General features: G+C 41.6%; 5 protein-coding genes, 1 long non-coding RNA gene and 1 pseudogene across 22 annotated transcripts; 3 read left to right on the top strand and 4 right to left on the bottom strand.

Moving 5' to 3' along the window:
- The first annotated feature begins 11,967 nt into the window (after positions 1-11,967).
- Positions 11,968-18,068, top strand: LOC138920696 (uncharacterized). The gene is made up of 3 exons (XR_011432349.1): positions 11,968-12,865; positions 13,860-13,891; positions 17,892-18,068. It is a non-coding gene; the product is annotated as an uncharacterized lncRNA (long non-coding RNA).
- A 46,405-nt stretch (positions 18,069-64,473) lies between these two features.
- Positions 64,474-196,475, top strand: ABCA1 (ATP binding cassette subfamily A member 1). 6 transcript variants are annotated; one of them, XM_023629810.2, is made up of 50 exons: positions 64,474-64,798; positions 84,982-85,146; positions 96,214-96,307; positions 100,104-100,245; positions 101,573-101,691; positions 119,099-119,220; positions 121,284-121,460; positions 134,841-134,933; positions 139,975-140,215; positions 142,273-142,412; positions 142,755-142,871; positions 146,898-147,095; positions 147,851-148,056; positions 148,852-149,028; positions 150,554-150,776; positions 152,340-152,561; positions 153,638-153,842; positions 155,085-155,198; positions 157,016-157,187; positions 158,660-158,791; positions 159,733-159,875; positions 160,069-160,206; positions 161,042-161,262; positions 162,811-162,889; positions 163,710-163,912; positions 165,027-165,075; positions 165,272-165,385; positions 166,449-166,597; positions 168,279-168,403; positions 170,081-170,179; positions 173,219-173,408; positions 174,461-174,555; positions 175,547-175,579; positions 176,650-176,755; positions 177,616-177,690; positions 178,205-178,374; positions 179,671-179,848; positions 181,777-181,892; positions 181,991-182,135; positions 183,532-183,655; positions 184,739-184,868; positions 185,133-185,253; positions 186,054-186,116; positions 186,751-186,857; positions 188,905-189,046; positions 189,433-189,567; positions 190,522-190,625; positions 191,202-191,294; positions 191,949-192,192; positions 192,812-196,475. In XM_023629810.2, exons 2-50 carry the CDS (start codon positions 85,081-85,083, stop codon positions 192,950-192,952), a joined length of 6,792 nt encoding a protein of 2,263 aa, XP_023485578.1. In that variant the 5' UTR covers positions 64,474-64,798; positions 84,982-85,080; the 3' UTR covers positions 192,953-196,475. The 6 variants fall into 6 exon arrangements, with proteins under 6 accessions (XP_023485578.1, XP_001493840.1, XP_070107007.1 ...); XM_001493790.7 differs by lacking the exon at positions 162,811-162,889 and adding an exon at positions 162,711-162,783; XM_070250906.1 differs by having other exon boundaries at positions 64,550-64,657.
- A 4,033-nt stretch (positions 196,476-200,508) lies between these two features.
- LOC100060997 (protein NipSnap homolog 3A) lies at positions 200,509-210,033 on the bottom strand. The gene is made up of 6 exons (XM_023629808.2): positions 209,763-210,033; positions 208,564-208,774; positions 206,597-206,755; positions 204,825-204,974; positions 201,457-201,543; positions 200,509-201,365 (listed from the first exon to the last, which is right to left on the bottom strand). Exons 1-6 carry the CDS (start codon positions 209,820-209,822, stop codon positions 201,289-201,291), a joined length of 744 nt encoding a protein of 247 aa, XP_023485576.1. The 5' UTR covers positions 209,823-210,033; the 3' UTR covers positions 200,509-201,288.
- A 67-nt stretch (positions 210,034-210,100) lies between these two features.
- On the top strand, positions 210,101-284,466 carry LOC138920740 (phospholipid-transporting ATPase ABCA1-like). 12 transcript variants are annotated; one of them, XM_070250912.1, is made up of 13 exons: positions 210,101-210,237; positions 220,019-220,142; positions 222,103-222,165; positions 222,743-222,891; positions 224,577-224,701; positions 230,931-231,017; positions 237,467-237,582; positions 247,574-247,655; positions 247,897-247,991; positions 249,874-249,957; positions 260,237-260,391; positions 265,003-265,132; positions 265,952-267,167. In XM_070250912.1, the coding sequence occupies exons 4-6, from the start codon at positions 222,772-222,774 to the stop codon at positions 230,947-230,949; spliced, it is 264 nt and encodes an 87-aa protein (XP_070107013.1). In that variant the 5' UTR covers positions 210,101-210,237; positions 220,019-220,142; positions 222,103-222,165; positions 222,743-222,771; the 3' UTR covers positions 230,950-231,017; positions 237,467-237,582; positions 247,574-247,655; positions 247,897-247,991; positions 249,874-249,957; positions 260,237-260,391; positions 265,003-265,132; positions 265,952-267,167. The 12 variants fall into 12 exon arrangements, 10 of the variants coding, with proteins under 10 accessions (XP_070107013.1, XP_070107015.1, XP_070107016.1 ...); XM_070250914.1 differs by lacking the exon at positions 260,237-260,391 and having other exon boundaries at positions 265,952-267,035; XM_070250918.1 differs by lacking the exons at positions 210,101-210,237; positions 224,577-224,701; positions 260,237-260,391; positions 265,952-267,167 and adding an exon at positions 283,724-284,466 and having other exon boundaries at positions 218,315-220,142.
- Positions 231,805-242,485, bottom strand: LOC100061065 (protein NipSnap homolog 3A). Its single transcript, XM_023629809.2, has 6 exons — positions 242,163-242,485; positions 240,417-240,627; positions 238,527-238,685; positions 236,849-236,998; positions 232,745-232,831; positions 231,805-232,653 (listed from the first exon to the last, which is right to left on the bottom strand). The coding sequence occupies exons 1-6, from the start codon at positions 242,220-242,222 to the stop codon at positions 232,577-232,579; spliced, it is 744 nt and encodes a 247-aa protein (XP_023485577.2). The 5' UTR covers positions 242,223-242,485; the 3' UTR covers positions 231,805-232,576.
- OR13D1 (olfactory receptor family 13 subfamily D member 1) lies at positions 259,989-263,617 on the bottom strand. The gene is made up of 2 exons (XM_070252017.1): positions 263,551-263,617; positions 259,989-260,920 (listed from the first exon to the last, which is right to left on the bottom strand). The coding sequence occupies exons 1-2, from the start codon at positions 263,615-263,617 to the stop codon at positions 259,989-259,991; spliced, it is 999 nt and encodes a 332-aa protein (XP_070108118.1).
- OR13D34P (olfactory receptor family 13 subfamily D member 34, pseudogene) lies at positions 284,219-285,173 on the bottom strand (annotated as a pseudogene).

Raw genomic sequence — 288,358 nt, 5'->3', positions numbered from 1 at the left:
CAGAACTTGCTTTCTAAATACTATTTTCCAATAAAAGAAACTAAGACTTCTTGAAGAAACAGCAGATTCTAGAATTGGGTCAGGGAAGCACAAGATAAATCTGGATCATCTTGTACCCAGAAAGTAAATTTCCTAAAGAACAGCAGGAACATAACAGGACGCAGAAGCCAACATGAAGAGCTCCCACTGGCCAAATATGGGAGAGTTTGTGTGTCACAATAAATAATGACAGTAATGGACTTTAACCCAATAAATAAAATTAAAGTGTATGAGCCCATACTTATATCAACAAATGAATAAATGAGTAAATAAATAAAAAAATCAGAAAAGACGAGAGTTCTTCTTTTAGTAGAATGCCAATTAACAAATATAGAAGGAATGATTCAGATAGAAAATCATTAATGGATGCTAAAACTAGTGGGTGAAGGTTTAATGAAGAATGGAATATTTACATAGTCTCAAAGGATTTCCTCATAAATCACTTATTAATTTTAAAGGGAAAAATAGTGATGTTAGAGTGGAGAAAACTGGCAGCCTCCACTTTAACAAAGTGGTCAAAGTTAACAAAGCAATGTTATTGGTCTCCTAGTGAGATGCACTGAGAAGGATACAGCATGATTTGGGTGGTATTCCTGCCAAAAAAGACAAAACCGGAATCTGATCACACAAATTCAAATCAAAGGACACTGTGCAAAATAACTCGCTTGTATTCTTCAAAAATGTCAAGGTCAAGAAACACACACACACAAAAGTGAAGACCTATTCCAAATTAAAGGAGAGTAAAAATTGTGAGAATTAAATGTACCTAAAATTTGATCTTAGACCAAGAAAAGACCATCTATAAAGGACATTTATGGGACAACTGATGAAATTTGAATATAGATTGTGACTGTGAATTGCATCAATATTACATTTCCCGATTTTGATAGTTGCACTGTGGTTATATAAGAGAATCAATATCCTTATTCTTAGGAAATACATACTGATGTCTCCTACTTCCTCTCAAATGGTTCCTACCCAATAACATGCATAAATATAAACACATGCATAGATAGAATGATAAAACAGATGGGGTGAAGTGTATTGGTGAATCTGAGTAAAAGGTGTATGAGAGTTCTGTGTACTATTCTTGCAACTTTTCTGTAGAAAACATTTGAAATTATGTTAAAATACAAAGTTATAGAAATAGGATACAAACACCTGTATAGTATGATCATAAGTTCAAAAGAGTAAAACATTAAAAATATATTTATTTACCTTATTTGTATACATAGAAAAAGACTGAAAGGAAATATAACAAAATATTATCAATGGTTATGCCTCCATTTAAATGTTAGAAGTTATTATAAAATTTCTTATTTATATTTTCAAAATAGTCTGGCTTCCTCCCACACTTGGAATAAAGCCCGATGACTTTAAATGTCCATCCACCTCTTCAGAGGGACGTCTTGTTTATCACTCCATCTAAACAGCCACGTTGCTCTTCTCCATCATTTCTGATCCCCCTTTTCTGTGTTAGTGGTGTTAGCTCCTTTTAATGGAAAACTTTGGAAACAATCGAACATCCAATCTCAAGGAAGGATTATATATGTTATGATACAGCCATGTTCTGAACTGTTAGGCAGCCTACATTCTGGAAAATCTCTCCGGTGTGTTATCTCCCAAAAAGAGCTTGGCTGTCCTGCTTCCCGGCTTGTGATCAAGCTATTAGAACAAACTCCTCTCTTCTTCTAGCTTTCTTCCCTTTCATTTTGGGCAACTGGAGATAGCCAACAGAACCCACAGGTGAATTCCCATTGCTTCTTTGCGCTGTATGACTTGAGGCAACTTTCAAGTTATTGAAACTGGAAGCTAGAGTTTTTCCATTTGTATAGTGGGGAGAATAGTAAAAGCCTTCGAAGGGTTTTTTTGAGAGAATCAAGGAGATGGATGCACGTAAGGTCTCAGGCAAAGTACCCACTTCACTGGGGATGGTCAAATGTCAGTTCTCTTACAAACTAATTACCCCCTTTTTTGTGACGTCTGCACACGGTCCCCAGGCAGAACTAGCTGCTTACTCCTCTGTGCTCCCGTGGCTTTTTCTTATTTTTCCTAAAAGAGCATTTTCCATGGGGGGGATGGGGAGGTGTTAAGATTTTTCTAAGTTTCTCTTCCCTGGCTAGGCTGAGAGCTTTTCCGTGAGCACAAATTTGCCGTTTTTTATCTCTGAATCCCCAGTGCTTGGCACAGAGTCTGGAGAACAGCAGAGCTCAGTAAATGCTTATAGAAAGTGGGAAATTCCAGTTTTAACGACATTTCCCTCATGAAATCTTTTGATCCTCTGACTAGAAATAATTTCTCCCTCTGGTGGGAACTGAGTGCTCTGATCACATTTGGCCTTGAATCAGAGTTATTTGTGAGTGATTTTTCTTCTTTTTAATTTACCCTCCCACCCCCTCCTGCTACGCCTCAGTCATATGATTGCCAGAACTGCATCTTATTCATCTCTGAACCCCCAGCAGTGTCTGGCCCATGCATTCCATCATTTGTTTAAGATACAATTCTTCTTGAGCAAGGAGCAAGGGATATGACTCACACATTTAATGTACAATACAGTTTTGGCCTCTTTTGTGTAGGCCTGCTCAGCAAACCACTTCCCCATTGCGCAATGAATTGGAAGGTGGGGCTGATCCCAATGTTAAGATCAGTCAGGGTTACCAGAAGTCATTCACCTACCTCTGAATAAAAAGCCTTAATTCACAACTTGACTTCAAATCCTGGCGTCTCTATTTTACCAAGAATGTCTGGGTAAGAATCTGAATCATTATATACGTAAAAAATAGAATGCAAACTCTGGGCAGGACAAGGATTATTAGAACTGATGAGAGGATAAAGTAAAATTGGAATGCAATCATAGCATTATAGTTCCTACCATCGCTGAGTTTTAGTCGTTCACGTTAGCAGCAATTACAATGCACTATTACATATGGCTATTTAAGATGAATTGCATTGGTTGCCATTACATTATATTAAATTTACATTATGGATAGAGGACAGCTGAAGAGAGATTCTGCCGGGGTCCAGTAACACCTTGGTGAATTTTTCATCCACTGAACAAATGTTTACTGAGCTTTTATCATGCCCCAGCTCTACGCTAGAAATGGCTGATAGTGAGGTAAATAAGACAGACCCTGCCCTTGCTCTCATTTTTTCTTTCTTGCTATTAAAAAGAATCCAAGTTGACTGTATTTATCCTGGTCACCAAACTTGCAGAATTGCTACGGAGAATGAAGAGAATGTTTATAAAGCAGTTCCCATGTTTTGATAGGCACTCTGTAAGAACTCCATGTGATTATTCCCCAGCACAATATTAGTGCGTTAAAAATCAACCATGAAATTTCATTTCCAAGCCCCTTTTGCTTTTGACTTTAAGATTTTTCAATAGTGAAGCCTATTGACTCTCCTTTGCTTATCTGTTTTTAAAATTAAACTTGTTTGCACCATTTAACAAAGAAATAGTGTTTTGATTCCTTTTGGAATATACATGCTCCACTCGGATGTTTCATGCAGTTGTTTTCCTTTAATATCCATATTTCCTCATCAATCTCACAGAACACTGGAACTGGAAGGGAACGTGGGTATCATCTAACCCAATGCTGGTCAAACATTTCCATTCTTTTCATAACATTTGAAAGTGCTTCTTTTTTAAAGACCTGAGGTTCTGGAACAATTCTGCATACCAAACAAACTGTACTTAATTATTAACTACTAATATTTCATTTTCTCATTTTCCTTAAAGACATATTACAGCCAATCAGAGCTTCCAATTAGTATGAGGTAATTAGAATTAGCAGTAGGCAGTGTGGCTATTAATTCTGGATTCAAATTACCTGGGTTTGAATCTTCCCTCCATCACTAACTAGCTGTGCAACCTTGCGCAAATTCCTTAAGTCTCTGTGCCTCAGTTTCCTCATCTGTAAATTAATGACAACAATAGTACATACCTCATAGAGTTGTGAAGATTCCTGCATTATCACAGGCCCAACAAAGAAAAGGGCCCCCTTTGTTATTCTGTCAAACCTAATGGGTTTCCTTATAACATTAGGTTACTGATAAAATATTAGAAATACTTTAACTTGTGAAAATTTATTACTACCTTTCAAGACTCCAATGAGGTTCTAGGATCTCAGGTTGGGAACTATTTGAGAATAAACTCTTTTAAAGATGAGGAACTTGACACCCAGAGAAGTGAGTTGCCTGAGGACTCCCAGCTAGTCAGGGCCAGACCCCGCGCTAGAACTTGGAACTCCCAGACTGTGGTATTGTGCATTCATCAGGCTAATTAGAAGCCTGTTCATAAAGGTCGCAGACGCACCCAGATTATGGAGTGTGACACAGACATAGGATGGGGACATTAGAAGCACTTATTGTTTTGGGTTCCGGGCACACAGAAAGCAATTAAGTATTGAAATTCCATTTCATTTGGGATAACAGAAGCCCCTTGACATCTGTAAGGAATATCTTCAGAATCTGGAAATTGCAAATTGTCAAATATCACTGTAGCATATAACTTCCTCCAGAACATGCATTGAAGAATAACTGAGAAATTCAAATAACCCACTAAGACCCTCAATATAGTCTATAAATATTAGACTAAAGTAACTGGTAAGTCTTTTAAAATACATTCTGCCACAGACATAAACTTGACACTATATTATGACATCATTACTGAAAACAAACCATGAGCTTACCTGAAGATGCAAAAATTCAGGGATGACAATGGGTGCCAAGGACCACTGCTGTCCAGTAACACGCTGACAGATGGAGCAGTGATGGGAAGTGCATGGTGCAGGATGAAGTCAGCAGGATGAAGCTGCCGAGCTCCTACACTCACTGCAGACTCTGGACCCTCAGCTAGGCTTACTGAGTGCTAAGTGACGGTCTCAGCAGTCCTGACAGTTTTCCAGTCCTGTCTCAACCAATTGCCAGTTACTACCTGTCATGAACCTTCTGAGAAGATCCTGAGGAGTGGAAATTTGAGAATGATAAACCCAAGAATTCCAAGGGCCTACTGTACTCAGTGCTCGTGAGGGCTGATTAATACTCATATATCCTGCTGGGGGGACTGTAAATGGATACAAAATTTGGGGAGAACAATTTAATATTTAATTATCGTAAGTTTTAAAAATAGGGGGCTGGCCCCATGGCCGAGTGGTTGGGTTCGCGCGCTCCGCTGCAGGCGGTCCAGTGTTTCATTGGTTTGAATCCTGGGCGCGGACGTGGCGCTGCTCATCAGGCCACGCTGAGGTGGTATCCCACATGCCACAACTAGAAGGACCTACAACGAAGAATATACATCTATGTACCGGGGAGCTTTGGGGAGAAAAAGGAAAAAAATAAAATCTTTAAAAATATCCATTTCCTTTGACCAGTATATCCACATCTAGAAATCTAGTTTTGGGGAACAATTAGAGACACATGGACAAAGAGATATTCACAGTTGTCTAGCAGCATTATACAATAGCAAAATACAGAAAACAATCTCAATGGCCATTAATAGGAAACTGATTAAAAAATTATTGCATGTTTATACAGCAGAAAACTAAGCCGCCATTACAAATGATATTTTAGAATAAAATTTATTGATGTGGGAAAATACTTAGGATATATACTGAGCCAAAAAAGTCAGAATACAAATCAATATACGCACATTATAAGAAAAACTTCATGTCTTCAAATAGAAGGAAGACCAAAAGAAAATACACCAAAATATAAACAATGGCATAGTTTAGACTAAGGTGGGATTATAAGTGATTTTTATTTTTCTGTGTATTAAATGGTTTCTACACTGAGTATGTAGTACTTTTTAAATCAACTGGTTTTCATTAAATAATATGTGCACATAATTAAACATGAAAGGAAAAGAAATACAGACACCTAGTTCCTCTTCACAGAAACAACGCTATTAACAGTTTCTGTGTATGCTTCCAGAGATTCTATGGTGGAGGAATTGTGTGTGTGTACATGCACGTGTGTGCGTGTTCACATTCATTCCTTCACAAATGGAAGAATACTACAAATATTGTTTTATACTTCAGTTTTTCCACTTAGCAATACATCTTGGAGATCATTTCACATTAGTAAATATACAGCTACCACATACGTTTTAATGGCTGCATAGTATTCCCTAGTATGGATGGAACATAATTGGTTAATACTGATAATTCAGTAAATATTGATGGGATAAATGAATGAATGAAGACAATTCAAACGGAGTTTTCATTACTGGCCACTCCTAATTGCACACATTCTTATCCTAAGTCAGGCATCCTAGAAGCAGAGCCTGAGACAGGGATTCTGGTATGAGTGATTGAGAGAATGCTCACCAAAGAAACCTGTAAGGAAGCAGGATGGGAAGGTCAAGCAGTCAGGTAAAGATGTGACTCCAGTGAAAGGCTAGCCTTGGCCTGACTCAAGGCGAGCTCTGGAGCATAAATCACACTGCAGAGGTGGTCCCATCCTGAGACGAGGTACCAGCTATTTTAACCCTTTATCCAGAAGTTTTCAGCCACAGGCTGAGGGTGAAGGGGACACATCCTCCTGGGATAGTCAGCTCTCATTACGCGGAGGGCAATTTCTGTGAGCTATGAGCAGTCAACGCTCACAGCAGCGGGGGCACAGACAGATGCCAACAGCGCACCAACACTGTCCACTACACCAACTCAACCATTTTTATTCGTGTAAAAAAAGCTAATTCATAAATATACTCATTCTTCTTCCTAGCTATTAACTCTAAAAGTCCTCGTTCCTTACATATACATGCAGAAAGGTAAGCAAACAAATGTATTGTTTCCCCTAACTAATAAGATTTGGCACAGTATTATCTTTAAATAAAATGTGCTTGCTTCCTTTAAAAAATATACTCAACACACAGCAAAATAAACAAAATAAATTTAGCAAAAAAAAAAAAAGCTAAATTTAGTTTAACTTTTGGCAAAGAACTAAGTAGTGCTTTCATTGTTCTCAAATACATATTTTCCTGAATTGAACTGTTTGTGCTTGGTGTTCGTACTTGAATTTCAACAAATATCAGTATTTGACAGGTCTTTTTTCTGAGGTTTTTTTGAAATATTGGCTTCTAGTTTCAAAACTCTCACTGCTTTGGGGGCAGGTAGCGTAACTCCAAATACACACAGAGGTGAGTGATAATCAGAAAGGAGCCTAAGGACCAACTAACCCAAACCTCTAAGTTTACAGGTGCAGAAACTGAGGCTCAGGGAAGGGAAGCGACTTCGCTAAGGCAGCAGGTCACGGTAGGGGTGGAAACAGCGGCAGGACCCCAGTCCGCTGGCTCTGCTTCTAAGCTCTCCAAATGACTGACTGCTGCTTCCCCCAAAGGACATTCAACCACTGAGATGGGTTTAGCTTGAATTCAAACTTCTTGTTTCTTTTTTATAGCCTTGACAGTTTTTGCCAGTGACAACTAACTCTGGAAAAAAAGACAAAAAATAAAGAAAACTTGAGGAATTATAATTTTCCTGTGTACCCACTACAGCGTATTCAAGCGTGAAGTGGGACAAAAAGCAGAATGGGTTAGACCTGGATGCTGTGTGGGGAAATTCCTTGACATCTGAGCATTTTGGACTATTCAGGAAATGCCTTGAGACTTGGCTTCCTTCTGTCTTGCTGTCTCTGGAATCGCCACGAGGGCTAGGGAAAGAAGCGGGCTCACACTAATTATTAACAACAGCTTTCCAGGGGGGCCAGAGTTTGTCCTCTGCGGACGGATTTTAAGATGCCAGCCCTTCTACACCTTTACCCTAAGGAGGCTGTGCTCTGACAGGTTACCCCTGGGAGCAGGGGAAGTCTCAAGGCAAGACATCTACACGAAGGGTAATTAGTCTTCAGACAGAATAGAGTTTTGCTTAATTACCAGTTGCTTTTTTCCCAAGAGGTCGACACTTGCACAAGTTTTTCTATAGATAAGAAGGAAGAAAGCAGAAGTTTCTGAGTCTAGGAGGATATTCTGCAGTGTTTCTTGGGCCTGTAATTTTAAAAGAGGCTGTGTGGCTAAATGCAAATGAATGAGCCCAGCCCTGTTGAGCTCTGACCTTCCATCTGGTGGGGAAGGAGAAAGAGGCTGCTGTTTCTCCACGGTTTATCCTGTCCCTGGGATCGTGATGGATTCTTTAGTTTCATCGCCTCTTCCGATCCCCACAACAATGCTGTGAGCTAGGTAGGAGAGTCCTTATTCTATAGACAAGGAAACAGGCATAGAGGGAAGGTGACCAGCCAAGACCACAGAGCTGGTCAACAAGTCAAACCTGGGCTGTGAAGCCTTAGCTGCTCACTTGCCTTTCAGGATGACCAAGATGTATTTCCTAGTGTTTTCTTTCTTTCCAGCCCTCTAAAATCTCTGGGTAAATCAGAGAAAGCATTTGGTATGGCCAAAGTGGGATCCTACTGGGTTTTTTTTTTAACAAAAGGTGTAAACCCATTGGGTTTTTTCCTATCCCAGACAAAACAGGCTCTGTCCTTCACATCTCAGCCAAAGGCCACCTCCTTGGGAACCTCTCACTCGCCAGGGTGCTAGGTTTCTCCCCTCTTAGACCTTCAGATCATTCTCTGTTTCCAAAATCTGTATTTTCATCAGGGCTGCTCTGGATTTTTAGGGTCTGGCATCCAGCAAAGCCTCAATAAATGGTGGCTGCCATGAATTCAGGCTGACCTGTGCAGAGCAGGGGCCCAGTGAGCAGAAACAGCGGAGTTCTCACGGGATCCAGCTGCTCTGGGACGCGCCTTCCTCCTGCAGCCACTGGATTCAAGTGACGTCCCTCTATCTCGGTAGGGAAGAGGCAGCCTGGCCCCAGGCTCAGGCACCAAGCCCAAGAGGCCCTTGCACAGCTCCTACCCTATTCCTGGGCAGTAAAATTCTGCTCCTCCATACTCTGCGCTGCCTGGAAACCCTCCAGCCTGTGATCCTTCTGAGGTCTCAAGTGTGCGGCTCTCAGTTGCCCCTCCCTGGAGAGGGCTAGGCTTGGTGCCTGGGACAATGCTCCTCATATTCTCTCTGAATAAAATTAAATTAATAGCATTTGCCACTTAATCTCTCCATTTTTAATAGATTATATATTAACTTTTTGTTTGCTATCTTTAAAATTACCCTGTGAGGTAATTTTGTACCCATTTTACATATGGGAAAGCCGAGGATTGCTGAGGTTAAATAAAGGCTAAAGTGCACACCATAGCACGAGCAGGAGCTCAAACCTGGGAGGCTTAAACCCAAATCTCACGTTTTCCCCACTTGGGAGCAAGGACAGTATCTTATGCATTTTGTAACCTATGTAGTGCTTCCTAAAGAATATTCTCTCCTGCTGAATGGAATGAAAGGCCTTTCCTATGGATAGAAGCCAGCAGCACAAATCACACCCAAGAAGCACCAGGAGAGGCAATCCAGCAGGAAGGGGACTCTGGACCAGGGCTTGACTGCATCTACTTTCTATATATCTACTGATAACCTCCTGGGGCCAGTCAACCTTTCACTGAGAATTCAAAAGAAGGATTTTGAATTCCAACAGGATCGTAAACTTTATCGGTGAGCTTAAGGCTGGGAAATTGTTTGCCTAAAATCTTTGCACCTCACATTGAAATTCTTCCATTCCTTATTCTTTGATTTCTTCTTCCTGCTTTATTAATTCATTTGGGAAATATTTATGGAGTGTCTACTATGTGCCAGGCACAATTCTAGGCACTTCGTCCCATCTCATTCTGCACCTTCATTCATCCGTTCATTCATTCCTTTTTAAGTCACTTATTATTTACCTGTGTGTAAGGCAGGAAATTTCACTTGTTTTACACTTTTACTGAAATACCTCTGGGATAATTAGGGAAGAAAGTGAGAAACCTAGGGACAGTTTTGCCAACCAGCTGCAAGTACCCGCCCCATTGGGGTTTTAGGTCCAAATGCCCAGAGCAGTGAAAGGAGTTAAGTTTCAGCTGTGCCTTATACTGCTCGTGTGATGCGGGGAAATCACTGAACCCCTCTAAGGCCTGGGTTTTATTCTCTGCAAAATGGGGATCACCCCCCCCCTCCAACCCCACTCACCACAGGGCTGTGGAGGATCATGTGGGAATTCAAGAAAAATGTCTAGCAAAGGGCCCAGTGTGGCCCAAGTTCTCAGCACATGAACCTCTCAAAAGGATGATGATGTACGTCCCCAAGCAGCTTTCTCCCTGCCAACACCAGCAGGCAGGCGGCACACAGCGGCATCTGGACAGCACTGGGCAGCACGTGATCTCCCCTAGTCACCTCGGGGAGGCTGCAAGGCAGGGTTACGTTAGGGCAAAAGACAGTCCAATTGCAGCCTTTGTCTTTATCAGCCTGAGCAGCCGCACAGTCCTTCAGCACAAGGCAGTGACATTCCAATTCCCTGACTGGACACTCAAGGGAGGGGATTCTTGGAAAGAGATGAGGGTGGGAGGGGGCTGACGGCTGCTCTGCAGCTCTTTCTGCTTCCCTTGCATTTCGCTTTTGGTAGTCCCTTGCTTGCAAGGCCTCCTCCGGCGAGGAGAGGTGCTTTGTTTTTGTGATCTCGAGGAACAGCTGAGGCCCCGAGGGGCAGGGAGGGGTGGGAGGGGTGTGCTTTGGTCCTGTGCCCCTGCTTGGGTGAGGCACTTCTTGCCTCACAGGAAACGCTATGGCTTCCATGTGCACGAAGGTGAGCAGACTCCCATAGGTCTAGGACTCAGAATGGAATTTTCAAGAGGAGCAAGGCCTTCCGGCCCTTTGAAGCTCTCATCCTGTTCTCCGGCTGTGTGCACAGCAGAGTGGATGTTAAGTATGTTTGCTGAATGAATGCAAGAGCCCTCATGCAGGAAAGGTCACATTGCCACACACAGTTGCAGCTTTCCTCTAGGGTAGTCTAGGGTGGAAACGTGTTCACTCCGTTATAAGCTCACCCAGCAAAACACCAAGTTCAACGAACGGTGAGCAGCGCACTCTGTCCCTGCTCTCAGTGAGCTAATGACCCAGCTGTCTCCTAGAAGGGCTGGTCACTTTATAATTCCGTAATGGAAACCTGCAATCAAAGGAAACCTCAATGATGAGAACTTCTTTGTTCTCCTCACGGCCTGGGCCACTCATACTACAGAGCTCGAGGCTCTCATATTCTCCACAGGTCTGCAGGTTAGAGGGTGGGGCAATCTGAACTTGAGCTTTGAGCTTTTTCTCTCTCCAAAATGAAGCACAAAATACCAACCCTGCTAATTTCTATCTGATCCCAGGACAACTTTTTGAGTCCCAGTTTCCTCATCTGCAAAAGAGAAATAGTAATAATACCTACCTCACAGGTTTCAGGTTGGGATGGAGGGAGTAATGACTATGAGGGTGCCTTGTAAAATGTGCTACACGTCAGTTAGCACTAGGCGGTGAAAATCACCAAAAAAAAAAAAAAACCCCACCCTGAAATCAGAGACCATTTGTGGAAACTGTCCCTTATTGATTGGACGACCTTGGCCACGTTACATGAACTCGCTGTGCCTCAGTTTCCTCTTTCCCAAATGGAGGGCATACTGCCTTGTTCAAAGGGTTGTGAGAACTAAAATAAGGCAGTACTGTGTCGGGCACACAAATGGCACTCAATAAGTGGTTCTCTCCCCAGCACCTTTCCTGGATTTCATTTCCCCATGGAGGAGTGAGCGACAAGAATTTTCCCAGTCAGCTCGATGTCCGCACCGCATCGCCTCCTGCACTGCCCCTTGTCACGTCCGCAGCTCGACTAACTGCAGACGTGGAGAAACTCGTAACGGAAGCGGCCGCCTAGTCCGCGCCGCCGGGCCGCGCACGCGCGCCTGGGCCGGCGCCGGGAGCACTGCCTGCTAGTTACCTTTCACCCAGTTCGCCGGCTCGCGGCGCCGGGTTACTCCAGGGCAGACGTGGGGCCCCGCGCAGGCGCGCAGCGCGCTCCCCCCGAGGCTGGGCGTCACAGCATTAGCTGTCGGTGGTTTCCGTTCTCCTCTGAAATAAACGGTGTGGGCTTTCCGAATGCGCCCCAAGTCCTGGGTCTGGTCACGTTCTCAGGCGTGGCGGGGTGACCGAGGCCCCCCCCGAGCCATCACCCTCGCGCGTCCCCTGCCCCGGACACCCCATTCCTTCTCATTCCCCTTTCTCCCGGCTGCTGTCCTCCCACTGCCCCTCCCCCACAGCTGGGCGCTCCTCAGCTCTGCCATCTCCCCACCTCTCCTCCTCCCCCAAAGGCCCTTCAGAAAGGAGCCCACGCCCGCGGAAAAGCCACGTGGGCACAGCCTTGATGTTCCCACTGCTGGCCGGGAGGGGCCCGGACCTAACGACCATCTTTGACGTGAAAAGAAGCACATTCTCTTTTTTTTCTCTTTCCCAGCGGCTCCGCGGCAGCCGGCCGAGGCCGCCGCGCGCCCCGGGGTTACTGCCGGGCGGGGCGGGGCGGGGGGCCTCCTCGCCTCCCCGAAACCACAGGCGCAGAGACGCCTGCAGTCGGCTGGCTGGCGGGGTTGTGAGTTCCCACTGCACCACCCTTTCTGGGGTTCTTGTCATCTCTTCTGTTCCAGGGGTCCTCCCTCTCCTGACATCCCACGCTTTAGGGGCAGGGAACACGGTCTGGGATGAGGAATGAGAGCCAGATGTGTGCGAAGTATACCTCTCCTTCCTATGGCCTGTCCCCTGTCTTCCTGCCTTTGGTTCCTGCAGCTCAATAACAACCCCAAAAGAATGGAGGCCGGCTTGGCTTCCTCCAGGCTCTGCGACCGACTGGCATGATTTGGGATAAGTCCTTTTCCCTCTCCAGGATCAGTCTTCACTTGTAAGATGTAGGGGTCCGTCTGGATGACCCCCAGGCCTTTCAGCATTAAAGTTAGGTGATGAATCCTAAGATTTTAAATTTGGTAATGTCATGTCTCTTGCATTTCAAACAGGGCCAGCAAGGAATGCTGTTAAAGAGAATTGCCATTGAAGTTACATGTTTGTTCCATGATTGGACATTTTGAGGTTTTCTAGGTTTCTTTGAAATGTGTAGCTGTCTCAAGACATTAACATTTAAGGTTAAATATGTAGGTTATTTCCCCAATGTACTAATAGGCATGAGGGCACCTACCCCAAATTATACTTCTCTGACTCTGCCTTTGCCCCCAGCACGTATATAATGCAGCCAACTGGTGCAGATTCATTGTTAATTAATAAAAGCTAATTCATGAATAGTGGGTGTAGGGTTCCTATGCTTTCATTTTAATATGAATAGATTTTTAAAACTCATAAGCAGATAAATGTATCATCACATGAGAAAAAAATATGAAGGCTGAACATAGACTATTTAGACCAACTTGAATATGATAAATCCTAAATGAGTCTATATGTTTGAACAGAAATTAGTATAAAGACCTGAACTTTGTTAAAAAACACCTAACGTACTTTATGAGAGGAAAGAAAATAAGGAACCAATAAATCTGCAGTTTCTTTCCATTTCTGCCTTGTATAATTCTCATGATAATGCTGTGAGTTAAGTGAGTAAAAATTATGGTTTGCATTTTGCAGAGGAAGAAACTGAGGCTAAAAGAGGTTGAACATCTGGCCCAAGGTCACACAGCTAGCGCGTGATAAAACTGAAGGCAGGGTTTCTCAGGCCAGGCCTTCTCCTGTAGGAGAGTGCCTTCCAATAATGGCTTTGTGTGTGTACTCATGGAGGTGGGGAGGATGGACAAGTGGAGAGATCAGATTTGTCTATTATTACAGCTAATATTTATTGAACTTTATAATGTTGCAGGGTCTGGGTTAGCACTTTGCATGCATTATTCCATTTAACTCTTCTAACAGCCTTATAAGGAAAATAATAATATTGTCTCTTTTACAGCAGCCAAAGAAACTGGGGCCTGAAAAAGAGAGGTGAGTTGTTCAAGTTCTTAGAGAAAGTGGTGAAACAAGGATTTACCTTGGGACCACCTCCAAAGATCAAGGAGGACCTTTGTTTTAGGTGTTTCTGTTGGCTGAAAACTCAGGCTGAATCATCAATGAAATGTGAGTTCAGGGAGCAAAAGGGACCTCAGGTTGCATGACTAGAAATCCAAGGTAAAGAATGGAGAGGAGAGTCTTGCTCTCCTGTGTGCTAGTCAGATCTCACCTGGAAGGCTGGCTCAGGTCTGGGCACCATATATGAAGATCCGGACACTTACCGTAAGGTGGCAGCCAGGAACACAGCTAGGGGTTGTCCAAGATAAAGGGCCAGGGAGGAGCTGCATTGGGCTCCTCTAATCTCTGCCACCACCGTGGGACATTTGAGATTCTCAAGGGCAAAAACAACATATGAGGCAGTGTGGTATAGTGAAAATAGTGAGGGATTTTCAGCCAGACTGACATGGTCTTGACTCTGTCATCCCTTCCTAGCTAGATGACCTTGAGTATATTCCTTAACTTCTCTGTGCCTCAGTTTTCCCAGTTATAAAATGGGGAGAATCAGACCTACCTTGCAGCATTGCTGTGAGAACTAATTGAGATAACATATGTTTACTAGCCATCCTCTCCCTGTTTGCCACCCCCATATAAACACAGAGGAAGGATGAATTTAGTCTTTGGCCAATAATTTAATGAGGTCCTTAAAAAGGGTAATTTCAAATCTTCAGCAAGGTTTGTGTGGCTGAAGTGGTGGCCTTTAAGGGTTTAACCAGGTTTTTAGAAAAAGGAGCCAGGGGTCAGGGGTGGGGTGGCCTGATGGTGTAGTGGTTGAGTTTGTGTGCTCCGCTTTGGTGGCCCAGGGTTTGCATGTTCAGATCCTGGGAGCTGACCCACACACCACTCATCAAGCCATGCTTTGGCAGCGTCCCACGTACAGAGTAGAGGAAGATTGGCATAGATCTTAGCTCAGTGACAATCTTCTTCAAGTAAAAAGAGGAATATTGGCAACATACGTTGGCTCAGGGCCAATCTTCCTCACCACCCCCCCCCCAAAAAAAAGAAAGAAAAGAAAAAAGGAATGGGTTGGAGAGAGCTTAATGGATTTGTCTACATAACAGAACAACAAGAATTTGGAGTCTCAGGCAATCTGGGAGTGAAGATTTGAGGAGGAGAGATAGAAGAGAAAAGGAAGAGAGAGGAGGATTAAGGGATTTGGCAGGAGGCCGGATTTGAAAATGTGGACATGGTCAGAGGCTTTATAAAGAATAGGAATGACGGATACTAAATTTAACATTGATTGCATTGTTGTAACATAAACCCTCCCTTTCCCCAAAGGCTCAGTACAGATTGTGCAGGTATTAATTTGAGTTAAACATTTGTGGGACACAAGTGCAGAACAACAAAACAATCCCCAAACAGAGTAATTCTGACGAAGCTGGTGATTAGGGCCTGCGCTAATCAAGAAGTGTAAGGTACACTTGGGAGTTCAAAGAACTCTTGGGGAGATTTTTAGGTTTTTCCATAATCCATGGAAAGGGAGATCTAAACCGCTTACTGTCTGCATCTGAAGGGTCAGGATAACTCCAGCTGACACCTGGATTTCTGATGGAAAGAATCCAGTGTAGGGGCCGGCCTGGTGGCGTAGCAGTTAAGTGCACACGTTCCACTTCTCGGCGGCCCGGGGTTCACCGGTTCGGATCCCGGGTGTGGACATGGCACCGCTTGGCAAGCCATGCTGTGGTAGGCATCCCACATAGAAAGTAGAAGAAGATGGGCACGGATGTTAGCTCAGGGCCAGTCTTCCTCAGCAGAAAGACGATAATTGGTGGCAGATGTTAGCTCAGAGCTAATCTTCCTCAAAAAAAAAAAAAAAAAAAGAATCTAGTGTAGAGCAAATACTTTTCTTTTTAAAGATTGGCCCTGAGCTAACATCTGTTGCCAATCTTTTTATTTTCTTCTTCTTCTCCCCAAAGCCCCTCGGTACATAGTGGTATATTCTAGTTGTAGGTCCTTCCAGTTCTGCTTTGTGGGACGCTGCCTCAGCATGGCCTGATGAGCTGTGCCACATCTGCCCCCAGGATCCAAACCTGCGAAACCCTGGGCCACCGAAGCGGAGCATGCAGACTTAACCACTTGGCCATGGTGCCAGATGTGAGCAGATACTTTTTTTTTTTGAGGAAGATCAGCCCTAAACTAACATCTGCTGCCAATCCTCCTCTTTTTGCTGAGGAAGACTGGCCTTGAGCTAACATCCATGCCCATCTTCCTCTACTTTATATGTGGGATGCCTGCCACAGCATGGCTTGCCAAGCAGTGCCATGTCCGCACCCGGGATCCGAACCTGCGAACCCTGGGCAGTCGAAGCGGAACGTGTGTGCACTTAACCGCTGAGCCACCAGGCCGGCCCCCCGAGCAGATAGTTTTAAAAGTAGGTAATTTAAAAAATTCAGTTTATCTCATCCTTATATAGCTTTTCTGTGCTCTAGGAACTGCTCTAGACACTTTACATATATAGCACTTTTAATCCTCATTACCACTCTGCATGTGTTATTACCCTATTTAAAGATGCATTCTCTAAGGCACAGAGAAGGTAAATAATTTGCCCAAGGTACCACAGCTAGCAAGTGGCACTGCCTGGGTTCAAATACAGGCAAATCTTTTGAGGGATGGGATACTTAGGATGGCTGGAGGGCAGTCCGGGAGCTCTAAGGGGACACGTGAGAGGGCGCTGCAGGAGGTGTGAGCTGCAGAGGAACAGTGAGGCCGCATGGACACAGGGTCCCCCAAAGCCCAGGGAGGCTGTAGCTTAGTTGCTGGTAGGACTGCACTGCTCTGTCCCACTCGTAGCACCCGCCCTCCTTCCAGGTTCCCCAAGCGACCTCAAGTGGGCTGTTGAGAACTTTGAGAGATGTCAAGGGCCGTGGAATTGGCCTGGAGGGAAAACATTATTGAAACCTGGGGCATACTTGACAGAGGTGGGCCCCCAAAAAAGCCCTCTGTGGGAACCATAGCTATAGATTGACGTTGACTAGAAGAGCCAAAGAAAAGTAGTATGGTAAGTCAGACCTGGGGCGGGGAGGGGGGCGGGGGGGTGACTGCTCTTAATCACCTTCTCGAAACCTCAGTTTCCTCAAGTATAAAATGAGGATAATGGCACTTACCTCACAGGGCTATTTATAAGATAAAAAGAGATGATGCAGGTGAGCATGCTCTGAAACTATGAATACACCACAGAAATGCTATTTGTATTGCAGGAAAAGTGGTGTTTGGGACATTGTTCATAATCAGTCAACTCAATTTCCAGTTGTATTTGGGAGTGAAGATCCAAGCCCACCCCAAGGGGAAATCAGGGACCCTCCATCAAAACAAAAAAGAAGAACATTTCAGTTTGTTATGGGTTTGCGTCAGCTGGCTCACTAGCATATATTCCGTAATTTGTTATACTGAATCTTTCTGCTGTGCTGTAAGCCAAAGAGAGGTGAGGTGAGCCAGCTGGCCCCTGGGGAAAGTGCTTTCTCATCTATTGAAGCACCTTCCTCCTGTCAAAGGGCTCACCTGTCATTGGATGCTTTGTTCCTGTGCTGCCCCTGTCTTCCCTCTGGCAAGTCTCTCTGCCCTTCAGTCAAATTGTCAGCAATTTCCCAGATACCGACCACCTTCTCTCGAGCCCTTCTCCACTCATCCTACCGACTCTCCTTTAGGTACTGATGCATTTTCCCTCTCATATTCGGGCACCCACCAGCTCCCAAATAAAGATATTTAGCAGCCATTCCTGCTCTGTAACAAGAAATCAATACACTAAAGGAAAATATAGATTTTCCGGGTGGAACAAAAAGGTTCCAGGAAGAGACCATCTGTCACCTTCACAAGCTGTGCCAAAGCTTCTCATAAATGAGACAATAAGAGTTCATTGGCATTTTTCCCTTGACTTCTTTCACTTCGTGACCATTTAAGGTAAAGAGCTATGACTGTTTGTTTTGTGTTCATTCGCTAGATTCAGAGTTACCACGTACAGCTGTGAGAAACACACGAATTTAAAAATACACAACTTGGAAGCAGCAGTCATGAATACAGCATCATCAGAAGGCAAATTAATTGTAATCAGTGGGTGAAGTCTGCGGGCCTGAGGAAGAGGGAGTGTCTTTTTTCAAATTTAAAGTTGATATAAATAAAGTGTGAACTGATGAACACTCAAAGCTATTCATGTAGGTTATTTTATTCTTCACTTTAGCGACCACGTGAACCTACTACTGCCTTCATTTCCACCTCACTCCACTCTCCAGATTTAAGAATAGGTTAAAATAGATTTAATGATAATTTAATAATTATTGAACACTTGTTTTCTTCTGAGTATTGGGCTTATCATCTTATATACTTTATCTCATTTAATTCTCATAACATTACCCAATAAAGTACTATTTATCTCAACCTTGAAAATGAGGAAGTGGAAGCAAGTGGTGTTCAGTAATTTGCCTAACATCGCCACTTTAAGAGGCAGCAGGGCTGCAAGTGGCTTCAGCTTTTCTGGCTCCAAAGTCTGTGCTCCACAGCATTATTCAGAATTCCTTCCCTTGTTGCTGACACAACATCTTCAATTTTCCCCTCCATACCTGGCTTCTGTACTCCTCACTCCGGTAAGCTACTTTTGTAATATTACTTTCCTCTCGAACAATACCAATCGCTGTAATTATAACAACTACAACATCAGTTACATTATAGGGTCTCCTGTCTGCCTGTCACAGGGCTAGACTCTCACACAGTGAAATGCAGGTCCCCTGAACTCCACACTCCCCCATCCCTTCATTATCGTCATGTGCCAGGAAAACAGGAAAGAAAAATGGAAAAAAAAATTGGACTGAGAATCAAAAGTCCTGGAACTCCTCAGTTGAAAAATAACAGCCACTTTCTATTCGCTTTGCAGAGTAATCGAGAGAATTAAATTAGATAATGCATATAACAGTGCTTCGGAAACTGGCCAGATCTCCACAAAGTATTCTTGTAAGCTATGTTCATATCCAGCTGTGTGACCTTGGCAAGTCAACATCTCTTTCATCACCTCCAGTGGGAATCATAATTCCTCCTACTCGGGGGTGTTTGAGGATTAAGTGCTGCCTAGTCCACCATGCAGGGCACTTGAATCTATTTGACTGACACTCTTTTTAAAGTGTGTTTACAAGGCCATGTTCTTTCGAAGTTTCTCTCCAGTCTCTCTTCCCCCACCTCCTTGTTCCCCTTTGCTGGCCGCCTCTTCCACTCACATCCCTGAGTCAAGTCTGAACTCTGAGCTCTCTGGCCTGCCTCTGCGTTTGCTTCCATACGGGGCTCACTGACTCACAGGAGCCCAACCACCACTACCCAGAACGCTCGCCCCTCTGGCCCCTGTCCTGTGCTACAAGCTTCCCCAGTTTCTAACCTTTCTCTTCTCTGAGATCGTCCGGCCTGGTGCTGGGGATCAGGTTAAAATGAAGATTCTGATCCAGTAGGGCTGGGTGGGGCCTGAGTTTACATTTCTAACAAGCTCCCAGGTGATGTAGATGCTGCTTGCCCTAGGACCACACCTTGAAAAGCGAGAATCTGGCCTCCATGTTACATCAGAAATCACCTGACCAGCATTGCTCTGATCCTGGAGTCTTCGTAGCGGCTGCCTGGGTCTTTGCAGCTGAGCTTTTATACGCTATTAACCTGCGGCCCTTTATGACAGAGGCTCCTACGTCCATTCTACCCCTTTCTCCATGGTGATAGAGCCTCCCCTCTCCATTTCTAGCTGGGTACCTGGCCACCTGGAACAAAGACAACATGTCCTAGTCTCCCTTCTGGCTATGTCTGGCCATGTGACTACATTCTGCCTGTGAGCGGAAGTGGGTTGTGCTACTTTCAGGAAGTATCCTTAAAGGGAGGGGATATGCCCTTTTTCTTCTTTCTCCTTCCTGATGGTTGCAATGTAGTCACGGTGGCCGCAGCTAATAGCCATCTTAGGTTATGAGGCGGGTATGGCGTGCCAAGCATGGCAGAGCAACGGTGTAGAGCAAACCTGAGTCCTGACATTGTGGAGAGCCACACCCACTCCGCCCTGACTACCTCCAGCCTTCTTCCACAGCAGCAGGAAATGCAAGGCTTGCTTGTTTAAGCCACTGATGTTTGGGTTCTCCATTTCTCACGGTTGAAGCCAAACTGTTAGAGCCTGCTCACCACTGAACTCCCCTCCCCGCGTGTGTTGAGCAGTGGCAGCTCTGTGCTCCACTCCAGCCTCTGACGTGTTCGCGTTTCAGCCCTCCTCCAGCCCAAAGGTCTGCTCAATTTCCATTCTCCACGAAACCCTTCTCCCCTCCCAAACCCGGTGTCAGTCAGCCTCTAGGAATCACCTGGTGGCTTGTTTGAAGTGCAGACTGCTGGGCCCAGGCCTGGTGTCTCTGGGACTAGGCCCAGGAATCTGCATTTTAACATATACCTTCAGTGATTTTGATGCAGGTGGTTTGTGGACCAAATATTGAGAAACACTGTCTGAGTTTTGTTTCATTTTATTTTGCTAATTTATAAAATGATGAAATATTTCAATCATACAGAAAAACAAAATGAATATAAGAAATACCTTAGTACCTACGACGTAGCTTTGTCCAATGTTACTTATTTTAACTGTTGTGAAGTATTCCACACCATACCAATAAACCAAAATTTATTCTTCTCTTGATGGACATTTTGGCTTTTACCAAATTTTGACTGTTACAAATAATTTGGGAATGAACATCCTTGAATACAGCTCCTTCTGTACACTTGGGGGAATTTAAAACACACTCTACACCAAGTTTACCACCTTCATCACAATTATACAGGACACTCTACATACATGGTTGCAACCCCGAGAAGCTGCACAAAGGGGTGGTGACCTCCACAGAACCTTCCTTGCACCAGCTCGTCTTCCTCCAATTGTTCTCATCACCACTTGGCATGCTCTTTCTCTGCACCACACACTCACGTGTCTCTGTAATTCACATTGAAAATAACTGGTATGCTGGATCCTGCTAGTACCTACCTATCCATTTGTCCTTTTTTCATTATTACCAGAATGTCAGTTTTATTTGGGATGGCAGCATGCCCAGTTCTGAAAAAACAAACACAACACTCTATCTCCCATGCAGCTGGGTGGGGGACCCCGGCCAGTGAGGCTCCGTGGAAGTCTGCTGGGCAGTTATTGAAAAGTCTTGTTTTCTTACTACCTATACTCTCCCCTACTTCCTCCTCCTCTTCCTTCTTCTTTTTGTCTGAAACAGGGTGAGAAGCTGGAGGTAGAGCCCCATTCTTGAACCGTGTGACTAAGGCCACATGTGGAGTCTCATGAAGCAAAAAGACAGGGGGAACCAGAGTGCTTGATGGCATGTGGAGCCTTCATACAACCAAGTACCCACCTTTAAGGCTGCCAGTTACACAAGGGAAAGAAGCCTGCATCTCCTTAAGCCGTTGTAGTTAGGTTTCTGTCCCGTGCAGCCAAACACGATCCCTAATGGATACTAAGAATGTCACTTCTTCGGGTTTGCTCTTTCTTTCAGTCCTTTATGGACTGGCGCTCTCTCTTCTGTTAGAACTGGTTCTTGGAGTGTGCTGGTCTGAATATAGGTGATGATAGGTGAATGGTTTTGGCTAATTAACTAAAATGTGATCTTTAAGCTAGTAAATTCCAGGCAATTTAAGGCCACCCATTTAAATCCATTTAATTGAATAATTCAAATTCTCTGCCCCAAGAAAATCTAATGTTTACCCTAATCTGACTGTTAGAAAATAGCTCTGAATGCAAACGTTATCACATGTGAAATAGTGATTTAAATATTGCCTTCATAAACTTAGACTTCGGTGTGCTTGAGTTGTAAACAGTAACATAAACCCTAACATTTAAAGTAAGATCTAAAATAATAATCACTTATTTCCTTCAAAATTAGGGTTCATTTTTAGTGTTGGACACTCAAGTGGTATGGAAAGAGGTTTTGATAGTTTTACTGAAATGTATCTAGAGAAACTGTACCATTGTGAACACTGTGCATTAGCGTTCATTGACATTTCATTTGGATCCTATCAGCGTCTTCCTGATAAGTGCACACTTGCTTTGATGATTGGCTTCAGTAATGCTGAGCTATCTCACAGGAGGGCTTTGCAGAAACACTAATGAATATGCTTGTCATGCACTTTGCTAACATAAAGGGCTACCAAAATGCACAAAACAATAATATGGCACCATCCAGGCTGAGACATGCCATTCGATGCAACTCTAGAAGCAGCATTGAGGTATTACAAAATAGTCATCTAGCTGTGTTCAGTGGACACCCAAAGCTACAAATATCTGGACCTGTGTTTTGGAGGCACCATGAGATAATAGATAATTTTAATTTTTCATTTTTTATTGTTACTTTTTAGTGGTGTTTTGGTATAATTTTACCTATGATTTAAACAATAATTCACTTGAGAGTATCAGGTTCATACCTATAGTATAGTCATTCACATAGAATGAACTATACTATTATAAATTAAGTTTAAAATTAGCAATAGGTTATAGATGAGCTGTTATTTATGAAAATTTAAAAAACATTGAAATTCAAATTAAAAAATAGAAATTAGGGCCTGATCTCCCTCCAAATAAGGCATTCTTTGCTTTCCCAGCGACACAGATCATTCATTAATTCAACAAATATTTAGATGACTACTATAGGCCAGGCATGGGGAAAGGAACTAGGGAGAGGTGGTGTGGGCATTAAATGGCACGACACGTATGAAAACATCCTGTACACTCCCGGTTGCTATTAAAGAGAACCAAAGACAGAAGGGCCTCAAAGAAAAGAGGAAGCAGTCTAGATGAAGGAGAAGATGGAAATAATGCCATGGTCTGTTCTGATCAGGACTTTGAAATGAAAGATGAGAATTTGGGGGTTGTTTCCTATGGCAGTGGGCAAATCACTGCAGTGCCTTAGGAAGGAAGTGAGGCCAGGGAGGAATTGATGCTCAATGCAATGGAGGATTCGCGATAATGGACCAAAGAAGATGAACTTCCACCATGTGCATTTTCAAAACATGTTTGCTCAGTGACCACCTGCCCTGATCAAGAGGACTTTAAACTAACCATGGAGAGAGAGGGGAAAGATGCCTAGATAAACCTGTTAAACAGGTTACCATGGGGCAAAGATAGTATTGAGAGAAGAAAAAAGGTGTGGGACTTGCCCAATGAGTCACATGAGAATGTAATTGGTAAGGGAGTTGGAAACAATACTTAGAGCTTCAGATATCCACATGCTGGTGGGCTGTGCATAGGTAAGAAATAACATGCACTTGAAATGATAACAGAGGACAGTAAATCCAGTCTCTTAAGGTTCATTGAGCTGTGGAAGTATGAGAGTCAACCCACTGCCAGTCACTATTGCATCAGATGAAAGGACTTTTATGCTACTGAATGTGAATCACCTAGCACGGTGCCTAGCACAGGGCAGTTATTATTTGGATTAGAAAAAATAGCTATAAAGCCCTTGTAAATTCCTGATCTCTTCATCCCTACTCCCACCTCAGTAAATGCACCATAATCTATCCAGTTTTGCAAGCTTAGAAACCCAGCACTCTCCTACCTTTTCAAAGCAAACCACATCTTGTTGATTCCAACTCATAAATATTCATGGCACTCCTCCATTTCGTTTCTCTGTCTCTCCACTTTACACTACCATCATCTCTGGGGCTGTTCCAATAGTTCCCTAACGAGTCTCTCTAATTACACTTTCACTCCACTCTTACCCATCTCTCACCATGCAGTCAGGGCCTTCGCTGTAAAACAAAAATCCATTCATGCCACCTCCTATGTAAAACCTATTCACTGTTTCCCATCACTGAGGGTGAAGACAAAGATAACGCTTTAATATGGCCGACAGTGCCCACGTGTTCTGGCCTCCACCGGAGTTTCCAGGCTCACCTCTCTGTCCTTGTTTGGCGACTTTCAGCTCCTAAAATATGCCAGGCTCCTTCTTGCCATAAGATCTTTGCAGGCGTTACTTTGTTTGCCTGAAACAGTTTCCTCTGTCATCTTTGCCTGGTTAATTCCTATTTATCCCTCGGATCTCAGTTTGCCTGCTGATTTTCTCTGGGAGAGCCTTCCCTGACCGCCCATAGTAAGGGAGTTCTCCTAGTACACATTCTTACAGCATCCTCTGCTTTTCCTCATCACAGGTTGTAACTAGTTTTTTTGTAAAATTATTTCGTTAATGGCTCTCTCTCCCACTTGACTATAAACAACTAAGGGCAGGGACTATGTCTATTTTGCTCACTGTTATAGCTCTAAGACCTAGCCAAATGCCAATCAAATAGTGAAATACTCACTATACATTTCATAAATAACGCATCTATAATCTATACCTGATTTCAAGATTAGATTAAGAAAAAACCCATTATGGTGCAGGATGATGATAGTAGGAGAGGCTGTGGGGGGGGGTGGTGGGCAGGGAGTGTAAGAGAACTCTGTACTTCCAACTCAATTTTGCTATGAACCTAAAACTGCTCTAAAAAATAAAGTCTACTAAAAATTTTTTTAAAACTATTATGGAAAATTTTAAACAAAATTATACAAAATTAAAAGAACAGTATAATGGATCCCCATGGACCCACCACCTGAGATCATTTGAGTCTTCGGGGTGACTAGCGAACTAATTCCTTTTTAAATTGACTTCAGATTTCATGACTGACATAAGAGTAAAATGACTTACATTTATATATCCTGTGGAAATGATAAATGATAATTCCCTTTTTAAAAAGCATAACATGAGCCTTCACATTTTGGACTTTCCAGTCCCTGAAGGATCCTTGTGCACTTTCACAGCTCTCCGATTTCACCGGACAGCAGGGCGCATGCGTTGACCACTGCACTGTGTTACTTGGACATCAGAATGCCCTGGTCCCCTCAAGAGCATTTGAAATCATCATGAAAACCCTAATTCATTTCAATGACCACTCACCCTTACACTTCAGCACTTTTAGACAAAAGCAAAGACAATTAGCCACTGTGAGCCATACAAAAAAAACCTTTGAAAACAGAATGACTAAGATGTTTACCCAAAGAAATCCTTACAGTTCCTTGACTGTGTTGGGCTGCTTTGCACCCCCAAGGCCTTTGCACTTGCTGTACCTCTGTCCAGATGATGTCCTGGCTTGATCTAGTGAACTCCCACCTATCCTTCAGATCTCAATTCAAGTGCCCCCTCCCCTGAGAAGCCATTACTGATCCTCTACCCCGCCCCCCATATAGATGGCCTTCTCTGTGTTCCAGGCTAACCTCTGACCCTGTACTTGATTAACTTTTACTGTCTGTCTTTCCAATTGTCTGTAAGTTATGTGAGAGCAGAACCACTGAACTGTAGAGAGAGGCATTATAATGTAGAAATTAAGCAACAGCATATAAGCTTCAGTTTATGAGACCTGGGTTCAAATGAGAAGCCCAGCACTTACTGGCTGTGAGGCCTTAGGTAACTTCTTGAATCTGAGCCCCAGTTTTGTCACATATTAAATGGAGATACTAATACCTACATCATAGAGTTGTCACGAGGGTTATGAGAAATTATGAGTATAAAGCACTTAGAAGAATGAGTACTTAGCACATAGTTAATACTCAATAAAGACACGTTGAAAGAAACAAGAAAAAGAAGGAAAGAAAGGACAGAAGAGGAGTGGAGGCCTGCACAAAAAATGAACAGATGGAAAACCCCACAACTGTGAACAGATTCTGATCTTGAGGAGTGCTCCCCTCTATTTAGCCATGGGCGAATTAGAGAGACTTTAACATTTCGAAGTTGAAATGCATACATTGTTCTCTGTCTTTTATGGAGAAAAACATGCATTCCACTTTTCATAGTTACCCTGAGGGGGAGCGCACCAATCTGCCTTCACGGTTCTCCTTATCAGCTGACGTGATGTTCCTCTTTCAACTGTTCTTTTGTATCTTTGGCCACATTCATTCTTGACTGGCTTCATATACTTTACTAATCTGAAAATTATATTTACTGGGCACCTACTTGTACAGCGTATTACAGCTAACACAAGTATGAAACGACACGGCATTTCGGCTCTGCGTTCCGATGGCCCAGGAGTTGGCAACATTAAGCATGCATGAGGTAGAGTGGTGGATTAGGAGATTTATACATGTAGCTCAAGTGCTTGGGCATCTCGTTGCTGGAACAGGGACTCTGAATGACAGGTACTTTCCTCTTTCTCAGAAAAGTTCAACTTTGCCTGGCACTGTGGTAGACACTGCAGGGGACAGCAAAGGAAGTAAGGCTCGGCTCCTGCTCTCTAGGAGCTGACCACAGAGTGGGGGAGATTCTACCCTGAGATAAGCACAAGCTAAAGAAAATGCCACAGGAGAAACACAAGGCAAGTGCTCAAGGTTTCAAAGGAGGGAAAGGCTGTATCAGGTTGGAGAGATACAAAAGAATTTATTCATTCATCCGTCCATTCATTCAATGAAAAATATTTATTGGGTGCCTATTATATGCCAGGCACTAAGCTAGCTATTGAGAACAAGAGAGAAATGAGCCAATATTCCTAACCTCAAAGACCTAATAATAAAGTGGGAGGGACATAGAAACAAACTATATCATTCATCCATTCAACATTTATTGTCTAAGTCCCAAGCTCAAGAATGAAATAAACATGGTCCCTGTGCTAAAAAGAACCCATAGTATAGTTCAGGTGATAGGTATATAAACCAAAAATTTCAATACATTTTGCTAGGTGCCATGATAGGTATGTTAAAAATGGTGAAGTCACAAGGTGGACGGTGAAGGGGCAGCTAATTCTTTCTGGAGTCAGGGAAGGCTTCTAAGGGGAGCACAATCGTGGGGCTGTTAGAGGATGAAGGACTTCGCCAGGTAGTTGTAGAGAGGTGGGCGGAAGAGTATTTGAGGCAGGTTGTAAGACCCGGCTGGAATAAGAAGCAAGAGTGGAGATGTTTTGGAGAGAGCGGCCAGATTGTGGAGGTTTTTTAAGCCCTGCAGCTTAAAGAATGGAACGTCCAGGTGCAAATGACTGCTCAGAGGACCAGGTGAGTGAGTGAGCACAGACGGGCAGGAGGGAATGGCAGGGAAAGGTTCTCAGTGCAGCAGCTGTCTGAGAGTCTTCCACGATGTGTCGGAACTTGTTAGGAGACCAGAAAGATAAACACATTCAATTAGGAAGAAACAGTATTCCTCAGGCAGAGGGTCCCTCTTCTTGGATTTTGACAGGTACAATGATGGAGGGAAGGGATTCCAGAAAGAAAAAACAGCTTGAGCCAAAGGCAGAAAGCTCACACACACACATGTAATTGAAGAGTAGTGAAAGCCTATGGAAGCAGCTTTACCTGTGTTTCTAACCTCAGTTCACACTGTGTGTCTGGCCCTGACTCTGACCATTGTGTAAATTCACACAGCAGGGATGTCTTCCAGCCACTCCTTTCTCTGCTTCAAGGGTGGGTCTTGGGTATTCAGAGTTTGTGTGAAGTTAGGAGACCAAATCAATAGTGGCTGCTACACGGCTTCACGGCCTTGTGACAAAAAGGGCCTTGAGGCTCCAATGCAGAAGTGGCTACAGGCCCAGCTACTCCGTCCAGACTGACCCACGCCAAGGCCTTCTCCCTGTGTTGGGGGCTGGGGAAGTCAAAAAGGAATCTCTCTCTTTTCTCCTGAGTTTGGAACTAACTAAGAATTAAGACCAGGAGGCAGACCATTAGTGATCAAAATATCAGATTTATTTGTTGATGAAGTTGACCTGAACAGTGTGGCTTGACCTGCAGCCAAAAGGATTTCCTGAAATGCCCCTCCTGGTCTTGCTTACCCTGCAAAATGCCAGCTTCCCCATGCAGGGCCAAGCCTGCTTGGCCACATCACCACAGGGCAGACTAGAATGCAAGTGTCCTGTGGCCAGGCTGGCTCTAAAAGGACACAGAGAAAAGGCAGGGGCAGATTCACAGGTCACCCCTTCTCTTGGGGGCAGGAGAAGCCCTGGGAGTCCCTCCATACTTTTCCCTTTCGGGGGAGGAAGGTGGAAATTCCCTTCTCTCTGTGGAATGTGAAGAGCGGGGAGTAACTGTTGATCCCCAGCCCACCACATACAGTAATTTCACCTTTTCTGCCTTGTAGAATTTTGACTTTCTACCACCTGACTAAGCACTTAGTCATTTACTTCTAAGTGGGAAATTTCTCTCTCAAGTCTGCAAGTTCCTTAAGGCGGGAGAGCATCATGTAGTTGTTTTCTTTTAATCTCTTCCCTCTCACACAGACTAGGAAGAAAGAGAGAAGGGAAGGAAGGAGGGAGGGGGAGGGGAAGTTGGGGAGAGAGAGAAGTGGGGAGGGTGGGAGGGGAGAATAGATCTGTGGCTGGTGGTGACTCCCAGTGACTGGCTCCTCTCCTTTTCCCTGGCTCCAGTCGGCCCCCAGGGTCTCTGCCCCGACAGCTGGAATCAGTCTCTAGCTGAGGCTTTGGGACCAATTCTGAGGCCATGGCTCCTGGCCTCGCCTCAGGTCACCCTGTTCCTAGAATGGGGCTCCTGCTGCCTGGGATTCAGTCCCTGCCAAGTAATTGTCTTGCCTGAATTCTATTTACTCCAGTTGGCCTTTCTGGAGATTGAGCCCTCCACCAGAACCTTCATTCGTAAGGCAGAATCCTTCTTTCTGGCCTTCTGTGCTGCCTTGTCTGGGCTGATTCCTGCCCCTAGCAGTGTGATGCCAGCATCCTCTTCCCTCTTTCCAAGCTCCCCCTTCTCGATGAGCCCTTCCCTGACTATTTGTATTATTCTGAGCAAGTCTCGCTGGTTTTTGAGCCTCCACTTTCCCACTCTGATTTGCCTGTTTGATGTCACCAGATCCCTGGTTCTGACATAAGAAGGCTGATTTCTTTGCACAAGCACACTAGCACTAACACACACCCAAATTAGGGCTGTTATGTGAAGGACTCACCTGAGAAGGTTGCATTACATGCCTAGTCCAGGGATGCTGCTATTGTTCAAGGATGCTTCTAGAAGTCCTCTGTTGGAATTTCATGGAGTCACAGAGCAAGGACCCTGGACACCCGCCCCTCCAAGTTCTACCTTCCACTTTGTATGTGGGGGCACTGCGGCTCTGTGAGCTTTGGAACCCACTGGGACCACACATCAAGTTACAGGAGAAGCGGAACCCTGCCCTCGGCTCTCCTACCACGTGACTCTCCTCAAAGCCAGCTTACAAGCCACAGAAGAAACGATCTCATAACCCTACAGCACTGGTGGTCAATCTGTTTTTGAATCATGGAGTCAGGGAATCTGATAAAAGCTAGACTTGCATGATTCCTCAGGAAAATATACAGACACTCAAAACTTGCACACACTGCACGATGAGAACCCCTGCCCAACACCTGCCCCCAAATTTCAACGGCAACATCATGCAGCGTCACTGTCTTCCTCATCCTCTAGACCTGCATGCAAAATGACTTCCGGCTGTTCCCAAATATCAAATCCCTGAAGGAATGGGATGTTCCTGTGCTGAGGAAGTCAAAAGAATGTGCTATAAGCTCAAAAGGCATTTCCACAAAAAGCATTCCAAAGATGTCTGAAGAAAGCTAGGGTCCCTGGGAAATGTGGCTTCTCCAGATAACCACCTGGAAGAGGGTAGCCTCTGTGCTCCTGCCCCTTTCCCTCTCAGGCAAAGCTCATATGGAGACTTTGGTCTGACAACTTCTTATCTGCTAATTCAATGAAGGACAGTTCCAAAGCATAGCAGATACTGCCTCCTCCGTGCAGCCTTCCGGGACCTCTCCAGGTATTTTTGTGCTTCTTGCTTCCTGTCCCAAAGCTTTGTATAAGGCTGCATCCCAATTTCATCCATACCTCTCCCACCAGACTTTGGGTACAGACCTGAAGGGCAGACACCGGATTCATGCATTTCATCATTTGACATTTACTAAGAGGCCACCGTGTGTTAGCACTGCAGACACAATGGTGAACAAAACAGTGCTGCAGACTCTCAAGAAAGGCAGACAAACAAGAAATCACACAACAAAGTGTGCCTAACGCTCCCCTCTAGGAGCTACAGGGGGATTTACAGTCCAACCTGTCTCTTGGGGGAGGGAAACTTTTTAAGCTAAGATGGGATGGATATCTTCCCAGGGCCCAGCACAAAATATGTGCTCAATCTTAAACATTTCCCAAGGCAAAATCCTCTGTGCTTGCTGGAGGGCTTCCTCCCTGCGGGCAACTGCTCACTAAGCTAAGGGCTGTGGTGAACCAGGGCCTGGCCATTCAGAACTGGTCCAGCTAGCATCACGCCCAGCTGGTTAGCTCCGTCAGCTCTTCCCAAGACATCTGTGAAGCGGTGGAAAAAGCAGTGGATTTAGAAGTCTTATAGGCTGCGGTCCTAGGGCTCTGTCACTGACCACACTGGGGAGTTCTTGGGCCACTCACTCTTCTTTTGTATGCAGATGCCACCTCCCAGAGCAAAGGAACGTATGAAAGCCCTTTTCAGACTTAATCTATATATCTCTCCATCCATCTAATCTATCGCCGAGCGGGTCTCAGCTTTGTAGGGGAAGAGGAGAGCGGGGTAACGGTAAATTTAAGAGAACGGAGGAGGGCATTGCTTCATAGGGCCTCTGCCTCAAGGCCTTTGCTGCCTCACATGACCTGGATTTGGCAGAGAGGGGGCAGTTTGAATTCCAGGCGGGCGAAAAGGCCTTGGCTAGAAGCTCTAGCGGATTTCACAACACAGCAGGGGAAGGCTTCCCACGGAGAGACGGGGTGGAGGGTGGGGGGAGGGAGAAGCTGCAATTCTGCAAATTGGGAAAGGGAGAAGGTGGGAGACTCTCGAAAGGCAGGATGAGGCAGAGCGAGAAAACCTCTGATTACCGGACAGCACCCCAATCTCCCCGCTAACAACCTCCACCCGCAAGCCATATTATCTCAAACTTGTCTGGCGCCCTACCTATGACCCCCGCAGCGCGCCCCGAAAGACACTGGGGGAGCAGGAGCAGCCCGGCCACCCGCGCATGCGCACCCTTGCGCAGCCGCCGAACATTTTCCAGACATTCATCAGCGGCGCTCCTTCCTCTCCTTTTATCTCCACTTGCGCCTCGTGCTCAACCCACAGCAGCTTCACAGTTCGCAGGCGGCCGGGGGTTGGGGGGGGTAGGAGCAGGAAGAGGCGAGCCGAGAAGCGCTCAGGCCTGGAACTACAGCTCCCAGCAGACACCGCGCCGGCCCCGCCTTCTTGTGGGCGGGCCCGAGGGCCTCCCACGGCTTAAAGCGGCGAGCTCTGCTAGCCGACGCGACTGCTGGGCGCTGAGCCCGCGCCTCCTGTTCCAAGCAGGGCAGAGTAGGGTAGTGTGGTGTCTTTCCCTTTGTGCCTTTTTGTACCTGAACTAGCAAACAACACAAAGCAAATAAAGCATAGTTAAGCACATTTAGAGGCTTCGCTCCGGTTCAGCAGGTGGTTGCAACCGCTTCACAAATTCTGAAATGTCTATTTAGCAAATAAGAACTTGAAAAATAGCTGTTAAACTTCTGTAAGATGAATTAATTTTCCCTGCCATGATAGAGCAACTTTATTTTCTTTGCTAGTTTGCACGTGGCGGTGGCTGATGTTTAGTCTCACTTGTTTTCTCTAAAGGCTCGACATCATAAATAAGAGAGGAGTCTGTTTAAAGAAATCCTGCAGTAAATCGTCCTGAAAAAGTAAAAGGTTATTTGTTGGTTTTATGAAAATTTTTTTTACTTTGTTTCTAAGTTTTAACCTTTGTAATGAAGTATCTTTAAAGTGTAACACACTTGAAATCCTGTTTTAGGATGCAGATTTTAAAATTTAATTGTAATCTAATCTTTGAATAGGATGTGGAGGGGAGAGGTTTAAAACTGCTACTCTGTGCTTCAAGTGATATAGGGAAGGAAAAGTGAGAGTTCTTAGATGGCATGAGGAATAGCTACCACAATAATGCCATTGGGGTCCTAGGTCCTCATGACTATAGTGGGTTTCTTGAACAGAGTAGTTACTGTGTTAAGAACACAGTTTAAGGCACTAAAATTGAAGCACTTCCCTACTCTCTTTCTACCTCAAGTCCTAACCCTGATTTCCTACAGCCACTAATAAACCACCTCCACAGGCTAACAATGAACTCCTTTTGTTTCTTGCAAACAAATACATTTTAAAGGCCTCAAAGGGAATAAATTCAGAACTTGAATGAAGAATAGTTTTAAAGTTGGGGTTTTTTCCCTTGTTTTTGGACTGGCTCAACTTCAGCCTGCTGAGTTTTATGAGTGTGTGTGCTTTCAGTCTGTTTAGTGTGGCATTTGTGGCTAATGTGAAATTGGTCAACTTCGCCAAGAATTAACAAGACGTATGATTTTTTATTTGTTCTTTGTGTGAGGGAGCCCAGCAATAGGCATATTGAAAAATGGAAATAATAGTTGATGTATAGTGATTTTTGAGATGACTAGAGCAGCTATTGTGCTCCAAACAAACCCTCCATACATTCTGAAACATTAAATGGGGGGAAAGCAATACTCGTGATATTTGGTAATATTTAAATTTTCCCCAAATTCTCAAACATTCTCTTTATAATCATGAACAAAACAAGTTTTCTCGCTATCAACTTTTCTATTAAACATTCAATTTATGAAGTCAGGCAGCAGAGTAAGACAAGAAAGCATAAGATCTAAGACACTGTTATTGGGTGCAAGAAAATTTCAAGAGATCCTACAGACAAATTATTATCACTCTTAAGACAAGGCAGCTGGAAATAAGTGCAATATACAGTAATCAAATTTATTTCTATCAACAAGAACAAAGGGCAGACATCAATTTGACAAAAGATACCACTTATAGTAGCAACAAAAAACATCAGGGACCTAGGGGCCCGGCCCATGGCCGAGTGGTTAAGTTCACGCGCTCTGCTATGGCGGCCCAGGGTTTCTCTGGTTCGGATCCTGGGCACGGACATGGCACCACTCATCAGGCCACGTTGGGGTGGTGTCCCACGTACTACAACTAGAAGGACCCACAACTAAAATATACCAACTATGTACTGGGGGGATTTGGGGAGAAAAAGCAGAAAGAAACAAAAAAGAGGATTGGCAGCAGTTGTTAGCTCAGGTGCCAATCTTTAAAAAAAAAAAAAATCAGGAACCTAGAATAAATCTAAACAAAGATGTGCAGGATTTTAATGGAGGAAAGCATAAAACTTTATTGAAAAACATTAAGAAAACATTTAAATAAATGGATGGAAAGATCATGTTCATGGATGAAAGGACTCTATAAAACTATCAATTCTTCTCAAATCTATACATTGAATGCAACATGAATCACATTCTCAATAGTGTTTTAGGTGCTTATATATTTGTATACACTAAATAAATATTTAGTGTATTTAGAGATTTTGTGTGACTTGACAAGCTTATTCTAAAGTTTATGTGGAAGATCAATGGTTCATGAATAACATATTTTTTAAAGAATAAAGTGGGGGTCCTACTAGATATCAAGCGTCTGCCCTACTAGATATCGACACCTTATAAAACTGTTGTAATTAGATAATGGGGTGTTATTCCTGGAACAGGCAAATGGAGAATAGAACAGGTGAATAGATCATCAAGAGAAGATGGACTTGTCAGTAAGTGGTGCTTGGAATAATTGGTTAATTGCATGAAAAAAGAGATCTCTTTCTCTCAAAATAAAAAAATAAGTAAATAAATTCTAGGTGAATTAGACACTTAAATGTGAAAAGCAAAACTTTGAAACTTTTAGATGTTCTCCTATATATCTTTATGAACTGGGTCCAGGAATGGATTTCTCAAACAAGCCACGTAAAGTTCAGACCATGAAGGAAAAGACAGGCAAATCTGACTACATTAAAAACAAGTAAACAAACGAAACTTCTGTACATTAGAAAACAGGAGTGAAAAGTCAAGCCCACACTGAGAAGACGTTCACAGCTCAAAGAGAGACAGAAGATTAGTATTCGGGACAGTTAACTACTACACATCCATAAAATAAAGAAAACGATACAACATAATGATATAATAAGGAGCATAGACATGACTTAGCAATTCCCAGAAGAGGAAAACTGAATGGCTAATAGATAGTGAGAAGATGCTCCACTTCCCCAGCAATCGGGGAAATACTCATTAAAAAAACAAGACAGCATTTCACATTTGTCTGATTGGAAAAATTAGTAAGACCAATACTAGCCAGTGTTGTCAAAGACGTTGAACAGCAGAAACTCTGCTGCTGAGATTAGTGTAAATTGGTTCACTTTGGCAATATCACGAAAGTCAAGATTACAAGTAAACTTTGGGCATATATATTAGAGAAACTTTTGTACATATGCGTAAAGTGACATATTGGAAAACATTCTTTGTAGCAATGATGATGATAGCCAAAAATAGGAAACAATGAAAAAGTCCCTCCAGAGAAGAATGGATAAGCAATCAGTTCATTCAAGGGAATGCTATAAAACAGTGAAAATGAATGATTTAAAACTGCTTTATCAACATGTATAAATCTCAAAAACATAATTTGTGCAAGAAGAACAAGTTACAGAACAGTGTGTATGATCCCAGTATGATACCACTTACATGAAATTTGGGACATATAAAACAACGCTAGTTATTGATTATGGGCACTTTTATATGTAGAGAAAGTATAAAAAACATATATAGGATTAATAAACATCAAATTCAAGAAGAAGGAAGGAAATAAAATTGGAGGGAGCTTCAAATGTATTTGCAACATTTTACTTGAATTGTCCATCAAAAGAAAAGGACAGACTGAGCCGTTTGGTGGACTGAAGTTAAACTTACATTTTCAAATAACTTTTGGAGTTTCCCTAATAATCCAATTCAATGAGCCATCACTCTCTGTAGGATCCCTTGGCACTGAGGACTAAGGCATGTAGGGGTCTTGCTATGAGCCTTTTGCTCAGCTTTCTGTCTCCACACCCCGACAAGTGTGGACTACAAGTCCCTACAGTGGGACTAGTGGAAATAACGTGGTTAGTTGGCACTGAGGAGTTTAAATCTGGCTGAGAGTCCTTACTCTAGGAGGAGGGCGGGTGCAGGCTACGAGCCGCCTCTCTACTATGGTTGTGGTGGATGCAGATAAAAACTGCAGTTTTAAGCATTGAAAATCTCATCTCTTCGTAGGCATCTTACCATCAAAATGGGCAAATCTATGGGAATCCCTAGGGACGCAGCTGAGGCATATTCTTGAATGAGGGTCTCTTCTCCCCGTCTGCAATCAGTTTTCAGTTTCAGAAAAGGTGACTTTGGGAGTGGGTGAAATGGGTGAAGAGGGTCAAAAGATATAAACTTCCAGTTATAAACAAAGCCTGGGGATGTAATATACAGCGTGGTGACTGCAGTTAATAAGAATGCATTGTGTATTTGAAAGTTGCTAAGAGAGTAGATCTTAACAGTTCTCATCACAAGGAAAAATTTTTTGTAGCTATGTATGGTGATGGATGTTAACTGGACTTATTGCGGTGATCATTTCAGAATATATTTGTGTATATATATATATATATATATAAATTATTATGTTGTACACCTGAACTCATATAATGTTATATGTCAATTATATCTCAATTAAAAAAAAGAAAAGGTGTTTTGAAATATTTTTTAAAGGATTGAAATGGCAAGAGATCCACCTGCAGAGAACATATTATACCTTGCTTTACTAAAGATACTTAATTGTGAAAATATGATTTGGCTGAAAAGTTTTAATCCTTTTTTCTTGTTATTTTGGTAGCGCATAGTCACTATTGTAATTGACTTTTGAAAAATGTATCCAATCCCCCCCCGCCCCCGGGGCAGAGAAGAGCACTAGGAATGGGCACTTCATAGAACTTACTGGCTCTGTACCACCTTCCCTTTTATACCTTGAATCACAGGTCCTCCTGGATTCTCAGGTGACGTGTATGACCTTGGAATGCTTCTCCATTTATTAGTAAACAAAGTTCAGTAATTAGGAACCTACATTTGCACAGTAGTCTATTGAGCACGCCTAATAAACACATTTTAAAGAAACACTGTCTTTGCCTCATAGAACAGCTGGACAGCCCGTTCCGTCTTCTTCTTTGGCCGCATTGTCGTTGCTCACCCCTTTCTAACCTCCAGATTGTTGGAATTGTTTGAGCCCTGGACTATAGGGTCCTCTCCTCCGTTGTCCCGTCTGGGTCTGGTCTCGTGTCCCCCCCCCCACCACCCTGCCCCCCGACCCGAGCCATGCAGTGAGCTTTCACAACACACTGTGGCTAAAGGTGGTGGGAAAGAATTTCTCTGTCTTTAGGGAAAGTCTGCTAAGATTTTGCCGTGGGCAATTGGCTTTTTGCCTTCTCATTTGGTTTTAAACATGTGGTTTTCCACAGACAAAAAGCCAGATATGGCTTTTTTAGTAGAGTGTCCTCAGGGAAGGGAAGGTAGGTCCTGTTTAGACCATAGTGTAGAGCACCAAGCAAAAGTCACCAAGGCAGTACCAAAGCTAATAACACCCACCCACATGCACACTCCATTCATTGTGTGGAGCCTTTTCCCACACGTAGTAAAGCCAAAAAGCACTCCCCTGTATACACATGATAAAATTGTAGTATCATATCACTGAAATAAATGGTAACAGTTTAGAAAAAGAATGCCTCAATCAACAGAGATATGATCAACATAGTCTAAAGTGAGGAGTCAATTTCCACTAAAAATAGAGTGAAGGTCTTAAGCGTGTCTTCCAGGAGCTTGTTTCTTTAGTTAGTTTATCAGTTTATCACCCAGGCTGCCTCTCTCTTGGCCAGCATGGCTTTCCAGGGCAGGGGGTTTAGACACCCAGGCAAGTGAGGAGAAGGACTTACACCTCTTGGAGAAGTGACGTGGTGGGGCTTTCTAGTTTGAAACAACAGGCAGTCAGGCAACTCTTCCTGAGGGTCGTGGTGACTTGGGCAGCCACGTGTATGGGAGGTGGAAGATGTCAGGGCCTCATCACCTTCCCAGGGGACCATGTGAGAATACAACCTGTTTCTCTACCTTTTGTTGATGGAATGTAAAGTACTATTATTCATCAAATGCCAGCTATCTACATGGATAGTTAAATCCTTGGTGAATGGGAGAGGGGAGGATTTATGTCTTTGGGTTCATTCTCCTGCTTAGGTTGCTGAGAAATTAAATGTGCTTCACAGCATAGTCATTTCTGATTTGCAAGTACTCTATCCACATGATATCAGAAAGAACTGTTTCCTTCTTTCTTTTCCTTCTTTCTATTTTTCCTCTCCCCTCCTTCCTTCCCTCCCTCTTTCTTTCCCATCCATCCATCCACCTATCCATCCATCCATCCGTCCGTCCATCCATCCATCCAATGTTTACTGAGTACTTTCTATGCACCAAGCTCCTTAGACCAGTGGTTGTGGTCCAGGAATAGAAAGGGTGGAGGCGAGTTCAAGGGCAGGGGCACTGGGGATAAAGAGCAGGGCAGAGAAGTAAGAGGGTTGACAAGACATGGCAACCAGTAGGAGGTGAAGGATGATGAAGGAGGAGCCAAGGATAACTCCTGACTGGAGACCTTTTTCCGCTTCATTTTGCAGAGGTCTACAGTCTCTGTCAGAAACGCTGGAACTTGGGTGCCACTTGAACAAACAAAATGGGATAAGTACTTCAGTCATTCAATATATATTTATAATGCTTAGACAGGCCACCCCAAGGTTCTGCTGGGCAAGGTTTCGCTTGATGGCTATAGTCAACAAATATGCCACCATCCAGTGATTGTGTGTCAGTTTACTTAATTAAAAGTTATAAGGAACTTAAATGGCTGAACTGTGTAAATTTTTAATAAATTTTTGAACCCCCAAAATCATGTAAGAAAAACTAACGAAATGTAGAACTACCAGATGATCTGGGAGACCAACTCTGGAGACAGAGAACGCTGATAAAAGAGAGAAGGTATTGAAAATGAGACACATAAAAATGCTCTGGGACTAATTACATAGAAATGCTGAGGGCAAATTATTAACAAGCCTGGAAGAGCATAACAAGAAACAGTTGTTATTACAAAGAACACTTCAATGCAGGAGTTAAAAATACACACTAAAGCCTGTGAAGATAGGAGGATTTCTCTGGATCCTCTGTCTGAGACACCGACTCTATCACAAGAGCTGTTACAGGGGACGTAGGCAGAGCCGAAAGCGGCAGAGACTATGTACAGGAGGACCACTCAGCATAGATGTCTCTGTGTGGCTGAATCTATCACGAACGGCCATATGTTGCTCTCTCAAGAGCCTGATTGTTGAACTCATTAAGTGCATCTAAGAACATTAAGTGCATAAGAAACATAAGTTCATTTTGCTTGTAATGAAATGTATGAATAAGTAAATACATTAATACTTAAGCAAAATCTATTAAACTAAGATGGCTTGTGGAGGTGCAAAGCTCCAGAGGAGGACAGGGAAGGGAGAGTGTTCAGCCAGGAGGGGCTGTGGTGCCATGCTGGTAGTTACCTTCTGTGTCCCAAATGTGGCTCTGAAGTCCCAAAGACATTGAAACGTGCCAAAGAGAGTTGACATTCTCCCCTGTGTGTTCTGCTTCCTAAGGCAGATGCATCTCCTGGAGTAATTTTAGAAAGATTTCTAGTAATAAAAATAAAAGCAAAAATAACTTTTGTCTGTAGCACTAGAAAGGAGAATGGTGCTAGGAGAAGTGGAACAGAGGGCTCCTGAATCCCAGTCCAGCGTTCTTCCTCCTACAGCACAGAGCAACTGAAAATTTTCTTCATTTATTTTTATATCCAGCAAAATTCACTCTTTTCAGTGTACAGTTCTATGGGTTTTGAAAAATGCACAGAGCCATGCAACAAAGTTCCCAAAATTAAGATGGCGAACAGTTCTATGACCCCAAAAAGTACCCTGTGCTGCCCCTTTGTAGAGAACTCTTCCTCCCACCTTAAACGCCTGGAAACCAGTGCTCTAGTCTCTGTCCGTTTAGTCTTGCCTTTTCCAGAATGACATGCAAATGTAGTTACACGATAAAACAGCAACTTTTTAATTCGGGGATTTAAAACAAAAGCAAGCAAACAAACAAACGCACAAAAAGCAGAGCCCATTCCCTGAATATTCTAATTAAATAAAATTTACTGTGCCAGATTCTTCGCATCTACCTAATGCTTCTCAAAATATATTGAAGCAACTTTTGTTTCTCTTTCCCTTGGTCCTCACCTTCAATTGGTTAAGAATATGGTGGGTAGCTTTGCAATTATTTCCTGCATGGCAATGATAATGAGCTTGACTGCACAGAGGAGAGTGGCTTTGTAATATTCTGTCTGGGAGACAGACAATGTTTTTCTAGAAATTTTATAAATAATGTCTGAGCTAAAGAGGAGAACTCATTCAATGGAGTTCAATTATGGTTTTTCTGAAAGACAGCAGACCAGAAGGGTGTGGGAAGCACATAAAAATTAGAAAAACTCTGAGTGTCCTTATGTATGAAGATCTACTTCCCACATAAAGGAACATACGAGTCCTGAAACATAAACTTTTGAGGAATGCAAAGAAAATCAGTGCTTGTGCATGTGTTTGGATGGACCTACAGATGCCGTGAGGCAGGCAGACCAGCTCTAGTTACAGCATGAGTTAGTTGCGTTACTCTCCATCATCCTTCTCTTTCTCTTTGTGATCCAGAACACATTGAATATAAAAACGAATGGTACAAGAGCTGGATTTTTACCTTGAATTTCCCTTGGCTATTGTTGGGTTTTAAAAAATGGATTTGGAGATGGGGGCTTGTTTTGTTCAATTCCGTGAAGTGTGGAATTGATAACACTACCTATTGGGGGTAACAATGGGGTAAAATTTAGACTGCTTCCTGCCTTCTCAGTCTTCGTTAGTAATGTTTATTGTGCGTCCATACTGGACTAAGGTAGTTGCTGTTTGGCTGGTGCTATCTTAGTGTAGTTACCTTCTTTCTATTATGTAGCCCTTCTTTTCCCACCAATTATTAAATCGTTTGTGTCAAACCGCTATGTATGCCTGCTGGTTTGGGCTCTGCCATGGTGCTTATCACCAGTATTAGAAAGAGGAACTGTGAAGGGCACTGAGGGCAGCACTTTAGAAACATGTGACGCAGACAGCAGCATGGTGACCCACGGGGGCCACCTATGCATAAGCTCCCTGTATTTTCTCAACTCTCAAGTTGTGATAAAATCAAGGCCCTGGCGAGGCATTAATATATATATTTTTATTTGTGAACGCATTATATACGAAGTCTTACCAAAATCTGTTATGCTTCATTAATAAAAATAAAACAAAATTCACTTCTGCATGTAATAAATCTAACTTTTAAGATAGGAAAAAATAAACTCATGAAAACGGTAGGTTTGATGTATAACCCCTGGCATCAGATGGTGGAACAGATGGTTTGTAAGCACATAGCAAAGAAAACAGCATGAGTTTACTAAAAGCAAGCCATGCTAAGCTAACCTTGTTCCCATTAATGATAGGGTTGACACTGATAGAAAAGAGAAATTTTTTTAAATCAGTGTATCTTGATTTCAGTAAAGTTAAAGTGTTTCCTTGAGGACAAGATGGAGAAAACTCACGTGAATGGTAACATGGTAGATTTTTTGCTAGTTAAACATGTGGCTCATGGGCCAAGGGCAACCTCAAGAGAGGTATATTGTGGCATGTCATCAGACTCTGAGTTTTCCCCAGTTGTATCAGTAACTTGAGTGTAATTTGTACATCCCTTTACACAATACTTTGAGAGATATTGAATACAATGAATATAAAAATCAAGATTTTTTTTAAGAAGAAAAGAAAAGCAGACTGGAACAACACCTCAAACTAATAAATGATTTTTAATGAAGACAAATGTAAAGTCCTAAGCATGTGTCTTAAAAAAGACAAAAGTATAAGATGGTGGAGAATTGACTTCTTGTTAGTTCACGAAAAGAAGACATGGATATTTTAGTCAATTCCAAATGTAATGTGTGTATAAAATGGTTGTTGAATAATAGAAGAATAGTGTCCATGTTGGATGGAAATGCCCATCCCACGGTACTTTCTAATGGTCATAGCCAACAATAGTACTGTTTCTAGAGCCACACATCTGATTTTAGGAAAGACATTAACAAACTGGAGCAGATCCAGATGATCTGATCGAGTTGATGAGGGTCTGAAGATCTCATCATGGGAAGAGCAGAGGGATAACATCAACATGTACTGAGTGTCTACTTTGAGCATAAGAGAGAGTGAGAAAAGGCTGGAAGTAAAAAGGAGGATGGAAGAATAGGTCAGCTTCCTAGGGGTTTAAAGAGTAAGCAAATGTGTGGGAAGTAGCCCCAGAACACAAGTTATTTACAATAGGGAAAGAGTCAATTCTATAGCTGTTGCTCTCTTGCCCTGAATAAGGATAAGGGATGTGCCTGTGTGCATGTGCATGTGTGTGTATGTGTGCTTGCATGTGCACACGCAGACATATGTGTATGTATATCTGTCCAGGTAAGTAGGTAGTTAGGAGGTGGTCAGAGTGTGTGTCTTAGCGTGGGCTGTTATAACAGAATACCACAGACTGGGTGGCTTAAAAACAACAGAAATGTATGTCTCACAGTTCTAAAGGCTGGAAATCCAAGATCAGGGTGCCTGCACGGTCAGGTTCCGCTGAGGACCCTCTTCCAAGTTGCAGACTGCCAGCTTCTCGTCGCATCCTGAAAGGGGGCAGAAAGGGGGTGAAGGGACTCTTTGGGGTCCCTTTTCCTGTTCATGAGGGCTCCACCCTCATGACCTAATCACCTCCCAAAGGCCCCACCTCCTAATACCGTCACATTGGGGGTTAGGATTTCAACATATGAATTTTGGGGGGACACAAACATTCAGTCCATAACAGATTATACTCCTGCTTCCCCTGCTACCACAGTGGTTCCCCCAGGAGAATCCTATTTGTCCTCAGGCACATTTGTTCATCATTCCATGTTCACTTTTGTCACTTACTTAGTGCCAGTCCTCATGGTAGGAATTAGAGATACAAGGTTGAATAAACCAAGTTCCTACACAAAAGGAGCTCGTAGTCTAGAGGGGGCAAATGGGCATTATGCCTGCAAGTTGGCCCACTGAGAGCCCGAGAAGAGAAGTTAGGCACCTAGAGTCACTCAGTTAACAGTGAAGTGACTCAGTGTCATCTGCACAGACTTTCAGAGCTGGAGGGAATTTTGGACATCTACTCAGCGCACGGTCTTCAAATAGCGCTTCATGGACTCCTAAGGCTTTTGCAGAGTTTTCTTAGGGCTTGCAGTGTGTGAGAGGCGAGATCTAATCAGAATATGTCTGGGGTCCTTCCCTCCTCACACTTCAAGCAGAGCAGCTCCACTTCTTATGGTTTTATTTGTTCCTTATCTGTATATGAATTAACTTGAAGAAAGGCTACTGCCACTGCTAACCTTTAACCATGCCCCAAGGCCGTGCAAGAGGGTAGTGAACAGTGGCCAAAAGGTACTGTGATTTGCTTGGCAATTACAGAATTGCTTTTCTTGTATACCTATTATGTGCTTGTAAAAACTATGAAGTCTGTTCATTCAGTGATTTATTGAAATACCAAATAAGCAAAGATCCTATGTGCTTCTAAAGTCATCCTAAGATTTTCCCTCAGAAGTTTAGATTTTTCATAAGACTTCAAACACCCTGAGGGTAAGAACTTTGCCCTACTCGTTTCTGTTCCTTAAGTGAATAACACAGTGCCTGACACATATGGGCATTCCAAATGCTTGCTGAATATGTGAAGAAGGAATTAAAATAATGTATTAATTGGACACAGAACAGATCTTCTGACTGATTATGGAAAACAAAATAAAATTCTGAAAACGTATTCAGTTCTCATTAACCTAATAAGCTGAATATATATACATATATATATATATTCATTATACTGCATTAGCACTAACTATAGCAATCAAATTACATATTGATTGATGTCAGAGAAGAGCTGAACATTTGGCTCTGAAGCGGTGTCATTTCTTCCATCTGGGAACAGCTAGGCTCCCGTCCCTTCTTAGTGAATCCTAGAATCTAAGTCATATTGATAGAATTCTGCCAATGATATTTCTCAGGAGGGATATGTAACTTCCTTTCCTGTGATACATTGACTGACTAAACAGCTACCCTTAAGAATTCCAATTAGCAACGGTTCTTGTTCTTTCTGGTCAGACTTTTAGGCAAATCTAAAATCTTCAGGATGCCTATAGCCATTTCTGAGTGTGGGCTGAAAGCATTCGGACACTCCCAGAGGCGCTCAGTAACCCTCTGATCCCTGACTGACTGGCTTGGGCTTGGCCAGACTGAAACTTGGACGTGGTGGTTCTCCTCAGAGGAGGGGGCTTTGGGTGTGAAATAAAGACTACACGACGAGATAGTGCATGGAAAGGGTGTTTTTGCCAGGTTTACCAAAAGTGTTGACCTGTAAAGCTGCTACTAGTACACACTCACACACATACACACACACACAAATAACCACTGACATTTTCATGGAAAGAGTCTTCAGTGAAGAATGGAAGCCAAGATTTTAAGTATAGACCAAGAAGGGGAGGGGTGATGTTCTTGGAAGGGAGTTGGCGGGCAATAGCTATGTTATCCCAAGAAAGTGAAGATATGCCCCAAAAAGCTACAGGAATGGTTAAGGATCCTGCTTTTGGTTAGCAACTCAAATTTTATACAGTCTTTTAGAACTGCCCTGTTTATCCAGAGTAAATGCCACATTTTACAAATTGTTCCTCAAACTCATATTTGTACATTCTGAGATTGTAACTTTTAGAAGGATGTAATTTTCCTCTTTCTGGACAATGAAGTTCTATAGCTAAGGACATGAGACAAACCTTTTGTCAGGTGTAGATCGGGCATATTGTGTCTTCTCCCATGAACGTGAAATGGTGCAGGAAGCAGAAACCTACTTTTAGCTATGGGACTTATGTCAATAGTAGCTGTTTTCCTCAAAACAAATCCCAAATCTCAAAGATGCCCTCCATCTTTTCAGTGAAGCTCATTCTTCCTCTGAACTTGCTTTTTAAAAGCTGGAACCATATTTTCTTCTTTCATCCACATTTAATACATATAGAACACCTATTATATGCCAGGTTCCACAGATACATTAGTTAACTAGCCACTGTCTTTATCTTCAAGGGTGTCCTGGGAAAATGGACAAGTGTTCCTAGTATGTATTGCAGCCTAAAAAGCCACCCAAACTTAATGCTGAAAACAAAACTAATAGTTTATTTTGCTCATAAATCTCTAATTTTGGCAGGGTTCAGAGCACCAGCTCATCTCTGTTCCATATCTTCTGGGAAGTTCAAAGCCTGGGGGCTAGAATCACCTGAAAGCTTATTCACTAACCTATCTGGAGGTTGATGCTGGCTGTAGGCTGACATCTTAGCTGGGGCTGGGGCCACAACATCTAAATGCAGCCTGTCTATATAGTCTTTCCATTTCTTCACTGCATGATGAGTGGGTTCCAAGCATAAGTATCCCAAGAGAAACCAGCACAAATTGCGTGGCCTTTTCTGACCTTGCTTCAGAACTCACACAGCAGAACTTCTGGTGCATTCCATTCCTCCAGGCAGTGACAAAAATTCACTCATGTTCAAGGGCAGGGGAATTAGACTCCACCTCTTCATTGGACAAGTGTCAATATGCAGACATGTTTTAAAACTATCACAAGAAAATAGACAATTACCATGCAATGCGAAAAGTGCTAAGTAGAGACAGTAAGCGCCGGGGCTTGGTAGAACCCAGGATTAACACCTAACTCAATGGTGGGGGGCAGGAAACACTTCCTAAAAGAAATTATATATCATCTAATTCCTGAAGAGTGAGTTGAGATTAGTCAGGAGAAAAGGGGCAGCATGGTGGGAAGAGTGGTACGTGTAGAGGAAAGTAACAAAGGGCTGAGCAAGTTTGCAGAAGTACAAGGAATTTGCTAGAGCCAGATGTAGAGTATGAGAAAGAGTGACAAGGTATGAGGCTGGAGAGGTGGCCTTGAAAGGCCTTGTAAATCATTATAGGGGTCTGACTTTATCCTGCCGGCCATGGGCAAGTCATTAAAGGGTTTTAAGTAGGGAGTGACATGATCAGATTTGCATTTTATAAAAAACATTTTGGCTGTAGTGTAAATAACTTAGTATGGAGGAGGGATGGGGGTAAGACTGGCAGTAAATGACCAGTTCAAAGGCTACTGGAGTAATCCAAATAAGCGATGATGATGGAGTTAGATTAAGGTTGTGATAATGGGGGTAGAAAGGAACTGACAAAGTCGAGAGATCTTAAGAGTTAGGATTGATGGAACTTGGTGTTTAACTGTTGGTTGGTGGGATGGAGAGAAAGGAATCAAGGGTAAGAACAAGATTTCTGCCTTGAGTAATTAAGCAATACCATTCACTCTTATATAGGACACAAGAAGAGGAAAGGTTTTGGGGGATGGGATAACGGGATGCTGATGGATTCTATTTTGAGCTTGGAGTGCTTGTGGGATATTCAATTGGAGCTATTCAATAGGCTGTTGGATGTGTAACTAGAACTTACAAAGGAAGCCTGGGCTTTGAAAAAGATTTGAGAGTCATCAACATATTGAATTTACAGATAGCAGTTGTGGACTTGGGTGAACAGAGTGAAAAAGAAAGCCAAGAAGAAACCCTGAGGTTCACCAATATTTATAGAATGAGGAAGAGGAAGAGAACCCCACAAAATGGATGGTAAAATAAGTCAAGAAAGTAACCAGAAAGCCAGAAAGTGTCACATCATCTAAGGGAAGATTGTTTCAAGAAGAAGAGAAAGGTGAACAATAATAGAGGCTGTAGAGAAGTCAAATAACTTGAGAATTGAAGAGGCTCCTGGGTAACTGAGACAACTGGGTCCCTGACTTTCTCTGTTTTCTCCTCATCCTCTGTGAAGTTAATCTCAGGGCAATGCGGTATCCCAAATTGCCGTCAAAATCAATTCCAATATCATCAATGAATAATAAGAAATTGTACTGAAGATTTTGTGGGGAGGTGGAGGTATAATTGCATACCACGTAGCAAAACTTGATGAAAATCCTTTTTATCCATATCTGTTCGTTCTCCAAAATTTCTGTTCCTTTATCTACTCTCTCTTCTCTATGCAAAAGCCTTTCTCTAACTTCTTCAGTACCATCATCCCCCAATCTTTTCTCTCTTTTCTTTTCTTGTCCCCGCTCCCCTTTACACTTTGCTCTGTGGGGCTATTAGTAATAAACAATTTTTAAAATATAATAGTTGTGTTTAACAGCCTGGAATTTCAAAACTAATTAGGCCAGGAACAATTTTAGTGTAGTAGTAGGAATGGAGGGCACATTATAGTTGTTGAGAATAAATTAGACTTCCTGTTAAACATGTTAGATTAAACATATACATTTATCTCCATTCCCTTTTCAAACTCCACTAAAATGGCAGCTGTGCCTTCCATGGAAATGTTCTATTCAGACCTCCTGCTCTTGGGAGCATAACTCCTCAATGACCTCAGTTGCTACCCCTCTAGATCCACTACTGCCTTCATGCCAAGGCCACACTTTCCATGGGCTCTTCCTGAGATGGTGCATGGTGGCGTACTAACACAAGCCCATTACTGTGAGATATGAGATTCCTCCAACGAGAGACATTGGCTTGAAGGCTTCTCATCAGCCTGGTCAAATCTTTCTTGGAACCACGATGTAGTCCTGGACTCTTCCTACTTAATCCTCAATTCCTTCCCTCCTTCCTTCGGCAGGCATCTAACCTGCATGGCAGTTGGGAGGCTCTGTTCCTCCCCTCTCCCCCTGTCTCTTGTATGTCTAATTCAGTCTTGACATCTGCTTCTCAAAAGACTCAAACTAACACAACTGCAAAATGAAAAAAGGCAGAAATTTACAAGGGAAAAGAGATAAGATGACAGCAGGAGAGAGATGTTAAGGAAATTCTGGGAGATAGAAAGTTGGTGGATTAAAAGTAACAGACTTAGAGAGGAGAAAGATCTAGGTGCCGACAGAGGGGCTAGCCAGCAAGAAGGAAGCTGATTTGAGTTGCAAAGTCTCCCAAAGGCTCAAGAATTCGAGGCATAAAGCACTGGGGTAAGGCCAAAAATCCAAGGAAATTGGTTGAAAAGTCTGCATGAAGAGCAGTAGATCACCAGATTCCTCCTTTCATCACAAGATCCAGGTTCTCCTTTCACTCTGTAAGGAGCCTAGAGGTGCCAACCTTGGGAACACCAGGCCCAGGGAGAGGGTGATTAACTGCAAGTCTACAAGCTGGTCAGAGCCACTCCCTTAATCCCCAGCAACTAGCAGCCCTGGCCTTAGAAAGACTCTCAGAATGTCAATAGCCAGGCTTCTATCTCCCCAGATAAGAGATTAAAGGATTGTTTTCTAGAGAAACTGGTCTACTCCAAAGAAAATAGCTAGTGATACCATCATTTGGAGTCCCCCAAACACAATCCCTAGGGCCAGATCCAATCACGCGTAGTGAAATCCACCAACCCATTTGCTGAATCTCCAAAAGAAACAGACAGAAAAACAAACAAAAAGAGATAAAAGCAACTCAAAGGAAGAGAGAAACCAACACAGTGGCAGGAGAAACGTTTAAATATAAAACTTTTAGTTAGTAGCTTCAGAGAAATAAGAGTAGTTTTACAAGTGTGAAACAAAAAGAGGATTCCCTAAAAATGGAATAATCAGGGGACAGAAAGAATCTTTTGGAAATTAAAAATATGAAGGCAGTAATAAAAAATTAAGTAGAAAGTTTGGTGAATAAGATTGTGGAAATATCCATTAAAGTAAACAAAAAGTCAATGAGATAAAAATAAGAGGGAAAAATAAGCAAGAAAATGGGAAGATCAATCCAGGAAGTCCAAATCTGAGTAAAAGCAACTTCCAGAAACAAAACCAAAAAGAAGAATGTAAAAAATAAGGAGGAGGAGGAGGAGGAGAAGAAGGGCATTATCAAATACAAGAAAATGTCCAGAATTGAAGTCTACGTTTCCAGAATGAAAGGGCCTTTGAGTGTCCAAGATCATGAATGAAAAAATTCACACCACGGCACATTTTTGTGAAATTTCAGGACATTGGATCAAAGAGAAGAATTTACTTCCAATGTGACCTTTCTCAAGAAGCTACTAGAGGATGTACTCCACCAAAAAAAGAGAGTAAACCAAGAAAGAGCCAGGTGGAGCAACCCAAAACAGGAGAGATGTGAGTCTCTATATTTAGAGGGCTCCAATCAACTCACACCTAAGACACCTCAGAGGCCCTCCTCTGCTACCATCAAGTCTTTCCCAGTGCTCCCTTTAGTCCGGTTCCAGCATTGTGAACTTGAGACTCTAATCCTTACACAATTCTTTTACTAGCATCTAAATCCCTTCTTACCGTCGGTCTGCTATTATAATGACCTGGGCCAATGATTTCCTTAATTAATTTATTAACTCACTTACTGACTGAGTGCCTGCTAGAGTTCAGTTGAATTTGAAGAGAAACTGTGGGGAAAAAATAGATATGAACAATCTTTTTTTGTCTCTCTTTGCATTTTTGTTAAGCCTTCCGGTCCCCGAGGCCAAGGTCTGATTTGAAAGAGGAACAGAAAGTCTGCCTCCCGGAATTTGGCGTGAGGTCGGTATAGTACACCTATCCTTTGAGCTGCATGTGGGACCCACTGCATATGCCAAAGCCCTGAAAAGTAGGAAATAGCAAAAAAAAAAAAAAGGGTCTCATTCTTCCAGGGAAATTATCAAGACGCAAGTGATGCCATAAGTTGTATTAATTTTCTAAGGTTCATATTTCTGAAGCCTTAGCTTTAGTGTTTAAATTCTGTACCTCTAAGTGCAGATTTTTTTTTGCCTTCAATGTGCTTTGAGTTTTGACAGATTGAGTCATAGGAGGCTCAAGTATTTAGCAACGCTGGGGTCTGCAGATGAGTTTCATAATTTCGATGTGTATTCAAGATACTGTTGGTATTTGTAGGGCGTGTAGCAGAGGCAGTTGATGCTCTGCTCCTATCCCCTCTGCCCACCTGTGCTCCCGGCAGCTGCTATAGACAGCTCACAGAGCATGGACAGCTTCCCCGCCTGAGCACCTGCCTTGCTTTTTCTCTGCCTAGGGGCTTTCTTAGCACCAGGCAGAGCTGGCAGAGCCTCAAAAGCAGGGCCATCGGCATCGCTGTGGCAGGGGGCAATTCTCAACCAACGGGAGATGGAAGTCCGTGGATAAATGCTCCAGTCTTCCCATCCTCCAGCGGAATGATTCTGAGCAGGGCCGACTCTGCTTTTGTTTGACTTGAACGTGGCTGACCGAGAGCGTGAGTACTCCCTTAAATTTTGCACCCTGAGCGCCTCATTCATGCCACCCTGGTCCTGATTCTCATTCTGAGGCAAGTTCCTCACAGTTTTTGAGAGAGTTCCCAGCAGGATCAAGCCCCAGTAGCTCATAGTTAATAACCTACTTAGTAACGTACTCTTTACTGATGTTTCTCCTTTTCTTGTTTCACTGTCCCTACTTTCTCCCAGGTGCATCCTCGGGTTGCCTTTCAAATGCAGAAGCTACACCCAATTCCTTCTCAGCTTCTACTCCTGAAGGAACTTAAACTAAGGCAGTCATGGCTTAGGAATGACGGTCCTTCCCACCACCCCCGACACAAGCGATTTCTTTAAGCTTATGATCAGTTTATGATATGATTCCAATAGCTATAAAGGCTTATCTTCTCTGAGACAGAGTTGTGACTCAGATGCTTCTGGTGCTCAGGGTTAGGCAATTACTTCTTTAAAAACCTCTTTGTACAGGTTCAAACACATACACGTGGGCACGTTATGTTTTCTGGGTGATTGAAGAAGGAGGTGTTGGATGTGGTTGCTCCTGTTGTTTTCTTTGGTGGAGAGGCATTTGGGGAGGTGGAAGGGGAGATAAAGACCATGGAAGGGTAGGAAGGCCAGAATTATCTGCATAATTGCTTCAGACGTCTCCCTCACTTTGGTCTCATGACTGAGGGCCTGGTTTTGAGCTCCTGTGGGAACAGTACCAGGGCTAGTAATAGCGTCTGGGTTCGTGAAAGACTGGGAGGCTTGGGGTGCACACAGTCCTGCTTCCGGACCACAGCGGCCAAAGTCAGCACACAATAAGTGACATGTGCCCCGCAGCCTCCTTCCTGCCCTGGCCTCACCCCTGGCCTGCAAACCACAGTGCTCATTCTGGCTCAGAGACCAGTATGCAGAAATGTACAGAACTTGGTGGAACATCAGGGAAGACCCAGGGCAGGGCATGGCAGGTGGACTACAGAGAGTCTGTATGTGCCATAAGGGGCTGGTGGCCTGCAGACTGTCCCTGAGCCGGAGAAACCAAAAGACCCTGGATAGGGAAGCCTTCAGGAGGGTGGTAAATTCCAGAATGAGCAGGTAGAGGCACAAAGCTGACAAACTTTGTTCAAGTGACGTACTTTGTACTTATAGGCAGGTGAAACCTGGCTATTCAGCTATAAGCTGTTTGCTATAAGCTTGTTGGCACCCACATGATTTAATCAACCTTAGTGGTTAAGTTCGCTTGGCGGCCCGAGTTCTTGGATTTGCATCCTGGATGTGGAGCTACACATCGCTCATCAAGCCATGCTGTGGTGTCCCACATACAAAATAGAGAAATATTGGCACAGATGTTAGCTCAGTGACAATCTTCTTCAAGCGAAAAGAGGAAGATTGGCAGCAGATGTTAGCTCAGAGCCAATCTTCCCCACCCCCCCTCCAAAAAAAAAAAGAGCCTGGGAGTCAATTATCCTGGGCTCCGGCTCTGTCACTAACAATCACCTTGTGCAAGTCACTTGACTCCTCTGTGCCTCAGCTTCCTTCACCTTATAATGATCTCATTGGGTGAGATGAAATCTGAGGTTCTTTTTAATATTAAGATAATCAGAGTTCTTTCTCTGGAAAGTGCTGTTGGACACGGAGGCCTAGAGAGTGTCCCTGCTTTGGAGTTCAGGAGTGGATCCCTGTGAGCTGGGATCCTCTTTCTGTTACAGTGCTCTTAGATAAAATGACAGTTATAGTCAGACATTGTGAAATTGAAGAGGAGTGTCAGCCCCAGTTTTTGCATAAATGTCCACTTTGGGGCTTTATCTTAAATGTTTGAGAGACACCTCTTAAACTGATGTTTTATTGTCCTTGAGCCACCATACCTTTGCTGAGCTCATTGTAGATCATAAACTTGAGCGTGAAGCACAGTTTGCCAAACTGGCAACTAACGGCACCCATTTGTGGTTAGTTTGGAATGAATCCGAAGCCGCCTCTTGCAGCTGTCTGCTTATGCCCTGCCTGGCCTCTGATTTCTCTCTCATGCTTTACAACTGACACCTTTTTATTATTTTTACTCCCTGTGGAGTTGCCAGATTGCTGTTTCAGAAAGTTAAACGGAATGCCTCCAGCGGAGGTGTGATTTCATGGTGTCCCTGTTTACAAGACTGGAAAGTCCACTCCACAGTGCCATGATCGGGGAGCCCCAAGTAAGACTTCTCCAAGTTAGTGGCCTCTCCCGGCGCAGGCTGTGCTCTGGGTAACAGCGAACTGGCTGTGAACCGTCTGTTCATTTTTGATTAGCAGCCAGACTGGACAGTGATCACACAAGACCAGTCGGACAATAGCCACATGCTGCTCCACTTCAGAAGTCATTTTTAAGGAAGGATATTGTCCTGGGGGGCCCGGCAGGGCTGTTGAAAGAAAACAAAAATCACATGTGGTCTAATCAGAGGGTCAATGGGAAAGCATATGATGCAAAAGAAACTTTTAAAAGCATATTATTAATTTCTGAATAAGCCAATACCATCTAATAACAATAATATCTCTAATATTTATTGAATGCTCACTATTGATCAGCTATGTTCCAAGTACTTCTATATATATTAACTCACTGATCCTTACCACAAACCTGTGGGTACTGTTATCATCCTTGCTTTAGAAGTGGGCAAACCAAGGTCCAGAGATGGTAAATAATGGGCCAAAGTCACTGAGCTACTGAAGGGTCAAGGCTGGGATTTGAAACAAGTCTGGTTTCAGAGTGTTCATGCTTAACCACCCTATGGCTTCAAGAGCAAGGATGTTTCCGTCCACATGAAGAAAGGAGCGTCGTTAACTATATTTCAGGCCAAATTAGAAGTGGACGGGATATAAGGAAAAACCCCTTTTGGGGGGGTATCTATATGAGATGATGGATGTTAACTAAACTTATTGTGGTAATGTTGCTCTTTCGTGCTTCCTCAACCCCTGGCTTATCCTTTCACCACAGCTTGTTTCAGGTAACATTGTCACTGCTTTCTCTCTCTCCTCACTAAGCTGTGAGCTCCCTCAAAACATGGTAGCATCTAGGATAGTGGGGGGCACATAGCTGGTGCTCCATAAATGTTCGCTGAAAAACATGCCTAAAGCAAGTGTTACCATCATTAGATAATTACGGGCACTCGGAGATTCTGTCTTCAACCTTATGTAAAGAATTTTATTTTTGGCTCTAATTATTCTGATAATTTTCTCAGTCCTTTCCCATATTTTGGCTAGTTTGCATAAATTGTTGGCACTTTATAAATATTTGACTATTTGATGATGAGAGGATACTAACATATGAGTGAAGCAACCACTCCAAAGATGATGATGTTGATGATAAGATGTATATACAAGTAATATCCTTATTTTCAGAGCCAATCATGAAACCCTTTTTATTCATCCAGGTAAGGCGGGTGTGTAGGTAAAACTTGTAGGAGGATATTTTGTTCCTATCCTGTATGTGACAGGAGTTTGGAATTTTTGACATTATTAATGAACATCAGAGGTTCTTAAACAGTGTTTAAAAACGGGATTCATTTGAGAATAATTTATTTATAAAATATAGACAAACCATTCATTGGTTTTACTGCAGAGTGAAAATTACAGCTGAGTACACATTTTGCCTTTGCTCCAAGTAGCACTCCACTCTTTCCCTAAACAGTTGCTGAACACGTCAAGGATGTGTCAAGGATGCATGGCTCAGTGGGGCTCAGGCCCCTCAACTTCCTTTGTCTTTTCTCCTCCTCCGTCATGGGGCTTACCATCTCCCACTGCATGCGTTAATATCCAGTCACTTGCTTGCTGCAGATGCTTACAGACTCTTTTCTCACTGTAGTTTGTCTTTACTGTGTTCTTTTCCCGTGTGCAGTTTACTCTCTTGCGTATTGATTGTTTTCTCTTCTTGTGGTTCGTTCCCTTGGTTCTCCCCAGCACTTGATCCCCAGTCTTGGAGCCCTCTGCCTCTCCCTTTATCCTTCAGACCACCTTTGGGGCCACCTCTGCTTGCTCAGCATTAATCCTATTTACTCACTAACACTGTTCTTTGGGTTGTGTGGAATCTAAATCAGGACTTCCAGTAATGAGCTCTTCATTTTTAGAAAGGTCATTTTCTTGCTCTCTGGGAGAAAGAAATGGAATTCTTAGCAAAGTTGCATCAGGGAGAGTCTCTCTCCATCCTCGCCTCTGTCCTTCCCCAAAGAATCAGAACAATCTCCCTACCCATGACATATCTTGGCTTTTTTACTTTAAAGCTCAGCAGAACATTTTACATAATGTTTTGATGTGGTCATATAAAACTGATCCCTGCTGATAGAGAAACACTTTTTGAAAAAAGCTTTAATTTTCAGGCAATGAGTATAAGCTGACTGTCTTGACCCTTACCCCACATCTGAGTCTCTCCCTACTGGACTGGGTGAAGGCAAATGGTAATAATAAAATGGAATGTTTACTCATTTATGTGAGTGCTTGAAGAAATTTGATTGAATATTTCTATAATCTTGGAGTGGAGAAGGAATCTGCAAACGAAGTCAGAAAAGGAAAAGATTTATAGATTTAACAAAGAAAAAAATGATGGTGATCTGGAAAAAATATTTACAACACATGTAACAGTCAAGGAATTAAAACGCTTCATTTGGGGGCCAGACCCATTGCCGAGTGGGTATGTTCCCATGCTCTGCTTCAGAAGCCCAGGGTTTTGCCAGTTCGGATCCTGGACGCGGACATGGCACCGCTCATCAGGCCATGCTGAGGTGGTGTCCCACATAGCACAACCAGAAGGACCTACAACTAGAATAAACAACTATGTACTGGGGGCCTTTGGGGAAAATAAGAAGAAGAAGAAAAAAAAAGATTGGCAACAGATGTTAGCTCAGGTGCCAATCTTAAACAAACAAACAAACAAAATGCTTGGTGTGAAAGAGTCAAACAAATAAGAAAAAGAAAAACACTTGGATAAAAAAGGGTCAACAAACATATGAAGAGATGCTCAATCTTATTAGTACAAAGAAAATATAAATCAAAACAATAATAAGTTAGGTTGGACATAATTTAAAGACTGATAAGAATATCGATAAAAGGAATATTCTTTATATTTAAACTAGGCATATTCATATTGATAAACACCTGTTAGAAAGGCTAAAGTAAAAAGTACTGACAATACCAAGTACTGAGGAGGATGTGGAACAATTGGAACTCTCGTACATTGCTGGGGAGAATGCAAAATGGAACAGCCACCCTGGAAAACAGTTTGGCAGTTTCTTGTAAAGTTAAACATACACCTACCATATGACCTGGCAATCTCACTCCTGGGTATTTATGCTGGAGAAATGAAAACTTATGTTCCCCCAAAGAAACTATATGTGAAGTTTATAGCAGCTTTATTTGTAATTGCCAAAAACTGGGAAAAAATGTCCTTCAACGGATGAATGAATAAACAAACTGTGGTATATCCACATATTGAAATACTATTTAGGAATGAAAAGAACACCCACCAGAACTATTGATATATTCAACAACTTGGATAAACCTCAAAAGCATTATGCTAAGTGAAAGAAACCAATCTCAAAAAGTTTCATACTATATGATCCCATTTATATGACATTCTTGGGAAGACAAAAAATTATAGGGACAGAAAATAGATCAGCGGTTGCCAAGGGTTTAGATGTGGGGAGGAGGTGTGCCTATAAAGAAACAGAATAAGGGAGATTTTGGGGAGAGGAAACTGTTCTGTATCCTGCTTATGTTGGTGGTAACACAAATCATACGTGTTAAGATTTGTAGAACTGTATACCAAAAGAAAAAAAAGTAAATTTTACTCTATGATAATTTAAAAAAACCCTAGGCATTGTCATGCCCTGTTCATGAGAGTATACATTGGTACAAACTTAATGGAGGATCATTTAGCTATAGGTATCAAAATGTAAAGTATGTCTCTTCTATTACTTAGCAATCCTGCTTTTCCAAAAATACTCTAAGGAATCTTCAGGCATGTACGCAAAGATAGTAGAAGGATGTTCATGGCTGCATTTTTATGATTTTAAAAAAGAGGTACAAACCATATGTCCCTCTGTGGAGATTTGATTTCAAGTTATGATACAAACGCACAGTGGAATATTATACATCCACTTAAAATGATATAAATCTATACCTTACATGGAAAAATGTGCATGATAGATTTATTATGTAGTGAAAATAATAGTTTACAAATAGCATATATGGCATGAACTTGTTTTTAAAATAAGTACATCCAAATGTATATTTATTCATAGAAAAGAAATTCTGGAAGAATGTACACCAGACACATTGACAGAAGTCATCTCTGGGCAGTGGGCTTATAGTGATTCTCACTTTCCTCTTTGTACCTTTTTCATAAACTTTTTACCTTTATATCTTTCTTATAGTCTGAACATTCAAGAATGAGCATGTTTTACTTGTATATTTTTAAAATTTATTTTGATTTTTACAAAACTGATGCAAAATTTGAAGGTTTTAGTTTTAGACCATGATAAAATTTTCCCAAGTCAAAACAGATATGTTTAAATATCATGTACTCCACCAAAGTATCCAGCCCAAATATACTATAAAGGAGAGCATTTAGCTACATATTTCTAGAACTGCTGAGACCAGCATTATTTCCACTGTTTAACTTTTCACCCTCTATTATGTGTGGGTTACTGAGACTTCCACATTTTTTGAGGAATATTTGATATTTGATATTTAAAGTGTAGTTCTTGGGCTGAAGAAACATAACCTCCAGGTATTATACGGTTAAAAATCAAATAATGCACCTCATATAGTATAAAGTATATGATTCTATGCATATGGTGATTGGGAGGATAAAATGGAAACGTTATCTATGACTAAATTTAGAAATTATGTCCTGATAGATTGATGGTTGATTTAAATATAACTTTTCGTCGAGCATCTGTTTTTAGAATCAAATTACTATGACTCCACAGTTTTCTTGAAGTCTCATAGTCTCACATTTCTGTTTGCCTTTGCATGGTTTTAAGACAATAAAGAGTGTGAAACCGCAAATTTAGTTTTCAGTGTATCATATTTTATATGACACAACGGTCATTTCATAGAAATATAAAGTGACAAACCAGGGGTCTACAGAAGAACTAATTGTTATTATCTCATTGAATCTTAGGCCATTCAAAACTCACTCCCACACACAGAACATTCATTTGGGAATGCTTTTGTCTCTGCAGCTACCCACATGTTTTTCTGATCCCTCTCTTCTCCAGCTTTGCCTTACTGACCACCCCCAGTGGAGAGCTGACTGCTTTCATCTCGCTTACTTTGTTTATCTCGGGGGTTTAATTCAATAAACAAAGTGGCTTGGATCAAACTTTGGGCTCTTATGGGTTCGGATGTGTTCTTTGGTCTCATTTTTACTTACCAAAAGAGAGCATTGCTTCTGACCTCTTTGACCCTTCCCTGCTGATTTTACCAGGCCTTTGATACTAGTAAGGGGTGAGATTTTTGAGGAAGTGGTGTTGCTTTTCTTAGAGGTGGTGATGCCCTTTATTGCTTTGTGACTTGTTGTGTTCAATTATAATCATAAACATGTGCCTTCAAAAAATCAAATTCCAACTAGCAAAAGTAGAGACTCAGGGTTACCATCTTCAAGGAATGATGCAATTCTTGCTATTGATGCAGAGATGAGAGTTCGGCTATATTGTAAAAGGACTCTCAGCTAGGTTTAATTTCACTAAGATTTAGGCATTTCACTGCCTACTACACTCATATGCTTAGCCACTTCTCCCAACACACTCTCAGAGTGTGCAATGCACAAGTGTCTCCCTCCACCCCCTCACTCCCCCAAGAACCTCTAGGCCAAGGGGCCACAAACCCAGAATCCTATAGAGGCCAAGCACGTAGTGCAGATGGGTAAGTCAGGATTTTAAGAAAAACATGAATTAATGGGGAATTGGGCCAAGTGGAAACAGCATGTTCCATCTAGAGAGAATCTCTTTTCAGCATCAGTCAATTTGCTATTGTGGGAATAGGCCTGGCATGGTCAGATCCTCCCCTTTTTCAACAGAAGCAAGAAATAAAGATTTTTGTGACATTTACAAACTTAACTATTTCAAATAAAATATCAACACACTTTAGTCCAAACCATGTGTCAGAGAGCTGGATGTGTCTGTGGGCCGCTGGTGTGCAACTTCTGATAAAAACTTAAGTGCATCAACTCCGGGAGTCCAAATAAAGACTGCTCCGAGGTCAGGACTGGCATAGACATAATTCCAGCAGTGAACAAGGGTACATGTGACTTTGAGGCACCAATCTTCAGTGGTACTGCTAGGTGCTAGTGACAGAGCAATTGGTTGCTAAAAATTAGAGCCCGGCTGGCCTCTCTATATCTCCATGGAAGCCCCAGGGCTCTCAGGCAATTCTAGGAGAGGGAGCAAGGGAGGGAAATCTCAAGAAACAGATATTGGATTTCTTACTCATAGGCAAGTGGAATTTGTGTAATTAAATAAAAGATAAAAAAGAGATATGATGGTATTTGAACTCCAGCCTGGTGAAGTGGTTTATAGTGGTTAATCGAATTGAAAACATCAATTTAAAAATCCATAAATTGGAATTTTGGGCAAGAGTCACATTTATTAGGTATTATTGGGCAACGAGGAAGAGTTATACTGTTGTTTGGGATAATAATAATAATAGTAATGATAATAAATGGTCATAATAATAAGAACAGCTGTCATTTTTTGAGCACTTACCATATGCCAGGCCCAGCACAAGCACTCCACATGCACTAACTCATCTAATACCCGTAGCAACCCTGTAAAGTACGTTCTACTGTTACCACCATTTGATAGATGAGTAAACTGAGACACAGAGAGGGGAAGTAACATGCCCAAGGACACACAGATATGTTATACAAATAAGGGATTTTCACTTAGCAGTGGACCCCTAGGATTGGTTTAAAATGCTCTCACTTGATTCTTTTTACACTTTATAAACCTACTCACCAAAAAGTTCTAGCTGTCTTAACCATTTTCATCTCTCCATATTCTCTTCTATTCTTCATTACTGTGTATACATTCTTCTAAAATATGTTAGAGTTTATTGTTTCCATGTGGTAATTTGTGGTTTGCCTTTCTTCAGCTGTAAACCATCGCCTCCCACTACTTATCTACAAACTGTGCTCTTAATACCATTTTTCTTAGCTAAAAAATTGCATATGTTTATCCTAGAAATTTTGTAAAATACAGACATGTATGAAAAAATCGTTCCTAATCCCACCACTCAGAAAATAGCTGTTAACTTTAGGTGGGATTCTTTCCATTCTTTTCTACACATATATATTCAATGAAAAAGACTAGAAATATACTACTAATTATTTTTACCAAATATAAATCATATATACACATAACTATAGCTTTGGATTTTTCAATTAACATTTATCATGAACAGTTTCCCATATCACTACTTTTGAAAATACTATTTTAATTTTTAGTGACTACATAGAAATCTATCATATAAGTTTACCAGAGTTTATTTTAGAATTTTCATGCTGTTAGATGATTAAGTATTTTTAAAATGTTCGCTCTTGCAGATAACATAGTGACAAACATTTTGAACACAAGACTTTGACCACAGTTTTGGATATTTTCTTAGGATAAATTCCTCCAAGTAAAACGAGTGGGTCAAAGGCTCTTAATACAAGTTGCCAAGTTGCCTGTCAGAATGTTGGGCCAATTTACATGCCACTAACACACTCAGTTTTTATGATCTTCATTTTTATATCATTTCCCTCTTTCCTTAACCTCTGAATTTACTTCCTTAGATGTCTTAGGACTAGACCCTCAATTTAGCTTTCTTTTCTCATTCTAGTAGTGTATCCAGGCTGCCTATCCCCAGCAGTGTAGGCAGATGTGGGACTTCCTGCTGAGCTCTGCTGGGTAATGGAGTTAATCCAGAGGAAACCAGCTTTAGGGTCAGCTCTGTGGGAAGCCCCAGGTCTCTGGGAACGGAGCCCATTCCCCACTAATTTACACACTTTTGGATGATTCTGCATGTGAAGGTTTCTAGGACAAGTACCCAGCTAAGAAATTGCCCAGATATCACTGGACAACATCAGTCACCAGAAGCGTAGCCACAGAGAAGAGAAATAAAGGCCTGCTCCCATGGCGAGGCCACAGCACAACATCTGGCCACTTAGTCTTGGAGGAGGCAAAAACGTTCATTCTGTCTAGACAATTTCAGAAGCCATGAAGATTACTGAGGCAAGGACGGGTGAAACCAACACAAGACCCCTGAGGCGGACAACAAAGGGAAGACCATGCACTCCTGAAGGTATCGCCCCTAAAATGCTGAAGGGGGAAAAGAGAGGCTTGTCTTTCTAGGGGCCTAAGTGAAAAGGGCTATCTGGAACAATTTCCAGGATTTCTTTGTTTTTTAATAACTTATGTTCTTATTAGTATGTCACAGAGAAGGAAAGGTCCTGGCTAAGAAATAAAGCAGTCCGTCATCCCAGAAATCCCAGCCAGGGATATGGATTCTAACAAGTATCAAAAAAGCACTCTGAATAAGCAGAGAAGAATGCAGAGACATCAGTTCTGTTATAATTAACGCTTGATTTCTTTTAATCCCCAGAGTCCAATTATTTTCTTCTCAAACTTATGGATTCTGTCTGCCCTCTGAATCTATTGTTACCCTTACTAATGTATCTGAGCTGAGGGTATTATTTGCCTATTAATTTGAGTACTTAAAAAAATACCTATAATATTTCTCTCTGTCATCTACCTTCTGTCTCACCCCTTCCATCTAATGAGGAAAATGGTTTCTGTACGCTTTCTCTTTGGGCTCTTGTGCCTCCTGCTTCTAGAATAATAGCACAGCAAGTTAGCTATTTAATCCCATTCATGTTCTTCAGTACATACTCTTACGCAGGAGGACAGCGGTGGAGATGAGAAGAAGGATTTCCGCACAATGGGAAACTACATGAGCAGAGACATGGAAAGTTTGTGGCCTGGGGGGTGGGTAGGCGGGCGATAGGGATGGAAGAGGTTGGAGGAGGAAGCGAGGCCTACAATTAGGCTTCAAAGGCCTTCAAATGTCATGGATGCAAAGGTCTTTGTAGGTTTTCCTAAGGAACTTTGAGGATATTTTTTCCCTGTAAGCAATGGAGAACCATAGGAAGTTTTGAGGGGGGGAAAAAGATATGATTAGATAGTTTTTGGTTTTGTGTTGGTTTGCTTAGTTTATTTTTCTCCCCTAAGCAAAAATCACTCCATTGTGGTACGGAAGATAAACAGGAAGGGGGAGAAACGAAAGGCAGGAACAGCAGTTCGGAGGTTACTGCAATGCAGAAGCCCAGCCCTTTGGCTTTCACTGAGGCAGTAGGGACAGCGAGGAAGAGGCAGATTTAAGAGATATTTGGGAGGTTCGATTGAGCTGACTTTAGTGCTTTTTAGAATGAGAAAAGAAAGGTGGGGACAGAGAGATGAAAAGTTAAGCAAGCATGACTATGATTTCCCATAGTCAATGTGTGGATGACGATGTCATTAAACGAAAGAAAAAATAAAATGCAGATGGAGGGCTGGCCCAGTGGCATAGTGGTTAAGTTCGTGCGCTCAGCTTCAGCAGCTGGGGGTTCGCTGGTTCGTATCCTGGTTGCGGACATACACACTGCTCATCAAGCCACGCCGAGGTGGCAACCCACACAGAAGGAACAGAAGGACTTACAACTAGGATATACAACTATGTACTGGGGCTTTGGGGAGAAAAAAAAAGAAAGGAAGATTGGCAACAGATGTTAGCTCAGGGCCAACCTTAAAAAAAAATGAAGATGGAGGAGGGAGATTTAAAGGAAAGATTAAAAAATTGGTTTGGGGTTTACTTGCAGAATGTCCTGTTCAGTGTTGTGCTGGTAAATGTTGTGGGGGTAAATGTCAACAACTGGCTTTCCAAAAAAAGAAAAGAAGCTCTGATTGTATCAGATTTCCAATGGTGTAAATATTCCCACCATTGGCCGATTTTAAGCTAGCTCTGTGGGAGTCACGTATTGCAGAGTTGGGAAGAGATATACACAGTCAGCTCTTCTGAGCTGGAGTGAGTCAACTCTAGTACACCGCTGGTCCTGCTGGATACTCTACTGGGCATTAGAGAGCAGAGTCCAGGAGCTCAGCAAGGAGAGGAGAGCTAGTGATACAGGGTTTAAATAAAGCCAAGGGAGTGGAGCATATAGAAGTAAAAAGAGAAAACCAGTATTAGGGGACATATGTATAAGGAAAGAGGAGACAGAAAAAGAGTGGTTGAAGAGGCAGGAGAGTCAGAAGAGAACCAGATGCATGAAATACAAGAGAAGAACTTGTTTTAGGAAGGAAGGTGTGGTCAATACCAGGGATCAGGTAGCTGGAGGACGTACAGGAGGTCATCAGTGTTACCAATTAAGCTGTCTTCCTGTGCTTGAGAGATTTTCAATTTTCCTACATTAAAAACATTTTATAATGATAAAAAAGAAAGCACATATGCCTCTCTCTTTCTTTTTAAGGAGGTCATTATTAAATTTGCAGAGGGAACAGAGTGGTAGGGGCAAGAGTTTGCCTGAAATGAGGTGGAAGTGAAAGAAAGGCAGGGAGTAGAGATGATATCTTCCCAGCAGTTTGGCTCTTAAGGGGTGGAGAGCTTGAAGGGAGACAAGATGGAAGGATGGCTGTCTGTGTGTCTGTGAGGAAGACTGACCCTGAGCTAACATCTGTGCCAATCTTCCTCTATTTTATATGTGGGATGCCACCACAGCATGGCTTGATGAGCAGTGTGTAGGTCACGCTTGGGATCCGAACCCACGAACCCTGGGCCGCCAAAGTGGAGTGCACAAACTTAACCACTACACCACCGGGCCGGCCCCTGGAAGGATGGCTTTTAAGAAGAACTATAACTCATTAATCAACTAGTAATTCAGGGGAATGTATCTCTCTATAATCCAGGCTAACTTGTTGATCCCAATGACAAACAGAACAAACATCTTACTCAGGTCCAGAAGCAGTAATGGTTTTGAATCTTGCTTATATGTCAATAGGAGTCACATTAATACAGAGGGGATTGCACTAGTCCAATCAAGCTGAATTTGTAGCTATTGAGATCCTATACTATACATAGTTTACTCCACAAATAATGGTGATTCCTTATATACTTTTATTTGAATATTAATTGCTTGATGATGTCTAACTATGTATTGGAATTAAAGTGACTCAGATATGAACTGCAGGTCTTTTTATTCCTTTGGGGCCATAGACTTATGTATTTAGAATCACTGGCTGTCCTCTCTCTGGGGCTTTCCTCTTCTTCTTGGGCTCACATCCTCTCTTTGTCTTATTCGTACAGGACTTACTGTCACTCATTCCCCGGTAGAGAAATCTAAGGGATTAATTAATTTAATAGGGGTGTTCTTGGGAAGCATAGCCTTCAAAATTCCAAAAAGAATGATTTTGATGGTGGGATTTTAAGCACTGTGATAGGTGGTTGGGGGCGGGGTGGGGAAGTGGAGTGGGCAGGGAATAGAGTTGGTGAGACCTAATCACTCCCCCAAATCATACTTGGAACAGCAACCCCTCCTCCAGGAACTTCCCCTTCTATCTAGAAGGTTACAGAGATTACTTTTAACTCTTTGCTAGACTTAGAGTTTTAAAAGGTTGGCATGGAAAAACTTTATAGGCCAAGGCTGGTACCTGAAAATGACTTTAATTGTCAGCTAATAACACCCTCTTCGTTTACAGTGCCATTCTTCCAAGGAGCTCAAATAAACAAAATTCACTTTCAGAAAACCCCAGTAAACCAGGGACAGCACACATATTCTCTCCATTTTACAGATGAAAAAGTTGGGGCAGAAAGTTGCAGATCAAGTGGTTCTGTCAAATTTGACCCCAGAATGCAGTCTCTTAGCCAGGGTTGTCCTTTGATCCAGGCAAGAGGGACCCCTCTCCTGGGCCCTGGGTTTCAGAAGGCTTTGCTCTGGCCCTCCTCAAACTCCATCCCTTCCTAAGGGTGAGCAGTCCACAGGGTCAAAGGGCCATATCACCAGAGTTATGAGTAGCTAGACCCCAGAATTCCTTGCCCTAAGGCCCCTAAGTGCACTTCTAGGGCCTGCATAGGCCTCCTCACTGGGTCTGACCTGAGTGTTGACAGAACCCCTGATATGTCCATCTGGGCTCAAGTTGGGGCCTTGACTGCAGTGTGGAGGGGGCTTGTGCAGCTGGGGGTCCACATGCACATAGTGCAGGTTCTTCTGGAATATGATGGAGCTGGGGGTGGTAAGATAGAGGTCTGGAGGCTGGCTCTCCCACTCCACCACATTTTTGCCAAAACTCAGGTCAAATTGTGGAGTCTGAACCTGCCCTTCCAGGTTGCTCCAAAGGTAACTCTGTGGAGGTAGGACACATTTATTTTAAGTTTGTGGACTTGATTTATGACTTAAATATTTAGACTTAAAGTATGTGGGCCTCCACTGGCACTCTTGCCCTCTGTCCCTGAAGTGTGGTGGGTGGTTTTTCTCCCGACTGTCAAAGCCAAAGCCAGAGGAAGAAGTTGGAGAACTGGAATGCTTAGCCACTGAGATTCTATAGCTGCACTTTGCAATCTATAGAAGGCAAAATACAAGCCCTATATATTCATCACTAGGGTGCTGACCAATACAGTGAAAATAAAATGGGGGCTGGGTCCACATTGTTCTGTTTTTTTCGGCGGCTTCACCCTCCCCCCAGTTTACAGAGAGAAGTAGCAAGATGCTTTTCCCTGGCCCTCCCAGGGACCTGGGAGGCCATGGCCGGGAATCCCAAAGGCAGTAAAGTCGCTGTTGAATACTAAAGTCAGAGTTTGTGGTGGAAAACAAAAACAGCCAATTATCCAGAGGACTGTCCACCTTCCCCCACACCCCGTGCATTTGAAAGGAAAGAAGGACGAAAGGGTTGGCGTCTGGAGGAGTTTCAGCATCGTGTTCTCTCACCCCGCAATGCCTCCGACTGAGTAAACTAACAAGGAAAAAAAAAATGGCCAAAAGCACGAGTTTAGGGGAAGCGATTTCCACCAGTGCTGTCGGCTGCCCGGAACGTGGACAAGAGTCAGTCTTGGGCTCAGTCCCAAGCCCCGCGTTTCCCGCTCGTCCTAGGCTGGCTGGCCCAGCCGGGGCAGGGGGAGCCGAGCCAGGACCGGGCGATGCCGGCAGCACCCCGACCCCACTCCGCCCCCAGCCCGGGCCCGAGCGGCGGGCCGTCGCCCGTTTAAGGGGCGGGGCGCGGCTCCACGTGCTTTCTGCTGAGTGACTGAACTACATAAACAGAGGCCGGGGAAAGGGGCGGGGAAGGAGGGAAAGAACAGGCTTTGACCGATAGTAACCCCGGCGCTCAGCGCCGCCGAATCTATAAAAGGAACTAGTCGTGGCAAAAACCCGGTAATTCCGAGAGAGAGTGAGTGGGGCCGGCACCGGCCGAGCCGAGCTGACCCTTGTCCGCCCGGGCGCAGGTGGGCAGGGCCCGGGCCCCGCGGGACCAGCGCCGCCAGAGCCAATTTCGCGGCGCGCTTTGCTCCTTTTTCCCCCTTTTTTACCGGAAGGGATTTTCAAAGGGTGGGGGAAAGGCAGGCAAACACAAAAGTGGAAAACAGGTAAGAGGCTCTCCAGTGACTTGGACGTTATTGTTTTGTTTCGGGGCGGAGGAGGCTTTGAGAAGCGCTCGGTTTTGGGGACTTTGGTTGGGACCCCCACATCCCACCTCTTGCAACGCAGATGGGGCAGGGGCGGCATAAATGGGGGAGGATGTCCTAGGAGAAGCTCCCGCGACCCAGAAATTCGGCGCTGCTGCACTCGGTGCTGGTCCTGCGGTGCAGCCCGGGGAGCATCTCTGGGCGTGGAGACCAGGGCGCAGTAGCGGACGCAGTGGGTCATGCTGTTGCCGGAGTAGGGAGAGTGGTAGGTCCGGCATCGAGCGCTTCCCTTTGTTCCGAAACGCCCGAGCCGGCTGAAAACCCCTCTGGCTGCAGGTTGGCGGGGGCCCATCGGGACAAATGCCAACACTCAGTCCCTACTCCGTTCTTAAGAAGCTGGCCCGAGTTGGGCTCTGACCTGGGGATCGGCCCCGTGCACCCCGGACCTGGAGCCGCGCGTCCTTGTTCCCCAAGAACTCGACAGTGAGGTGTCCCAAACGGGGTCCGAGTGCTATTGCTCACTTGAGGCCTGGGGGCTTTGTTTGACCTGGGGTCCTGCGTCTGGTCTCCGTGCGCTTACCGGAGCCGGTGTCCCCGGCGCTGCGCGGGGACGAGTTTTGTTCCTTTTAAAAACAGAAGACTTAAAGACAAGGAGAGCCTGTGGAAACCTGGAGCTGAGGTACCCACTCCCCGTCCCCCATCTTCCTGCCCGTTGCTGCTTGTCTCTTGGGGCAGCCTCAGGCCCGGCACGGATGGGGAAGCTGGGGCGAGATGGTGCCGCGGAATGACCGGGAGTAACCCCGGCGGGCGGTGCAGAACTCCGAGCTCCGCCGCGCGGCTGGGCTCGGCGTGGGGGTGGGGAGGGCTGGGCGCGGGCGGCCGGTGGCCTCGAGGGATTGGCCCGCAGCGCCTCCTGGCTGGGTGGCTTGGGAATCGGCCCTGTGGCCAGAATGGGGCCGGGCTTTACGACGCTTTGTGCCTCGCGGGTCCCGACCGAGATCGGTGAAGACGGATGGTTGCAAACTGGTAGGAAACCTGAAGGATGAGGCAAAAGCCCATCTGTTTTTTTGTTAGAATGTTTCCCAGACCCGCAGCCCACTGCTAAACCAGAAGGTTCTTGAGGCGTGGGCTAGTGCCAGCGTTGTGTGTTGGTGTCTCTCTCTCAGCACTTATCAGAAAGAAGGAAATAAACAAGATAAAAAAGAGCGGGGAGAGAGAGCAAATGAAGAAGGAAAGAGAAAGAGGAGAGAAAGAAGCATCTGGCAAAGGAAGTAATTGGCCCTTGTCTTTTGCAGCACTGATAGCATCAACTTTGAAAACCCAAGACTTTTCAGTGACGTCTCACAAAGTGAGTGGATAGTATATACACTCATATAATAGAGGACAAATTTGATATTTTTAAAAACTTCCTTAGTGATGAAAATTAGAAAGTCACTTTCTAAGGCCGGATCCCCACCTCCCACAAAGAACACCTCGCAAAATGTTCCAAGTTCAAAAGAAGAGTTTTACTGATTCTTTCAACAATAGCTTGGGACCCAAAGCTAAATTTTGATCTTTTGAGGCAAAACTTAAATCCAAACTAAAAAAGTACTTAATTTTTCATCTCTCCTTTTATTTCAGCCCATTTTTCTCATTTCTACCACAAAAATAACGGAGGCTTTCTGTTGTTCTTATCATTCTCTTGAGACACTTTTCCCAAATCAAAGAAAGTGTGAAAGCATTGAGGATGTTCTGGAGGAGAACCTCTTCAGAGAGTATAATAATTTTCAAGTACCAAGTTTCCATCGTCAGCCTGTTCCTCAAGTGTTCCTATAAAGCATTAAAATAGTTCATGATAGGGAGTTATTGGAAAACATTGGATACACAGAGCAAATTGGTATCCTCTTGAGAAAAAGCAGAATCAGAGTGACCAGCCTTAGTGTTGAACACAGTCCGTGTAAGGGACAAGACTTGCTGCTACAGTCAGAGCATTTCACAAGCCCCCTTGCCTGATATTCCAGAATGACATAACTGACCGTGACCCAGACATCTGTGATTTGTGTGTCCCTTCAAGATGAGCATTTGAAATCTCAAGCCTTCTAAGTATTTCGATTTGCCTCTAAATAGAGTCCTAGAACAGACCCTGGACACATTTTGACTTGGTATAATGAAACTGAATGAAACTCAGTGACACAGCTTTTTATTATCTTCTGTAGTATGTACCTTATGGAGAGAAGTTGGAATATTTTTTCATCTAAAATTTTTTTTAGGGATCTTCCTTCCCATTAGCCAAGTTGTTTATGCTATATTCTTCTTTTTTTTTTTTGAGGAAGATTAGCCCTGAGCTAACATCTGCCGCCAATCCTCCTCTTTTTGCTGAGGAAGACTGGCTCTGAGCTAACATCCGTGCCCATCTTCCTCTACTTTATATGTGAGATGCCTGCCACAGCATGGCTTGACAAGTGGTGCGTAGGTCTGTACCCGGGATCCGAAGCAGTGAACCCTGGGTCACTGAAGCAGAAACTTAACCACTGTGCCACTAGGCTGGCCCTTGTGCTATATTTTTAGTGATTGCAAATTGTTAATATCTTTGCTATTTCAGTTTTTAGCTCCTAAAATAATTACACTGACATTGCCTTAGACTCTTTAATTGTGAACCTTTTGGATGTCTAGAAAATACCGATATACGTGATATTTTCATTTCTAAAATACTCTCAAATCCAAATATATTTTTATTTACTGTCTGGTTAAGAGATCATGCAAATATAATGCTCCTATGGTCGGTTATTCCAGCATCAAATTTTAAAAGATCTTTCTGAAAATTTGTTTTATTCAACTATTCCAAGAGAGCGCCTACCCAACAAACTGAGACCGTCTTCGTATCTGCGTGTGGAAATAATCATAAATGCCGAAGTTATTGCAATGTTTGTTTAATAGGCACTGTTAAATAGTACTGTGTGCCAGGCACTTTTCCATATGTTTTTCAAATACGAACTAATTTACTGTTCACAACAAACCCATTTATGATCCGTATTTTACATGTTAAGAAGCTGAGAGGTTAACTAGCTTGTCCCTGGCCACACATGTCGCAGGTGTCAGTGCTAAGACATGAATCCAGCCAGTGAGCTCCCGACTTCTTTAACTCCCACACCATGGAGTGAAGTGGTACAATTTCAGCCGCTGCAAGCAGAGGATTTTCTGAGGATGCTCACTGTGTTCTGGAACATTCATCTACTATAGTCCTTATCGGAATTTACAGCCCCTATCCTCTTTCCCTTGTTGCTGTGAGTGGGCCAGCCAAAATCTCTTCAGCTTGTTGGGGCCTTGCTTGCATAGGGATTACAACATCGTGGAAAGAACATACAATAAGATTCACTCAACTCTAATTTCTTTACTTGGCTTAAAAATGAAAACTTGACTGTTGCTTCAGTCAAATATTTGTGAGTAGGTTTGTGATATCGAAGTATTTTCCTATGCAATGCATAGAGAATAGAAAGAGAGTATTTGGCTGTAAAAGTATGTTAAAAAAAAAGAAAAAGGGAGGAGAACTATTAGTTTAGCCATCAATCCCAACTTTGGTGAAGCTCTTTTTGTGGGTTTTAATACAATCCAGTCTCTGCTTGTTCTCTCCCTATTGTGGAGCTTTTGAAAGAAGTTATGTCTCTGTTACTGCCATTACTGTCTACTGTCACGGAATCAAAGTTAGCCTTTTCTTAAGACATCTTTCTCTGAAAGTAAATACACTTTCAAAGTCTGCTTCATAAAAGAGAAATAGGATGGGAAACTTCATATTAAATTGATGTAGCAATTGGGGCCGGCCCGGTGGCGCAGTGGTTAAGTTCACACATGTTCGGCGGCCCGGGGTTTGCCCGTTCAAATCCCGGGTGTGGACATGGCACCGCTTGGCAAACCATGCTGTGGCAGGCGTCCCACATATAAAGTAGAGGAAGATGGGCATGGATGTTAGCTCAGGATCAGTCTTCCTCAGCAAGAGGAGGATTGGCAACAGATGTTAGCTCAGGGCTAATCTTTCTCAAAAAAAAAAAAAAATTGGTGTAGCAGATTAGAAACAAACTCTTAGAAAACATTTCTTCTTGGTAAAAGCAGTTACGGTTATTGTTGATTTACTGTATGCTGGACATTGTTTTAAGCATTTTACGTGTAATAATTTTGTTGATTCTCGTGAGAATCGCATGACGGTGGATACTGTTATCTTCATTTTAGGACGGGGAAACAGAGGCACAGGCAGCGTAAGTAGCCTGATCATGGAGTTTGTAAGTAGTGGAGCTGAGGTTGCATCCCCAGCAGTTTGGTTTTCAAGAATTTACCAATATCAGGGGAAAGACTTCATCAAAGTATTACAGTTTTGACAAATGAAATACTAGCAAAAGGCAGAGTGAACCCCCATTTTCCTTTGGATATTTTTGCTTGAAAATAGTTCCCTGGATAGGTAACCAGCATAGATGTTTTAGAGACGTACATTTGAGAAACATATGAAGCCAGAGAGTGAAAATCTTGTAAGTAAAATTGCTTTCAGATAGAGCCTTCGGTTCTCTGCGTTCCGCTGAGACCACAAACTATATTAAAGCAAAGAGATTTACTCCAACAATGGAGGGCCATCAGACTTGGTTCCTAAAACAAAGTAAAGTTTAAAATCCTGTCTTTTTCCATTTTGAAAACCTACTTTAAGACATAATTTAAGTGCCATCCTTCTCATAAGCTCTCCTGGATTCACTCCTTCCTGCGCTCACTGAGTTAAAATGAATTAGCCCCTTCTTTTTGACTTCTGTAGGATTGGATTTCACTACTATTCATGTCGTGTATTTAATTGTGTTTTTTTGTTATAGTTAACATTTATTTGTCTTCCTCCTGAGTGTATGCTTCCCCCGGAGGAGATCTTTGATTCATTCTCCCCAGTCCTTAGTCCAACCCCCTTGATATAGAAGAGGTTCAATAAATGTTTACGTGTACAAGTCAAAGAGAATGGGAAGCTAATGTTTGTTTCTTATATTTTAAAAGATGAATTAAATTCTGGGACAATCACAGAAAAGTGTTAGAAATAAATTATATGGGAAATAACCGTAGTTAAGATTATGTTTATGATAGATTGAGAAATTTTAGTGCATACTTAAATTATTTAAGCCAGTTTACTTTTAGTGGAACAAACAGTTCTGATTCCATTCAGTTTCATTTCTCTTTTTGAGGCAGCTGTGATCTGGGAAATGCTATAGTCTGTGACATTTCACATTCAAAGACTGATTTGCACATTAATTGATTTTTTAAAAATGGGATAATTCACTAAGTAATTTGGAATTTAAATACTTTTAAGAAAACAAAATAACCTATTTTGCATTGGATCTGTCTTCATTCTTTGTGTGTGTGTGTGTGTATTTGTTTAAAACTCTGCAGTGTTTTCTATGCCAAATACAACTTCCAAGAAGCATTTGGACATCAAAGCATTTTATCTGGCTAGTCCTGAAGTCAAGATGTTTTATAACTGGTATTCAGTATGGGACATTTCCTAGGAAGAATTTTATATATAAAAATTTAATCAGTAATTATCATTTTTGGAGAGAGGATTTTTGACTGTCTTGAGAATATGATGAAAGCTGTTGATTCTCTCTTCATAAAAAATATACGTAGGCATGTACACTCCAAATTTTACATATAATTACATATAATGGTATTTTACACAGAATTCCAGAAACCTACTGAGGAGCCATGTGACCTTGGGCAAGTCATTTTACTTTTCTGAGATTTAGGTTCTTGATTTATAAAATGAAAGAGGATAAAGTACATGACTTTTACAGAGCCCTTCAAGCTTTTATATCATCTAACTGTGCAGGTTTGCATTTAGAAGAAAGGATGATCCTTTGATTGGAGTTGCCCACAGATATGTCCTGAGAGACATGCTCAGCATTAGTCTAACAGATCATGTGGGTTTTGAAAGGTAGAGGGAAGAATACCAGGGAATGCACAGGAGCGTTCCTGATGAGAGTGATGACGGAAGAAAGGAAGATGATGGGAGGAGAGGAAGGTAGAGGAGAGAAAGCTGTTGAAATTGCCTCGTTATCTGCATTAGGTGGATAAAGACTTGAATCATAGAAACAAAAGTGGATTCTCATCTGAAGTGTAAAGGAAGGAAGAGTTGGTTCATCTCAGTACATTTCAAGAGTGCGAACATGGTGTAATGAGACACAGGGAGATGTTCTTATCTCCAAATCACCATTTGGAGAATCTCTCTGAAATAGAATACTCATTTGGACTCTCCATCCTGGACATCCCCATTTTGAATATAAGTTTTGCTTCTTATATTGCATTCCTATTAAGCCCGTATGTGATAAAAAGAAAAGCTAACCAACTCCTAAGACTCATTGATTCTCCAAGAAAGGAGGGCCAATGCTCATCCTAGGATGAGAATTAGACTAACCTTGTAAGGATATTTCTAAATATCTCAGAAGACTCTCACTGGGGGGAGGTGGGCAAGACACAGAGCTTTCTAAAGCATTGTTCTGAATTTGTTGTTTCAGAGATCACAATAGGTTAGGACTAGAAGGAAGAAGGGAGAAAAAGGAGCATGGCAGGCGCATGGGAGGAGGAAAGGAACTGCTGAGAAGTTGTTTAGGTTTCATATCCCCGTTTACACTTGCTTTGAAAATTCCTGTAGGGTGCCAGGTTGGGAATAATTGTATCTTGCCAAGAGTCATACCAAGCTTGTTTTCTTGAAGAAGCAAGTCCCCAAGGGGATGTCAGCTTGAAGTCAGTTGGATCTGGTATTTAGATGATCCAAGCTGAGATAAAGGCAACACTGATGGAAGCAGCAGCTTTCCTTGGAAAGGCAGAGAGAAAGTGAAGACCCAGACTAAGGAGTTTAGAGGGACCTGTAGACCGTTCTCCCAGACTCAGGGCCTTGGGATGGAGGTGGCAGTTTATCTTACTGGGGTTAGGTGTGATCTCTGATACTAGAAGAGGGAGGGAAGAGGAAGATATAATATTAAAAAAAATGTGTATGTATATATGTATATACACATATATATATTAGGCTAGCCCTGGTGGTCCAGTGGTTAAGATTTGGCAATCTCACCGCCACTGCCTGGGTTCATTCCCCAGTCAGGGAATCACGCCGCCCATCTGTTGATTGTCATACTGTGGCAACTGCATGTTGCTGTGATGCTGAAAGCTATGCCTCGGAGATTTCAAATAGTAGCAGGGTCACCCGTGGTGGACAGATTTCAGCAGAGCTTCCAGACTAAAACAGACTAGGAAGAAGGACCTGGCCACCCACTTCCAAAAAAATCGGCCCTGCAAACCCTGTGAATAGCAACAGAGCATTGTCTAATATAGCGCCGGAAGGTGGGAGGATGGTGCCAAAAGATCAGGCAAGGCTCTGCTCTGCTGTACCAGGGTTGCTAGGAGTCAGCATCGACTCCACAGCATCACCAACCAATATATATATTAAATGTGTTAACATGCAAAAAAACCCTATTAAATTGAAATTTATTTGTTCAGCAAATATTTTTCAAACACCATGTAAAGCACTAGGTGATGAACAAATGTCAAAAGACTTTAAGGACCTGCCACCATAATGATCTTTAGCTTGGCATTCAAGGCTCTTTGAAATAACACTCTGACCCTTTTGACAGCTTTGTCCCAGATTATAAGAGGCATGTTTCAAGGAACTGCACCTGGTTTTCTCACCAGTGATTAGCACACAGTGTGGCTCAGTAACTATTTGTTAACTGAATCTCCCTCTACAGGTTTTCCTCTTTTCCCTGACTTCTACTTTAAGAACCCCTTCCTGCTAATTTTTGGATCCTCATTGTTCTGGAACCTCACATCCATCCTCCATGGTTGCTTTTGTTTGCACTGTATCCTCTACTCCTATTCCTCATTGACTGAAATTTTACCCATCGGCTGTGGGTAGATGAGAGCAGGGCGTGGGTTAGACTGTCCTGTGCTTTGCCTTGTTTAATCTTCACTGTGACCCTGAGATAGGCAGCTTCTTAAGTTATTTATATTGACTCACATTTTTTTTTTAAAAGATTTTATTTTTTTCCTTTTTCTCCCCAAAGCCCCCCAGTACATAGTTGTATATTCTTCGTTGTGGGTCCTTCTAGTTGTGGCATGTGGGACGCTGCCTCAGCGTGGTTTGATGAGCAGTGCCATGTCCGCGCCCAGGATTCGAACCAACGAAACACTGGGCCACCTGCAGTGGAGTGCGCGAACTCAACCACTCAGCCACGGGGCCAGCCCCTAAATTGACCCACATTTTTGTAATCATCAATATAATTTTTTAAAGTATATAATTTAAAAAAAATTAACCTTATATTGGTCCTCTAAATTGAAACCCTGTAACGGTTGTCACAAATAGAAGGTAACTTAAGAAATAATTGGAATAAAAATTAATTTTTTTAAACAGTCTATCTATGAATTAAACTTGCTTTCCAAAGGTGCTAGCTGACTCTGAGACTTGCTCTCACTTTGTTAAGGAGAAGTTAGCAAGTGTTGAAGAGATGTTGAAGAAAGACCAAACAAAGATTTTCTCCTTAATCTAATAAAATTTTTATAAAGGCTGAAGAAGGGCTGAAAAGAGCAAAATTTTCTGTTTATGTGATTCCATGTTTACTACTGTACCTGTCCATCTCCTAAAATCTTCTAAGAATCGCTTAAATTCACCTCCTATAATTGCGATTTGGAGAAATACTGAGTTTGCCCCATTTTTCAGATGGTGCACCTGATACAGAGAGAACTTAAACAGCTTGTTCATGGTTGACATATTTCGCTAACAGCAGAGCCGGGGAGTCAAACTCAAGTCTGATACCCAAGCTCCAGGCAGTTTCCCTAGACTCAGGAGATCCCCTACTACAGCTTCATCGTGAAGACTTGTTTTCTGTTCTGTGGCTCCTGGTGGTAGAATAGCTTGCCTAAATTCACTCCCCAGCTGTCATTAACTGGAAATTACAATCTTGGCCCTTTGCCTCTTTAATCCAGGCTTCTTGCTGCTGTACCAGAATTTAGGGTAATATTTACCATGTCGTTTTAGGAGAGAAAAAAGAAATTGTGTCTATAAAAGCCTATCCTTTTCAGCTTAAAATGGACACTGAATCTTTAAATACCGGATTGGCCTCGTTTATTTGTTCTGTCTGTTGGTCCAATTTGAATCTTAAGGGGTTTTTCAACTGGATTTTTTCCACTCTCAAATAAAAATTGCTCTTTGGTTGGAAATTCGAATCGGAAGGAAATCGGTACAGAAGTGGTGAAGGTCGAAGCTTTCCTGGGGACTGATCCCTTTATGCAAAAGTACAAAACTCTGTGCTAATTTTGGCCAGTTAAGATTAATTGTGATTCAAGGCAGGGTGTTTTTTTCGTTGTTGTTGTGTTTTTTACTTTGATGATTGTGTTAATTGTAGTAAGGACCTTGAGTTCAATATAAAGAAAGCCTTTGGTCAAAGAGTGTTTATTCAGTTGTCAATCTTGTTGGAGGATTTGCAAATTTAGCGGAATTAGTGCCATTTTCCAGTTTCCAACTCCAGTCACATTTCACATGATCACACTGTGGCTTTCTCCTCTGCTGGGCAAATGGAGGGGTGTCTGACACTTGGTTTGAATGGCCTTCATTAAGGGGAGTGGATGTGCCCCTGGGGGCTGCTGAGACCAGCAAGGTACACTGTCCTTAGGTGGAACTCCATTTGGGGACTCTGATGCTCACCTGATATAGACACTTAGCACATGGTCGCTTGGGAGATTGGATTGTGTGGGTTTTAAAATGCCACTATAAAATCACAGTTGAAAAAAGGAGGCTAACAGGAGTTCCACCCAGTAGTTCACTTCCATCTGTCCTTGAGCACTTTGTTTTCTGGCGCATAAAATGTTTGCTTTGTGAAAATCTTAATGACAGTAGCGCTTTCTAGAAAGAATTCTCAGAATCATGGTAATATGGGAATAACACAGATCTATATCCTCTTGGAGGATCCTCTTAGACCTCAAATAATGGAGTTCATCTTGCCAGTATTTAAGAAAAAGGCTAACAGCCTTCAGTTTTTGTTTCTCAGAATCACAAACATGAGGATTTAAACTTGTGATCTTATTCCTCTTTCTTCTCTTAATTTAGTGAGGCAGCCAGCAAAGTGGTTTGTTTGGGTTATTAGAGAGGAGTTCAGTTTAAGGTTGGGAGGGCAGGGTTTAGACCCTGTGCCTCTGGGTCTGCTGTGGAACCCTGAGTAAATTCTCACCTGCCTAGTTAGCTGGTCCTCACCGAGCTGCAGAAACAGAGGCATCTCGGACACACGCTATTTGCCTGCACCGCGTCAAAATGGCTGGTGAAAGAAGACGGACGTTCTGGAGAAGGCTGCTGGGTTTGGTCACATACTCTGAGCTAGATCTGGGCAAGAGCCTTGAGAGTAGATAACTCATTATGGCAAAAGTAAAAGGAATAATGTGTTGAGGTGGAAAAATTGTATCCAGGTGTTGATAGCTTCATTGAGTGAGTTCTTGACTTGTGCCTATAGGTTTAGCATTCCAGGCTCCTGACCAAGGCTGACAGTCTTGTATTCAGAGTTGAGCCCCTAGGGGAGGTGTCCTTGTTAGATGGCCTGTTAACAGGGGTTCTTGGAGCCTCAGTCTGGCAAGTTCTAGATTCTCCTTTGCTCACATGAAGTCAATGAAAATAAGACTCCTTCCCAACAAATTAGAGTGGTTTGAGGAAAACCAAATTAAATGTACTCCCGTTTGAACTTGTGTTTCTTTGAACACAGCTGGAAATTTTGTCGTGGTTTTGGCTACCCTTTACTTTCAGTGAAATTTCTGATTTGTTACTGTAGTGAACCTGCTACAAACTATCTTTTCTCACCCCTGAGGTTTTACTTCAGAGGCTTTCATTCCAGTGTTTATGGAGCACGAGTCATCCTGGGCACTGGAATGGGTGTGGCAGAGAATAAGATGCTGAGAATAGCTTGCTGCACATGGCTTACAATTTAGCAGGGACCACCTGATAAGTTGGTACACTGGAAAAGATTGTAGGGAGAGCTGAAAAGATGGCAGCATTATAAAGCCCAGATTGCAAAGAGGTAATTGACTTGGAGGTTGGAGGAAGTGGGGTAGACAGGAAAACTGAGCCAGGTGCTGAAGGCTTGGAGGAAGGGGCAGTGTACCTACGTGGACAAGAGGAGTTGACTGCCGTGAGTGTGGAGAGAATAGTATGAGTGAGTGATGGGGGCTCCCCAAAGGGGATTTTGTGGTAAAACAATGGCCAGAACGGGCACCAGGAAACCAGCGTAAGCCCTTCACCTCTCCCACTGAGCTGGGCACTGGAGACAGCTCCAGTTTGTTCTCGAGAGGTCTTTGGGGGAAATACTACCTTCTGTAGACAGAGAAGAGAGAAGAGAGATTCCTTTAATAAACTGCCCACTCTGGGCCCCACCCTTGATGAATGCTTTACCCTGTGAAGTCAGCAGCACTAATCATTATAAAAGCTACCGTTTACTGGATACTTACTTTGTTCCAGGAACTGGCTAAATGTTTTATACACATCATTAGCTCTATATTACGGAGAGGATAAGGGGCCCGGAGTCCCCAGGGTGGCAGATCTGGTTGAGTAGAAGAGTCAGGATTCAAACCCAGTTTTCTCTGACTCCAAAACCTCCCTTCTCTCTACTGGGCCAGTTAATTCAAGAAAATAAAAGAGTTAAAGATGTTTGGGGGGCAGTTTGCGGCATAGGAGCATAGGCCCAAAGGAAGTGGAAGACAGTGAAGGCATTGGGTTTGTCTGTCCCCTAGATCCTTTGAGCACTTTTATAAAAATAAACCCTTTAGGCTGGGAGAAGGTTGAACCTCTGAAGATGTTGACCCTTCAGAGATGTAAGCCAAACAAAATGGTTTTTGCTGATACAGTCACTAAGCCTTTTATCCTAAAGTTCTCTTTGAAAACCCACTACAACAACAGGGAACATTATCCAATCAAGTTTGTCTGCAAATAAAGGACTGCTCATGGAGTCCTGCTTGTGTTTCTATAACTCAGGGTGTTTAGGACTTCAATAGTTTCTTCCCTGCGAGAAAGAAGGCCTTATTTTGGCCTTACGATTGTGGTTGAAAAAATTTGATTTTTTTTCTATGACACATAATGTTGACAGGTTGATTTCTTTTCTAGGGGAAAAGTTCTTTCCTATGTTCTACATACCCCCCACCAGGGAAAAAGCAAATAGTTGCATTGCTTGCTGAAGTGTTTCTTTGAAGATTGCTCTGTGTTTGCTTAATGGAAATTAGCAGGGGAAGAAGGGCTCTGTCTGACATTTTGTTAGAATTTCTCCGTAATTTTACAATGGTGAAACAAGGACTTGGGTGCAGGGCAGCTTCACTTTCAGAAACCCTGGCTGTTGACGCTTTTAGAAGGCCTGACTGTTTTAGCTAGTAGCAACTGGACTGTTGAGAGTGATAAAAAGGATCTTTGGTTGTCCAAATATCAATGACATGATAGAAATAGATTTAAATCTTTTGAGTCTTCTTTAAAATAGAATTGTTGACAGCATGAGGAATTATGCTTCTCAGAAGCTAGGTGTGCAATATTCATGGTTCTCTTTTAACTTTCAGTGTTTATGTATTCTTTCATAGCCCTCATTTTGAAAATTAGCTATTAGCAAATAGTTTTGTCCAGGAAATTGAATATACATTCCAGACTGAAAGAAGAGTATGCAGTTATCTATAGACTTGTTACTAATAATCACGTAAGTATGATGCGTTTGGTAATTTCAAGAAAGTCCCCTTAAGTTACAGATTCTTGGAATTGATAAAATTCACTGGATCTGTATTTTTTAACTGAGTAGTACAATAGCAGAGCCTCTTTTAGAATGAGAGAATTCTTTTAGAATGATAGAATGGCTTCATTTTATCCTTGACTTTTATCTTGGGGGATTTCTTGCACCTTTTGTCTCCTTAAATTTGAGTATTAAAATGTTATGGTCTAAGTAGGAATGCAATTTCAGGGGTTGCTGAGTACCAGCTCATGGCCTTTCTGCAGGCCTCTGAGAGCCTAATGGCAACTAAGGGCATTTTTACTGAAACTGTGGGTCTGCAGAATCATCGGGGACTGCAAGGGGGTGAAATTTAAGGGCTCACAAGGATGGCCTTAAGGGTAGAGAGCTCAGTAGCTTCTGGAGGCCAGAAAAGTTAAACTCTGGTAGTCAAATTAGCTTCAGGCTTAATAAAGCTGATGGGCTCAGTCTGGGAGAAGTCACAGGATGACTCAAAATCCCCTCCCACCACTACAGCAGCCATGTCCTGTCTTCAGTCACGGGTGTCGTGAGCCTGTTCAGTCTGGTCTTCTGACTGTCAGTAACCTCATTAGCTTTCCCCCTGAATGTGGCTACTGATCCAGAGACATGTACTCAAAGGAAGCAATTAAACAGCCAACCTTTTCCAAAGCAAACATGCTCTGTTGGGCTTACAGATTTCATATCCTCATTTTACAGGACCCTCCACATCTCTCTTTAGATGGGATGCATAAACATCTGTGATTTTTGCATCAGCATCTTATGAATAGGCAACCAGTTGACCTGCAGGCAATCAGTTGACCTGCAGTGCCAACACATTTTCAGTTCATATGTGATGTAGTTAAATCCTGCCTTAAATCTACCTCCTGCTTTGTAGGTTACTGGCTAGCTGTTTATTGGTATTTACATCTAGAAACAGTTTCATCAAGAGAGATCCTGATAGCCATCTTCAGAAATTTCAACTTCTGTCTCACTTCTAGTAACTATGTGGAAATTTGTCTAACAAAGGATGCACATACACACACACACTTTTACTTATTTAAAGTTTAGAGAAATAGCTGTCATAAAACCACTGTTTTTGAAGGATGAAGGTTAGTTGTTGACTTCCCGTCCTGCATATATAAACTATTTGGATAGAACTCGCGAGAAAATTGTGTTCAGAACAAACGGAATCATAGGAGAAATATCATGATGGGAAAAAGCATATCGGAGTTGTTGAAAAAATTATTTCTTGAGAAACCTGGAGGCCCACTCTGACTCTAGGGGATGACTCTGAGCAAGTCGCTTGCTTTTTGGGGGCCTCTGCTTCTCTATAAGATTGGAGCAGGGGTATGGTGTGAGCAGGTCTTCAAAACCGCATGGAATTCTATCTATCAGCTAACGCAGCGGTCCGCTGGAGGACGGCCTTTGTGAAAGGTTGTCCTCTTTTGCCTCTTCGGTCTCACTTCTCTGCCGCAGTGAGAACTGCGGCTTGTGTGGTTCCGACCTCGAGACTGTCCCCTTCCGGAGCGTGCCCTGGCTAAGGGGTTGACTCCCAGCCTTGGAAGGAAGCTCAGCTCTAAAGCTGTAAGGCATGGTCTCACGTACTCCCAGTTTTCTTGCAGAAAGCAAAAAGACCAAGCGACCTTTTTGTGACTGCACAAACGAAGAGTTTCTGGTAGCAATGCAAACATGTGCATCTTTTCCTGTTATTGCATTTCCGTAGACAGATTTCATGCTTTAGAAGGGTGGAAGGCAGTCACGGGAAGTCGTTCCTGTTTTGATTTTTGCTTTGCCAAGTGGGGAAAAAACCCTCCTACCATGTCTTTTTAGCGTGTCTTCCTCTTCCTCTCTCCTCCTTTCTTCTTTATATCTCTTATCTTTCTTTAAAACTTACACATGAGGTTCAAAAGGGCCAAACTGTTGTGGTGAGGAAGGGGGTGGGGGAGCAGTGTGGTATGTGCTGACTGGGGTCATCATTTCCCCTTTCACACCAAGCTCCCTCTGAACCTGTATTTTTTTCTTTTGCCAGCCTCACTGAGTCTGTCTGGCATTTCAGGTTTTTGGTTTAGGGAAAAGTTAAAAGAATTCACAGTCCCAGCTATCATTTCGTGACCCTGTTGCAAGTAGCATATGGCCCACTCTCTCATTTCACTGTCCTCAAGGGGCTTCATCAGAAAGAAGTTACCCACCCCTGTGACTTTCTGTCTCTTACTCTGCTTTATTTTTCTTCGTGACTCCTACCACCCACTGCCAAATAACCCAGTGTTATCTGTCTGTTTTCCACCTCCCTGCTGGAATAGAAGTTCCATGAGAGCAGGAACTTTGCCTCTTTTGTTCATGCTGAATCTCCAGTTTCTAGAACATCCTTTGGCACATAATAGGCACTCAGTAAATATTTGTTGTGGCTAATGGGAATCGTGCAGAGTTAAGGCTGAGTTGGATGTTGAGTGAATAGCCACTGAGTGAATATTTTATACACTATTCACCTTCCTGGGAAACACACAATAATCAAGCTTTACACTATGCAGTGCTTAGGTCTTCCAAGGCATGATTTGACTTGTGGACTATGTTAATTATTATAATAGAAGGTGCTTTTTCACAGGGGGGCAGGAAGGTCAGGTTATTGATGTATAATTTACATACCGTTAAATCTACCCTTTATAAGTGTGAGGTTTGATGAGTTTTGATGAATGTATATACTTGTGTAATCACTACCACAATCATGATGTAGAATAACTCCATCACTCAGGGCTCCTTTGCAGTCTGTCCTCTTCCCCACCATAACACTAGCAACCACTGATCTGATTTCTGTCTCTATTGTTTCACCTTTCCAGAATGTCATATAAACCGAGTCGTATAGTATGTAGTCTTTTGTGTCGGGCTTATTTCTCTCAGCATAGACTTTTGAGATTCGCCCATGCTGTTGCATATATCAGTAGTTTCTTTTTTACTGCTGAGTAGTATTCTTTTTTAGTTTATTCACTAGTTGATGAACATTTGGGTTGTTTCCACTTTGAGGTATTCCACGTAAGACTTCTATAAATATTCACGTACAGGTCTTTGTGTGCACACACTCTCATTTCTTGGGTGGATACCTGGGATGGGATAGCTGGGCTGAATCCTAAGTCTGTGTGTAACTTTACAAGAAACTGCTAAACTGTTTTACAAAGTGGTTGTTCCATTTTACATTCCCACCAGCAGTCTATGAGAGTTCCAGCTGCTTGCGTATTTGCTAACACTTCTAGATTTTTAAAATTTTAGTAGTTCTAGTGGGTGTGTAGTGGTATCTCATTGTGGTTTTAATTTGCATTTCTTGCAACTAATGATGTTGAGTCTTTGCTTATTTTAGAAGGTCATGTTTTAACAGTTTGTTTATTTTCTAGATATTAATAACTTTAAAATATCAGTGGCATTTGGAGTGAAAATTTCTGTAAAAAATCGGTCAAAGGTTTGAACAATCACTTCTGCTAGGTCCATACTGTACAAAAGAAGGTTAGGGTGTGGAAACTATCCATTAAATTTTGGTGAGGGATGATCCACCTGGGTGGCTGTTAATGAGACCTAGAGGGAGTGCCCCTCACACTTGAACGTGAAGCTTGGCAGAAAGCAGATTTCATGGCTCCACTGGCCTTGGCAGGACCTGCTCGGTCCGTAGCTCAACCTGGTTTTGTGGGAAGCAGACCTAGATTCAATTACATTTTCCCGGATGCCCCAGGAGTCACCTGGGGAGTTCAGCAGTCCTTTGTGGCCTTCACGAGTGTGTGGTGGAAGCCTGCAGAACACAGAGCTCCCTCTCTGGGGACAATTTACCTGAATTCATTAATCAAGCTTGAGAAATCAGTTACCACAGGCCCAGGAATGCCACCACTCTAATGTTCTGAAACCCAATTCTCATGTCCATCTTTTAGTTAATTAGTTAAGCAGACAGTCCCCGAGCGCTTACTGCATGTCAAGTACCATTTTTCATACTAGGGAAAACAGTGATGAAGGAAACAGGAATGGTCCGTGTGGACTCAGAGTAGGGGAACAGAGGCTGCCCCCGCAGCACCTAGGAGGGGCTCCTAACCCAGGTGTTAGTGCAGAGGAGGTAATCAGGCGAGGATCCTGAGCAGGTGGCTGCTAAATGGAGACCTAAGGTTGAGGAGGAGTTAGCCAGGCTGACAGTTCTGTGAGCAAGTGTTTCAGGACAGGGAGCAACTCCAGGAAGTCCCAGTGATAGGAGAGAGCGCAGCCTCTTCAGCGCCTGTGAGTAGTTTTCTGGGGCATCAGGAGGGGAGGAGTGGCAAGAGAAAAGGCTGGAGTCATCAGGGAGACCATAGTGAGGACTAGATGTTATCCTCAGGGCGGTGGGAAGATGGCAAAGGGTTTTAAGTGGGGGATATTTGGTTTAGTGGAATAACTTCTGTGATAAATGGATGGGAGGGGGAAAGACTGGAGGCAGGGAGACCAGTGAAGTGGCTGTTGTGGTCACCCAGGAGCAGGCTGAGAGTGGCCTGTTGACTCGCTATGATTGTGAAGTGGGACCTTTTCCAGCCAGTAACTGGAAATGTGCATAAGGGCAGGAGCGAACATGCTACTAGCTTTGGAACATTGAGAAATCCAGTACATAGGACCGCCTTCTTTTTAGTTCTGGTTTGTTTGTTCATTTCCTTGGAAAACTGATGTAGAAATGTGCTTTTGGCTTCACTTACCTGAGCAGAGGGGTTGGGCATTGCCAAACCCTCCTCTTTGGACAGAAGTACTCCCAACGATGATCTGAGGTGGGAGGAGGGAATTATGTGGATGGCCAGGGCCATGCCAAGGTCGGTGGGGAAATCGGGACAAGAAGCCTGCCTGTTCGCGCCCAGGAAAGCCAGAGCAGAACACTCTGCTGCTGCTCCGGGCTACTTCTTGCTCACCTTTTCTGCGTGTCTCTTGGAGATCGGAACTTGTCCCTGGGATCGGAACCTGTGATCTGGAGACCCAGAAACTCTACTTTTAGGAAGACATTCTCAAAAAAACTTCTCCTGCCCTTTTCTCTTCTTGTGAACTTCTATCGAGGTGCGTCTTCTCTTCCTCTGAGATTCTCCACTCAGGTTTGAGGGAGGCAATCTGTGCTCTGGTTTGGTCCCAGGAAATAGAAAAGAACGTTGGGACAGCATGTAACTGTGTCTCTGCTAGACGGTACCGATAGGAGAGAGCAAGATAAGTTAGGGGAAAGGAACTCATTTCTTTGGCACTAATAATGTGCCATCTACAATGTTGGGAATTTACTTATATTATCTCATTTAATCCTTGGAACATCATGCAAGGTAGATATTGTCATCTCCATTTTATAATGAGGAACTTGGTGCTCAGAGAGCGTAAAGGCTTGGCCAAGGGCACATAGTTGGGAAGCTGGAGCTAATTCATATCTGGACTCTTTCAACTAGGTTAATATTCCTTTTAATTACAAACTTGTGTTCCAGCCTCCTCATTGTTACCTTGGGGATCTGAAAAGATTCATGTAGCTTCTAAATCAACTAAGTGATGCCTGGAGAGCAGCTTTTGCATGAGAAAAATCTAGCTAATTATTTATTTCACTGTTTCTGGAATGCAAGCCCTGTCCTAGGCCACTTACAGAACAGTTTGGGATTACAAGCACGCGTCTCACAATCGCCTTCTGGCTCTCAGCACTCGGAGGCCAGTTGACATCTTTAAACAGCAAATTGCAAAGGGACACAATGCTTGTTTAACTCTTCTTATTTTTGAAGTGAGAAATTTTGGGGGTCTGAGTCCTTCTAGAAGTTTGCTGATAAAGATAAGAAATAGGTCCTAAGGCTTGAATATTTCAGAAGAAATCCTGATTTGTTGGATTGTCAATGAATGAATCAAAATACATAATACTGGGTCATTCCTTTTTTTCAGACACTGCAAATTCTCTCCACTCTCTTTTTCAGTCTAGAAGTTTTTAATCCAAGTCTTGTAGGGGCAGAAGGGTAAAATCCAACTAGAGGTTGACCCTTGCATTGAGATCCGATTTGAACTTAAGGATTTTTAGTCCAGTACTTGTTTGGTTTTTTTTTTCTTCTTCTCCCCAAAACCCCCCAGTACATAGTTGTATATTCTAGTTGTAGGTCCTTCTGGTTGTGCTATGTGGACTGCCACCTCAGCATGGCTTGATGAGTGGTGCCATGTCTGCACCCAGGATCCGAACTGCCGAAATCCTGGGCCACCAAAGTGGGCTGCGTGAATTTAACCATTCTGCCATGGGGGCCGGCCCCCTCGACCTTGGTTTTATATCCACAAGTGCTCGCTACATTCTTAGCTTTTTTTGCTGTTTGTTCCTCATGTGTAATATCCCACTCCCACCTCTCCTCCACTAGAGGCCACAAGGATTAACTCAGCCATTTTAGAGGTAAAGCTGGTTTCTGGTTTCTGCTAAGGGTTCGCGACTACGAAGTGCGGGCAGGGCCTGACTTTGACCTGTGTATCCCTCCCGTCTTGTGTTTTTCATTTTCTGTCCCTTCTTCAACTTTGGTATGACTCCTTGGGATTATTCCAGTGTTAAATAAATACAGTTGTTGAGTGGGCAGCTGCGACACCCAGAATGTTGTATCCCTTCTTTGTGAGGACCTCCTCTTCCCCAGCATGGCAAAGCAGTCCTCCAGGGAGCCAGGCTCTGCGTGAAGGTGCGGGTGGAGCCAGGCCAGAAGTGTGCATATGTCTGGACACTGGGAGCTTGTCAGTCTCACCGGCGATGCTCTCTGCCTGCCTTGGCTGATTCGATTCTCCACGGGATATTCTTTTCTTTCCACAGACACATAGCACTGGGATTGTCCTCATCACCTGGGAGCCAGGTGTAGGTGGCATTTTCTTAGTGTTTACTCACAGTCATCTAAGACATACTGTGGCTTTCCGGATCGGGAAACTGCTTTATCCATGGTGCCATTTATCATTTGAAGGACTCGACTTTGTGGCCAGATGAAAATGTAGTCTACAGTGAATTTCAGGGAATAGCATAAGTTACCCCAGGTTCAAGGCAAAATTGATAAACGCTGCTGACATTTTGTGTGAGGGGAGGCATTTTCCTAGAGAAGGGAGGGAGGTCTCTGAGATTCCAGTATGCCATTTCCAGCCTCCGTGTTTTGGCCACTAAGATTGCTCATGTAAGTCTGTTTTCATAAGTGTATTTTTCATTCCCGAGTGATCACACCAGTGGAGCTAAAATGATTAGGATTATAATGACTAGCTCACAGGCTACCACCAGAAAACCTCCAGAATCTCTGTTTATTGGAGAACCCCCAGGCTGGAAGTCGGGGACTCATGACCTGTTGAGTAGTCATGACGCAGACCTGGGTGTTGAGGTCTCCCGTGAGGAGGTTGGAGTACCAGCCCTCACTGGTGTATGGCTTTGCAGCAATAACTGACAGCTCTCTCCCCTCCTGCTTTATCTTTCAGTTAATGACCAGCCACAGCGTCCCTGCCCTGAGCTCTGGCCACGGCCTTCACAGGCTCCCAAGCCACACGCAGGTTGCCGTGGGTGCCAGCTGAGGTAACATGGCTTGTTGGCCTCAGTTGAGGTTACTGCTGTGGAAGAACCTCACTTTCAGAAGAAGACAAACGGTAAGCGTGGGTTTCTCCAGGGGCGTCTCCCATGCTTTTCTTCATGGTTTTGAGTTGGGGATTGGAGGAGGGGAGAAAGAGAGTCTTCTTGGTTTTCTCAAAGTGATTGAATGAATGTGGCCCTGGTGGACGCAGGACTGTGTGGTCCTGATATGGCCCTATTGCTTATCATAGAGGGCCGATTTTCAGCCGGTCAGAAGTCTTGGCTTTGGTTTGTGGTAGTGCCCAGGCCTGAGTTCAGACCTCAAGCATCTGGCACAGAATTGCCCCTGACCATTCCACTTTTTCCTTTTGCTGCAGTCCTGAGGGCCACCTGGCTCTCCAAGAGAACCTAATAGGCCCCCCGTATTTCTGGGAGGTGGGAATAAAGTGAGTTAGCGGCCCAGCTCTTAGAGCTCAGAGACTGGATCTCTTAGTTCAGTGTAGACTCTCTCCTTTCCACTTTGATTGCAAGCCTGGAGGGCTATAGAGCTGAGATTTGTTTTATTCCTGTGGATTGTTCTAAGCCATTCCCTTCCCAGATGGGACAGTAATTCTTCGAGTAATCCTGAGCAGATCGTCTTTCATGCACACGTGAAGAGTATTTTTCCACAGAGGAAGCTGAAGGCCATAAGGCGTGGTGAACTCCCGGAAGCTCAGACATCAGCTCTTTGCTTGTCTATCTCTGAACACTCAGAAATCCCATCTAGTCTCCTGGGTTTAGCTGCACCTCTCTGTAGTTGGCTTCTAAATCTCTGTTTCCTGCGCTGCCGTTTTTCCTGAATTCTAAGCCTGCATCCCCACTTGGCTGTCTTAACAAAGCTGAACACGTCTGTAACTAAAATGGTCATCTTTCTTAGACTCAAAGAGCTGTGAGGGACCTTGGAGAGAATTGAATTCAGCGTCTCTCAAACTAGAATAATGCTTGGACCACCTTTAAAAGCAAAAAAAAAAAGGCAGTGTTCACTAAATTTCTTTTTTGTTATAATGTTACTTAAATATGTGCATATATGAAGATAAACTAGAGATAAACTCCTTATACTTCCAGGCTATTATACAATCATATGACCCATACGTACTTACAAATTAAATGCAAACAAAATTGCAAAACCAATACAATTCAAATTAACACCCTTAATGTAGTAAGACAGCTGACATTGGTTAGCTGAAACCAAATTATGAGTAGGAATGTGACTTTGGCTGTGAATGCTGTAGTGCTGACCCTTTTGAGATCGGACAGTCTATATGACTATGTGCTCATGGCTCAATTCTCCAACCATTTTTCCAACAACCTTCATTTGATGTCATTTGGCTTTCATTTGGTCCAATCTCATCATTCATAAATCGTGTCTGCGTCTGTTCCTTTCTCATTAGGTTGCTACAATTATATTGGGGCCAACACAATCACAAACACAAATATAAACTTCGGCTTTGAAGTCTTGTGCCAGAACTTGGTCATGAAGTAGGCATTGAGAAAATCCAGACATGTTTATTTGAATTTGTTTAGATGACCATTGAAATGAAAACACAAAATGTTTAAAATCCTCAGAGAACTCATATATAATCCCTCATGAATATATATGTATATTTTCTAGTTTGAGAAACACTGATTTTTTTTAGCCCCTCACTTTACAAATGAGTACTGAATCCCCAGGTCACTAGTGAGAGAGTAGTAACTAGAATCTACATATCTTATCTGTCTTGGGTAATAATAATAGTAATAGTAAAATATAACATAATATTATATAATATAGTAAAAGCAAACACGTAGAATGAGCTTCCATGTGCTAGGCACTAAAGTAGGTTGTTAATTAGATTAATCCTTTTAAGACCCTATGAAGTACTCTTACTTCCTTGTTTTGGGGAACTTGTGTTATTGTATTATTTCCTTGTACTGGGCAACTTGAAGCAGAGAAAGTTTAAGTAATTTGTCTGAGGTCCACACTGCTAGTCAGGAGCACACGTAGGGTTCAGATCCAGATAATCTGACTCTAGAGTTGGTACTCTAAACCACTGTGTCAAATTGCTTTACAGTAGTATCATTATGTTTTCTATCCTCAGTCTCAAAATCTTCAAGTTTCTAACCTCTTCCTTGCCTTTGTCCGTGCCTCCCATGGCTGTTCCCAGGTCCTGTGTGTTCATCTCCTCTCCTCATTTCTTGGCTCTCTGTGGTCCAGGTCTCCTGCCTCTTCTCATCCTGGTGGCAACAGCCCACGTGATGGGAAACTCTCTCTGCCATAGTGTGTCCATTAGCCAGTGAGTAGTGGAAAGAATTGTGTCATCTTAGCAATGAAAGGAGGTCTCAAGGGTAGTCCAGTCCAAGCCTCTCATTGTACAGATGAGAACACCAAGGCACAACGCAGGGAAGGGATTTCCCCAAGGTCAACCAAGGGATCAGGAGCACAGGGTCCTGGAATAGGATGTAGGGTGGGGCCATCCAGACTAGGCCAGTCTCCAGTGGTCACAGCTTGTTGCTTCTTGCTCAGTATGGCTTATGGGTTCAAAAAAGTTAAGGGGCCGGCCCGGTGGTGCAGCGGTTAAGTTCTCACGTTCTGCTTCTCAGCGGCCTGGGGTTCGCTGGTTCAGATCCCAGGTGCAGACATGGCACCGCTTGGCAAAAGTCATGCTGTGGTACGCGTCCCACGTATAAAGTAGAGGAAGATGGGCATGGATGTTAGCTCAGGGCCAGTCTTCCTCAGCAAAAAGAGGAGGATTGGCAGTAGTTAGCTCAGGGCTGATCTTCCTCAAAAAAAAAAAAAAGGTTAAGATCAGGGAGATAGACAGGTTTAGTCAAGGCAGTCTGTAGCCTTGTGGCAGAGTTCTTGTTGAAGGAGGAAGTAGGGACCCAGCATCCTGACACAGAAGGGCTTTTCTAGATAATACAGCACTGCCTGTGAGCTTGTCCTTGTTTCCTCCCTTCCTGATTTCTAAAGGAAATGTATTTTGCTGAAAGAGAAAGAAACATCATTTATGTCAGGTCGCAGATGCTTAGATTGTCAGAGCTGGGAAGATCTGGCCTGTCCCCTGTACAGTTGGTGGACCTGGTGTTTGGGGCAGGGGGGCAGGGTTCAGAGTGGGTTCATCATGGAAGTAGCACCAGAACCAATTTCCTGGGGGCCCTCCAGGCACAGGCCCTTTTTAGCAGGCTTTGCTTTATCTGTACTAACCGTTTAATGTCCCTGGATCTTAAATTCTGACCGGTAGCTGCTTCCCAATCCACCTGGCTTGCGTTTCTAGATTGTATTGATTAGACATTGGAACCTGTTAGGGGCTTTGGTGCCACTTTGTTAGCTTGTGCACTCGGAACCAGTCCTGCCCATTAGGCAGGGGAAGAAGGTAGCAGCTCCGTGATCGTTCTTGCCCACAGTGTATGGAAAATCATTGCTCGTTACCACCTTCTGAGATCCTGGCATGCACACACTTGGCCCCAGAGCCTGGCACCTGGGATATGCTTAATAAGTATTTCCTGAACAAGTGGTAAATGTGTCAAATGGGCCATTAGTTTGCAGGTCTCAAGGAGGCTGCCCTGCTATAGGGGCCTGTGTGCTGCTGCGAGGAAGAGTAGAAAGAATTTGTAAAAGCTGGGAGCTGAACAGCACACCCCAGAGCAACCTTGTTGAAAGGCATCCATTTGCCCTTTTGCTCAGCGTCCTTGTTTGCGAATGAATCCTGGGGACCTCTTTCTTGTGCCCCCATTGTGCAGCCTCATGGGAACCATCAGGCAGGGTTAGCTTTCCGCTATTCCTGTCGGGCACAGAATGCATTGAAATTGAGTTGCGAAACTTGGGTGCAAAGCTCAGTTTGGGTCCAAAGTAACCGTTAACTTGTGTGGGTGGCAGTCATTCAGTACAAACAGGGCTTGGGACAGGAAGGGTGAGGGGCTTCAGAGTCCTCAGGATCCCTCATCCGATTTTAGGCTGAGCCAGAGACCAAGGTCCCCATGGAACAGATGGGACCAAGTACGGCCATATGGCCTCTCTTTTTAGACTTTGCTATTAATTTTCTCAGTTAGATCTGATTAGCCATGTGGCTGAGAAAATAGGTGATTCAAATTTTTGCATAAATTAGAGTATCAGTATTTGAGCATTGTTTAATGACAAGGAATAAGCTATCAAATAAATAAAAATTAAAACTCCCCATTTAGAAGCCATTAGAGAATTTTTACAGGGTAGATGGAAATTCTCCATATCCCCTCCCCAGTTTCAGTTTCACCTGACACATTTCTTCCGTGTCCTTAGTGCTGGCCTGGCAGTGATGGTTCAAATCCAGAGAATAATTCTAATTGTTATCTAATTTCAATTCAATTCTAATTCCAGCTTGACCACTGTATACCTCAGTGGCTTAGGGAAACTCATTTCTCTTGACTTTTAGTTTCCTCTTCTACAGAAGGAAGAAAGTTAGAACAAATAGCCATTTATTGTTTCATTGAGTAAATATTTATTGAGCATCTACTGCCTGTAGGACAGTGTGTTGGGTGTATAGTGGTGAAGCAGACAAACGTGATCCCTGCCCTCAGAGAGCTTATAGTTCAGTGAGGGAAGCAGATATGAAACACATTATCATGGAAGTAAAAACATAATAACAAACTGTGATAAGTGTTCTAAAGAAAAAAACCCAGACAAACTGTGGTACTTTTTTAGATACTCCCAGGCTGTGGTCAGGGACTCTAATTTCGAATGGAAGGGCATGACATTTAAGCTAAGAGCCCTGAAATTCAAGCAGCATTTGACCAGGGGCAGGTTGGGGGCTCACAGATCAGGGGTACTGTATTCCAGGCAGAGAAACAAAGGGTGTGACGGCCGTGGGGCCAATGCATGTCCCTGAGTCAAGGAACAGAAAGGCCAGTGGCACTGGTGGAGTGAATGAAGACTGGCTGGGGGGAGCTGGGAGTCAGCAGGACCACATCACGTAGGACCCTCGAGCTGGAAAGGGCAATCGAATTTTATCTTATGTGCAGAAGGAGTCCCTCAGGTAGATAGGTCTTGATTACGAGGGTCAGATTATGTGGTCCTTGGCACTGAGAGGATTTGAGTGACAATAGCCCAAGGAGACAGTTATAATCATTGCATACATATGTACCATTTTATGCTCTTTCTTCTTCTTTCGTTTAATGTTCTTTGATGTCTGTGTTCCCATACTTCCAAATAATCTTCATATTTATAATAATGATTCTGATGTGTAGGCCGCATTTTGTAGTTTTGAAAGTACTTTTATATCCATTACCTTCTTGATTTTCACAGCAATTCTGAGAGGTGTACATTACAATTTCTGTTTCACAGGTGAAGAAAGTATTGTAAATTAGTTAGGGAGAGGAGGGGCTGGATCTTTTGGCCCCACATCTGCCATCTGCTGTTGACATTTCTGGTAGCTTTACAGTAAGCCATCAATGCAGTTTTTATTTTCTAAGTTCATACTCTATGGCCAACATGTAGATGTTTCCAGTGTTTGCTGTTATAAATAAACTACTATAAAGGTTTTATACATCTAGACTTTTCTTACTTTTGTATTATTTCCTTAGGCCAGAATCTCAGGAGTAGGATTATTAGGTCAAAGAAGAATGGCCTTTGAAGTATGTGATCAGATGTCCCTCCAAAGGATCAAACCATTTAAAGAGCCACCATCAATGCGTGAGGCTTTATAGTTCTGGAAGGGCAGGCCTGGTTTTAAGAATTGTTACCAGCCCCTGCCCCAGCCTTTCTCTGATGTGGTCTTTAAGATTTCACTTTAATTTGCCCAGACCTAATTGAGGTGTATGGTATCTGGAATGGGTCTAAAATTAATTTTTCTTCACATTCATGTTGTGTCATCCCAGCAGCTTTTATCAAACAGGGATTCCTTTTCCAGTTATGTCTGGAACATTTATTAACATCTTCTTTGTGTAGGGGGCTCTTTTGGGGTTATTCAATTGGTCATGTGATAAAAATTTTTTATTTTGATGCTGGTACAGCTCAGAAGGTGCTATTACTTTGGTGAACAGTCTGATGTCTTGGGGCTCTCGTTGTCTCACACTTCCTTTTTTGCCTCTCAGAATATTCTTTGATATTTTCATCTCTTTCTTTTCCCCATTGAATCTTACTACCTTATCAAGTTCTAAAAAGTATTCTGTCACCCTTTCAATGCCCCAGGGATGTTTGGTAAGGTCTGGAAACATGTTTTGGTTGTCACAGTCCTGGATGGGGGTGGTGGTGCTGCTGTTGCTTAGATGTCAGGGATGCGGTCAACATCCCACAGTTCGCAGGCGAGTCCCCCACAACAGTTATCTGGCCCAAAATGTCAGTAGTGCCGCTGTTGAGAACCCTGCCCTAGAAATGCTTGCTCGTGTTATCCCCATGTTATAGCTGAGGAATAATGGGATGGAAAGCGGATGCTTTGGTGCTCCCCAGAGCAGCTCAGTGTAGCAGTTTATTTAACCATCAGAATTATTATTTGAATACCCAAGACGAAAAGAAAGTTCTGAGTTTCTGACTTTGGTGAGAAACATCTTTAGAAAACAGTGTTCCTCTCTATCTCCTCCACCTCGTGGGGGAGGAGGTGTGGAGGTGGGTGGGTGGGTACCAACGTAAGATTAGAAGAGTTTTCTGTAGGAGTTTGTAGCAGGAAAGCATCAGTCTTATTTCCAAGCTATTTATGAGGGCCTGGGTGTAGGACAAGTGCTAAGCTTCGAGATGGGGGAAAAATCTGATTTTGATAATAAGTGGAGCCAGAATGTCATTCCTTGCAGAAGTCAAATTAGGTTTCTAGAGGGAGGCTATTAGGAAAAGAAATCCCTAGAACATTCCTCTGCGTTTGGGAGGTGAATTCTGTGTTCCACGACAGAAATAATTGTAGAAGTATCAAGTAAAAGGGCGCGGATTGAATTTTGTCTCTCGTGAGTTCTCTGCTTTGGATGCTGTGAGCTGTGGAGACAGTCTCTTCATTCGTTCATATGTGTTAGTGTCTCAGCTCAGCAAGGTCTTTGAAAGATGAAGAATCTAGATACTTTAGTAATAGGGCAGGGATCGTAAGGTGGTTGGGGTGCATAGTGGCTAGCTAAGAGCAGGGACCCTTGAGTTGGACTGGCTTTGAATTCTGCCTCTGCCGTTTACCCAGCTTGTATCCTTGGGCTATTTAGTAATTCTTTGAGCCTCAGTTTCTTCATCTCCAAAATGGGTATTATAGTACTAACAGGTTATTTGAAGATTAAATGAGTTAATATATGTAAAGCAGTTAGGACACTGATACATAGTGAGGCCTATTTAAGTGTTAGCCATTATTATTATTTTCAGTCTTTTTCTTACCTCTTTCCTTAATCTGCTTACACCCTCTGTCTTCAGTTGCTGAATATGATTTGTAAGATTTTCCTTGTGCCCTTTGCTACCCGTGCCATGGGGAAGATCCATTCTTTTTTCTTTTCAGTCAGCCCACATATTTTGAGCATTGGCTACCCTACAGGGTCCTAGATATGGGAGTTGCAGAGATGTCCAGGAACATGAGGCTTGATTCACTGGGTCAGATCAGTGCTCAGGAGGGCTTTTGAGTGCTAGACTCCTCTTAAATGGCCATCTTAAAAGGTATATGTTCCAACCATGGCTCTGTGAGAGGCAGCGTGGGTGCAAAAGCACACAGGGGTCAGTAGATCTGGATTCAAACACTGGTGCGCTCTCTTCCCAGGCTACGGCTTGTAACCTGGACAGGTTTAAGAAAGAAACCTTAGTTTCTTTACTTCTAAAATGGTAATGATACAACCTACCTCACAGAGTTGCATAAAGATCCCTGGCACACAGCAGGTGCTCAGTATTGGCTGTAGCTATTATGAATCTACAGGCCACAGGTTCATTTTACCTCAGTGGACCCTGTCGATGTTTTTTGACGGTGACACCTAGTGGGGTTGTTTTCTTGCCTGGGCCACCTACTGTGTCAAATAAAATTCCATGGGGCTCCACAGTTGAAGAGAACTAGCCACTAATCTCAGCCAGGCTGCTGGCTGTCTCTGTGGCTTACTCTTCCTTGAGCTTTAGCCTTGCTGCATTTAAAACAGAGACAACAAGGGTTCCTACAGCACGGGCATGTTCAGAGGTTTCAATGAAGTAGTCCATATATAACGGGCCTGCTACATTTTGGACTCTTAATAAATAAATGGTAGCTACTATTTATCCTAAAAGTACAAATGTAGCTTCAGAGCTTCAAGATTGATGACAATTATGACTCATAATTGATGACTCATTTAAGTAAGATGGTTCTTTATTTAATTTTTTATTTTTTTCTGAGTTCACTATTCTTTTTTTGAGTTCATTCACAGCTTTGCCATTTTTAAAAAGTTTTAGAGCCAGCCTTGATGGTCTAGTGGTTCAAGTTTGGCACTCTCACTGCTTCGGCAGCCCGGAGTCACTTCCCAGTCGCGAACCACACCACTCGTGTCAGTTGCCCTGCTGTGGTGGCGGCTCACACAGAAGAACTAGAATGACTTACAAGTAGGATATACAACTATGTACTGGGGCTTTGGGGAGTGGGAAAAAAAAGAGGAAGATTGGCAACAGATGCTAGCTCAGGGTGAATCTTTACCTGCAAAAAAGAAAAAAAAGACCCCAGAAGTTTTATTCCTGTCTGTTAATATTTGTAAGTGATTTTATTTAGCTATAAGCTTGGAATAACATACAATTTTGTGTTCTGCATTTTTCACTGAATTTCGCATGGTTGATAGTGTCTGTGTTTCGTGAACACTGTTGTAATGACTGCATAGTATATTGTTGAGTAGATGTATATGGTTTGATCATCTCCCTATTGCTGTGGAATTAAGTTGTTTCCAATATTTTGCCATTATAGTGTTTTGAGGAATGAATAACTTCATGCATATAGCTTTTTGATACTTTAAATTTAGTTCTGTAGGATGTACGCCTAGGAATATTACTTGGTCAAAGGGGATAAACATGTCTTTTGAATATGTGGAGACAAATGGCTTTCCCAAAGGGCTCAACTGATTTGTATTTCCAGCTTCATTATTCTATAAACTTAAGTTCATTTTCTTTACTCAACAAATATTTTTTAAGCCCTTATCATGTGGCTTAGTGAGAAGAAGGTGACACTAGGGGACAGGCTCCTATATAAATAGGGCCCCTGCTCTGCCAAGTGCTGTTAAAGGCTCCGAGTATCTGGGAGCTCCAATGAGGGACAACCGGCTCAGCTGGTAGAAGAGGCCGAAAGTTGTTTGAAAGCTTGGAGATTTCAGTGTGTGTTGCCTGTTTGGGATTATTTACAGAAATATTTAGCAAGAACAGCCCGGTCTTTGGTCTTTGAGACCCCATGACAACATGCTGTCTTCCAAAGAGGGACCCATTTGTCTTTCTTTTTTTCCTGGTGTGCTGTCTGTAGCAATGTATTTTTCATAGTTATGTGGTAACAGTGTTTTTTTGTTCTATTAGAGAAGCGATATGTGCTCATTACGGAAAATTTAGAAAGCATAGGGAAGTATTGAAAAAAATCACACATGTTCTTACCACCCCAGGACATCCACTATCATCCTTGGATTTCCTTCCGAAAAGATTTTTAAAAGAGTTTAATGTGGAACCATATCAAAGGTCTTTGGAAATTAAAAATGGTTTATTTAAAATACCAAAAATCCAACAACAAATAATAAACAAAAAAACCAAAAAACAATTTGAGGCACCACAATAGCAGAAAGGTTAAATTAATTATGATCTATTCACAGTGTGGAATATGAAGTCGCCACTAAAATCCATATTTTAAGAGAATATTTTATGGCATGAAAACAGTCCCAATATAGTGTTAAGTGAAAAAGCAAAATACAAGTATATATGCTGTGTAATCTCACCTTTGTAGAGAAAAGATATAATTTATGTATGCATAGAAAAAAAGACAAAAAATATTAACAGAGAACCATTGTTAGCTCAGTTTACTAGGGATTATCTCTGGGAAGTAGGATTAAGGGTGATTTATATTTACCTTTTCATACTTTACTGTATTTTTTTAATTTCAAATTTTCCACACTAAAAATATATAGACTTGAGGATCAAGAAAAAATTTCTGTTTAAGGAAAAGCGGGGATTTCATACTAGTGTTCTCTTGCTTCATGACTCTCAAACCACACTTGTAATTACTCTTAACCATGAGGCCCCATGAGTCTTCTGGCCTCTTTGGTGTTCATCCTAATTACAACGTCGGAGTCTAGAAATGAAAGGAACCAACAAGGTGCGAGACTTCAGGCAGTGTAACTAGTTGTCTGAACACCACTGGTTCAATTAAATTATGTCTAATGATTTCCATCCTGTCCCTGTGCTTACCTATCCCCTGGTAACTCATTGAGGCAGGGTTTCCCTTTAGGGAAACCTCATTGCTTTAACCAGTGGATCATGCTTGCTTACAAGTTTAATGATCTTCCAACCCATTGGAGACGATGGTGACCAGACGTTAATGGATGGAAAGAACTTTGCACTCTTTCCAGTCTTGGGTGCACACCGGTCGATATAGAACCATGTGTGTGAATTTCCATTGTCCTTTGAAGTCCTCTTCTCTGCCCCATGGGGTAACTTCGTGTGCCTTTAAAGGAGCGGAGGTGGTGTGTATTTAGCCAAGCAGGTTGCCCTGGCTCTCTCCTTTCTATAGATGGTCATTACATACCTGCCACTGCCCTAAGGCTGGGAATGCAGAGATGACTCAGACCCAGTGCTTGCCTTCAGGATGCTCTAGTGCAGTGAGGAAGCCAGCGACAGAAACAGATGCTTTCAGGGGCTCGAGGAAAATGCTGTGGGAGGAGTATGCAGGGGTTTCTGTGGGAGCACAGGAAGAGCACTTCTAGCTCAGCCTGAGATTTTAGTAAAGGAAATTATACCTGGTTGGATCTTGAAGAAGCCGGATGAAGCAGGGTGGGAAGCATCTTCCCTTTCTTAAAGAAAACAGATGTATGTAATAGTATGTTATAAGGTGAGAACTGCAAATAATTCAGTGTTATTAAAGCTTAGAGAGTGGTGGGAGAGGCTGGAGAAGTTCATCAATTGTTTAATTAACTTTCCTGTGGATTTCCCGAAGCCCAGTAGCATTAGGCATCCATGTGATTTTTTAAATTCACAGTGCTTTGTCTTATTTCCCACTCAGTGTCAGCTGCTGCTGGAAGTGGCCTGGCCTCTATTTATCTTCCTGATCCTTATCTCCGTTCGGCTGAGCTACCCACCCTATGAACAACATGAATGTGAGTATCTGAGTGTCCCGCCTGAGACTCGCCACGGGCAAGCGAAATCCAGGCACTGGGCATGGGCTAAATTTGACCTTTCTCAAGATGCTATCTTTAGGAAACACCACAAATGGTTTGGAACAGAAAAGCTCGGCTTCCAATTTTTTGATAAGGCATGAACTCAGGAAACTATTTTCAGTCCTAGTGAATGGTGATAATAGTAATTATAATAATAGCCAACATCTGTTTCATACATTTTAAATCATGAAAGTAAAATAGCCGTCCTGGTAGTTCAGAAAGTCATGATTAAAAAAGCCCCCTAAGGCAATGCCTTACGCCACTGTCATCTGGTCCCTACCAGTCATTTTCATATAAATTATGTCTTTATTACACACTTGCAAATCATGGAACATACAATTTTAAGCAGCATTTGTGTAGAACTTCTCAGATTGACTAATATTATTTCATTTGATTCTCATAACAAACTTGTATAATAGACTTTATTACTATTTTTCATTTGCTTTAATTTCTTGATAAGTAAATTGGAGCTCAGAGGAGTGCAGGGACTTGCCCGAGGTCACATGTCTAATAAGGCTTTATGTCACATGACATAAAGCTCAGGTTCTCTGACTCCCAGTCATGTGTTTTGATGATGGCCTTTACAGTGAGCGTAGAAAGTTTAATAGTGGCTGAGAACATCAGCTGTAAGCGTCAGGCTACCTGGGTTTGAATCCTGGCTTCAACACTGACCAGGTATATCACCTTGGGCCAATGACTTAGCTTCTCTGGACCTGAGCTTGTTTCTGTATTTCTCATTTCTATAAAAAAGGAATAATGTAATACCCCATATAGTTGTGGTGAGTGTTATTTCACAATCACAGTCTTTGTCTTCGAGCTGGGCTTGCAGGATGGATTAACACTGCAGAAATGTCCCAGTCGAAAGGATCAACATTTATATGGGATATTTAGCTGGCACCTCTCTTCTGTTGCCCCACTAACCTTTCTTACCATTAACCAGCTTCACCCACACCCCACCAGCCCCATAGGCTTGTAGGATACTGTTCTTCAAGGAAGAGGTGGGGCCAGGGTCATCTTTTCATGTGTTCTTGGTCTCACAGCACACCGTGGCAGTTATTTACCTCCTAATTTGCTAGTACACATAATACATATTCAAGTTTTTAAAAAGCCCACAAAACCTCAAGACCATTCTACTAGATATGATTTTCTGATTTCTCCATAAAAAGGAAAAGAGCATAAAACAAAATATACACTTAATTTGTGGGCCTGGGAGGTAATTCTGCTTTCTCTTTTGGAAGCCCAAAGATCGATGAGCACATGCATATTTAATTTTATTTAATCATTACCCTAAGCCCCAGTGAAGTACACGTTTTAGCGAAAACTCAGCTTTTTCATGTGCTAGGCTATCCTCTTTCTGGAATGATCTCAAGTAGGCAAGATGGTGTAGTGGAAATAGCACAGGCTTTGGCATCAGACAAATTGGGTTTGTTTGGATCCTAGCTCTGCCACTTGCTGAGGTTGTGATCTTGGGCAAGTTGTTGAATTTTAGCCCAGATTCCTCTGAATCGAGACCGTAGATTCTCAGAAATGTTGTGAAATTCCTATACCTATAGAAGGCAGATGAGACTTTTGCCCTCCAGCTGTGCACTTCTCACAACCTTACCTCCTATTCTCACCACTTTCTAGGGACCTAACTGGAAGGTCAGAGAGCTAAGGTGAAACTTGCAGAAGTGTCTTGTCTCTGTGGTGTATAATTCTTCCCCATAAATCTTTCCCATTTGATCCAGAACCATCCAAGTCCTAATCACTTCTCTGGGTCCTGGGAGTCCATTATGCTATTTGATTGGCATCTTGGGCACCCAATGCCAAGTCCTCATCCTGCTTTTGTTTGCAAATCAGGTGGCACACAACATATGGGGAAGGGTCTTTGCTTCAACACCAAGGTATAGCCTGAAACACCTTCGCCTTCCATTGCCCTGTGCTGCCTGGACCAACACCACCCTGTCCTTGATGCCAGTATCTTCAGGAGGTTAAAGGGGACACTCCCTTAGTCCTTCAAGTATTTGGTTGGGTTACATAAATTTCCCCTGAATGAAGAGCTGCTGACTTAGGCAAGGGACCTTGTTTGGTTTTCCTTGAACTATTAACAGGGAGATAAGGAGGTTAACTGAGTAAATGTTCAACAGGCCAGAGTCCCTGCAGAGAATGGCCAAAGGGATCAGATCTTGTTACATCCTTGCTCTGGATATTGCCGCTCTGGTTGGAATATGGATAGAAGAAAAGCACAGATAGAAGGACCCCAATATTGAAATGCAAAGTGTAGCAAGTCTTGGCCATGAGTTAAGTTCTCAGGAGACTGTGTTAGCACATTTGCATGAAAATAGTAAGATGAATAAAACAGGGTTCCTGGTTTGGAAGAAGGTGGTAGCTGTGAGATGGAAGGAGTGTTCCTGGCTGGACAAGAGCAGAGTAAATGCTATTATAGGCTTACCACCACAATGCCTCAGTTATCCCAACAGGCCCGTTCATTGAGCCTGGACCCTGTGCTGGTCACCGTGCTACGTCTCTGCCTGGAAGAGCTCCTGGAACATCACAACTCTGTGAAGTAGACTGTAATTTTATTACCATTTTACAGATGAGGAAACTGAGGGTTCAGTGACTTGGCCAGAGTAGCTGTTTAGCGAGTTGCAGGGACTGGATGTGCATCCCAGTTGGTCTGAACCCAAAGCCTGTGAAGCTACATGGCTCTTGGCCACCTAGAGCCATGCTTCTTAATGGTCCTTAACTCTTTTGGGGTCACAGATAACCCTGAGCATATGATGAAAGCTGGAGCCACGGCCTTTCTTTCCAGAGGAGTTCCCACATGCCTGGTCCTCAGGTTAAGAGCCGCTGGTTCCAGGGCACATTTATCTTAATCCTCATAAGCAGCACCCATGGCCAACTGCCACAAACCAAACGGTGCCTTTCCTGCCTAGGACCAGCTCAAATACACCCAATCATGCCGTTTGTAAGAACGTCCTCCATAAGGAAGGGAAGAGAGTGAGCAGATGATCTGTTGGATGGGGCTCGTTGTTTTGATGAGTGACAAAACAGCAACAACAAGAAATGTCACTTCACAGATGACATCTGACCCCAAGTCAGTATGTTTAGTTGGTGCCTTTGAGGAGCTTGTGAGCTGACAGAGGAGGTGAAAGTAACATACATTTGGCCAACAGAGGACAGTGCCAGTGGGGATTGAAAAGAGCTCAAAGGAGGCCAAAAATATAAGGGAAGGAGCATGGGTTGGGATCACAGAAGTGTGAGTTCTACTCCCAGTCCTGCCCACTGACTCCCTCAGTGTTCTTCATCAGCCTCTTTATCTTGCCGTCGTTGCCTCCTTATAGTGTGAGGGAATTCAATGAGGTCATCCAGAGGGCCCGTCTCTGTCTCGAAAGATGAGGTGGGCTGTGGAAGATGAACTAATGATGACCAGGTACTTGCTGAATGCCAGGCACTTTCTGTCTGTGGTCTAATCTGCCCCTCTCATCACTTTCCCAAGACTGGTGTCATGAATCTCATTCTACAGATGATGTCAAGTAGATTAAGAACTGGGTCTGATACCAGGTTTCCAACTCAGGGTTGGATTAGTCCAGAGGTGGCAGGTCTCTGGGATGTGGGGAATGGAACAGACAGATTTGGGATGGAGCAATGGGTGGGAGGAAGCAAAAGAGATGGATAGGACTTCCTATCAAGTTCCAAAATTGCTTCAAAGCATTAATGTTTCTCTTTGTGTTTTTCTTCTCCTCAATTTCAACAGGCCACTTTCCAAACAAAGCCATGCCCTCTGCAGGAACGCTTCCTTGGGTTCAGGGGATTATCTGTAATGCCAATAACCCCTGTTTCCGTTATCCGACTCCTGGTGAGGCTCCTGGGGTTGTTGGAAACTTTAACAAATCCATGTAAGTACCAGATCAGGTTTTCCTTCCCAAACTTGTCAGTTAATACTTTGCCTTCCCTTTTCAACCTCCAGAGAAGTTTGAATGGTTGAGTTTGATTGGAGTTGCTTTTGTAAAGGTTTGTATGATAAAGTCCACAGAATGTGGGAAGGGAGAATTGCCACCAGGACTTCAGACTGGGAGCTTACGTGGGGGCATTTTAGGAGTAACGATTATAGCTAAAAGTCGTGTGGTTGGGGGCCATTCCTTCAAAAACTATCCTTTAAGTCGAGAAGAGAGACACAGCATGTCAGCTCCATCCTTTAATGAGTCCAATCTTTTAGCAGACATCTACTGTGTGTCTGAAACTCTTAGTCTAGGAGCTATGGGAGGGGTGCAGAGATGTACACAGGAAGGGGCCTGCCCTTGGGCGCTCACAGCCGAGGCTGGGCGAGTTTGGTCCTCTCTGCTCTCGGCTCACCTCTCTTCCTTTCTCACAGCCTTCTCAGACCGCAGCGGCCCACGGTCCGCAGGTCTCTGTCTACCCTGGGTGTGGGCTCTCTGAGGGCCTGGATGCTGCTTTCTTCATTTTTGTATTCCTGGCTCCAGGCTTCAACACCAGACATAAGTATGACTTAATAAGCGTTTGCCAAATGAGCCATTGAAGATTCGTGGAATGCAGAGAACCATGTCATGAGTTAGAATGGACTACGGACTGTAGGAGATGTATCAAGAGAGTTCTGAGGGAGCTGCAGCTGAGGCAGGCCGGGCTGCGTAATAATGTCCATGGACCTCTGGCTTTGTAACTTTCGTGGACCCCTTCTCCCACGCAAAAATATTAAAAATTTTATTTTATAACTGTGGTGGTCTAAAGATGAATATAATCCAAGATAGATTCATTATCTTATGTATTCACTCTGAATTTCATTTTTTATTCTGATTTTAGAAGAAATTAAAAATTTTTGTGGACCCTTAAGAGTATCCTGGGCCCTTGGCACTGTGCCTAACTGTGTCTCATGGATAAGTTGGCCCTGGGGGTGTGTGTGTGGGGGTGGGGAGTGTGTGTGAGGGTGTGAGGGAGAGAGGGCTTCCTAGAGAGGAGGCACATGGGCTGGGCCTTGAAGGGTGGTAAGCTTTGTTTTGTGGACACATGGGAAAGGGCCTTTGGGGTTGGGCTGGTGGCTGGGTGGTTGGGAGCATAGAGTATCAGTGAAGCTGGGTGTGGGGAGCAGTAGTTCTGGGCAGGACCCGCCAGCCAGGCTGGGGCCTGTGTACCTGACAGGCACTTTCTTCAAGTGGGAGAGGCAGTGGGCCTAACCAGGGCTTTTCTGCTTTTCTCGCACCCCTGCAGTGTGTCTCGCCTGTTCGCAGATGCTCGGCGGCTTCTTTTATATAGCCAGAGAGACACCAGCATGAGGGACATACACAAAGTCCTGAGAATGTTACGGAAGATCGAGAGGTCCAGGTCAAGTAAGCAGAAGCCTTCTGTGTCTTGGTTCCTAATTGGAAATTGACCTGCACCAGGGAGACAGCAGCCCAGTGGCCTGGTGCTTGTTCCTGTTAGCTCTTCCCTATGGGTTTCCTCCTCAGTGGCTGGGCTGTAAGGCTCTGCAGGAGGCGCTTGAGGAGACACTAGGAAGACAGTGAGTGCTCTGGCCTCCTCTGGGGAGACAGAAGACAGATCCCCAGAGTGGAATGGCACAGGCCTGGCGTTAGGGCAGTTAGGGGTGCAGGTTCCTGCCAACTTCACTTATGTGGAGTTGGCCATATGGTCGCAGTGAATGGGCGCATTTATAGACAGGGAATACTTCTGTGCGTATAAAGGCAATTAAAGTTGCAACTTGATATGGATAAGTGAAAGTTAAGCATTTATTTCTGAAAGGAAAATGCAATTCATTTTCCCCCCAGTCATTTGATTTAGTCTGATGGGCATCTGAACTCTGATCTTTAAAAAGTGAAATCTTTCTCTCTGATCTGGTAAGTGCCCAGGCAGTTTATGGCATGCCATTGAAGAAGTGTTTGAGGAGCTGGCAATTTGCTGACAGAGGCATTGGCTGCAGAAGTCATGGCGCAGCTTCCCCGGCGCTGGCCTGCCAAGGGGGCCGGGGGCGGTGGGACGGTCGGCTGGGTGCAGGCAGTGATGGTGTGCGTGGTCTGTAGAGAATTTAAAAGCAGTAGCGAAGTCACCTAAAAGTTGGTCTGCTTTTTATCATCACCACGCACCGGTGGTTCTAAACAATTTCGGTGACAAATGACCCCCTGTCCTGGGCCAACTGCTGCCACTGCTCCAGGAAAGTACCTTTTACTCAGTTTGGTATTCGGAAGAGCTGGGGAGGGCCAGCTTTTGCTGAGAGGCCTCCCAGTTTGTGATCCACTTGGTAAAAGAAGAAATGATATAAAGTGCTAGAGTTTAAACCAGACTTGGAGTGGAGCTTTTTCTTGGGCAGCCAGAACTGTGCTTTCCCTGGACAGGAAAAGAGGCAGTGGGAAGTGTGGGACCTGATGACAAAGGGAGGCAAAGCTGTGTGTGGGGTAGTGTGCAGTGGGTGTCGCTTCACATCAGAGAGAGATGTGACCATGCTTAGGCTCCTGAGTCAGCTTCAAGGAGCTCCCAGCTGGACCACTCCTGGCTGCCTGGCCAGGCCATCTGGATGCTGTTCCCTTGCCTGTAGGCCCCTGGTCCTGCACACATGTGTCTGTCCCAGTGCAGGACACAGACAGGTAGCAGCCCCGAGTCAGAGCATCAGTCCTTCCTGATCCACTGGAGGGCCCCTGCCTGGTGGGGCAGATGCAGAGCTACGGCTGTTTCTTCTTCTGCAGAGAGACGGTGTGGCCCAGAGGAAAGATGCTAGGATATCTACTTTGTAGCTTCGTGGCTTTGTAAATAAGGCATTTAGGCCCTTTTGGACCACTCTTCTCATCTGTAAAACGGGGACAATAGGAGAACTTATCTCATAGGATTTTTGTCAGGAATAAATGAGATAAAACATTTAAATGCTTAAAAACAGCATCTGGCACATAGGAGGCACTTAGTGAATATGAGCTATGATTACTTCGGAGTGGCGATATCTTGGCCTAGCCGTTTACTATGAGCCTTAATTTCTTCAGCTATAAAATAATAGGTAACTTATAATATAAAGTATAAACCCTAACACAGTGTCTGGTATATAGCAGCTCTTGAATGAATGGGGGCCGGTATTATTCTGATGTGTGACTGGTGCATTTCTGAGCACCTGGCCTTGTTCTTCTGCTCTCAACTTCATGGCTGGAAAAATGGACTGGCTGATGAGGGTGAGTTGTTCAACACTCAGGTCTTAGCGGAGCCTTCCTTAAACGGAACTATTTGTCTTCTTTGAGCAACTGGAGACATGGTTAGGGTGGAGAAGAGAAGCCAAACCTGTGTTGAAAAAGCTTTCTCTGCACAGCTCTGCAGAGGGATCTCTGATTTGACTGCATCCTATCAATGCTTCTTACACATCAGTCCATTCACCCAGGACGTTCCCGTTTCTGATCTGCAGCTGCTTTGTAAATCGCTTCCACCTTTCTTTGCCTGTCTTGCAGCACAGAGCCAGGCCTCAGTCTAGAGGGAAATACCCAGAAATGTGGCTTCTTCCTAGGTGAAATCGGTAACTTTTTGCCAAATTTGAGTAGCACTCTAGATTTCAGAGAGAATCCAAAGCTGGGGTATGTCAGCGTGCATCCTGACTTAGGGACCTGTGTTTGTCTGCACTGACAGCCCTACTCACGACATGATGGGCTTAGCTCTCTTGCACTGTCACTCTCAGGATTGGAAAGCTCCTTGGTCCCCTGCCCTCTCAGCCTTCTTCCCATGATGGAGACCTACCTCTCACACAGCAGTTCATTTTGGGTATTGACAACTCTAATTCTCAGAAAAATCTTCACTACTCTGCTATACCTTCTAGAGAATGAGGCTAATCTATTTCCCTTGAAATATTTAAAGACGGCTCTTCTGTTTTTTTCCCCTCGCTTCCTAAAGCCTTTGATTTTTCCAGGCTAAATGTCCAACATCCATCTTCTGGAATGCTTTTATTCCCCCGACTGCTGCCTCTCCTCTGGTTGTGTTTCTGTGTCTCTTTGTCTTTCTTGAAGTTTATCGGAAATTACGACAGGGTTCCAGCACGGAGTAGAAAGGGACTTTTGCCTCCCTGGGTCTGAGCACTGTATTTCTGTTAATGCAATCTGAGATTGCATTAGGCTTTTTGGCATCCACGTCTCACTGTTGACTCATGTTCCATGTGCAGTCAACCAAATCTCAGAGTCTGTTAAATATACAGTATTGCAAGTTACTTGTTCTCCATTTCTTAATTGTGCTGTTGGCTTTTTGAACCTAAAGGGAAAATATCTCTTTTCTGTTTTACAGTTTTAAATTCCCCATGTCATCTCCTCCTACCAAAACCATTTTAGATTCTGATTTTGCCTGTACTATATTTGCTGCTGCTTCTTGTTTCCTGTCATGTAGGAATTTGATAAATAACTCTCTTTGTTCTCATCCAAATCATTGATGACTGTGGGACCAAGGCTTGAGGTTTAGACCAGTCCACTGGAGACTAACAACCCCTTTGGGACATAACCACTCAGGCTCTTAAAAATCCACCAACCTATGTTGTCATGAGTGTTGGGCCACTGGGCTCCTGCTCCTGTGATCTGGGTGGAGAACTCATCTTGTTCTTTCCTTCAACTTGCATCTGCTAAATCCATTGGGCTATCCACAGATAATTTGTGGATATGAGGGTCTCCACTCAGATAGTCTCTTCTAGTCCCATGGTTTCCTGGGCTAGAGCATCATTTTATTTCCACTTATTGGATGAGACCTTAGAGGCCATTTAGTTCGTTTATAGATAGTTTGATTAATTCAATCATCCTGCCAATATTTATTGAATACCTAATATGTGAAAACCACTGTTCTAGGTACTGGGACACAGAGATGTACAAAACAAATGCAGCCCCTGCCCATGTGAAATTTTGATCCTAGAAAAGAATCTGATCCAGAAGGGAGGAGCGACTTTCCCAAGTTTGCCCAGCCACCGGGGGGATATTCTGGGAATGGAACACAGCTAAACCTCTGCTGCTCCATGCAGTTCTTTCTATAGTGCTGTCTTGTGCTGTTCTATTAATCTTCCAACTGGGAAGACCTCCGGTTTTAGGAATTAAGTCATTGACAAGTCTAATTATCCTCGAAACCCTCCTAATCAGAAACCCATGTAGGAAGCCTTACAGGGGGGCCTTGCCCAGTTTTCTCATCATGAACTTTTGGGATATTTTATTATTTTCTTCCTAAACCTACAACCAGCATTGAGTGGTGGTTAAATTTATGTTTTGGGAGCCAGTGTGAGGAGCATTCGTTCTTGAAAGTCCCTATCGTGATTGCAACCCAGTGGAAACATAAAAATTGCACAACTTCTCAGAAACTCTAGAAAAAGTCACAGGTCTCGATTTTGTCTCTGTGAGATGCAGACTGGCAAGGAGGAGTGTTTCTCTGAATGAGTTTTGTGTGGTATCTGAGATGATTTCAGGCAGTACACAGTTAACGTTTATTTTTAACCGATAACAAATTATAATTTCTTGGATATTATTGCTTAGGAAGATGTTAAATAGGAAAAAATTAAAGTTAATTCAAAGAAGATACTGTTTTGTATGGATATGGTGAAACTTGTGAGAGGTTTGTAAATGGTTGAAGACTGGAAAATGCTGATAGAAGAGAAAGAGTTTTGGGCTTTGCATTGAGATTCATTTTGAGGGAGTGATGTCACCAAGATGGTGACATGGGTCGTTCCTGATTTCACTCCCACTCACAAGAAGATTCATTTTGGGAACAAATTCAGGCTCTATACCTCATTAAGTGTGAACCTTGGGCATGTTTTGATTCTTTCTGACCCTCAGTTTACCTGAAAAATAGAGATTATCTGTCCGAGGGTTGTTGAGCATTAAATCGGATGACATCTGTGGATGACTGGGCAGGGTCATAGCACACAGGTGACACACAAGAAATCTGAGCTGATTCACCTCCTCTTCTGTTCCTGGCTAACTGTTTGGCCTTTGTCAATTTGTTCCATCTCTCTGGGCCTCAGCTCTCCTTGCCTCGAAGTTGGGACGTTGGCAAAACAACCTGAAAATGTTTCATCTTGGAAACTTGGTCAGTATCTGGATGGGGGATTTCCTGGGACTAACCAGTGCTGTGGGCTGGCCCCTAGACTGTAGCCCCTTGAGGGCAGGACTGGACCTTGTTCATGGCTCTCTCTCAAGCATCCACAGAGTAGCCGGCACGTGGGAGACAGTTAGTGATTCTTTCTGGAATGAAGGTGAGAGGAAATACCCGCCCTTTCTCCTTCACAGAGTATTTTAGTGATGAAGTGAACGTGATTTGGAAAGCGTAAGATTCTAGCACGTGTAATTGTAGAGTTGATTCCCCGATGTGAATCCAAGTCGACAGGGCTCTAAATTAGTCACAATGACAAAAGTTCTTATAACAGTCTTGGCTTTCTTTCTTCCACAAAGTTTACCTTCTAGAACTTTACTGGAAGAGCTGCCATGAACCCAGAAGTCTGAAGTGGATTTACTGAGAAGCTAAAAAGGTTTCACTTTCATAGCCCCCTTCCAAGGTTCTGGTGGGGATCTCAGCAATCAAAAATTGCTCAAATCAGATTTTTAAAAAATTTTCCTCCTCTTAAAGAGAGCCCCTCAAATTTTGTCAGCTTCAGGCCTCACAAATCTGCGTCTGCTGGCGCCAGAGGCACTGGGAGCCAGGAAGAACTGCCTGCTTCCTCAGCCTCTTCCTTCGCTCTGCCGGTCAGCCTCTCTCACCAACCCAGCCCAGCTGCCCCCTCTTTGGTGAGTCTGGCATTTTCACATGCGGTGACCAGCAGGCTGGCCAGAGCCAAGGCCCCCCCCGATGGGGTTGGTGCTGCTTAGATCAGGACTGGCCTGGAGAAGGAGGTGTCCCTTTGCTTTCGTCTTTGCCTTACTGCCTTTTGCGCTTACAGCTACTTAAATGCATTGCTGAGTGATATTGAACAGGCTCATTAGCCTGCTTCCTGCAGAACATTTCTGCTCAGACATCTGCTTTGCCCCAGAGCCTTGTTCCTCTCCCAAATCTTGGAATCTCAACTACACACTCTCCCTTATCTCTAGGTAGCCATGGGCCCAGGTTCCTCTTGAGTTTATATGCATATAGTGGTCAGGGCTTCCTGTTTGGCTGGAGGTTGAGAAGTACATATCCTGGGGCTGAGGCTTCTTGCCTTTGGGGGTAGGCCATCGTCACAAGCCCTATAAGAAGTTCCCCAACTCCTCACTGACCCCGTTTCCACAGTTAGCTAGACTCTTGTCCACTGCTGCATCCCATGGCTGCTCCCTCAGCCTCGCTGTTGCTCATGCTGGTCCAGGGAAAATTCCTAGGCTTGTGGGGGTCCAGTGGAAATTCTCCTCTTTATCAGCTGTGGCCTGGCCCAGTGGACAGGCCTCTGGGTTCTGTGGTGGCTGGATGCCTTATTCTCAATCTCCCTTGTGCATAGGACTCAGCAACTTCCATCCTCAGCCAAGATCTTAGCTTCCAGGTGCCTGGCTCTGTCTCAAATTATAGCCACACCAATGCCTTTTAACAGAAGCCCAGTGGGTGCTCTGTGGAGCTTCAGAAGATCATTTTCTGGATCTGCTGAATTGGGCCAGGCCAGGTAGACAGATAGTTGAGGGATGGCTCGCAGGCTTTACTTCGGGCTGCCAATGCACACATTTCTGGGGACGCCATGTATACCGTGGTCCATGTGAATGGCACTGCCCATGAGAATTGTGCTCCCTTGAGTTGGGTAGTGAACAACCTACATAGCTGTTTGCCATGGCCTGAGTACTTTACCTCAGCTTCCTCAGTGAGAACTAGGGTTCCAACTGGCCTCCCACAACCCCTGATTCAGGGGCTTCTGAAGTGTCTTCTCTCCAGGATGTAGAGCCCTCTGAAGCTTATGAGAACTTTGCCAGGAAAGAACAAGGAAGAACTTTGGGCATTTTGTCAGTGGGCTGGAGATGTCCCTTTGGAAGAAGGGTTGGAAAAGGAAAGGACGGAGGAGAGATCCAGAGTAGGGCTGCGTGCATCCTGACATCCTGACTTGGTCTTGAGCTTCTCTAGCCCTTCAGCTAGATTTTTGTCTGTCAATGGAATGGCTGTCATTTTATGTATATTTATGGAACAAATCTGATTTGTTTGTCCCTTTTGTTGTGGTTCTGATCAAGACTTTTGTGAAACAAGTCCTGAGGGTTATGCTATGCTGGACTTGACTTAGGGAAAAGGATCCTAACTTTCTGGCTGTTAGATTTACTGCTACTACTGAGAACTCACTCTATGGACCTTGGATTCTGCTTTGATCTTTGTAAGTCAAAAAGACATGATCCCCAGAGGGTAGGGCAGGCTTTGGGGACAGGGCAAGATAGTTGGCTGTGGCAGGGAGTTGAGGGAAGAGGATGTAAAATTATCATGTTGTAAACATCCACCGGGCAGTACAATTTAGTGTTGAGAGAACAGACTTGGCAGCCCGACTGCCTTGGTTTAAATCCTAGCTCTGCTGCTTACCAGCTGTGTGACCTTAGATAATTCCATAACATCTCTGTGTCTCAGTTTCCTCAAAATGAAGATGATAATCCTCTCTTAGGAATGTCTTTTTTTTTTTTTGAGGAGGATTAGCCCTGAGCTAACTGCTCCCAATCCTCCTCTTTTTTGCTGAGGAAGACTGTCCCTGAGCTAACATCCGTGCCCATCTTCCTCTACTTTGTGTGTGGGACGCCTTCCACAGCATGGCTTGCCAAGCGGTGCCATGTCCGCACCCAGGATCTGAACCGGCGAACCCTGGGCTGACGAAGCGGAACGTGTGCACTTAACCGCTGCGCCACTGAACCAGCCCCGTCTTAGGGATGTCTTGTGGGGAATATACGGGCTAATAAGGGTAAAGCACTTAGTAGAGTATCTGACACTAAGTAAGTGCCAGGTTTGTATTGTAGTTCATTGCATAATCATCATGTAATGTAGAGAATTTTGTTCCTTTTATCCACATGAAGGAGCTGAAGTTCAGAGAGGCTAAGTAACTTGCCTGTAGAAGCACAGGCAAGGGGCAGGAATAGGACTAGAACTCCAGTGTTTCATACTCTGTTGTCATTACATCCTAAAGAGAGCAGCCCAGGGTAGCCAGAAACTTCCCCAAGGTGACAGGATACTGGGCATGGATGGGCTGGGATCAGAAAGGAGACAAGAGGGCTTCCGAGAGAAATGTTCGAAATGTTTCAGCGGAGACAACAGACTTCCACCACTTCCTGGCTTCATGGGTAAAAGGCACGGGTGGAATGTTCCCCAAGGTCCATCTAGAAAGAACATCCTGTGACTCACAGCCACTTCTCCTTCTCCACCTGAACCCCTTCCTTCCACTTGGGCAGCTGTTGAAGTCAAGGTTGCAGCCCCAGACTTTGTTTTCTGTCCTTGTAGGCCCCCATGTGTCATCTTGTTCAGAGATCAGATGACATATGTGTCAACATTATGTCATCAAACTGGAAATTCCTTGAAATCTTTGGGTGATTGCAATTTGCGTTTTGTCTGCCTAACAAAAGTTCTGATTTGGGGCCTTAGAGTTTCATAATTTGATAGTTTTCCCAGACCTGTGAAAGCCAGGCTGCATCCCGGAGCCCAGGCCATTGGTCTCCATCCAGGGTGGGGACCTGGCCCCAGCAGGGCTATAATCAGGGGGATGCAATGCTGCACTGCTGTGTTGAAATATTGCTTGAACTAAATCAAATCAAAGGTCACTTTTGCCCAGACAAGAGTAGAAAACACAATTGTACTCAATTATAGGACAGCATGTACCCCACAGTATCAGACTGCCTTTAAAAAGTTTGGATTGTTAACATCAAGAACAGTGACTTACGTCTCTTGCTTTTCCAGCAAAAGATTTTTTTACCTTGTGGGTGGTAAAGAGCAATTTAGGAATCCAGTTTGTTTCTTGTTGAAAGCACCCCATTTCTAGCCCTCTTATCACTGTGGTATTGAAGCACAAAAGGGCAAACTTAGAGTGACACTTTGTCTAACAGACTAAGTTGCACCAGTAACGATGCTATTTTACGTTACGTTCAAGGCTTAGAACAGCTCCAGCAGGTTAGTATTATCATCCCCATTTCATTGATGAGGAAACTGAGGCTCAAAAAGGTCCTTTCTGTTGCCCAAGGTCACAGAGTAAAGCTGTGAATTGACTCTGGGTCTGTCTGACCCAAGGCTCAGCATCTGTCCACCATACCGTGGTGCCATGTTGCCTTATTCCAATACTAGGACGCATGGGTGGCATCACCAGCTTTTGATGCCAAAACCATGATGAAGCATTTTAAAAGAGTAAAACCATTCATTTAATTCCAATACAGTGGAAGAACCAGGGCTTTGTAGCCAGAGTTGATTGGGTTCAAATTTACCACTTGCTCATTCTTTGACCTTGAGTAGGATATTAACCTTTCTGGGTCTGTTACCTCGTTTGAAAAATGAGAATAGTAATACCTTTCTTGTAAATGTGTTTTAGGGATTCTAGGAAATAGTACATATAATGTGTCTGATGCTCGTAAATGTTAATCACCTTCCTCTGCCCACAAAGCACTATCATATCTCTTCATACATTTTATTAATTTTAAAAGGAAGAAAAAATTAAGGAATTTATACGTTATCTGTGTTAACAATTCTTCCTTAGCCCAGCCTTCTTTAGCCCAGCCCTGGAAGGGTTCTCTTCTTAGCCCCTCACTCATAAACTCATCTTCCTCTCCTTTCCCTTGTTCCTCCTGCTTCTCAGGCCCTGCAGGCTGGTTCTAACCCCACGTCGTGTGGTGTTAGGAGTGTCTGGTCTTATTTTCGGTCAGAGACCAGCTTCTCAGTGAGGACCGAATGCCTCAAACTCTTCTTTCTTCCGAGCTCTTCTTCTCTCTGCTCTTTCTGTTTGATTCATTCTTTCCTTTTTCTGGACTGTATGTTTCATCCTCTTGACTTCTTACCTTCTCTTCATTCCCTGCCTTTTCTGGGCCTCCTCTCCCACCTCTCTGGCCTTCATAAAGGGTTCTCCATGCAGAAATCTATCAGCTATTTTCTTGCTTTGTCTAATGGTGTTTCCTTGTCTCTTCTTCTCTTTCTCTTCAGGTCCAGAACTTATTGGGGCAAATGCTACCTCCAGGTATTACCTTTGCTTTCCTTCCAAAGCCAGCCCAACCGTGCCCGCCACCCCCATGGCATCAGGAGAGCTCCTGGCCAGTGTGAACAGGTCACTCTTTCCCTCTGGGGCTACAGTCTCCGCTGGCTCTTTGGGGACCTAGTTACCATTCAGCTTCTTATCAGTTGACATCAGTCCTCATTCCAGGGGCTACCAACAACCTCCCCAACTTGCCTACTTCTCAGTAAGACATAGGTATGTTACTACCTTAGTAGATATCTCTTTCCATGCCCCGATTCAATGCTGACTGATTCTGGACTGACACGGAGGGCTGGAGGCTCACAACTCTGCTCACCAGCTCCTCCTGGAAGGCGGGGGCAGGGATCATGTCTTTAGACAGCATTTCTTTGTTACAGGCTCCTGCTTTCAAGAAGCCCTGAGAAATACTGCTCCTTTGAACCATAGCACTAGTGTTTTGGGTTCAGTAGCCATTTGGAAGTTTGTTGAGCTAATGCAGGTTCACATTACACGTGGGCTCCTTTAAGGAATATGTGGTTCCTGAAGTTATACTACTCCCATGGGTCTTAAGAGAAGACTCTGGCTTCCCTGGTACTGGACCCAAGGGTTCAGGGAGTGTAACTCTAAATATTCTGGTTTCTCTTGGGAACCCTTCACATAATTGTCATCCGTGACTTTATCAACATTTATTTTGAACTTGTTTAATTTTAAGTTTGTATTTTCTCTTGCAGTGTGTGAGTCAGTATTCAGAGTCCTTTGCATACTTAGTGTTGATAGTGCTTACCTAACCTACGCCCCTAGCAAGGTAGAAAAATGCAGGCTCAGGGAGCCTAAGTGACCTCTCCAGGGCCACATAGCTGGAAAATTCTGGAACTGAGCTTTGAACCAGGTTAGCTAGACTCCAGAACCTGAGCTCTTTTGAGTATGTCTTGGTAACTCTCAGCAAGCTCTCACTTGTAGAGAAGGAAACTTCTGAGTTGGGAGCCCCAGGCCCAGATGCACATCAGGGAGGTCCCGAGGCTGTGTGCCCTCCAGGCTCCGGGCCTCCTCTCACCTGCCCTAAGGAGTCACCCCAGGGAGCAGCCAGGTCAGCCTGCCTTACCCCCTTCTCCAGAGCCCTGACCATCCCAGAGAAGCCGTGGTCTTCCCAGACACGGCCCAGCCATCTCAGTGAAGCAGGCAGTAGCTATCCTTGAATAAGAAAGTAGAGCCCAGAAAAACAGACCAAAACAACAAAAAAACATCTAGAAGACACCAGAGTGTGTTTGTTACCGGCCCTTTTATACTAGAGAAATGTTTCAAGGTCATGTTTCTATGGCTGGACAAGCTTAGGCTGAGTAAAGCCATGAGTTAGAATTTCGCCCGCCCTGCCAGGCCTTTGCCTGTTTGACTGGGCGAGAGCTAGCGGTCCCTCCTGGGGCCCTTTGGAGAAGAGTCTGGGCCTTGGAAGCTAGCGTGATCTCTTTCTCTACTTCTCCTTTTTCTCATTTGCCTCCTCCACCCTCTTCTCAAGCAGCTGATTGCTGTGGTTCCTTTTCATGTTGAACAAAAGAGACTGCAGCGATCTTGAAACTCGAGCTGGGGACTGGAGGGCAATGACCGCGAGTAACCCCAGCCGGCTCGGCTGCTGAGGGCTTCCCTCCTCCGCCTTCCTGCCTCTGCAGCCTTCTCTCCTCCCTTCTCCCCCTTCCCTCCTTGCTGCTCCTTGCCCCTCCTCCTCCGCTGAGCTCTGGCAGGCTGGAGAGAAGCAGAAGGAACACTAAGTGGTCCTGAAAGCATCCTGGGTGCAGGGCCTCTCCCTGCCACACCCCTCCCCCTGCTGTGGAGGTGTTCCCTTAGCTTGTCTGGAGAGCCTAGCCCAGAGGACTGGCAAGAAACTGAGGATTCTGCCCAGTTCTTCCCCAGCCCACAAACACGCATTTCACTGGTTTTGGTCTTTAGACTCCAAGCTCCTGAATTGTTTTTTCTCTCTCCTTTCCCCCACACCTCACTGCACCCAAAGCAGAGCTCTCCAGGAAATGGATGGGCCACCGTCTGCTCCTCCAGGGGAAACCAAGGAGGCTGAGCTCAGTGGATCAAGTATTTTGGTCCAAATTGGAGAGCTGGCGGCGGGAAAGCTCTCCTGGTCCTTTGCTGGATGGTGACTTTCAGTCTTCTCTGCGGGCAGGCGGGACTCACATTTAATTTAGCAGCCTGTCCAGCTCCCTGATCGCGGTGTTCTGTGACAGCAGTTACACCCCCTCAGTTACCCATGTGAACTGCTGAGGCTCCTCAGCTCATTCCCTCCGAAAGAGTACCTTCGCATTCTTGATCTTGGTTTTCACAGCAGCCTGTGAATGTTATCAGTCCCATTTTACACCTAAGGACACCGAGGCCCAGAAAGATTAGGGGGAAAGTGAGGCTCATGGTTGCACAGTTAGGAAACAGCCGAGCTGCGACTTGAATTCAGCTCTTCTGACGTTATATCCAGTGCTGATTTCAGGGTTTTACCCCAAGTTTGCTTGTTAATGCCATGGATGAGAAGACCTTGGAGATCATCTTCCACAACCCACACATTTTACAGTTAAGAAAATCAAGGTCATATCAACTTACTTGGGCAGAGTTAAATGGCCAAGTGTTCCCTATCTTGCCTCTAATGACTGGTCTTTCTTTCAGGTCATCGTACACCTATGCTTATCTTTGCAGTGGCCCCATAGATGTGGTCATTCCTGTTGATTCTTTGTAAAATGCAAGATTGATTTATTCTTCTATAAAGTTCTGAATAGACAATCAGCCAGCTTCAACCTTTTCTTCACCTTATAGACGGTCTCAGCAGAAAGAATTCAATAATTCTGTCTGACTCAGGAACTCAGCCAGGCAAATACATAACACGCACACACACCTGCACGCACGCACACAACCCTTAGGTCATAAATTCAATTTCTCCTCTTAGTTGGCAAAGTCACTTCTGTGTTTTTATCTCTTCTAAAAGCATATGCTTTAGGGTCAATTTAGCAAGGAAGCTAATGAGATCAGTCTTTTCTGAAAGTGATGATGATAGTAGCCATCCATTATTGAGCATGTTTCTTGGTGCCTGGCATTACACTGGGACTTGAGGCACATTTTCTCATTTAACCCCCAGCCCTGCCCAGTGGGGTAGATGCCATTGTCATCTCCATTTGTTCTGTTGACACTTGCTCACTCCCTGCTTCCATCTTCCACTCACCAGACGGTCTTCTGGACCTGGGCTGATGCTCCTGAGAGGGCTTAGAGAAACTCTAGCACTATCTTGACCTGGTTTATTTCACATTCATGTCCTGTTCTCCTCTTCCCTAACCATTGCAAGGTGAATGACTTCTCTATAATTGGCCGTTTGCCAGATCATCTCAGTTCATTAATTTATTCATTCATTTGTGCTCGCTCATTCCTTCATTCATCCACCACATCCTGAGTGCTGCCTCTGTGCCAGGCACTTCTGCGCTTCAGAGTTACAAAGTCTTGACCCTCAAGGCACTTCTGTTCTTCTGGGGAGATAGGTGTGTCCTCAGACCACTGAAGCTCCATCTATGCAGTGCTTGAGGGAAACATGGGATGTTGTCAGGGCTCAGAGGAGGGCCATGTCACCCAGCTTGAGGGTGCGAAAGTCAGGGCAGGCTTCCTGGAGGAGATGACTCATGGCCAAGTAATAAAGAAGGGGTAGGAGTTAGCAAGGCTACAAGGAGAAGGGCTCTCTCAGACATCTGGCTTTCTCAATATTCTTGGCTTCTCCACTCATTTTCCTGTCATCAATGTAATGGAAAAAACTGAGACCAGAGGTACAAAGCCACCGTACTCTGGCCTCACACCATACTTCTTCCTCTTCCTTCTCTCATCCTACTGCCCAAATCTTGCATTTTCAGGGATCTTCTCTCTCTGTGGTTATCTGCTTGTTCATTTATTTATTCATTCAGAAATATTTACGGGGAACCCACTATGTGCACAGCACTGTGACTACAGGGTGTCCTGGTCCTTGCCGTCAGGCGAGCCTTACCCTTTCCTCACCAGCCACGGCCTGCAGAGATTTTTGGCTCTCTGTCCTTTGCCAGAATGGCTTCAGCCTGACTCCCTGCTGGGAAGCACCTGCAGATAAGCCTCATCTTGGTCAAACGCTTCCATGAACTATCTTCCTCCGGTTCCTCAGCCCTTCTTCTGCTTTCTCTATTGATTTCTCTCTTCATCTCCCTTCTCAGCCTTGGAAGTCCCTTGAGGGCAGGGACTGTGTCCTTACCTTTTCTTTATGCTTCATTGTGGTAAAGTTGAGTGAAAAAAATCCTTTCAATAATCACAAAATTCTCACCATTTATTGAGTACCTACCATGCACAAGTTGCTCACAATTCATGCTTTACATATGAATATCTCTAACCTCATGTCTTCAAAAGGTGGATACCAGTATCCTTACCTCTTAGGTAAGAAAACCTGGGCTCAGGAGGCAGAATGAATTTCTCAAAGCCACACCAGTTAATAAATAGCAGAGTCCAGCATCAAACTTAGGTTTTTCTGGTCCCCTACCCCTGATCTTTCTACCATATCATTATTTCTTAAACTTGGCTGGAACCATCTGGGGAGTTTTATGAAATTCTGATACCTGGGTCTTACTCCCAGAAGTTCTGATTAGTTGTTGGGGGGGCGTGGCCTGGGCGTGGGATTTTTGTAAAGCTCTCTATGTGAGTCTAATGGGAGCTAAGACTGGGAACTCGTGCCCCACACCACACTGGCTTTCTGCATCCACACTGGCTGCAGCTGTTGGTGATCGTGTGTGAATCTAAGTCCACCCCCACCCGTGTGGTATCCGTGTGACCAGAATGCAAGTTCTTTTAGCCAGGGATCTTAGGCCCTCCCTGCTGCTTCCCCACCCCGCGACCTCCCCACCCCGTGCACGTGCACTGCCAAGGGTTGTTGACTGTTTAATCAGCCTCTTGGTTCTTATGTCTCATCCAGGGGACTCACTGATAGGTGGTTGGAGTTTGATCACATCCAGCTGTGCTCATCCTCAGAGCCTGTTGACATAAGAGAAGAGTCTTATAAACACGCTATGCATACTTGCTGGTCTCGAGGGTGTTGCTCATGACCTAGACCCATGGCAAGTGCAGCCTGGGTCGGCCTCCCAGACTTCAGCAGCCCTGCTCTGGAGGAAGGAGGCTGTTGGGCAGTTTCCGAGCACAATGCCTGCGTGCTGCTCTGGCTTTTCACACTCAGGAGGAATTTGTGGCTTACCTGGTCAGTGAGGGGAAGCTCATGTGTATATTCTGTTCTATCCAGGGCTCAGAGAGGTCTTTTTTTACCCCTCGCTTTACAGATGAGGCAGTGGAGACAAAGCTAGGTGAAATGACCTGGCAAATAAATAGATACAGAGCCTAGGTTTTCTGCCCCTGACCCCCGTGTGGTGCTGTTCATGTTGTCCCACAGCGGTCAATGTCTGGCTTTTTGTGCCAGGCGTCAATTGAAGCCACTAGCTTTCCTATCTTCCTTCCTGTTTACTCCATCTTAGGGGTACCAGGATACCCTGGGCGTCTCTTTGTGTCCCTGGGAATATAGTGCTAGTGACTAGGGATCCTACTTCCTCCTGGGGTAGAGCCTAGGGATTGTCCTTCCATCTCTAGGCCCTTCTTGGACCTGCTCAGCTGAAAGGACATCTCCTGTGATGCTGCTTAGGTACTTCTGGAATCTTCCCAGCTCTAATCCCATCTCCTAGGATTTATTATCCAGCCATCATTCACTGACCAGTAATTCTTTGCCCAGCCCTGATCTGGGCACTGGGATACAGTGATAAAACACATATTCTTTGCCCCAGAGGCTAGGCTAGTGGAAATAATATGCAAATAAGACAAGATTCCTAAAAGTATGGTCCCTGAGTTCTCTGCCTTAAAAGTACAATGGATGCTTATTAGAATGTAGATTCTTAGGCCCACTCTAGATCCATTATTTCTGAATCTCTGGGAACTGGGCCCAAGAAACTGCCTTTTAGCATGCTCCCTAAGTGAATTTTAGGTGCTCTGACGTTTGACGACAGCAGAAGTGAACCCAGCGCTAACAGTGTAGTATCATATATGATGGGGAGCACCAGTTTTGAGGGGGGTAACTGGGCAAGGAACAGCTTCTTGAAGGTGTCGTGAGGAATAACTAGGAGTTAGACAAATAAGAGGTAGCCAGAGAATCATTTCTCTAGAGATGCAAACCATACTTCATTTATCCTTTCTCTAACTCTCTGTTATTAAAGTTTGCTGAAGCAGAACAGACCTGGCTCAGGCAGCACTGAGGAGAGTCTGGTTGGGCTTTTGGGCCCTCCTTCTGCTTTATCTCTGCACGTGACCCCCTTGGCTCCCAGGGTTGACTCCTCTCCTCTTTAAGCCTCACTCCAGTAGTCCCATTTTCAGATAATAGCTTTATTTCTCCAGTTAAATGATTTGGGTTTGCAGGGTTTGCCCCCTACAGGTCAGTTACTGCCTGGGCCTGTGAGCTGCTGTCAGCAAATGAGGCCGGTCCAGCCATGTGGTCATGATAAAGTGTTTTTCTCTTTGTTGAAAGGAGAAGTTGGGTTGTTAAGAAGGTGGGGCAGAAGGAGACATGGATAGTCAAATGAAATAGGGCAGGGAAAATGATAGCATTTCAGAGTCAGGGGGCCCTACCAAGCCTCTGGCCAGAAACCTCTTGTTTTGGAACTGAAGAAGCTGAGGTTCAGAAAGATGATATGAAATACCCAAGTGACACCAGCAGGCACAGCCTCTAACACTGGGGTCTAAATTCTGGATTTCTGGCTACTGCTTTTTCTGCATCACCATATTGGATTGAAACCTTTTCTAAACGTACTTGGAGTGCTTATTATTTAAAGGGATTCCATATGAAACCCTGCAGCGATCCAATCATTTATTAGGGTTGATTTTTTTTTGAAATATATGCTTATGTGGTTTCTTAAACCAGGCAGACCTGGGTTTTGGAGCTCCATATCGTGTGTTCCACGTTTGGAATTAAAATGAGACCATGACTGTGAAAGCACTTTGATATGCATGGTGCCCTACATCAGTGTTCTCAAAGTGTGGGCCCCGGACCAGCAGCATCAACATCACCCGGAGGCTTGTTAGAAATGCAGACTCTCCTGCCTGGTCCCAGGCCCGCTGCATCAGAAACTCTGGGGGTGGGGGCCAGCAATCTGTATTAACAAGCTGTTCAGTTGATTCTGATGCCCACTCAAGTTCCAGAACCACTCTTCTGCATCAAGAAAAAAGCAGCCCCTGGGGCTCATAGGAATAAGACCCTTTTTCCCTCCAGATTTTAGCTATCTGAGATGGCATTGGGGAGACAGGAGTAGTGGGGTTAGTGTCACAAATCTCAGGTGGGATGGTCAAGATCATTTAAAAGGTTTGGCTTTTTCCTGGAAAACCACGGAAAAGCCGTGTGTGTGTGTGTACAGCACTATTGCGCTGTTTGTCTAAGGAGCACATGCCGAGTGTGGTTCCACACGTCTTCAGAAAGCAATCTTTTCATGTCTCTCCTGATAAGGTGAAGCTCCCCAAACCTCATTTCTCTGTGTGCTTAAGCCAGAAGCCTGTGGTTATCAATCGGTTTAAAACGAGGCAATCAGTATTATGATATTGTTCACCACCTGCCCCATTGTGCCAATGTTTTTTTGGAATTACTTGTTAAATGGAAATAAAACACCGTGTCTCCGCAGGGTTGAAGCTTCAGGATTTCCTGGTGGTCAATGAAACCTTCTCTGGATTCCTGAGTCACAACCTCTCTCTGCCAAGGCCTACTGTGGACAGCGTGCTGGGAGCTGATGTCAGTCTCCGCAAGGTAAGCTGCAACCTTCAGCTTCCTCGGTGGGGCCGATGACAATTACACTGTTCGAGAGTGCTAGGAAAGGAATGAATAAACCCCTGGCTTTGTCACGACGCTGAAGGAGGTTGTTAGCTCCCATACAGCTTCGGCAGTTTGACTTCTGCTCGGGCTGGCATGACCAACCTAGCCAGAGAGTGGAATGTGCAACCTGGCGTCCTGAGCCAGCTGGTTCAAATAAAATGATTTCCTGCCTGTCAACTGGCATTTGTTGATAACTTCCCCTTAAAAGGGGGATGAATTTAAAACATTTTCTTTAAAATTTAGCGGTTCTGAGACAGTAACCAAGCTTGAGGACTCTTGATCTGGAGCAGCTCTGTCTATAAAATCTAAGACAGGAGATTTAAAAAACGGAATGCTTCTTTTAAGGATAGACAAAGGAAGATATGTAAGGAGAAAATGTTTGTTTTTTCTTAAATTTGTAAAGCCAGGATGCAATATCAGTGTTTATATGGAATTTTAACCTTTGTTCTTAGAAAACTTCCTCTGGCATCGTTAGATATCACACGGCTCCTGTGCAGTAGGGAGCAGACCCAGATTGCGTGGTTATTGATTTTCAGAGCAGATTCTCAAGTTTATTCTTTGGCAAAAAGAGGAGCTGCTTCCTTACTCTGTCTCATGTCTACATATTAGCTTGTCTTTATAATAAACAAAAGTAGTGGAAATATTTATGCCTGCAAAGAAGATCTCTGCTTTATATGATCTAGAATTTTTAAAATTAGAAAAATGTGCTTACTGCTTGCCCTTATGGAACTAGGAAAATATGCCTGGTGTTTACCAATTGTGTGGTTGGGAGATGGGCCAAAGGCAGCAGGCTTATGAAAATGGTTGCATGTAGCATGATTTCCATTGCCTTCTGCCAATTTCATATCTGTCATGTCTGATCAGTTTAAAATAAGGGGCATCCTAAGTATGGAGGTGGTCCTTGCATGTTAGTCTCTGTGTAATCAGTGTTCTTAAACACAGATACTAAAGGTAGGCTGATAGCCTGGCAGCAAGGGCTGGTTAGAGAAAGGAGGAGAACTGAAGTGCGCTTGAGTATCTGGCAGTAGGTGAGAACTTACTGGAAGCCATGGCAGGCCGAATGCTCTGCAGTGTTAGAAAGCTCATGGGTCTTGGGAGGCTTTTGGTCCATCACTCGTATTAGGCTATACTACAAGCAAGTCAAGCTGCACTAATTTAAACTAACAGGGGAGGTAGTAATGGAGTAATAAAGAGTCTGCATCATCCGTTCATTCCACAAATATTTACTTTCTATAATGTTCTAGCACTGTGGACACAAAGTGAGCAAGAAAAGCAAGACCCCTCATCTTACTGAACTTGCTGTCTAATGGATAGTAAGGACCATATATGAAGAAGCACAGTTTATTTAGGCCCAGAAAAGCTAATTAAGTAAACAAGATATGGCCAAAGAGAGTCTCTCTCGGGGGTCTGCTATAATGAATAGATAAGAGTGACTTAGAATTGGCCTGTCAATGAGATGAGAAGAGGCCTGGCTTTCAGTTATTTTGTTCTGGGGCAAGTAAAATGATGAGTCCCAAATTCTGAAATTGCTTGAACGTAGTTCTTTGCACCAGTTAAATATCTGTACCTACAAATAAATAGTATAAATTCTTTTTTTCCCCATCATTCAGCCCAACCCCAGTTTAAGATACAAGTTCAACAGTAATGAGAATGTTGTTATCTAATAAAAGTGGTTTCCGGAGTTTGGATGCTAGATTCCTATTTGCTGAATCATGTGTACCACTTTTGAGAAAAAGAGTCGGACTCAGGATTTCCCTTGACAAGGACAAGAGTGCAGGAGATGACGAGTCAAACACAGCATTCAGGTTGTAAATGTCATGAGCTCGTGCCTTGATACATTGCAAAGTTCAGTAGAGACCCGATGCATTGGTCCAGTGCAGCAGTGTCCATTCTTCCAAGCTGTGTTGATGTGAAATCCCCCAAAAGGCTTCAAGGACCCAGCTTCCACTCTTTGTAATTCAGTTTTGTGTGCCTCTTTCTGCCTGAAATGCTTCCAGGTTTTTTTGCAAGGCTACCAGTTACATTTGACCAGTGTGTGCAATGGATCAAAATTAGAAGAGGTGATTCGCCTTAGTGACCAAGAAGTTTCCAGGCTTTGCAGCCTGCCAAGGGAGAAACGGGATGCAGCAGAGCAAGTTCTTCGTTCCAACGTGGATGTCCTGAAGCCAATCCTGGTGAGTAGGCTTGCTGTGTGGAGAAGTTTCAGACATAATGCTTTTGGGATGTGAAATTTTTCCTTGGGCAACATGACTTTGTTTTTATAGATACATAGAGCTGGCTGGAAGTTTGAGATATAATTTAGCTCAGTGGTATGCTAACTGTTATTTCAAACTTTTGGACCACCTCCCAAACAGTAAATGGAGGAAGAATGAGATGGGTGTGGCTCTGAGTCCAAGCCTAAGGTCCCTTGTGCCTGTTTCAGTCAGAGAAGACCTGCTTTTTTATTTTTATTTTTCATATTATAATTAGATTATAGGAGTTCGCTTGAAGAAAGAGTCCCCCAGATTTTAAAAAATTGTCTCAAAACCATTAAAGGGAAGATGGATATCTATTCATTTTTAAAAGCCTATCAGAAGGGAGACACTGTAAGCTGTCAGAGAGGGAAAACACTGTCATTGGATCGGAGCACACTCAATAATTAGCTTAATCAGTGACAAAATTACATTCACAGAAGAAAAAAATCTCCACATAGTCTGATCAGTTAGGAGCCAAGAGTTCAGAGAAGCAATCCGTGAGAATACACATTCATTTTGAATCAAAAAATGCAGATGAGCCTGAATGTTTTGGTCATCAGAGTGCTGTGTCTAGTTCCAGAACAGGTCCATTTCTTTGGGTTTTCTGGGAGCTCTGGTGAAACGCCCCTCCAACAACATCTTTTAGCATCCAGTGTTCTGATTTCCTACTCGCTAGATAGCTCTCTGACTTGTCAGTAGGTTCTCTTAAAACCAGGGAGAGAGCCCTGAAGGAAAGATGTGCTGGGAAAGAGATGTTCCTCATTATAATAAAAAGAAATTGGAATCCTCTGGGACTTTGTGCAGCATGATTTCTTTATAGAGAGATGGGCCCTCCCAGGGGTAGTAAGAATGTTCAGTGTCTAGACCCTGTGCCTGGATCATGTCCTAGAATGTGACCTTAGAAACACATCCCAGAGTTTACACTCAAGACTGACCATCAGGAAGGTCTTGCGTCCTGCTTGACTCTGATGCTGCAACTACTGCTGGAGGTGAAGGTCGTGGTAAAACTATTTGAGTTCTTGGTTCTTGGTGCTTCTCGGGGAGGGTTCATGGTGAACCAGTAGGTGTGAAGGCCTTAGGCTGAATGCTTGGAGCTGTTTTTGTTTTATTCTAGAAGTAGCATGTTCTGTTTCAGTGTTTTTAAAAAATTACTGAGTTGCTTTGTTCAGAGGTCTGTGATTGTATTGGTTAATGTTTCTAGAGTATGATTTTGGGAAAGGTATGTTTCTGGATGGGGATGTTTGCAGCCCTAGACAACTGGGCTAAATAGCTGGAGAAGCCCATTTGTGCGGACACTTGCAGCCTGTGGCACTTTCTGCGTTGTGAGACATTGAGGGTCGAAGGTCAGTACGAATGGTAGACTGCTTCCTTGGCCGGTTTTGGCCGGTTTGCTTTACTTCACTGCAAGACAGAAATGCTCCCCCTTTCAGCCAGGATAACTCAAAGTTTGGAAAGATGGGTGCTTTCAGAAGAGATGGTGACTTATTCTGGTGTCCATTCATTGTTTCATTTCTGTTTACTCATTAAGTACCTACTGTGTGCACAACCCAGTAAAATCCCTCCACTTACCTAGTGCCTGAGTTACGCTCTAAGTAGAATGACAGTATAATCCTCATAATCTGACAGTCAACAGCTTAGATTTCAACTTGAAAATCTCTCCTGGATGGGAGGATTAGCATGGTAGGGTACATGGAAATGCACTGTCAGAACTGTCAGCTACGCCACAGCCCATCCTGTTGTGTTGTGGTTGTGCCTTGTCAGTCAGTTGGTTCACAATCATGTATTGATTAGGGTGGCTACCATATGCTTCCTGCACATCTCTTAGGCATAAGAGCATCTCAGGTTCTGCTGTTGCCTGTCTACCATTGCTGAGATCTCTCTCCGTAAAGTCAGAAAATGGGGCTCTTGAATTAGAGTATAGTAATTTGTCAGGATGGTTCTGTGTAAAGATGATTTTAGAGGATACCTTTGGGATGAAATGACTTGCAAACATTTTGAAATATGACTCTTATTTAGTGAATTAAAGCAAAGCCTTAATTGGAGCCCTGGGATTGATATTTGATTTACATCAAGCAGCCTTTTACTCCTGCCACTTGGTTGAAATTTCAACATTTGTGATGGTAGATGGGTGCGACACGTGACATCTTTACCCATAGGCAGTTAATTGTGCCAAGAAACGCAACAGGAGCACTGACCAGAGGCAGGCCCAGCACCACGGGGAGGAAAACAGTTCTGCAGTATGTGTTTCTGCACCAATAGTAGGTTTTCCAGAGAGAGAAGTTTTGAAACATTTCCCTTCTTTCTGTTGTGTTTTTTTTTTTTTTGGTGTGGATGCTTCCCCGTTTTTCAGCTGAGGGTATTCTGACTCTTTCTCCTGGGCCTCCTTCAGTCTCCCCATGACCTCTGGACAGTAGTGTTTTGACAACATAGGGGGAAGTCTGGCAGAGTGGAAAGGGCATGGGCTTGGGGTCACTTGTGTCTGGGTTCAAATACTGTCTCAGCATTTTACCAGCCGTGTGACCTCGGATAAATTATTTAGCTCTGAAAACCCTAGTTTCCTCGTCTTCTACATTCAGATAATATAGTTTACCCTCTGTTGTGATTATTGGTCGTGCATATGAAGAACCTGGCATAGGGCCTGGTACACATTAGGTGCTCAATAAATAGAAGTTAATAATTTAATTGATGTGAGTAATATAAATTATATGCTGAAAACAATTGCTGGCAAGATAGAAATGTTCTTCTGTAGATCAGTGTTAGGAATCAGTCATGCCAAACAAAGTCCTGAAGAATATTTCAGTGACAAATTGCATCCTTTGCCTAGATATTGCCCAGGCTCCTTACCCTATAAATTCTTATTTATGTTTATGCCTCAATTATACCTTGCGTGAAAATTAATACTGGATGACAGAATGTTATTGCATCCTTTAAGTTCTCTGGGTTTAATGGTGGTTTCCATTAGGCATTCTCCTTTTTTTATTTAAAAACATATTCAGTCATTGAACAATATTTATTGAGTTTATTATATGTCAGATACGTTCTAGAAGCTGGACTCAACTGAGGTCCTCACAAAGATGACTTCCTGATGAGTACAAGACAGGCTGATATATGAAATATTATCTCTACGATAAATGCACTTGGTTATGATGGGAGACTTGTGTTACATCGTATTCATGTTAAGATAACAACCTCTAGGAGGGGGTCAAGGCCATCTGGCAGTGACCTCTGTTATCTGACTGCTCAGCAGGGTGGATTTGCCTGTACTGGTTGGCTGGGCAGCTGAGCTTTCCCTTGCCTTCCATACAGGTCCTTCCTGAAGCAGCACATGCCTTTCCCAGCTAGAGGAGAAGTCCGTATGCGGGCCTCTCTCTGCTGTCCGACAATAACCTCTGTCTGTCTTGGCCTGCAGGAAGGAGGGGTAATAGTGGACCAGCAAGTTTTGGCCAGAGGGATTTATTTGCTTCTATTGTCAAGTTCCTTGCTGATCGTATTGGTTTTCTATTGTTGCTGTAACAAATTACCACAAACTTTGCAGCTTAAAACCACACAGATTTATCATCTCGCGGTTGTGTAGGCCAGAAGCCTGGGAAGAGCATGACTCAGTTGGGTCCACTTCTTAGAGTCTCACAAGACTGAAATTAAGGTGATTGCAGGGCTGTATTCCTTTTTGGAGGCTCCGAACATGAGTCTGCTTCTGAGCTCATTCAGGTTGTTAGCTGAGTTCAGTTCCTTACAGTTGTCAGACTGAGGTCTCTGTTTGCTTGCCGGGTGTCAGCTAGAGGCCAGTCTTTGCTCCTAGAGGCTGCCAGTGTCCTTCTCAGGCTTTGCATCTGATCCCTCTCCAGCCACAGCGGGTTGAGTCTCTCTCATGCGTTAAATCTCTCTGACTTCTCCTTCTGCCACATCTCTCTGCCTCTGGCCAGAGAAAGTTCTCTGCTTTTAAGGGCTCGTGTGATTAGATTGAATCATCCAGGATAATGTCCCTATTTTAAGCTCCACAACTTTAATGACATCTGTAATGTACATTTATCATGTAATGTAACATACTCACAGGTTCCAGGCATTAGAATGTGGCCAGCTTTGGGGAGAGCATTCATCCTGCCACAACTGTCTTTTGATTGGAAGGTATATTTCAGTATGTCTTCGAAGGGTTTCTTCAGTGCCCTTGACTTTTATTAGTCCCTCTTCAAGCCCTGTGCACTTTCTTGCCTATATTCTGAGAGTGACTCTAAAGCATGACAAGCACTACCCGTTACGAAGAGAGCAGTGACTTTGGGAAGCAGAGCATCTCTGAAGAAGGCATGAAACATTCATCAACAAAACCAACAGATATTTACTAGTGTCTGCTTTGTACCAGGTACTGTTCTAGGCGCTGAAGGGTCAGCCATGAAGAAAGCATACAAGATCCACATGGAGCTTTCATTCCACTGGGCACTGAGAACCAACTTTAAGGCTGAGGGTGGGAATTTGAGGAACTCCTCATGGGTTTTGGGTCTGTAGAGTGAGGACTGTCCTTCCATCCCAGTTTCACTGACGACTTCCCAACAGCCCCCTGACAACCATCTTTGCCAGCCTGGGACCCTGTGATCCATAGTGGAAAGAATGTGGGGTTAGCTAGGCTTGAGCTCTAGTCGTGGCTCACCATTTTCTCAGTGATGTGAAGACCGTGTATGATCCTTAAGGTGAGGAAAACGGGGTCTGATTCTTGAGTTAGGAAGGACAGGCATAAAGATTTCTCTCTACCTCAGAAACAACTTGGATATTGCACAACCATGTGGTTAGATTATCTTGACCTCTGATGATACCTTCACCCTAAAAGGAAAAGTTCTGTTTCTGTGGAACAGAGAGTTCTGTTCACATGTCTTCTGATGCATGAAGCACACTCTCGCAAAGGCGAAACTCAGTTCATGGGACAAAGGAGGTGAAGTGAGGGTGCCCTGAGGTCCTGGGAAGACCAGTGATGTCACAGTGGGCTCTGTACAGATCGAAGGAGCGGATGGAGAAGGGGTGAACAAAGTCATCCTTGTCTTGAAGGGTCTTTGTTTGGAGTCTTCTTGACCCTTTGGCAAGGACTCAGAATACCAGATGGGGCTTGGCTCGTGGCTTTTTGGGGCTAGATTCTTCAATTTATTGCATGCAGTCCTTAAAGCATTTGTGTGGGTTTTTGCAGGAGAAAACGCTTGCTTTCCCTCTCCTCCTGCCTGAAATTCATACGTTTGTGAGAAGTGTCAGATTTTGTTTGGCTGTGTTTGATTTTATTGTCCACGTGTTTACAAGGTATGCGTTCTCCCGGCAAGCAATTGCAGCCTTCATCATTTGGTATTCGGTAGAATGACGTGCCTTGTGGAATAACTCTTCAGGCTCTATTTCACCTAATTCCTATGGGAAAATCGGAGCACAGAAATGAGGGATAAATTGCTGAATTTAGCAGTGTGTTAATATGACTGCTCAACTCCATCTATATGGATATCTTTGCCTCAATTATATTATTTCTTCCTTGACAAGTGCTGCCATTTCTAAGATAAAGGTTTAATTTTGGTCTCGAATTATGTGGTAGCAGATGCATTTAACTGTGTTTAGAAACAGCAAAAATTGAAGTATTTTAATGCATTAAACACATCAAATTTAAATTTTATATTTAAATTGTCAAATTGTTTTTGTAAGATTAGTACCTTCCTCAGGTATGAGTTTTATAATTCCGTACTTCAATAAAGAATGTGAAAATGTTCCTCAAGGGAAAACTTTCTTGTCCTGTAAATTATTGGAAAGAGACAGAGATTACTTCCGGGTGGTGATAGTCTTTGTACCTGGTGTGTGGCTTACTTATTTTCAATTTGAACTAAAACATAACAAATCCTAGCCCTGAGTGGGGTTTTCTGCATATGGGCAAAGTGACGTAGAGCCTTTAGTCTACTTGATGAAAGTGTTTAAGAGAAGTTTGAGATGCTCCAATGAACGCATTGTGATGTGTATTTGCAGGAGGAAAGCAAAATTGTGTATTATACTGAAAATACTGTAAATATGTGTACACCCACATCTCACTTTATTTAGAAGTAGAGTCACTGAAAAATTTGGGTGTGGGTACGATTTTTGTAAATTGAGAAGAGTTTTCAATCACATTTTAATTTCACAGATGTTGTATCTTCTGTTTCTGTTTGGCTGTGACTTCTATTGCATTAGTAATAGTCTCTTCCAGTCTTGATTTTGTATAGAGATCATCTGTAAACTAACACTTAAATTCATTCAAGTATTTATTGAGCCCTGAGCGGTGCCATGCACTGGGCCAGGGAGGCAGTGGTGAGTAAGGAACAGCTTTCTATTGAGTTTCCCTGCTGGTGGGGAGCTGGCTGAGAAAAGGAGCAGATGCTGTGCGGAATGACAGACCCTCTGCTGGGTGCTGTGCGGGCCCTGATGAGGCCTCCTAACCCAGTCTTTGAGGATCAGGAAGAAACATCCTCTAAACTGGGACCTAAAGAATAGAGGTTAGCTAGGTAAAGAACAGGGAGAAGAATGTTCTGGGCAGAGGACATGGCATACGCATGGGTCCAAAGGGGAGAGAGAAGCGAAGGTGGCATTTAGGGGAACTGCACGTGATTGAGTAGTTCAGAATGGAGCGGATGTAGCTAATGGGAGTTTGATGGGAGAAGGAACAGGAAGGCGTGATGCCATGGAGGTGAGCGAAGGCTAGCTGAGGCCAACTTTCAGGAGCCATGTTAGGCTATTGGGCCTCATCCTTAGAGCAAGAGGAGCCTCTGAAAGACTCGAGAGGGTGAGTGACTTGATGATGTGAATACAAAACAGAGTGTATCTGGGAATTTGCCTGACCTTCGAAGCAGGACTCTCTCCAGTCCATGCCTCGACTTCCTAATGTGCTTCTTCCTTCCTTTTGGCTTTTCTCCCACATTTACTGGGTGCCTAGTTATTATGTGCCAGGAACTGTGCTAAACATGAAGTTGAAATAAAACACCAGCTCAGAAATTAAAGTCAAATGGACTTTGCTAGGTTACTGCCTTTTTTATTTTCAGTCTTGTACAATTTAGTTATTAAGCTAGTGAGGATAGAAAGAATATAATGAAGTCATCTGTTAGACCCAGAAAGAATGGAGCCCAATGACCTTTGTCATTCTCGGGCCAGCACCCCAGGATGTCATGGTTTTAGGAAATGTTGCTATGTAGTGATTAAAACATTTTGCAGAAGTGGGTGGGAGCTTTTGAGTAATACAATAAGCATTTGTGTATTCTTCTCTAATGATATTACAGTATTTAGTATGATCTAAAAATATTGAATAACATGTGAATTCCTGTTAGCCTAACACAGAATGTACAGTCCCTCACTGAGGGCTTTATTTTCCCTCTTTCTCCCCCTTTCCTTACTTCATACAAGAAAATCACTTGCCTCCTATGATCAATGGGAACCTCTGAGTTCATAGCCAAGGGAATGTTTTTGGTTAAGGAAGAATAATAGTAGGAATTCCAATTCTGGGACTTGTTTACTGGAGCTCCTTGGAAATGTGATTTGGCAAGTTTTGCCTGCCCCTGTCAACCAAGTATGAGCAGGAGACCACGGTTCATAGTACATGCAGGCACGTGGTTCTCAGACTTCATTCTCTGGCCTAGTTTCAAGGCAGTTTCCTGGGGTTAATTTTATTCAAGGAAGTTAGACATCCTTCAGATCTGATTTGTACTGAAGCCAACTTATATTCCTTACCCTTCCTTCATTCCTGCCCCAATCTCCCTCCTTTCCTGATCTTTCATTGAATTAGAAAGAGAATTATGAAATAGTTCAAACATGCACAAGAGTACAGAGAATAACATAAAGAGCACCCTTGTACCATCACCCGTCATTTTGCCATGCTTGCTTCAGATTCTTTTCAAGAAGTAAAACATTGTAGATACAGTTGATGCCACCTGTGTATCCCCATGTCCTTCCTCAGAGATAACCACTATGCTAGAGTTGCATGTTTTTATGCTTTATACCATATATATTTGTATTCTGTTAATAACAATATACTGTATTGGGTGGCATGTGACCACATTGTATAAATGTGCATATTGATCTGCAGCTTGTCTTTTTCACTCACTGTTATGTTTTTGAGATTTATCAGTGTTGATACATGTGGCATCTGGTTCATTGTTTAATTTTTTTTTTCGGATGTACATCATATTTCGAGTTCTGTGTACATCACGTCATGTTCACCACCCGAACACTAATTATAGTGCATCCCCTCGCATGTGAGCCTGGTCACCCCTTTTGTCCTCCCCCCTCCCTGGTTCATTTTAACTGTTGCATGGTATTCCATTTTTATACTAAAATTTAAAAAAATCCATTCTTCCAGTTTTTGGCTTGTTTTTTCATGCTGTTTATGATGTCTTTTGATTCACAGTTATTTTTACTTTATTTTTTTAAAGGTTTTACTTTTTCTTTTTCTCCCCAAAGCCCCCAGGTACATAGTTGTGTATTTTTAGTTGTGGCTCCTTCTAGTTGTGGCATGTGGCACGCTGCCTCAGCATGGCTTGATGAGTGGTGCCATGTCCGTGCCCAGGATTCCAACCAGCGAAACCCTGGGCCACTGAAGCAGAGCACATGAACTTAACCACTCAGCCACTGGGCCGGCCCTAGGTGCACAGTTTTCACTTTTAAAAGTTGGAGTCATTTTTTTTTCCATTTTGGTTTGAGCTTCTATTTTGTTTAAGAAGCCCTTTCCCATCCCAAGTTCATAAGTATATATTCTCACATATGTTTGAAACTTTAATTTTTACTTTTTTTTTTTTAAGATTTTATTTTTTCCTTTTTCTCCCCAAAGCCCTTCTGGTACATAGTTGTATATTTTTCGTTGTGGGTCCTTCTAGTTGTGGTATGTGGGACGCTGCCTCAGCGTGGTTTGATGAGCAGTGCCATGTCCGTACCCAGGATTCGAACCAACGAAACACTGGGCCGCCTGCAGTGGAGTGCGCGAACTTAACCACTCAGCCACAGGGCCAGCCCCTAATTTTTACTTTTAACTCTTTAATCTACCAAGAATTTAATTTTGTATAGTGGTGTGAGATGGAAAATTTATCATTGTTCTTAGGTGAATAACTAGTCCCAACAACAGTAATTGAACAGCGTATCCCTTCTTCACTAATTTGTAATAATTCTGCTGATTTGCATCATTCCATTCTCTGTATTTTATCATGTTCAAGCACGGAAAAGTAAAATGAAGTCTTGAGCAAAATATCTGGATAATTTAAGCTTTAAACTCGATGCTGAATTTGAATTGTGTGTTTTTTTTAACCCTATGATGTCGACCCACCCCTTTGAAAATGGAAATTCATTTGTGTCGACTACAGGTTGCCAATACTGTTAGTGAATACTGAGCATTTAATCTCACACAACGATTAGTGTAAAAGGATCCCGATAATGACGTTGACTGTTCTACCTATTACTTATGCATAGGTTTAGCCAATGTTTCTCTGAGAGACAAAAACCTAAACCAGTTAAACAAACAAACGAAAGCTCAGAGTATTGACAACAAAGTCGTATAGTAAGATATGGTATTGCGTTGGTGTCTGAATATGTGGTCAACTATATTCAGAGGTTAAACACTCAGGTAGTAGGTCCTGTGGTGTGCATGGAGTTTGATGAATTGTGTAGCCTTTAAAACAAGAGCAATAAGATTGCCCCAAAGTTAAGGCATTTAAGTTGAAAAACCCGAAGGAAAAATCATTACCTATTAAGATTTAAATTCATTCAGATGGGGAAGACATAGTCTAAGAACTACATCCACTGATCATTGATTTGTCCCCTTCAGGGGAAAGATGACCACTGATGGCGACAGCAGACCCATGTTGGGTCTGAAGTTTTAGAAACCTGGTCTTTTGTACTTGGTGACTTGTACACAATTGGTGTGACATACGTGGCCTCACATGTGTTTGGCACCATCTTGGATCCCAGTCAGGGCTAAGTGATCTGACTGGCCTCTCTTCCCTACTTCACAATCGAAAATAGACAGTATTGTGTGGACCAGACATGGAATGTACAAACAACCATATTCGTGCAAAGAATACTGTGAAAAAAGAGGTGTGACCATTGTGCAAGTGCTGTGTCTCAGTGGTTCTCAAATTTCAGTGGGCACAAAAGGATCCCCTGAGGATTCTGAGGTCACACTGCTAGCTGCTGAATCAACAGATCCAGGAGGCTGGGGCTCTGCACAGGTGGTTCCCGTGCAGGCGCTCCCAGGACCACACTCTATTAGCAAAATCTGCTCATTCACAATCTCCTGTCATGGTTTTGGTTGTATTCAAGTGCAATTGGTACCATTTTAATTTAATATTTCCTTTTAATTGACTTCTTTTGTATAAATAAATGTAATTAGAAAAGAAATTTATCACTACTGTAAAAGTAAAATCAATATCACTTGCTATCAATAGAAGGTACACATGAATATACATTAAGATAAAAGTGTGTGGGGGCTGGCCCCGTGGTGCAGCGGTTAAATGCGCATGTTCCGTTTCGTTGGCCTGGGGTTTGCTGGTTCGGATCCTGGGTGCGGACATGGCACCGCTTGGCATGCCATGCTGTGGTAGGCATCCCATGTATAAAGTAGAGGAAGATGGGCATGGATGTTAGCTCAGGGCCAGGCTTCCTCAGCAAAAAAGAGGAGGAGTGGCAGTAGTTAGCTCAGGGTTAATCTTCCTCAAAAAAAAAAAAAAAAGAAGATAAAAGTGTATGTGGGTCTGGCCCAGTGGCATTGTGGTTAAGTTCAGTGCTCTGCTTTGGCAGCCAGGGGTTCGCTGGTCGCTGGTTTGGATTCCAGGCGTGGACCTGCACGCTGCTGTCAAGACAGGCTGTGGCAGGCATTCCACATATAAAATAGAGGAGGATGAGCATGGATGTTAGCTCAGGGCCAGTCTTCCTCAGCAAAAAGAGGAAGATTGATGGTGGGTGTTAGCTCAGGGCTAATCTTCCTCAACAACAACAAAAAATGTGATGTGTGTGCATGTCTATATGTGGCTATACATACACACATATACCTAATCATAGGTAATGATTTTTCGTTCAGATTTTTCAATTTAAATGTCAACTCTGGGGCAAGTTTGTGTATGTTTATAGTATAAAAATATATATTTACATTTTATCTACTTAACATTATCTTCTGTTTCACAGTTTGACAAACACTGAGTAAAAGAAAAAAGGTTATAGAGGAGAGAGAAGCATTTTATCTCAAGCCTTCAGGACTTAGGATGACCGTGTCTTAGCCTTGCACTGAAGAGTGTTTATAATCTTAGAAATAGCACGTCGGAGTGTGGCTGATGTGCTTTGAGATGACAACTCTTGCTCTCTGCCTCGCTGAGGGAGGGCACCTCAACAGGAGAAAAAGTTCATCGAGAGCTAGCCAGGAAATGGGAGGGAGGATGTAAGTCTTTTCAAGAACTGGAAAGCCCTGTTTGCAGATGACAGCCTGTCAAGGAAGGGAAGAGAAGGGCAGGGATGGAATTGTTTTTAATTTTGAAGATCTACGCGCCAGGCATGGTCCTCTGCATCTGTCCTCTAGTTGACTTTTCAGGAGAGCGCTGTCCTATTTGCAGAGCACCGTTAACTCTGCTGTGGAGTTGAGAAATGGAGGCGGGGGTAGTTTGAGTCATTTGCCCAGGCTTCTGCAGCCACCCCAGATCCCTATCACCAGAGAAGTGGGGGCAGAGTGACAAGAATCATAAGAATCTTATTTCCATTCAGACTTTATAAAAGAAATGGGTTAACTACCAAATTTTAAGTTTTAAACATTTACACTAAGTTAATTTCGCATGTTTTTTTTTTTGCTGTACAATCCTGAGCATATTTCATCCTGGGGACCTCGTGGTAAACACAAAAACACTTTACCTCCGGTGTCTTCCAGTTAAGACCCCTCAGTTTGTAGAAGTTTTCCTTACGGCAGGTTCTCTCTCGGGTCCACTTCTAGTGTGGGAACCTTTAGTTAAAGTGTGAACCTGAGGAGAGAAAGTGAAAAACAAAAACACCCCGCCTGTTTGTGCTCGTGAATGACTTCATGGCAGGAACGATCATTAACACGTTCTGTGAACTGTATCACAGCGAGCCACGTGAGTATAGTGTTTAAGGGAAACCACAGGTCCATCAGAGGACTGACAGTGGGAATGCTGGACACTGGGAGTAACTAAACCATTCTAGAAGAGCTCATGAGTCAGGCTGGATAAATTCTTTCATAGGACCTTTAGACAGATTCTCTCAGGCATGTACACTCAGGATTATATTTGAATATTATGATGATTATGATGATGCTAACTTAATCTTGTGCACTTGGAGTTCTTTTTAAAGTAAAACATCCCAGGCTGCTATTTCTCAGAGATAATGATGAGTTCCATCCACTTTCAGCCATTTTCCATGCAGTCTGCATTATAATTTGACAGCAATCTCTGATAGAAGACAAATATCAAAATAGCCCAGGCTTCTCTAGATTTCAGAAGTGTCTGATATTGAATAAAACAATGCCCATAGAAGCACCAACGAAAGATGGGTTTTCCCTGAAGACTTTTTTTTTTCCTATTTAACAAAGAAGAATAGTGAAACTGACCCTGCATCTTTTTCTCTTTGGAAACCTGAAAACGCAACCAAATTTGAGGCTCCTCAGCTATTGCATTTCTGGCCTCAGAGCCTATGCATCGTTGTTCTATTCCTTCTCTAGCTAGGCTTTCTGCCCTAATTTTTCTTTTCTTGGGCCTAATTAATTATTTTCTTATATTTGTTATGTAACTAGGTGGTCTGTAATAGCAACTAAATATATAAATTAGTAAATGTAAAGATGACTAAAACTAGACACAAAAATCTTCTGTATTAAATTTCCAGTGTTAGAAACAGTGCTGACTTGCAAAATGAGAGAGAATTCCTTCTTCCCATGCTTTTGGCAGCTATAAACTTTACATTTGCTTCCTTTCTTGTGAGCCGTTAGAAACTTGTTTCTCAAGGCCATTGCCATGTTACCTGTCTTGCAGGGCCAGAGACAGAATGGGGAATTTGTGGTCAGAGTGGCGCTGGACCACACACGCATACCTCGCATGAGATATTTTTACTTGTTGCATGTCAGTTAGTTTTAAATATATATTCCTACACCATTTAAAAGCATTCATCAAAGAATTAGTAATTCTTATCTGAAGAAAACAACATGCAGCCATAACAATAATTTTAGTGTCTTATTTTGGTTAAGAGTGGGTTTCTTGTTTTTTAAACTCAAGATTGTGAATGGTTTTAATTAACTTGTTTATTTTCAATAGAGATTTCAGGTTTACATTTGAGCTCAGAAATGAAGTATTTTTTTTCTCCTTCCAGACAGTACTAAACTCTACATCTCCTTTCCCAAGCGAGGAGCTGGCCGAAGCCACAAAAGCTTTGCTGGACAGTCTTGGGACACTGGCCCAAGAGGTAAGTTGTGTCTTTCCAGCACCAGAAGGCAGACCATCCACGATTGCTTTTTTTTGGATCCTAAGTTTGGCTAAGAGGGTCCTTTTAAAGATTTGAATGTCATATGAGGGGCCAGCTTGGTGGCGCAGTGGTTAAGTTTGCGTGTTCCACTTTGGCGGCCCGGGGTTTGCCGGTTCAGATGCTGGGTGCGGACCTATGCACTGCTTGTCAAGCCATGCTGGGGTGGGCATCTCACATAAAATAGAGGAAGATGGGCACAGATGTTAGCTCAGGGCCAGTCTTCCTCAGCAAAAAGGAGAATTGGCAGCAGACGTTAGCTCAGGGCTAATCTTCCTCAAAAAAAAAAAAATTTGAATGTCATATGAAATGTAAAAGCAATTTTAGAAGCATAAGTGATCTTAAAAATTATCTGGTTTAATCTCCTTACTTGAGAGATGAAGAAACCAATACTCACTGATGCCTTAGAGTTAATTAGTTAGTGGCTAATGGCCTACTATCTAGTCTGTAACTTTCTCCCATTGTTACTCTCTGCCCCTCTTTTTTTTTTTTTTTTTTTAAAGATTGGCCCTGAGCTGACATCTGCTGCCAGTTGTCCTCTTTTTTTGCCTTCTCCCCAAAGCTCCCCAGTACATAGTTGTATATTCTTGTTGTAGGTCCTTCTAGTCCTGCTATGTGGGACGCCGCCTCAGCATGGCTTGATGACTGGTGCTAGGTCTGCACCCAGGATCTGAACTGGTGAAACCCTGGGCCGCTGAAGTGGAGTGTGCAAACTTAACCACTCGGCCGTGGGGCTGGCCCTTCTCTGCCCCTAGTTAATGACACATTTGTAAAGAGGAGAGTTGCCCCTCATCCCCCATGTGCTATTTTGTCTTGCCAGCAACTTCTTCATATTTCTTCTTCAGTAGCAAGGCCAGACAATCCTTTTAGCAAAACATGTGTTTGCTGACTAAAGGGAATCACTTGGTACCCCTAATTCAGATCTTTCCCAGGTGAACGCCTGGCCTCTGATGCTCAACTTTGGGAATATAGTCTCTTGGTGAACATTAAGCTGAGTTTGCCTTTCAGGGTCCCATGTTGACAAATGCACCAGAATCACCTTTGCCTTAGGATCAGAAGGCCTGGACGGGCTTGCAGAAGCAGTTAACCTTTTCCTCTGCCTCCCAGCCCACGTACGCTTCACCTTTCTGATGCCCAGCCATGTTTCCAGTTAGACTTGGAAAGATGGAACTGTCTGGAGCCCAGGGTGTACAGAGTTGAGCCAGGGGCTGGTGGTCAGAAGCAACGCAGGCTTTAGTGGATAGGACGTTGGATAGGAATAATTTTTGGAGAAATTTTCTCAGACTTGGCTCAGACTTATTTTGAGTTACTTCTCCAACTCATTTTTTGTGTTTGTATTATTTTTCTAAAATATCACAATTTACTTTATGTTTTGTGAGAATAGAAGTATTGCACGTTCATTGTGGAAAATGCAGAACATTTGGGAAAAGTACTGAAAACACTGAGATAAAGCACTGTCTATACTTTAGTGAATTTCTTCTGATTCTGTTCTCTTTTCTCTTTCCTGTTAATTCTGCTCATGTGTGTCTGACTGAAGAGACTTGGCTTTTGGATCCCTTTTGGGAGGAGAAGCCCTCTTCTCACCTGCCATTTGTCACTCTGGTTATGAATGCTGGTGACCTTTCTGTGGGAGGAGAAGCAGGTCACCCCAGGTTCTTCCAGGAGGCAGAAAGAGAAACCGAAACTGCCTGCAAGTCCACAGCCCTTGCTCTGGGGTCTTGTTAGCTGACATTGACATGCCCTGGACGCTCTTACAGGTCCCCTCCCAGCCTGAGAGACAGCACCATGGGGACTGTTCATGGAGTCCCTGGGACGTGAGAGGCTGCCTCTGAAAAGCAGGGTCTGGTTACAGCTGTTTCCTCTTACATCACTGGCGTGCCTTTTGTCTGGGGTAAAAAGATAATTGAAAGCATGTGATGTTCCCATTGCTGTCGGTGGAAACTCTCCAGCTGAGCAATATACATTTTTCTTGGCAGCTGTCTCATGTGTCCTGCTTGCTCCCTGCTCCAGGGCAAGCAAGGGCCACCCACTCCTCTCAAGGGAACACTTTCTAGTCACTTTGACCACAAGTTACTCATTGTCTAACTTGCCATTTCTCTGGGACAAATGGGAGAAGATAAATAAAAAGGGACGTGTTTATCTAGTGTTTGGGAAGAAAGTTGATTGTTTTGACCAAAGCACAACTCTTGAAAGGAATGGGAGAAGGGAGCTAACATCTTCTGAGGAGCTGCTCTGGTTAATGCACTTTCACCCAATTGCCCTGTATAATCCACTGGACGAATGTGGGTGGGGCTTATTGTGCCCGTTTTACAAATGGCACTCAGGCTCAGAATAGTTAGACATCTTGCCCACAGTCATCTATTTGATTGGCTAAACTGGGACTTGAACCCAGGACTGTTAGACTCCAGAGCCCATGTTCTTGCTGCTATAGCCCACTTTTTGTCTGACGAACTCTGATGGTAACTGGAATAGAATAGAAAGGAGACTCTTCAAAGAAAGAAGATATGGATTAACAGGACGTAGCACTTGGGTAGAACTGGGGCTTTGGAGAGCCAGATGAGTGTGGCTGCCGTGAGCTCCACGTCTGGCTGACGGGGAACGTGTGCCTGAAGAGACTGGGAAGGCAGGACAGCGAGCCGTGTCGGTTACCCACCCAGCACCTACCAGGTGCCTGGTGTTGCTAGAGTTTGGGACTCAGCAGTGAGCACACAAACGTCCTGTTCTCATGGGGCTCGCGTGGGGTGGGAGACAGGTCAGTGAGTAACATGACAGCAAGGATATGTGCAATGAAGAAAATAAAGCTGGGTGAGGGAGATAGAGAGTGGTGAAGTGTTGCTTTAGAGGAGATCTTCTCTGATAAGGTGACAGTTGAACCCGGAGGAAATGATAGTGTGTCAATGGAGAAGGAAGGGCACTCCAAGCAGAAGGAACGGCAGACACAAAGAGGCTGATGCCAGGGCGTGAAGACGGAATGTGTTTAAAGACCAGGAAGGAGGCCTGTGTGGCCAGAACAAAGTGAGCAAGTGAGAGGGTGGTCAGCAGTGAAGTCAGAGAAGAGAAGGAGGTGAGGGCCGTGCAGGTGTGGTAAGGCTGGATTCCCACTGAGATGGAAGCCGGCAGAGGGTTGAGAGCAGAAGTGTGGATTTGAGGTGACTAAAGTGTGTAGACTGTTTACATTCTGGCTGTTACATTGAGAAGAGACAGTGGTCGGGGCAAGGGCAGAAGGAGGCCATTGCTGTGGATCGAGAAAGCACTCAGTCAGTCAGGCGTTCATTCACTCCACAGATGATTGTCAGACACTACCTTTTGTGGGCTGGAGGACCAATGGCTGCTGCACCCTGTAAGTCAGGAGCACTTCACAGAGGAAGTGTGAGCACACGCTGAGGTGGAGAAGGACGAGTAGGAGTTTGCCCCTACTACAGGTGCTGGAAGAGCCAATAGTTTGGCTCCATCATTTATGGTGCCTCTGTCCAAAGAAGTGCTGGCTTGATGTGGGAGGAAACTGCTTCTTTTGGTTAAGGGATGGCAGGGTGGTGGTGGTGAGGCAGCCTGTGGAAAGAGGAGAGAGTGGCTTTTACTCACTATTGTTTAAAAATCTCCAGGGCTGTTCCACCCACCAACAAAAGAAAAGGTGGTCTGGCTACCTCTCTCCTCTGTGTCTATGTACCTCATACAGGTTATGAAAAGATAAAGGAAGGAAAAGCTGGCCACCCAATCATTGTGCTCTCATGGCCTGTGCTAGATGCGCCCTCTCTGGAAGGGAGTAATCTTTGCAACACCTGACCCACGCTTGGAGTGCCTGGTCCTGCTCTGGAGGCAGAAGGCGAAGTCAGGATCTGGGGCATCCAAGACCGTTGTTACCCATAGGAACCAGCAGGCTCTGGGAGAGAAAACATGGAGTCTGAACCTAGGCCTTCTCCAGGGTGTGTGCGCGGGGTCCCACAGCCTCTCCTCCCTGCTTGCCATGGCTCTGTCTTCCAGGTGGTGAGAACACACAGTGATATTTCAAAGAATGTAGGGGTTTATTAATGATTTATTGTGAAAGATGTGGAAATATAGAGTGCTCTATAAATATTTAATAATAAGAGCAATTGGGCCGAGAACTCCACAAGGTGTTCACACAGCACTTGTTGAGTGCAGTCCACAAAGCACTTGTTGAGGGTAGATCACAGACGCAGCCCATGGCCGCCGGGGTATCTGACTCAGCCCATGTGGGGGCTGTCCCATGCTGTGCCCTCTCTCTCTCTCGTGTATACCTGCAATTACTCCTGACCACACACTGTTTTAGCTTCACTGTCTTGATGAGAAGTTGAGACCTCAGAGAAGTGACTTTTCTAAGGCTGTAATAAGCTATTGAGGGACATGGCTGGGATTCAACATGACATGGGGTCTCCCACCTTATGCTTTTTCCGTTGCCTGACACTTAACCGAGACACGATAGGGGGCTTCAGACGCAGTACCTTTTCCCCCAAGGGGCAGAGGACTCCCTGCTCCACACTGAAGGTTAAGGTGTTTCAGAAATGAGTCAGTGATCGACGATGTGAGTGATTCCTGATGTACTCATCTGCCATTAGCCATGGCTGTTCAGAGAAGGCATTCTCTTCTATAAACCAGAAGATAATCCCAGCGAAATATAGCCCATCATCAGGGCTTCCACTAACTTCTAGACTGTGCTTCTCAACCTTAATGTGCATGGCAGTCGCCTGAGTGTCTTGTGAAAATGTAGATTTGAGTTCTACAGAGAGGTCTCAGAATCTGCATTTCAGACAACCTGTCAGATAACACTGCTGCTGCTGGTCCCCTGATCACAAAAGGAAGAGCGGGGTTCTAGCAATCTCATCCCAAGACTTGGAGAAATGGCATCAGACAAAATGTGTTCTAGGATGTGGCTTTGGAGAGGTCAAGAGAATAAGATGTCTCTTTCTCTTCTCTGTCCCCACCCCTTCCTTTTCCCTCTCCTTTTCTTCCTGGTCCCTGGTACCAGCTGTTCAGCATGAGGAGCTGGAGTGACATGCGGCAGGAGGTGTTGTTTCTGACCAATGTGAACAGCTCCAGCTCCTCCACCCAGATATACCAGGCTGTGTCCCGCATCGTCTGTGGCCATCCTGAGGGTGGGGGCCTGAAGATCAAGTCCCTCAACTGGTATGAGGACAACAACTACAAAGCCCTCTTTGGAGGCAATGGCACTGAGGAAGATGCTGGCACCTTCTATGACAACTCTACAAGTGAGTGTCTATGCAGACCAAGGCCCTGGCCCCAACCTCACCTTGGTTCTCGACTCACCTTTGTCACCTCCCTGCTCGTGCTTACCCTCATCCTTTGTTGCTGCATTGGAGGTTTACGTGTCTGTGTGCCCACCAGACTGAGCTCTTGGAGGAAAGAGTCTTTTCCTCATCAGCTCACTGTCCCCACTTCTTTGAATGGGGCCCGGCCCATCCTGGGTGCACAGTAGTGTTTATCAAATGAATGAATGATTGCAAGCCAGTCTCCCAAGTTTTCTAGGGGACATGGGAGGGTGGTTTCCAGAGTAATCAAGGATTAGATGCTGATCATCTTCCTCCTCCTCCTCTCCTCCCCTTATGATTATTACTATTGAGGTAGGTTTTATAATAAAAACTTAAAAATAACTAATAACAATGATAAAATCTAACATTTAGGAAATGCTTCCTATGTACTGTGCATTCTATTTAAATTATCTCATTTACTCGTATGATAATCCTAAAAGGAAGGTTTATAACCCCACGTTCTAGGCTCAGAGAGGTGAAGTGCCTTGGTTAGAACCACACCACAGCTAGTCCACAAGAGCCAGGATGAAGCCCAGGTCTGCCTGGCTCTGTGCTTTTTTCTGAGAAACCACTCGGCCTCTGAAACACCCACTAGTGGTGGCGTGTGTCTACCATCAGACTCAGACATTTGATCTGCTGTTTGTTTTTGGTTCTTAGCTGCAGGGCAGTGTTAAAGAGCCTTGTAACTCCATATCTGCTCCCCACACTTGGGCAGTTTTCTGGGAATGTGTGTCTTGTGCCTGGTGGCAGCGAGGAGCCAGTGTTAGAGTTTTAGACAATGACATCCTTTTCCTTGAAAACATGATGCAAGTGAGCCTTTCTCCATTTCCAACCACAGGTGTGTCTTTCAGACACTGAGTGAGGCAGCTTTTTGTGCATTACTGTAACCTAAGAACCTTTTATTCTTCTCTGGAGTAAAGCACTCCAGACATTGCAGGTTGCTTTTGCAAGCCTGAAGGCGATGGCACTATAGGCAGTTTTCTGAAATGCCATCCCCTCCTCTCCCTCACTTCGCAAGTCGACCTAAGGGAGCCTTCATTTGTAAAACAGATATAATTGTGAGCGAATCCTCTTTAAAAAAAAAAATCTATTATCTTTGTAGCATGTAGAAGATGCTTGGTATTGAAGAGAACCTGGAGTGAAATTAAAAAAAAAAAGAATTAGGGATCTTTCTGGATGATCAAACCCTATTTTTTTTCTGCTTTTTTTCTCCCCAAATCCCCTCAGTCTATAGTTGTATATTTTTTAGTTGTGGGTCTTTCTAGTTGTGGCATGTGGGACGCCGCCTCAGCATGATGGCCTGACAAGCGGTGCCATGTCTATGCCCAGGATCCGAACCGGCGAAACCCTGGGCCGCCGAAGCGGAGCGTGCAAACTTAACCGCTCGACTGTGGGGCCGGCCCCAAACCCTATTTGTTATAACTTTGAATTTTTATTACATGTAACTCTACTTGTGATGAGACCTGTTAATTAAAATTTTGAGGTTTTTTTGAAAACTAAAGTCTGAATTTAGCCCTCTGTTTTCAGTGAAAACAAAGTGGTGAGGGCTGGCAACAGAGAATGAGTCTAGAGTTACTCAGGGTTGTGCATAGTGAAAACATTTTCCCCCATTGTCTCAGTTGTAAGTTATTCAGGATCAGTGTGATAATAAGCTCTGATTATTTATCAAGTATCGTTCTAGGGGCTCTGCAGGTAACATCTCAGTTAATCCTTTCCACATCTCTGCCAAGTAGATGTTATTAACTTTATTTTTACAGAGGGGCAAACTGAGGCTCAGACGAGTGAAGATATTTGTCTTTTTTCTTTTCAAATGTGACTTTTGGACGTTTTTAGTTATTTTTATTTTTTTTTGTGAAGTTATTTGTTATGTAGCTATTAAGTGGGTAGAGGTGGGATTTGAACCCAGGACTGGCTGGCTGGCTCCAAAGCCCTTCTTAGTTCCTGTAAGTATATAACCATGCATATGAATGAGTATTTGCCTTTCATCTTCTTCACAGCTCCTTACTGCAATGATTTGATGAAGAATTTGGAGTCCAGTCCTCTTTCCCGCATCATATGGAAAGCTCTCAAGCCTCTGCTTGTTGGGAAGATCCTGTACACACCAGACACTCCCGCCACGAGGCAGGTTATGGCCGAGGTAGGCTGCCTGGGCCCAAGACTCTGTCTTGAGAACCCTCCTAGAATTGGGGGCAAAAATGTAAGTAAAGGCAGCTTTGGATGGAGCATAATAAGCGTACTCATGGCTCCTCTGGGATTTCCAAAGAGTGGGAACCTCAGATCTGATCCAGGTCAGAGTCCATGTTGAGGGCTGGCTCTCCAGCCCCGGCTACTTGAGTCACAGCTGCAGGCAGGCACTTCTTGGCTATGGGAAGGACTGGAAAAGGGCCGCTTTGATGGAGTACCTTTCAGGGAGCAGCTGAATTTCTCATGTCTCTGCCTCTCTTTTTTCTCCTGCCCCTGGCTCCCCACCTGACTCCAGGTGAATAAGACCTTCCAGGAACTGGCTGTGTTTCATGATCTGGAAGGCATGTGGGCAGAGCTTAGCCCCAAGATCTGGACCTTCATGGAGAGCAGCTCAGAAATGGACCTTGTCCGGGTAAGTGTCTCTCTGGTTACTGTGTGCCTGCTTGATGCTGGAAAGGTGAGTTTCTGGTCGCTTTCCCGGAAGTGACTGAGATGAGAATTCTTTACATTGAGCCAGTATATATGTATTGAGCATAGCTCAAGCCACAGGGCTGTCACCTTGGCAGTGATATGGGTCATGGTGCACAGATAATACTGTTTCATGCACATCAGCATCCATGGGTCTGGTGGTCAAAAATCAGTTTTCTAAGAAACTTAGTGAGTGCTGGTGTTTAGAGCGAGGATGTGGTCATCGCAGGACCCTGACTCTTGTCATTTCTGGCTCCAGAGCGAACCATAGCATCTTGCTTAGCCTTCCTATGTCTTGGTAGTCCTTGGGAAGAGGTGTGGGAGCAAATGCCTGGTCTGACCTGTGGACAGGTCTGACATACTCGCTCCACAGGCATGGCACGAATGTGGAGCCGCCATTACTGTGTGGAGGGGAATTGCACTTAGTGCTTCAGAACCACTTGAAAGGCCTAAGTGCTCTAGAGACAATTGGACTCAAAAGTGGAGGAGTCTGAGCAAGAACACAATGTCTCCTTTGCTAGAGCCTGAGTGCTATTTAATCTCATCATCCCAGCCTTGGGCTGAGTCAGAGAATCATTAGACTATTTCCTATCTCCATGGTGAGGGAGGCCTCTTCCTTTTGTTTCCGCTGCCATTAAGAAACAGGAGTGGATTTTTCCCGGTTTCTTGCCTTAGCATCTCATTGATCAGAGAGGCAGCTGGGTTTTAGAGATAGTAGCTACCTGGATGGTCCTCTCCCAGGCTTAGGACTGTCCTCTGTTGCCCTGAGGAGGACATTACTCCAGGACCCTTCCAACGATGGGAAAGCTCAGAGTCATCTTTGTTGTACTAGTCCTGTTATATGTTCAGAATTCTAAAACTGGGGCCTTTAAAAGCCAAGGGACTTCAGTGAGAAAAACATGAACAATAATTTGTATGGATTTACTGAATAATTCCTGACTAGTACTACTGCTACTACTACTAACTCATGCCCTTCAAATATGGGTCTCTTTTGGGCCCCAGTCTCTCCTCTGGATCCAGCTATGGACAGCGCCATAGACCTAGGCATGGTCTCGCACCTCTTCTTCCTGGTCCTCTCCTTGGAACCCATATTTCTACTTGTTGGACTTCTCTCCGTCTGAGTCTCAGGATGATGAGGGGCCTTGTTGAAGGGACTCCATGGGTTTTGGTCTGCAGGCGGATAACTGCTTCCCCTACTCTTAAATGGAGTGTTTGCCTCAGATGCTCCAGCTGCTCATAGGCTCTCAGTTCTGACAGGACAAGGCCCTTATAAACATGGCCACGGCATTCATTAGAAATCCTGCTGGGAGAATCCAGGATGTGCGATGGAAATGTAGGAGCTATGAGTGGGGAGAAAGGCATGGCATGTGGTTTGGAGGGCCTTGTTTGTCAAGCCAAGGACCTTTCCTTTAAGCTCTGGAGGACCATGAAAGGGTTTTAAGCAAAGGAAATGGAGATACATTACTCTGATATGACAGATGGATTAAAGAGGGGGAGATGGAAGGCAGAGACCAGGGTAGAGGCCAAGGCATCAAGCAGGAGGTGAAGCCTGTGGCTGCCTGGTTGTAGAGGGGTGAAGGAGAGGGAGGCATCAGGATGATTCTTGAGCTCCAGCTGGTGGCTAGTGGGCATGCCCAATAGACCAATGGATATTGGGGCCTAGAGTGCAGAGGCTGGTTAGGCTGGTGACACTGAATGGGGGCTCATCAGCCTGTGGGTGGAAGGTGAAGAAGCCTCCTCTGACTGCTTTCTTTTCTCTGTTTAGGAGTGTGTTTAATTCTGCAAGCTTGGGCTTCTCAGTCCTCTGCACCCCCTGCAGCCTCATGTCTAGTACATGAGGTGATGCCTGAGGCTTCTGCTTCTGTTGGGGTAGCTCTTGTCTTTCCTTCTTTCTTTTTTTCAGCTTTATTGAGGTATAACCGACAAATAGACATTGTGTATATTTAAGGAGTACAACTTGATGTTTTGATATACACGTATATTGTGAAATGATCACCACAATCAAACTAATTAGCTTATGCATCACCTCGCATGGATACCCCTTAGCAAATTTCAAGTATACAGTACAGTGTTGTTAACTGTATTCACTAAGCTATACGTTAGATCTCCAGAAGTTGTTTGTATTGCGTAACTGAGACTTTGTACCCTTTGGCCAACAAGTCCGTTTCCCCCAGCCCCTGGCAACCACCATTTGACTTGTGGTAGCTCTTATCTCTCTGCTGTCTCTGGCTCTGCCTGTATGCATAGTATCACCCCTACAGATCTGGAGACACTTCTCTGTTGACTCATGGAACCTGCTGATACTCAACTGTTCTCTTTTCTGAGCTGCTCTTTGCCCCCTTCATCTCAAGGCCCTGCTTTCTCCCTGGCTACCACTCCCAAAGGTGGTCTCAGGTCCTGGTCCCCTCAAGTGCCCTAGAATGGCTAAGGGATCAGTGATCTTGTGGGCATACCTCTCCAGTCTTGCTGCCTTCCTTGGCCGTATTTCTCAGAAGCCACACTGGACAGGGTGGGCCTCACCCCAAACACCACAAGTCTTCACTCAGCTCTTACTGGTTCAGGTCAAGTCTCCAGATGAAGTCATTATAGATTTGCTAACCCATGCCCTGATGGACTTTTGTGAGGTACAATTTTGTATCTTTTATGTTAAAAATACTTACATATCTTACTGATGACAGTATAAATTGTTATTCCCTATAGGAAACAATTTGGAATGAAAATTGCAAGAACCATAAAAATGTGCTATTCTGTGTACCTCCATTCCACACACCCTCAGGGATGTATCCTACAGAAATAATTTTAAAGAAAGAAGTCACTGTATGAGAGAAAATCTTATTTCTATAATAATTGTTATTGTGAGAAGTTAAAAATAGACTAAATGCTTAGCAGTATGGGAATAGTTAATGAAAGTATAGTGTATATACTCTGTAAGACAATTATGCTCCTATTAAAATAATAAATATGAAGCCACATGGGGCAAAAACTTACAAGGTTAGTGGAAGTAAGACTGGTTTAAAAAGTAGCAGTGTTTGGCTGCTTAGAGAGTCCACTTCATAGAGTTGGAGTTTCATCTTCCCTCTCAAAGCTGTGACAGGAGCTGCAGCGGCTTCACCTTTCCTGTGAGCTGACCCATTTTTCGGGCAGCACATCTGTGCAGGCCTCTGGCCCAGCCCTCTAGACCTACTGGATGAGCACCAGATTGGTTTGTCCTTCTCGTCCATGTTGACCCACGTGGGGAACCAACCAGCTAGGGAACAAGAAATGGCAGTCAGGCCTCCTTTGCATCGTGACTCATGCGTCCTGCAATTGGGAAAGATCATATTTTACGTGGTTTACCAGCAGTGTTATTTTCCCAAACTAAACAGAAAAAGTGAGTTTGTCTTAATTCAGTCTAGAAATAGGGTCTTTATGAGGAGTCATCAGCCTGGGTCTCAGAGTAGAAGACTATATAATGCAGTAGAATGTGCTATAGAATCAGAGTTCATGTTTCATGTCCTGGCTTTGCTACTTATTAGCTGTGTGACCTTATGTAAGGGACTTAACCTCTCTGAACCTGTTTTCCATCTATAAAATGGGAATTATTAAAGATATCTTCCTCGTGGAGTTGTGTGAGGTAAAGCATATAAATAATCCAACGTAGTAATTGTACAAAGTAAGTGTGATTCTTGCTGTAGTTAATATTGTTAAGCTAGGTTGGAAACATATGGACTCTGGATTCAGACTGGTCTGACTTTGAGTCTCCACTCCATGCCTGTTAGCATAATGACTCAGCCTTGGTTTAAATCTTACTCTTTTTTTTTCAACCTCAGTATCCTCACCTGTAAAATGGGAACACTGTTATCTAACTCACAGTTTTCCATGAAGGTTAAAAAAAAAGAGACAACGTACGTGAAAGGTTTTTGTAAATCATATAGAGCTCATCAAGACTTAGCAGGTGTTTACTCCTTGTGCTTTCTCATTGGAATGGCAGACACTGTTGGACAGCAGGGCCAATGACCACTTTTGGAAAGAGCAATTGGATGGCTTAGACTGGACAGCCAAAGATATCATGGCCTTTGTGGCCAAGCACCCGGAGGATGTCCAGTCCACTAATGGCTCTGTGTACACCTGGAGAGAAGCCTTCAATGAGACCAACCGGGCCATCCAGACCATCTCTCGTTTCATGGAGGTGAGGCTCTGTTCCGTGGATCATTTAGAAAAGGCTTTCGCTTCTTTCTCTGAGATGGGGCAGTAAAGTTTGGATTGGAGGAAAGTTTACAAATAACGTAGAGTCTTATTCCCTCAAACCTAACACAAGGCTCGGTGTCCAAAAGGCACTCAGTGAATGTCGGTTGAATGATTGAATGAGTAAATAAACAGACCTAACTCCAGTTTTATTCTCTGTGACTCAAGAGTGTGTCTATCCATTGTGTCCTAGGTTTTCCTATGTTTTGATATCCCAATACCTTTGTGACAACAAAGCTTTCCCTTAAAAAGACATTATTTATGAAACTTACCTAAAATCTAAGAGGACAGACTATGTTTTAAAAATTTAGTCCTAAAAAGTACATGACTTTTAATAGGAACAATAAAAGGTTTTCCTGGCCTTTTTTGTTGTTGTTGTTTGATTAGTTGTTATGACTCGAAATTGCTAAGAAAACAGAGAGGAAACTAAGGTATGATCATTGTTTCAACCTCTTTCCCTCCACAAAAATCAACCTAAGTAACTTATCTCTAAATACTTCCAGTATTTCTCTTAACTTGCTGTTAAAGAACAAAATGATCGATTCTCGGCTGAATATTGGAAAACGACTTCAGAGAGGATTAGAGAGTGAGGATAAAAAAGTCAGGCTGTTAGCACTTCCCTCTTAGGACCGAATCCGCTTCGGCCACTGCTTGTTTTCTTGGCCACCAGAGTTCTCACGAGGACTGTTCTTCCATCAGTGTGTCAACCTGAACAAGCTGGAACCAATAGCCACGGAAGTCCGGCTCATCAACAAGTCCATGGAGCTGCTGGATGATAGGAAGTTCTGGGCTGGTATCGTGTTCACCGGAATTGCCCCTGGCAGTGTCGATTTGCCCCATCATGTCAAGTATAAGATCCGAATGGACATCGACAATGTGGAGAGGACAAATAAGATCAAGGATGCGTAAGTTGAATCCCATCACACCGTCCAGTCTTGGGGGAAGTCAAGAGCAGCTAATATGACTCGAAGTACTTTATTTTAACTAATAATTTGGTAGAAATTAAAAAAAAATAACTCAAATTGGTGACATGATTTTGGTGAAACTGGCACATTCATTGCTGGAGACAATTATTTCAAAGGTCATAAAATATCATCTTTTTTTTTTTTCCTGCTGAGGAAGATTAGCCCTGAGCTAATATGTATGCCCGTTTTCCTCCACTTTTTATGTGGGTTGCTGCCACAGCGTGGCTGACAAGTGGTGGAGATCAATGCCTAGGATCTGAAACTGCAAACCCAGGCTGCTGAAGCAGAGCACACCAAACTTAACCACTACACCATGGGGCCAACCCCTAAGTATCATCTTTTGATTCAGCATTTCCCCTCTAGGGAATTAATCCCAAGGAGTTAAATCAACAGAAAAAAAGAAGAAAAAAGACTTTAGTTTCCCTGTGCTAGCATTATTCATTTTCACAAAAAGGGGCAAACAACCAATATAAAAGGGAATGAATAAGTAAATTTTGGTATGTCTACTTGATGCAATGTTAGATAGCCACTGGAGGGGAAAGAACCAAACCAACAAGTGGTATGCTCCTTCTGATTATATCTATTTAACAATGTGTGTACATGTCAACTGAGACCATAAAGTAACATACAAAATAAAAATAGTGGCTCTGTAATGGTGGTAGGATTGTGAGGGATTGGATTTTTTGTAGTTGTATGGTTCTAAGGAATGTTTGATCACCTGTGGTTTGGTTTTAGGTACTGGGACCCTGGTCCTCGGGCTGACCCCTTTGAGGACATGCGATACGTCTGGGGGGGCTTCGCCTACTTGCAGGATGTGGTGGAGCAGGCAATCATCAGGGTGCTGACGGGCACCGAGAAGAAAACGGGTGTCTATGTGCAACAGATGCCCTACCCCTGTTATGTTGATGACATGTAAGTTACCAGTAAGCTGCCATCTTTATTTAACTGGTTAACACTGTCCCTAGATGGAGTGTATATGCAGACGGACAGACAGACAGACACATGCTCACACCGCCCCCCACAAGGGAGGAGACAGAATGCTTTGACTTTTATTTATTTTACACGTGTGTTGATACTGGCCAAAACGTTGTTCTGAAATTCTGTGAAGATTTCAGGAAATAAGATGTCAGATGTAGGTAGTTAACAGTTTCTGCCACATCACAGACCCATGGTTTTCATCCATGGTTACCAGCACTTATATTTTTTACACTCTACCCTTTTGGTCAAAATTTACAGAATCTGAGAATTTAAAATATGTCATGGCAAATACGTGCAAGCACATACACTCATCCCCCAAATACAGAAGCAGCGGTCCAGACCTATAAAAGCTAACATCACGCAAATTCATCCACTTCGTCTCTCTGAGTGGAAAACCACATTTGAGAGGATCCAAATAAAATTGAACAAGGCAGTTTTATCCTAGAAGTTTTAGATAACCTTTTAGTGCTTAGTCGTTAAGCTGCCAAGTTCTCATTGTGAGAAGTGTGCCTTTGGATCTAATGATTTCCTGTAGGAGAGAACGGCAGAGGTGTAGTTATTACAGGCATCTGAAATATGTACTGTCTCTTCCAAATTCTGGAAATTCTCCCCTTCTCTGTTGTGGTGTGTGTGAGTGTGTATGTAGGGTGGGTGTGTGTGTAGAGACGAGAGTGCAGAAGGAGCAGGCTCCTCTCCTTGTGTTTGCTCTCTGCTTTGCATGGCACAACTGTTGGCATGCGTGGCTCACTCTAGCTTTTCCAGGTCACCAGGAATTACCTTGCTTTTCACCTTCAGAAAGATTAGCTAGAATTTTCCAAAGGAAGGCTTTTCCAAAGACCCACTCAGCCAGGATTTACTCTAGGAAGGATGTCTTAAGACGAGGACAGGATGGGAGCTCAGAGGCATTAAGGCCTTTGCCTGTTGTCACATAGCCAGTAAGTGCTTAAGTAGTAAAGCTGAGACTTAAACCTTGAGTTCCGGGGTCCACATTCTCTGTCCCTGTTACTTCACAGCCATGCATTTCCTATTCTAGTCAGGAATCTGAAATATTCCTGACAAGAGCGGCGCTATCTGTGATAAGAGTTATGCAAGGCAAGTCAGTAGTGAGATGACCTTAGAGATGTTGAACTTTCGTGAGAGGAGTTAGTTTTTTTGTTTTTTGTTTTAGTACTTTAAAATAACCGACACTCAGCAGAATAACATCTCACAATCATCTAGTTACTAAAGTAGCCCGCCCCCCCCCAAAATTTTACTTGGCAATACTTTGTTAGTCTAATTTTTATCCCTATGATACACTGCGAAGTATTTGGCAACCTATGCATGTCAGAGTCCGGAGGGCCTGCCCATCTTTGGCTCAGTCATGGGGCTTTCTCTTGCATGCAGGCTTGGAGGCATTGGCCCGTGAATCTGGCTCATACTTGTCTTTAATTCTCCCCCTGCCCTTCCCTGGGGCCTCCAGCTTCCTGCGGGTGATGAGCCGATCAATGCCCCTTTTCATGACGCTGGCTTGGATTTACTCTGTGGCTGTGATCATCAAGAGCATCGTGTATGAGAAGGAGGCGCGGCTGAAGGAGACCATGCGCATCATGGGCCTGGACAACGGCATCCTCTGGTTCAGCTGGTTCATCAGTAGCCTCATTCCTCTGCTCGTGAGCGCCGGCCTGCTGGTGGTCATCCTGAAAGTAAGACTGCGTCACTGGCTGCCCCCTGCCAGGGAACTCCTGAACAGCCCAACTCAGCTTTGTTCTTGAGGAGAAGAAAAGTGAAGATTCTTTGGGAGGGAAGGGGTCCTACATGTCATCTCCTTCAATTCCTTCATTTTATACTTGGGGAAAGTAAGGCCAAGAGAAGGGCAATGACTTGCTCAGGGTCAACTAGCTGGTTAGCAGCTAAGTAAGACTAGAACCCAGGGCTTTTGCTTCCTGGGTAACTTGACTACACCTAGCTGTTGCTTGGCAGTGGTTCATGGCAGTATCTGAGAGCATCTGCGATGCAGGGCCAACCCCCTGGGCACTCTGGAGCATGTACAGCTTATCAGGGTTATCCGTCATTGTGCTGAAAAATCCAGCCCTTTAGGTTCCCCCAAGGCCTCTCTCCCCAGCACCCCAGACTCCAGGCCCCTCCAGCAGTCATTGGAAGGGTGTGCCCTAGGGTGAGGTGGTTCTCTGCAGCTGTGACAAACCCATAGGAGTTGACACCTAGAGGCTGTCTGCTGACAACCAGGCAACAAGTCCCCCCTTGAAGGTGACTCTGGGCAGTGTGGTTCTGTGTACACACCATACATTCATTAATAAGTTTGTATGCCAGTTTTCTTCCTCCATAATCATTTCACTCAAGAATGCATCATGTAAAGAAATATTTTTAAAGAGATGGGGAATGCAAAGGGATGGGAACTAACATTTAATTTAATACTAGCTACTCTTGTTACAAGTGAACAGTTACTGATTGGCAAGCACTGTGTAAAGCACATGACATGTGCTGTCTTATCATATCCTCACTAAATAACCTATTTAACATACAAGGAAATGAGGCCAAGGAAGGTTAACTGAGCTGACTTCACTGAGGGCTCCCAACAGGATGGCAGAGCAGTTCTTGCTAAAATCAATCCCCTCTGACACTCTGATATCTGACTGCAAGGGCTGAGCTCTGGGTGGGGTGGGGGTGGTTCTGTGGCTGGTGAGCAAGAGCTGTGCTGGGACAGCTCCATGCTAGTGGGTCCTGTTTAAATGTACCCAGATAAACTGGGTAGAGACAAACTTGAAAGTTCCACAAGAGTTTGGACGAATGTGGGAATGCAGAATCCATGGCAAGTTATCAAGCAGGTTAATGAGATTTCCTGGCCATTTTCCTGGGCTTTTGGAGGGAGAACTCATGTAGGATGTTGTCTCCTACAACTCTTTCTTGGTGCCAAGAATCATAGTCCTTATAAAAGGAGAAACCAGTAATAATAACTAGTATTATTTCTTGGAGAAATGAAAAACAGAATTGTCTGTCGAGACGGACCTTGATGAATATCAACCCTGGACTCTGTTCTATTCCTGACTCTACCATTATTTTGCTGTGTTGTCTCGAGCTAGTCATTTCCCTTCTCTAGCCTTCAGTTTCCTCATCAGAACAATGAACCGCACTGTTCCTCTATATCGTCTCTAAGATGAGTATGACTAAGCCCTGGTTTCTTCCCATAGATCACATAGGATGTGCTTGCTTGGTTAGGCAGCACATTTAATGGGTCTCTTCTTTCCCAGTTAGGAAACCTGCTGCCCTACAGCGACCCCAGCGTGGTGTTTGTCTTTCTGTCCGTGTTCGCGGTGGTGACCATCCTGCAGTGCTTCCTGATCAGCACACTCTTCTCCAGAGCCAACCTGGCGGCAGCCTGTGGGGGCATCATCTACTTCACGCTGTACCTGCCCTACGTCCTGTGTGTGGCGTGGCAAGACTATGTGGGCTTCACACTCAAGATCCTCGCGGTGAGTGACTCTGGCCCCTCTGCAGGAGCTGCAGTCACGGCCTGCCTCATATTTCACCTCCCCTTTGTGGTCCAAGTGAGAATAGAAGATAAGACATTCTCTTTCCCATGGGACTTGAATCAGTTCTAGATTCTAAGCTCCTTGAAGGCAGAGATCGTGTCTTATTAAATTTTTGTCTTTAGTCCTCTCAGTGAATGCTGGTCGAATTGAATGGAATGGAATTGTTTCAGAGAGCCGGACTATACCATGAACCTGGCTGGGGACAGATGGCATTGAGGAATGCCTTTAGACAATAGATGCCATCTCTGCCTCTTATCTCCCAGCTCTGTTGGCCATGTTAAGCTCACCACAAAGTCACAGCCAGAGATAGAACTGAAAGCTCTTGAGGTCAGAGATGGCTCCTTTTTGACTCGTCTTCCTTGTGTGCAGTGTGGAGTTTTGCTTGAGTAATGTTTTCTGAACTGCAAAAGACTGAGGAGCAGGTGCCCCATCTCCCCACAAATCCTGGACTTCAACGCTCCCTTCTCTTGTACAGAGGAGGAGAGGCCTTCAAGGGTAGGCAAGCCCCTATAAGAGCAAGTTGCCAGTTGTGCTTTGATTTTTCATAGGATGCTCTAGGGGCCTCACTCTAGGCCCCTTTAGACAGCAGTAGCCCCAGACAGGCTTCTGTGACATTGAGTCATTGCTGGCTGAGCAGGGAGCTTGAGAAGACCTTGATGAGTGAGTGTGTGTGTGTGTGTGTGCGTGCGTGTGCGTGCATGCAAGTAGGTAGATGTAGGGAGCAGGATTGCTGAGCCCTTGGGATATCTTTGGAAGCATAAAATTTGAAGTTTTACATTCCATCATACATGCATTTCTGAAATGTGTGTGCATAATGAGTGGTTATAAATAGAATCATTTTATATGCTGCCAGGGAGCCCACTCCCCTAAAGGGACTCTGTAGATGAATACTTCCATATCTTGTAATTGATCCATTTTGCAAATTCAAATTTCTCCAGGTGGAATTTACATTAGAAATGATAGAAAAATGAGAGGGACAAGAAGATGGATAAGTGACTTTGGCCTCTTTCTCACAGAGCCTGCTGTCTCCTGTGGCTTTTGGGTTTGGCTGTGAGTACTTTGCCCTCTTCGAGGAGCAAGGCATCGGGGTGCAGTGGGACACCCTCTTTGAGAGCCCCATGGAGGAGGATGGCTTCAACCTCACCACCTCAGTCTCCATGATGCTGTTTGACGCCTTCCTCTATGGGGTGATGACGTGGTACATCGAGGCCGTCTTCCCAGGTACATGGAGCTTCCACATGGGGGGAACCATCTGCTGGGGAATTTCAAGCTATAGAGCTTTCCTCCTTTTGTGCTGGAATTTCTGCAGGGCCTGGGGCTCCCTGGAAAGTGGCTAGGGCTTTAGACTCGTGGCAAACAAGTAGACCAAAGAGAAGCAGCTGATGCTAGCAATACAACTCTTACTACTGATATAGCTCTCATTTCTTGAACACTGTGTGCCAGGCACAGTGCAGAGTGTTTTGTATACTTTGGTTCATTTAATCCTCGTAAGACTACTTGGAGGGAGTTACTGTTATAACCGGTTTTTACAAAGGAGAGAACTATGACTCAAAGAAGTTAAGTAACTTGCCTGTGGTCACACGACTGGTAAGTGTCGGTGCTTGGAGGTGAACCCAGTTGGGAGATTCCTCCCAGTGCTGACCCAGAATTGCCTCTAGTGGAGGTTCTGTTGCCTGAGTACAGTTACGCATCACTTAACCCTGGGGATATGTTTTGAGAAATGCATTGTTAGGTGATTTCGTCGTTGTGTGAACATCAAAGAGTGGACTTACACAAACCTAGGTGCTATAGCCTACTATACCCCTAGGCTATATGGTACTAACCTTATAGGGCCACTGTCGTATATGCCGTCCATCATTGACCAAAATGTCTTTATGCAGTGTATGACTGTACGGATTGTGAATAATAAGATATATTGGCTCTAAGCCCTTGACTGTGATTTAATCAAATTAGTATTCATAAAAATTCATTTTGATACTTCCCTTAATAAATCTCCTTGACTGTGACCTGCCTTTCATATAGATCAAATTCTGAGACAGTGAGGTTTAACTTTCTGGTTCACTTTCTGATTTTCTTCTAAGGAAGTGTATGTGAAATGTTTAATTACCCCTACCGGACCTTCCTGCCTTGAATGTGCAATTTTATATCATAGAGATCTGGATTCAAATTCTGAGTCCTTCACTTACTGGCTGAGTGACCTTGGGTAGACGACTTATCCTCAGTTCCCCCATCTCTGAAATGGGGGCCATACCTGTCTCGTGGGGCTGTTTGGAGGATTCAGCGAGGTGTAGAATGTATGTTATACATAGTAGGTCTCAGCAAATGTTAGCTCCCTCTTGCCCCACCTCCATTCCCATCTCTCCCGACTCCAAAGGCTGTGCCAAGGAGGGAGTGACTAACTGGAAAACCTCAGGAGTGCCGGGGTGTTGTTGAGCTTGGCTCACATCTGTGCTCTGCTTTCAGGCCAGTATGGAATTCCCAGACCCTGGTATTTTCCTTGCACCAAGTCCTACTGGTTCGGCGAGGAAAGTGATGAGAAGAGCCACCCTGGGTCCAGCCAGAAGGGAATATCAGAAAGTAAGTGCTGCTGCCACCACTGACTGGGGGGCGAGGGATGGCTCTTGCTCTTTAGAAGAATCTAAATTCTTGCAGAGAAATCACATGCAATGCCCCTTTCCAAAATCTCCCATGCCATTTGTGACTTATTCATGAGTCACTGTCTGAGTCCCCAGGGGACATTTCCTTTGTTTTCTTGGCTTCTAGGAAAGTGGCTCTTGATCTCTAGACCTTCACTCCCCCACCCCCTACACACACACTTTTGATGACGCACTAACAGCTACAAGGAAGACATAAAGACACCGGTGATTGTGGAACTGTAACCTTGCTGCCTGCCTTGCCATAATGATCAATGTATGAGCCTGTGTAGGCTGATACGACATGCCTGCCACAGAGCTCAGCCTGTGCATTTGATGTTCTCACCCTTCACTACCCGGAGCCCTAATCCTCACCTGGCTCCTGACTATAGGTAGAGATGCCCACGGTTCAGCAGAGGCTCTGCCTTCTGGGCTGTTTGTTCAGTTTCTTGGAAGGAAACTCCATCTTTGTGCTCAGTTTCTTAAGTAGTTAATAAGTCTCTGTTCTGCTGATCTCTTCTGTGCCTTCCTCTAGTTGCCAGTGGTAACGTATGATGTTCCTTAGCAGGCACGCTAGACTGCTTACAACTGGCCCTTGCCTGCTGTTCCAGCTGCTTCTCCTGCTGTTCCTGCTCTTCTTATCCATCCTCCACTTATCCATCCTCCTCTCTATATTTGGCTTCTGTATCCATCACCTAGAACTGCTCACAGTTGCCAGAACATGTCACATTCTTCCACACCTCATACCTTTGTGTGCACTGTGTCCTTTCACAGGGTAACCCTCCCTCCAACTTGCTTGCCTTCTAAATTCCTGCTTGCTTTTCAAGATCTGGCTCAGTACCCCTCCCCCTGAGTAGCCCTTCTAGATTCCGAGGTAGTCAGTTACTCCATCCTCTTGAGATTCCATGGCATTAAACAATAAAAAAATTTATTTTAAAATAATTATAGGCTCACAGGAAGTTGAAAAAACTTGTATGGGGGTCCCTTGTACCTTTCACCCAGTTTCCGCAGGTGGTGATGCCTCGTGTAACTATAATACAACATCAAAACTGTGAAGTTGACATTGGTACAATTCACAGACCTTCAGATTTCATCAGTTGTACATGCCCTCATTCATGTATGTGTATTTAGTGCTGTGCATTTTTATCACATGTAGATTTGTCTAATCACTGGCTCAATCGGGATGCAGCACCATTCCATCACCCCAGCTCTCTCATGCTACCCCTTAATAGCCACAGCCTCCCCACTTCCTCCCCAGTCCCTGATACCTCTCAGCCACTAATCTGTTCTCCACGTCTACATTTTATTATTTCCAGAATGTTATATAAATGGAACCCTAAAAAAAGATTGACTTTTTTCATTCAGTCTAATTCCCTTGAGATTCATCCAAGTAGTGATGTGTGTCTACAATCCATTTCTTCTCGTTGCCGAATAGTATTCCATATGTTGGCTGTAGCATACTTCCATGGCATTTTTAGATGTGTTTTTAAACAACCTTTAGCATCTTCTGTTTTAATTACTTGTCAAGTCTTTTCCCCCCAATAGACTGTGGATGCTCCTTTATCATTGAATTTCTGTCACCAACACTATGGCCCAAATAGGTCCTAACTAAGTGTGTGTAGGCGACTTGCCTGCCTGTGAAACCGGAAGCGGCCATGGAGAGAGGACAGCTCTACAAGTACCAGCGTAGCCCTCTGTGTCTTGGCACTCCGCTTGTCAGCATTGCCTGCGGGTTCATTCCTGCCTTCTCTCTTCTCACAGTCTGCATGGAGGAGGAACCCACACACCTGAAGCTGGGCGTGTCCATTCAGAACCTGATGAAGGTTTACCGAGATGGCATGAAGGTGGCAGTCGATGGCCTGGCCCTGAACTTCTATGAGGGCCAGATCACCTCCTTCCTGGGCCACAATGGAGCCGGAAAGACCACCACCATGTAAGAAGAGGGTGTGGCTCTCTCAGAAGAGCCACTGGAAGGTTCTGTAGTTCGGTTAGAAAGCCATCCCTAAGGACCTGGCATTGGTCACTGGGGAAAGGGCAGAGAGCACGTGAGGAGCTGCTGAGTGCAAAAATATTATCTGATCACAAGAGTGTTTTCCAAGTGCTAGTTTTTGCTTGATATTATTTCTTCAGCCTAGGACAGTTGGGGGCCTTTTGATGACCTCTCCCATTTAGTTCTCAAAATTCTGCAATGTTCTTGGAACCTGCAGCTCTGATGGCTCTGAGAAAGTGTCTCCTTTTGAGCTTGTTTGGTCAGAACTGTGAAGCGAGAATGTGGAAAGATTGGATGTGTGGGAGGGAGGTAGTATTTTCAAGGAACTCCCTCTGAGCAGATGTGAGAAACAGCTGGACAGCTGGCTCTACAATTGCTCTCTCTGAGACCTACAAGGGCCTTATAATGGGAAGCTTGAGAAGGGAACACGGGTCATAAAAACACCAGAGTTAGCCTCAGTGGCTTTCAATGTGGCCCCTCAACCATTGCAAAGGGTGTATCTTTGGGGGTAACTTTCTTTTCCTGTTTTTCTTTATCTTTTTTTTTGTTAATGAAAAAATCTATTATTAATATTGCAGAAAATTTTTAAAAGGCACACAAACATCCTACCACCTAACACAAAAATTATTTTTATCTTTGAATAATTTGTTCTGGACATGATTTTAGGCATACAGAATGTATTTTTTTTTTTTTTTTACTTTTTTTTATTAAGATTATGATAGTTTACCAGAATGCATGTTTTAAAGTGTACTTCCCATTGCAAATTGGAATCTTCATTTAAAAAATGCTCATACTAGACCAACCCTGGTTGCCTAGTGGTTAAGTTCAGCACTCTCTGCTTCAGTTGCCCAGGTTTGTTTCCCAGGCATGGAACCACACCACTCGTCTGTCACTGGCCATGGTGTGGCAGTGGCTCACAATACAAAAACAAGAAGGGGGTCCGGCCTGGTGGTATAGTGGTTAAGTTCGTGTGTTCTGCTTTGGTGGCTTGGGGTTTGCAGGTTTGGATCCCAGGCACGGACCTACACACCGCTCATCAAGCCATGCTCTGGTGGCATCCCACATACAAAAAAGAGGAAGATTGGCAACAGATGTTAGCTCAGGGCCAATCTTCCTCACCAAAAAAAAAAAAAAAAAGATTGGCAGCAACTGTTAGCTCAGGGCAAATTATCTTCAGCAAAAAAAAAATCTCATACTAAAGTTGCCATTTCCAGCACATAGGCCCACTCTAGTTATTCACCAAGACAAAGACTTCTTTGCTTTGTGGAGGTCTATTGGAGTCCATTAGGAAGGAATGGGGCTGGGAGGGTTGAGGCCTCTGCTCTGTCTGCCCTGGCTCTCCAGCCTGGAATGGAGCATCTCCAGGGGAGGGGTTCTTAATGCTGACTCTTGTACTTTTTAATTTTTGTCCTCAGGTCAATCTTGACTGGGTTGTTCCCTCCCACCTCCGGCACCGCCTACATCCTGGGGAAAGACATTCGCTCCGAGATGAGCACCATCCGGCAGAACCTGGGAGTCTGTCCGCAGCACAATGTGCTGTTTGACATGTGAGTACCAGCAGCACTCGAGGAGCAGACCCTCCTGGATGTGTGTGTTGTGAGTCATGGCGGAGTGGGACTTCAGCACTTTACCTTCTTTGGGGGCGGCAGGCCTCGCCTTCCTGGACACATTGGGACCTGGTTGTCCTTCAGTTTTAGGAAAAGTAGGAGGTGAATTGTTGAGCAGGAGATGTTCCATCTGTCCAGCGGGTGGATGGGGGCTTGAGATATGGTGCTCTCCATCACTGCCATTCTGGACGGCCAGTTAGCCCATCCTGTCTCCCACTACACACCTCCGTGATGCTGACTGCAGCTCTAACACCCAGGCCTGGCAGTGCCTCCTGGCCCTTGGTACAATGGCCTCTTGTGTTTCCTGCTCAAGACATTTGCTCGCATTCAGGCTGCCTCATCAGCAAGGGGTCTCCCAGGGAGCCCTCGTGGTGGAGCAGAGAAAGACCTGAGCTCTGTGACTTCGGGCAAGGACTTTTCCCCTTATGGGCCCCAGTTTCCTCTTATCTACAGTGAGCAGCTTAGGCTCCTGTTCTCCACAGGGGCCTCCCTTCTCTCGGGATCAGAGGTCCTTTGAGGTTCAGGAGGGTCCTGCAGCTTAATGGAGTTAAGCCAGCCTCCTGGTTGATGGGGCTTCGGGGAGGGCCCTTTACAGACCTGTGATTTAGAGTTGCAACTGTCTGATGCACGGTGGCCGGGCCTGCTGGGAATAGATTGGAAGTGACCTGTCACCTTTCAGCTTTGGCTTCCTGAACAGCTCATGTGGTTGCTCACTATTGTTCTACCTTGAATCCTTCTTGAAGATTATTTTTCAGAAGTCGATAAAGTTAAAAAGGAAAAAAAGGTGGAGGGTGGAGGAATGTGCCCATTCTCTTCTGTTCTGGCACTGAATTCTGGTCCAGCCTGTGGGGCCCAGAGCTGACCTGTCCCTCTGTCCTCAGGCTGACTGTTGAAGAACATATCTGGTTCTATGCCCGCCTGAAAGGGCTCTCAGAGAAGCACGTGAAGGCAGAGATGGAGCAAATGGCCCTGGATGTCGGTCTGCCACCCAGCAAACTGAAAAGCAAAACAAGTCAGCTGTCAGGTGAGGCCCGGAGCTGCCTTCCTTCTCCCCTCCCGCCCACTACACACACAACAGCTGGCACAGGGTCCCTGGCTGGGAGTGGGAGTGGGGTCAGAAACATGTCCTGAGCCTGTGCCCAGGTGGGCATCTCTATACATCTCTTACCACTTTTGCCTGTGGGGCCGGTCCTGGAGCCTCTCTCTCTCTCTCATAGGTGGAATGCAGAGAAAGCTCTCTGTGGCGTTGGCCTTTGTGGGGGGATCCAAGGTGGTCATTCTGGATGAGCCCACAGCTGGCGTGGACCCTTACTCCCGCAGGGGAATATGGGAGCTGCTGCTAAAATATCGACAAGGTAACTGAGGTGTGTTTATTCTGTGTCATGGGCTGGGAGGGAGGGAGGGAGAGAGAGGCTCGCCCTGTAGCTCAGGGCGGTTCTTGCTAGAGCGACAGAATTACTTCTCGGGGGAAAATGCAGAACTTCTTAAAGCTCTGTGCTCACCCGTGGTATGCAGGTAGGAGGCCTGGTTTATAAGACACTTAAAGTTTATGCTTCATTACCTAGGGGCCTACAAAAGGAAGAGAAACTGTGATAAAGGGCATCTCCTCTGGGTCCCTACAGCCCCCAGTGCTCCCTCTAGCATAGAACTTACCTGTGTGTATTATAACTGTGTCCACTATAGACTTAGGTTCCTGAGAGCAGAGGCTGTGTCTTTCTTTATATTTGTCACCAACATGGTGCAGGAGCACAATGGGCACTCTGCTTAGAGATACAGAGACAGTACATGAGGTTACTACCTATGGTGACAGCCTGAGGAGCATGGGCTTTGGAGCTAGCTCTGGCTGGCCGTGAGACCCTGGAAAAGTCATTTAACTTGCTTCAGTTTCTTTACCTCTGATAATAGTAGTGCCTACCTCGTAGAGAATTAAGTTTAATGAGAATGCATGAAGACCACCCAGCACACTGCCTAGCATGTAGTGAGCTCCCAAATAGATGTTCCTGGTTCTTATTTCTCTGAGGATGCAGTAGCTGTACTCACGGCTTTGCCATCCTGGGGGTCATGGCCACACAAGGTTCCAGGTCTTTGTCCCAGGCTTACCTCTGCTCATAATCTATAGTTTTGGCCACTGCAATCAATGAGAACTGACAGGCCTCACCTGTCTCATGTCCTTGTGTTTGCGCCCGGCAGGCCGCACCATTATTCTCTCCACCCACCACATGGATGAAGCGGACATCCTGGGGGACAGGATTGCCATCATTTCCCATGGGAAGCTGTGCTGTGTGGGCTCCTCCCTGTTTCTGAAGAACCAACTTGGAACAGGCTACTACCTGACCCTGGTCAAGAAGGATGTGGAATCCTCCCTCAGTTCCTGCAGAAATAGCAGTAGCACTGTGTCGTACCTGAAAAAGGTGAGCTGCAGTCTCAGTGCTGGGCTGGTGCCGCGTCTGTGGAGTCAGGACTTGTTGGCTGCGAATGGCTTGTCCACCTCCACCCGACTCTGCCACATTGAGGCCACCATTTCCCTGCTCTGTGGTCCCTTTGGAATCACGTCATACCTCATACATGGAAAGCTCAGGAGACTTCTGCTCCCATGGTGCTAGCTCTGTTGAATCCTGTTACTGTTTCCTATGGAGGTAAAGTGAATGATGGAGAAGGTCCTTAGGGGACTTTATTATGTCAAAGAAAAGAGACTTGCCAAGAGCTAAGAGCTTTGGCTGCAGAATGCCCTCTGTTCCTGTTCATTACCTTTGAATCTCATTGACCTTAACTTTTAAACTACAAAACAGCAAATATTTATTGAGCACTGATTTCCTGCCAGACAGTCACTCTAGCAGACTCTGGGCATGAAAGAAAATAATAATTCTTTGTAGCATTGTTATCGTTTGTAAACTTTTTCTTACATCTCTCATCTCGAAGTACAATGCAGCCCTGGGAAGAAGGTGTTATAATTATTATCCCAGATGAGGGAGGAGAGGTTTTTAGGGGTTTGGTAATTCATTCAATGTCACCCAGCAGGTAAATACAGAGTTGGGACCAGAACCTAATAACCAGGTAACTTTTCTTCTGTGCCAAAGTACATGCCTGAGATTTATTTGTGTGTTGAAACCAGTGTTGCCTAAAATGTTTACATGCCAACTTTGAACTCCTGTCTACTTATTTACTTTTTTTTTTTTAAAGATTTTATTTTTTTCCTTTTTCTCCCCAAAGCCCCCCGGTACATAGTTGTATATTCTTCGTTGTGGATCCTTCTAGTTGTGGCATGTGGGACGCTGCCTCAGCGTGGTTTGATGAGCAGTGCCATGTCCGCGCCCGGGATTCGAACCAACGAAACACTGGGCTGCCTGCACAGCATGTGAACTTAACCACTTGGCCATGGGGCCAGCCCCTACTTAGTTACTTTTTAACTAGTGCCTAGTTACTCAAAGTGTGGTCTGAGGGCCAGCAGCATTGGGATCACCTGGGGGCCTGTTAGAAGTGCAGACTCTTGGCCCCAGCTCAGACTTACTAAATCAGAATCTGCATTTTAACAAGGTTCCCTGGTGATGAAACACACATTAAAGCTTGAGAAGCACTTAGCCTGGCAAATCCCATGCCTGAGATGGTCGGTGAAGGCCTGGCTATGGCATTCATCGGGAGGCCACAGTTCTGTTGACAGCTCCGCTTCCCAGCCTCTCATGCACACATGTCAGACAGAGGCCTCAGGAGCCATGGCTGCCCAGGTGCATGTCTCCCACAAGAAGCTTTTTGCTCCAGTCCTCACACAATAGAGCCTCTTGGAAGCCCTCCCTGGCGAAGGTGGTGGCGGCTATACCATGCTCGGTCCCTGACCCATTCTCACCTCCTTCTTTGCCATCAGGAGGACAGTGTTTCTCAGAGCAGTTCTGATGCTGGCCTGGGCAGCGACCATGAAAGTGACACGCTGACCATCGGTAAGGACTCTGGGGTTTCTTATTCAGGTGGTGCCTGAGCTTCCCCCAGCTGGGCAGAGTGGAGGCAGAGGAGGAGAGGTGCAGAGGCTGGTGGCGCTGACTCAAGGTTTGCTGCTGGGCTGGGGCTGGGTGGCTGTGGGGGAGGGTGCACCTTGGTGGCAGATTGGCCTGACGCTTGCTGGGGAGCCTGCGGCTTGGTCTGGGAGCTGGTAGGGAAGTGTCCCGGAGAGCTGAGATGATTGGGGAGGGGGCTCCCTTAGGGAGTGGATCTGGCTGGACACTGGAGACCAGGGATGAGGAGCTGAGGGCCAAGCCAGTAGGGAGGGATTTGAGCTAAGGACCTCAGGATGGTGAGAGCCCAGGAGATGAGGAACAGCCTGCTGGGTTTTCCTCAGGAGGTGTGTATAGGAGGCCAGTGTCACCAGTAGCACATATGGAACAGAAGCCTTTATCCTGGCCATCTCTGCCCAGTCCTAACAGCTGGCTTTTTCCAGGAAGACTTCTCCTTCCATGAACTGTTTGATTAACCCTCTATTGAGGTAAATAGAAAGAGCCTCCTTTAAAAGGTTATGGAAGGGTGAAGAATCATTTAAGCTTCCTTTACTTACATTTTCCATCGGAGAATCTTGGTGTTTAGGTGATAGACACCAGGCTTTTAACCTTGGAAAGTCACCCACCCATCTACCCACCCATCCACCTACAATGTACCAGCTTTGGTGACACAAAGGTGAATAAGACATAGTCCTTGCCCCCAGGAACTCTCATGCCAGAGATGAACATGTGGAATGACTTAAGTATCTGAAACAGGTGTAACATGTGGGGCAGTGGGCTTCCGAGGAGTAGGAAAGGGAGGAATCGGGGGATGGCTGGACCTTGATGTGGGGCCTCCAAGCTGGCTGAGCCACTTTGTGCTTTGGTCCCTACAGATGTCTCTGCTATCTCCAACCTCATCAGGAAGCATGTGGCCGAGGCCCGTCTGGTGGAAGACATTGGGCATGAGCTGACCTATGTGCTGCCCTATGAAGCTGCCAAAGAGGGAGCCTTTGTGGAACTCTTCCATGAGATTGATGACCGGCTCTCAGACCTTGGCATCTCAAGTTATGGCATCTCAGAGACTACCCTGGAAGAAGTAAGTTAAGTGACTGACTTGGAATATAGCAGGGCCAACACTTTCAAGGCCAGACAGGCAGCCTGCCTTTCCTCTGGGAATAGGATTACCATAGGGCTGTTCACTGAGCCCTTAGGTTGTTGGCATTTGGGTCACGTTGGCCCCAGTTAAGCCTTTAAGGTTGTAGTAGAAGATAGTAGGAACGAAGTATTAGGATTGTTCCATGGTGTGACTGTGTCATGACCATGCATAAGAAAAGACCAACGTTTATAGAAAATCTACTTGTGCCAGGTGCTGAGTTTGATGTTTTCTTTCTTTCTTTTTTAAATCATCGTAACTTCATTTAATCCTGCTAACAAGATGAGAAAGTGGATACTCAGGTGCTAAGCTAGGATTCAGAATCAGGGGTTTTGGGCTTCAGAGCCCATGTTCTCTCTCCTGTGCAGCAGTGCCTCCCTTTAGAGACACAACATCACAGACCTTGAGGACTAGAAGGGATATAAAAGTTGTCTGGCTCAGTGGTCCCCACGCTTGACTGTGCAGCAGAATCACCTGGGGATATTATTGACAAAAAAAATTCTAAGGCTCAGCTCCAGGGTCTTTGAAACAGAATTTCTGGAGGTGAGACTTTGATGTCTGTGCTTTTCTTGCATACTTCCTAGGCAGTGGTCTGTAGATCAGAAGTTGGAAATCATTGGTCTAGTTCAGATTGTCTTCTGATGTTTGAATCCCTGCCATAACATTTCTAGTGATGGCGAACCCATTGTCTCCTGATCATTCTGTCTTGGATAACTCATCACGGTGCTAGCCCACTCACAGATCTGGGGCCAAAGACCTGAAGGAAGCCACTTAAGTCATTCCCTCTAGGTTCAGAACAAATTTCTTCTGCTGCTGTGACCTAACTGTCATCGCTGTAGCTTGAAAATGAGTGTCTGGATTGATTGTTTTCACCACTGTGGAAATGTTCTCTGGTTAAAAATGGCTTTTCTCCCAAGTGACTCTGACAAGTGTTATTAATAAATGAGTCTTGTACTGTTTATTTGTAGGGACTAACATGCCATTCAATAATCATGGCATTAATGGTTGTTCTCATAACGTGGTGTTTATAATATTCTCACTTACTCTTATTTTTCAGATATTTCTCAAAGTGGCTGAAGAGAGTGGGGTGGATGCTGAGACCTCAGGTAACCCTCCAGGGGGCGCTGCACCCTCTCAGGGCTGTGCCTCCTGTAGGCTGTCTTAGTTCACCACTGTAGTACCTTTCCCTTTGAATTGTTTTCTGACATTCTTATTTTTAGTGTGATGGGTTTGTTACAGATGGGGAGAGTTTGTTTTGTTACAAATAAAATGAAATGTGAGATTCTTTCCCTTTGCCTTCAGATGGCACCTTGCCAGCAAGACGAAAGAGACGTGCCTTCGGGGACAAGCAGAGCTGTCTTCGCCCATTCACTGAAGACGATGCTATTGATCCAAATGATTCTGACATAGACCCAGGTCCGTTTGGGCAAGATCTGTGTTTCGTTGCTTGAAAGTGAATTTCTCTCTTATCTTCTTCTCCGGTGTTATCTTTTGATGGCCTTGAACCCAGGATTATAGATACCTACAGGGACCAAAGGGAAGAGAGAAAATGAGAAAAGCCACTTCCCTTTTCCAGTGTTGTGCACACGGTCAAACCTGAAAGTGCCTGTTCTCATGACGTCCTTCATTGAGTTGAGATCTTTCTCTCAAGATACACATCAAAAGATGGTCCCTCAATCCTCTGAATCCATTTATGATCTTTTCTGTAGAGTCCCAGTTTCTTGCATATATCAGAGTCCCAGTTTAATTGTTGAATAGATATTCTTTGAATGGATGGATGATTTTGAAAGAGTCAGAGAGGTGAATTTGCTTTTAGAGTTGATTGTACCCTTAGACTTAGGTATTTTGGATGACTGTGTCCCTTTGTGTTTGGGGATGGAGAAGGGGAGGCAAGAAATCAAGCAAATATTGGTAAGATGTTAAAGCACCGCAGTTACGAATCATTTGTTTTAGATGAGAATTTCTCTAAATTCTTAGCAACAGAAACCTTTCTGGCTCATGTGTGTGGCCCCCATGTTCTCCCTGACTCCGTACGTTGTCAGTACTTAAGTCATTTAAATCTGTACATCTTTCACCAAGAATATAATAGATGGGAGACAGATTGCCATTGTGTGTTGTCAAGTATGTCAGCCTGCAATCATGGCCTGTTTCCTAGAATATTCTATCAGAAATTGGGATGATCTGAATGACTGCATGCAGCACCCAGTTAGGTGTGAACGCATCTCCTCAGTGGTCTCAAGGCACCTTCATTTTCCGCACTCATCAGACAAGAACTGAAAGGCAGAGACTGCTGTTGTCACACATTTTGAGTCATAACTGTTTCTTGGACATAGATTTGTCATGAAAGCCCTTTTACTTCTGAGATAGTTTTACCTTCAAATGCAGACCTCCAAGATGGTGGCTGAAGATGCCAGAAGGAGCATGGTGATGTCAAAAGTGCCTAAGGTAATAGGTGACCTTGAGTGTTGGCTTCTTGCAGAATCCAGAGAGACAGACCTGCTCAGCGGGATGGACGGCAAAGGCTCCTACCAGGTGAAGGGCTGGAAGCTCACACAGCAACAGTTTGTGGCCCTTTTGTGGAAGAGGCTGCTGATTGCCAGACGGAGTCGCAAGGGATTCTTTGCTCAGGTGAGAAGTGCTGTTCCAGGCAAGGACTCGGCCTCATGGGTGGTCCCCCTGACCAGTGGAGGCAGGATAGCATCGTGGGTATGAGACGGATGCTGGAGCCAGATTATCCATCTTTCCATGTCAGTTCTGCTTCTTGCCACTGGTGTATCTGCAGGCAGGTTACTCCTCTGTGCCTCAGTCTCCTCAGCTGTAAAATAGGGACAATAATAGGACCTGTGACATGGGGTTGTTATGAGGGTTAAAATGAGTGAGTGCTTAGACTAGGCCTCACATTAGTAATTATTATTATTATTATTTTTATTAGTTTTATTGTAGAGGAGAGCATAACAAGGACAAATTTAGAAAACCTGGCTGGGCAAATTCAATTTCCATAACCTAAGAGCTGATATGCCCAGATGCGCTTGACATATGAATTTATTGGAAATATTATTTTTCTCTAAACTGATGTTTAACTGCAAACTGGTAGAAAAGATAACCAGAGAGGTCAGAAAAAAATTGATGAAGAGAGACGACTCGGTACTCTTACTGCCTGTGTGTCAGAGTTTGCATGCTAACTGGCTTGGTTAGGAGGGAGAAAATTATTCCAGTCTATGAAGTCAAGTAGCACAGAGGAAGAGTCTGCAGAGATTCTTGCCTACACACTACGGGTGATGCAGAGAGTGTGAGTTTGGAGCATCCAGACCTGGTTTTGGATTCTGGTTCTGCTACTTATTTGCTGTGTGACTTTGGGCAAGTTACGTAGTCTCTGTTACCTTGTTTGTTGATTGGTGATAATACTACTACTGCTTAGGGTTGTAAAAGTATTTGAGATAATTCTTATTTCAGTACTTTCCCATGTAATTATTCACTCAGTAATAATTTTATGCATTGAAACCCTAGTTTATTAGACCCAGGGGCATCATTTAAATCTTTAAGGTTTTTTAAGCATAGATTTTTTAGGAATAAATGGAAGAACCTTACAGTTTTCTTATAAAGTATGTACAGGTCCTTGTTCTCAGAGAAGGTACAGGGGTAAAGTTTGAGGAGGTACAAGAGGATTTAGATAATTATCCATTTTGAGGCCATCAAGGGAGACAATGGCTGCTTTCCCTTTCTTGGAGACATTGCTGTAGAGTGGGTTTATCAGAGTGTGGGATCTGAATGGGTCATCCAGTCTCGGTCTCAGATTACAAATGAGAAACTGAGGCCAGAGTTGGAGGTGACTTCACATGGATCCGCTTGTAGTAGAGACAGAACCAGACTTCAGGTCTTCTGGCTCCTGGTCCAGGGCTTCTCCTCTCAGCCTTCCTCTGAGCTGAGCTGGGCTCATGGCCCAGTGTGTCTTTCTCAGGTTTTCAGAGGGAAAACAGCAGGACTCAGTGGTCTGAGTCACCCTGACATGTGACCACTGTTTACTCTCTGAAGTTCTCAGCTTAACACCCCGACCAGGTGGCCGTAGCCTTTGGCCTGGTACTGCTTAGCTTCCAGAAATACCCTGGAGGGAAGAGGTTTAGTTTTCAGGCTCCACAGCTTCCAAGCCACTAAAAATGCCTTCGTGGAGCTTGGCTGTGGGCCCTGTGCTCATTCGCATGCTGGTTGGTCTGGGTGCTGGCTGGACATGTAGGGGCGTATCCTTTGGCCTTTTTTCTAACACTTGCCCTTCTCCTGCAATTTCCCTTCCCTCTCCATGCCCTGACTATAGATTGTCCTCCCGGCTGTGTTTGTCTGCATTGCCCTGGTGTTCAGTCTGATTGTGCCACCCTTTGGCAAGTACCCCAGCCTGGAACTTCAGCCCTGGATGTACAATGAACAGTATACATTTGTCAGGTATGTGTTGGCCTTCCGTACCCAAGGAGAGAGGTGAGCTCAGGCAGACCAAAGGTGTTTACTACGCTGAGGGCCAAGGGGAGGTGGACTCAAGATTCCCACGGTAGAACGGATTTTATCTGCTGTGGCTAAAGCCCCTACACAAACGAATATTGGACGCAAAGAACAGCAGTGAACAAAACCTGAAATAATAGTTCTCTGTGGCCGCATTTGAGCTCCTTTCCTCCTTATACTGCTGTTGTCAGGAACCGTCATATATGTTTATGTAAATAATCTGCCCTTGCAAAAAACAATCTTTGAGCTATGTAACATATTTGGATATTTATTTTGCTGTTAGTGCTGAGTGGATTCAGACTCCTGGCGTTCCTGTGGACAGCAGAGCGGAACCCTGCCTGGTCTTTTTGCGCCATCCTCTCCCCTTCCAGTGCTCTATCAGATAATGCTCTCTTGCTGTTCAAAGGGTTTTCATGGCCAGTTTTTTCAGAAGTGGGTGGCCAGGTCCTTCTTCTTAGTCTGTCTGAGTGTGGAAGCTCCACTGAAACCTGTCCACCGTGGGTGACCCTGCTGGTATTTGAAATACTGGTGGCATAACTGTCAGCATCATAGCAACACACAGCCACCACAATATGACAGATGGGTGGTGTGATCCAGGAAATGAACCCGGGCTGTGACTGTGAGAGCACCGAATCTTAACCACTAGACCACTATACTAGGGCTAGCTTTGGATATTTACAGCTATGTTTAATTTTGTAGTTTAATTACAGGCCTTCCATACACCATAAGAGCATTGTACTTCCAGGTTCTTGTTTTCTGCACAGTACAATTCATGCATTTATTATCTATTCTCTTAGGTTGTAGATACTGGCTAGTGTTTGTTCTTTAAATGAACATTCCAGCTACTCTCTAACAATCCACTGTACCAAAAAAAGGATAAACGAGTTTCTCCATTTCTTTAACCAGGGGTTTTCTTTAGTCCTCTAGTATTTATAGACCTTTAGATGGGGGAAGTATGTCAGTGATGTGAAAAGGGAAGCTTAAAAAAAAAAATAAGAAGAAAAAAAATACGTAAGCATGTGAATTGGTCTCTATTCTCTAACTCCATGTTCCCTCCTATTTGGTTCACGTTTACTGTCTTCTTTCCTTTCCCAGCAGCTGACCCTGTGTTGCCTAGGGCTGTGGAACATGGGCTGATGAAGTTTTTGTAATCCCTGCCCAGTATTGTTTGTGTTTTCTAGTTGTCCATGCAAACACTCATCAAATAAAATCTGCCTCCCCTTTCCTAGAAAATCCTGGTTGTTTCTGCCTAATGGATAATTATGAAAGTACTTTTGAAATACTGATCCTTAATGAATTTTACTTCATATTAAAATACATATGTAACTCTGTATATGTATGTGTGTGCATACACATACACACACACACATGAACACCTCCATACATGTAACTTACTTACACAAGCTCCACTTTGGAGTCCTGTATGTTACCTTGATGACAAATATATGGCCAGAGTCTCAGCTCCTTGTGGGTTGGTTCTATGTTTTATTCGTGTCGCTCTTAAGAGCTTGGCACACAGAAAATACTTGATTAAAAAAGTAGTTTATCTTAGGAATGGGGAGGTGGAAAATTCTCCCTGGTTTTAATGAATTGCTGAGCTGGCTGCCTCTCATGTACCCACAGTAATGATGCTCCTGAGGATGTGAGCACCCAGGAACTCTTGAATGCCCTCACCAGAGACCCTGGCTTCGGGACCCGATGTATGGAAGGAAACCCAATCCCGTAAGTGCCACTTTAGACCCTCTATGGCTGGCTGCTTCTGCTTGCCACCTGATGTGATCTGTGATAACACTGACTGCATTTATCAGCTGCATGCCACACTGTGACCTCCATCATTTGCCCTTTGAATCATTTTTTATTTTAAAAAAGCTAATATCTAATCAATATTACTTATCTAATCAAACCTATCTAATACCTAATCAAACCATCTAGGAACACACATAGCAGACCAGGAGAGTAGTCTATCATCCTGCAAAGAAAATCACTACAGACTTGTTTACTGGTTTAGAAATTAATATTTAATTTAATAGCTCTTTATTCTTACTGATAAATGCTTTTCCCTTTTCTCCTTCCCCCCAACTCCTGCACCTAAGTGCAGAGATGAGCTGCCATGATTATCTAATTTGCAGTTTTGCTTATCAGCTTCTTCACTTTAACAACCTGAAAAGAGGATGTAATAATTTTTATAAAAATGGACATTTTCTTGTTTTAGAGTGGCATGTTTTATCATTCTTTCCTTAAATCCTTTTTTAAAAAAGTAGTCAGTATATAAATAAGTTCAGTGAAATACCCATATGACTCTTAAGTGTGTCCAGAGATGTTTGTGAGTAAAGACAATGAAGAGACGGGAGGAGCTTCTGAGAGAGCCGAAGGATGGCAGACGTAGGTTCAAGTTTCCAAGCTCAGGTAGAATTTGCAGTTGAGATCCTTAACCACAAACTCTGAGGAATTATCGAGAGTGCAAAAAGGTGTAGGAAGATTGCAGAAGGGCTAACTTGAATTCCAGATTTAAAGGGAAATACTGACCCTGCAAGTGACAGACGAGTGATTGCCATGCCTGTGTGTGCAAGGTTCTAGAACAGATTTCTAAATGGATAGCTACTATGTACTTGTTAGGTCTTAATAATTGGATTCTTACTAAACGTTTGTTAGTACTTAATGGGTAGTAAATCCTAGCAGCCGATGTCAGTTCCTAAAGAACAAGATGACGAAGGTGGAGAAGGACACAGGGACATCCTATCTGGATTTCACAAGAGTTTTTTTTTAAAGATTGGCACCTGAGCTAACATCTGTTGCCAGTCGTCTTTTTTTCCCCCTTCTTCTTCTTCTCCCCAAAGCCCCCCAGTACATAGTTGTATATTCTAGTTGTAGGTCATTCTGGTTGTGCTATGTGGGACGCCACCTCAGCATGGCTTCATGAGCAGTGCCAGATCCACGCCCAGGATCTGAACCAGTGAAACCCAGGCTGCTGAAGCAGAGTGCACGAACCCAACCACTCAGCCATGGGGCCGGCCCCTCACAAGACTTTTGATTAGATTCCACTTGAAGGCGAGATAGAAGAATGAGATGAGATGAGGGGTAGAGTTAGGTGGATTCATTACATGCCAGCTGAATACTATGGACTCATAGGTTGATGCCAGCCCTTGAAGGGTCTGTCGGAGCCGGGTCTGGATTGAGAACTAGCCTACAGAGACAAATGGGGTCCTGCCCCTGACATCACAGGGCTCTCAGCTTTGAGGCAGAGCACCGCTGAAGGTGTGCTGGGAGCAGTCTGATGTATAGGCCCCACTCCAGCAACTTTTAGGCTTTTCAAAAGTAGTAGTGGGGCCTGCCCAGTGGCGCAGCAGTTAAATTTGCATGTTCCACTTTGGTGACTCACATCCTGGGTGCGGACCTACGCACTGCTCATCAAGCCATGCTGTGGTAGGCATCCAGCATAGAAAAGTGGAGGAAGATGTGCATGGATGTTAGCTTGGGGCTAATCTTCCTCAAAAAAAAAAAGTAGTAGTAGAACTAAGGGAAGTTTGGCTGGGACATTTCCTTGTGGCATTTAATTTTGTCTCAGCCACTCATTTTTTGCAGGTTTTAGAGTGCGAGCTTCAAGAGGGCCCTGGGTCTTAGTTTGACTTTTTCTATTTAGTTTGGGTGCTTTAAAGGGAGAACTAGAGAGCAACCCCCAAAACTGTTCCATTTGATATGAGAATAAGATAAAGACTGTGGCTCTGCTTTAAATTGTAGAATTTTGGAACTGGAAGGAACACTAGAATTATTGAAACATGACTTGTTGAAACAAGTCATTTTATACTTTTATTTTACTAGTGGAGAGAATAAGCCCCGAGAGGGCCAATTGTTGTTGATGGCCTCACAGTAATCCAGAGCTCAAGTCAGGCATAAGGGCTTTGTCTTTTGTCACCTGGGGAGCTTGTAAACAACCTAGCTCTTCATGTCCCAAGCACTCTCACCCTCACTCACACCCCCCAATTCTCTACTTGTTTTGAAACATAAAGTGAATCTCACCATTCTCCACCAGATTTTCAGCACGTTGAACGTAAAATCCAGACTCCTCCCCAGGCCTGTGTTATCTGGCTCCTGTCTCCTTCTCCTCGTCTCCCCTTGATCTTCCTCACAGCTCATCACATTCCAGCCACACTGCCTCCCTCTGATTACTCAAGAAAAGAAAACTCAGGGCCTTTGTACCTGCACTTGCTCTTGCTTCTGCTTGTAATGTTCTTTTCCCCCAAATCTCGACCTGGCTTCTCCTCTCTCATCGTTTATGTTTTAGCAGAAATATCACCTCTTGAGGTGGTCCTTTCTCACCAGTTACCCCCTCTTTATTTTGCTTAATTTTTGGCCATCTGAGATTACATTATTGAATTGATGTCTAACTCTTCCTTGGAAACACAAACTCCACGAAGGCAGGGACTTTGTCTTGTTCACCCCAAACTCTCAAATATGCAGCACAGTGTCCGGCACATAGTACGTGCTCAATGAATATTTGTTGCCTGAACACATGGGCATTGACCACATGCTGGTGGATTGGGTTGACTTCAGTTCAGCAAATGAGCATTTAGGGCCTCTTTGCATTCCTTCATCCTTATCTGTAAAATGAGTTTGCAGCTTACAAGGCTATGAGGAGATCCAGCAATCAAATGGTGATGGGGTAGATGCATGCTTGCAGTTTTCATTGATTGGTCCTGTGCTCCTGAGGCAATAGGAAAGGCCCTCTCGGGTGATGCTACCCTTAATGTCCCCCCTTTGCAGAGGCATGCCCTGCTCAGTAGGGGAGGAGGAGTGGACCACAGCCCAAGTTCCTCACACCATCATGGACCTCTTCCAAAATGGGAACTGGACGATGGAGAACCCCTCACCTGCCTGCCAGTGTAGCAGTGACAAAATCAAGAAGATGCTGCCCGTGTGTCCCCTGGGGGCTGGGGGACTGCCTCCTCCACAAGTGAGTCTCTTTCCTGTGTGACTGAGCAGGTGGGGGTGCAGGGTGGGCTGGGAGCTTCTGTTTGGCAAGAAGGAGTGGATGACGTATCATTCAGGTGGGTCTCTTTCAGGCTTGATGTTAATTCTTGTCATAGGGAAAAGCGTGTGAGTTTGAGGGGAGGGGGCCTGGACCACATTCTTCCCATATCTGAGGGAGCTTAGCCTGTTTCTCTATTTTGAAAAGTCAGCCTAGTTACTGATTTGTTTGTGTTTAAGGCAGAACACAACACTCTGGATCAATGGGCTGTGGAAGAGACACTGTGACCTCTCCCACAGTGGTGGTATCACAGGATAGGCTGTGACAGGTCCAGCTTCATCCCTGGTTCTGCCACAGATGAGCTGGTGACCTTGTATAGGCCACTCTGAGTCCCTGTGCCTCTTTTCTCATCTTCAAATTAAGGAGGCTGGCCCATAAAACTTCTGCGGGTCTCCTCAACTCTGACATCCTCTGAGACTCTGAGTGTGGGAAGTAGTGCTGAGCCATTTTTTCTGAGATGGATTTCAGGAAGAGGCCTGCTTCTGATATCTCTCTGCTGCTTTATCAGCATCCAGGTTGCAGGGTGAGGACAAGCAACTTTAAACGGGTGTGAGAACTTGAAGAGGTCTTGGTTACTTCTCTTTCAAATGATAGCCAATCTATTGTATGTCAGTATATAATCAGCGTAACTCCAATGAACAAAAGGAACAAAAGAATTCACTAGGCATAGCCAATGATGCTGCTCCCTAAAAACATTTTGTGACTATAAAGCATCATATTTTACTGTCTATTGTTTAGTAGTTCAGAATAGTTTCCTGGGGAAGACCTTGGCTTGGCATAAGTGAGTGGCCAGTGCTGAGGGCAGAATGGACCAGGTCTTGGTGGTTGGCTGATGGTGGTGCCTGGGCTCTTTGAGCAGGGTCTGGTCACACTGTGGTCCATGTTTGAGGGACATATGTCACTGTTGTCTTTATTTTGTTTTCCACCCCAATTCTGGTCCATAAAGACACATGTGCTTGGTTTTTCTGTGATAACAGAGAAAACAGAACACTGCGGACATCCTTCAGAACCTGACGGGAAGAAACATTTCGGATTATCTGGTGAAGACCTATGTGCAGATCATAGCCAAAAGGTCATTATTTACTAAACTTGGCCCTTGCTTTGTCATTACTGATCAAGGAATTAAAGACCTAAAAATCGTAGACTGAGCAGTGGGAGAAACATCAAATTTTGGCCTGATTTTCTCTTTTGGAAGTTAGGATATTCTTTCAAACTAGAAAAGATGATGAAAGGTATCATGAACACTCAGTTGTCAGCCTCAAGATTGAGGCTGCCTGGTTCCAGAATGAAAGTAAATCTGGATTCAAATTCGAATTCTGCCCCTTACTAGCTGTTTGACCAGGGACAGCAAGTTACCGTTTTAAAGCCTGGGTTGTATAAAATGTGATGATAATGTTGCTCTTACTAGTTTGTTGTGAGAATTAAATGAACTGATACATGTACAGTACCTCTCATGGATGTAATGCATGATAATATGTGGCGTATAAAGGGAGCCCTGGGCTGACTCAGGAGCCTGCCTTGGCTGTGGAGCCTTGAAAGAGTCATGTAGCTTCCTGGGGCATCGCAGCACAGTGCTGAGTCCTTAGCTGATGCTTAGGAAATATCTGTTGTGGTTTCCTTCTCATCATCTTGGTTAGTTGGGCCTCTTGGTTAGGAGTTCTCAGTGACTTTAAATGACACGGGTATGCTTGAATGCCAGTTACTGTGAGTTTCCAAGAAAGAGACATAACCTCTCCATATGTCATTCATAATTGAAGTATTACTTTGAATTTAAAAAGCTTCTAGTTTGGTCCCTTCTTTGTCTATAAGGTGGTTTTTGAATCGGTTTAATGCAAGGCATGATTTTCATATAAATAATAAGGTTGTAAGATGGAGAGAAGACAGGACATGCTGATTAGGGCTCCTTTCTATGGGCACAACCCTACGTCACCACCCTGATCACTGGATCATTTCTGCCCCTTTGTTGTATCCTCAGGTAGATAGCTCATCCTTTTGTGTCATCAGGAATGGGATCACTGTTTCTTTGAACTGATTTTTGGTTTCTTTGTCTTTGGCTTCTTCAGCTTAAAGAACAAGATCTGGGTGAATGAGTTTAGGTAAGTGGACCTCTTCCTGCACTTTCTTTAGTTTCTTTGACTCCTGCAGTTCAAGAGGATGCTTTTGATGCAGGTGTCACGGATCCCGGGAGGTTGTTGGTCTGGGGGTTGTTTTGCCCGTGGTATTTCTGCTTGGTTCCCACCTGCCACTTCAGAGGCCTTTGGAAGCTTGGCATGCTGATTTCCTTGAGGAGATTCAGAAGTTGCTTGTGGGTCTCTGGGGATTTAATAGGAAGCACAGTGTTGTGTGGGGAATGCCTGTGCTAGTTACACTTTGCCCCTAAATCAGATCCCCAGGGGTCTTAGGGACTTGAGGACAATTTTTCAGGCCTTTGGAATCAGACTAAGAAGGTCTTAGATGAAATAAGAGGCATCAAAACCATCTGTTTTCACTGTATTTAAATCCATTTATCCTTCTGGGTTTTGAAGGAACAGATGGGACTGGGGAAGAAGAGAGGAAGAATACTTGAAGTCCATTCATACCTCTTGGAAAATGAGATACCTTACATGGCTGCCTCAGAACTTAGCCCTGTCACTGCTTCCCACTTTTCCTCTTGGCCTTTTCTCCAAGGGCCAGGACCCACAGAACTCTGAGTAGAGCAAACTGGGCCCCCTATGGTGGCACTCATGCCAGGAAAGAGCCTAGCCTGTTTTGTAAGCCCTCCTTAGCCTCTCTGGTCAGTGTCCCTCACTGCTCGTCCTGACTCCACATCTGCTTGCCTAGAGTCCCAAGTTCAGGGCTGAGCCCACAAGGTTGGAGGAACAGCTGTGAGATGAACGACCATTCTTTCCTCAACGTCTCAGATATCTTGGTCTGTCTATAATCAGGCGCAGGCCCCTCCCCTTTCCCGTTTAGTTTCTATGAGCCCCCAAGCAGGAATCATAGAGTTAAGAGATTGCCAGAATCCCTTAGAGGAGGCCAAGGTGTAACTTTCTCTGAGTCTAACTTTGGTCCTACTTTGAATAAGCAATTCATCTATATGAAGCATGTACACACTTAAGTGCTGTCTGCTGCTGAAGGATATTGTGCACCACAGTGTCTGTGTTTTAATATTAAGCTGTTGTTTTAGGTATGGCGGGTTTTCCCTGGGCGCCAGTAATTCTCAATCACTTCCTCCAAGTCAAGAAGTTAATGACGCCATAAAGCAAATAAAGAAACACTTGAAGCTGGCCAAGGTACAGTATCCATCCCAAGACCTGTCAGAAAATGGGCTGAGAGTCACTGGTACATGAGAGTAGTTGGCCGGTAAATCAGATCACCCAGCAGCTTATTGTTAAGAATTTTGAATACAAAGCCATCACTGGCACTTAGTAATCTTGTGCCAGTCAAGACTGAACTACTCAGTGTATATTTAATATCTGAAAGTGTAGATCGAAAACAAATTCAGAGGTTTAAAATCTCTCAGAATAACTTAAGTTTATAAATTTAGCCAGTAGGTAAATAAACTGGGCATAAGCATACTTTTCTAAAACAATTACTGGTTAAATGGGAAATGGATCATTTTCCTTAAGCTGGCAGCTGGCTTTAGGACCTGAGAAGCCCTCACTTCATTTCTCTGTATCTCAAGTTTCCCATTTTGCAGTGATAATTGAGGTCAGATGATGTGGACTCTAGGATCATGGACAGCAGTGATAGTCCTAGGCTCTGTGTCTCTGCTCTTGAGGCACAGACCCCACGAGTCTGACACATCCACACGTTGAGCGTAGTTTTGGGTCTTAGCATGATGCCAGGGGAACACTGTGAAGAATCCTCATCACCCAGTTATAGCCAGACCTCTGTGTCTTAGGACTTTGAGTCACAGGGTTTTCCCATGATTCCTCCAAGACTTGTGGCTCATGGCAACATCAGTGCTTTAGATTTCTTGTTCCTTGTTTCTCAGTGAGCCGGTTATTCAGTGGCTTCAAATTTCGCCTTAGTGAACGAGGCAGTGGTGGTATTGCCCTCTACAAGGTTATCCTGTTGTCCAGACTCCAGACCTCCTGTTGTCCTTGCCTTGTGAACCATCCCACCTAAGGCCAGTTTCTGTTGTTCACAGGACAGTTCTGCAGATCGATTTCTCAGCAGCTTGGGAAGGTTCATGACAGGACTAGACACGAAAAATAATGTCAAGGTAAAGCCCCCTGTTCCAGTAGCTTCTTGATGAACAATAATCCTTATGTTCCCTGAAGTACTTTCAGCTTGTGATAACTTTCATAGGGGTATTTATGACAGAGAAGAACAGACTAGTAATTTTACTGGCGAGGCTGTACATTATAATGATTAAAAGAATTTGCTTTGCTGCCAGACCCACCAGGTGGACCATGTGGCCTTGACCAAGTTACTTAACCCATCTAAGACTCAGTTTCCTAATCTATAAAATAGAGACAGTGATCATGGCTCTCTCAAAGCTTCAGTAAGGATTAAATGAGTTAAAGATACGAGGTAGTCAGCACAGTGCCTGGCCACATGGTCTGTGCTCAGTACCCTGGCTGCTGTTGTTACTTTGCCGTGTTCTCTGACCATAATGTTTTGTCCTGGTGTGTGACTGGAATTTCTGAAGTTTACGTGTGTGTGTTTTTGTGTGCACTTACCTCTGGAAGCTGGGTTTGGGAGCATCACCTTGTACCTGGCATGTTTTATTTCAGGTGTGGTTCAATAACAAGGGCTGGCATGCCATCAGCTCTTTCTTGAATGTCATCAACAATGCCATTCTCCGGGCCAACCTGCAGAAGGGAGAGAACCCCAGCCGGTATGGGATTACCGCTTTCAATCACCCCCTGAACCTGACCAAGCAGCAGCTCTCGGAGGTGGCTCTGTAAGTGTAGCTGGATCTGGATGGATCAGGTGGGGAGAGGAGAGGGTGTTTGGTGGAATCATGGAGCAGGGAAGGAAGTATGAAGCTGGTTGTAGAGTAACCGTTGGGGAAAGAGTTACATTGTGGGATGTCTGGGTTGGTCCAGGCTCGAGACAAAAAATGATCAGGTTATGAAGTGGCTGACAGGAGTTAAACTGCAGAAGATAAATGACTCTGATATGTAAAAACCATCACATTTAGTGAATTCATATAAAGTAAGTTAACATTGTTAATAAAGTCCTAAAATATTTTAACTCACCATTCACACGATGTTTAATAAAAAATCTGTTTCATTTGTTTTGAAACCACTGTTTTTAAACTTGGTGAAACATGCCTTTATCAGCTTGTGCTTTTAATTCCTGAAGAGAGAGAGAGTATGCGCGCGCGTGTGTGTGTGTGTGTGTGTGAGAGAGAGAGAGAGAGAGAGAGTGAAGTTAAAGCCAATATGACCTCATTTAGAGTGGATAGCCTTTGGAATCATAGAGATCTGGGTTTGAATCTGATTTCTAAACTTTCCGGATATATGCTGTTAAATGAGGCAATTCATGTAAATTGCTAAGTCCAGCACTTGGCACATGGTTGATATTCAACACACGTTAGATCCTTTTTCTGATATGGAGCATGGCACAGTTGTTATTTCTGCTTAACTCATACAGAATATCAATATATGTCACTGGGATCTTTATACCAAGCTCATATAAAATTTATATATATAAATAGTTTATATTAAACCTGTTTAATGGACTTATAAGACCATTTTTCTTATAATAAGAATCTGATAGAATTTTTGTGTGTGTTAGATTGATATGCCACACGCTGTTGTTTTCAAACTTATTTACAGCCAGAAATTGTTTGAAGAGTTTCACACTAATATTTCTGCTTTATTTAGTTTTCAAGCTACACTAGTTTTTTATGTATGAAAATTTACAACTTACTGCTCTTGGAAGGTCAAGAAGAGCGGAACAAAGTGATGCCATTAGGCCACTCTTAGACTTCCTGTAATAGTTTCTTTATGGCGGTGGACTCTTTTTGACCTCAGTGGAATCAGTTTTGCATTTAAATTGTCAGGTTTTTTTTTTTTTTTCTGACTTGAAAATAATTATCTTTAACCCTGAATAAAATCTATTTGGTGAGCCTATTTTTTTCCCCGGGCTGTGCTTCGTGTGTGTGTGTGTGTGTGTGTGTGTGCCCGTCCTCCTGATTGAGTCCTCAACTGCATCAGTGGCCACTCATATCCTCACTGCCTTTCTTTTTCAGGATGACCACATCAGTGGATGTCCTCGTGTCCATCTGTGTCATCTTTGCAATGTCCTTCGTCCCGGCCAGCTTTGTTGTGTTCCTGATCCAAGAGCGGGTCAGCAAAGCGAAGCACCTGCAGCTCATCAGCGGAGTGAAGCCCGTCATCTACTGGCTCTCCAATTTTGTCTGGGACATGGTAAGAACACCGGTCTGCTGCTGCTTCATAAATCTCTGTCAGGGCTGGGGATTGGATGAGAGAGCTCCTGGTTATCACCAGGAAGTGTTCTAGCTAGTCTAAAGACAAATGAAAAATGAAAAGGCAGAGATGGTTGTACACATTCATGTCACCAAACACGGTGTTAAGTGTAGAGCTGATCTCACACCAGAGAAGAAATCTCTCCACACTGACTGCAATTAGTACCACCAACACCTAATTTCCTAAGTGAAAACTTTCAAAGAAACATTGAGTGGAAGACTCTGAGTCAAAACTCCAGTGCCTCTAACTTGTCCGATAGATTTTTAATCTCCAGAGTCAGAGTATTCTTTTGTCTTACTAGGAAATCCATCTGTCATTTGAAAACTCTCTACATTTTGCCAAATGCTTATCCATCCATTGCAAACATGTTTTTATGCCAGCTATCATATATTGTTTCTCTTTGGACCAATTTGGAGGACTTCAAAGAGTTCTTAAGTTCTAATTTTTGTAAAGTAGTGTTGAAATATATCTCCCTGTGAATTCCATTAATTGTAAGCCACGTGGAGCAAATTTAATTCTTCTCCCACTGGACAGCCCCTCAGATATTTGAAGACAACTTTCCTTTAACCTAAATCTTTCCTAGATAAGATGATACATAACACACTCTGTAATCTCTAAAGCACTGTACAAATGTGAGTGATGATGATGGTGATGATGTCTGTGCTGATTATAGGAAGCCTCTCAGACCTGTCACTCTTCTGATCTGATCACCTCTCTATGGCCACGCTCCATATTGCTAATGTCCCTTTTGAAAAGCAAAGCCCAGAATTAACCTTGTGTTCAGGCTGTGATCTGAATGGTTACGAGTCTAGAGAGAGTTAACCTTAATCCCATACTTCTATTACTCAGCCCAAGGGTATTGTGTTTTGGAAGTAGCACTCTCTTGTTGGCAACTTGGTAGTGAACTGAAATTTCCATTTCACAGGAATGATTGTTGATGGGGTCTCTTTTATTATATACTAATGCAATGGACTTTTTTGAACCCAAACTTTATATTTATCCCTGTTAAACTGCATGTTGTTTAATATCCATTTGTTTTTGTTTTTATCTTGATCCAATAATTACTTCATTCAGTAAACACACACTGAGTGCTCACTATGTGTCTGACTGTACCAGGCTTGGGGAGATTCAGAGATGAAAGATCAAGTCCTTGAACTCAGGACCATCATGTATCTTCCTGTGTATTATATGTCCCTCCCTGCTTTAGAGCCTCTGAGGTTTGCTATAAGCATGTCTGAGGCAGAGCCATGCAGACTGAAGCTGCAAATTCTTCTAACAGCCTACAAATCCAGTCACCTCACTGCCTGTGCTTTGCTCTGCCAGCTGTGAATTCTCATAATTATCCTGTGGTCAAGTCTTAATTTCTGCATTTTAATGCTTGATACACTGTCAGGATAGACTTTAAAATGATTTTCAGTGTGATGAAACAATCTGACATTCATGTTGTAAGTGCTTTCCTCATAAATAGATTACATGTGAGATTGAACTTGGGCAGACTATAATTATAGCAGTAATGATGAAACAGACATGATCATCTTCAGGAAGAATAATGGAAGCTTATTTGCTGCCTGTGAAATTGAAATTACTGTGACTGGGAATCCATCGTTCAGTAAGTTTACTGAGCGTGACACCTTGCCTTAGCTGTTGGAAAGACAGAAAGGGCATGTAGTTTATAAAATCGGCCAAGGGTAAAATGCTTGTCAAAATGTATTGTCCAGTGTTTTGATTAATAGTTTATGTGGCTTCATTAATTGGAAGTTATTCTCCAATATGTTTTTCTGCCCTTTCTTGTCCGATGGTGGTGAAGGCTTGTGCTGGGTTGTGTCTTTGACGTAGGGGTGAACTTTATTCCCTTGTTTCACTTTCAGTGCAACTATGTGGTCCCTGCCACGCTGGTCATTATCATCTTCATCTGCTTCCAGCAGAAGTCCTATGTGTCCTCCACCAACCTGCCTGTGCTAGCCCTTCTGCTTTTGCTGTATGGGTAAGCTACATGGATATCAGTGGCTAAGGCATATGGTGCCCAATGGCAGAGGGAAGGCAGGGGACACCCAGTGGACATTTGTCTTTGTGCCTCACCAGGTGGTCCATCACACCTCTCATGTACCCCGCCTCCTTCGTGTTCAAGATCCCCAGCACAGCCTACGTGGTCCTCACTAGCGTGAACCTCTTCATCGGGATCAATGGCAGTGTGGCCACTTTTGTGCTGGAGCTCTTCACCAACAATGTGAGTTCTGCAGAGAGAGCGCCTCCTGCTGGGATGAGCTCTCTGGGTGCCAGAGGACAGTGTTTAATTATGGTTTTATTCTACTAGTCTGTGGTGTTAACACCACCAACCACTCTGTCCTTTTTCAGATTCTCTCTTCTCTCTGTTTGCACAGCATCTCTCTTCTCCTTTTCCTTATATTTCTCTGATCAAACCTTTCAGTTTCCTTTGACATGTTCTTTTGTACTCCTTTCTGTTTAAATGTTGCTTTTTTCAGTATTCTGTCCTCTGCCATCTCTGCTTTCCACTTTAGATACTGTCTCTGGGGATGCTCTTCATTCCCAAGGCTTTACGGCCGCCTCTCAGTGTCACGTGCTGTCATCTCTCAGCTCTATGCCTTTAGCCCTGATTGTTCCCGTGAACTCTAGTCTCAGTCTTACTTGCTTAGTGGATGGCTCCATTGAATTGACAGACACCCCAGACTCGACATGTCCTAATCACCTTTCTCCTCAGAACCTACTATTTCTCTTGCCATTCATGTCACACTGAATGACTCTTTAACAAGATCTCTTCAACAAGGTTCCCTGTCCATTCCTCCTGTCATTACCTTTGTCCAGAGGCCTTAACTTAGCACACACGGCCTTTCAGAGGTGTACAACCCTTTCTGGCCAGTTCCCACCACACCCTTTCCCAAGGCACTGTAAGTTGCTCCTTCAGCTGAGTTGTCCCTTAAACTCGCCACACTCCTGTAGGCCTGGCTTTAAATGCCCTTCCTCTATCAGAGTCTCGAGATGTCTCACTTACCCTTCAAGACTGAGCTCAAATGTGAAGCTTTTCTTACCTGCCTTATGGGAGGTGCTCTCTCTTCCCTATGCTCCCAGAGCCTGCAGTTCATGCCTCCAGTACAACACATAGCCAATTATGTAGTAACTTCCTCAGTAGAGACTGTTTCTTATTAACCTTTGCCTCTCCTGTGCCCTAGCACAGTGCGTCCAGCACATAGCAACTTACTCAGTTATCAGATATTTGGCCACTGCTGGCTTGATGTATTTGAGAAGAATTTTTAAAATTCCCACAAAATCCTGAAACTGAAATATTGATCCAGAAATGAGCAATTTTCTTTTAAAATGCTAAGCAAATATTTTGTTATGGATTTGCTTCTGATTAAACATAACCATGTTTCTAAACTTTGCTCATATTTCTCCATATTGATAGCATTATTCCAGATATTCTAAAGACCAAAATTTTATGACATTATATATCATCAGCTATGGCTGCTGCTATCTGAATGCAAAGGTTCACTTTGACCCCAGGGAATCCAATTTTTTTTCTATCCCATATTTCAGACTTTGATAAAATTTTAGCCTAAACTACAAATGACATTCAGTCTCTCACTCTCTCTGTCTTATTGTTTCAGAAGCTGAATAACATCAATGATATCCTGAAGTCCGTGTTCTTGATCTTCCCACATTTTTGCCTGGGACGTGGGCTCATTGACATGGTGAAAAACCAGGCCATGGCTGATGCCTTGGAAAGGTTTGGTGAGTGACAGCAGTGACTGGAGGATGCTTCGACAGACATAGCAGTTTGCAGGGACCTTGGTGCTCTGGTCTTTGTTTTGGAAAGAGGCTGGTACCAGGGCACAGGACTTCTCACCACTGATAAGGCTCATCACAACGTGGCTGGTTTTGGCTTGGGCCTTGTGACACAACCGTTTGTCTGTGCCTCTGATAGCACTGAGAAAAGTGAGAGGGCAGTTTTGGAGCTAGGGAAAATACTGGCTTTAGTATTTAGTGTGGACCCAGTGCCTAATGCCACTGGTTGGGTTTGTCAGAGTCACTGGGAAAGTCAAACCACAGCTTTGAGAATTAGATACAGGCCAGAGAATCAGAAGAAAGATGCACACTTTGGCTCTGACTCTTAGGAAAATCACGGGCCTGCAGATATGGCCATATATTACCTTTTACATAGTCTATAAAAAGGTAATTTATTACAGCTCTTTCTACCTTCAAAGTCTTTAAAAATATTTCTCCTGTGGCCACGTTATGATTCTTTATCCACTGGCTCATGTAGTTAGATGGGCCATGTTATTTAATAGACATAGAAGAGGGACTTTTTTGAACTTTTCCAAGTTTTTCCAACTTGGAGGTACAAAGGAGATGTATAAGGAATTTAGGGAATATTTACATAAAACCAGGTGATTTAATTGAGTCACTAGGTTACATGATATGCTACTGAAAGGGGCATCTTTTTAAAAGTACTTTTTCTAATCTTTCTTAAGCGAAACTTATAATTTGCTAAATAACCTAAGAACTACCCTGGATTGTTTGCTTTTTTAAAAAGGGTTTTTGGCATGTCTCATTAAAAAGGAAACATTATATATTTTAGATGAAGTTACAGAGCTAATATACGTTGGCTCTGAAGTTCTGATTGACACTGGGTCCCAGTATATTTCTCCAAAACTCTACCCTAAATCAGATTTGGAAAGTGGTTACTCCGTTATTTTTTCCTCCTTGTCATGGGTGATAACCATTGGTGTTTCTAGGAACACAGGTGCATTTGAGCCTGAATTTGGGGTCTTAGGTGTCTCCATTCTGACTGGGTCTCTGCATTGTGTCTGCCAGGGGAGAATCGCTTTGTCTCGCCACTGTCTTGGGACTTGGTGGGACGAAACCTCTTCGCCATGGCTGTGGAAGGGGTAGTGTTCTTCCTCATCACTGTTCTGATCCAGTACAGATTCTTCATCAGGCCCAGGTGAGTTTCCCTCAGAATTCATGGAGTGCCTGGTTGAGGGTCACAGAAGAGGAGCACAGGGACACGCTCCTCAGCAGTGGTTGGATTGAATTGAACTCAAAGCAGGCGATTAAACTGATTGTCCTAATGTAGGCATCCCCTAGCCCCCAACACTGCCGATCAGGGAAACTGGAGAGTAGATTTTATAGGACTGCTTTAGAAAGTGGATCTTTGTCTTGAAAAACAGCTTGAAAGGTTGATTTTTCTTAAATTTTTTCTCCTAAGACCTGTAAATGCAAAGCTTCCTCCTTTGAATGATGAGGATGAAGATGTCAGGCGAGAAAGACAGAGAATTCTTGATGGTGGAGGACAGAATGATATCTTGGAAATCAAGGAGTTGACTAAGGTGAGGCAATGAGAACAGGCTATAACTTGTCTTCAGTTTTTTTCAGCTTTATATGTTGGAAATGAGCATTTTGCTGACTTGCTTAATAAAAAGAGCATGCTTCCTAAAATGTGCATCTAAACCAAGTTTCTGTCAATTTTATTTTATTTAAAATGCACTGTGGGGACTTCTTAATTAAAGAAATCCTACTGAGAATACTTTTGTAATGTGAATTCTCAATCTCAAGTATATTTGTTTTTCACATTTACATTTATGTGTTTGTTATTCAAATATACTAATATTGTATATCTACTGTATATCTATTAGTATGAGGTAGGGAGAATAAGTGGTTGGCTTTGAGTTTTGTAGTTCAAAAAGCTGAGATTGTATATCACCATTGCTCAGGAGGAGGATCTGAATTAGATGCCAGAATCCTAGTAATTCACCTTTTGGTAATATATACCATATTTGCAAAGTTTTGATTATAAGTTTTTACCCTGTAGAATTTAATTTTTAAACTATCTACAATATCTTTGTACATTAATTGAAAAATTATGTAGATATTAATGACAATTTTTTTTAAATGTTGATATTAGATTAAAAACAAAAAGAAGCTCACTTTTATTTTGAGCCTCAGAGTCATTCAGAAGCCACTTGCCACAGAGATAGACCAAGGCTCTTAGCACATCAAATATGCGACTTCGTCTTATCCATGGGTCTTATTTTGTGTTGTGTTTGGGTTATAATTCCCTCTTTCACCGTTGCTTGGGATGGCTGTGAGTCACCGCAGCTTATGACTTTTTGCCTTTCATTTGCTGCAGGTGTACAGAAGGAAGAGGAAGCCTGCTGTTGACAGGATTTGTGTTGGCATTCCTCCTGGCGAGGTAAAGGCAGTGTGTCTACACTGTGTTTGTCCCTAGTAATTCAGACTGTCTCTACCAATCCAACAATAATGTCTGTGAGGGTAAAAATGGTTTTTAAAGGCTTCTCTATTTATGCCTATGTGGAGCAATTAGTCATTGAGAGGATGGGGACCCCATTTCTCAGAAGAGAACGATTTTGGATAATCTCAGGCAATTTAAGAAAAGCATACACATCCAGAACATGATTTTGTGATCTGTTCAAGATGACGATGAAATTCAAATAGATTTTAAAAAATAGATTTTCTCCTTTCTCATTCATGTTTGTGTTCTTTTATGCCCTGTAGCAAGATTAGAGGGTGAATGTGACGAGTTGGCTTCCATGACTGCTTTACACGTTAACTTTGGCCTCAACCTGATGACTCAGATAATATTTACAAATATGCTTACCCTTAAAATGATCTCATCATCAAATATGTGTTTAAATATCTACATGAGTTCTTAAAACCAAAAAAATATTTGACTCTTCTGTGATATTTAAGAACCATGTTTTAGGATCATGTTATATAAAAACTAAGCTGAGATGACGCTTTGATAAGGATCATTTATATTCAGATTTGTAGTAGTTTGCTTACACAACTTACCCAATCTTTTTCAGTGCTTTGGACTTCTGGGAGTTAATGGGGCTGGGAAATCATCAACTTTCAAGATGTTAACTGGAGATACCACTGTTACCAGGGGAGATGCTTTCCTTAACAAAAATAGGTGAGAAAAGAAGTTGTCTGTATTTTGCCACAAAGACTTTTTCTTACTTTATTTGAATAAATATATTGTTATTTTTCTGATTATAACAGTACTATATAGTTTATAAAAATGTTGAAATAAAGTGTAAAGAAGAAAAATAAAATCATCCATAATCCCACTTCCCCACATCTATTTTATATACACATATAAATGTATTATAAAATTGAGATCATACTGTATCTAGATTTTTAAATTAGTTTTTATTGTTAATGAGCATATTATATTTCCCAATGAGTTATATATTCTGAGATGTAGAATTTCACATTGCTGCATAAAATTCCCCTATATACACGTACCTCTCATTTATTTAGTCAGTTCCTTCTGTTGGACATTTATTAGTTTCTATTTTTCACTATGTAAATATGTCCTTGGATTCATCTTTGATTATTTCCTCAGGGAAAGTTTCTACAAGGTAAAAGGGTATGTACTTGTGAAATTGCCCTCTCTGAAGGGTGTACCAGTTGATGAGCCCACCATCAAGCCATTATCTGAGAAGGCACAGGTCACTAAGCAGTCTGATCTTTGGGTACAGCTCCACTTTAGAGATCTGTTAGCCAACGTTACCCGTGAGCACTCTATAAGTATGTACGGCTTCTCTGGGCTTTTTATATGGAGAAATGGTATAAGGCGGTGGCTTTCAGACCTTTCTGACTGTGACCCATAATCGCAAATACATTTACCTCTCAACCCATAAATATATAAAAACACATGAACATGCACACATATAAGTTAAATAAAAGTTTCATAAAACAATACTACTCTTACTACTTGTAGTGCACTGTGATATTTCTTATTCTACTCTATACCATGTCATTAAAAAATGCTGGTCGTGACCCACTAAATTTATTTCACAACCCACTAGAGGGTGACGACTCACAATTTGAAACCAGTTGACAAGGCTGCTAGCCAATAAAATTGAAAAGATGTACTCATGGATCTCCTCTGTCTCATACCAGTTTTATCAGTGGCAGTGTAACGAGTGTATTTAAGAGAACAGAAGTTCTGGAATGGCAGGCCTAGGGCTACACACCTGCTTCCCCAGGCTTGTTCCTAGTACGAGGATCCTGGGGCATATAGTAATGGTAGCAATAACTGGCCTGAACTCAGGTTTGTCACAGTGACTTATTGTAAGTGGTGGCTCGGGCATTGTAGCTGTGAGGGCCAGGCATGGTGTCTTTGGGCATCTCAATCATAATTTTGGAAAAGGCTGGACCTGGGAGTACTAACTAGCAATGCAGAGAGGTGTGAGTACTGCTGAAAGGCCAAACTCAGGGCTGTCCAGAGGTGGCTAAAGTGTAGCCATCAGACTGGATATGACACTGAGCATTTCCCACATCAAGGATTCTTAACCTGAGATTGGCTTCATAGCACCTAAAAGCTGCCCCCACCAATATATGTAAAATTCTGTCTAAACGTATAGCTTTTTCTTGTCACTAGATTCTCAGAGGGTCTATGATCAAGGAAACAGGAGAGTAGCTAGCTTGGCTATTTAGCCGGACCAAGGGATCTGGAACATCCTGTGGCTGAGTCATTGTATGGGCAGCAGAAAGCAGAGGGGGGGGTCACACCTAGGTTGCTGGGCCTTCTCTGGGTCTGAATGGTCATGGAGACTTTGGAGCAACAAGGAGCTTGGTACATATGATTGGGCCACAGAGTCAAGTCTGGGATGGAGAGTTAGTGTTAAGGCCCCAGGAGTGTGTGACCGAGGTTGTTGTAGAGATGGTGCTGTGGTTGGAATGGACTTGGGGATTTTGAAATGGGACTGAATCTGCAGATTGAGGTGTTGGGGGAGCCAGGGCAAGGACTGGGCAGGATAGAGGCAGGAGCTTTGACTGCCAGGAGGGGCTGGCATCCTGGGGGCAGAAAGGCTGTTCCTTCAAGCTGCAGCAAGTGGGCTCACTGGTATTTCTGTCATGCACAAGTGTGCTTTATAGGAACATTCAGCAAGACTGTCTCATCAGAGTATCTCTAAATGCTTAAACCCTGACCAGTTTTGTTTTTCTTTCAGTATCTTATCAAACATCCACGAAGTTCATCAGAACATGGGCTATTGTCCTCAATTTGATGCCATCACAGAGCTACTGACTGGAAGAGAACATGTGGAGTTCTTTGCTCTCTTGAGAGGAGTCCCAGAGAAAGAAGTTGGCAAGGTACTGTGGGCACCAGAAAGCCAGCCTGCCTCCCTTGGCATCCTATCAGTATACCTTATGACTTTAACTTTCACACGTGACCATTGGCTTCAGGCTATTTTTCCTCATGGATGCAGCACTATGAAATGCTGGCTCTCTGCATCTGCTTTCAGGGTGGGAATCCGTGATGGTGGTGGGATGGGGATGGGTGGATGGGCACATGCTGGAGGGGGAGAGAGAGTGGTGCTCCCACACACACGAATCCTTTCCCTCTGCTTTTGGCTCCTTGGCACGGGCCAGGTTATGATTACAGAATCTGGACCAGTGAGAGAGTTTTCATATAAGTGTAAGAAAGCACAGCAATTACCAAACCACACAAAAGTCAAGGTGTTTTTTAATCACTCTAGGTTGGTGAGTGGGCAATTCGGAAACTAGGCCTTGTGAAGTATGGAGAAAAATATGCCGGTAACTATAGTGGAGGCAACAAGCGCAAGCTCTCAACAGCCATGGCTCTGATTGGTGGGCCTCCTGTGGTGTTTCTGGTGAGTGTAACTGTGAATGGAAAACATTACTCTTGTACAGTCTGTATGTCCAGGGATGTTGCACGACTGGCTGGCAATGGCAAGCCCTCTTCCCCCAGCCAGGACCAGCAGAGCAGCCTCAGAGAACCAGAGGGAAGCTTTCTTGTTTCTCTCCTTGACACATACTGGGGAGGCTCTGCCACACCCTCAGATGCTCCAAAAGAGAGGTACTCCAGGGACTTTGTTTTTCTGGCATAGAGAACCCTGACAAGTGTGGCTGAGGCTGGATATGTGATCTGACCTTTCTCTGGAACATTCTTTCTGACCATCTATGTGTTTGTCCCCTGAGGATGGAGTGTGTGGACACAGCTTCAAGATCCCTAAGGTTGTGCCTGAGTCATAGTTCCTTACATACAGATAGATGGAAACCAGAAGGTTAGACTGAACACTGGCCCTTGCTTGACCCTTTGTCTTCTGTGGAGAAGAACATTGAAGTTATTACAGGAAGAAGCCTTGGGTTGAGGCTTTAAGTTATCCAGACCATTTGGATCTGGAATTTGTTTCTCTAAGATGAGCTGGAGTGAGGTAAAATAAAATAAGAAGAATAGGAATTTTACCCAAACCTTATACTGACTTCAGTAGAGATTTGAGACAAAAATAATTTTTAGTATATACTTGTCAGTCGTGAAAAGATGAATGAAAGTAAATGGCTTTTCCCCTTCCCTTTCTGTTTATTTGGAGAAATTTAATTTCATAAAATATTATTTGAGTTTTCTACTTCAATGACACATTTATAAAAGTTACAAACAAATATGAAACTTATTTTTGTATGTAAGGTCTGGTTCTTTGGCCCATCAAGAAATAACTAGAATGGTAAGTTAAAATTTAGGCTATTTCAAAGATGTTTCTGCATTTAAAAACAAATATTTGGTGTTTTTTCAGCAAATAATAGAACTTATTTTATTCTGATTACAGGATGAACCGACCACAGGCATGGATCCCAAAGCGCGGCGATTCCTGTGGAATTGTGCCCTAAGTATTGTCAAGGAAGGGAGATCAGTAGTGCTTACATCTCATAGGTTGGTAGAGAAGACTTGTCTTCACTTCTGTGTTGTCTATTTTTACGTTTTCCAAGTAGTATATATGACCATTGTGTAAAAATCAGAAAATAAAGAAAGGCAAGGAGAAAAACAATTATAATCACCTGAAATTGCATCACTAGGAGACAACCATTACTACCATTGGATGATATATCTTTGCAGAGTTTTCCTATACAAATCTACACACACAAGTGTGTGTATGTTTTTACAAGCAAAAATGCAAGCTTAGTATGTACACTGCTCTTTTTCACTTCACAGTGTATTGTGACTATTATTCCAAGTCAGTAGATTTAGATGTGTCATCATTTCTTATAGCTCTCTGTGGTAGCAGCACTGTTTCTCTTTCTGTAGACACTTGGATCATTGCCGATGTTTTTCACAATTGTAAACAGCACTGCAGTGTTATCCCTACATCTTCATGTATTTGTAACAGGATGCAATGATGCCCTAGGAAACTGGGAATCCGTTTCTTTGAAATGCCAGATGTCATGGTGATGTTCTGATGGTTGTCGGAACATCTCTCTCAAACTAAAACCTCGTTCTGTTTCCCCACAGTATGGAAGAGTGTGAAGCACTTTGCACTAGGATGGCAATTATGGTCAATGGGAGGTTCAGGTGTCTTGGCAGCGTCCAACATCTGAAAAATAGGTAACAAAAATAATTGCTTTGGGATAGCGCCTACTGAGAAAGCTTGTATTTATTTTTTTGTGAGTGTATAAATGGTGGCTCTAAAATAAAGGGAAATAAACTGAGAAAAATGGTATAGTAGAAAGAATGAGGGCTCTGAAGTCAAATAGCTGTGTTCAAATTCTATCTTTACTTTCTCCTGGTTGTGTGCCCTTTGGACATGTAACTTAACCTCCCTGAGAGTCAGTGTCCTGGGAATATCTACTTTGTAGCTTTGTTACATAGATGAAATGGAAAAATTTACACACATTGGTGTGGTTATAGTGCAGGCTTTGGAGTGGAAAACAAAGGAGTCCACATGCTGGCCCTTCCACAGATGAGCTCTGTGCCAGGGCAGGTGACGAACTCCCTGGGCTCAGTTTCTCTGTAACGTCAGTCAGACTTCATAGGTCCAGGTGAGGATTAAGTGAAATCACATGTCTGGGCGCTTGGTCTCGTACCTCACACACAACAGGTATTCAGTAAATGAAAACTAGTTCCTTTTGTCAGATACTTGTTTCTGGCTCTGTCAGAGACTTTCCTTTTCCATGACACCAATTGGGTTCTCAGGGTTAAATATTCTTTTGAGATGTTTCCTGAGGATCTTCCATTTGGATTCTTTTTTTCTGCTTTCAGGTTTGGGGATGGTTATACTATAGTTGTACGGATAGCAGGGTCCAACCCTGATCTGAAGCCTGTCCAGGAGTTCTTTGGACTCGCCTTTCCAGGAAGCGTCCTCAAAGAGAAGCACCGGAACATGCTCCAGTACCAGCTTCCATCTTCACTATCTTCTCTGGCCAGGATATTCAGCATCCTTTCCCAGAGCAAAAAGCGACTCCACATAGAAGACTACTCTGTTTCTCAGACAACACTTGACCAAGTAAGCTTTGAGTGTGAGAAGCAGATTTACTTTTCAGAGCAATGATTCCTGCCCTCTCTCCTCTACCCCCATAATGGGCCCTAGAGCAGTTTACCCCATCTGAGCTTGAATTGCTGGTGGTATTCTACTAGCTGTGCTTTTTACTAAACCTCTCTGAATCTGAAAAGAGATGATGCTATCTACTTTATAGAGTTATTGTGAGAATAGATTGTAATATTCATACTAACTACCATTTGCTGAGTACCTACCATGGGCCAGGCATTTTTCCAGGTGTTCTTTTCCATTTAAATCAGATAACATCAAGTACCAAACAAGTCCTGGCACTTAGGTATTCGGTAAATGCTAGTTTTCTACTCTCTCCCCTTTAATCAAGCCTGTATGAGTCAAAGTAAATAGATGCTTGAGCAGTTGATATGAGGGGCAATGTAGAAGGTCAGTTTTTAAATGGTTCATGCTCTTTCAAGTATTACCCTCTTCCTGTCACACACAGTTTCCTAGTTCATCTATGTTTGCAATCTTCTATTCTCTTACTTGATCTATTTCCACATGTAGAAAAATGCAGCTAGAAAGAGCGAGCAAGTTGAGAGGTATTTATAAAGGTCCCTCTTTCTTTTGACAGGTATTTGTAAACTTTGCCAAGGACCAAAGTGATGACGACCACTTAAAAGACCTGTCATTACACAAAAACCAGACAGTCGTGGATGTTGCACTTCTGACATCTTTTCTGCAGGATGAGAAAGTGAAAGAAAGTTATGTATGAAGAATACTGTTCATGCAAAGTGGCTGACAGAAAGGAGGAGCCAGCCCTTCCTTTGCACCATGTGAAGTGTTCCAGAGGAAAGAGCTGGATGTTTTTGTGGGAAGAAGTAAACTGGATACTGTACTGATACTATTCAATGCAATGCAATTCAATGCAATGAAAACAAAATTCCATTACAGGGGCAGTGCCTTTGTAGCCTATGTTTTGTATGGCTCTCGAGTGAAAAAGACTTGAATTTAGTTTATTACCTATGTGAAACTCTAGTATGGAACCCAGTGGACGTATGGGTTTGAAATACTTTTTTGTTCCTTTGTATTCTCACTGAGGTTGCAACAATAATTCATCAAGTAATCATGGCCAGTGATTATTTTTCAAAATCATAAGGCATGCACATCCTCATTCATCAAGCCATGCCATGCCAAGAGACTGGTTTCCCGGTGACACATCCATTGCTGGCAATGAGTGCACCAGAATTACTAGTGCCAAGTTGCTTAGAAAGCCTGAAGCACCATGGTGTGTCATGCACACTTTCGTGAAAGCTGCTCTGCTCAGAGTCTATCAACATCCTTAAATATCAGGTGACAAAATGGTGCCATATGTGGAGAAGGTCCTGCTTTGATTCCCACTTTGGTGAGCTGCTCTGGTGGTGGTAACATGCAAACTGGGTGGCTCTAGACAAACGAGGTTTGCTTCCATTGTTATGTCGTCCCTTGCTTGGAGCCATGGGTCTCCAGGTTCGTCTTTCTGGGACTCTTTAAATATACTGACCTCCTGGTAAGAAGCAAAGAATCAGCAGCCGCATTGGTGGGGCTGCAAGCTGCAGAGCCCAGGGCATGGGATGAGAGAGATGGCACGTTCAAACCAAGCGAGGCCTGTGTCCTTTGTTCTGATTGTCTACTACGGTACACCGCATCTCAAGATCTTGTTGTTTGACACACATGTATTATTTCTGGCTTTTTAAATTAATCTAGAATATGAAGAGAGAGAGTTGTATTTTAACAAAAATCTTTGTACTTTTAATGTTATTTGGAATTTTAAGTTCTGTCAGTGACTTCAGAAACTTAGAATGGCCTCTTTGTGAAACCCTGTGGTGTAGAGGAGTATTGCATCACTAGCTTTATTTTCTCATCTAAGTTTGCAGGTGGATCATCTGACTAGTGCCTACTGACCAGCAAACAGTGTGATGGTCAAGATCTCATGACAACATTATATTTGAATTTCTTTAAGATCATGTAAAATACTTTTAATTTCAGTTCATTAATCAGCTGTTTTTTAGTGTATGTTATAGCTGAATGAGTAAGTATGGATGGATGGAGTGGGGAGAAATTAAGTCTCAGTAGATTTCCTGTGCTATGTTATTCAGCTAACTGGTTGTTTTGTTGTGGTTGTGGGAGACTGCTGAAAGAATACTGGGCAGCCCACTTTTTGAAAAGAGCAACAATGCAAAAGCCAAGGAAGTTCAAATGTCATAAGGGTCATGAGACTAAACAATGAATACTTTACAGAGAACACAGCTAGCTTCAAAACTTGCTGAACATAACTTGTGCTTGTGGTATTTAGTGCCTTCAAATAATTGGCTTTGAACATCTTAACATCCCATTCTGACAGTCTCAGATTGTTCATCTCTTCAATAAAAACAGCAAATGCCCCACATTAAGTATATTTCAGACTTGTCTAATCCAGTCTTATTCTTTTTAAGTCAGTAAACTGTAAAAAAAAAATATTATTTCACTGATGCTTAATGTTATCTGTCTTAGACAACAAAAATACAAGAGAACTAGTGTTTGGGTAAAGTTCAAGCAATTTTTCCATATCATTACTAATTTCTTCTTTTTCTAAAATTTAAATATTAACTCTAAAGGTGTAAGATTTCAAATCTATTTCAAATTAATCTATATTCTTTTAAAATTTCCAGAACATTATCATGTAACTTGTTGCTTGGAAAAAGAAAATGACTTTTAGAAATTAATGCCAATATTGTTTTCCAAAATGATAAACAAATAATGAAGGCATATTTCCAATAACTATTGGCATGAGATCATTATATGTTATGCTATCTTTAATGATATAAAATTCATAGGATAATTTAGTTTCTCCTTGTTTAATATTTTTTTCAAAATCAAACTTCTGTCTTCCCATTTCCCTAGAATCATGTTTTAATTCTCTATTGTATTAACTCTTTGAGCAGCTCCTTGCTTTAAAGGCCATATTTTAAAAAATCAAAAGGCACTGTGAACTATTTAAAAAAAAATACAACTCTTCAATACAGATTTAACCTTTTTCTTTTCTTTTTGGTGAGGAGAATTGGCCCTGAGCTAACATCTGTTGCTAAGCTTCCTCTTTTTGCTTGAGGAAGGTTAGCCCTGAGCTAATGTCTGTGCCAGTCCTCCTCTCTTTTGTATGTGGGACTCTGCCACAGTGTGACTTTCCCAAGCGGTGTGTAGGTCACAGTATGACTTTCACGAGTGGTGTGTAGGTCCTGGGATCCGAACCTGTGAACCCTGGGCCGCCAAAATGGAGCATGCAAATTTAACCACTGCACCACTGCATCAGCCCCAGAAACTCTTCTGAAGCTAGAAGCAATCTACAGTTACACATCTACTTCATTAATATTGTTACCTTTTAGACTATCCAAATAGTAATCTTTTAAATTTTCCTAATTATAGTAGAAATTTTTACCAGCTCTATACTCAATCAAGTAAAATTTCTACATAATCCCTGTAGAAATGTAACTATGTGAGTTTCAAAAATTCTCAAAAAAAGTGTTCAGAGATTCCTGCCTTTGCTTCTTTTGGACACTCTGGAAACCTTATTAACAACTGTGAATATGAAAAATACAAAAGAAAACATTAACAAAGCTCTCTATACATAAATGCCCAGCACAGTTCATTGTTACAAAAACAAACCACCAAACCTCAAACTACTGTATTTCACTGTCTGTACTGAAAGCATAAGCATTGTGACCATTAAATGTTGCACATCATTCATTCGCTGTATAGTGATCATTGACTAAAGGGATTTGTCTGTTTTCTTCTTGTGGTTGTATATATCAGGTAAAGTTTTCTCCAAAGAGCCATGTGTCATATCATATTGAACCACTTTGATACTGAGATATTAATTTGTACCCTTGTTACTATTTACTAGTAATAATATAGTACTATAATAATGTTGCTAATTCAAAATTGTTGCATCCTTTTTTATAGACTGTTTATATTTCCATAAGGGTTAAGTATTCTATTTTCCCTTCTTGTACCCTAGGATGAAGCTATGTTTTTGTGCTTTTTCTTTATCATGGCCCTTCATTCCAAGCACTTTATGCTGTCTGTAATGGGATCTATTTTTGCACTGGAATATCTGAGAATTGCAAAACTAGACAAAAGTTTCACAATAGATTTCTAAGTTAAATCATTTTCATGAAAAGGAAAAAAAGAAAAAAATTTGTATTGTCAATAACTTTATATGAAGTATTAAAGGCATATTTCCATGTTGTAATAGGTCACGAAATAAAGCTGTGACAGTTCTATGGGTCTGTACACATTTATTTTCGTGCATTTGTAGCACCACCTACTGTTAAAGCATTATAAAGCCATTACAAGAATAAGAAATGTCTGCTTGTGGAGAGGAAGCTATTTGGCTCAAAAGTAGAAATTTTAGAAACGGCTAAATGTCCTGTTAATTACAAAAGAGAACTGAGGGGGCTGCTTGGAAGTAAAAGAAAGGGTGTTTTTGCATTTTCATGATTCAGTTAAGACAGAAACTGATATAAAGTAAGTTTAAGAGGTTTTTAGATAAACTTATTCTGCTTAATGATTATGAAGCTGTGGAGACCTCTGAAGATACTCCATAGCTAACCCCGTTTAATCAAAACCTCATTCCTCATTTGGTATTGAGGAAGCTACAATGGCACCCTTGGTTTCTCTTTTGTTTATTCAACCAAAACTACAAGGACACATTGTGGCAAGTGTTCTGGCAAGGTGTTGGGCACTGTGGCAAGGGTGAGCATGCCAGGAAAGTAGAAAAGCTAGCAGGAGAAAGAGGCTGAGACTAATGTGGGAGGTGGCTTCACTTTCTCCTGTGAAAAGTGCTGTGCTGTCTACACCCAAGATTACAGTAGTGCTAGGATGCGACATGTGGATGTTATTTTTCATAGCTAATTAGCAATCAAAGTCTCAGAAACGGTATCTGCTTATCTTGGGACTTGCAGAACCCTGTCAAACAGCCCCCAGTAAGCAGCACAGTGGACTCGTGGTCCTATTTGTGACCCATTCTGAGTGGCGTGACAATGCGTAGTGAGCAGTCCTTTGCTGAGGTTGGATCTGAATTTGGGTGCAGGAGGATCTTGGCTTGCATGTGAGCCTGGCTGACCACTCAGTATCAGCGTCACAACTCTGTCCTGCCCCCTTGAAGTCCACACTGCAGCGACTTCAAGGAAATGAAAGAAAACTGTGAAAAATGACAGTCGAGGGGGAGATAAAAAACTACTGAAAAATGAAAAGGCAGTTAATTTAGATGACAATATGTTACCCATGAGTCTTGACCAAAACATTTTATCTAGAGAAAAGCCTATGTAACCATTTACAGGTTCAAAAAAACTCTGGAACCTTTGGAATGCTAATGCATACATAAGATACAAGAGAATAAATCTAAGAGAAAACTAGCCACTTTTTTCAAGTGTTTTACTATGTTGTTAGGCACTTCATTTAATCTTCAATTAACACCTGCCCTACGAGGTAAGCAGTATCATTTGACACACGAGTAAAAACTGTGGTTCAGAGGATAAGGAACTTGTCCAAAGTTAGGCCACCAGTAAGTGACTGAGGAATCTTTCTGGTGAAATTGGGTCACCAGTTAAAATTGTCCTTGTAAAATCAGTTTGGCAATAATTTAATACATTTAACAAATATTTATTGAACTCCATCGTGCATCAGATATTTTCTAGGTTCTGGGGATATAGTGTTGAAGAATACAGAATTCCTGCTCTAATGAACTTGAATCTTATTAGAAAAATTATATTCACATCACAATGCATGTGCGGACAAACAAATGTAATGAATTCAGACAGGAGTAAGTGCTAGGAAGAAAAACATGGAAATGGGATAATGATGGAGAGGAGTCTGAGTGACATTTAAGCTCAGATCTGAATAATTCGAGCAGGAGCCAACATCTGAAGATGGGAAGGAAGAACATTCCTGGAAGAAAGAAAACCTGGTGTAAAAGCCCCAAGTGGGAAAAAGCTTGTTAGGCTGGGGAAGGGGGGAGAGCATTCCAACATCTCTGAGGTGGGAGGGGATGGAATCAGAGAAGGCAGGAACCAGAACTCACAGGGCCTCATAGGCCATGTTAAGGTATCTGGATTTTATTGTTAGTGCAATGAGCAGCCACTGGAGAGTTTTAAACAAGGCAGTAGTTTGATCTAATCTCTGTTTCAGAAAAAAATGCTGGTTGTACAGGGAGAAAGGACAGTAGGGAGGATAAGTAAGAGATGGTGGATTGCATGAGGGTGGTAGCAACAGAAATAGGAAGAGTAACATTCAGGATCTATTTTAGAGACAGAGCCCACAGGACCTGCTGACACGCTGCATGTGGGGACTGAGGGAAAGAGCACTATCAAGATGACTTCCAGTTTATGACCCAAACTAGGTAGACGGTTGTGTTAATAAGGCAGTTGGTATCTCAGTCTGGAGCTCAGGGGCAATGACGGGAAAGAAGATAAAAATGTGTGACTCATCAGCACACATAAGGTACTTCAGCCTTGGGGCTGAATGAGCTTACCTAGGGAGCCTAAGGCTAGAGCATATTCTTGAGCTCTGAAACTCTACCACATTTAGAAGAGAAGCCAGCAAAGGACACCGAGGAACTGGCCAGTGAGGAGGAGGAAAATCTGAGTATGATGCCATGTATTGAAGCTCAGAATCAAGTGTTTCAGGAAGGCAGATGTGGCCGGTTGTGTCCAATGCTGCCAAGAACATGAGCAGGGTAGTGAAAGACCATTGAATTTGCTAAGACAGTCCTTGGTGACCTTCAGAAGAGTCACTTCAGTGGACTGATAAGGGTGTAGGCCTAGCTGGACTGGGTTCAAGGAAGAGAAAGAGGTAAAGAAGGGAAGATGGTAGATACACACAGCAGAAAACATGACAATAGGTGGATTACAAAGCTTTTAACTGGATTCATTTCTTGTCTGTTAATAGTATAGGCTGCACGTGAGCAACATCTCACCTTTCCTTTCTGATTTTTGTTGCTGCTTAATCCTTGAGACATTTCTCCTGTCAGGATGATGAGGATTTTTAGGCTGGTTACTTTTAAAACTGCAGATGAGAAGCAGGCTCCGAGGACTGGAATTTTGCTTGCCCTTTTGAGACATTTGCACTTGTGAAGGAAGGGGTGATGACCTTGTAGGGACCTGAAATTGGCCACCCCAAGATATGTCTCTTTGGCATCGGGATTGTTTGGGGCTGATTGCTTTCGATAAACTGGGACAGGGAAGGAGGCTCTGGGGAATGGAACTTGCCCTTGTTGGGACACATTTACATTTGTAAGGTAAATCTCTATCTGTAAAAGGTGCCTCCCTCTCTGTACCAGGAAGAAGAGGAGAGATGACCTTGTCCCTAGAAGCTCTTAATGGGGAAGGCAAGAACTTAAGTTGGTTGCTGTCTGGCAATCTCATGTAACTGGTTTAGGGTGGTGGCGTCTAACCTTTCTAACCTTTACTTAATCTGATTTGATTCTTGTCTAAAAGTCATGGGATCACCCAATGACCAGACCCCACCTGCACTGATACCATTTTAACTTTTTTTCATGTTCTTTCCTTTGTCTTGTAAAGAGATGAATCATATACCTATGCCTTAAATTTAGCCCTAACCCTCAACTCGGGGCAGCAGCAGGAGCTCTGACTGCCCGTGGGTCCTGTCCCCACACACCAGCTCTGCCTGCCCATGGGTCCTGTCCCCATGCCAGCCGGGGCAGCAGCAGCGGCTCTGCCTGCCCATGGGCTCTGTCCCCATGCCAGTGGGGGCAGCAGAAGCAGCGGCAGCAGAAGCTCTGACTGCCCATGGGTCCTGTCCCCATGCTATTCTATACTATTCTCTAAATAAAAGAGCACTACTGCCAGATCTTGAGAGTCTAAGAAATCTTTCTTTCGACTCCTCGGCTCACCGACCCCGCATCAAGGAGGCTTACACACTGTACTTGGTTTTCCAAATTTCCCTTAGCTAATTCATAATTTGCTATTTTATATGTACAAAGTTTTAGAAACGTAGAATAATATAGCTGCAAATGTTGACTATCAAGAGTGCTTGGAAGTACGAAACCTAGTGTTAGAAGACAGAGGCACTCAACTAAAGTAACAATTAAAAGTGTTTGAAGGAAAATCCTAGCATATTTGTGGTGGTACTAAAGAAACTGTCCTCTGGGATTACTACCATGCAGTTTTCTTGATGTAACTTAACATTTACAATAAAGTTCATAAATTATTACTGTATCACTACCCTACAGCAACATAGTAAAAGCTCCAAAGAAGAAAATATAAATATAAAACGCAAATAAAGAAAAAAACAGAATGGATATGTAGGCTTTTATTAGAGCAAACATTTCCACAAACATAAAGATTTCTCCAAAACAGATAGATGTCCCAAGTATAAGACAGTTAAATAGTGATCCAAAATGGACAAAAATTAACTATAAACAAACACATTTCAGCATATAAAACAGGTCTTCTGAAGTTTTTTTTAACACTGAGACCCAATTACATTATTTTCCACATTAGAGTTACTAATAATTAATGCAAAAATATAATCAATACAGATGACACAGGTGACACTGTATTTTCCCAAAGTAAAGAAATATATTTGATCTAATATTCTTTGAATCTCATTTGGTATCAAAAAATAAACTTTACTGGGCAAAAAATTTTTTTAAACCTCAGAAAAAATAGACATGATCATGATGAAAAGATAGATATTGAATATAAATAATTTTAAAATATTGTCAGGCACAGAAATGTAAAACCATCATTTGAATATAAGAAAGTGCTATAAAACAAAGGGTTGTCAAAATAGAGAATAACAGATATTCTGAAACAAATGAAAAGCCAAAATCATGAAGTAGTGGCATCTATTTCTAATGTATAATAGATACTAAAACACCATGGGGAAAATGAACAGAACTAGTTCCTGAGGTGGTAGTGACAAAGGACAGAGATGACTTTAAAAATGCAGAGACACAGCGATTAACTTACCACCTCCTTCAAATAAAAGTGAGAATCTCTTGGGAGAATTTAAGCACTTTCAGCAGACACATCTTACGGCAGTTAATGTAGTACTTCGTATTTCAGTGGAAAACTATTTCAATGGTGAAAATGATGCAGGAATCAGAAGCATATTTTGTTGAGACACTAGGTAATTGACACTTTCCCGAACTGGAAAAAATATTTCATAAGAAGGCATATAAAGTTATTGACTGAATCAAATTTGTTCTAAGAATAATTCATGCCTAGTGAAATAGCTTACCTGCCGCCACAACTCTGGGATCCTCATGAGACTCATGTCTCCCAGCTGCACGACTATCTGCACTTTCATTCCACCAAAGAACGTGAACTGCAGAAATAAACCAGAAATAGGATCTGAGATTATGGCATTATTTCAAATAAGAAATACAGGAAAATCAGAATGTTGTCTTATTCTTTAAATAAGAATAGTGAGTATCAAAAAGGTAAAACTAAGTGTATTCGTGATAAGATTTCAGAGGGGTCAGAGATTTGGGAGAGAAATTTATAAATAATCAAACTGGTTTTATAGATGGAACAACAGAAGGCTGGAGAGGGGGAGAAAGTAACACAGATAAAGACACAATAAGACTACATGCAGTTTTCATGACTTCCTAATACATTTTATTTTATTTAAAAACAGCAAGAAATCTGGATGATACAAAGAAGAAAATTAAAAGTAACATAATCTTAAACACCCTGAGAAAAACTCTACTAATATTTACTGTATTTCCTTTGAAAAATATGTGTAAAATCAAATTAGGGTGTTACTGTATATTATGCTTAGTATTAGATTTTAAAAAATGAACTATGACTATTTTCTACAGCAGTAACACTAATTTTTAATGGCTATGTGAATTCCTCCTTATGGATATAACAACACTTTATCACAACCTCTTACTGTTGATTATTTATACTATTCCAAATATTGCAATATTCTACAAATACTGAAATAAATGTTCTTGTATTTAATTATTTAAAAATTTTTAATAATTACAATGTCATACATATTAGCTGTTAAAATTTTGGAAAATGGAGATAAATAAAAAGAGAAAGCAGGAATCATTTCTAATCCTACCACTGTCAAATAAACACTTTTCTATTGTGGTGTATCTTTTCCATATGTATGTATGTATTTTTTTTTTTTTTTCCCTAAAGATTTTATTCTTTTCCTTTTTCTCCCCAAAGCCCCCCGGTACATAGTTGTATATTCTTTGTTGTGGGTCCTTCTAGTTGTGGCATGTGGGACGCTGCCTCAGCGTGGTTTGATGAGCAGTGCCATGTCCGCGCCCAGGATTCGAACCAATGAAGCACTGGACCGCCTGCAGCGGAGCGCGCAAACTTAACCACTCGGCCACGGGGCCAGCCCCTGTATGTATGTATTTTTATATGTTTACATATTTATATACACACAACATATAGTTTATACTTACATAAGATACACAATGTGTATGATGTATATGTCTATTTGTGTATTAGGAGTATATTATATACATAGTGTCACACCACATTGTATGCAATGTTTTCTCATTGTAAACGATGTTGACAGAAACTTTGTTAGAGCAGCACCTACATGTATAACAATAACAATGTTGACAACAACTACTACTGACTATTACTGACAATTCTTGGGTGCTTACTATGTGCCCAGCCTGGTTCTAAGGTAATTTGCACGTATTAACTCATTGAGTCTTCACAATAACTTTAGGTGGTAGGTTATTATCAGCATTTTACGGATGAGGAATGCAAGGCCCAGTGAAGTTAAGTAACTCACTCAAAGTCACAAAGTAAGTAAGTTGAGCTGGGATTCAAACCCAGGCAGTCTGGATCTGATTATTTCCTCAATATAAACTCCTAAAATTCAAATTGAGAGCACCAAAGAATGTATCTTAAATATACTTATATATGTAGAGTGTACATATACTGTCCTCCAGAAATGATGTAGTGATGTATACTCAGAATATTACTATTCTCCTCCTATGCTGAGAATGAATTTAAGATTAATAAGTATGTACACATTTTCAGTAGTTTTTTCTTATAAAAGCTAATATATGTTCATTATAGAAAATTAAAAGAGACTTAATAAACATTAACCTCATCATTCAAATTATCACTACATATTTTATACCCTTCCTGTACAACTGAGCACACCTATACATATTTCCTAGACTACTGGCAAAAACAATTTTAAAAAATTAAGGCTTTTTATTTATATTGCCAAATGTTGGGGGGAGAAGCCAATATGAATCCTACATAGTATAAGAGTACTATTTTTTCCCAACCTATCTAATACTATACTTATGTTTTTATCAGATGATAAAATGCATCTCATTATTGTTTTAATCTGCATCTTCTTTAATATATATTTAGTAGTCACCTATATGTCTACCTTTGCATAAGTTTTTGTTTTTCCTTTTGCTTTTGAATTTCATTTATGGTGTTTTGGGGTATGCAGACAGACTGATCTTTTTTATAATAACGTCATCAATTGATTTTTTTCTTCATCATTTCTTCATTTGTTTTTTGGCTTGGAAATTTAGTTCTCATCCATATTATTAAATAAATTCACCCATATTTTATTTTAGTAATCCTATGACTTTTTATCTACACTGAAATCTCTAATCTATTTGATTTTTATTTAGCGTATAGTGTGAGACAGACATCTAATAATTTTCACAACTTTTCTCCTCTTCATGTATTTTCCAACTTGAAATATCTTTTTCAGTACAGTCTGATTATTTTCTTAGGATATATTAATAGAAGTTAAATTTCTGGGTAAGGATCAGAAGCTCAGCTTTGAATATGTTAGGTTTGAGATGTCCATTGGACATTCAAGAAGGGAAGTTTGGGAGGCAAATGGATATAGTGCGTCTTTCAAATATTTTATTAGCTATTCTTAGTCATTTATCCTTAAAGATAAACATATACACATTTTTTAGAGTTTGCCACAAAAAAATCTGAAATTCTGACTGCAATAACTTTCAACTTGAAGAGTAGAATGTCCCAAATAAGTGTTTCTTAGATAAATTAAAGTCTGTATACTTATCTGTCTGATGTGTATGTGAATGTTAGGAAGTCATTATTAATCAGGCATATGCATTATTTCTAGCATATTTGGTATATATATGAATTACATAGTAAGACAAAGACCAAAATATTAACAGTATTATCCCTAAGTAGTGGGAAATGTTATTTTCCTCCCTTTGGGCATGTCCGTCTTTTTAGTATTTGTAAAAATACATACTACTTTTTCATTCAGAGACAATCTCTCCACCCCAAGTAATATTATTTTAGAAAATCAATAAAAGCCTACTTAGAAAAAAAAAGATGAAAAAAACAGATACTTTCTTGAGGCTCCTGCAGTATTTTATCATTTTGATGTATTATGGAAAATAGTTCAGTATTCGAAAAAGACTTCATAAGGTGTGAACATTCTAAATAAATAAGATGTAAAACAGGTTTTTTCAACCCTTAAAATTAGAAAAACCCTAGAAATTTGGTACTAAAAATTAAAATATATGCCATAATGAAAAAGAGAGACAAACTGACCCAAGGAACTTATTAGATCATCAATATACCGAACGATTTCATAGAAGAAATGGACAGTGGTACCTCTGTTGAGAGTGCCGTATTCTGTGTGGAAAACTCCAACTAGCTTTGAGTAGCCTCGATTGACATGGGCATTAACTGCCCTTTTAAATGGCTCACCCCACAGAGCTGGCCCACCTGGTTTCATCTGAAAAGTAGCCAGTTCATAGACTCCTAGAGGAGGGAGAAAAATAATTATTTTACAAAAGATATTCAAGAAATTTCTAATCAGGTTAGTGGAAAGCTAAAGTACAGATTTGGAGGATCGTATGTATATACACATTTAGGAATTCTCTGCATTATTTTTCCTTGCTTTTATATTTAGAAAGTCCTTGTACAAATTTAAGGGTCAGATGTTAAGCTTATCATACAAAACAAAGATAAAGGAATCTATATTAAGCTATCATCTGAAATAATTTTTGTCTATAAAATTTGTCAATAAAACAAATATTGAGAATTTATAATAGGATCAGGATTTTTGAGCTGCCTGAGTCTATACTTTTAGGTAACAAATGAATAAGAAAAGTATTTTCTGACCTCCTATATTTCCCTCTTTCCAGTTTTGAGAGCAAGTACTTTTTTGTTTATATAATATCCCCCATAGGACTCTGTTTCTTTTTTTTCTTTTATTGATGTCATATTGGTTTATAAGATTGTGTAATTTCAGGTAAACATTATTATGTATCAGTTTTGGTATAGACTGCATCGTGCTCACCCCCAATAGTCTAGTTTTTGTCCCTCACCATAGGACTCCATTTCTAACAGGAACAGTAAGCAAACAATGGACCTAAAGTGATGTCTGAGTTTTTTGGGGAAAAACAAAAGAAAACAAAACAACTGAGGGAGATGTATTTATTATTTCTAAATATCCAGGTAAACACTTGAAAAGCATTTTACCTTCTGGTCACAAGTGTGGGGCAGGTAGAGGGAAAGAAATTAGGCGACAAGTAGATTTGAGAAGTAAAAGGAAAAAAGTACAAAGTTACTAAAGCATTATGAACAACACAGAGGAAGAGAAACAAGATTCGACACTGTTCTAGAAGCCACTTCGTTCATTTAGATAGTGCTGAAGCTGAGGGGAGAGCTAGACGGATGAGGATCCAAATAAGACTTTTCAAATCTCTTGTAATCTAAGACACGCTACAAAGTTGAGATTATTGATGAAATAAAATAAAATTTAAATTAGTTTGTTTTTTTAAGATCTGATCTTTGTTTAAAACTAGGTTGAGGTAGGTATTTCCCTAGGTCCGCAAGAAAGTGAAATCAGCAAGAAGACAAAACGTTAGTAATTATTCTCAAACTGAGAAATAAGAAAGAGGAAAACAAAAAAGAAACTACAGCAATACAGCTTAACAGTTTAAGTTAATTCATTCTCCCAAACAGTCAGGCTTACCAGTGAAGACAGACTTAATGTTTTAAGGTTAACTGCAATTTGTGTAAAAAAAATACTAAACTAGGACAAAAGTTCATACATTATCTTTCACCTACCTATGTATGTTTTTCCTGCTCCAAATCCCCAACCTCCCAACCTTTACTCCTCATGTCAGCTTTGTATTTTCATACCTAAACTTTAAGAGTGTTTCCAAAATGAAAAAATAAATTTCATTATACAATGCTCATTGTTTTAATGATGAGCAAAGAGCTCAAATTCATTTTTATCTCTGTGATCACAATATATTTCTCTCTATAAAAAAGGATTATTTTATTTGTTTCCTACAGAACTTTAGTTTGTATAGTTTAAAATTTTTAGAATTTTCTCCACCAAAATTGAAAGTCACTAAGAGGGAAGGACTGACCTTCTTTTGGAGGTTTTTCTAATTTGCTCCATGGCACCAGGTAAGCAATCTCAAACTCTTGTTTATCAATGAGAGCCAAACTTGGAATGAGAAACTGTTCTTGCCATTCCCTATCTTTGGCCAAGGCTTTCCGAACTTCAGTGCGATGAGCAAAATTATCTACGGGAAGAGAAGGAGTAAGAGAAATACAAACTTTGACTTAAAATCACCCATACCTTTTTGGGATTTCATTCAATTCAGCAAATGTTCATTGAGACCCCATAAGGACACTGTGTTATATCAGTGACATCTATCCTCAAGTTTCTCATGGTCTAAAACGGGAGTAGAAACATAAACAACTAATGCTAATGTCAGATAGGGGACTTTATAGGCTCTACCACTTGGTAGGTAGTTGTGTGACTTAGGTAAGTTATTGAATCTGCACCTGTTTCCTACTCTGTGAAATGGGGATAATGATATAGCACCTATCTCCAGGGTTGTTGCGAGGATGAAATGAATTAGTGCATGAAAGTAGCTTAGAGCAGTGTTTGGCACCTATTTAGTACTCAATATATATTAATTATTCTTATTATTTATAAGCATTTACTTATATTTATTTATAGGGTATAAGCATTTATTAACATATGGGCCTAGTACTATATTTACTGTCAGGGCCTCATAAGAATCATGGTAAAGGGCCGGCCTGGTGGTGCAGCGATTAAGTTCGCATGTTTCACTTCTCAGTGGCCCGGGGTTCGCTGGTTGGGATCCTGGGTGCGGACATGGCATCGCTTGGCAAAAGCCATGCTGTGGTAGGCATCCCACGTATAAAATAGAGGAGGATGGGCATGGGTGTTAGCTCAGGGCCAGTCTTCCTCAGCAAAAAGAGGAAGATCGGCAGTAGTTAGCTCAGGGCTAATCTTCCTCAAAAGAAAAAAAAAGTCATGGTAAAAGAGTTTTCTATGGTTTATGCTGTGGGTAAGGAATAATATCTATCCTAACGCTTAAGTAAGTCATATCAGGACCTTACTAGTAATTTGTTTAATGGAACATGATTCAACTGGTGGCACATTACAGCATTAATTGTTTTTTAATGGGGTCTGTTCTATTACAACAGCGAAAACCCCAAAACTACGGCCATGTTAAGTACAGAATGAGCACTTTTAATATTAAAGTATTCTATGCCTATTAGCTGTGGACACTGATGACCAAACAATAAATGAAATTATTGAAAGTTCTTTGGCTATCATCAAGTCCTGACGTGGACTTCACAAAGATCAGACACTGGAGCAACAAACATTCTGGGAATTCCTGTAGCCTGCTCTTCTTTGTCTACTAAGCCAGGGGCAGGTCAGCTTCAATGTGGGGAAAACTCTGATTCCTTTGATTTCACTCTCCTAGAGCAGCATGACAATGAATTCCCTGAAACCTTGGGGTGCACAAATGACACAAAAGTAGCTCCCGAAACATAAAAAATTATTAAATCTCAGAGTTGAGTGAGGCCTAGAACTTAACTAACATCCCCATCAACCTCCACTATCCTAAGGCCCCTATATGTTTGAATTGTTTCTACTAAAATCTTGATATCCAGCTGTACCTTCAACAATTAGAAAAAATAATTCCACTTTCCTTTTATGATCTTAACCCACTTGGGTTCTTGCAATCACTGCTTTAAACTTTTCACAAATCTTTACAATAAAACATTTTACAACTTTTCTGAGAATTAAAGTCTAGTTCACAATTGTATGATTTGAAATATGAGATGCCACATTTTCCCATTTATGATAAGAAGGATTTCAACAAGGAGTTGTTAGAGATAAACCACTGGGAAGAGTAATCATTGAATTCTTTTACTTTTTTGTTTTGCTTTTTCAAAGGTTAATTTAACCTGTGTATATTTATAGGAATACAAATCCAAGCGCTAAGTGTCATATAACATTTAACAGAATGAAAATCAGTACTGAACACTTAAACTGGAAAAATCATACCATACTTCCAAATATGAAACACTTTATTCATTCTGCCTCCAAATTCTACACTCCAGAATCCAACCAACTCCGAGTGAGCTGTCCGAAGATGAATGTTTTTCTTAATCTTTTCCATATACTCGTTCATCTTTGAAGGTTTAAGGCAATAAGTACGAAATTCATAGAACGTTCCATCGTATTGTCTGGGGCCCGTAGCAAAAGATGAACACATCTGAAGAAAGATAGGGCAAATTTAAATATTTTGGGAAGGTAGAGTTTATAATATTATGTTACAATCACTTCTGAATCCGGAAACATGGGACACTCATTAGACTCATAATCCATGTTTGTACCTCTGTGGTACAAAGAGGATTGCTAATCTCGAGTGAAAGCGCCATTAACGGGTCTTCTTTAGTCTTCACCTGACAGTCTCTAAGTTAACCTCCTTCCTATCCTACCCCTTGAGAAAAGAGTACAAATCTAAACACTGAAAGGAAAAAGAATCTTTGGTTAGATTCACACAATAAGCCAGTAAGGCGGAATCACAAAAATTTCTGTACATTCCTCATCTAACGTTAAACGAGGTTGTTATCATATTTGCTGCGAGGTTCCTGACCCGCCCGGCTTGGGCGCCGAGCGCAGGAGACACCGGGCAGCTGGGCAGCTGCTCCACCGCCCGCACCCTGGCCTCCTCTTCAAGGTTCTCTGCAAAATGCTCGGGAGCTGCCTATTTCATTGAAAGCCGGGAGGCCGGTTCTGCCGCCAGCGGCGGGTGGACGTTTTCTCCTGCTGCCTCCAGTCTGGAGGGGCCGGCTTGTCAAGCGACCAATCGATAGTTGAGCCCACACCAGGCGGCACAGGCCCCAGCGCGCCAAGCACAGGAGCGGGGCGGCAGGGACGCGGGGGCCGGCGCTGCAGGGGTGTCCTCAGGGCCGCCTGGCACCTGGGCCAGAAACCCTCTGTCCACGGCTGTCTGCGAGCCGCCCGGGAGGCGACACTGGCAGCGGGTCTTCCCCCGTCGACTCCCTTCCAGCTCCCGCGCATCCCGGGGTCCGCGCCTCCGGGTTCTGGGACTCGCGCTAGAACGTCGGCGGCGGCACAGCACTCGCAGGTTTGACGCGCCAGCCGGGTGGGCGCACGCGCGGGGTCGCGCGCTCCCGCAGACGCCCGCTCGGCCCCTCCCCCAGGGCGCGGCCTGGGCGCGTTCCCGCCGCCGGTACCTGAGGCGCGAGCGTCCGCGCGGCCAGAACCCTGGTCAGGCAGCTTCGGAGGCCGAGCATGGCGCCGCTTCGAGCGCAGACGGCAGCCAGCCGGGATTCTCTCGGAGACTCGTGGTCTTACGCCTTCCCGACTGGCGGAGAGCGGCGACCTTACCTCGGGTGACGCAGGCTCGGGGCGGGCCCGGCGGGGTCAGCTCCGCCCCAGCGCCGGGGAGGAGCGGCAAGACTGCCCAGTCCGCCAGGCGGGCCGGCGCGGCGCGGCGCATGTGGTGGTGCGGAGCGTCGGGTTCCCTGGGTTTCCTCAGACGGTCTCACCCGGAACGCCCGAGGGGACGTTAGGATTGGCTGAAGGCTGAGGTCGCCCCGGACCTGCTTTCCGGGCCCGTCGCCTCATTTCCACGCGCAGTTGGGAACGACTCGTGAATGTGTGTGTGGACGCGGGTGTCTGTCCGTGAGGGGGAGGATGGATGCGCAGGTGTGATGCTTTGTGTTACGATGGTGGAGGGTTTTGTTGGGTATGATGCGCGTGTAGCTGCCGACCAGGGAGCCTCCACTGTTCTGCTCTAAGTGAATTCTCTCTCCCTGTCCGTGGTCTAAAGGTTAAGATGAGGGGCTCTCCCCGCCACCCCCAGGTGCGTTTCCGGTCAGGGAACCACAGCGCCCGCCTGGCTGTTGTCCGCCGGTGGCGGCTGCGTGTTGCTGCGATGCTGAGAGCTGTGGCAATGGTAGTTCAAATACCAGCAGGGTCACCCATGGCGGACAGGTCAGCGGAGCTTCCAGACTGAGGCAGACTAGGAGAAGGGCCTGGCCACCCACTTCCAAAAAATTGGGCATGAAAATGAAGCTTTGTTTGATAGAGCGCCAGAAGGCGAGAGGATGGCGCAGAAAGACCAGGCGGGGTTCCGCTGTGCTGTGCACAGGGTCGCTAGGTGCGTGAACCGATTGGAAGGCACTAACAGCATCTCTTCCTATGGCCACCCCCAGTGTGACCTTGTTAGGCGCCTAAAAATGATTTAGATTGTGTTTCTCAGGAGCTCAGAGGATTGGGGGCACTGATCTAGATATGAAAAAGTCAAATTTAAACGTACTTAATTTGAGATCAGATCGTTTTGTAAGCCTTAAAAGCAAAACAGCTGACCTCTGATCTTGTCCTCCCCATCCCTGATTATTGGTCCCTAGAATAACTACTTTTGACATTTTTCAGCTGTTTCTTCTAATGTTTGTTTCCCTTTTTCTAAATTATAGGCATTTTCTAGTGTTTCTTGATATTTCCAGTTGTAGATAGTATCTGTTGCTTGGAAAACAAGGATTTAGGTCTCGTACATACCATTACCCTCAAATACACTTCCCTTCCCATATCTGATAATACTTACATTGATAATAGTTAATTGTTACATTATTAATTTATAGTAATGTTTACATTTTTATTACTAATTACATTATCACACACTATACACAAACAATAGTTACATTATTGCACACATTCAAGTAATATTGCTTGTTTTGTTAAGACTATGGAATTATTACAGGGCTATCACCTGTGGTTGTATTGGTTGTGGCTTGTGCAAAGACTTTGGAATCATCTGTTCAGAGGAAGGGGGACTTTTTAAAATTAGTAATTCCACTTGTGGTGAGTCAGTTTTTTTAATCAATGGGCATCCATTTCTAACCAAGCAAGATGAAAGAAAGCATCATCTGTGCCTGTACTGGGTCTTTATGTTTAAATTTATTTTCTTAGGCGTTTCCTCCCCACCACCAGAATTAACAATTCATTCATTCAACCCAGATTTATTAAATTCCTTCTATGCTTCAGGCACTTTGTAGAAAAGCGGATACAGGAGTGAACAAAAGACAGGGATAAAAAGTCCCTGTTCTCTTGGAACTTAGTTTGAGGAAAACAGATAAACAAATGGAGAGAAAACGATATCAGCGATTAATAGATACTATGAAGAAAACATAGTAGGATATGGAGTATGGAAAGTGCTGGAGGGAGGTAGCAGAGACTGCTAGCTATTTCCCAATATCCATTCTCCCCTCCTTTCTTTTTAAGTTCATAATTGTCAAATGAAATAAAGAGTCTAGGTAATGTTTAAATGAAGGAGTTTATTCAGTAATCAAAGTGAGGAACTTGAGTCCTAAGAAACAGTCCTACAGAGTATTCTGAGGAGCTGCTCCAAGGTCTACAGATCTGAGTGCCATTTATATACCCTTTAACAAACAGTGTATGTGCAGGAAAGAGCTGACACGTCTAATAGTCATAAACTTCAAAGATAACATGAATAAGAACTTTTTGGTTATATATCGAACATGGGTTGTAATGTTGGTGTTATCTATCTGGGGAGGGAGGTGAGGACCAGGTCATTATTTTATCCCTCAGCCTCTAAGAAATGCAGCTGGGAGATGTGAGAGCATGGGACCCATTCTCTCTTCCCATTGCTGATTCATCCTGCTGGACTCTTCGGTCCTGAGATGAGGGGTTGCAAGGTCATTTAGACACAGGCTCATAGGGCCTGCATGGCTGCTTCACAGCACATCATGGATTTTTATTGCACTGACTTTAAGTCTATGCAGCTCACTTGCTAGATTTGCCTGGTAGACCAGGGAGAGTGGTCTCAGAAGTTTGTTCACAATCCCCCCTTCTGGTCATCCTCAACCTATGGTTGCATTCATGACCAATGAGGATCTCCTTTGGTTTTCCTCCAACACGGTGGGGTTCCTCTCATTTCCCTACCTATCTTTCAAGTCATTCATTAAAAATGCATTCTGGATCACTTCTATCTTCCTGTCTAACATGATCTGGGCCTTGTCCTGTTGTTGCCTCCTTTGACAGCTCGCATAACATTGGAACAACAGAATAATTAATGCAATCAAGATTACAATTGTGAACACAGTTTTTATAATATCAATGTGAGTAGATGAGCGTGCAGTGCATCTTGCACTTCTTGAGAAGCCAAATCTAATGTCTCCTCAGACCATTCATTTTCCATGACCTTAACTTCAGCTGGGGGTCTTAGTTCGCGCTCCCAATAGATATAATTTTCTTCATCTGTGTTATCATGTCTTATTAACCTCAGAAGATGAATCTTTCCTATAATTTCCATGTTACAGCAAACACCTGAACTGTTAAATTCTGTTTGGTGCAATAGTGATCTGATAGTTGAACAGTATGATTTCTTATTCCCTCCCAGCAAAATCAACCCTTTACCATATACCGTATGTTGTTTGAATAGGAGTTTTTTTGTTTTTTTTTTTTAAAGATTTTATTTTTTCCTTTTTCTCCCCAAAGTCCCCCGCTACATAGTTGTATATTCTTCGTTGTGGGTCCTTCTAGTTGTGGCATGTGGGACGCTGCCTCAGCGTGGTTTGATGAGCAGTGCCATATTCGCACCCAGGATTTGAAGCAACGAAACACTGTGCCGCCTGCAGCGGAGCGCGCGAACTTAACCACTCGGCCACGGGGCCAGCCCCTGAATAGGAGTTTTTATCATAGGCCTAGTCAGAGTTATTTCTGAGTTCCATCATTCCTCTGTATTGTTTACAACCTAGAACCGAGCTAGGTTCCTATTGTAGTATAGTTTCATTTGGGGCAAGAAGGGCCCACTGGCTCCCTATAGGAAGTATCTGATAGTTGTCATGGATAGTCCCTATCCCCACAAGTTGTACCACCTTCTGTTTTTTATTAGACCATAGTCTAAGCACTAGAGCAGTCAGAACAATGGTGCAGGTTCCCTCAATTATTTCCCATAGGTTTGGCGGCCCGTAAGTTTCAAATAAGTGAGTTTCTTGGGCATCTGCAGCAAATGTGGTTCGGCATTGTTTCATAGGCCCGTGCTGGTTTAGCCACACACGCATATCAGATATGTTGATTCCATTGGGGCATTATCATCTGGCTACAATTTGGATATAGAGTACTTACCCAGAAATGTTGAGTCCCTCAAACCAAATTTAAATGGGTGATCATAACCCCCAATAATAGGGTTGTTTGTGTTGACCAGAGGGCTTCCCTGTGAGAGTTGGCTCTCATGGATTTTGGGAGGATGACTATCTATCATAGTCCACCATTTTACCCCAACAGGACTTAACTGTCTTTTGTTGACATAGGGCCTGGTTTTGGGAGTCCACCCACAAAAACAAGGTTTAGGGGAATGGGGGCACATTGCACTATGACAGGAGACACAGGGTTTAATAAAAAACTCGTTGCAACCGGGTATCAGCTTTAAAAATTTTATCACCTACCCCTATAGCTACACAGTAATGCTGATATTGGTCTGTTCTGTTAGTTTTTAAAATTTTCTTCCAAAAATGTCCCCTGGAAGAAGTTTCCCCTGATGTGTCCTATATAATAGGTATATCCTGTGAAGTTAGAATTAAGAAGAAGATTTAGAACAGGTTTGTATAAGATAGATCTTAGACTCTGGGTTTTAGAATTATACATGAGTATTTTACCTATGGGCTCACTGTTTCTTGGACTAAAAGTGGTAGCCTTTGCCCAAGACCAATAGTATATAAGAATTGGGATGGCTTGGAAAGACAAATGCTGTGACAAGAGTGGGTGAGTACAGTATGAAACAAAAATAATGAATACTGTCCCTTAATTACTGGTGTGGTCTGGACTCTTGGGAAAGCTGTCCATGTGAGATGTCGACCTCTTCTCATCCTGGTTTGGTAGCACTTGTCTTAGTCAGTTGAAGCCAGATATCAGTAACAGACGTTGAAGTCCACTCAGGAGGAGAGGCCTTTTTTAAGTGAGAAATATGAATCCATGAGTTTATGCCTTTTAATTTTTCAGCACATGGATTGGTTAAGAATACCTCTTATGGTCCTTTCCAGTGGGGCTGCAGAGTCTTTAATTTGGTGTCTCTTCCAGTAACAAAATATTAGAGGGTGTAGTCCACGATCCTTAAATTCTTCATCTCCCAGGAGCTCACTGGGAAAAGAATCTGCTACCAATTTTTAAGTTTCTTTTTACTGTCTTAATAGGACCTTGACAATAATGTAATATATCTCCCTTGAGCAAAGATGGTTTATACATTCCTTCATCTAATTGCATAGGCCATCCTGTTGTTATGTAAAAGGGAGACAGTAGATGTTTACCAAAAGTTGTAATCTAAGATTGAGGAGCACCAGTGGAAGAGCTTTTGGCCATGAGAGATTAAGTGCTTCTGAAATTTTTACCAATTGTTTTGATAGTGCCATTAGTTCTTTCCATTAACCCTGAGGACTGGGAATGATAAGCACTGAAGTCTGCAGGTCTGAGGCAGTTTAACAAAGCAGTGGACATGCAGGAAAGATATTACATGTCTAATATTCATATACTTCACCGATAACATGAACAAGAACTTTTTGGTTATACATCAAACAAGTGTTGTAATGTTGATGTTATCTATGTGGGGAGGGAGGCAAGGACCAGGGCTGTTACTTTTTCTCTGAATCTCTAAGAAAAGTAGCTGGGAAATGTGAGAGTGAAGTACCCATTATCTCTTCCTGTTCCTGATTCATCCTGCTGGTGTCTTCAGTCCTGGGGTGAGGGTTGAAGGTCATTTAGATACAAGCTTATGAGGCCTGAATGGCTGCTTCACAGTACAGCATGGATTCTTATCATACTGACTTTAAGCCTATGCTGCTCGCTTGCTAGATTTGCCTATTAGGCCAGGGAGAGCGGTCTCAAAAGTTTGTTCACATAATAGAACCCACGCAGCTTGGTGCAGCCATGTGACTAAGTCCTAGCCAGTGAGATGTGCTGGTGCATTTATGACCCACTGTGAGTGATCTTAAAGCTGTGTAGGAGGGGTTATTCCCCTCTGTGTCCCTTTATTATTTCTGCTTCCTGGAGTGTGGATCTCATGGCTTGGAGTATGAGGTAGAAGTCACATGCTGAAGATGGTGGAACATGAGAGAAGAAGCCTGGGTTCTGATGCCGTGGAACACCATGCTAGGAGCCCTGGACTGCCCATGTCTGGACTTCTTTTACATGAGAAATCATCTTCTAGTTTAAGCCCCTGTCTTATGGCTTAAACCTATGACTATTTCTTTTTTCTCTGTCTTTGCTTTGTTTCTATTGTTTTCCTTACTGTCACTTACTATTCACCAGATTCTTTGACAAAAGAATAAATTCCTTTCTATGTTCATTTCTATATGATTAAACCCATTAATCAGCTTATCAGTTTCGTCTTCTAGAGTTGTTTTTTGTGAATCCTTTGTTTTCTTGCTCCAGTGTGGACTAGTTGTTCTCTAAGATGGCATGGTAGTAATTCTGGGATCTCTTTTCACTGATATCCTGGGGAATCTCATTTGCCTTGTGTTGGACCTCCTGTTTCTAGGATCATCTATCTTTTTTTTTTACTCTTAATTTTAGGAGAGGGTACATGGGACTTAAACTTTTGAGACTTGCATCTCTAAAAATGTTTTATTCTGCCAAGCTTCTTGATTTATATTTTGAGTGGGTATAACAATCTACATTGGAAATAATTTATCCTCATATTTTTAAAGGTAATTCTCCATTGTATTATAGCTTTTAGTGAGAAACTCATGCCATTCTGAATCATGATTCTTTGATGTGACCTGTTGCTCTCTCCCTCTTTGGAACCTTCTATGTTTTTCTCTTTGTCCCTGGCACTCTGAAATTTTACAATAATGTGCCTTGGCATAGGTATTTTTCTTCATCCATCAGTGTACCCTCTTAATCTGGACACTCTTCAATCCTGAAAAGTTTCTGTGTTTCTTGGATGTTTTTCTTCTCTTATCAATCCCTGAAACTTTGTTGTTCAAACGTTATGCCTCCACTTGATCTTCTAACTTTCCTTTTTCTGCTATTTTACATCTCTACTTTTTTAGCCTAGGTTTTTTGGGGTAAGGTACAACAATTTCATCTTCTAACTCATCTGTTGAATTTTAAACTTCTACTTTCACAGTATTTCTTTCCAAGAGCTCCTTTTTTATCCCTTTCCCAGAATATTTCTTTATTTCTCTCTCTCTCCTTACAGAAATAATATCCTCTTTTTGTTTCATGAGTTTAATATTTCTCTCTCTGTGGACATTAATTACATGTGTTTATTTTTTAGTTATTGTTGTATGTCTTCTTCCTGCATTAGTTCTATTTCTTTTAAGTTTTATTCTGTTTTTCTGTTATTTGATTTCTGCTTTGGTACTAGTGTTTTTCCTAAAATATTTTTGTATTTGTGATCTTGGTTATCAGCTCATATTTTGGAATGAGACAAATTTGAAAGCTCTTTGAGCATGGGTGGGACGTGTTCACAGTGGGCGTCACTGTAGGGGATTTTCTGACAGCATTATTTCCTTGCAGGGAAATAGCCCCATCTGTTATCATCTGTAAGTCATCTCTGTTAGTCTATTCAGTTACCCTTTGAGGAAACTTCCAGAGTCCCATCTGTGAGTTATAAGCCTTATTACCAGTTTCCTGTGACTGAGGAGGTAAAGGAGGTTGGAAATCTCAGTATTTGGCAGGTAGCCATTCACTTATTTGTTTCTGACTGGTTCTGACCCCTACAGCTGTCTCTGGCATTCCTGAATGTTCAACCTTTCTAGACTACTGCATATATGTTCAACCCTTCAGGAATACTGTATATTAAGTAGAATAGGCTAAACTGCTGTAAAAAATAGACACTAAAATAAATAACATCTCAAATACAATAGGATTTTATTTCTTCTTCTTTAAGAACTAAAGTGAGTTTTCCTAACTGGCAAGCAGCTCTTCTATACATGGTGAATTAAGGACCCAGGCTGCTTCTTCTCTTCTACCCTCTACAGATAGGCTTTACCGTCTGGAGAGTCCCACTGTCAACTGCATCTAGCCAGCAGAAAGGTAGAGGGAATTTTCAAGATGAAAATAGTTAACAGATAGTGAAATAAATTCATGGCTGCAATGTAGTGAGAGAGAACATCAGTAAGTGCTGCTAGGTGCCTAGACAATCTCCTAGTCACTTTCTCACAGGTTTTAATTTTCCTCAAATCTTTGTGAGTTAAATTTTATCTCTCAGTGAGAAAGGTGAGGTTCTGAGAGAGAAATAATTTTCTCAGGTTCACTTCTCATAAGTGGCACGTCCAGGGATTGAAGCCAGAGTGTAAAACTAGTTCCATTTACCATTTCTTTTTAAAAGATGTGTGATCTTTAAGGTAGTTGTAGATTTGTGGTGGAAAATAGCTTGTAAACAGTATTTAAAAAGAAATGTTTTTCAGGGCCGGCCCTGTGGGCGAGTGGTTAAGTTCGAGCGCTCCGCCACGGTGGCTCAGGGTTTCGCTGGTTTAGATCCTGGGCTTGGACATGGCACCACTCATCAGGCCACGTTGAGGCAGCATCCCACGTGCCACAACTAGAAGGACCCACAACTAAAATATATACAACTATGTACTGGGGGGATTTGGAGAGAAACAAAAAAGATTGGCAACAGTTGTTAGCTCAGGTGCCAATTTTAAAAAAAAAAAAGATGCCTAAAAAAAAATGTTTTTCTGTGACTTAAAAAAAATCCCTAAACTGACTAAAAAACACATAAAGTAAGGACGTTGAAAATTTTTGTTGTTTATCCTAAATTTCTGACAAGTTGTCCAAAGGACAGATAGTCCAAAGCTAGAGAAATCTGGATTATTAAAATAGGCTAATGTGATATAGAGCAACTGGTAGTTATTTGAGATTGGGTGGACTGAGGTTGTCTATCTGAGGAGGTAACAGGAAACATGTATCATACATACAAAAGTGTATATAATGTATCTGTACACTTTAAAGAATAATAATAAAGTGAATGCCTGTTACCCTGACACCAAGCTTAAGAAATAGAATGTTGCCAGTAACTTATATGTCCAATACATGTTCCTTTCTGGTCACATTTTCCTCCTTACAACACCCTCCCGACCTCCCTCAAGTAACCATGATCCAGAATTTTGTGTTAAAAATTGCATTCATTTTCTTTAAAATTCAACTACATTTGGGGCTGGCCCCGTGGCCGAGTGGTTAAGTTCGCGCACTCCGCAGCAGGCGGCCCAGTGTTTCGTTGGTTCGAATCCTGGGTGCGGACATGGCACTGCTCATCAGACCACGCTGAGGCAGCGTCCCACATGCCACAACTAGAAGAACCTACAACGAAGAATACACAACTATGTAGCGGGGGGCTTTGGGGAGAAAAAGGAAAAAATAAATAAAAATCATTAAAAAAAAATTCAACTACATTTGTATATAACTTTAAACAATATATTCTTTTGGTTAGCCTATATTTTAGAACTTTCTGTAAATGGAATCAGACCATTATTATCCTGTTACTTGATTTTTAGCTTTGACATAAGGTTTTTGAAAAATCACGTATGTTGATGCAGTCACAGTAATTAATACATTTCTCTGCTGTATGCTATTCCATTGTATGGATATGTCTTTATTTGTCCATTTGACTATGATGGACAAGGGTGTTTTGAATTTTTAAATAAGTATTTCCTGTTTCCATGTGAAGAATGTCTCTAGGGCAGGGATCCCTAACTTTTTTGTGCCATAAAACCCCTTGGAAATCTTGTGAATTTATGGAACCCTAATGTTTTTATATGTCTAGAAAATACATAGGGTTACATAGAAAACAGATTATATATGGCTAGAATCATCAAAGTATAGAAGTAAATTCTTGATAAAGAAATAGACCTGCTTCTTTATTAAGGTGCTAAATAACAAGATCTATCGTTGGATTTATCAGCTATCATAATTTTGAAGTAGTGATGAACATAAAAGAAGTTTTGACAGATGTGCCACAAGTGTAACTAGAATTTGATAATCTATGATATTTATTGGTCACAAAGTCTCAGGTCCTGTTAATAATATTGTGGTTTGTTGCCTATATTCATATTCAAATGAAATGCTTATTTTCAGTTAGAAGTTGGTGACAGTAAAGATTTTTCCCATCCAAGTTACTGGACCCCTTGAATTCTATCCATAGACCCCTTGGGGATCTGTGTACTGGGGGTTATGAACCACTGCTCTAGATTATTTACCTTGGAGAGGAATTGCTGGGTCATAAGGTATGTACATATTCATCTTTACTGAATAGTGCCAAACTGTCTTATAAATTCATACCCTTAATAACGGCATATGAGGTTTTTCTGACCAATTTTTCTATTACTGTTCATTTAGTCTGATAAGTGTGAAGATGCATTTTTACACCTCCCATAACAGACGGGTATCAGTTCAAGGGTGGTGGAAATTATATGAAGGGGGCAAAGGCGGCAATCCACTTGATGATGTTCCTGCTTGGTTTTGTCCAAAGGTCAGACTCCTGCAAATCTGCACAAGGAAGAGGAAACATGGATCCAATGCTGGCCCAACTGAATAGGAAGGCAGTAGCTGTACACGTGAACTCCGCATTCTCGTATTTGGTGATACATGCCTGGGTAAGTGCTCTCTTGGTGCTGTATTCTGAGGCCACTAGGTGGTGGTATAGTCTAGCTTTGCCTTTATTAGGTCTCAGTGTGTGCATATGTTTATTTTTGTTGTTATTTTTGAGTTCCTGTAATTTAAGCTATAGGTATTTATTGTGGCGTTAGCTCACAGTTCCTTTTTTGGTGTGTGTTATGCGAGATTATGTTTTGGGGAAAAAACTTCAGTAAAGGTGAATTACCATCACGTTTATGGGTTTATTTTTATTATTATTAATAAAAGTAGTTGGTAATAAAAAGTAATTCAATTTTCATTCAGTGCTTCCTTAACAGTTTCCTATTCATATCGGTGAATATTTCTTAAGCACCTGCTGTGTTTTGATCAGTGAATTAAATACTGTGAGAAGGAAAAAGGACTAGATGGTTCTTCTTGAGCTTGTCCACATGTCCTGATATTTCTCTATCAGCCTCTTTGCTTCTGGTCCTCTTAACATAAGTAGCAGGAAATATTTGTGAGCAGCTCAATATTAAATATAGTGTGAATTTATTTAATGTTTCTATTAATAAAACAAATTGTTTTTATTACTAAAACATGAACATATGTGTTTAATATATATCCATTATATCCCTTTTTAGATATCCCATATTAATTAGCTTTCTTTATGTTTTCCATTGGAAAGTGAATTCTAGTTCTGATGACATTTTAAAACTTCTCATCAATAAATGTAATTATGTCCTAAAATAGGCCTTGCATATCTATTGCTTTGAATAATCCTCGTGCTTCCCACTGGAGTTGGGAAGAAATGTTATGGGGGAAGTATTTCTGACCCTGTGCTATTTGTTTTGGAATTTTTTCCAAAAATGGCCAGTTTCTTTACTAGGTATAAGTTGAGACACCGTCTAGCTTTAAATGGACTTAGTTTGTGACATATTTTTTTCCTGAAGTTTCTCTTTCAAATGAACACCCATTATCCAGTGTTCTCCAGTGTATTTTTCTTTAGCTCCACAAATTGTCCCAGGTACCTTCTAGCTGAATAATCACTTCACTTTTTAATCTGTTTTAGGTTTCATTGACCATCACTGATTACTTTTGTAGCGTCCTTATAATTTGTTTTGTTTTATTTATTCTGAATATTGTATTGAGGACCAGAGCATTAATGCAAGGGGCTTGTTGACTGTGTCCAAACACAGAGGGCCTGTTGTCTCTTTTGCCCCTTGTTAGGTCCTTCAGGATACAGCCTAGGATTTTCCCAAACACATTCTATCATCTAAGTTCAAGTGTCCCTCTGTCTCTTATGAAAATTGACAGACACATAGTTTATGGGAAATCAGCACTACTCAGATTAAAATTCCCTCTGAAAAACACTCTAAGTTGACTTTTCAAGGTAACTTAATAGTACGTATTCCTAGAAGTAGGCTTCATATTCAAGATGATTTTCTTCTCAAATAAAGGCATTAAGTATTAAAAACTATAGTTCATAGTTTTCACACCCTGTGAAATCATATGAAGTTCTCACTCAGTATATGGAGGCAGTATAATTCCTATTTCATAGTTTTTTCACTGACTATCAGATGGTCCCGAGCCTGTGTGTTTCTTGGAAAGAGGCGTGTTGTTTGATGCATGTTACCAGAGTCTCGTTTATGATTATCTCATTAATGAGAGCTGGTCTTTCACTTGCTTGGTTAATCCTTTCCTCATTCCTGTTTAGCTGCCCTTCTCATTTTTAAAGAGGTTTTAGTGAATATTTACTTAAAATTTTCAAATCACATATCCCATTCCTATTGCTCTTTCTCAGAGAAACCTATTAGGTAGAAACCTAATAGGTTGTCACCGATAACCTATTTCACAGACAAGAGAACATCGGATTCCAATGTGCCTGATATCAGGCAGGAGCTTCAAGTGTATTGTCTTTTACTTAATCCCTTCTTATTCTCTTTCATTTCAGTTTGTGAAGTTTATATTTCCATTTTACAGATTAAAAGAAAAACATTGAACAAGAAGCTCAAAGAGGCTAGGAGACTTGCCAAAAGTAACAAAGTAAGTAGTTTAGAGCTGGTTCATTCATTTTAATTACTCTCCAATAATCCAGTGTTTGAGTATACCATAACTTCATTATTCTTTCCCTGTTGATATTTAAATGTTTCCTTATGTTTATTTTATACATAATGCTTCAGTGAGTAACTTTATGCATATCTCCTTGGGCACAACCTATAAGTAGAATTACTGAGTCAGCTTCACTGGTTCTTGCTTATTTGATCTTTAAAGTATCAGTTCATACTCCCACTGGCCGTGAATGGGATTTCCTTTTTCTCTACATTCTTTCTAGTTCTTCCACTGTAAGACTTTAATATTTGCCTATTTATGTGTGAGTAATAGCTCAATTTGATATACATTTCTCTGATTTCTTATGAATTGAGCATATTTTCATAATTTTATAGGCCATATTATTTTCATTTTTTGAGATCTCACTTTATTAGCATTACCCAATTTTCTGTTCTATTGTTCATATTTATCTCATTGATTTGAAGCCTTGCTGAAAATGCCAGAAAGAGGAGCATGGTGATGTCAAAAGTGCCTAAGGTAATAGGTGACCTTGAGTGTTGGCTTCTTGCAGAATCCAGAGAGACAGACCTGCTCAGCGGGATGGACGGCAAAGGCTCCTACCAGGTGAAGGGCTGGAAGCTCACACAGCAACAGTTTGTGGCCCTTTTGTGGAAGAGGCTGCTGATTGCCAGACGGAGTCGCAAGGGATTCTTTGCTCAGGTGAGAAGTGCTGTTCCAGGCAAGGACTCGGCCTCATGGGTGGTCCCCCTGACCAGTGGAGGCAGGATAGCATCGTGGGTATGAGACGGATGCTGGAGCCAGATTATCCATCTTTCCATGTCAGTTCTGCTTCTTGCCACTGGTGTATCTGCAGGCAGGTTACTCCTCTGTGCCTCAGTCTCCTCAGCTGTAAAATGGGGACAATAATAGGACCTGTGACATGGGGTTGTTATGAGGGTTAAAATGAGTGAGTGCTTAGACTAGGCCTCACATTAGTAATTATTATTATTATTATTTTAATATTAGTTTTATTGTAGAGGAGAGCATAACAAGGACAAATTTAGAAAACCTGGCTGGGCAAATTCAATTTCCATAACCTAAGAGCTGATATGCCCAGATGCGCTTGACATATGAACTTATTGGAAATATTATTTTTCTCTAAACTGATGTTTAACTGCAAACTGGTAGAAAAGATAACCAGAGAGGTCAGAAAAAAATTGATGAAGAGAGACGACTCGGTACTCTTACTGCCTGTGTGTCAGAGTCTGCATGCTAACTGGCTTGGTTAGGAGGGAGAAAATTATTCCAGTCTATGAAGTCAAGTAGCACAGAGGAAGAGTCTGCAGAGATTCTTGCCTACACACTGCGGGTGATGCAGAGAGTGTGAGTTTGGAGCATCCAGACCTCGATTTGAATTCTGGTTCTGCTACTTATTGGCTGTGTGACTTTGCGCAAGTTACTTAGTCTCTGTTAACTTGTTTGTTGATTGATGAGAATGATACTACTGCTTAGAGTTGTAAAGGTATTTGAATGAGGTAATTCTTATTTCAGTACTTTCCCATGTAATTATTCACTCAGTAATAATTTTATGCATTGAAACCCTAGTTTATTAGACCCAGGGGCATCATTTAAATCTTTAAGGTTTTTTAAGCATAGATTTTTTAGGAATAAATGGAAGAACCTTACAGTTTTCTTATAAAGTATGTACAGGTCCTTGTTCTCAGAGAAGGTACAGGGGTAAAGTTTGAGGAGGTACAAGAGGATTTAGATAATTATCCATTTTGAGGCCATCAAGGGAGACAATGGCTGCTTTCCCTTTCTTGGAGACATTGCTGTAGAGTGGGTTTATCAGAGTGTGGGATCTGAATGGGTCATCTAGTCTCGGTCTCAGATTACAAATGAGAAACTGAGGCCAGAGGAGGAAATGACTTCACATGGATCCGCTTGTAGTAGAGACAGAACCAGACTTCAGGTCTTCTGGCTTCTGGTCCAGGGCTTCTCATCTCAGCCTTCCTCTGAGCTGAGCTGGGCTCATGGCCCAGTGTGTCTTTCTCAGGTTTTCAGAGGGAAGACGGCAGGACTCAATGTTCTAAGTCACCCTGACATGTGACCACTGTTTACTCTCTGAAGTTTTCAGCTTAGTGTCTCTCCTAGGTAGCTAAGGCTGGTAGCTCCGGCTGCTAGCTTCCAGATATCCCTTAAAGGGAAGAGATTTAGTTTTTAGACTCCACAGCTTCCAAGCCATCAAGAATGCCTTGGTGGAGCTGGAGTATGGGCCCTGTGTTCCTCATTTGCATGCTGGCTGGTCTGGGTGCTGGCTGGATGTGTAGGAGCTTGTCGTTTGGTTTTTCTAAAACTTGCTGTTTTTCTGGCATTCCTTTTCCCCCTTCGCCCCTTGGTTATAGATTGTCCTGCCAGCTCTGTTTGTCTGCATTGCCCTGGTGTTCAGTCTGATTGTGCCACCCTTTGGCAAGTACCCCAGCCTGGAACTTCAGCCCTGGATGTACAATGAACAGTATACATTTGTCAGGTATGTGTTGGCCTTCTGTACCCAAGGAGAGAGGTGAGCTCAGGCAGACCAAAGGTGTTTACTATGCTGAGGGCCAAGGGGAAGTGATCTCAAGATTTCCACAGTGGAATGGATTTTATCTGCTGTGGTTAAAGCCCCTACACAAACGAATATTGGACGCAAAGAACAGCAGTGAACAAAACCTGAAATAATAGTTCTCTGTGGCCGCATTTGAGCTCCTTTCCTCCTTATACTGCTGTTGTCAGGAACCATCATATGTGTTTATGTAAATAATCTGCCCTTGCAGAAGAAATTTTTGAGCTATAGATAATAGATAATATCAGAGCAATATAGGCCAACAATATCAAGCATTTATTATCTAAAATTGCAAAAGAAATCTTTGAGCTATAATATCTTTCGATATTTATTTTGTTTTTAGTGCTGAATGGATTCCGACCCCTAGCGAACCTGTGGACAGCAGAGCAGAACCCTGCGTAGTCTTTTTGCGCCATCCTCTCCCCTTCCAGCACTGTATCAGACAATGCTCTGCTGCTATTCAAAAGGTTTTCATGGCCAATTTTTTCAGAAGTGGGTGGCCAGGTCCTTCTTCCTAGTCTGTCTCAGTGTGGAAGCGCCACTCAAACCTGTCCACCGTGGGTGACCCTGCTGGTATTTGAAATACTAGTGGCATAACTGTCAGCATCACAACAACACACAGCCACCACAATATGACAACCGACAGATGGGTGGTGTGGTTCCCTGACAGGGAAATAAACTTGAGCTGTGGTTGTGAGAGTGCTAAATCTTAACCACTAGACCAGCCGGGCTATGTTTAATTTTTGTAGTTTAATCACAGGGCTTCCATATACTGTCAAAGCATTGCATCTCCAAGTTCTTGTTTTCTGCACAGTACAATTCAAGCATTTATTATCTATACTCGTAGGTTGTAGATACTGGCTAGTGTTTGCTCTTTAGACAAAAATAACCCCTACTCTATAACAATCCAGTGCTTCAAACAAAAGGATAAAGGAATTTCTCACTCTTGTTCAGCAGAAATTTTCTTCATTCCTGTAGTATTGATAGACCTTCAGATGGAGGGGATCATGTCAGTGATATAAAGACAAAGGATACTTAAAAAAAAAACAAAATCAATCAATCTATGTATCTATCTATCTATCTGTCTGTCTGTCTATCTATCTATCTATCTCAGGTTTACTTTATTCTTCTATGCTTTCTATTCCAGGCTCACCCTGTGTTGCCCAGGGCTGTGGAACATGGGCGGGTTATGTGTTTGTAATCTGTGCCCAGTAGTCTGCTTTCTAATTGTCCATGCAAATATTCAGTCAATAAAATCTGCCTCCCCTTTCCTAGAAAACCCTGGTTTTCTGTGCCTAATGGATAATTGTGAAAGTACTCTTGAAATACTGATCCTTAATGAATTTTACTTCATATTAAAATACATAACATAAATGTGTATATGCATGTGTGTGTTTATACATATATATGTGCACACACACATGCAACTTTATACATATTTATACAATCTCCACTTTAGAGTCCTGTCATCCTGATACCTAATGTGTGGCCAGGGTCTGAGCTCCTTGTGGGTGAATCTGTGTTTTATTCATTTCTGTTTTAAGAACCTCGCACACAGGAAGTGCTTAATAAAGTGTTTAACTTAAAAACTTCTTTACATCCCAATTCCTAGTTTTAAGGAACTACTGAGCTGGCTGCTTCTCACGTACCCACATTAATGACATTCCTGAGGACGTGGAAACCCAGGAATTCTTGAATGCCCTCACTAAAGATCCTGGCTTCTGGATCCCATGTATGGAAGGAAACCCAATACCATGAGTGCCACTTTAGACCCTCCATGGCTGGCTTCTTGTGCTTTTCACCTGTTTTGATTTCTGAAACACCGACTGCATTTATCAGCTGCATGCCACACTGTGGCCACCATCATTGGTCCTTTGAATCATTTTTTATCTTAAAAAAGCTAATATAGTAACCTAATCAGAACATCTAGGAACAAACATCTGGGGAGTCTAACATCTTGCAAAGCAAATCATTATGGACATTTTTTACTGCTATAGAATATTAACATTGAATTTAATAGCTCTTTATACTTACTGGTCAAATGCTTTCTCCTTTTCCCCCTTCCACCAACTCCTGTGCTTAAGCGCAGCAGTGGGCTGCCATTATATATAATTTGCAGTGTGGCTTATCAGCTTCTCCACTTTAATAAGCTTAAAAGATGACATACTTTTTGTAATAACGCATATTTTCTTCTTTTAAAGTCATATATTTTTATTACATTTTTCTTCAAAATCCCTTTTTAAGGCACTATTTAAATAAATTCAGTGAATACCCATAAGCCTCTAAGTGTCTGGGTGGGAGAAGGCGAAGGTTGGTCAGGAGATAACTGAGTAAGACAGTGAAGAGAGGTGAGGAGCTTATAAGAGAGCCCAGTGCTGGTAGAGGTGGCTTCAGTTTTCCAGGCTGGAAAGACAAGAGGCACAGCCCTGACTCAGAGGCTACAGTTTGGATGAAGAGCACGAGAGATGTGCATTGGAGGCAGTCTTAAGGCAGGATCTCTATACTGACAACTCAAATTTTAAAATTTTAAGTTTTGTAAAAAGTGGTGGAACTGAGGGGAATTTGACTGGGACACTTTCCAGTGGCATTTAACTTTATCTCAGCCAATCATTTCTTGAATATTTTAGAGTGTGAGCTTCAGCAGGGCACCCTGTCTTCACTTAGACTTTTCCATTTAGTTGGTTGCTTTAGAGAGAAAACTAGAGAGCAACCCACAAAACTGTTTATTCAATTTTTCAGTACATACAAGTTAACAGAAGAAGTGTGGCTCTGCTTTAAGTTGGAGAATTATGAACCTGGAAGGACACTAGAAATAACTTGTTGAAACAAATCATTTCATTTTATTTTTTTTCATTTTATACACTTTATTTTTTGTTGGATAAATTTGACATGCAACATTGTTTAATTAAGGTGTATGTCAGAAACAAGTCATTTTATATTTTTATTTTACCCATGGAGAAAATAAGCCCCAAGAGGGTGAGTGACTAGTTGGTGGTCTCACAGTAATCCAAGGGGGCTGCCTACTTCACAAGTGAGTCTCTTGCCTGTGTGACTGAGCAGGTGGGGGTGCAGGGTGGGCTGGGAGCTTCTGCTTGGCAAGAAGGAGTGGATGACGTATCATTCAGGAGGGTTTCTTTCAGTCCTGATCTTAATTCTTGCCAGAGGGAAAAGTGTGTGAGTTTGAGGGCAGGGGGCTTGGACCACATTCTTCCCATATCTGAGGGTGCTTAGCCTGTTTCTCTATTTTGAAAAGTCAGCCTAGGTTACTGATTTGTTTGTGTTTAAGGCAGAACACAACACTCTGGATCAATGGGCTGTGGAAGAGACACTGTGGCCTCTCCCACAGTGGTGGTGACACAGGACAGGCTGTGACAGGTCCAGCTTCATCCCTGGTTCTGCCACAGATGAGCTGGTGACCTTGTATTGGCCACTCTGAGTCCCTGGGCCTATTTCCTCATCTTTGAATTAGGGAGGCTGGCTCATAAAACTTCTGCGGGTCTCCTCAACTCTGACATCCTCTGAGACTCTGAGTGTGGGAAGCAGTGCTGAGCCATTTTTTCTGAGATGGATTTCAGGAAGAGGCCTGCTTGTGATCTCTCTCTGCTGCTTTATCAGGATTCAGGTTGCAGGGTGAGGACAAGCAATTTTAAATGGGTGTAACAGCTAATCTATTCATCAGTATGATTCGGATGAACAGTATGAATCGAAGAAGTCATTAGGCATAGCCAATGATGCTACTCCCTAAATAAAAACGTTTTGTGACTATAAAGCATCATATTTTACTGTCTATTGTTTAGTAGTTTAGAAAAGTTTCCTGGAGGAGACTTTGGCTTGGCATAAGTGAATGGCCAGTGCCAAGAGCAGAATGGACCAGGTCTTGGTGGTTGGCTGATGGCGGTGCCTGGGCCCTGTGGGCAGGTTTGGTCACACTGTGGTCCACGTTTGAGGGACATGTGTCACTGTTGTCCTTGTTTTGTTTTCTGCCCCAATTCTGGTCCATAAAACACATGTGCTTGGTTTACTTTGAATTTAAAAAGCTGCTAGGGGCCAGGCCTGGTGGCGCAGTGTTTAAGTTCGCACGTTCCGCTTCTTGGCGGCCCGGGGTTCACAAGTTCGGATCCCGGGTGCAGACTTGGCACCGCTGGGCAAAAGCCATGCTGTGGTAGGCATCCCATGTATAAAGTAGAGGAACAGGAGCACAGACGTTAGCTCAGGGCCAGTCTTCCTCAGCAAAAAGAGGAGGATTGGCAGCAGTTAGCTCAGGGCTAATCTTCCTCAAAAAAAAAAAAAAGCTTCTAGTTCAGTCATATCTTATTTGATAAGGAGGTTTTTGAATTGGTTTAATCCAAAGTATGTCTTATATCCTAGTAATGCTTTTTTGCCAAATCAGATTCTCAGAGGGTCCTGTGTACTCAAGGACAGTTTTTCAGGCTTTTTACGTGGATTCAAGAAGGATTTGGATGGAAGAGGTGTTATCAAAACCACCTATTTTCCCTGCTTTTCAACCCATTTGTCCCTCTTTTAGTTTTGAAGGGAGAGGTGGAACTGGGAAAGAAAGAAGGAAGAATACTTGAAGTCCGTTCATACCTCTTGGAAAATGAGATACCTTACATGGATGCCTCAAAACTTACCTCCATCACTGCTTCCCACTTTTCCTCTTGGCCTTTTCTTCAAGGGCCAGGACCCACAGAACTCTGAGCAGAGCAAACTAGACCCCCCTATGGTGGCCCTCATGCTAGGAAAGAGCCACAGCCTGTCTATAAGCCCTCCTTAGCTTGTCTGGTCAGTGTCCCTCACTGCTCAGCCTGACTCCACATCTGCTTGCCTTGAGACCCAAGTTCAGGCCTGAGCCCACAAGGTTGGAGGAGCAGCTGTGAGATGAATGATCATTCTTTACTCAATGTCTCAGATGTCTCAGTCTGTCTGTAATCAGGCCCAGGCTCCTCCCCTTTCCTATTTAGTTTCTATTAGCCCCTAGGCAGCAATCATAGAGTTAAGAGATTGCCAGAATCCATTAGAGGAGGCCGAGGTCTAACTTTGTCTAACTTTGGACTTTCTTTGAAGAGGAAATTCATCTGAATGAAGCTTGTATATACTCATGTGATGTTTTCTGCTAAGGGATATCATGTTCCACACCGTCTGTGTTTTAATTTACGCTGTTCTTATAGATATAGTGGGTTTCCCCTGGGTGCCATTACTTCTCAATCACTTTCTCCAAGTCAAAATTAAGGATGCCATCAAACTAGTGAAGAAACACTTGAAGCTGGCCAAGGTACTTTATGCATCCCAAGACATGTCAGAAAAATGGGCCCAGAGTCCTGGTACATGGGAGTAGTTGGCATGTAAATCAGATGACCTAGCAGCTTATTGTTTAAGACTACTGAATAAAAGCCATCACTGGCATTTACCGATCTTGTGTCAGCCAAGGCTGAGCTACTCTGTATATTTAATAATTGAAAGTATAGATTCTGGGTATGGAGCATGGCAATTATTGTTTCTACTTATCTCCCACAGAATATCAATATAGGTCACTATGAATTTTATACCATACCTTGTGTAATGGGCTTATAAGACCATTCTTATAACAATGTATTAGAATTTTTGTACCAGATTGATATGCTATACACTGTTGTTTTCAAATTTATTTACAGCTGTAAGAATCTCACTTATTTGCATAGTATCCCACTAATATTTCTGTGTTTATTGTTTTTAAGTGACACCAGTCCTTTGTCTGTGAGAACTTACAACCTGCTGCTCTTATAAGGTCAAGAATAGTGGACCAAAGTGAACGCCATTAGGCCACTCTCAGACCTCTTTCAATATTTTCATTTTGGTACTGGACTCTTTTTTTAGACTCAGTGAAATCAGTTTTGCATTTGAATTTTCAGTCTTTTTGACTTGGAAATAATCATGTTTTAACTCTGAATAAAATAAACTGATTTTATTTATTGGACAGATGTTTTCCCCTGGGCATCAGATATTCATGTGTGTTTGTGTCCTCCTTGATTGAGTTCTCAACTGCATCAGTGACCCCTCAGATTCTCAATGACTTTCTCTTTTCCGGAAGAGCATGTCATTGGACATCCTTGTGTCCATCTGTGTCATCTCTGTGACGTCCTTCATCCCAGCCAGTTCTGTTGTCTTCCTGATCCAGGAGCAGATCAGTAAAATGAAGCACCTACAGATCATCAGCAGAATGAAGCCTGTCATCTACTGGCTCTCCAGTTTTGTCTGGGACATGGTAAGAACACTGGCCCGCTGCTACTTTATAAATCTCCATCAGGGCTGTGGACTGGATGAAAGAGCCCCTGGCTATCACCAGGAAATGTTTTAGCTAGTCTAAAGACGAACAAAAAAGGAAAAAGGCAGAGGCAGTTATACACTTTCATGACACCAAACATGGTGTAAAGCATAGAGCCAATCTCACACCAGAGAGACCCTCTGTCCACAATGACTGCAATTGATACCACCATCACATAATTTCCTAAAAGTGACAACTTTTCAAAGGAACACTGAAGTGGAAGACAGTCAGTCAAAACTCCAGTGCCTCTAACCTGTCTGATAGGTTTTAACCTCGAGATTCAGGCTATTCTCTGCCTTAGGAGGAAATTCGTCTGTCCTTTGAATCCCTGAGGACCAGCAAAATGAGAGTTGACTGTGCTTCCTGTTTTTCAATTTTCCTTCAGACAGCTAATACATAATTTACTATGTTGTATTTGTAATATATGTTAGAAACACAAAATAATATAGCTGTAAATATAGGAGAGCTCGGAAGTACCAAGTCTAGTTTAAGAAGGCTGAGGCACTCAACTAAAATAAAAATTAAAGTTATTTGTGGGAAAATCCCAGCACATCTGTGACAGTACTGAAGAAATTCTCCTTGTAGGGTTACTATCATGCTATTTACTTGAGGTAACAAAATTTACAATAAAGACAGTACACTATTACTGTCTCATTACCTTATAGCAACACAACGATAGCTCCAGAGAAGAGGATAAAAATATAAAACACAATAAAAAGAATCAGAATGGTTATATAGGCTTTTATTAGGGCAAACATTTCCATAACCATAAATCTCTCATTAAAACAAACAGATGTCCCAAGTATCTCTCTTAAACAGTGATCCAAATTGAAGTAAGAATTAGTAAAATTAACTGTAAATGAAGACATTTCAGCATATAAACCAATGAATCTTCAACTGAGATTTTTAATACCAGGACCTAATAGTATTTTTCAAGTAAGTGATGAATTATTAATGTGAAAACCATAATTAATACAGGTGACACAGATGATATACTTTTCCATAGTAAAGAAATATGTTTAATGTTTTTATGAATCCTCTTTAGTATTACAAAATAAACTTTATTGGAAAAAACTTTGAAAATCTCAGAAAAACAGAAACAATGAAAAGGTTGACAATGTATATAAATAATTAAAAATATTATCACAGGCATGGAAATGTAATCATTTGAATATAATAAAATGCTATAAAAGCAGAAGCTTGTCAAAATAGAGAATAAGAGATATTCTGAAACAAGTGAAAAATCAAGATCTTGTAGTAATTAAAAGTATTTTTATAACGTATGACAGTTACTGAAATGCCAAGGGGAAAATGAACAGAACTAGTTCCTGAAGTTGTCGTGACAATGTAAAAAGGTAGCTTTTAAAAATGCAAGGGACATAGTGAATTAACTCACCACCTCCTTCAAATAAAAATGAGAATCTCTTGGGAGAATTTAAGCACCTTTAGCAGACACATCTTATGGCAGTTAATGAAATGCTTCGTATTTCAGTGGAAAACTATTTCAACGGTGAAAATGAGGTAGGAATCAGAAGCATATTCTGCTGAGACTCAAGGAAGTTAACACTTTCTCGAACTGGAAAAAACATTTCATAAGAAGGCATATAAAGTTATTGACTGAATCAAATTTGTTCTAAAAATCATTCATGCCTAGTGAAACAGCTTACCCGCTGCCACAACTCTGGGATCCTCATGAGACTCATGTCTCCCAGCTGCTCGACTATCTGCACTCTCATTCCACCAAAGAACGTGAACTGCAGAAATAAACCAGAAATAGGATCTGAGATTATGGCATTATTACAAATAAGAAATACAGGAAAATCAGAGTGTTGTCTTGTTCTTTAAATCAGAATAGTGAGTATCAAAAAGGTAAAAGTATGTTGATAAGATTTCAGAGGGGTTAGAGATTTGGGGGAGAAATTTATAAATAATCAAACTGCTTTTATAGATGAAGAAAAAGAAAGCTGGAGAGGGGAAGTAAAGTAACAGATAAAAACACAATCAAGACTAAATGGAAGTTTCATGACTTCCTAATACATTTTATTTTATTTAAAAAAAGCAAGAGTATAAAAATATTGTGTTTACTACTGATAATTTGGATGATACAAAGAAGAAAATAAAAAGTAACAATCCTAACTGCCAAGAGAAAACCTCTATTAATATTTAGTGTATTTCCTTTAAAAAATATGAGTAAAATCAAATTAGGGTCTTACTGTATATTATGCTTAGTAATAGAGTTTTAAAAATCAACAATGAGTATTTTCTATGGCAATAACATTAATTTTTAATGGTTATCTGAATTCCTCCTTATAGATATAACAACATTTTACCCCAACTAACTCCTTATTGTTGAACAATTAGATTATTTCCAATATTTCAATATTCTATGACATACTGAAACAAATATTCTCGTGCATAATTTTTAATAAAATTTTTATAATTAAAATGTAACGCATTTTAGCTTTATATGAAAATGCAGATAAAAAGTGAAAATAGGAATCATTTCTATACCACCCAGAAATAACCACTTTTATATTTGGTGTATCTCCTTCCATATTTATGTATATCTGTATGTATTTTTATATATATTTATAAATACATAAACACATATAAGAATATATGTTTATGGTTATATAAATACAAGAGATATACGAGGCATATATGTATATTTCTGTATTACATGTCTATTACATAAAGGGTAATACCCGGGGCCGGGCCGGTGGCACAGTGTTTAAGTGCACACATTCCACTTCGGCAGCCCAGTGTTCACCGGTTCGGATCCCAGATGCAGACATGGCACTGCTTGGCAAGCCACGCTGTGGTAGGCATCCCACATATAAAGTAGAGGAACATGGGCACGGATGTTAGCTCAGGGCTAGTCTTCCTCAGCAAAAAAAAGAGGAGGATTGATTGGCAGCAGATGTTAGCTCAGGGCTAATCTTACTCAAAAAAAAAAAAAAAAAGAGGGTAATACCACTTTGTTTCCAATGTTTCCCTATTGTAAACAATGCTAACATAAACTTCCTTAGAGCAGCACCTACATGTGTATCTATAATAACAATGTCGTTGACAACTACTACTAATGTTTAGTAGGTGCTTACTATGTGCCAGGCCTCGTTTTACAGTTTTCATGTATTAACTCATTTAGTCTTCATAATAATCTTTGGTGGTAGGTTATGATTATCATCATTTTATGGATGAGAAAACTAAGGCACAGTGAGGTTAGGTAACTTACCCAAGGACACAAAGTTATAAGTGATGGAGCTGGGATTCAAACCCAGGCAGTCTGGATCTGATTATTTTCTTAATATACCTCCTAAAATTTAAATTAAGAGAACCAAAGAATATTTCTTATATAGATACAGTTATGGATATACAGTGTATATATTATACACTGTGCTCCAGAAGTGAAGTAATGATTTATACTTAGCATATTACCATTCTCCTAGAACACTGAGAACGAATTTAAGATGAAAAAGTGTGTGCACAGGGGCTGGCCCCGTGGCCGAGTGGTTAAAAGTTCATGTGCTCTGCTGCAGGCGGCCCAGTGTTTCATCGGTTCGAATCCTGGGCGCAGACATGGCACTGCTCATCGAACCAGGCTGAGGCAGCATCCCACATGCCACAACTAGAAGGACCCACAACTAAGAATATACAACTATGTACCGGGGGGCTTTGGGGAGAGAAAGGACAACAATAAAATCTTAAAAAAAAAAAAAAAAGTATGTGCACAGTTTCAGTAGTTTTCTCTTATTAAAAGTTATACATGTCCATTGTAGTAAATTAGAGACTTAAAAAACTTAATTTCATCATTCAAATATGACTATATATTTTATATCCTTTCAACTTTACTTCTTGTATTACTAAACACACCTACACATCCCATGCATATTTCCTAGACTATTGGCAAAAACAATTAAAAAATTAAGGCTTTTTATATATATTGTCAAAAATTTAGGGGGAAAAAATTAAGCCAATCTGAACCGTACACAATATAATAGTACTTATTTTTCCCTGACCTATCTAATACCAAATCTAATATGTCTTTATTAGGTGAAAAATGGCGTCTCATTATAGTTTTAATCTGCATCATCTTTAATGCATATTTAGTAGTCATCTGTGTATCTACCTTTGCATAAGTTCTTATTTTTCTTTTGGATTTCATTTATGGTATTCTGAGAATGCACAAAGTTTGAGGCTTTGTATAATAAAATCATCAGTTGATTCTTTTTTCCTTTATAGTTTCCTCATTTGCTTTTTGGCTTAAAAATATCATTCCCATCCATATTATTAAATACATGCAGCTGTATTTTGTTTTAGAAATTCTATGAATTCAATTTTTTATTGAAATCTATAATCTACATTTTATTTTAGTGTATAGTGTGAGATAAGCATCTAATAATTTTCATAGTAATTTTTCTCCATGCATTTTCCAACTTGAACATACATCTATTTTTGTATAGTCTGACTCTTTTCTTATACTATATTACTAGAAATTGAATTTCTGGGCAACGATCAGCTCAGCTTTGGATACATTAGAGGTTTGAGATATCCATTGGGCATGAAGTGGAGAAGACAAGGAGGCAATTGGATATTATGAGTCTTTCAAATATTTATTAGCTATTCTAAGTCATTTATCCTTTCACATAAACTTTACAAACATTTTTCAGTTTGCCACAAAAAAATCCTCTGAAATTCTAATTGGAGTATCTTTCAACTCTATAAGTTAAATATCCCCAAAGCATGTTTTATTAAATACATTAATATACTATATATATAGTATATATACTATATATACCTAAGTAGTGGGAAATGGGTAGTTTTTTCTTTGGGCTTGACAGTGTTTTTAATATTTATAATAAGTATGTATTACTTTTTCACCCAAAAACAATCTCCTATCCCATGTAATGTTACTAAAAAAAAGTCACAAAAGGTCCAAACTTCTAGTTCTGGGGATGTAATACACAACATGATAACTATAGTTAACAATATCATATTATATATTTGAAACATGCTAATAGAGTACATCTTAAAAGTTCTCATCAGAGGGGCTGGCCTAGTGGCATAGTGGTTAAGTTTGCATGTTCTGCTTTGGTGGCTGAGGCTTCATGGGTTCAGATCCTGGGTGCAGACCTATACACTGCTTATTAAGCCATCTTGTGGTGGCGTCCCACATATAAAGTAGAGGAAGACTGGCACAGATGTTAGCTCAGGGACAATCTTCCTCACCAAAAAAAAAAAGAAAAAGTTCTCATCTCAAGAAAAAAACGTTCTTATCATGAGAAAAAATATTTGTAACTATGTGAGGTGATGATATTAACTTAACTTATCGTGGTAATCATTTCACAATATATACATATATCAAATCATTATGTTGTACACCTTAAACTTATACGATGTTATACGTAAGTTATATCTCAATAAAACTAGAAAATAGAAAAAATCAATAAAAGTACATTTTGAGGAAAAAAACGATGATTAAAGGAACAGACGATTTCTTGAGGTTCCTTGCAGTTTTTAAAATTTTATCATTTTGATGTATCAGGGAAAAGAAGTTCAGTATTTGAAAAAGGCTTCATAAGGTATTAATATTCTAAATAAATAAGATGTATAACAGGTTTGTTCAATCCTTAAAATTATAAGAAACTAAAAATTTGGCAATAAAAAATAAAATATATTCCATACTGAGAACAGAGACAAACCGACCCAAGGAACTTAAGTAGATCACCAATATACTTTGCAATTTCATAGAAGAAATGGACTTACTATACCTCGGTTGAGTGCTCCATATTCTGTGTGGAAAACTCCAACTAGTTTTGAGTAGCCTCGATTGACATGAGTATGAACTGCCCTTTTAAATGGATCACCCCACAGAGCTGGCCCACCAGGTTTCATCTGAAAAGTAGCCAGTTCATAGACTCCTAGAGGAAGGAGAATTATTATTTTACAGGACACATCCAAACAATTTCTAATCACGTTTAGTTTGGTTCCAGTGGAAGGTTAATCTACATATACAGATTTGGAGGATCATACATGTATAGATGTTTATGTAGATATATTAATAATTTTCATTGTTTTTTTTGCTTTTATGTTTACAAAGTCCTTGTCCTAGTTTAAGGGTCAGTTGTTAAGCTTATCATACAGAACAAAGGAAAAGGACTGAAAGCTATAAGTAAGCTATTGTCTAAAATATATTTAATTGGTAAAATTTGTCAATAAAACAGTGACACTTATAATGAGAATGTGAGAGTTTTATAATGGCATAGGATTTTTTAGCTGCCTGAGTCTATACTTTTAAAAAAGAACTGAATAAGGAAGTATTTTCATTCTCTTACAGTTCCATTCTTCTAATTTCTACTACTTTTTTCTTTATATAATTTCTCCCACAGGGTTCCATTTTTAACAGGAGCAGCAAGTAAATAATGGACCTGAAGTGACTGCCTCAGCGTTTTTAAAGAAAAGAAAAACCCTAAAGGAGATGGTTTTATTATTCCTAAATAACCAGGTAAATACTTGAAAAGCATTTTACCTTCTGGATGGAATATAAGGTGGGTGGAGAGAAAGAAACTAGGGGACAAGTAGATTTGAGAAGTAAAAAAGGAAAATATGCAAAAGTTACTGAAAAATCATGAACAACCCAGAGGAAGAGAACCAAGATTTGAGACTGAGAAGCCAGCTAGTTCATTTAGACGGTGCTGAAAGGCAAGGGGCATCTACAATGGGTAAGGATCAAATAAGGCTTTTCAGATCTCTTATTACATAAAATGCACTACAAAGTTGGGAATAATAAGGGAAATAAAATAAATTTAAATTAGCTTATGCTTTTTCTAATCTGACCTTTGTTTAAAACTGGATTGAGGTAATTATTTCTTTAAGTCAGCAAGAAGTGAAATCAGCAAGAAGACAAATCTTTAGGAATTATTTTCAAACTGAGAAATAAGAAAGAGGAAGAAATAAAAGTTAGACTACAGTAATACAACTTGGCAATTTCAGTTCATTTATTACCCCAATTTTATAAGCAAACGTACAAAATTATTTAAGATTAGTTATAATTTATGGAAAAGTACTTTTATATTTAAAAGTTTATATTATTTAAAAATTATGACAAAATATCGCACACTATCCATCACCTACCCACACATGTTCCCTGCTTTCAAGGCCCAGCTACTCAACCTTTACTCACCATGTCAACTTTTCTATAATACAGCTAAACTTTAAGTATCAGTAAGATACCAACTTGGAAAAATACTTCATCATTTAATGCTCATTTTTTAAAGGATAAGCTAAGAGCTCCAATTTATTTTTATCTCAATGATCAACATATGTGCCTATATTAGACAAAGGACTAAATTCATTAATCCTTTTCCGGTAGAACTTTAGTTTTTATAGTTTAAAGTCTTTTGTATTTTCTCCATCAAAATTCAAAGTGACTAAGAGGGAAGGACTTACCTTCTTTTGGAGGTTTTTCTAATTTGCTCCATGGCACCAGGTAAGCAATCTCACTCTCTTGTTTATCAATAAGAGCCAAGTTGGGAATGAGAAATTTTTCTTGCCATTCCTTGTCTTTGGCCAAGGCTTTCCGAACTTCAGTTCGATGAGCAAAATTATCTATGGGAAGAAAAGGAATAAGAAAACACTGTACTTTTTCTGAATTTCACTCAACTCAGCAAATTTTCATTGAGGCTGCATAAGGACATTGTGTTATATCAGTGGATACACCAACATATATAGACGTGACATCTGTCCCCAAGTTTCTCATGGTCTAAGAGGGGAGCAGAAATGTAAACAACTAATGCTAATGTGAGACAGGCGGCTTTATAGGCTCTACCACTTGGTAGGTAGTTGTGTGACTTAGGTAAGTTATTGAATCTTTCTGTGCCTGGTTCTTACTCTGTGAAATGGGATAATGATAATAGCGTCTACCTCCAGGGTTGTTGTGAGAATTAGCTACCTGGTTAGTACTCAATATATATTCACTATTTGTATTAATTTAATTTGAGGCAATTAAGTTATAGTGCCAGTTTAGAAAAAGGCAATTTTTCTTTGGTGGTGAGGGGTGGTTAGGTCAGGGTACACCCTGAATTAAATTTAACATAAATGAAATTAAGATGCACTTTTATAGCCTCTTGTTCTTTGAACAAACAGCTTATAAAGAAATAGTGCTGATTCTTTTACTTATTTTCACCCATTCTTTTTACCCAGTACTATTTCTTTTCTGTTTGATACGAAACAAGTATAAACATGTACTAACATATGGGCATAGTACTATATTTACTGTTAGGACCTCATAAGACTCATGGTAAAAGAGTTTTCTATGGTTCATGCTGCAGGTAAGGAATAACATTTATCTTAGCCTAAGTAAGTTATATCAGGACCTTACTAGTAATTTTTTTAATGGGATACAATTCAGCTGGTGGCACACTAAATTGTGCATAAATTGTTTTTTAATGGGGTTTGTTATGTTACAACATGGAAAACCCCGAAACTATAGCCATGTTAAGTATAGAATGAGCACTTTTCATATTAAAGTATTTTATGCCTGTTAACTGTGGATACTGATGACCAAACAATAAATGAAATTATTGAAAGTTCTTTGGCTATCATCATGTCCTGAATGTGGACTTCACTGAAGATCAGACACTGAAGCAAGAAACACTCTGGGAATTCCTGTAGCCTGTTCTTCTTCCTCTACTAAACCAGCGGCAGGTTAGCTTCAATGTGGGGAGAACTCTGATTCCTTTTCCTTTACCTCCCTAGACTGTATAGTGACAGTGAATTCCTTGAAACTCTGGGGTGCAGAAATAAAACAGAAGTGGTCCTGAGACATAACAGAATGATTAAATCTTACAGATGGGTGAGGGCTTCAAAGTTAACTATCATCCTCTATCAACCTCCATTTCCCTAAAGCCCCTAGATGTTTGAATGATACCTGCTAAAACTGATATCCAGTCCTGGCTTCAATAATAAGAAAAAATAATTCTACTTTTCTTTTATGATCTTAACCCATGTGGGTTCTTGCAATCACTACTTTAAATTTTTCATAAAGCATCTTTATAATAAATCATTCTAAAATTTTCCTGAGAGTTAAAGTCTAGTTCACAATTTTATGACTTGAAATTTGAGGTGCCACATTTTCCTATCACATTCCCATATGATAATATTTGTTCCAGCAATGGGCTGTTAGAGGTGTAATCACTGAGTTTATTTGTTTTGGTACTGCTTTTTAAAAGTTTTATTAAGCTGTGTATATCTATAGTAATATAGATCCAAGAACTAAGTCTCATGTAACATCCAAGAGAATGAAAATCTGTACTGAATACTTAAGCAGTTGACTCATACCATACTTCCAAATATGAAACACTTTATTCATTCTGCCTCCAAATTCTACACTCCAAAATCCAACCAATTCAGAATGAGCTGTCCGAAGATGAACGTTTTTCTTAAAATTTTCCAGGAACTCATTCATCTTTGAGGGCTTAAGATAATAGGTACGGAATTCATAGAACGTTCCTTCATATTGTCTGGGGCCTGTAGCAAAAGATGAGCACACCTGAAGAAAGATAAGGCAAATTTAAGTATTTTGGGAAGGCACGGTTTCTAATATTATGTTACAACTAATCTGAGTCTGGAAACAAGGGACACTCAGTAGAATCATAATCTGTGTTTGTACTTCTGTTGTCGTCTCTCCATAGACACTTGTTTAGAGAGATGTCAATAAAGGTAGCTAAGTATTTTAAATATATAGCTACTGTTTCCTAGAAAGGGGTCCAATTTTAGTCACTTTTTCATGAGAAATTGCTCATAAGAAGGCACTGGGGCACCTTCTTTACCTAAGAACTATAATTTGGATCCTGATAAATTTTACAAATAGTGTTTCCTTATTTAGCCCATATTCCATCTTTAATCAATAATATATGTGTTAGAGTTAAGCATTTTAAAAAGTTTTATAAAATATACAGGTATTTTGGCTGGCATAACAGAAATGTGTTCACTAGCAAAAAATTGATTCTTTTTTAAAAAGGTTCTTAAACAATGGAACTACGCTGGGGAGGAACCATGAGTGCTTCAGGATCCTGTATCTCCACATTAGGGCTCATCTCCACAACAATGACTTTCAATTCACTTAGAACAACTGGTCCACGTTTAATTAACTCAAATTTCAGAATAAAGTTGTAAGGAATAATTCTTCGCCCTCCCCCAGTAAAGAGAGAATCAGAAGGATATAGACTGTACTGCTAATCTCCGGTGAAAGGGCCATTAATGCCTCTTCCTTAGTTTTCACCAGAAAGTCAGTTTCTAGGTTAACCCCCTTCTTGTCCTGCCCGTTGAGAAAGGAGTACTAGTCTAAACATCTAAAAGAAAAAGATCTCTGGTTAGATTCCGATAAGCCAATTCCCTACAGATAAGGCTGACACAAAAATCTACCCAGCATACTTCTCGTCTAAGGTTGAGTTTATCATATTTGCCGCGAGGTTCCTGACCCGCCCGGCTTGGGCGCCGAGCGCAGGAGACACCGGGCAGCTGGGCAGCTGCTCCACCGCCCGCACCCTGGCCTCCTCTTCAAGGTTCTCTGCAAAATGCTCGGGAGCTGCCTATTTCATTGAAAGCCGGGAGGCCGGTTCTGCCGCCAGCGGCGGGTGGACGTTTTCTCCTGCTGCCTCCAGTCTGGAGGGGCCGGCTTGTCAAGCGACCAATCGATAGTTGAGCCCACAACAGGCGGCACAGGCCCCAGCGCGCCGAGCACAGGAGCGGGGCTGCAGGGACGCGGGGGCCGGCGCTGCAGGGGTGTCCTCAGGGCCGCCTGGCACCTGGGCCAGAAACCCTCTGTCCACGGCTGTCTGCGAGCCGCCCGGGAGGCGACACTGGCAGCGGGTCTTCCCCCGTCGACTCCCTTCCAGCTCCCGCGCATCCCGGGGTCCGCGCCTCCGGGTTCTGGGACTCGCGCTAGAACGTCGGCGGCGGCACCGCGCTCGCAGGTTTGACGCGCCAGCCGGGTGGGCGCATGCGCGGGGCCGCGCGCTCCCGCAGACGCCCGCTCCGCCCCTCCCCCAGAGCGCGGCCTGGGCGCGTCCCCGCCGCCGGTACCTGAGGCGCGAGCGTCCGCGCGGCCAGAACCCTGGTCAGGCAGCTTCGGAGGCCGAGCATGGCGCCGCTTCGAGCGCAGACGGCAGCCAGCCGGGATTCTCTCGGAGTCTCGTCGTCCTACGCCTTCCCGACTGGCGGAGAGCGGCGACCGCAGCCAGGGCGGCGCAGGCTCGGGGCGGGCCCGGCGGGGTCAGCTCCGCCCCGACGCTGGGGAGGCGCGGCCCGACCGCCCAGTCCGCCAGGCGGGCCGGCGTGGCGCGTGTGTGTCCGCACGGAGCCTCGGGTCCCGTGGGTTTCCTCAGACCGTCTCACCCGGGACGTCCGAGGGGACGTTAGGATTGGCTGAAGGCTGAGGTCGCTCCCGGACCTGCTTTCCGGGCCCGTTGCCTCATTTCCACGCTCAGTTGGGAACGACTCGTGAATGTGTGTGTGGACGCGGGTGTCTGTCCGTGAGGGGGAGGATGGATGCGCAGGTGTGATGCTTTGTGTTACGATGGTGGAGGGTTTTGTTGGGTATGATGCCGACTAGGGAGCCTTCGCTGTTTTGCACTAAGTGAATTCTCCTTCCTCGTCGCCGCCTCCAGCGTGACGTTGTAAGGCTCCTAACAATTTACATTGTGTTTCTCAGGAGCTCAGAGGAGTGGGGGCACCGAGCTAGATATGAAAAAGTCATAGTTAAACATACGTGGTTAAAACTAGATAATTCTGTAAGCCTTATACGCGAAACAGTTGACCTCTGATCTGGTCTTGCCTATCCCTGATTATTGGTCATCAGAATAAACACCTTCAACATTTCAAGCTCTTTTTTCCTCTAATGCCTGCCTTGGTATTTAAATAATAAGCATTGTTTGCCATTTCTTGATTTTTTTCGGTTATAGATAGTGTCTAGTGACTTCCTTCTGTGGAAGAAGAGGATTTGTCTCTTTTATACTGCTCCCTCCAAATAACTTATTTTCCTGTATTTAATAATGCTTACATTAAAATAATTATTTGAATACGTTATTTTACTTTATACATGATATTGTTACATTATTCTTGCTAATTACATTATTGAGAACACTAGTGTAATATTGCTTAATTATTAAGACTAGGGAATTATTACAGGGTTATCACCTGTGGTTGTATGGATTGTGCTTTGTGCAATGACTTTTCAATCATCTATTTAGAAAACGGAGGCTTTTTAAAATTAGTAATTCCAGAGGGGGGTCGGTTTTTCCAGATGATAGGCATTCACTTCTAACTAATCTAGACGAAACAAAGCTTCATCTCTGCCCTGACTGGATCTTTATATTTAAACTTATTTTCTTAGACTTCTCCCCCCTGGAATTAATTCATTCACTCATTCAGCCAATGTTTATTAAATTCCTTCTATGCTTCTGGCACTTTTCCAGAAACTGGGTAGAAAGGCGAACAAAAGACAAAGTCCCTGACCTCTTGGAACTTACAGGTTGGGGAGAACAAACAAATGGAGAGAAAATATATCAGGGGTTAGTAAATGCTATGATAAAAAACACAGTAGGATATGGAGAATAGAAGTGCTGGAGGCAGGTGGCAGAGAGTGCCAGCTGTTTCCCAACAGGCATTCTTCATCCCTCCCACCTTTTGTGAATTAGTAATAGAACCCATGCAGCTTGGTGCAGCCATGTGAGTAAGTCCTGGCCAGTGGGATGTTGGTGAATTTACGACCCACTGTGAGTGATCCTAAAGCCGTGTAGGAGGGGTTATTCCCCTCTTTGTCCCTTTCTTATTTCTGCTTCCTTTAATGTGGATGTCCGTGGCTTGGAGTATGAGCTAGAAGTCACATGCTGAAGATGGTGGAACATGAGAGAAGAAGCCTGGGTTCTGATGCCATGGAACACCACGCCAGGAGCCCTGGACTGCCCGTGTCTGGACTTCTTTTACATGAGAAATCATCTTCTAGTTTAAGCTACTGCCTTATGGCTCAAACCTATGCTCTTAATCATAGGAGGGTGACTATCTCTTTTTTCTCTATCTTTGCTTTGTTTGTTTCTATTGTTTTCCTTACTGTCACTTATTTATCATCAAATTCTTTGCCAAAAGAATAAATTTCCTTTCAATGTGATTAAACCCATTAATCAACTTATCAATTTCATCTTCTAGAGTTATTTTTTGGGAATCCTTTGTTTTCTTGCTCCAGTGTGGACTAGTTGTTCTAGATGGCATGGTAGTAATTCTGGGATCTTTCATGATATCCTGGGGAATCTCATTTGTCTTGTATTGGAGCTTCTGTTTCCAGGATGTTGTATCTTTTTTTTTTTTCATTTACTCCTAATTAGGAGAGGGTACATGGGAATTAAACTTTTGAGACTTGCACCTTTAGATATGCCTTTATTTTATCAACCCCTTTAATTTATAGTTTGGGTGGGTATAAAATTCTACATTGGAAATAATTTTTGCTCATATTTTTGAAGGCAATGCACCATTGCCTTATAGCTTCTAGTGAGAAATCCATGCCTTTCTGAACCCTGATTCCTTGTATGTGCTTGTTTCTCTCCCTGGCAGCTTTTATGTTTTTCTCATTGTCTGACTGTCTGAAATTTCACAATGATAATCCTTGGAGTAGGTCTTTTTTCATCCCTTGTGTCTCCCTGAGTAGACCTTCTCAATCTGGAAACTCTTTACTTATGAAAAATTTATTGTGTTTCTTGGATTTTTTCTTCCCTTCTTTATCTCTGAAACTTCTAGTATTCAAACATTGTGCCTCCACTTGATCCTCTGATTTTCTTTTTCCTCCTGTTTTTTATCTCTTTCTTTTTTGGGGGGGGGGGGGGCGGGAGGGAAAGGTCCCAATTTTATCTTCCAACTCGTCTGTTAAATTTTTAAACTTCTAATCTCACAGTATTATTTCCAAGAGCTCCTTTTTACCCCTTTTCCCAGAATGGTTTTCCCCCCCCACTCTTCTGAAATAGTTTCACTTTTTGTTCAATATCTCTGTCTCTCTGGGGACATTAATTATAGGTGTTTTCTTTTTTAAAATTGTTTTAGATATTCACCCAAATTTTATTTTGTTTTCTATCAATTTGATTATTTTCTATGTTGGTATTAGAGTTTTTCCCAAAATGTTTTTGTATTTGTGACCCTTGATTATCGGTTCATATTTTGGAGTAAGACAATAAAAAAACTTGAAAGCTCTATGACTATGGATGGGTCTTGTCAAGAATGGGCTTCACTGTAGGGTGACCTGACTGGGCTGTTTCCCTGAGTGGATCTCCCCCACCCTGATTGTTATCTGTAAGTTATATCTCTTGTCTACTCAGTTTCCCCTGTGAGGAAAGTTCTGGTGTCCTATCTGTGACATATAATCCCTGTTGCCATTATTTTGAGGTTGAGGAGACAAGGAGGCCAGAGATCTCAATATTTTGTAGTATCTTTCAAGACTGTTAATTAGCATAGGCTAAGTTGCTTTTACACATTGACACTGAAAGTGTATTGTGACTCAAACGATATAGATTTTATTTTTTATAAGAATTCAAAGTGGATGTTCCTAGTTGGGAGGCAGCTCTTGTATACACGCTGGATTAAGGACCCAGACTTCTTCCACTCTGTGGCTTTGCCATCCCCTAAAGCCTCATTAACTGCATCCACCTAGCAGAAAGATCAAGGGAACTTCCAAAAGGAATTTCCAGAAGGAAAATGCTTACAAGATAGTAAAGAGTAAAATTCATGCATTGTTAAGTGCTATTAGGTGCCCAAGGCTGTCTCCTGTCAGTTTCTCACAGGTTTTAATTGTCCTCAAAGTTAAGCCTTATCCCCAATTTGTAAGTGAGAAAGATGAGATTCTGAGAGATTAAATGATTTCCTCAGGTTCATTGCAGCTAAGTGACCCAGCCAAGGTGTTTAATGGCAAATTGTAAAACAAGTTCAGTTTACCATTTATTTTTAAAAGATATCTGACCTCTAAGTAGTTTTAGAAAGTAGTATTTTAAAAAGTAGTATTTTTCTGTGACTATTTTTTTTTTTTTACATATCACTAAAATGCCTGGAAAATACATAGGGTAAGCATTTTTAAAATTACTGTTGTATATCCTAAAGTTCTAAAAGGTAGTTCAAAGAAAAGGTAGCCCAACGCTAAAGAAATCATAACAAAAAACTGGATTATTAAAATAGGCTAATGTGATATAGAGTAGCTGGTTAGTTATTTTAGATTGGGTGGGCAGAGATGGCCTACAAGGAGGTAACATGAAGCAGTTATTATGGGTACGAAAGTGTATTTAATGTATCTGTACACTTTAAAGAAAATAAAATGAATACCTTTGCCCGTCCCACCAAGCTTAAGAAATAGAATATTGCAAGAAACTTGGAAGCCCAATACATATTCCTTTCTGGGTACATTCTACTCCCTACAACACCCTTCCCAACCTCCCTCAAGTAACCATGATGCCAGATTTTGTGTTAATATTACGTTGATTTTCTTTAAAATTTGTATTTGTATATAATGCTAAACAATATCCTGTTTTGATTTGTCTATTTTAGAACTTTCTTTAAATGGAATCAGACTGTTTTTATTATTTTGTTACATGGTTCTTAGCTTTAATTTTAGGCTTTTGAAAATCACCCATGTTAATGCAGTCATAGTAATTAATTTCTCTGCTGTATATTATTCCATTGTATGAATACAGTTTACTTTCTTTGTCCATTCAAATGTTATGGACAAAGCCATTTCAATTTCTTTGTTGATGTCTCCTTGTTCCAGTGGAAGAATTTCTCTAAGGCAGGCATTCCAAACCTTTTTTGTGTCATAAAACCTTTTGGAAATCTTATGAGTCTGTAGACGCCTAATGTTTTAAAATCTGTAACAAGTGACTAGGGTTACAAAGAAAACAGATTGAACTAGAATAATCAAGATATAACTGTATTTTATACTTGAAAGTTGCTAAGAAAGTAGATCTCAGCAGTTCTCACCATATACACGCACAAAAGTAACAATGTGAGGTGGTGAATGTATTAACTGACCTTATCATGGTAATCGCTTTGCAGTATATACGTAAATCAAATCATCAGGTTGTACACCTTAAACTTACAAAATGTTATGTGTCAATTATATCTCAAAAAAGCTTGAAAAAATATAAGGGAAAATTCTTTAAAAAGAAACAGACATGCTTCTTTATTAGGTCACTAAATAACAAGATATAGGTGGATGGATATGAGATATCATAATTGTGAATAGATGATAAGCATAAAAGAAATATTTATTTGCAACAAGTATAAATGGAATTTGATAATATCTGATTTTTGTTGGTCATAAAGTCTCTGGTCTTGCTAACAATATTATGACTTATTGTCTACCTTCAGAATCAAAGGAAATGCTTATTTTCAGTTAGAAGCTGGTGACAATAAGGATGTACCTTTTTTCCATCCAAGTTACCAGAGCCCCTGAATTCTATCCATAGATGCCTTGGGGATCTGTCTACTGGCTGTTACAAACCGCTGCTCTCAAGTATTTACCGAGGAGTGGAATTGCTAGGCCACAAGGTATGTACATATTTATCTTTACTAAATAGTGCCAAACTCTTTTGTAAATTTATACTTAATGATGATGTATGAGACTTTTCTGACCAATTTTTAATTATTGCCCTTCTGATCTGATGAGTGTGAAGATGCATTTTTATGCTTCACATAACAGATAGGTATTGGTTAAAGGGTGGACGAAATTATATGAGATGAGCCAAGGCAACAATCCATTTGATGATGTTCCTGCTTGTTTTGTCCAAAGGTCAGACTCCTGCAAATCTGCACAAGGAAGAGGTGAAGTGGATCCAAGCGGTACTTGTGAACTCCGGATACTGAGCTTTGGTGATGCATCCCTGGGTAAGTGCTTTCTTGGTGATACATTCTGAGGCCACTAGATGGTGGTATAGATTAGCTTTTCCTTCATTAGGTCTCAAACTGTGTGCCTGTGTCTATTTCTGTTGTTTTTGAGTTCCAGTAACTTGAGCTATAGGTATTTAGAGTGGAGTTAGGTTACAGTTTTTCTTTTGTAATATGAGATTATATATTGAAGAGAAAAACTTCAGTAAAGATGAATTACTGTCATAAGTTTTATGAGTTGCTTCATTATTAATATAAATGGTAATAAAATAATTAAAATTTCATTCAATCTTCCCTAAAAAGTTTCCTGCTCATATCAGTGAATATTTGTTAAGCATGTGTTGTGTGTCGAGCAGTGCATTAAGTACTGTGGGAAGGAAAAAGACTGGATGGCTCATTTTGAGCTTGTCCACGTCTTGGTATTTCAGTATCAGCCTCTTTGCTTCTAGTCTTCTTGAAATAAGTAGCACGGAAGAATTGTGAGCAGCTCAATATTAAATATAGTATAAATTTATTTGGCATTTCTAGTAATAAAACAAATTGTTTTTATTACTAAAACATATAAACATGTGTTTAAGATATATGTTATATCCCTTTTTAGATATCCTATATTAATTGGATTTCTTTGTTTTGCATTGGAAAGTGAATTCGAGTGCCAATGACATTCTAAAACTTTTCATTAATAAATGCAATTATTTCCTAAAATAGACTTTCCAAGTCTATTGCTTTGAATAATGCTTGTGCCTCCCAACAGGAGTTGGGGAGAAATGTTATGGGGGAAGTATTTCTGGACCTGTGCTATTTGTTTGATTTTTTTCCCTACATATGGCCAATTTCTTTACTAGGTATAAGTTGAGAAACCTTCTAGCTTTAAATGCTCTTAGTTTGTGACATATTTTTTTCCTGAAGTTCCTCTTTCAAATGAACACCCGTTATCCAGTGTTCTCCAGCATATTTCTCTTCACCTGCACAAGTTATCCCAGATATTTATTAGCTGAGTAATCAATTCACTTTTTAATCTGTTTTAGGTTTCATTGACCATCACTGATTACTTTTGTAGCATCTTTATAATTTGTTATGTTTTATTTATTCTGAATGTTGTACTGAGGCCAGAGCATTAACGCAAGGGGAGTGTTGACTGTGTCCAAACACAGAGGGCCTATTGTCTCTTTTGCCCCTTGTTAGGTCCTTCAGGATACAGCCTAGGATTTTCCCAAACACATTCTATCATCTAAGTTCAAGTGTCCCTCTGTCTCTTATGAAGATTGACAGACACATAGTTTATGGGAAATCAGCACTACTCAGATTAAAATTCCCTCTGAAAAACACTCTAAGTTGACTTTTCAAGATAACTTAATAGTACATATTCCTAGAAGTAGGCTTCATGTTCAAGATGATTTTCTTCTCAAATAAAGGCATTAAGTATTAAAAACTATAGTTCATAGTTTTCACACCCTGTGAAATCATATGAAGTTCTCACTCAGTATATGGAGGCAGTATAATTCCTACTTCATAGTATTTTTCACTGACTATCAGATGGTCCCGAGCCTGTGTGTTTCTTGGAAAGAGGCGTGTTGTTTGATGCATGTTACCAGAGTCTCGTTTATGATTATCTCATTAATGAGAGCTGGTCTTTCACTTGCTTGGTTATTCCTTTCCTCATTCCTGTTTAGCTGCCCTTCTCATTTTTTGAGGTTTTAGTGAATATTTACTTAAAATTTTCAAATCACATATCCCATTCCTATTGCTCTTTCTCAGAGAATGTCTGCGATAACATATTTCACAGACAAGAGACGATCAGATTCTAATGTGCATGATAGCATGCAGGAGCTTCATGTATATTGTCTTTTATTTAATCCCTTCTTATTCTCTTTCATTTCAGTTTGTGAAGCTGATATTTCCATTTTAGAGATTAAAACAAAAACATTGAACAAGAAGCTCAAAGAAGCTAAGTGACTGCCAAAGGGTAACAAAATGCATAGTTTAGAGCTGGTTTATTCATTTTAATTTCTCTCCTATAATTTAGTATTGGAGTGTACCATAACTTAGTTATCCTTCCCATGTTGATATTTAAGTGTTCCCATATGATTATTTTATAAATATGCGTCAATGAATAACTTTGTACATATCTCCTTGGGCATATACCTGTAACTGGAACTAATGAATCAATTTAACACTGTATAGTGTTGACTTATACTCCACTGGCAGTAAACGGGATTTCTTCTTTCTCCATATTCTTGACAATTTTTGTAAGTTTAATATTTATATATCTTTTGGCTGAGAAACCTCTCATTGTTTGAATTTACATTTTTCTGATTTCATGTGAATTGAGCATATTTTCATAATTTTATAGGCCATGTTGTTTTTCTTTTCTTTGAGTTCCCTCTTTCTATCCTTAGCCCAATTTTTTGTTATGTTGTTCATCTTTTTCTTATTAATTTGATAACTTTAAAAAAATATTCTAGATACTAGTCCTTTTTTGGCTATATTTGTTATTGCTACAGTTTTCCATTTTTGCCTTTATTTAAACCTTCTTAATGATGCATTTTTGCCATAAAGCAGTTTCTGAATTTGAATTGTTAGTCCTTTATGTTTTGTGCTTTCTTTTAGTCTCATTTAAGATATACTCGTCCTATCCCTGTGTGTGAAGACATTCTCCTATATTTTCTTCTAGCTCTTTTACAATTTTGCTTTGGCATTTGGGTATGTAACCTGTCTCAAATTTATTTAGGTCACAGTGTGAGGTGGAGGTTTAATTTGATCCTTTTTTTTTTTTAAGTATAAAGTAGTCCATTACCAAAGCACAATTTATTAAATACTTCATCCATTCCCTACTGATTTGCAATATCATCTTATATCAAATACCATTTATTTAAGATATAAACTTCCACACATGCACACGTTATTTCTGATTTCTCTCCTCCATTTCATTGATGTATTTATCTTTACCAGTACTAATACTATGCTGTCTAAATTACTGTAACTTTATCATCCATCTTGACATTTGGTACAATAAATATGCAATTCCTATTCTATCATTGTCTTGACTATTCTTGGTATTTACTATACAATTTGAATTTTGGAGTAGACTTCAAAAATTAAAAGAAAAATCCCAATTTCATTTTGGTTGGAATTATACTGAATTTTTATTTATAAATATTCACATATTTATTCTTAAATTTCCTAACATGAACAAAATATAGCTCCCCAATTTGTAGGAGATTTTTTTCTGTGTGTTTTAATGAAGATTTATACTTTTCTTCAAAAATTCCTTATGCAGCTTTTTATCGATTTATTCATGGGCACTTTATACTTTTGTGGTGTTGTGAGATTCAGTTTTAAAGTACATTTTCTAACAAACTGTAACTGCTGCAAAAAATACTATTGAATTTTGTGTATTGATCTTGTATTGATCTTGCTAGAGCCTCTTATTAATTTAAATTTTAAGATTTTCTCTTTATAGATTTTTTCTCTCTTCCTATGTAGACAACCTTATTTTCAGGCAATAATGACAATTTTGTTTCTCCCTTTTCAATCTTTACATCTTCTGTCTTTCCCCTTCCTCCCTGTCTCCTTCCCCCCGCCCTTTTTTCCTACCTTCCTGTTTTTCTCTTTCCTTTTCTTTTTCCCTCTCTCCCTTCCTCTCCTTCCTTCTCACTCTCTTCTCCCTCTCCCCCCATCTCTTCCCTTCGTCTTTCTCCTCCACCTTCACCTCCTCCTCCTTCTTCTTCTCTCTCTCTCTCTCTCTCATGCTGAGTTGGATTTCTGTGCAATGTTAAGTTTGTTTGGAACTTTAAGGAGAACTTTTTAGTTACAAATTTTTGATAAATACCCTTTATCAGGTTGAAGAAGTTTTCTTCTGTTTCTAGTTTGCTAAGTTTTTTTTATTTTTTAAATTATGCCTGTTGAATTTTATCAAAAGCTTTTTCTGCATTTACTGAAATGATCATTTTTTATTCTTTATTTAATATTGTGATGAATTACATTAAAATATTTTCTAATGTTAAGACTTCCTTGCATCCCTGGGATAAACCCTACTGGGTGTTAAGTATTATTATTTCATACATTGTTGGATTCTGTTTGCTAGTATTTTATTTCAAATTTTTCTGTCTATGTTTATAAGTGAGATTGGCTCATGATTTTTCCTTTCTCATATTGTCCTTGTTCAGTTTTTGTTTCAGTGTTATATCAGGCTTATAAGAAGAGTTGGGGGAGATTCCCACCCCCTTTTTATATTTTATGGAACAATTTGTACATGATAGGGGTTATTTGTTCTTAGAAAATATATTAGAACTATCTAGGGAAATTGTTTGGGCCCAGTAAAATTTTAAATTACTGATTAAATCTTTACCTGTCTTTGGATTTTTTCATTTTCTCTTTTTATAACTCATTGAATTAGAGTCTTAGTGTATTAATTTTCAGTATTATTTTCCAATATATATATTTAAGACTGTAAAATTCCTCTATTCCACCAATTTTGATAGTGATTTTACTATCATAAGTTTACAAATATTTTGAAATTTCCACCATAATTTTTTTCTTTGGTGAGGAAGATTGACTCTGAGCTAACATCTGTTGCCAATCTTCCTCTTTCTGCTTGAGGAAGAGTGGCCCTAGCTAACATCTGTGCCAGTCTTCCTCTATTTTGTATGTGGAATGCCGCCACAGCGTGGCTTAATGAGCGATGTGTTGATCTGAATCCGTGAACCCCAGGCTGCTGAAGCAGAACTTGCCAACTTAACCACTGAGCTGCTGGGCCAGCTCCTCCATCATGATTTTTTTAACCTATGAATTATTTAAAAGTATATTATAAAATTTCCACATTTAGAAGATATTTTTGGGGTTTCTCTTTTCAATATTGATTTCTAATGTTACATTATGGCCATAGATTGTGGTTTGAATGATATAAATTTTTTGATGTTCATTGAGACTTACTTCCTTTCCTAATGTATCATTAGCTTTATAAACATTTTATTGTATTTAAAAACATGCTCTACTCTTTGAACACAAAGTTACACATACACACACATACATGTGTGTGCATGATTACCATGATTTTTAAAGATGCTTGTTTTAAAGATGCTTGTTTTAAAGATGCTTGTTTAACTTAACACATGATTCAGAAATCACCTGAATCTCTGCTTAATATCTCTGCTTTCCTCCTGAATAGTACCAAAGACCTTAAAATGCTTATCTTTTATTTCTAACCTCTCCCATCATTTTCCATATTATTTGTGCCTAAAACTTCATTTTTACCTTATTTTTAAGTTTCCCAATTATGAGCCCATGCTCTCTCTCTTTTTTTTTACGCTCACAGTTTGGATTTGCCAATTTCTTTCTTTATTTTTGTTTTTTCATTCCATTTCTTTCATGTAGGGACAATTTTTCTTTCTTAGGTTGTCTGTGTGGAAAAATCTCTGCATGTTTTTTCTAAAAATGTCTTTATTTTCCCTTCTCTCTTGAAAGATAGTTTCATTTAGTACAAAGTTTCAGGTTTTCAGTATTTTGCTTGAAAAATTTGAAGATATTCTATTGACTTTAGGTCTCTGTTCTCACTGATGTCATTTTTACTCTATTCTTAATTTTGAAGCATTTGAGAAAAGTAAGTACTATATGATATTAAATATAATAAGATATTTCATTATTAAGAACACTCTATACTTCATTTTTAAAAAATTCCTATAAATATTGTGTGTACAAAAAGCATCATGACATTCTTAGACCAACTTCCATGGTTCCTTTTAGGCACTCTTTTTTTTTTTTTTTTTTTTTGTGAGGAAGATTGGCCATGAGCTAATATCTGTTGCCAACCTTCCTCTTTTTGCTTGAGGAAGATTGTCCTTGAGCTAACATCTGTGCCACTCGTTCTCCATTTTGTATGTGGAACACCACCCCAGCATGGCTTGATGAGTGATGTGTAGGTCCGTGCCTGCGATCCAAACCTGAAAACCCTGGGCTGCTGAAGTGGAGCTTGTGAACTTAAACCCTACACCATTGGGCCAGTCCCCTAAGCACTCATTTTAACATTATTTTATACTTAACTATAGCATGTTTATACACTTATTATATATGCATTTAAAAAAGCGATTTTCTTTATTGTAAACATTATTACATATTTTAAAGATGTTGATTCAAAACCATTTTTTATAAGTTTTAGACTTTGAAATTTAAGTGTGCCTGCCAAATTGTACTATAAAAATCTAAACTGCATTATATGCACACAAAAAACACAGAGGAAGATATCTTCTGCAACATCTATACAGAGAACCTTTTTTCTAGGGATTATCATTTTCCTCTTTATACTATAAAAAGAAAAAAGTACGTTCTCTATTTCATAATTTGATAGAGAAGAGATTTAAGGCAAATATTAATGTCATGCATACATATTGAAACAATGCAGTTTTGCACACACTATATACTTCTGCACAATCATTCTTAGAACTTCTGGTCATCTAACCATTATAGTAAGATAACTAGTTTTAAAATGTGGTACAATTTCCTAGCCTAGCCCAAAGCTAAGAAATATAAAGCATAAGGACTCCCTTAAAATCTTTTCCTTGTGCCTTTAATAATTATTTGGGTATTGTCTCTTTTTCACTGTGAGGAAATTTTTTTTGGCTTATGTTCCTGAATTTTAATATATTATGTAAAAAAATTATAGATGTGAAATATAGAGATATCTAAATCTGTGTTTCTCATGAAGTCATCATTTCCTTCTGAACCAAGATCAGTATGATACATAGTCTGCTGTGTAATTGTCTTAATTGATCTACTTCAATATTTTCTTTCATTTGTTACTCAGTCACTGAGTTGTGCACTTATGCCGTCTTTGAAAATGCTTTGAAATTTAAACCTTTTGATGAGAGCAATAGTCCTTTTATCACTAATAGCAGTAGTGTTCATTTATTGAGTAGTGTCATTCTCCATTTTTAAATAATCTTACCCATTACAGCATGCATATTAACACATATTCTGAAATCACCTGAATCATTATTGTAATACAACCACTATTAATGTATGCTGTTTTTAACCTGTAGCATCTCACATTTATAATAATTGTTTGTCCCACATCTGGTGTGAAAATATAAATAGTATAGAAAAGAAATACAGATTAATTGTTTGAATGAACTTCAACTTCTTAATTTTTATCAAAGTGTCATATCGAAAAAGGTCCTAGGAAATGTGAGTGATTATGTAACTTGATTATTTTAAGAATAGCAATGTTACAAGATATATAGGTGATTGTTATGTGACTATATAGAAATGGCATCAAAAACTTTGTTGCCATAATTGTATTGAAAAGTGGAATTGTAGAATAAGTCTGTAGAAAGAGCCAAATTGCTTTTGCAAAGGTCTATACAATCTGACATTGCTGGGGAATCAGAGTCCCTTCATAAAAAGCCAAAAACACATGAAGGAATATGACACACAACACATCATGCCCCAAAAGTTTGTGTTTTCTTTTTCCTCATTACCTTAGAACCTAATTCTGGTAAATCTTCTCATAAATTTCTTTTCTTTCTTTTCTTTCTCCTTCTCTTGTACCCATCCCCCAGGAATAGCAACTGAAACCCTGACTCGAGTTCAGTATAGGAAATTAAGTTTCACAGGGACCATTAAAATTTATTTTTAATTTCACTCTTATAAGAGTTGTAAATAACCTATTAAAAAGTTTTGCCTTTTTAAAATAGTGGAACTTTTTCCTGAATGAATTTTAAGAGAGTTTGTAATAGTACTATTTTGCTTCAATTTCTACCCTTGCCTCATTCATTGATACAACATTTATTCAAGAGCTGTATTCCTGACAGACTTTGTATAATTTTTTTCAATGCTGTATTATGAAAAATTTCAAACATAAAGCAAAACTGAAAGAATTTTACATTGAACATCGGACACTCACTAACTAGGTTCCACCACTAACAGTTTACTAGATTTGCTTATCTCATATCTTTGTGTCTATTCATCTCTCTATTCCTCCACTAAATCCATGTCATTTTTTGATGCATTTCAAAGTAAATTGTAGACATCATTACTCTTTTCCCTAAATATTTCAGCATGTGTATCATTAAGTAGAGTTTAAAACTATATTTGTTTATAGTTTTTTCTTTTAATGTAAAATTTACATACATTAAATTCACAAATCTTAATGTAATATTCATAGTTTTGGCAAATGCATGCCTCTGCCTCTCAAATTCCTATCATGATGTAGAACATAAACATAAGCTCAGAAAAGTTCTTTTATGCCCTGACCCAGTGGATACTTGCTCTAACCCCCCTACCCCCACAACATAGGCGGCCACTGTTCTGGTTTTTAAAATACCAATGATTAATTTCACCTGTTCTAGAACTTCAAGATGTACTCTTCTAAAAGCAACACTCTGGCTGCTGTGCAGAGAATAGACTGTAGGAGAGCAAAAGTGGAAACAGGGATGTGATTTGAGAAGCCATTGCAGTAGCCTAGGTGAGATGACGGTGAAGTAGACTTAGGCAGTAGCCATGGAAGTGGTCAGATTCAGAGCAAATTTTCAAGATAGAGTTGATGGAATTTGCTGGTTGATTGGATGTGGATGTATGGCACTCCATTTCCTGAAATGGGGAAGACTTGTAGGAGAAGTAGTTTGGTGAGGGGAAAAATCAAGGTTTTGGTTTTGGACATGTTATACTTAAAATGCCTGTTAGAGTAGGTCTCAGGGCTGGAGATACATAGATAGGAGTCATTATTCTATAAATTAACATCTTTTTATTTTGGTCATTGTCAAGTTATAAGCTCAGCAAACTAATTAAGGGATTATATGTATGTATATCTGGGTTAGGTGGACTCTGCCTGATCTATTACAATCAAATTTCTGATGCCCAGAATGAACAAAACTGTATATATGGCAGAGGGAATATTATTATTTTAACCAGGATTATTGCTAGTTGTATGTGTCAGATATAATAGTTGTACTGCTCATATTCTATGAAAAGAAAATCTATTTAAAAAACTAATAGACTTTATACAAAAAAGCAAAATGCAATGATCCAAAGTATCAATCTGTTGATTAAAGCCCACTCTGTTATTTGTGGGATTACAAAGACAAATAACTGACAACAGGTTCTGATCCTAGTGACTCTTCAATGAAATAACAAATATATTGTGTGCATAATCAAAGAGAATATGTCTTCACATAATAAATACCACAAAGCTTAGATAGATTGCTGTCGGAATTTAATTTGGTGGGAGAATAGGTGGAAGAAGGGGTGGAGTCATTATAATAAAAGGCTTTAAGCAGAGACTTTTTTGAGGGGTACTTTGAATTTTTATAGATGGATTATAGGGAGGGCAATTTTAGTTGGAGAGAGGGACATGAGCAAGGATGCAGATGGAACAGTCACAAGGAATATTTAGGCAATGGGACATAAGCTTTTTTACCTTCAGCGTAAGAAAGACAATCACACATTCATACGTTCGTTCCTTCAACACATTTATAATGCCTCTTCTCGTTTAGGTACCAAGGATCCTAAAATAAATATTACTCATTTCTTACCCTCAGGGAACCCACAGTTTATTAGAAGAGACAGGCAAGTATGGGGAAAGGAAAGGGGACAGTATATTATTCATTGTGTGATATTAGCCAAGCACTGAATAAGGAATGTTGAATTTTTTTTTCTTATTGAATACGCATAAAACCCCCTGAGCTAAGGACTAAAGTCCACATTTTATGTCAGGATAAATGGAAACCCTGATAGATAAAAGCTTATAATCCAAGTAAATTGGAGAATTAGAATTTGCAGAAGTTCTTTTTGTTTACTTTTGAATTATGCCACATTGAATAAGTAAAATAGAATATAACAAAAAGTTTAATAGAGGCACATTTAAAAAATCAATGGAAGAATGGAAGATGAGGAAATAATTTCTTCCTAGAGGAGCTAATAAGGTGGTGAAAAGGTGACATTTGTGAAATGTGAAGAAAAGAAGAGGTGACATTTGCATTGACAAATAATGTAGTAGGACAAAAATTCTTAACTTGGGAATTTTAACAGCTCTTTTCCCATAATTTAGACCCCAATTTCTCACTTCTTTCAAAACCCGTCTTTCTCCACTCCCCTTGCCCTAGGAGGACAGACTCTATTTTATTTGAAGGAGGCTGTTGTGAGCAAGGAAGGATGAGATGGGGAAAGAGGGTGAAAACTGTAGGAAGACTGAGTACTGGGAAATGGTGGAAAGAAGTGCTCCAGAGCAGTGTGGCCTGTAATGCAAATGGAAGTTTTACAAGTATTGCTATGGTATTGCAGTTTTTAAGAAATTCAAATAGAGGACATTAAAAACAATTTTGATTGCTGGACTCTCTTTCCTTGTTAAGAATGAACCTTATGGACCCCAGTTTTATAAGGGTTGTAATAATACTTCAATACTCATAATGGAAAGCAGATAATGGGTTGGGTTCTTTCTTTCTTCTTTGGCTTTTTATTGAAAGTGCACAGATCCTAAGTGTACAGCTTGATATATTTTCACAAACAGAACGCATTTCTCAAGGTGCTTGTAGATTGGACTTCAGTATTTCTAAATCATTCCTGGTGAGGAAGCACGGTTCTTTTAAAACATCCTGAATTTCTTTCCTGTAGCCCTAAGAGTAGAAGCTGTGATCTGTTTTGGGGGTAAACTTGCTCTCCATTTTGAGAAGGACCATGTTGAGGGGTGCTTTGAGTTGGGTATCCACTCCTTTTTATTGGGAGAAATGCTGATTCTCATGGAAGAAAGAAATGAATAGACACTATCAATCTGATAGCAGGACAGGAGCTAAAGAGGAAAATGGACTAAAGAGGGCCCATGTGAAGGGGGATGACTAATAGATAGCAAAAGCAGTGATATTTTATAATGATTTCTTTTTCTTACTGATCACAGTCCCTTTATTTTTCTTTCAAGCCTAAGTAAAGATGTTAAGCATAGTGGCCTTTTGATATGGATATTTAAGAGACTTATGTCTATTCTTTGTGGGCAAAATGTCCTGTTGAGAGCTTGAACAACATGGAAGCATACAAGATTACCAGAGAGGAATGATGGAAAACTGTAGAACAATAGTGTGGAGAAAAAGTGAAAACCAGAAACTAGGAAAATGTAAATGCTCCTTGGAAATTATTGGGGAGGTAACTGGAGTGCCTGCAGGTAGGCAGAATAGAAATTAGATTATTAGTTACTAAAGGAAAGGAGAGCCCCTGAAGGCTGGAGAACTTGGGGTCACTTAGGTAATATATCCTCTTCTTTTCTTTTTTTTGCCTTAAAAATATGAGTGGAGAGAGGGGGAACAAAGGAATACTTTAGTTAGGACTATATGATTATGTGATAAAAATCTAACTCAAAATTAGTTTTTTATACAAAGGTAATTTATTGACTCATAAAACTAGAAAGAAGAATTGTGAATCTAACTTTAGACACAGCTGGATAAAGGGGTTAAAATAACAGGATCAGATACACTCTCCCTCCTTCTCTCGACACCCCTTTGCCTCTCAGTTAGGCTCTCTCCAACGTGTTGGCAAAGATTAGCTCCAGGCTCACCTTTTACCAGTTTAGCAACCCTATATCAGAAAGAATGCCTCTTTTCTCATACTGAGACAACATTCTTGGATTGAGTTTGGTTAGCCTGGCAGGACTCACTTGCTATGCTGAATGAATCACTGTGACTAGAGGGATTTGCTTCTTTTATTGCCTAAGCATTTGTTCTGTGCATGCCACTATTTCTAGAGGGTAGGATCAACCCCGTACAGCACCACATGGACTCAGAGGGAGGGACTGTTTATTGTCAAAAGAAAAAATGCTTTCTTTTATCAGAGGCAGGGATGCTGGACGACAAAACAGTAGATGTCCAATTCAAAGTGACTAAGAAAGGAGACCAGGAAGAGAAAAGGAAGGGAGAAACTCCCCTTGACTCTTGGCTTCCATGACTTCATCTGTGAATACAAAAGATCTGATCTGGTCTCACATTGAGGATATCACACACCTCAAGTCCTTTCATATTTTCATAGATGCAAGTGTCTACTCATGACTTTCTTCACAGCTTCTTTCACCTCTTTATTCCTCAGGCTATAGATGATGGGGTTCAACATCGGGGTTACCACTCCATAAGACAGCCCAATGATTTCATCAGATGCTTTTGTGTCCTTTGATTTGGGCTTCATGTACATAAAAAGGGCTGAACCATAGAATAAGATGACCACAGTCAGGTGGGCTGAACAGGTAGAAAAGACTTTTTTTCTCCCTTCAACAGAATTAATTCTCATGATGGAAGAGAGAATGAAAACATATGAGGTGAAAATTAACAACAGAGGAATCACCAATAAAACAATACTTGCCACTGTCATGATAAGCACATTCATGGAGATATCTGAACATATGAGTTTAAGAAGAGCCAAGATCTCACAGGTAAGATGGTCTATGACATTATTCCCACAGAAAGGCAACACCATTGTCAGAACTGTTTGCACTAAGGAGTTCAGACAGCCTATGATCCAAGACCATGTAGCCATGTGCACATATAGCACCCTGTTCATGATGATGGGGTACCTCAGTGGGTTGCAGATGGCCACGTACCGATCATAGGCCATCACAGCCAGGAGGACACACTCAGTGGAGCCCAACCCAAGGGAGACAACCATCTGCAGGGCACAGCCCATGAAGGAGATGGATTTTCTCCCAGATTTAAATATGATGAGCATTGGAAGAATGGACGATGATGTATAACAGATGTCCAAGAGTGAGAGATTCCCAAGAAAGAAGTACATAGGGGTGTGGAGGCGAGAATCTAGGATGCTGATGAGGAGGAGGAGGCTATTTCCCAGGAGGATTATCACGTACATAATGAGGCAGAGCGCAAACAGAAAAAACTGGACCTCTGGGTACTGGGAAAGTCCCACCAGAAAGAATTCGGTCACAGCTGAATAATTCCCCATCCCTATGTATCCGTGTCACCTGCAGGTTTTAGAAAAGGACATGACTCAGGGAGATTTGAATTTTGGTATATATTTATCAAATCATTTTCACTTCCCCTATTTTGTTTTATTCTTAGAACAGCCCCTAGAATCAGCAAGCACAGGGATATTCTATTTTATTAATGATGAAACAGCACTGAGAGGTCAATACTGCTGAGGCTCACACAGCAACAGAGGCTAGGAATTGTGCTGGAGAATTCCAAGCTTCTAATTAAATAAAATCTAGGGACAAACTATATTCAAATATGCATACATAAGAATCACTTTATTGATGAATATTTTGAAATAAAACTGCATTCTAATAAAGCTAGATCTAAATTAAAATATATAGATTCTGCACTATGCTGCTTATCCTCAGTAAGACTATTTTAAGTTACTTAAGTTTTTTGAGTCTCAACTACCTCAGCTACTAGTCTCAGCTAGTAAAATGGGGGGAAAACTATAATTCTTTATCAGTTTGTTGTGAGAATTAAATTAGATAACATCTATATAGTGACAGGCATAGTAGGTGGTTCCAACATATCATCTAACATACATAATATAGTGCAATACAATAAAATAAAATATATAATTCAACATGACAATACTAAGTATGTATTCATAAATATTATAAATTATAACTTTTAAGTCTGCTTGACTGACTTATAGGGAAAAAATTGCTTTGTTTTTTTTAATTTTAGGGCAAGAGGATTGAAGTTTGGGACTGTAACTGATAGAAAATGAACATTTTCTGATCCAGGAAATAATCTGATCGCTACTTTTAAGTGGATAGATGAGGGACGTCTGTCCAGTTAAGAGTCTGGGAGTCAGGATCTGGAATCTGCCCTCCTTTGATATGTCATTTAGTACCACCTTTCTTCCTAACTTTTGTAATTTTCCAATGCTTTATTTTCTCTGTTATTCTGAAGCCACTACTGATAAGCTCACTGCTCTGAAATGGCCATGCTGAATTTCTCTTAGTATCCTCCAAATAATACACTCTTTAATCTTTATGCCTTTGTACCTGTTGTTTTCTTAAGCTGGAAGGACTTCTTCTAACTTAGATATTATCTTTTCTAGGAAAGCTTTCTTACCTCTTGGTCCAAGTAGGATGCCCCTGCTATGTGCTGTCACAGAACCCTATGCTTTCTGCTCTCCTAGCATCCTTCATTTACTCATTTATTCAACACATACTATGCCTTATGTACTGCGATATGTATGTGAATACTAGACTTTCAAAATAGGCACTGGATGCAGAATGCTTATGATAGTTATTTTATACTAATAAGAAACAGTTTATGTACTATACAACATGTTCCAATGTGAAAAAGTTATGGAACACTGCAAATTATTTTATCAAACTAAAATTGGCTTTTTACCCAAAACTGCTAAAGAGAGAATAAAACTATGATCAATCCCATTTATGAACACATATGTAAAGAACAGAAAGTCCATCCAAACTGCATACTAAAATTATGTTATTTCTATTAATCATGGAATTCCAAATTAATGCTTCAAAATCTATAAATATAATATATGAAACAAACAGGTAACAAAAATAAAATAAATATCATCTACCTAGATGCCCAAAAGCAATGATAGAACACAACATTCATCCTTGATAAAACCTCTTAGTGATCTAGACCTATGAGGATAAATCATTAAGATGATAAAGATTCTCTCTCTCTAGCTATTGGTCTACATAGTTCCAAATGGTGAGACGCTGTAGATATTTTCTTAAAAGTCATTCAAATGTGCATTCTTATTTAGTGTTTTTTCCTTGAAAGCTGCAGTAATGGGATACAAAAGCAAAAATAAATGACTTTACATGTAATATCACATTTCAAGTTCAATCATGTTTTAACATGCTTAAGTTTTTCCTCTAGGATGCTGACATTCTGGCATCTAATGGTTATGGTATACACATGTGAGGGCATAATGTCACATGTAATATCACCAATGCAAATTGTAGTCTTGGAGAAGAGTTAATGACAAGAGACAATACTCATGATACAATATTACATGAAAAAAGGAAGTTTCCTAATAATATAAATGATTGCAGTTTTGTATATGTATCCATACCTGAAGAAACTACTCCAAAATGTTAACTATGTCTTTCTTTGGAATATGGGATTTGGGGCATTAATAATTTTCTTTATAATCTTGGTATTTTTCCAAGTAATTCTTAATTTATATTTTATGATTATAAATATCAGAAATAATATTTTCAAACTTTCCTTGGAAGGGAATGGTGGGAAGGACGTCCAGAACTTTGGCTTCAATTTTCTCTAAAACTCAAGTAGGAAGAAAAACAGTGAATGGACAGTAAATTGGAGAGGGGCTGTGCATTGCTTTATATTACATAGACTGATTTAATGCCATTTAGTGTTCTGAGTTCAGACAATCAATTTCACATATATATCCACCATCAGCAGACATACTGACACAGCATCAGTTATTGCAAAAGGATTCTAGAACCGACCGTTTTTAATATGATCAAGCTTAGTGTAGATAGGATGCACTATAAAGTATCCAACGGTATTACACAAGAAAAAGAGAAGAGATACTTGGTGGGCAGGAGGGAGCATGGGCAAACATCAGGAGCTTCTGTTACCTATGCTTTGTGCTTTCTGCCATGAAGAGTCAAATTTCAGTTTCCTGGTTCTCCAGGTTTTGTTCATGTCTCTCCAAAGGACATGACATTTTCCTCACCTGTGGGAGGAAAGCAAACTCTGCTTGAAAACTATGGATCGTGAAGCCTTCACCCTTCTCCTCATGTTTACCAACAGGAGTGAGTAGTAGTTTATAAAGCGTATGTACTCACCCAGACTCCCCGATTTTAACCCAACGAACTTTTTGAAGCAGGGAATGGCACACTCACCATGGAAGATTTCCTCAAGAGGAAACTTTCAGCACTAAGTACTGCATCCTATATCCTGTTTCATTCAGTTTTTCCTACTGTTTATAAAGCACCTTTGTTCTTCACAATATGACAGATCTCTGGCAGGAGCTCCTGAATGCTTGTCCAAGTAAGTGACCCTCTAGAAGCCCTAAAAGGAATTGATAATAAGCAATGCTGAGTGAGTTAGAATTATATCCTCTTCTCCTTTTTCTACATGGTCTTGAGAATTATTCTGAGTTTTTTCACTAACATTGCTGTGTAGGTACCACGTGCAGTTCTTTGTTGCTGGGAACACAGCCGAGCTTTAAGCTCTTATCTTGTAGGAGCCTCTATCTGAGCAATAGGCTCACTTCTGGGATTGATGAGAACATGCTATCTTGCATATTCTAATTTCTAGGGCTGTGCCATGGAAGCCTACCATGCTCCAGTCCTCTTACTCTTTTGTTCTTTTTGCTATTAAGGTACTTTTATGGACAAGTACTGTTTTTTAATTGAAAGAACAGTTGTCTTTGAGTCAGAGGACCTAGAGTTCAGCCTTGCCTCTGTGGCTTTTAGCTGTACAAACCTTGGGCAAGACACTTAACATGAGCATGATGTAAAATGAAGTAACAGTACTTACTTTGTAGGATTGTTGTGAGGATTGACATAACAATACCTGAAAGATCTTGGTATAGAGGGAGAGCACAATAGATGTTAGCTTAGTCTGAACTCCTGGGCTGCTATTTCTCCATTTTCCATGGTAAAGAGAAACAACTAATGTAAAGTGATGTTCATCAATGTTCAAGGTATTTACTCCACCCAACAATTCCTTATTTCTCATGATTTTTTCAGTTTTATTCAAATTTTTTCAAATATAATAAATTATTCAGAACTCCTAGTTCCCGTTATCTTCTCTCCTTTCTGAAAATAACTCTTCCCAACTCTGTTCTTGTCTACCTGATTTAAGCATCAGTGTAGGATCCTCAAATTCTCCACTTACAATAGATCATGGTTTATTGGGACTGCAGTCTTCAAAACAAGAAGCCATTTTACACAGAAGCATGGATGTCTCTATTCAGCATTCCTTTTCTCCCATGTTTCACTAACTTGTTCTGTCTACATATGTAAGTTGCTGCAGCTCTTCCTCCTTTGATTAGTTTGAATCTTAGCTGTCTTCTCTTTCAGTTATAGTCATGCTGTTAGAACCTGCAGGCAAGTATCCCCCAGTTCCAGAGGACTGCTGGTATTGGTGATGGGAGCAGACAAAAATGAAGCTTTCATCCCCGATGGAAATTCATGCTTGAATCTGTCAATAGTAAGTCAATCTGCCACGTAAGTACTCTGTAACCTCTGAGCCCTGAACGTTTCCAGAGGGGATGCCAGTGGCTCTGGTAGCCAATTTAAATATTCCCTTATTTTCCTCTAAGAGACTCTGTAATCCCATAAGTGATTTAAAGTTGAATCTTTAAATCTTGCTGAAGATGGCGACTAAGATGCATTAGAGGTAACGTCTCAAACACCTAAACTGTACCTTACTTATTAAACAGCAATTTTTCTCTCTTCTTTGAATTAATTTTTACCCTGACTATAGAAATAATATGTATTCATTGTAGAAAATTTGGGAAATTCAGAAAAGCCCAATGGAGAAAATGAAAGTCACCCACCATTTCAGATATAGATATGAGTGGAGTCATGCAGAGATTGTTCTTCTCTATCTGGCTTATTTCACTTAACATAATTCCCTCAAGGTTCATCCATGTCGTTGTGAATGGGATGATTTTATTCTTTTTTATGGCTGAGTAGTATTCCATTGTGTATATACCATGGTATGGCTTTTTTTTTTACCCCATTGCTTTCGACCTCCTTTTGTCAAGTTTTAGATTTTTTTAAATAAATAAAATACACCTGAATTAAAGAGAATCCAATCTGAGAATTTTTGTCTTCTAACTGGTATGTTTGATATAATTACATCTATTATGATGGATATTAATGTATTTGAATATATTTCTTTAATGTTATTTTTCTTAGTCTTTTCTATCTACTGTGCTCTTTTTTTTTTTTTTAAGATTTTATTTTTTTCTCCCCAACGCCCCCTGGTACATAGTTATATATTCTTTGTTGTGGGTCCTTCTAGTTGTGGCATGTGGGACGCCGCCTCAGTGTGGCCTGACGAGCAGTGCCATGTCCGTGCCCAGCATCCGAACCAACGAAACACTGAGCCGCCTGCAGTGGAGTGTGCGAACTTAACCACTTGACCAGGGGGTCAGCCCCTCTACTGTGCTCTTTTATTTGCTGCCTTTTTTCTACCTTTCCTGACTTACATTGATGAAGTTTTCTTTATTTCCTTGAATGTTTTGAAAATTTTATATCTATTTCTGTTGTTTCTGTATTAACCCTTATTTTTAAAAGATGCTTTCTTAACGTAGCAAAATCTGAACCTAGCCAAGATATTGTAGTTTTCCTGAACAATGCAAGGATCTTAGAACAGTTACCTGTGATTGCCACCCTCTCTTATCGTCTTCTAGATTTTTGGTTCTAGAATTTTATTTCCACCACCATGTTTTTGAATTACCAAATTTATTGCCTTATTTTTTAAATAAAGGCAATAGTTTTATAAATTTATTCATATGTTTATTCTTTGTTAACTATTACTTTTCTTTTTCATTACACTCTTTCCATTTATGTTGACTTTTCTTCTTCCTTATGTACATTCTTTAATAGTTCATTGAATAGGTTCTGTGAATGATAAAAAATCTTTTAGTCTCTGTCTGAAAAGTTATTTATCTTCAGTCTTGAAAGATAATTTAGCTGGTTTACAGTTTATAGTTATTTTGCTTCAGTAATTTGAAGATATGATTCCATTATTATCTGAATTTCTATTTTCTTGATGCCATTTCTATTTTATTCTTTGATGCATGTAACAAAACTAAATACTCTTAAAATATAATAAGATTGTTTATTATTAAAAGCAGACTATGCATCCTTTTTTAAAAACTATATTAAATGCTCTTTGTCTAAAATGTATGACTTCTTTTTAGACCAACTTCCATGTTTCGTTATTGGCACTAGGTTTGCTAACATATTTTGCATTATTATAAATATTACCGCTCATTTATTTAATATTGATTAAAAATTCTTTATGTTTTAAAGTGTGAAATGTAAGTGTTACTGCCAAATCGTAAAATAAAGTGTAGACTGTATGACACACAAAAGAAAAAGCAAGAAGAGGTCTTCTGTATCAGCTATACATAGAACCATAGTCTAGGGTTTGTCATTATGCTCTTTATCTTATAAAAGGAAAATCAAAGAAAACTCTATTTTTTTTTTAAATAAAGATTGGCACCTGAGCTAACATCTATTGCCAATCTTCTTCTTTTTTCTTCTTCTTCTTCTCCCTAAAGCCCCCCAGTACATAGTTGTATATTCTAGTTGTAGGTCTTTCTGGCTCTGCTATCTGGGATGCCACTTCAGCATGGCTTGATGAGTGGTGCTAGGTCTGCACCCAGGATGCGAACCAGTGAAACCCTGCACTGCCAAAGCGGAACACGTGGACTTAAACACTTGGTCACAGGGCTGGCCCCCAAAATTCTGTATTTTATATTTTGAGAGCAGAGAGTGGATATTAATGAAAAATACTAGCAATTTACAATATATTTATTGAAAGGTAATGTAATTCTGCACACAGTATCCCCTTGCATCATTATACTTAGAATTTATTATGATTTTATCATCATGCTTAATATAGCTGGTTAGACAAACCAATCAAATTCCCTCCTTAAGCTGACCCTGGAAAACACATAGAATAAGAACTTTCTTAAAATTTTGTGTACTGTCTTTAGATGATTATTTTGTTGTTTGTCTCCATTCTTTTCTACAATTTGCTTTTGCCTTATGTTGCTGAGTTTTAATCTCATCTAATGCAGTGGACTTTGTTTTGATTGATGACTATTTGCCATGAAGACAGAATTTCATTTTTAACAATTATTAATATGATGAATGTTTATCATTTAAATATAGTCTTGATAGTTTACTTCAATAATTTTTTGTCATCCCCCCTCCCTAACACTGAACCATCAATTTATTGTATCATTCAAAATCCTTTGAATATTAAACCTTTTAGACTTGATGCATGAAATTTATATTCAATAGCCCTAATCATCCAAAGTCTTAATTTCTTCTTTAAAAACCAATAATATACATTGCACATACATATTAATGCATATCCTATTATCAACTCAATCATTATTACAATGTAACTGCTATTAATTTAGATAGTCTGTAATCAATAATGTCTCATAATTTAGTCATTTTTTTTTATTCCACATCTGTGTAAGAATATGAGTAAAATAGAAGAAAGAGTTCCTTCTTTTGTCTAGGTTATAGTTTAATTTCTTTGGGTTGAACTTCAATCTCTTGGTTCTCATTAAAGTTCCATATCAGAATAGGTCCTGAGAAATGTTAATAATTAAGTAACTTAGTTGTTATGGACAGCAATGTTACTAGATATATAGGTGATTATCATGTGAATCAAAAGTTTCTTATCAAAAGTTTCTTCATGGCCTTATGGATATTGAATGTGAAATTGCAGAAAAGTGCTGTAGGAATAACTATGGTCCTTTTGCTAAGGTATATACAATGTGACATGCTGTAGAGAGAGTAGTTTCTGCAGAAATAGCTAAAAACAAGTGGAAGACTTTAGCAGAAAACATGTCATGTGAAAGAAGTTCATTGATGACTTTCTCCTCATTACTTTGAGTTTAAATGTGGTAAATCTTCTGATACTTTTCCTTTCTTCTCTCCCCCTTTCTTCCCATCCCTCAGGAATAATAATGAAATACTGATAACTATTCAGTATAGGCAATTAAGTTTCAAAGGGACCATTAAAATTTATTTTTCATTACTGCCTTGTTGAAGTTGTAAACTATCTATTAAAAAGTTTTTCTTTTTAAATAGGATAACGTTTTTTTCTAAAAGAAGTTTAAGGAAATTTATAATGACACTTTAAAAAATTCATTTGCTACTTCTTCCCTCAATTAGAGTCCATCTTTCATTGCACATTTAACTTTATGAATTTTTTTAATATTTGAAAAAAGTCTTATCTTTCAGGGAATCTTGTGAAGACTGCTTTAATAAAGAATAATCTCTTGGTAACATGAAAAAAACTCCTCCTCTCTTTGTCATTTTGTTTATTTTATAAATTTAGATATTTGAATCTTCTAATTAGTAAGTCATACAAACTGCGGTCTTGTTTCCTCAAAAGAAGGAAACAAACTAGCTGTTTCTTCAATGACACACTTATCTATGTTCATTTAAATGTCTTGAAGAGTTACCCAGTTATCTAACCATCCTGGTATTCCAACTATCTAATCATACTGGTATTTCAAAGCCTGAGTATTTATCACCACTTACTTATTTTTATATTCATAAGACATTTAGATTGTTTCCTATGTAGAGTATAACCTTTATAACATTTTTGTCAGAAATATTTGTAATCAGAAGTCAAGAATTCTTACTAGTATATTACAATTTAAGTTTCTTGAATCCTCTGGGATTATCTTGCCACTGAACAGTGTGGTAAAATCATTTTAGCTTCTAGTTTTGCAAGCGTAGTGTATCCTATATTTCCTCATTTATACATTAGTAAATATTTATGATCTGAATTTTTTCTATCAATGAGAGTGTCAAATGGTGTAACACAGAATTGGTATGTCAGTGTGAAATTGGAAACAGATTTTCAGCTTTGACTCCAATCAAGATATGACTCTTTTCAGCAATAGAATTATAATAATTATTACTTGGTCTATCACCAAAAGCAAAAAAAAAAAAGAATCCCCCAAAACCCCCAACAAACATGAATTATGATAGAGTACACCGACAGGAGTCCAAGCACTTCGATTTGAGGATGAAAAGAGCTTCATCACAAGAGAGAGATAGACAGAGAAATGAGAATGTTCTAAGAATTAAAGGAAGTTCAGTTTTGCTGGAACACAGGATGCAGAGCAGTGGGGAGGGGTAAAAGTTAGTGAAAGATGAGTCTGAAGAGTTATATAGGATCTAGATCTTGGGCAACTTTGCAGATCATTTTAAGAATTTTTTTACTGCTTTATTGAAGTATGATTGACATACAAAACGCTGTAGATATTTAATTTTTACAACTTGATGTGTTTTAGGATAAGTATATACCCATAAAACAGTCATCATCAATACCATAAATTTATCTGTAACCTCCAAAAGTTCCTCCTGTCCCCTTTGGTTTTTCTTTTTTATCCTTTTGTGGTAAAAAGCACTTAACATAAGATCTAATCCACTCAGCAAAACTTTAAGTATACAGTATTGGTAATCATAGGCCCTATGTCGTACAGTAGATATCCATAACTTGCTAATTTTGTATAACTGAAACTTTGTACTCTTTGACTGACACTTCCCTATTTCCTTCTCCCCCGAGTCCCTGGAAACCACCATTTTAGTCTCTAGTTCTAGGTGTTTGACTACTTTAGAGTCCACATATAAGGGAGCTCATACAGTATTTGTCTTTCTGTGTCCCGCTTATTTCACTTAGCATAATGCCCTCCAAGTCCCATCCATGTTTTCACAAATGGCAGGATTTTCTTCTTTTTAAAAGCTGAATAATACTCCATTGTATGTATATATCAGATTCTGTTTATTCCTTCATCTGTTGATAGATATTTAGGTTCTTTCCATTTGTTGGCTGTTGTAAATAATGCTGTAATGAACATGGGAATGCAGAAATCTCTTCAAGATCCAGGTTTCAATTCCTTTGGGTATATACTCAGAAGTAGGATTGCTGGATGAAATGGTAATTCCATTTTTTATTCTTTGAGGAACCTCTATATTGTTTTCCATAGTGGCTACACCAATTTACATTCCCACCCATAGTGTATAAGGGTTCCCTTTTCTCCACAACCTTGCCAAAACTTATCCTTTATTTATTTGATGATAGCTATCCTAATAAGTGTGTGGTGATATCTCATTGTTGCTTTGATTTGCAATTCCCTGATGGTTAAGGATGTTGAGCACTTTTTCATATACCTGTTGGCCATTTGTATGTCTTCTCTGGAGAAATGTTTCTTTGGTTTCTTTGCTCATTTTTAAATTGGATTATTTGATTTTTTGCTATTGAGTTGTAGGAGTTCCTTATATATTTTGGATATTAACCCATTATTATATATATATAGTCTGCATGTATTTTCTCCCATTCTTTAGGTTGCCATTTCACTTTGTTGTTTCCTTTGCTGCACAGAAGCTTTTTAGTTTAATGCAATCGCATATGTCTATTTTTGCTTTTGTTTCCTGTGCTTTTGGTGTTATATCCAAAAATTCATTGCCCAGCAGAATGCTAGAAGCTTTTTCCCTGTTTTCACCTGAGAGTTTTATTGTCTCAGGTTTTATATTTAAGTCTTTTAATCCATTTTGAATTGATGTTTGTGTGTAGTGTAAGATAAGCGTCCAATTTAATTCTTTTGCATGTAGATATCCAATTTCACCAACACCATTTACTTAAGAGACTATTTTTTCCCCACTGTGTATTCTTGGAATCCTCATTGAAGATTATTTGAAATTTATATATGTGGCTTTATGTCTGGTTCTCTATTTTGTTTCATTGATCTATGTCTGTTTTTATGCCAACACTATACTGTTTTGATTCCTGTAGATTTGTAATGTAATTTGAAATCAGGAAATGTGATGTCTCCAGCTTTGTTCTTTTTGCTCAAAATTACTTTGACTATTCAGGTTGTCTTTGGTTCCAAATGAATTTTAGGATCGTTTTTTCTATTTTTATAAAAAATACCGTTGGGATTTTGGTAGAGTTGTATTGAATCTGTAGATCACTTTGGAAAGTATGGACATTTTAACAATATTAATTCTTCTAACTGTGAACACAGGATCGACTTCTATTTATTTGTGCCTTTAAGAATTTTGTTCATCAATGTTTTACAGTTTTCAGTTTACAAGTCTTTCACCTCCTTGGTTAAGTTTATTCCTAAGTACTTTATTCTTTTTGATGCTATTGTAAATGGAATTGTTTTTTTAATTTCTTTTTTGGATAGGTTGTTTTTAATGTGTAGAAATACAACTGATTTTTGTATGTTGATTTTGTATCCTGAGACTTTGCTGAATTTGCTTATTAGTTCTAACAGTTTTTTTGGTGGAGTCTTTAGGGTTTTCTACATAGGAGATCATGTCATCTGCAAACAGTGATAGTTTTACTTCTTCCCTTCTGATTTGGATACATTCTTTTCTTTTTCTTGCTTAATTGCTCTAGCTAAGGCTTCTAGTACTATGTTGAATAGGAGAGGCAAGAATGGGCATCTTTGCCTTGTTTAGGATCTTAGAGGGAAATCTTTCAGCTTTTCACCATTGAATATAATGTTAGCTGTGGGCTTTTCAGTAATGGTCTTTATTGTATCGAGGAGAGTTTTTATTGTGAAACAATGTTGAATTCTATTAAATGCTTTTTCTGCATTTATTGAGATAATCATGTGATTTTTATACTTAATTCTGTTAAAGTGATGTATTACATTGGTTGATTTGTGTATGTTGAACCACCCTTGCCTCCCAGGGCTAAATCCCACTTGGTCATGGGGAATTTATCCTTTTAATGTGCTGTTGTATTCAGTTTGACCATATTTTGTTGAGTATTTTTGCATGCATGTTTATTAAGGATATTGGCCTGTAGTCTTGTTTTCTTGTGCTGTTTTTTTCTAGCTTTGGTATCAGAGCAATGCTGACATCATAGAATGAGTTGGGAAGTGTTCTGCATCTATTGTTTGGAAGAGTTTAAGACAAATTTGATATTAATTCTTCTTCAGATATTTGGTGGAATTTGCCCATGAGGTCATCCGGCTTTTGTTGGTTTTTTTTTTTTTTTTTATTCCTTCAGCCTCCTTATTTGTTATTGGTCTGTTCAGGCTTTCTATTTCTTATCGATTCAGTCTTGATAGGATGTATCTTTCTAGGAATTTCTCCATTTCTTGAAGGTCGTCCAATTTGTTGGTGTATAATCCTTCATAATAGTCCTTTATGATCTTTTTTATTTCTGTGGCATCAGTTGCATTGTCTCCTCTTTCAGTTTTTATTTTATTTATTTGAATCTTCTCTCTTTTTTCTTAGTTTAGCTAAGTTTTTTTAAATTTTATTTACCTTTTCAAAAAACCAATTCTTAGTTTCATCAATTTTTAAAATTGTTTTTCTACTCTCTGTTTGATGTATTTCTGCTCTATCTTTATTTTTTCCTTCCTTCTGCTAAGTTTGTGTCTAGTTTGTTCTTTTTCTAGTTATTTGTGGTGTAAATTTAGGTTATTTGAGAACTTTTTCTTTTTCAGGGCTGGTGTTGATCACTATAAACATCCCTTGTAGCAGTGCTTTTGTTGCACCCCATAAGTTTTGATATGCTGTGTTTTTTTTTGTCTTAGATATTTTCTAATTTTCTTTTTGATTTCTTCTTTGATTCAATAGTTGTTTAAGAAGGTGTTGTTTCCCTATATTTTTGAGTTTTCCCATTTTCTTTCTTTATTTCTAGTTTCATTCCATTATGATCAGAAAAGATACTTAGAATGATTTCAGTCTTCTTAAGTTTTTTAAGACTTGTTTCGTGACCTAGCATGTGATCTATCCTGGAGAATGTTTCATGTGCACATGAGAAGAATGAATATTCTGCTGCTGTTGAATGGAATGTTCTGCATGTTTGTTGGGTTCATTTGGTGTGTAGATTTTTCAAGTCTGTTTCCTTTTTGATTTTGAGTCTGGATTATCTATCCATTATAGAGAGTGGGGTATGGAGGTCTCCTACTATTATTGTATTGCTGTTTATTTCTCCCTTTAGATTTGTCAATGTTTGCTTTATATGTTTAGATGTTTTGATGTAGGGTGCATATATATTTATAATTGTTATATCTTCCTGATGAATTGATGCTTTTATCATTATATAATGATTTTCTTTGTCTTGTGATAGTTTTTGACTTAAAGTCTATTTTGTCTGATATAAATATAGCTACAGTGATGCATTGCTTAATGACAGGGATAAGTTCTGAGAAATTCATTGTTAGGTAGTTTTGTTGCTGTGCAAACATCATGGAGTATACTTACACAAACCTAGATGACACAGGCTACTACACACCTAGGCTATCTTATATAGATAGCCTATTGCTCCTAGGCTACAAACCTGTACAGCATGTTACTATATCAAATACTGTAGGCATTGTAACACAATGGTAAATATTTGTGTATCTAAACATAGAAAAGGTACAGTAAAAATATGGAATAAAAGATAAAAAATGATACACCTATATAGGGCACTTACTATGAATTGAGCTTGTAGGACTGGGGGTTGCTCTGGGTAAGTCAGTGAGTGAGTGGTGAATGAATATGAAGGCCGAGGACATCACTGTACACTACTGTAGACTTTATAAACACTATAATTAGGCTACACTAAATTTATGAAAAATATGTTTATTTCTTCAATTAACCTTAGCTTGCTGTAACTTTTTTACTTTATAAAATTTTAATTTTTTTCTTTTTGACTCTTTAGTAATAACATTTAGCTTGACACACACATACGTTGCACAGCTGTATAAAAATATTTTTTCTTTATATCCTTATTCTGTAAGTCTTTTAGTATTTTAAAACTTTAAAATTTTTATTTTACTTTTTAAACGTTTTTGTTAAAAGCTAAGACAGAAGCATACACATTAGCTTAGGCCAACACAGGATCAGGATCATTAATATCACTGTCTTCCACCTCAACATGTCCCACCTAAGATTTTCAGGAGCAAAAACATGCATGGAGCTGTCATCTCCTATGATAACAATGCCTTCTTTGGGAATACCTCTTATAGGACTTGCCTGAGGTTCTTCTGGAGGAGGTGTCACTCTTCAGAAATATATCTATGATGGTTTGCTTACTTTGTTTTACATCACAGATTTGTAAACAGATAATGCATCATGACAATTCTTCCCTGTTATTAATGAAAACCTTTCAGTCTTGGGATCCATGTTTTCAACTCTTTAAGGGGCTTTTTGAGGTCTGAAAAAGCTTCAGTTAAACCCTTCACTGTGAATTTTCTTGGGAGGGTCTTCTTCGTTTTCTTCTCCTGCAATTTCCTTTTCTCTTGCCTCTTCTTCCACTATGTGATGTTACAATGGCTACAACATCAGTAGATGATAGGAATTTTTCAGCTCTATTATAATCTTATGGAACCATCATCACATATGCAACCCATCACTGACTGAAATGTCATTATGTGGCTCTCTCTGTTGGTTACCATTTGCATGGAATGTCTTTCTTCACACCTTCATTTTCAGCCTATGTGTGTCCTTAAATCTAAAATGAATCTCTTGGTTGTGTGGGAAGATGGCAGTGTAGGAGGACTCTGAACTCACCTCCTCCCATGGACACAACAAATTTACAACTACCCTTGGAACAATTATCCTGCCCAGAGAGAGAACTGAAAACTGGATAAAAAGGACCCTCACAGCAAGGGACAGTTCTGACTGAGGTTGAAGAGGCATAAATTCCTTTCTGGAGGGGAAAAAGCCACATTCTAGCTGTGGTGCTTCATGGCTGGGAGTAGTATTAAGGTAAGAAGCTTTCCCAGGAGGAGTAGGAGTTCTGAGTGGGAGAGCTTTGCCATAATTAGCAGCTTGTGAACTCAATGCAACCGAGATGAGTGTCATAATATCTGGCTTTTCTGGCTGTTAACAATGGGAGATACTCACAGAAAAGCTATTGAACATAAGGGAAAGAAAAGCCTGCTCTTAAAGGGCTCATGCACAAATTCACCTGTTTTGGAAAGCAACTGAGAATCACCAGAAAGAAAGGTGCACAGTCCTTTGGTGAAAAGATACTCACTTGATAGCTCTGGGCACATCTCAGCAAGAGGTGAGACCTCCCCAGGCTGGGACCACCTCCCTAGGCACTGAGACATTGGTGGCAGCAAATATTGTGACCTAGTACAGGCGGGCTGACACAGACGCTGGCAGATGCCATTGGAGTACTTCCCCTGGCCTGTTAGTGCAGGGGTCTGCTGCACCCACTAGAGCACCAATTTAACCCAGCTCTGCCAGGCCAGTCAGCCCACCCAGGGACTGGTCCCCTCCCGACAGCAACCCAAGGGTTACCTCTGGGCCTGCATAGGTGGGGTGGGTGGGACCTCTGCAGAATGACACATCCTAACTCATTTTATGAGGCCAACATTACTCTGATACCAAAACCCGACAAGGACAACACAAAAAAGGAAAATTACAGACCAATATCACTGATGAATATCAGTGCAAACATCTCCGACAAAATACTAGCAAATCAAATACAACAATATATTAAGAAATCATACACCATGGTTAGAGGGATTTATTCCAGGGATGCAGGGATGGTTCAACGTCTGCAAATCAATCAATGTGATACACCAAATTATTAAAACGAAGAATAAAAATTACATGATCCTCTCAATAGATGCAGAGAAAGCATTTGGCAAGATACACCATCCATTTATGATAAAGATTCTGAATAAAATGAGTATAGAAGGAAAGTACTTCAACATAATAAAGACCATATATAAAATACCTGTAGCTAATATCAATCTCAGTGGAGAAAAACTGAAAGCTATCCCTCTAAGAACAGGAACCAGACAAAGATGCCCACCTTTACTACTCTTATTTAACATAGTATTGGAAGTCCTAGCCAGACCAATCAGGCAAGAAAAAGAAAAGAAAGGGATCCAAATTGGGAAAGAAGATGTGAAACTGTCACTATTTGCAGATGATGTGATTTGATATATAGAAGACCCTAAAGAATTCATGAGAGAACTTTTAGAAATAATAAATATGGTAAAGTTGTAGGATACAAAATCAACATACAACAATCAGTTGCATTTCTATACACTAGCAATGAAGCAGCAGAAAGATAAATTAAGAATATAATCCCATTTACAAGTGCAACAAAAAGAATAAAATACCTAGGAATAAATTTAACAAAAGAGATGAAAGACCTGCACACTGAAAACTATAAAACGTTGTTGAAAGAAATTGAAGAAGACACAAAGAAATGGAAAGATATTCCTTGCTCTTGGATCAGAAGAATTAACAGGTAAAATGTCCATACTTCCTAAAGCAATCTACAGGTTCACTGTAATGCCTATCAAAGTTTCAACAACATTTTTCACAGAAAGAGGACAAAGAATCCTAAAGTCTATATGGAACAACAAAAGACCCCAAATAGCTAAAGCAGTTCTGAGAAAAAAGAACAAAGCTAGAGGTATCACATTCTCTGATTTCAAAATACACTACAAAGCTATAGTAATCAAAACAGCATAATACTGACACAAAAACAGACACACGGATCAATGGAGCCCAGAAAAAAACCCACACATCTATGGACTGCTAATTTTCAACAAGTGAGCCAAGAACGTACAATGGATAAATGAAGGTCTTTTCAATAAATGGTGTTGGGAAAAATGGACAGCTATAAGCAAGGGAATTAAAGTAGACCATTATATTACACCATACACAAAAATTAACTAAAAGTGGATTAAAGACTTGAATATAAGACCTAAAACCATAAAACTTCTAGAAGAAAACATAGGCAGTATACTCTTCAACATCTATCTTAGCAGCATACTTTCAAGTACCACGTCTGACCAGGCAAGGGAAAGAATTAAAAAATAAACAAATGAGGCTACATCAAACTAAAAATCTTCTGCACAGCAAAGGAAACCATCAACAAAATGAAAAGACAACCTAACAATTGGGAGAAGATATTTGCAAACCATGTATCTGATAAGGGGTTAATATCCAAAATATATAAAGAACTCATACATCTCAACAACAAAGAAACTAACAACCCAATTAGAAAATAGGGAAAAAATCTGAACAGACATTTCTCCAAAGAAGTTATACAGCTGGCCAACAGGCACATGAAAAGATGTTCAACATCACTAATTATCAGGGAAATGCAAATCAAAACAACAAGATATATCACCGCATGCCTGTCAGAATGGCAGTAATTAACAAGACAAGAAATTACAGGTGTTGGAGAGGATGTGGAGAAAAGGCAACTCTCATATAGTTCTGGTGAGAATGCAAACTGGTGGAGCCATTATGGAAAACAGTATGGAGATTCCTCAAAAAATTAAGAATAAAACTACCATATAATCCAGCTATTCCACTGCTGGGTATTTGTCCAAAGCACATGAAAACACGAATGGATAAAGATACATACACCCCTATCTTCACTGACGTGTTATTCACAATAGCCAAGACTGGTAAACAACAGAAGTGTCCATCAAGGGATGAATGGATAAAGAAGATGTGGTATATATACACAATGGAATACTGCCAAGCCATAAAAATGATGAAATCTTGCCATTTGTGACAACATGGATGGACTTTGAGGGTATTATGCTAAGTAACATTTCAGAAGGAGAAAATCAGATACCATATGATCTCACTCATAAATGGAAGATGAAAACAACAACAAACAAACACATAGATACAGAGATTAGATTGGTGGTTACCAGAGGGGAAGGAGGGAGAGAGGTGGGCAAAAGAGGTGACTAGGAACATGTGTATGGTGATGGATGGTAGTCTTTGGGTGGTGAACATGATGTAATCTACACAGAAACCAAAATATAATGATGTACACCTGAAATTTATGTAATATTAGAAACCAATGTTACCTCAATAAAAAAAATTAAGGACAAAAGAAAAATGTATCTCTTGTAGATGGCCTATAGTTGGATCTTGTCTTTTACTCCATTTAGCCACTATATGTCTTATGATTGGAGAGTTTAGTCCACTTACATTTAAGTAATTATTGATAGATAAGCAGTTACTATTGTCAATTTGTTCAGTGTTTCTGTCTGTTTGTATCTCTCCTGTTTCTCTCTTCTCTTTTCTTTGTGGTTTCATGATTTTTTTGCAGTGGTATTCTTTGATTCTTTTCTCTTTATCTTTTCTGTATCTATTGTACTTTTTTTGTGGTTATAGGATTTGTTTCAACTTTTTTTAGTTATAGTGGTGCATTGTAATCTGATAAAAACAACACAATTTCACATGCAAAAATTTTACACTTTACCCCTCCTCCCTTTATGTAATTATTGTTATATTTTACTTCTTTTTATATAGGCATACCTCAGAGATATTGCTGGTTTGGTTTCAGACCACTGAAATAAAGCAAATATTGCAATAAAGCAAGTCACATGATTTTTTTTGTTTCCCAGTGCATATAAAAGTTATATTTACACTATACTATAGTCTATTAAGTTTGCCATAGCATTATGTCTAAAAAATGTAAATACCTTCATTAAGTTATTGCTAAAAAATGCTAGCCATCATCTGAGCCATTAGCAAGTCATAATCTTTTTACTGGTATAAGGTCTTGTAAAAAATGCAATATCCATGAAGCACAATAAAGTGAAGTGCAATGAAATGAGGTATGCCTGTATTGTATTTCTATTAACAAATTTCTGTGGTTATAGTTATTCTTAGTACTTTGTCTTTTAATTTATATGCTAGTATTAAGAGTGATGTACATGCCATCGTTACAGTATACAGTATTCTGTGTTTGTATTTATATTTATCTTTAGCAGTGAGAGTTATATTTCATATTCTTTCATGTCGTTGTTTAGCATCTTGTAGTTTCAACTTGAAAAACTCCTTTAGTACTTCTTGCAAAGCAGGTCAAGTGGTGATGAACTCAAGTTTTTATTTGTCTGGGAAAGTCTTTATCTTTTCTTTATTCTTAAAGGATATTGGCTGGGGAAGGCACATTTGGTTGGCAGTTTTCTTCTTTTAGTAGTTTTAATATATCATCCTACTCTCCTGGCCTGCAAGACTTCTGCTGAAAAATCTGATGCTGTTCTTATGGGGAATCACTTGTATGTGACAAGTTGCTTTTCTCTTGCTGCTTTCAGAGTACGCCCTTTGTCTTAGACTTTTGACATTTAACAATAATATGTCTTGGTTTAGACCTCTTTGGGAACAAACTATTTGGAGATTTTTGAGTTTCATAAATGTGGATGTTCATTTTCCTTCCTGATTTGGGATGTTTTCAGCCATTATTTCTATGAAAAGCTTTCTGTTCCTTTCTCTTTCTCTTCTCTTTTTGGGACTCCAATACTGCATATATGCATTCTTTGGATGATATCCCATAAGTTACATAGGATTTCTTTACCCTTTTTCCATTATTTTTTACTTTTTGTTTCTTTAACTGGATAATTTCACATGACTTTTCTTTGAGTTTGCTGATGTTTTTCTTCTACTTGATTGAATCTGCCATAGAAGTTCTCTATTGAATTCTTCATTTCAGTCATTGTATTCTTCAGCTCTGGGATTTTTGTTTGGTTCTTTTTTTGTGGTTTCTATTTCTTTATTGAATTTCTCATTTTGTTCCTGTATTTTTTTCCCTGATTTCACTTTGTTGTGTATCTGTGTTCTCTTGTAGCTCATTGAGCTTCTTTAAAATTCTTTGTCAAAGAATTCATGGATCTCCATTTGTTTAGGGTTGGTTACTGAAGCTTGATTACTTTCTTTGGATGTGTCATTTTTGCCTGATTCTTCATTATCCTTGTGGCCTTGTGTTGGTGTCTGAGCATTTGAAGGAGCAGTCACCTCTTCCAGGCTTTACAGACTGGTTTTAGTAGGTATTGACCTTCCACTGCTGGATCCCCAGACAGACAGGACTGCCTACATGATTGTGGTGAAGAAGGGTTGGAGTTGGGTCACAGGGCTGCTTCTGTGTCTGCAGATGGGTCCGTGGTTGACGGGCCTGTTACCGGGGGTATGGGGGGGGGGGTGACTCATGGTGGGTCTCTGGTCAGATGAGACTGCTTCTGGGACCATGGTCAAGTGGGGCTGGCGCTTAATCATGGGGCTGCTTCCAGCTCTGCAGTCAGAACCGTGGTTTGTGCAGCCTATTACTGGGGGTGATTCAGGTGTGGTTCCTGCCAGGTTGGCAAAAGGGCAGGACTAATGGCAGGACCAAGTACAGTCAGGGCTGGAGCCAAGTCCACAGTGGGACAGGGCTGCTCCGGTGCCTGCAGCCAGGTACACAGTCAGTGGGCCTTCTACTGGAGTGTTAACCTGCTTTCTCAAACAACTTTCCTCAGTCTTAGGCTCCACTGGTGTGTCTCAGCCTCCTAACTGGATCCTGAAGCTCCCACAAAGACACTTTTGTCTGTGGTTGATTGCCAAATCCATGTTTCTGTGGGATAACTAGGGATGGAGACCTCCTATTCTGCCACCTTGCTGATGTCACTTTTTCATTTTAAGAATTTTGAAAATCATCACAAGAGCAGGGAGAACTCTTGAAGAAGAAACATTTTATAATGGGAAAATAGCAGGAAGACAATATGATATAAGTTAGCATGATGAGTGAAAGAAATGTGTTTTACTTGTTACATTTAGATGAGATAACACTGTAAAACACCCAGTAGAGAAAACTTGGATGTGGCTATAGATTTGGATTTATCAGTTTATTGGTGATTCATTGAAACAATGAGAATGGATGAGTTTGCCGTAGGAGATAATACCAGAATTTTAGGTAGCAACCATTTTGTTGAGGAACATTAATATCAGGTCAATGTGTTTGAATTTTAGTTGGAAAAGCAAAGTAAGGTTTTGAATAGTCAGTGATGAGGAAGACCATGAATTAGGAAAATTAATCTGGAAGGTAGACAGACTGTAAAGAATTAGGAAAAATTCAGAAACTGTGAAAATTCTTCAAGCATTATTATAATAGCCAACTGAAAGATTGTAACATCTAGAATCAGGATAGTAGCAGAGAACAAAAGGAACGAGATGGCCTTTAGAATAAAACAGATCTGTATTCAAATCCCATCTCAGACACTAATGTTCAATTATTTACCATTACCTAGAAAAGTGTAGGCGTTCGTATATTTGTTGAGTGAATAAATAAATTGAACTATCTCTGTTAATTCTAAGAACTAATAGCCTATTCTAAAGTGTAAACTCTAATTCTAATTCTAGTTCTAAAAATAAACTCAAGTGATGTTGTCCCAAAGAATACAACTAAGAATAAAAAGTAGAAAATATAGAAGAAAGAACAGATATTAGCTTCATATAAGAAGATGTTTCTAACAGTTACATCAGGATTCCCTTAGGAGATGGTGAGCTCCCTATTACTAGAGATGTGCAAGAAAGGATGGATAACAGCCCATCATTGATGTTTTAGAGGATATTCAAGCATCAAGTGTTGAATTAGATGCTTTTCATTCTGTGAGATTTGATTGCTGTAGTAACTGATCTTGAACATTACTTAGTGGGTTAGAAACTTCTTTCCCTTGGAGGAGGATAGGATACATGATATCTGATGTTGGTATCCAGTAACTAGTGATACCCTATGAATAATTGGAGTCAAGGTAATTTTTGATGACAATGAGGAGACAGCAAGCTTTGGTTGATAATATGTCTTGGATGTTTGCCTGAAGAGATTTTCTTTCACCATGAAATCCTTCATTTCATGCAAGTATCTTTTTATTACTACGTGATTGTTATTGTTCAAGTGAATCACATATATGTGTGACAAGGTGCTGGACTCCAATACTTCTAGTCACTGGTTTGATAATGAGGGCACCTAGTTTTTAGAAACTGCCTGAACTTCTTTTCTGTAGTTATAAAAGTAGAAACTGCCGTCTGTTTTTGGCATAGACTCACTCTTTCTTTTCAGAAGGACCACAATGAGAAGTGCTTTTAGTTATGTATCCACATGTTTTTATTGGGTTAAGCCTAATGCTTGTAGAAGAAGGAAATGAATAGGCCTCAGTACAAGGTGGCTGGCCTAAGAGCTAAAGAGGGAAATGGCTTTAAGAGGCTCCTGTGAGGAAGCATGGCTAGTGGATTCTAGGAACAGTGATATTCAGTATTAAAGTCTTCTTTTAACTGCATCACTTAATTTTATTCTCAAGCTAAGTAGTCTGTTCAACATGACAGCCTCTTGAATGTGTATGTGTTCATAAGGGTACTTGCATATACTCTTTGGGGGGCAAAATGGACTGTAGAGAGCTTAAATACAGTGGAGAATAGATGTAAGATTATCAGAGAAAAATGATGGAGGAGCACAGTAGAGCACTCTGGAGAAAAAATGACCAAGAACTAGGAAAATATACTCAGCAACATTTGCAAGGGGTATAAACTGTGCATTCATGCAAGATAAAGATTATATTATTGTACTTTGGCTACTAAAAGAAGAGGTGATTCCTGAATGCTGGAGAATTTGGAGCTACTGGTTATTCTTAAAAATGACAAGTTTCTGAGACAGAGAGAGAGAACGAGAGAGCAAGAGTGAGAAAGAGACAGAAACAGAGAATTACAAAGTGACAGAGGGAGGGGAAGACACATCCAGATAGCATTAGGAGGAATTAGGAAAAAGGAATATACAGAGGAAAACTTAGAGCTGGGAGCTAGTGAAGAAGAGGTACAGGGTGAGATAAAGTAAAAGAATGCATTAATTGGGATTTATATGGTTGTAAGCAATGGAAATCAACTCAGATTATTTTTTAAAGGAGCTTTATTGGCTCAAATAATTTAAAAGTCCAAGCATGAATATTTTTAGACCCAGCTTTGTCTAGGAGTTGACATCAAGCACATTCTAATTCCTTCCCTCAACTCTACTTTCCTCTTTGGTGATTTTTTGTTCAGTCTGTCTCTACCCACTTATTGATGAAGGTAGACAGGAGAATATCCAAGAATATGTTCCACCAGTCTAGAAACTTGAAAAAAGAGTGACTCTTTTGATATTAGAACAACATTTTGACAATTAAGTCTGACTAACATGGCTTAGGGCACATGTTACCCTGAATGAATCACTCTGGCCTAGTGGGATGTTCATTTTTCATTGACCTAATCTGTGTTTCATGCTTATCATTCCATCCAGAGAGTGTGGTCAGTCCTATCGAGGAAAATATCGACTGAGACCAGGAGACAATTGGTGCCTTAAAATGAAAAGATTTATTCTTTTACCAGATGAGGGGATGCTGGACAGCCAAAATCAATATATATATACATACACCTCAAGGAGGCTGAGAAAGAAGATAAGAAAGAGAAGAAAGAGAAAGGTAGAAGAAGAGAAGAGCGAAGAAGAGAGAGAGAGAGATACAGAGAGACAGAGATGAAGAGAGAGAGATAATCATCATGAGCAGCATGCATCATGCTATGGGACCAAGAGGCATAACTGCATATAACTAGAGAGACTGCTGGAAAGATATTATGTGAAAAGGTTTACACGTACATTCTCGGTTGTAAAAATGAGAATTCTGCATTTGGCTTTACCAACACAATGCTCTCACTGTACTGAGTTCTGCAACTTCATCTGTGAATACCAAAAATATATCTTTCCCCAATTTTAGGTTATCACATGTCTTAAGCACTTTTATATTTTCCATGAGTGTAAGTGTCTACTCAAGTTCTTCTTCACAGCCTCTTTCACTTCCTTATTCCTCAGGCTATAGATGATAGTGTTCAACATCTGGGTTATCACTCCATAAAACAGCCCAATGATCTCATCAGATGTCTTTGTGTCCTTTGACTTGGACTCCTTTGACTTGGACTTCATGTACCTAAAAAAAGCTGAACTATAGAATAAAATTACTACAGCATGGTAGGCTGAACAAGTTTAAATGGCTTTCTTTCTCCCTTCAGTGGAGTTATGTCTCAAGATGGTAGAGAGAATGAAAATATAGGAAATAAAAATTAACAGTAGGGGAATCACTAAGAAAACAATACTTGCCACTGTTATGATAAGCACAATGATGGTGATATCTGAACAGATGAGTTTCATAAGAGCCAGTAACTCACAGGTAAGATGGTCTATGGCATTATTCCCACAGAAAGGCAACACTATTGTCAGGATTGTTTACACTAAGGAGTTCAGACAGCTTATGATCCAGGACTATGTAGCCATGTGCACATATAGCACCCTGATCATGATGATGGGGTACCTCACTGGGTTGCAGATGGCCACGTGCTGATCATAGGCCATCACAGCCAGGAGGACACACTCATTGGGAGCCCAACCCGAGGGAGATAACTATCTGCAGAGCACAGCCAATGAAGGAGATGGATTCTCTTCCTGACCTAAATATGATGAGCACTGGGGGAATGAACAATGGAGTGTAACAGATGTCCAAGAATGAGAGATTCCCAAGAAAGAAGTACATGGGTGTGTGGAGGCAAGAATTGAGGATGCTGATAATAATGAGGAGACTGTTTCCCAGGAGGATTATCAGGTACATGATGAGGCAGAGCATGAACAGAGGACGCTGGAGCTCTGGGTATTGGGAAAGGCCCACCAAAAGGAATTCGGTCACAGCAGAGTAATTCTGCATCTCCATGTGTCCCAGTCACCTGCAGAGTTCAGATAATGATGTGCATCAGGGAAATTTAAATTTATAATTTAGTTAAAAAAATAACTGTAACTTGCACTATTTTGTTTGATATTTAGAACATCTCTGGGAATCAGGAAAGGCATAGATATAATTTTAATTTTATTGATGATGAAACTGAAGCACTGAGAGATTTAGTGCTTTATGGGGTCATGCAGCAGCAGAGGTAAAGCTACCAATAACCCCAAGAATTGTGCTGTGAGGTGTCAGGCCTCTGGTAAAATAATAGGGACAACATAATTCTAAATGGAGATATAGAGCAATCTAATTATTAGTGGATATTCTGAAGTAAAAGTTTTTTTAAATGAAGTGGATTCTATTTGAAAATAATACAATATGCAATCAGTACCATACCATTTAGCTTGTGTGTAACTTTGGATAAGATACTTCACTTTCTGAGCCTCAGTTGGTTCACGGTAAAATGTGGGAAAGAAAGAACTCTGGCAATTTGTTTTATTAAGTTACATAAAATATGTGAAGTGCCTGTTATAACACGATTAACATTGTATCTATAATTCTAATGTTTTTATAATTATACTTTTGATTTTAATTATTAGGTTTCGTGACTGGCTCGGAAAGAAAAATTTATGTAGGGTGTTTACGGTGATGGTATTAACTTTTGAGGTCATAGTGGACCGACTTTGAATATTTTTTCTTCTCAGATGGGCATTTATCTGTTCTTTCAAGGACCAGTTGGGAGTTAATCTGAAAATATTTGAGATTGGTCCCAAGGACCTTCCAGGGGCTAAGCAGCCTGGATCTAGGTTAAGTACAATATTTTTTAGAACCTGGAATTTCCCCTTTCTTAGTATAGGTCACCTTTGTAACACTAAATTCTGTAATTCTTCTTTTTCTGTCACCAAAATCCTAGATGCATATTTTATATTTTTTCAGGCAAGTTAATGTCGTTTTACTCAATACTTAATTATTTTTTCTCAATATTTATATATAATACCTTGGAATGTATTTCTGGGTCTTCTAAATTTTTTGGCAAGGAAGCTTCTGATAACTAATATATAAAATGTGCTTATAGTAGTGGCTGGCAGAAGGATTTTATGAATGTTGGTAAGTATTAGTATGGCTGCAGCAGTGATAGCTAATATTTATTGAGAACTAACTCTGCGCTAGGCACTCTTATAAACACTTTACTGTATTAACTCATTTAATATTCACTGCAATCCTATGAGATAAGTATTATGTATAATAATAGTATCAGATACTATTATTATCCCCACTTTACAGTGGAGCAAAAGGAAAAAGAGAAGTTAAAGTAGCTTGCCCAAGGTGATACAGCTAGAACTAGGATTTACTAACTGGCAGTCTAGATCCAGAGTCAGATGTCATAACAACACCATGGTACCTAACACAGATCCTCCTCTTTACGTCTGAAAATACTACATGGCTTTTAGCTGTGTTGGAATTAACATCCCTGCCTTACTTGCTTTTTCCAGCCTACGCTGATCTTTCCATAGGTTCTTATGAAACTTATGCAGTGTTAGTACCATATGAAAACTCAGCTTGTGCCCCAATTGTTTAATATTTCTCTGATATAATGTCCAGGTAAGATTAGATTTTTGATGCAGGCACTGTGTGTGCCTTATGCTTTGTTGCATTCCTGTGATAGATGTGTCCATTGGACTAGGGCTGAAGGGTAGAAAATTTCTCCCTTTTCCTGTCCTCAGCCCTAACCAACCATTTGCCCTGCCTTCCTGTTTCTGGAGATCAGAGGGCATGATTCCTTGGCTGGTCACATAGGGCAGCCCTCCTGGCTTCTCCATTACCTTTATATATTTTTTCTGTTCTTCTTAGTGAGTTATCACCTAGACAATTGTTTGGGAGAGATTAACAAGGATGATGGTGCAGTATCTTAGTAATTTAGAAAAAATTTCATTCTCCCTACACTTCCCTGCCTGTGTCTATTCACATAGGCACATGGCCTTATTTCCTCAAGCGTGCTTTGAGGCAGTTCTGATTTATTTGAGCACAGCTGTTCTAAGTAGAAGGAGCAGGAGGAGGAGAAGAAGAGGTCACAGAAGGACAAAAGGAGCCTATTTTTACAGTTACTAATGAGCACTAAACTTAGCACTTATATCTGGGAGTGGGTGTTGAGAAGAAACAGAGAGTAGCTCTCGTTTTTTTTTTTTCCTAAGGATTGGCACTTGGGCTAACAACTGTGGCCAATCTTTTTTTTTTTTCTGCTTTATCTCCCCAACCCCCGCCTGTACACAGTTGTATATCTTAGTTGCATGTCCTTCTAGTTGTGGGATGTGGGACGCCGCCTCAACGTGGCCTGACGAGCAGTGCCATGTCCGCGCCCAGGATCCAAACCCTGGGCCGCCGCAGTGAAGCGCGCGAACTTAACCACTCGGCCACGGAGCTGGCCCCTCTCTTTTTCTCTGCTCAAAAAATGCCCCAGATGATAGAGGCCATTTTTTCCAATATTTGGAACAAATAAGAGAAAGTGGAGACACCCTATTAACATTGAATTAACACATCATAAAAGGCCCCAGTTTAACTTTCCCATCTTCTTTCCTGTCTTTTCCATATTTCCCCACCCCACCCCACGACCATGTCAAGGGAGAAGTTATTGGGAAAGGTTTTGCTTCCCCATAATCTTCATTAGTCTTTCCTCAAAAGCCAGTCTAAAATAACAATACAATCTGTGATAAAACAGAGTAGTTGCTATGTAATATGCCTTCAAGAAAAATCCCCTGCAACCAGATTGTCTCCCCTAAATGCTGCTAATATAGAAGTTCTGCAGCCACCCCTTACTCTGCTTCATGCTCTGTAATAGCCAGGCTGAACTCCTCACAGTGTACCCCAAACACTGTACTATTTCTTCTTTCTGTTTTTGTACAAGCTCTTATCTTAAACTGGAAAGGCCCCTCCCAGTTAGTTATTACCTTTTTCTAGGAAACCTTCCTGAACTTTCTGTTTGAGGCCAATGCCTATTTTAAGTGCTTCCACAGAACTGTGCTTCTCTCTTTTATGGCATCTTTCATTTATTCATTTATTCAACACTTAGCACAGTAGATACTGTAGTATTATCAGAGATCTAATTCGGATAAAGATAGAGACTGATCCTCTAAATGGACACTGGACATAGATTACTTAGGAAAGAGTTAGTT

Source organism: Equus caballus, chromosome 25 (assembly GCF_041296265.1).
Source record: "Equus caballus isolate H_3958 breed thoroughbred chromosome 25, TB-T2T, whole genome shotgun sequence".
NCBI lineage: Eukaryota > Metazoa > Chordata > Mammalia > Perissodactyla > Equidae > Equus > Equus caballus.
The sequence above is the reverse complement of the archived record's forward strand: the minus strand, read 5'-3'. Positions and strand labels throughout refer to the sequence as shown.

What these genes read in the sequence shown, in the direction of transcription:
- OR13D1 (XM_070252017.1), bottom strand. Translation starts at nt 263,617, where the DNA reads ATGAACAAAACCTGGAGAACCAGGAAACTGAAATTTGACTCTTCATGG. An exon ending in GCAGAAAGCACAAAGCATAG is followed by an intron (nt 260,921 to 263,550) that starts GTAACAGAAGCT and finishes ACGGATACATAG; the next exon opens with GGATGGGGAATTATTCAGCT.
- LOC100061065 (XM_023629809.2), bottom strand. Translation starts at nt 242,222, where the DNA reads ATGCTCGGCCTCCGAAGCTGCCTGACCAGGGTTCTGGCCGCGCGGACG. An exon ending in GTTTCATATTTGGAAGTATG is followed by an intron (nt 238,686 to 240,416) that starts GTATGAGTCAAC and finishes TTCTTCCCATAG; the next exon opens with ATAATTTTGCTCATCGAACT. An exon ending in ATATGGAGCACTCAACCGAG is followed by an intron (nt 232,832 to 236,848) that starts GTATAGTAAGTC and finishes TTATTTCTGCAG; the next exon opens with TTCACGTTCTTTGGTGGAAT.
- ABCA1 (XM_023629810.2), top strand. Translation starts at nt 85,081, where the DNA reads ATGGCTTGTTGGCCTCAGTTGAGGTTACTGCTGTGGAAGAACCTCACT. An exon ending in CACAATGTGCTGTTTGACAT is followed by an intron (nt 158,792 to 159,732) that starts GTGAGTACCAGC and finishes CTCTGTCCTCAG; the next exon opens with GCTGACTGTTGAAGAACATA. An exon ending in GGTGGATGCTGAGACCTCAG is followed by an intron (nt 165,076 to 165,271) that starts GTAACCCTCCAG and finishes CTTTGCCTTCAG; the next exon opens with ATGGCACCTTGCCAGCAAGA.
- LOC138920740 (XM_070250909.1), top strand. Translation starts at nt 222,772, where the DNA reads ATGGACGGCAAAGGCTCCTACCAGGTGAAGGGCTGGAAGCTCACACAG. An exon ending in GCAAGGGATTCTTTGCTCAG is followed by an intron (nt 222,892 to 224,576) that starts GTGAGAAGTGCT and finishes CCTTGGTTATAG; the next exon opens with ATTGTCCTGCCAGCTCTGTT. An exon ending in GAACAGTATACATTTGTCAG is followed by an intron (nt 224,702 to 225,119) that starts GTATGTGTTGGC and finishes TTTTGTTTTTAG; the next exon opens with TGCTGAATGGATTCCGACCC.
- LOC100060997 (XM_023629808.2), bottom strand. Translation starts at nt 209,822, where the DNA reads ATGCTCGGCCTCCGAAGCTGCCTGACCAGGGTTCTGGCCGCGCGGACG. An exon ending in CGCGGACGCTCGCGCCTCAG is followed by an intron (nt 208,775 to 209,762) that starts GTACCGGCGGCG and finishes ATCTTTCTTCAG; the next exon opens with ATGTGTTCATCTTTTGCTAC. An exon ending in ATACGGCACTCTCAACAGAG is followed by an intron (nt 201,544 to 204,824) that starts GTACCACTGTCC and finishes TTATTTCTGCAG; the next exon opens with TTCACGTTCTTTGGTGGAAT.